This window comes from Phyllostomus discolor, chromosome 6 (genome assembly GCF_004126475.2).
Source record: "Phyllostomus discolor isolate MPI-MPIP mPhyDis1 chromosome 6, mPhyDis1.pri.v3, whole genome shotgun sequence".
Lineage (NCBI taxonomy): Eukaryota > Metazoa > Chordata > Mammalia > Chiroptera > Phyllostomidae > Phyllostomus > Phyllostomus discolor.
This window is the reverse complement of record NC_040908.2, coordinates 48,148,796-48,384,071: the sequence shown is the minus strand read 5'-3', so window position 1 is coordinate 48,384,071 and position 235,276 is coordinate 48,148,796. Positions and strand designations below refer to the sequence as shown.

The 235,276-nt window shown below is 50.5% G+C and overlaps 1 protein-coding gene and 1 long non-coding RNA gene across 22 annotated transcripts; one reads left to right on the top strand and one right to left on the bottom strand.

The window, feature by feature from the left end:
• Positions 1-9,867: 9,867 nt before the first annotated feature.
• On the bottom strand, positions 9,868-13,018 carry LOC118501126. The gene is made up of 3 exons (XR_004903721.1): positions 12,719-13,018; positions 11,591-12,083; positions 9,868-10,778 (listed from the first exon to the last, which is right to left on the bottom strand). It is a non-coding gene; the product is annotated as an uncharacterized LOC118501126 (long non-coding RNA).
• Positions 10,132-212,237, top strand: DYSF (dysferlin). 21 transcript variants are annotated; one of them, XM_036028079.1, is made up of 58 exons: positions 10,132-10,767; positions 33,213-33,268; positions 34,179-34,270; positions 54,424-54,529; positions 63,023-63,137; positions 64,406-64,498; positions 64,853-65,064; positions 66,686-66,814; positions 67,223-67,285; positions 67,913-67,963; positions 68,872-68,902; positions 69,513-69,628; positions 72,120-72,246; positions 74,696-74,799; positions 81,216-81,284; positions 81,416-81,459; positions 85,178-85,260; positions 92,479-92,520; positions 94,083-94,198; positions 94,727-94,840; positions 95,876-96,053; positions 96,591-96,715; positions 98,589-98,698; positions 103,699-103,891; positions 106,004-106,159; positions 109,409-109,540; positions 109,627-109,793; positions 110,629-110,743; positions 111,062-111,167; positions 111,438-111,580; positions 113,671-113,844; positions 127,005-127,098; positions 127,575-127,652; positions 135,583-135,764; positions 138,380-138,520; positions 139,309-139,338; positions 140,778-140,807; positions 146,627-146,668; positions 149,336-149,437; positions 149,554-149,715; positions 150,793-150,958; positions 151,512-151,588; positions 157,770-157,832; positions 181,041-181,139; positions 188,017-188,145; positions 188,475-188,630; positions 190,198-190,289; positions 192,886-193,056; positions 193,729-193,871; positions 195,885-196,024; positions 197,169-197,257; positions 197,511-197,606; positions 198,021-198,162; positions 202,678-202,777; positions 204,063-204,241; positions 206,202-206,311; positions 207,666-207,813; positions 211,968-212,237. In XM_036028079.1, exons 1-58 carry the CDS (start codon positions 10,680-10,682, stop codon positions 212,004-212,006), a joined length of 6,450 nt encoding a protein of 2,149 aa, XP_035883972.1. In that variant the 5' UTR covers positions 10,132-10,679; the 3' UTR covers positions 212,007-212,237. The 21 variants fall into 21 exon arrangements, with proteins under 21 accessions (XP_035883972.1, XP_035883978.1, XP_028370554.1 ...); XM_036028078.1 differs by lacking the exon at positions 10,132-10,767 and adding an exon at positions 22,101-22,437; XM_036028085.1 differs by lacking the exon at positions 64,406-64,498.
• The last annotated feature ends 23,039 nt before the right edge of the window (positions 212,238-235,276 follow it).

Genomic DNA, 235,276 nt, shown 5'->3' with positions numbered 1-235,276 from the left:
ACAATCTGTGGTGTGCAATGTTATCACAAGTATTCGATTATCACTGGTGACATCACAAGATGAAATGTAGGTAGAAGGCAGGAATTAGAAAATCAAGAATTTGTGGCCCTTAAGTCACTATGACAGTAATAGTGATTATGAAGAGTTTTTGATTTCTTGCTATCCCAGTAAGCATATTTAGGGAAAAAGAAATACAAGTTGAGTATACAACTAATATAGGCACAGAGAATCAGAGGTCTCTATGGCAGCTTTGAAGGATTCCAGGTAAGGGTGAGGAGCCCCTGACTGACACACTCTCCTGAGATATGTGTATCCCACTCAGTAGCTAGTCAACTATATTTAACCCCTCCCAACATGGAGGGTACAGTGCTTTGGCCTCAACGGGGAAATATACATGTTCTGCAATGGATTCGCCTTCCCTGAATTCAGGGCTTTTGATAGTACCACCATTTGTGGACTTACGGATGGACTTACCCATCACCATGGGATAGCACCCAACATGACTTTGACCAAGAATATAGAAGTTATACCATGTGTTCCATCACCCAGAAGCAGCTGGCTTGGATAGGTAGCATGACCTGCTAATGACTAGTTATGGCATAAATTGGAGACGACATCTTGAGAAGTGTGTGTGTTGTTCTACAGATGCTTTATATGCCTTAGAGACCTGTATGTGATACTATCTCCCCCGAAGCCAGAATCATGGATTTGGGAACCAAGGAGTAGAGGTGGGAGTGCTTTCTCTCACTATCACACCGACTAACCCACTTGAAGAATTTTTACTTCTCATCTCTGTGATCTTGGTCTCAGTCTTTTTGGAAGTCCAAGTGCTCAAGAGAAATAAGGGTACACCTCTAATGAACTGGTATCTGAGACTGCCCCCTTTCCTTTTGGGGTTCTTCATGCTACTGAACCAACAGGAAGAGGAGATAATTGTACCCAGTGGGATGATTGGTCTTGTTTAAGGGGAAAATTTGAATTGCTGCTACACAGTGGGGGTGAGAAGGACTATATTTGGAACCCACAAGATTCATGGGAGTGCCCCTACGACTTTTGCCCAGTAGTCCTTGTCAATGGAAAACTGCACCAATTTGATAAAGACAAGACCAGCAGGAACTCAGATCTGCCCAGCCTCCGTACTGTCAGAGGGAAAGAGGAAGATGGAATGGGCAGTAGGAAAATTCAACTGTGATCATCAACAAAAGCCTTGTCACCAGATACAGACGTTGGGACGATAGCAGCCATTTGGTATACTTTTTTTAATCCCTCCCCCCATTATCTTACATGCTGAGTGTAACAAACTGAGGGTACTCTGACAAGTACCCAATTCTAAAACTACTAAGAGGCTTGAATGAATATGAGTAAAGATTGACCTCAGAGCCTAGGTTTGAAGGGGGTCATCTTGAAGAGGAAGGTGTTCTTAAATGTTGGGTGTCAGTAGGATCTGATTTCTGGACCTGACATCGGGCATTAACTGGGCAAAAAGAAGAGCAGTAGTGAAGTACTGTGACTCTGGGTAGGAAAGCAGTAGCGGGCTTTGTCCTGTTGTCTCAGCACGACCTTTGGCTCAGTCCTGTTTTTTTCAAGAAGTCGTCTTCACCTGATTCCATAGAAAGAAAGCTCCTGGAAAGGGTGGAGATTTATCAGGGTCAAGGAATTAAGTGGGTTTCCTGGGCATGGGAGAGCCTGGTTAATAGAGCAGGTTGTGGAAACCACAGTTCGTGCGTCTTGAAAACCGGTCATCACCATGGCCAGCATCCATCCTGAAGATGGTTCTGCCAGGCTTCCCTTCTGCGCTTGCTTCTCCAACCAGTTCTTGTTGGTCAGGATTAGGTTCCATGCAGCAAGTCCCTTCTTTCTCACTTCAGCTTTTGAGAGGCAGGATTGTCCCTAAGATAAGTCAAGACACTACCAGATGCTTGTCTTTGAGCTGGTGTAACTTCCCCCAGTGTCCAGAGAGTGAAAGTCTCTCATCACCACCTCAGCTGGCCGTTAGAATTGTCATCTCCATTTTTTTCTGATCCTTTGATACCCCTAGAGCCTTCCTTGCATGAGAATTTCCACGCAGAGGCATATTTTCTTGATCTGCAGGACTCTCGCCTGCCTTCTGGCCCTATTATGCTTCTCTGGGGGGGATTTATATAAATACACCTTCGGTTAAGTCTCAAATGCTTCTGCTATAGTCTGAATGTTGGTGGCCCCTCAAATTCATACGTTGAAATCCCAGCCCCTAAAGGTGATAGTGTTAGCAGGTAGGGCCTTTGGGAGGTGCTTAAGCTGTGAGGTTGAAAGCCTCATGAGTGGGATTAGTGCCTTATAAAAGGCTCCAGAGATGGTCCTGCTGCCTTCCATCCTGTGACGACACAAAGTGAGGTCTGCAGCCTGGTTTCAAAGTGAGGTTTCAGGAGAAACCTCACTCAGCCACGCTGGCATCCTGATCTCAGACTTCCAGCCTCCAGAACCATGAGAAGTAAATTTCTGTTTGTAAACTGCACAGTCTATATTATTTTATTCTAGCAGCCTGAATGTTCTATGGTTACAACATTTTTACAGATAGCAGAGACGGTAAATATTTGTGGCTTTATTTCTAAAGTTTTAATTCTATGAAGTACTTGTTACAGATTTCAATAATAACCACATTATACTAATAACATTTAATATTTATTGAATGCTCACTGTGTACCAGGCAAATATAATGTATGTAAAGCACTATTAGTGAGATCTCTCCAGTGAAACAGAACCTACAGGATATGTATAAATACAATAGGTTTATTACAAGGGATTGGCTCTTGTGATTATGGAGGCTGAGAAATCCCGTGATCCATGTGCAAGTCGGACACCCGGGAAAGCTGGTGGTGTAGTCCTGGTCCCTACCCAAAGGCCCGAGAACCAGGGTGGGGAGGGGTGGAGTGGGGGGAAGAGGTCACTGATGGTGCCAGTCCTGGTCTGAGTTTGAAGGTCCAAGAACCAGGAGCACCAGTAGTGTCTGAGGGCAGGAGAAGAGGGATGGATGTCCCAACTCAAGCAGAAAGCAAATTCCCCCTTCCTCTGCCTGGTTCTACTGAGTCTGTTCAGGCCCTTGATAGACTGGATGATGCCCACCTGCATTGGTGAGGGTGATTTTTATTCATTCGGCTGATTCAAATGCTAATCTCTTTTAGAAACACCCTCACAGACACACCCAGAAATAATATTTTACCAGCTGTATGAGCACCCCTTAGTTCAGTCAAGTTGACATAGAGTTAACCATCAAAAGCACTTGTTCTGTGAGGAAGATATTCTTATCATCCCCATTTTACAGATAAGAAAACCGAGGCACAGGAAGGTAAAGTAACCTGCCCAAGACCATACAGCTAGTAGGTAAAGAGAACTCAGGTTGTCCAACTCCACAGTCGTCCTTTTACACTGCTGCCATTGTTCTTTTCTTGCCTTACTGGTTTTGCAGTTTTTAGCTGAAGTTTCTCCCTCACCTTCTGCCCACTCCTCTCAACTCTGTCTTTTTCCACTTAAGGCCAATTTCCAGACAAACAGTCTTCTCAGCCCTTGTTGAAATGTACTCCATCTGGATTCAAGGGTGCATTCATCTGGCATTTTAGATTACGATCCAGAGAGCCAAAGCCCGTTCTCTGGCAATACCTAGGTCAGTGATTCTTGGTCTTTGATCTGCATAAGAATAACTGGGGAAGTTTTAAAAGCCAGATTCTTGGGCCATTAGTGGAGATTTTGATAGAGTAGATATAGGAGTGTGGGGAAACTAGGCGTCCCCTTTTTTTACGGGAAGGTTCTGATGCAGGAGATCTGATTGGCCACACTTGAGGAAAACTAAGTCAAATATTCACATCTTTTGATTTACTTTCATTTCCAAAGTGCCAGCCTTCAGGCAAAGAAGAAACACTGGAAATACCACCAGTTTGTTGCCCTATTAACTTGTGGAAATATTCTCTTAGGCCTTTTCTGGTGGTGCCTCCCCCTGACTCAATAGGAGTCCTTCGGTGCGTGAGTTTCAGAAAGTGCTCTGGCTCATCTGTGCCCTGAGTCACCACTGCGGGGACCTCTCAGACTCGCTCCCCGTCATCTGCATCAGCTCTGCCTCGGCCCTTACTCTGCATGACCCACCCACCACCAGGACCCAGCTCTTCCCCTGCTGGGGCCTGGAACAGATTTCCTTACATTTGCTAAGACTGATGCATCCTGGGATGTTGTGACCTCTTTCAGAAGATGAGATAATCTCACTTTAGAAAAAGTTTAATTCCTGTTCTGCCCTTCGCTCCATTGCCTCAGTTGGTGTCCTCCTGTGGAGGTCCTCAGAAGTGCAAGCTTGCTCTTCCTCCTGTTCTTCCCACACTGCGTGCACGCTCACTTTCCATCATCGTGCGCACAGACTCCACACTCTGGAATTAATTCAGAAGGCAGACTGTGCAGCAGAAGGATTTGCCTGCGTTAGTCCCAAAGCACTTCACCGTGCATTGCACCAGACAGGCTGCTCTCCACTCCTGGCCCAGGGTGAGGGCCTTCAGGGGAGCTGCAGACCAGAGGAACGCGACCCCTCCATTCTGAGCACACTCTTTTTTGCTGTATCAGCAGTGTGGCCTGAATGGATAAAAAGAAATACTTTTGTATTTATTGAACATTTTCTAAGTGTTCATTGTGGTGGGTTCTCGGGAAGGCCCCTCCGTGGGAGGGGAAACTTGGACACTGACTACCATGACTTTTCCTTCCCAGAGGAAGCAGAGAAGCCCAGAGTGTGACCAGGGACCATGGGTCTTTCTTGGCTGACTTCACAGAGATCTGTGTGCAGAGAACAGAAGAGTTGTGTCATGCGTTCAGATGATCTCTTCTGTGAAACATCTGGTGCTTCTTTTTTCTTTCTATTTTTCTATTGGAAAATAGTGTCAAAACCTGTCGCTTGGCTTCTCAGTGAGATGGGAGAGCTGACCCTCCTTTTCTGCCCTTATCAACAATGGTCTGGTTCCGCTGTCAGAGGCTCGAGGTACTAGTTTCCTATGGCCGCTCTAATCAATGGGCACAACTGTGGTAGTTAAAACAACGAATGTATTTATTCTTTTGCAGCTCTGGAGCCCACAAGTCCAAGGTCAAGGTGTCAGCAGTTGCCACGCTTGCTTCCACAAGAGGCTTTGGGGGACAATCCATTCCTTGCTTATTTTAGTTTCTGGCGGCGGGCTGGCATTCCTTGCCCTGTGACCCCCTCACTTCAGTCTCTGCCTCCAGGTTCACTTCGCCGTCTCCCCTGCCAGTCTAACCTCCCACTGCCTGTCTTGCAAAGATGTAGGTGATTGCATTTAGGGCCCAGTGGGATAATCCAGGATAAATGCCTCCTCTCTAGATCCTTAACTTCATCACATATTTTGCCTTATAAAGTAATGTTCACAGGTTCTGGGGATTAGGAAGTGCATGTAACTTTTGGAGGGATTTTTCTGACTACCACACTTGGCTGTGGGAAGTAGGTACCCCGTGTTGTCAGCCCCAAAACTCAAGCCAGACAAGCCCACCCCCATGGCCCTGTATGATCCAGAGAATTAAAGAATCTCACTTTTAGCAGAGGGCAGAAAAGGAGTGGACATGTTGGCATTTGATAGCAAATAAAGGATGAATAAAATATGTTCACCAGCTTCTATATCCTGATATACTGTAATTTCCTACTGGCTATGATCAAACAAAAATCTTATCTAGCCCTGAGGAGAGTCACCCCTTGACTTTGGAAGACCCTTAAATAGTGCTTTGCATGCATTTTATTTTCATTTTATCCTCACCACAAACTGATTATATTCATCTTACAGGCGAGGAAACCAAGGCTCAGAGACGTTAAATCTGCTAGTGGCCATACATCACTGGGATTTGATACAGTTACCATCTCCACTTCCTACCCACCAGATTCCTTTGCCCAGACACAGGCCACATGGTCCCAGAAGACCTTGATTCAAATAACATTTCTGTAAATTGCCAAAGCTGGAAAGTGCTCTAGTTATTTCTTTTCTTCCCCAGGGGAGAAATCAAACTGTAACTTGAGAGAGTTTTAGGAATTGAACAAACTCAACTGGTAAATATAGGTAAACCTAAGCAAATCTAGATAAATTTAGGTAAGTCCTTATACAACCTGAGGATGAGGCAGGGAACACTTATCAAGACAACAAAGGTAGAAGCCATAAGGGAAAGGACTAATAAATTCAACTACCTGAAGATATATATCTTCTGCATGTCGGCTAGGCTACCTACAGAGTAGAACTCATCATTAGGGCCTTCCTGAGTGGAAGCTGACTTCCTGCCTGCTCAGTGCCTCCAGCTAGAGATCCTGACTCAGACACAGCTGTAATCTAGGAGGACCAGCATGTATCACTCAGTGCTCAGTTCCTACCCGTGCAGCCATACCTGCGAGTACATAGCAGCCCTGCTGGTTAATCTCTCATGATGCCCCAAGTAGAAGGTGGGCCCCAGCCCGTAAAAACTGCCCCCACCTCCAGTAACACACACACATCCCACCTTGTCCTCTGAGGAGATTTCTGGGTTACAACAAAACTCTAACTCTTCATACTCTCCACTCTTTCTTTTCCTTCCTGGTCTGATCCCAACCATAACTCTGAGAGAGAGAAGGTAGGCAGAAATATAAGACACTGGTGATGCTTAATGCATCTTGAATGTCATGGCTGAGGTTCTTTTGCAGCAAAAAACAAAAACAAAAACAAAACTGTGCTTCAAGTTACCCTAAGCAAAATGTGAATGATTCACCAGAAAGATGTTGTATTTCAGTTGGCTTCTTGGCTGTTAGCAACAGCAACTGAGCCTTGCATCTGAGGCAAGAGAGGATTACAAGAAAGCTTTGGGGGCTCACAAAATGTGGGGAGCTGGCAGCCTCCTGGAGGAAATGGACAGGACCCAGGGTGGCAGGAGCCGCAGCTGCGATTCTATGTTCCACAGCAGGAACAGGCAGGTCACTGGCTGTCTCTGCAGCTGCCACATCTTACTTCTTATAGCTCCTTAAGTGCTTACTTCAAATCTTGGGAGACTGACCAACTGACTGGGTCTGGGCTGTGCTGCGCAGTGATGGGGAGAGGGAGGCCTGGCTCTCAAAGTTTCCAGAAAGAAAGGCAGTCACTTCTGTTCCCAAAGACCACTCATGAGGATTTGGGAGAAGGCATTTTACAAGAGAGGCAGAAAGCTGAGAGCTCCTCATGACAACCACCTCAAGGCCATTTCTCAGAATTTGTGGTCAGTCAGAGAGACTCATCAGGAATGGGATCCAGGAACTGCCTTTCTCTCTCTGTTCCTTCCACCTGACCTCCTGCGTAAGGCCTCTTTTTCTCCGACTGCAGAACTTTTCTCCACTCGGCCATGCACGTCGCTCTTTCTGAGCTGCCAGTTTTATTCATCCCAGCTCAGCCAGACACTGAGGCTCAGTCTCTCAGTCTCAACCCCAGGTTCTGGGGAGAGATCATCAGGTTGGCTCGGCTTGAGTCAGATGTCTTTTCCTGTTGCCAGGGCGGGTCTCAGAGAACATAGTCCTTTTAAATAGAGAAGATACCTCAAACAACTCCTACATATAGAGGAGTACAGTCAGGTGTATTCTCACTAGGGCTCATTTCTGTACACCAGGTTCTGTGCATGAACAGTTTGAAGAGAACCTACTGTGTGGATAAGTGATGCAGAGAAGTTGCAAGGGGGATGTTTAACCTATAGAGAAGACTGGTTCGTTTCAAACCACTGTAGTCACACCATATTTGCAAGCAGCGAGGTGCTTCTTAGATCTAACTTTAGCCCTGCCTTAGAGCAGGTTCGTGTTACTTTATGCATCCGAATAGAGCCAAACTGTACTTCTTTAAAAATAGACCATAATATGGGCTTTCCCTAGATCAACAGAGCCTTGCCCTTCCCAACGAAATTAAATTTTACTCCCTACTTGGTACGCTTCTCTAAAACTTAACTCTGACAAACTCCCACCACATACAAAGCACCCTATACGCCTTGGTTTTAAGTGAGAGTGTGAATGAATCAATAGTTAATCCAAGCCATTTTTTTTTCTCCAGCAACATAATGCCAAGTGAGCAGCAAGATACTTGACCTACTCCAACTGCTCCGCAGAATGCCCATCTTACTTCCTCTGGCTTCACTAGCTCCATCCCCGCTCTCACCATCGTGGGCCAAGTCACCATCATATCTCACGATGGATGCTTTGTTGTACCTTCTAACTGGTCTTTTCACCTCCACTGTGGCCCCTTGCACCTTATTCTCCAGAAAGCAGCCAGAGGGAGTTTTTGAAAAGTAAATCAGCTCTTCTTGTTATTCCTCCAGACTTAGCAGGCCTTAGGTAGCTTCCCACAGGCCCCGTTGGTTCTCTACAGCCTCCCCTCCTCTGGCCCTCCGCCCTCGCAATCTGTGCTCCAGTCATGTCACTCTTTCTTTTCTCATTCTTCCCAGGGCCTTGACCCAGGGTGCTCTCGACCTTCTCTCTGGAACACGCTGGTCCTCTGCCCCAACCTCAGTCTCGTCCAATGACTCCTCATTGGCCTTCAGATCGCATTTCAAACAGCCCTCACTGTTTCTGGGTCCCTGCCATCTGCTCTCACGCCCACCCAATTTCTTTCACATACAGATTTGTAATGGTCTGTGATTGGCTTGATTATTTCATAAGTATCAGTTTCCTCCACTGAAGTGGAAAGTTCTCAAAGTGCCACAACAAAATACCACAGGCTGGTGACTTACTAGAAAATAAATAGAAATTTATTTTCTCACTGTTCTGGAGGCTAGAAATTCAAGATCGAGTTGTTGGCTGGCAGGTTTGGTTTCTTCTGAGGCTTCTCTCCTTGGCTTGCAGGCAGCTGTCTTCTCACTGGGTCCCCACCTGGTCTCTCCTCTGTGCGCCCACATCCCTGCTGTCTCTTTGTGTGTCCAAATTTCCTCTTTGCAGAAGAACACCCATCAGATTGGATTAGAACCCACTCTAACAGCCTTATTTTAACTTAATCACCTCTTTAAAGGCCCTATCTTTAAATACAGTCACATTCCTAACCAGGGGTCAGGGCTGCGGCATCTGGGTTTTAGCAGGACACAGTTCAGCCTGTACGGAACAGGGACTGTGTTACTTGGGCCCACCGTTGTGTTCCCACCTTCCAGGCTGACGCTGGGCACGTCGTAGGACTGGATACATACCTGTCAAATGAATGATTGAATTTACCCCCTCCCTCCCTCCCTCCCTCATCATATTTTGTGCTAGAGGCAAATGAAAGAGGAGGCACCGATTGCAACAGGAGAACCGTAAGTGGCCACAGGAAATGTTTGCTATCCTGATCTTAAAATTATAGGCCCTTGGGGGAGTGTTGCTGCCTCTTAGTACCTCCTTATGGGGCCAAACCAGCCCCCTGTCAGCAGCTGACCCTCCCCGCCCTGGGTGCTCGTGCCGACAGACAGCTGTGAACCCACCCATGTAGCCCTCTTTAGAAGGTGAGTCACCCAGCTGCTGGGAGTGCCCATCTACACAGCTCCCGGAAAGCGGTGTAGCAATAGGTACTAGGACCTAAAAAAAGGCTCGTCCTTTTCCACGGCTCGGAATCCAATCTGAGGAACTAGCAGAGGGGGACTGAAATGGGTTTCTATCCCACTTTTTATATAAAAAGTTATTTCTCACTAATACGATAGTCAGAAGCTGGAAAGAGCCTAAATGTGTAATGATCAGAGAAAGCTTTGTGAATCTAGTACATTCATATGATGGAAAATTATGTAGCTATTGGAAAAATGTTTGTGAAGAATGTTTAACAATGCAAAAAATGGTACATGAAATAGGACAAGATCTCAGATATATGATAAATACTGTAATTAACATGCATATATACATACATTCACAGGGAAAAGTCTGGCTTGATAAATATCCAAATGCAAATTCTATTTTTTCCTAGACTCAGACATTTCTTTCTTATGGGCTTTTTGTTTCAAAAGTAACAGCTGTTGCTTTTACAATCATAAAAGAGGGGGCGAAATTTTAAAGGCGGCCGGCCCTTCTTGTCAATGAAATTCCTTAGGCCGCGCTTCTCTTTGGGGAAGGCGCCTGCCGAGCGCCTGCTCCTCAGCTTGTCCCCGGGATGTTGCTTCCTCCCCAGGGCGGTCCCGCGGGCACCGCGGGATTGTGCTGGAATCCCACAGCGGGAGGAGGCGAGGAGCTGGCTCCGCTCGAGGCCGGAGGTGGAAGGTCAGGGGCGGGGCTGAGCCTCACTGCAGTTCTGGAGAGGAATCTGGACTGTAAGGGGCACCCGGAGCTCTGGTCTAGCCCCGGGCCATCACGGCCGCCGCCCAGTTCGCTGTTCCACCGCCAGGTGCAAAATGCCTTGTCATTGGGAGAGTCTGCGGCCCGAGCATTGAATTACAGCTCAGCCGAGCCTGGGTAGGGTGGCGAAGGTGGAAGATGAGCAGAAGCCCCTGTTCTCCGAGGGCGCGCTGACCAGCCTGGTAAGCGCAGCGGGGCGGAGACCGAAGGTAGCCCCCTGGAGCCGCCCAGGGTTGGTCAGTTCTCCTTGAAGAGTAGCAGATCTGAGAAGGGAGCCAGTGATCTGAACCCGCCTCCCTCTGCCAGCCCTCTCTCGTGAGGGGACCCAAGAGCTGCAACTCCGCCAGCCGCGACCTTACCCAGCCCTCTCCACGGCCTTGGGCGCGCAGGGCCCTGACTCGCGCCAGTCATGCTGAGGGTCTTCATCCTTTATGCCGAGAACGTCCACACCCCAGACACGGACATCAGCGATGCCTACTGCTCCGCAGTGTTTGCAGGTAGGAGGGGCCTGCGATCCCCGCCTGGCGTGGAGGGTGGGGGTCACTTAGGGGATAGCGCGGCTCTCCATTCCGGAGAGCTCCGGGATGCTAGAGACAAGGCTCAGCGCCCGGCCAGGCTCACTTTGAGGGTTGCAAAGACAGACGTCCTCAGGCAGGACCAACTCAAAGGCAAACTGAGGCAAGGAGGGAGAGGTGACTGAGCGGCGCTTCTTGGAGTCGGGGTTGGGGCTAAGGTGGGCTTGGAAGACGGGGCCTGCATCTCTCTTCTCAGAGGGGATCTCATAGAAGTGGTCTCTCCCCGTTGTCAGCGGCAAAGCACGGTGCTGTCCAGCTCCCCAACCCTCCCGGGAAGGCTGGGCCCCAGGCCTATTTATAACCTAGCTCTGGTCTCGCGGGGCCTGGGCCTGGCGCTCTGCTTAGCCTTTGCTCCCTGTCACAGGCGAGGCTGGAAGGCAGGGAGCCACTGAGGGCAGAGGCGCCGCCCACCAGTCCAGGGGTCCTGCCCTGGCTTTGGGCACCGGGTGGGGGAAACCTAGCAGCGGGAACAGCTGTCATTAGTACCAACCTCTAGGAACTTTCTCCTCCTACCTCCAGACGAGAGAAAGAGAGAGAGAGAGAGAGAGAGAGAGAGAGAGAGAGAGAGAGAGAGTGAGAGAGAGTGTTCAGGTGATATTTGGGGGTGGTATCTTCATCCTCAGACTGGGGCTTCCTGGAGCAGGAGCCTACTCCCCTATCAGATTGGGATCTCCCGCAGGATGATCTCCACATGGTTATGATAACTTTTCCTTCCGGAGGTGAGGGCTGGGCCCTGTCTGCTTACCCTAGGTCCCTTCGGGGCCAAGCCAGAGCTGGGGCTACACAGCGGGGTCTTTGGGTTTGGAGCCATACTGTGAGAGAAGGACTGGGGGCAAGAGTGTGAGAATTGCGTCTCCACCTACTCTGCATTCCTCACGGCCTTTGTCACTGTCGTTCCCCTTTTCCCTGGAGATCTGGCTACACCCCAGGCCTCTGGAAATCATAGCATCAGCTGGTCTCTGGTCATCCAGCAGAACTTCTCTTTCAGTTTCATAAACTCTTGGACCTACCTGCCCCCAGAGGCGTGTGTGCACATACGCTCCCAGCAGCACGTGCATCTGGGAGTGCACAGGACATCTGTGGTGTTCCAAGGAGCAGGCACTCAGAGAACGCAGAGTGTGTTCACAAGGGGCACACACAGAAGTGTTGTAACAGGTGCACACAAACACACACTCCAGGATGTCAGATTTGGGGCTTCTCCAGGAGTCACCGAATGGGCCTGTGGCCAGGAAAGCAGCCTGGACCAAGAGGAGGGACAGAGGGGGCACCAGAGGTGACACTCCAGCTGTGTTTTCCCCTAACATTCAGCTTTGACCTGTTCTCCACCAGTTTCCCCAAGTTGCCTCTGGAAACAACCTTTAGCAAGATGTTTCCAGGGGAAGGATGAGGGAATGAATTGGCAGGTGGTGGGGGCGGGGGGCACCACACTTCCTCTGTTTTCTCAGCTCTGGACAGGCCAGGCCAGTGGTTCGCCTGCATGGCCCAAGCTAGCAGCTTGGCTGAGGGCCCTGGGCTCCACATTATACAAATCCAGGGAGCACCATTTACACTGAAAATATCCTTGTGCCTGAGGGGAGGGAGGATACTCTCAGGCTGTGCATTAAGCAGCTGCCTGTCCCTCCAGACCCCTCCCCCATCACCATTCCCCAGGCCAAGGGCTGAGCAGGCTTTGTGAGCAGCACACTCTGGAGCTGCCCCGTGCACAAATGAACCCTGAGACGGACCATCTTAGCGCTCCTGCCTCCGTTTTTAGGGGTCTGGTCTCCTTTGGTGTCCAGATTTTCCTTCTCCTTCCCTGATCACACCTGGAGTATGAGAGGTGTGATCACACCTGCACCTGCCAATCCCTGCCTCCCCGTACACACACACTTACCTCATACGTTATGGTCCCCCTACCCAGTCCAGGTTCAGAACCCTAGCAGGAGAGAGAATGAATAATGAATGGGGGGGAAGCACTTTCTAACCCCAGAAGTACTTCACTCACAGGAAGTATTGCTGGTGTGGCTTCTCTTTTGTCGTTATTTCAGCCTCCAGGGCTGTCTGTGGAACAGTCTCCCCCATCATCTACACGTGTCCCTCCCCCACATCTGCCAGTCTGAGATCCTGCACTTTTCCTGATGCTTGGCTTCTTGGGGTGGGCCCCCCTTCCCTGGGGAGAAAGGAAGTTCTTTGTGCTGTGAGTGCTCCCAGCCTGGGGAGGGGCTGGCTGGAACCCCCACCTGCAGCCATCACAGTGAGGCAGCCATGGGGAATGCAGTCCCTCCCTCCCCCAGCCCTGGCCACATTCCACCTCTTGCACTGGACAAGCTCTTAGCCCATGTCCAAATTTGGCCTCCCTGCGGCATTCAGGCCTGCAACCCTGCTTCTCCCAGCCAGGGCCAGGTTGGTGAATGATTACAAGGAAGACTCTGGTCTCAGGGACACACTGCCCCAAGCAAAACGCCCTTCAGGGAAGCCCTCTGCACCAGGTAGACCGGATCTGGCCTTCCCAGGTCCTTTAGGCTTGGGCCCATCAAGCCCCTCCTTTGGCTACCCTGTCATAATATCCCACAGGGACACCTCTTGGCTCCTCCGTGGGTGCCTAAATCCATTTTCTGCTCACAGCAGCTTTGAGAGGCTTATGGACCAAAAGGGGCCACACGTTAAACCTGAGGAGCTTGGGGGAGGCCTGCATGGCAGCCTCACACAATGAAAGTAACCACATAGAATGGTCTGAACGCAAACTTTCTAACTACAAGTGAGCCATGGCAGGTAGTCCCGTCCTAGGCCTGTAGCTTCCTTGACAAAGGTTAGTCTACCTTAAGCGAACCTGTTTACTGTCTTTTTGCATTTAAGAGGACATACCTTTGAAATGTCAGAGTGATTGTCTTTCCACCGCCCCTCAGGGCACAGCACAGAGGCCACAGAACCCTTCACTGTTATCTTCTTGTCCACATACCACCTCTGTGTGCTGTAAATGTTAAGTATCGTGTACCTACCAATGTAAAAGAAGTATGTGTCTCTCCAGTTCACTCTTTAAAAAAATGTTTACTTATTTATTGATTTTAGAGAGAGACAGAGAGAAGCAAGGGGTGGGGAGAGAGAGAAGCGTTGATTTTGTTGTTCCACCCATCCGTGCATTCCTTGGTTGCTTCTCATATGTGCCCCTGACCAGGGATCAAACCTGCAACCTTGGTGTATCAGGAAGATGTTCTAACCAACTGAGCTACCCAGCCAAAGGTCTCCATTTTATTCTTTATCCAGTCCTATAGAACCCCCACCCCACTTTGCTTTCTTCTGCCTCCCTAATCTACTACCAGTGACTTTCATGTGATCCTTCTTAGTACTCCTTTGATTCTAATGTATAATATAGCTGTAAAACTGCCTTTCTCTAGAGCATTTTCACAGTCCTTTGAGATTTTGCTTCCCAGCAATTCTTAACAGTTTGGTTCAAATAAACTCTTATAAGACTTTTCTTCAGGCTGGACATTCTTTGTTGACAGGTCAAAGGACAGGGATATTATCCTTTTTTACAGATGAGCAAATAGGCCCAGAGAAGTGCAGGGGTCTGGCTAAGGTCACACAGTGGCTAAAGCAACCACTCCCCCACCCCCCATCAGTCCCTTTCTTGTTATCAGCATCAGTGGCTCACGAATAAGACAGTGCTTTGGAGAGCACACCACGTGCAGCCCACACCTGGGCAGACTTGCAGCCAGCACAGGAGAGGGCTGCGCTTGGGGTGCCCAGTGTGGGGGGTGTGCAAGGCTGGGGGGAACACCATTGTAAAACAAATGACCACAGGGCGGAGGATTCTGATTTTGAAAATGTATCCATCGCAAGGAGAGAGAATGGTATTCATTAAGCATAAACAATATACCATTTTCCAATGCTTTTCTTTAAACCCTCAGGACAGTCCTATGAAAGACATATTTAACTGATACTGTGTTTTCTAGGTGCTAGGTGCTGTTCTAAATATAACTTATTTACTCTGAGCTATATCATGTTATAGTTACCTTTGTATGAAGTATTTATGTGTAGATGCTTAATCTTCCTAGCAACCATAAATGCAGCAACTATCAACATCCCCTATTTACAGATGATGTTACAGAACAAACAAGGGGGGCCTGGGATGATATACTATTACTGAAAGAAGCCCCCAGGTCCATTATGTCCGCCGCCTGAGGAAAGACGTCTCTCAATGCCAGAGATTCGTGAAAAGGAAAGGAAATGTTTATTTAATGCCGTACAAACTTAAAGTAGTGACCTAATGTCTTCACCAAAATCCCAAAGTCCCTTAAAACACCCACAAACAGACACAGTCCTTCCTTCCTTCACCCTTTGCCCAGTCCAGAGTATTGTATCTCAGGAAAGGAAATAGAAGTCCATGGCTCAGGTCCTCTGGTTATTCCCAGTTAGTACTCCATCTAGACTGGGAGACCTCCCTGGGTTCCCAGCACCCTCTACTGAGTCACCGGGATCTCTGCTAAAACCGGGTGGTGGTTCCCCCTTTTAAAGCTGCAGGGGTCCCCACTCTGGCAAAGGCACATGGTCCTCTCTCCCAAGGTTATGGGAGTCTCCACTCTGCCAGAGCCGCGTGGTTCTCTCTCTCTCAGGGCTGTGGGAGTCTCCACTCTGTCAAGGCTGCGTGGTTCTCCCTCCCTACAAAGCTGTGGGAAGGGGGAGTCCCACTCTGCCAAAGCCGTGTGGTTCTCTCCTCAATGACTGCCGTGTCTGAGTTTAAATCCCTGCGCCAATCTTCCTCTGCAGCCCCATTTCCAACTCCTCCCACACTCGGCCTCACATGCTAAAACTCATACCCTTCCAGCTTTACTGGACTGCCATCATGAGTCTGGGAAGGTGTGGCCCCATGTCATGGAGCCAATCTTCTCCGAGCTCCCACACAGGCGCTGTAACTTGGGGGACCTGCCTCCCAGTCACATCTTGGTGGGGTAGTTGCTTCCATTCCCTTGGGTCTCAGCATGGCCACAGCTATTTAACATATCTAAGCGACCAGCCAAAGGCTATAGATATGTTAAATGACCACACCAGAGGTTAGCTGCAGGGCTGTTGCTATGAGAAACAGCTTTTAAAGGCCCTGCTCCATTTGTCCCTTTCCCCAACCCACACCCTGGGGGTGGGAGGGTGAAGACATCCTAAAATCTCCTAGACACCTTGAGTTCTGGACCCCATTTTATTTTATTTTATTTTTATTTATTTTTAATGTTTTTTTAAAGTATACATTTCTTTTTTTTTAAGATTTTATTTATTTATTTTTAGGGAGGGGAGAGAGAGAGAGAGAGAGAGAGAGAGAGAGAGAGAGAGGGGGAGAGAGAGAGGGAGAGAGAGGGAGAGAGAGAGGGAGAGAAACATCAATGTGCGGTTGCTGGGGGTTCTGGCCTGCAACCCAGGAATGTACCCTGGCTGGGAATCGAACCTGGGACACTTTGGTTCCCAGCCTGCGCTCAATCCACTGAGCTACGCCAGCCAGGGCTGGACCCCATTTTAAATGCCCATTTGGGGTCCCCCCTCTTGGCCGCACCCTGTAACAATGAGAAAACTGAGGCACAAAGAGGTCAGGTTATACACTGGTAAGTAGTGGAGTTGGGATGCAAGCCCACATGATCTGGCTCCAGAGCCCTGTCTATAGCTCTAGCATCTCCATTGGGTCTTAGCTTTGATTTGCAAGAGACAAGCAGTAAAAGCAGAGAGGGTCCAGATTTGAATGCAGGTCTGGCTCACACCCTGTCTGCACTGTCGCTCACTCCCTTTCTCTTCAGGCACGGACACCCTCACTCTGGCTTTCCAGTCTGGAGATGCTCTCTTATCCCAGAGGGGTCTCTGTCCTTCCGCCTCACCCTCTCTGGGCCTCATGGGATTGGTCAGTCATCAGCTACCCTCATGCCAGGCCATCTTGCAGGCCTGTGGCAGGCCCGTGGTGGTCTGATAAGCTGTGACCAGGATCGTGGGCAATGGGGCACTGAGGTGGGCAGCCTGCAGTGGGCTTGACAGGGACCCTGGGGCCTCCAGGAAGGAGGCAGTATAACTGTGGGCCCCACGCTTAGCCAGCCCAGTATGAAGGTGGGTAGAGGGGCTCAGGAGTGCAGATAGTTGTCAGCCTTGGTCACATTCCGGTGGGACGAGAGCATTAAACAAGAGGGAGAGAAGGATGATCTCTGTGAGTACTGACCCTGGACCCAGACTGCCTGAGATCTTGGATCCCAGCTCTGCTACTTTCCAGCTGTGCGTCTTTGGGCCAGTTACTTAACCACTCTGTGTCTCAGTTTCAGTACCTGCTTCAGAATGGTTCTGAAGAATTTATGTTACTCCATATAAAGCACTTTGAATAGTGCCCAGCACTTGACACACGTTGACTATTATTACTATTACATATACTCATTATAATCATTATTATTGTTAATATGTATTGTATGCATATTAGAAATCACTGCACACATCCAAGGAGCCTTTCACTATGCTCTTTGCCTGGTCAGCCCTAACATCAGCTCTGTTTGTCCATCCACTATCCTATCAGACTGGGCACGGTGGGCTAAGTGCTGAGTGGGCCCCAGGGTCTCTGGCCCTGTGTCCTCTGGCTGTCCCTCCTGGAGCAGCCCCTTCCGAGCTGGAGTCTACCTGCCTGATGGCTGGCTGCGGCCCTCCGATGGTGCCAGGTCTTTCTTGGAACAAGCATCCCTCCGGTGAGTGGGCCCGCACACCTTCTCAGTCCCGCTCCCCAGGCCGGACTCACTCTCTTTCTCTACCACCTGCATGCCGGTCTCTCTCCACATGGGTTCACTAGAATGAAGTGTTAGCAGGAAGAGCTCTTACAGCTACTGTACACCTACTGTGCAATGCACACTGTGCTGGAGGTGCTGGTGTTTGGCTTAATCCTCCCGACACCTCTGTGAATTATCATTCTCTTGATTTCACAGAAGGGGAAACAGACTCTGAAAGGTCAAGTCACATGCCTCAGGTAAGACAGCTAGAAAAGGTCGCCCTAGGTGGAAGCCTATGGAGGACTGTGGGATGGTTCTTCCCGGATGGCCACGTAATCATGGCTGCAGCCAGAACCACTACTTCCTATGCGTTCTACACCCGTGGTGGACACGCAGGCGCCCTTCAATCCCACTGGCTTGAGGGACTGGCACTTACACAGGACACGTATTGTACAATGAGTGTGAGGGGTGAGGGCAGAAAGCTGCACTGGGTCATCACATTCCTAGAAGGTATTGGACTTTGGCAAATGTGCCCTGAAGGAGTCCTGTGAACTCATGTGCAGAATGTCAACTCAAGGGTGACGCACTGAGCAGGAGGGTGAGGTTTGCTTGCTTCCCGGGCACTAGTGTCAGGCTGTGGGGAGAAACAGAGCCCTGAGCCAGGGGAGGCCGGCTGACCCAGTGCCAACAGCGAGAAGGGGCCCTGTTAGAAGTACCCCTTCCCTGCCTGTCAGGGAGGCAGGGCCCCCAAATAAATGACGGAAGGGGATAGGGGACACAAACTCACATGCCGTGGGAGCCTGGCAGGTGGGGTAGCTAAGGTGAGGCCAGAGGGAACAGCATGTGCATACTGGGTGTGTGGTGGCCAGTGGGGTGAGTTGGGGGGCATGCTTCACCCACAGGTGCCAGGTGATCAGTGTCAGGCAGAGAATTTGAGCCCATGTGCCAGCCTCTCTGATTTTTTAAGAGAAGCTAAAATCAAGATCTGTACGGGAACGCCCCTAATGTTTAATGAAGGTACAATATTGTTATAAAACATTGTGTTATCAAAGACAACAGGTCTATAAACTGGATGTGTCCCTGGGGGTCACTGGTGACAGAACCTGAGGCTCCGTGTTTCATTGAATCTTGGAGGCCCTGGTCCTAGGCTCTCTGGGAAATGGGCAGCCAGTCTCCCACTTGGGGTTGTCAGTCAGCACCCGCCTGTGGCTCCATCGAGGGGGCTGGGCCTTGCAGGAGAGCTTTGCTTGCCTTCCTGCTGCTTCTATTGACTCTGAAATGTCACTGAAGTGCACATGACGTCTTAAGTGAAAACTGGGCTTGCTGTGCAAACTCAGCTTAAAAACAGGTCCCCTCACCCCCTCGCTGCACAGCATGGCTCTTAAGCTGGTCCTGTCATGTCTGTGGTGGGGCTGGAGTTCTCAGGGCTGCTGAGGATCTGCCCTTACCTGTGGCATTAGGTGGGATACACACTGGCTGTTTGTTAGCAAGCCCTACCTGACGGTGGTCTGAACTTCGTAGTCTCTCTCACTCATGGCGTGGTGGATGTGTAGGCAGTTCTGACCCTCGGTGCTGTCCAGAGCTCCGGTCCTTCTGTCTTGGTGCTCTGTTGTCCCCATGCTGACAGCATGCTTGGTGATGGCTCGGCGTCATAGTCTGCATCGTAGCAAGGGCAGGCGAGCCCCTTCCCTGTAAGGACGCAACCAGGAAGTTACAGGCATCCCTTCTGCTCACATCCTACTGATCAGCACTAGTTTTCATGGTCACACCAGGCTGTGAGAAAGGCTGGGAAATTTAGTCTTTTTATTTGAGTGGCCGTGTGTCCAGGTAAAACTCTTCTATGGAAGAAGGAGAGGATGTATGGGAGGTAGACAAGCGGAGGTCTCACACACACTCTTCGTGAAAGCTGCATTCCTGATACAAGTGCCCCTGGGAGGAAGCCCCCTCGAGTATTAGGCCCCAGTACAATATCCCCAAGGGAAGAGTCAGCAGTCTGACTTGGGAGGAGTCCTGGGTGGTAAACAGCAGCCAGGGAAGGAAGCTGGAGGCTGGGATGGAAGAGAGGCCTCAGGAAGTGTCCAGGAAACAGGACAGCAGCTGCCATGTTCCTGGTTCACAGAATAGGTGTGTGGAGCCCCTGTTCCTTGGACACAAGCCAGGTGTTTGTCAAAGCCCCTGGGGAGAGTCCATGGAAATGTTCAATATGCTCCCTCAGATTACCCGTGCTGACTGACAGCTTAGAGCAGGAATAGGGGGCAGGGGGTGGTGTGGTGTGGTGGGAGAAAGCAGCAAAGCCAGGAATCATTGTGTGACAGTAAAAAAATACATCCCAAATCCTCATATCCGAAACTCCCCCTAGGGGGCAGTACTATCCTCTTTGAGAACCACTGGCTTAGCCTCATCTGGGGGTGGAAGGAACTCTGGGAAGCCCAGTACAATGACCACAACACCAGCCCTAGAGGGCCTGCCTGTGCTCTGGAATGCCTGGCTGACAGAGACGGCCTTGAGCGACTCCACAGTCTAACTCAACAGCAAACAAATAATCATGCCAAGTTATTCCTTATCATTGTGACGGTGCTAAGAGGGAGAAGTACTGTGGTGAGACCTGGATGGGGAAGATGAGGGAGGCTGGACCTGTAAGGACAGTGGGGGAGGGGCATGGTGACAGATGGTGATCAGACTTACCATGGTGAGCACATGGTAAGGTATATCGATGTTGAATGACTATGCGGTACACCTGAAACTACTTGTATGCCAACTATATTTAAGAAACAGTTAGAGAGGGCAGCGGGGTGGGGAGGGTGCAGGGGAGGAAGGCAGTTGCTGGCAGAGGGGGCAGCAGAGCTTCAAGCTGGGAGGGAGCTCAGCCTGTTCCAGAACAGAAGCCACTGGCGCTGGAACTCAGAGTGAGGGGCTGAATGGCCCGTCCCTGTGGGTGGCGGTAAGATCCCTAGGTTTCATCCCTAGAGCATGAGAGGCTTTGAGGGATTTTCAGCAGGGTAGTGACGTGACCCTATTTATTTTAAGATCACCTGGCTCCAGTGTAGATAAGGTAGCAAAGGTGCCCATCTCATTATGAAGGTGGGCAGGGTCCCCCAGGGAGAGTGGTAGAGCAGGAGAGAGAGGGCCCAAGTCAGCTAGAGAAGACACAAACTTTAAGACTGAGGAGAGGACAGCCTTTGACTTGCCATTGAGTGGGTAAGAGTGACCAGGACCTAGTTAGTGCCCATGTGCCAGGTAGGAGTGCAGAAGATTCATTCCTGATGACAAGGCACAGAGGCTCCTGGTGGCCAGGAGGCTGGGGGCCCAAGTCCTCCACTCTGTGAATAGGAAGCAAGCAGAGGGAGGATGGTGATGGGGTGTTGCAGGTATGAGTAGAGAAAAGTATGGAATCGTGGTCTAGGAGAGAGGGAGACTGAAGGGACTGGAAATATAGTGTGATTGCCAGGCAGCGAGGGTCCCCCTGAGTCAGGGGTCACGACTATCAAGTGACAGGGGGCAGGTTAGCTGTGTTATTCTCCAACACCTTTAGGACTTTAGTGGCTAGGGTGCAGGTGTGGACGAGGCAGAGGTGGATTTCACCAGGTTATGGTTTCTGCACATGAAGCTCTGGATCCTCAAACTAAGAAAGGGCATTACAATTTCTTTTTGCAGCAAAATGATGATAACTAATCACTGAATTTAGGCTGAGAAGGCCTCTCAGCAGGGACTTGGGAGGTGGGAGGGGAACCTGTCTGGTGCTGGGTGCTGGAGGGTAAGGGTGTAGAGGTGGGAAGCCAGGGCCCCTGTGGTGAAGAAGTTCATCAGCTGGAAAGGAACCACACACAATGCGGGGAAGCGTGTCAAGGGCTGTCATCACCCAAAGCTACACTATAACCAGTTCCCCCCACGGTGGGGCGAGGGAGCCTAGAGATTGCTGTAGGGGATGACGCCAGGGACCAAATAGGCAGCGGACGGACGCTTGTGCTCTAGGGACGCAGTTTGGACACAGACTTCTGTCTCCGGAGACGAGTGACTCCAGACTGTTCTGAAGAAGGCGCAGAGGCGGGTTCGCGAGGGCTCGAGCCTCGAAGTCTGAGCGCGGGGCACGCAGCAGCCAGACCCGCTGTCTGAGCGCCAAGAGCAGGAATGGGGCGGTCGGGGTTCGACGCGCAGCGCGGAGGCTGGTGGCTGCCAGCGCAGCGCGCTTTCCGTCGCTCCGCACACTCCATGCACTCCTTCAGCGCTCGCGCCAAGTCGTAGTTTCTTGCAGACACATTTTTGTCCCCGAAGCTGGCTCTCCCCCTCCTCCCACCTTTGCTCATTTCTCCTTCGCCACTATTGCCAAGCGTCCTCAGTTCCCAGGCCGGCCAGCTCGCAGCGGGGAGGAACGCAGCTTTTGTGCTGCCGCTGGGGAAGTCGCAGAGATGTACCGGGCCCTGGATCCCTGGCTGGGCGGGGAGCCCTGGACGCTGGGGGCTCCCTCGAGCAGGGCCAGCGTGCGCTGTATCCTCGCTGCCTGGCGGAGTTGTGCTCACCGTGTCAGTGGCTCAGTGGCGCTGTCATTCCGGACGCGGGCGGGGACCAGCGGAGGGAGGACCAGCACTCCCACAGGCGTGCGTCTGATCCCTGCCCCGCCCCACCCGCGTGGGGAGGGTCCGCCCAGCGAGTGTCTGGTGTCCTCCCTGAGGCCTCTCCCAGGCGTTCGGACTTCTCCGAGGAGGCGCAGCGGAGACCACAGCTGCCCCTCGGCGTGTGTCAGGGCTCCGCGCTCACGCTCCCGTCCAGCCCGCTCGCCTCTGCGCTCCCCCGGCGCCTGCCCGAACCATGCTGTGCTGCCTGCTGGTGAGGGCCAGCAACCTCCCTAGCGCGAAGAAAGACCAGCGCAGCGACCCGGTCGCCAGCTTGACTTTCCGAGGTGAGAGCCCCGAGAGACCCGACTCGGCACACACCTCCGGGTCTGAGACCGCGATTCCACCACTAACCCTATTCCAAGCCACAGTTTTCTTCCTCTGTGGTCAGGGTCAGGAGTCTCAGCAGTCTTCTGTAGAGGGGTGAGGAGGATGAAACAGCACAATAAATGCCATAGCGCTCTGAAATTTTGGAAAAGTGAATGTGCTGCAATATGTCAACAGTTACCCACTTCTCTAAAACTGATACCCAGGAGAAATAAAGTGCGAGCCTTTACTCATCATAAAGGTGCTGAACAGAGAGAGGAATCTGGGTGTGTAGATGGTGTGCTTTGAAACCTTTATTTCATTCATCCATCCATCCATCCATCCATTCATTCGCCCGTCTCTATTGAACACTGGCCATATTGAATACACCAAGTTTCTGCCGGGAATAAAGGGAACGGAATAGGTTAGACATGGCCATGACAAAGGATTTTGAGGGGTGTCAAGGACGTTTTTTAAAATTCAAAGAGCCTAAGTGCCTACATGTGGAGCTTAGACAAGAGAGGTTCCCCCTGTGCGTTGGGGGGCAACAAAGGACTTACAACCTGACTCTCACCAGATATGTTTGACCCCTTACTTTAAGGCGGTCATTCCCACGGGACAAGGTATCTTAGGAGGGGAAAGGGAAGAGGAAAAATCTGTCAAAATTAAGAGAAGGAACAATGGCTGTGAGTCAGGACTCTAGTCCTGCAAAGAAAGATAAATAAGGAGAGGAGAGAGAGTTTTCCTCTTGTCAGGATGCATATCCTGTGGTTTGGTGGAATTAAAATAATATGTGTATTATTATTGCATGGCCAAGTCTACAGGGAGATAATGGCTGGTGTTCTCATGAGGCTTGAAAACAACGGGGGCACCTTTAGCTCTGACCCATGATCTCTGTCTGCTCTCCGAGCAACCCCAAATATTTAGTACTAATAACCATAGATGAAAGACACAGTTTGGCAGAGCGAGACCTATGTGCAGCTTTAATTCTTTGCTATGGGATAATTTACATTGCATTTCTTTTTTGAAAAGTATGAATTGGTTTTAGGAAACTGCTATTTTCATTCATTGGTGACATTCCTGGGTGCCCACTATGAAATGCAACTTCAGGACAAGGTTCCTAGCTCTCCCCTGTCCATCAGACTCTGTCTAAGCCATCCCTGCACAGAAATTGTGAGGCCACCACTGGTTGGAAATGAAGTTCCCAAAGGACCCTGAGCCCAGGGACCCACATCAGCCTAGTTCTCTCAGATGCGTTGGAACTCTTTCGGGTCTGTTCACAGCTCTCTTTCCCTGGATTGGTAACAGTGTTCTGGTAGCTAGTGATCTCATTCTTCCGATAAGGACCCGGAGACCTGGGGAAGTTAAATGACGTGTCCAGGTCAGCGGTTGTGACAGGGAACTACCTGTGCTTGGAGTGGGCAATGCCCTTGAGTCAGGTAGGTGACTCAATAGGTAACCTATTGAGGTTCCTCTTGGTCGTTGCTCTGGGCCAGGTACCCTGTGTGCGTAGCTGCTGTCCTCCCCCGATCTCTGCATGCCCCACCTGCCCTTTATGATGCCTTACTATTGAGGCACTGACAAGCCCCCTGCAAAACTGAAATATAATAGAATGTAACATATCCAACTGTTCAGAGGCCATTCATCTTTCAAAACCCCTGGAGGTGCAATACCACCTTCTTCAGGGAGACACCCGGGATTCCCCTGGCTATTATTACTCTTTCTCCTCTGGATGCGCAGCACCCAGCACACTCACCCCAGTCCGTCTGTGCTCAGGACTCAGCTCCACAACTTAGGACCCTGTGACTCCTTGAGAGCAGCAGCCTATTCTCAGCACTGGGCATCAGGATGCAGATAGGTGCTCTGCAGTGTTTGAGCTCTTTCTGGTCCAGCCTCTGGATATTGCGTATTCTGGGGCAGTGGTCTTCATGCTTTCCTGTGTGTGAGAATCCTCTGGAGAGTGTGGGTCCCATCCACAGAGGTTCTGATGCAGCAGATATAGGATAAGTGACCTGAAAATCAACACTGATCACCTACTATCAAGTAGTTTCATTTTGGAAACACACCTTGAGAGAAATTGATGTGAGATGTACTGAAAGGTGAAATTAACATGACACCCCCCTCCTTCCCAGGGGAAATTCATGCTGGAGTTTGGAGCTCAGCTGATGCTTAGAGAGAGAGGCTGTTAGAATTAGACCCCGAATTTACAGATCATCTAGACTAGGGTATCCAATCCTGGCTGCACATTAGAGTCATGGGGGAGCTTTAAAAAAATCCACTGCTTGTTTCTTTCTCTCTTGAAGCTAAATCTCTGGAGGACGGGTCCAGATATAGGTGTTTCTACACAATCTCCAAATACGTCGGATGTGCTATCAGGGTTGAAAACCCCTGAGCCCAACCCCTTCGTGGCACAGAGGGGTCTGTGGCCTGCTTGCAGAGAAGGCGGCCTGCGGTGTGCACTTGGCTCCCACCCATGGCCCCAAGTGCAAGGGCCTGGCTGGCCCCGCTTTCCATGCAGTTGTTCCCCTAGCATTCCAGCCTCGGATGTAATTTCAAGACCTGCCTCCCAAAATAGACTATGAGCTCTGGAAGGCCCAACACCGAGGGCACTTTTTTGGTTTCCTTGTCTCAGGGCTTTAGGGTAGAGATGATTTAGGGTGCAGTAGAATCCTTATCATTCCTTTGTTTTTGCCTTAATTAGTTAACTAAAACTACCATGAGTACCTGGGCTGTGGTAGATATTTTTGACTGATTGTCTTCATCAATGAGCAGCTCCCTGTCCTGTAGCTTTTAGTGATCTGTCCTTTCTTCTGCCCTGCCCATTTTCTGCCCTACAATGTGATTATTAATGTTCTCCATTCATGCATTTAGTTCATTAAACACATGTGTACTGAGTGTCCACTATGGGCTGAGGAAACATCTAAGAACAAAACCAGACCCCTGTTCCCTTGGAGAATTTCTACTGGCTCCCCTAGGCTCACTAACCAGAAAACAGAGTCATTACTGTCTCTTCTCTCTCCCTCATTCCTCCCCATGTCCCTTCAGCTCACTCTACCCCCTTTCTCCTCCCTCTGTCTCCTGGGTGGTCTCCAGACTTTGGGCAGGAGCCTGGGGAAATCTTGTAGAACTGCCTGAAGACTAAGACACACTTGAGGGGCAGACCTGACTCACCTGTGTGGGGAAGGTGGGCTGAGGGGGCACTGGATACTCTGAATCTTGCTTTTTAAACATTAGCAGTGACTTTAAAACATTGTAAGTAGCTTTCTGATTTCTTTTTTGTGAACATAGTGTGCACTCAGTGTATGAAAGGATATATTATAGAGGGGCATGAGGCAAAAGTAATGAGTGGCCCCAAATCCTGGCACTTTGAATTAATTTATTTATAATTTGACATATATCCTTGCAGATTTTTTTTCATTAAAAAAGGGCAATTTAAGTTGTGAAATTTAAGACCCAAATAAAGTACATAAAATAGACATGGATGCTTTAATGCGGGGATTCTCAGCTGGGGGTGACCTTGGTCCTTAGGGGACATGTGGCACTGTCTGAAGACACTTTGGGGGTGTGGGTGTGTGTGTGCACACACACGTGCTCTCTGCAATCACAGAGGGTGGAGGCCAGGGATGCTGCTGAACATCCCACCGCGCCCGGGACAGCAGCACCCCTCCTCCCAGAATGAATGCCCAGGCTTAAATGTTGCTAGGGCTGAAGTTGACAAGCCCTGCTTTAATGAACAAATCATGAAGGAAATGCCCATACATGTTGCCCAGGTCAAGAAATAGAGTCTTGATGGCCCCACCCTTCCACCAGAAGCCCCCAGAACCCTTGCCTTTTTTCTAGAGTAATCCCATCCCAGATATGTTTTTCTAATGTTTGTCAATTTACATTTTCACTCAACAATGAACCAGGGGCATTTTTCTATGTTGGTAAATATTCTTCTCCACACCTTTATAAATGTCTGAATAGTATTTTAATATATGAATGCACTATAATTCAGTTACTCAACACTTCAGTGTATGGACCAGACACCACTGCCACTATATCAACTGCTTGTTTCCTGGGAAGTGTGGGTTTTGTTAGGATTTAGAAAGATGGAGAAGGGGTGGCAGTCTCTGCGGGGGGAAAAAGGGCAGGGCTCCTGCTGGGAAGAGTGGGAAATAGGAGCTGCCCAGTTCTCGAGGTGCCCAGGCTTCAAAAAGCCTACCCTTTTTGGGGGTACATTTGTGCTGAGACATAAAGCAGACTTTCCTTCAACAGAAGCCAGGACAGTCTTTTCCCCTTTCAGTTGCCTCTGCTTTGGTTGTCTGCTGATTTTCTGAATTTCCATCACTTCCTTTGTCTGATGAGTAATCTAATGAAGTGTCCGGAGAGTGCCCAGAATGGAGCAAGTCCTCAATAAGTATGTGAGCATTATCTCCACACCCACTGAATGACAGCTCCCCATTCTTCTCCCCCAGCCCCTGGTAACCTCTATTCTACTTTCTATGTCTATGAATCTGACTGTTCTAGGTACCCCATGTAAGCTGAATCAAATGTTTGTCCTTTTGAATCAGAATTGCCTTCCTTTTTAAGGCTCGATTATATTCCACTGTATGTATATCCCACATTCTGTTTACACATTTATCTGTCTATGGGCCTTTGGACCTTGATGCCTTAGAGATGCAATGGGAAATGGACCAGTATTTCTCAGCCTTTTTTTAAACTCTCCTTTGACTGGCATGAGACACTTGCATGTTATAGACTGGTGTGCACCCTCAGAGAACACCCCTATGTCAGAGTTTGTCTTCTCTCTGACCCCACCAGCCCCAAAGACCCCACTGCCATCAGTGTTATGAAAACAAGCACTCTGTCTGCTTCCCAAATGTACTGAGACCTTATACCTGAGTTGGGGGGTAGAGGCTCTGTCCTGTCTTTGCTACTGGGGATTGCAGCTGGCTGGGCGCTCCCTTCCACACTGTAACCCTGGTGTGTGTCCAGGCCCTGTGGGGCTAACAAGCATCTTGGGCCATTGAAAGGTGTCCGTCCCAGAAGATGGGCCTAGGGCCTGGGCCACTGGTAGGTAGACTTTACCAGGTGGTGAGCAGAAGGACAGTGATGTGGCTCCTTATGCATGGCCATGGCCACATCTGACATTTAGGTACCAGTATATATGTGGGGCTCTTGCCAGTGGAGATTGCTCAGCCAGGTAGCCCCCAGTTATGGCTGAGGCAGGATGGCCTCCTCCTTACCTGTCTTTGAGGCCCTCCTCATTTTCCCCACCTCAGCCCACGGTCTTCAATGGAGCTGGCTTCAGTGGGGGACCAGGACGGCTTTCTGCATCATTCCTGTCACACACCTTGGCTCTTGGCACTCAAGGGTCAAGATGGAGATTTCTTTGTTCTCCAGTTCTCCTTGGACAATCTTCCTTTAAGGCAATGTTTTCAAACTTTTTGGACTGTTACATACAATAAGACTTATTTTACATTAAGGTATAGTACACATACATAAATAGATATGTGAAAATATAATAAAAAGTTTCAAGCAGTAGTACTTTTCTGACGAAAGATGTACTGATGTTTTCTTCTCTGGCCCATTCAGTCATTATAAAGACATATTGGACAACTCACTCAATTGACATCATGGCACTGTAGTGGGTCCCAGTGAGTAGTTTGGAAATCACCACCATGCAGCATTGGGAGACTCTGGTCTAGGAATCTGGTGTAGAGTTGTATGGGTAGAATTGTGTTGGCTTGGGGAAATAAGTGAGGAATTTCCATGGGGGACACATGGGTAGGTTTCTTCTTCTTTACTGGGTCTTTCAGTCTGGGGGAACACCCCCATGGCTTTGGGGTGATCCTCACAGATGCCTGTTGGCCCCCAATTCAGCAGAGCAATCTGGGGAGAGGACATAGTCCCCTCTCCTAAACCCTAGCATGAGCTGTGAGCTCTCCTTTATCTCTGAGTCTGTTAAATTACATGCACAAACCACATCTCTCATGGCCAAAATTAATTAGCAAGGACAGGACAGGTCTAAATTCATGGTAAGGAAGGAAGTATTTTCTTAACTGTTTCCTAATTAGCACTGGGCCTTCCCTTTCCTTGGCTTCTGCAGATCATGTGATTTTGCTGGGTTGATGTTTCATGTCTTTCCTGCTCCTCTTTGGGGCTGTAGTGCCCATCAGTGACCCCTCAGTGTCACCCAGAGGGTCCGAGGGTTGGCTCTTCCAACCAGGACTTGGTGAAACCTTACTGAGGGCCTTTGTTCTTGTCATCTTCAGGGACAGCAGGAAATGGAAAACGTTTAAAAGATATTTTGCACAGGGCTTGGCACACAGACACTGTTCAATTAGTGCTAGGCAGGAATACCAGGAAATGCATCCGACTGGACAACTCAAGAGAGGCTGCAGGCAGAATTTTCCATGTGACTCGTGTAGATCATAGGAAGTTGATAGAGGAGGGGAAATAGATGCTTAGATAGCATCTTATATCCTTTCAAAACCCTGTAAAGTAGGCACCCATGATTAATTTATTGCTGAGAGAATTAAGGAAGGCCTAGAGGTGTTAGAAGCCCTACCTATGGGCATACAGTAGTGCAGGGGTGTCAAACTCATTTTCATGGGGGACCGCCTCAGTCTCACAGTTGCCTTCAAAGGGCCAAATGTAGGGCTCCTTGCCCCTAGTTAAGGAGTAGTTACATTCTGAAAATTACATTTGACCCTTTGAAGGCAACTGTGAGGCTGATGTGGCCCCCGGTGAAAATGAGTTTGACGTACCTGCAGTAGTGGCTGTCATCTGAATGACTCCAAAGCCATGTGTCTAATGCCTGCTGGAGTCACACCATCATAGCCCACAAGGAGATTTAGAGTGGTTCAGCCAGGGAAGACCTGGACCAATTTTGAGAAGAGAACTATTGCCCCTCCCAGGACATGCCCCTGCTGTGCCTCCTTTCACACCCTCCACTCATTGATGCACAGCCATACTGTTAACGCAGTCTTATGGCTTTCTCTGAGAGCAGTGATTCCATCCTCTGGTGAGGAAGTGAACTTTGCAGCCAACTTGGGGGAGAAAAGGACCCATTCATCAGAGCCCAGGCACAGGGGACCTCGCTATATGCTACCGTAACTAACATGGTAAGGCATCATGTCTGCCTTCTGCAGTTCACAGTCCTGTTGGGAAGACAGACATAGAAGCACACAGTTATCCCACTGTCTGGTACATGTGGTCACAGCTTACAACCATCTCTGAGAAATTCAAGAGCGGCTTTTCAGAGGAGAAAACGAGCTGGGTAATGAAGAATCAGTAGTGGTTCATTCAGACTGGGGCACAGAGGAAAGGGGAGAGGAAGTAAACTTATATTTAATGAGTGTGTTGTGCGCTGGGCACCTCACTCACCCTATCTTGTCTAATTTTCATAACAACCCCATGAGGAGGCATTATCATGATCTTACTGATGAAGAAACAGGGGCTGAAATGTTGAATAGATTTCCTAAGAGGTTTTCAAATGCTGTACATGACCCCTGGGAAATCCCCAAGACTCTTTGAGCAGGACAGCAAGGTCAAAACTATTGTCACAATAAGACTAAGATGCTATGTGCCTTTTTCACTGGATTGACATCAGCAGTGAAAGCCATGGAAAGGTGACACGGTCGGTGCTTTAACACTTACGAAGGTCTTGGCACAAAATTGCACTTTTCTTCACCCTCATGTAGTTCTAGCTTTAAAAAAAAGCCAGTTTCATTGAAGAATATCCTCGATAAAGCAGTAGTTATCACTTTCATTACTCTCGATCCTCAAGGACGTGTGCTGGTAACAGTGTGTGTGTGAACTGGGAAGCACGGGCAGAGCACTTTGGCTGCACCCTGGAGGGTGGTCGCTGCAGGGAGAGCACTTGTGTGGTTGCCTGAATGCAAGCTAAGCTAGCCTTTTTTTTTTTTTTTTTCCTAAAATGCTGTTTTTAGTTGAAACAATGACTGAGAAACTGTAATTATTCAGACTAGGGCATTTGGCAGACATTTTCTTGAAAATGAGTGAGTGAGCCTGCCACTTCAAGCTGAATGTTGCCAATCATAAACTTTGAGCTTTCAGATAAAACTTGGAATTTTAGAAAACTGTGTCTTCCAGCTTCCCAATATTTAATAATTTTGCTGTTGAGATTGATGGTGGTATCAATAAATGTGATATTTTTCAGTTTTATATAATGGACTGTGTCAATGTTTAGAAGGTTTATATAACTCAATGAGCAAAAGTTTCCTGAATGACCAATTGCAAGGTGTCACAGAACCACATACATGGGCGAGAGATTCATTCAAACTGCAGACACCACAGTGGGCTCTAATGTAACAGAGTACAAAATGTTCATCGATCTGCTTCCAGATTTTACATGGCCACTCACCTTTAAGTTTAAGAAATACTCCTTGTTGAGTTTTGGTGTAGTATCAAAGGCTATCCACGAGTATATGAAAACTTATTCAAATATGCCGCTTTTTCCAACCATGTATCTGGTTGGATTTTCTTTATACATACTAACCAAAACAAGACATCTCAACATGTTGAATGCAGAACTAGATATGAAAAGCCAGCCAAGCATTTCAAAATGTAAACAATGTCACTCTTCTTTTTCCTTTGTTTAGGAAGTTATAGTTATTTTTCATAAAAATAGGTCACTTATGTTAACATATACTGGGCTTGTTATTCTTAATTTAAAATTAATTACTAAATGAATATTTTTAAATGCTCCAGTTTTAATTTCTAACATGGTAAACGTTGACAGATACAAAAGTTGACAAGCTATCTTAATAAAAACTCTTTGGGGTCCTCAATAATTTTTAAGGGTAATGCCCTGTGATCAGAATGTTTGAGAATCATTGCCCTAAGGTCTCACCCCTTCCCCCAAAAAGTGTTCTGTGGTGGTCTTTGGCATCCCAAAGTTCAGATTCTTTTCCCACATCACTGATGTGTCACAGGTGGTGAAGGGGGTTGGGCGTCATGCTCTCTCACTGGGGGAGGTTGATCAGAATTTCTTAGTCTCTGAAGGAACTTCCAAAGCTGAGCAACCATTTTCGACATAATTGTTTTGGAATCTACCAGGCCCTGCTCTGCCTCTCTCCCTCAGATGTTTCTTTCACCATGCTCTTCTTTTGTTCTCCCTTCCTCTATTGTTTCTCTCCTCCAAATTCTTCCCCAACCATTGCTTGTGTCCTTGACACCTCTTTGCTTTCCTCTCTTTTATGCTGTGAAATGTCTCAGATGGGTGTTGGCCTTCATGGAAACCAGCTATATTGCACTGACATTGCTCAGCTTCAGAGGAGGCCTCGGGGTCCTGGGGATGTTTCTGGAGTTTTGAGGGGCTTTCACAGTCCAGGCTCAGTAAAAGCTGGGCAGGCCAGTGGATACCAAAGGCTTCTCACTGGAGAGCCTTGCACAGGGGATGTGGAACTGCACGATTTTCCTCCCTCCCTCCCTCCCTCCCTTCCTCCCTCCCTCCCTCCCTTCCTTCCTTCCTTCCTTCCTTCCTTCCTTCCTCCTCACCTGAGGACATGCTCACTGGTTTTAGAGAGAGGGGAAGGGAGGGAGAGGGAGAGAAACACTGATGTGAGAAACATGGATCTACTGCCTCTCATACATGCCCTGACCAGGAAGTGCTCTGACTGGGGACTGAACCTGAGACCTAGGCAGGTGTCCTGACCAGGAATCAGACCCACAACATTTTGGTTTATTGGATGATGCTCCAATCATCTGAACCACATTGGCCAGGACAAACTGTGTGATCTTTAAGATCCAACTCACATATAAATTTTGTGTCTGAACATTTAAAATCATCCTTTTGAACACAGAATTATTTCTGTTCTGATGCTTAATGGAAGACTGGGATATGCTTAGCCTCTTTTGTGCCCCTCATCCACACCTTGTGTCCAAGGCTTCAAATAGACTCTTGTCTGTCCGCCCTCTGGGGCACTGTGGGTCTGGTCTCCGCCATCGTGGTGTCAGCTCTTCCTGTTGTCTGCCTCAGACTGTTCTGTATTGCCTGTCCCAGCTCCATGAACAGCTAGGATTGCCTTGGGACAGCCTGCTTCAGACAGACCCCTTCAAGGCCAGAGTGAGCGGGTTTAAAAAAAAAATTGACATAAAACTCACATTTTCCAAAATTCACCATTTGGACTACTTAAAAGTGGACAATTTAAATAGTTTTTAGTATATTCACAATTCTGTACAACCATCAGCACTATCTCATCCCAGACCATTTCATCATCCCCCAGAGAAACCTCATTAAGCACTTAGTCCCTGTTCCCATTCCCCTCGAGCCCCTGGAAACTGTTTATCTGTGGATTTGCTTATTCTGGACATTTCATGTAAATAGAATCATATAATATGCGGAGGTGGATGACTCTAAAAAGAAAATGGAATCTTTTCTATGAAGATTATTCATTCTTAGAGTCAGAAAAATTTATTGAGAAAGTCAGGAATAACAATAACAAACTCATTAAGGAGATTCAGTCTGGGTGTTTTCCGTTAAAAACATCCTTCTGATGGGGCTGCTCTTTCTGCATCCCAGAGGGGAGGGGGGAAGAAAGAGAGGGGGGAGGAGAGAGAGAGAGAGAGAGGAGTCCTGTGATGGGCGCAGGGCATTTATGCAGACTGCTGGGGGCCCCAGGGGAGCCTTGGCTTTGCGAGGTTTCCTTTGCTGGGCGAGCTGCAGCTCCTGTCTGAGGAGCTGCCCTAACTTGGTGGGGGTGCAGAGGTGGCGTAGTCTCTCACTCCCTTTCCGTGTGTCTCACAGGGGTGAAGAAGAGAACCAAGGTCATCAAGAACAACGTGAACCCTGTGTGGAATGAGGTATGCGGGTTTGCTCACCCTCCCCCTCTTCCTCTTTCTGCTGCCACTACCTCTGTAGGCACAAGTCAGGGGGCTCATGCAGAAAGGGGGCATTCTCAGGGGTATTGTCAGGGAGGGGAGGGGCTGGTGCTCTAGTGTGCCAACTAAATCCTCCTGGCATGTGGAACCTGGGAGGACGGCTGGTGGCCTGGCACACCAGGTCAACAGAGGCGTCTCCCCTGCGATGTGGGTGTGGCATGGGGAGGAGCAAGGTGTCTGTTTCCTCCAGCCCTGGTCAGCCAGGTAGAGGGCATTTAGGAGCTCTCCTGCCTGCTTTGTCTCTTTTACACAGGCGATTCTTCCTGCCCAAAGCTCACCTCTGTCCCATAGCTCTCGCAGATTCACCAGGACCTCCTCTGGCTCCTGCTGGCCCCCTGCCCTTAACCAGCTCCCTCCATGTGCTTTCCTGGATGCCTTGTGTGGATGAGGTTGGGATGCACAGTGGAGCCTTGGCTCTGAGGAAGGTCCTGGGGCGTCTGGCTGAGCCTCCCCAGTGTGGCAGTAACTCATGCTGCCCACCAGAGTGGTGCCTGGCTCTGGATAAGTACTTTGATCTTGGTCCCTGTGGACTCTGTAGGATCACTGGGCATTTCCCCAAGCTGTACTTCTAGGGCTGGTGATTGGTGGCACTGCATCAGGGTGGGGGTCATGGGAGTCTGGCCTACTCTTTTCTGCTGCTTCAGCCTTCTCTGTCACTCTGAAGCTCTGGAGCCCTGCCAATCATGTATTCCCTCATTTGCTCACTTATCCATCCACCCACCAGCCTCATTTATGGATGCCTGCTCAGTGCCCTTGGGGGACCAGAGTGAACCAGACAGTCTCTTCTCCTAGGGGGCCACAGGTTACAATGTCTTTTTTCCTTTTCTTCTAGGGCTTTGAGTGGGATCTCAAGGGCATCCCTCTGGACCAGAGCTCCGAGCTTCATGTGGTGGTCAAAGACCATGAGACGATGGGGAGGAACAGGTGAGGCGGGCAGGGGGTCTCTGTGGCCTGCAGGGACAGGTAAGGTCATGGTGAACATATATTCCAGAGCATGGGTCCCAGAGAGCTGATGTTTCAACTCAGCATTTACTGAGCACCTGCCTCTCCTGGGCCCGGCCCAGTGGTGGATGTTGGGGAGTGGCCTGGCTGCAGCCTCAAAAACCTAGCCATGTGTCAATCTGAGAGCCGCCTAGGCTGCAGGGAAGGGAGGTGGGCTAGAATCAGGTGTGCGTTTGTTTGCATAGACAGCCTCTGCCCTAGGGGGTGGGGAGGAGAAGAAGCCCGTATCCTGTGTCAGCCTGGGTGCCTGGGCGTGGCCCCTTCTCCTCGCCCTGCCCACACCGGTGAGGGCAGCGGCACACTGCAGAAGGCAGGCAGGCCACCAGCAGGGAGCTCTCAAGGAAGGCTTCATGGAAGAGGTGGGCCTTGAGGGGAGATTTGTGGTTTGGAAGTTGGAACAGGAATAATGGTTTCCACTGACTGCACACCTCCCTGCGGTAAAGTTTTCTATTGTTATTTCCCATAGTGGCGGGGAGGGTTTCTAGACTAGCAGGAGCAAAATTGTGGTGGCGTGGCAAAAGTGGGTTCTTTAGGCTGTCCATGAGTCCTTTTCCTTGTCATTGAACTCCTAGGTCTTGTATGTGCTGCTGGTAGGAGTGGGGGTGGGTAGGACCAACCGAGTGTGCAGATGGATGTTATTTGTTCCCTGTTGGTTGTGGGGTAGTGTGACCTGGGAGTGAGGCTGCACAGCCTTCAGGTCAGGGGTTCAGCAGTCCCTGCTGGGCGTGGTGGGGTGCAGCTGCAGCTGTGTTAGGTGCTGCGGGGGGGTGGGTGGGGGACTCATGCTCTTGGTACAATTTACTGAGGTCTGGGCATAAGGATCAGGCATGATGGCCTTGCTGTTTAGTGACCTGCTCACAGGGGTGTCTTTGTTTGGGAACTGGGTCAGCGCTGCCTGAGTCCTGGGACGCCTGGCTGTGTTTGCTACCTTGGGGTGGGAGAGGAGAGAGACGGCAAGCGGGAGGATTCAGAGACCTGGGGAAGGTTGACAAGGGTCTCAGGCTGCAAAACACCTGGAGAGTTGAAACTGTGTAAAGCTTGGAAGAAAAGCCTGACTGCCACTGTTTCTCTGTGTGTCTGCTGGTTGTGTGTACAGGGGGTGGTGTTTGTGGGAGTGGGGGGGACTTCTACTGGGTCCTTCAAAGGTGGGGCTGCAAGGTGTGGGGGCCCAGGACCTGAGAAGCCCCATCCTGCACAGTAGGCAGGGGCTTGAATCAGTTCACACCAAACTATCCCAACACAGGCAAACATTTTGTAGAAAACACAGCAGCTTCTAAAAGGCAAGAATGATGGACCTGCGGGTGAGGAAGGGAGTGGTGCTGAGCACTGGGTGGTCCTGGAAGGCTTCCTGGAGGAAGACCACTCAGTCTGACTTAGAGGCTGGGGTAGGCTTTAGAGTGGTGAGGAAGGGAGGGCATTCCAGTGTCTGAGTATGGAGGGCATCCAGGCTAAGGCCTTATAGGTAGGACTAAGTCACGAGACATGTGAGTCCAGTGAGAAGGGAGCGGTGGGTCCAGATTGATAGGGGCCTCCAATACCAGGCTGAGGATAGTATTGGCAAAACCATAACAGCTGATGTTTATTGAGAGCTAGCTGAGTGGCCCTGTGCTGAACCTCTCTATACAAGATCTTTTTAAGTCAGTTACGTACTACTATTGATGTTATAATTGTCAGCATTACAGATGGGGAAACTGAAGCCCTGAGAGACTGGGTAGTTTTCTGAAAGGCTAGTGGTAGCAGAGCTGTGATTAGAGGGCTCATTTGCAACAGGTTCATAATCAGTGCACCTCTCAGAGGCTGCTGGAAGCCCTGGATGGGGACAGAACCTCCTAGAGAGTTCAGTTCCCTGGTGAGGCTGGCATGGAGTGGGAGAACTCAGCGAAGCAAAGGCAGGACATTCTGGTCACTGCAGGGCATGCAGAGGAAATGCACATTTCATTTTCATGATTAGATTTAGCATTTTACAGACGCTGTGGGGAGATTTCTAAGACTATGAAGGCAGCATAAGATCAGGAGCCATGAACATATGTGTGACTGTTCAAGGGCCAGGGTGGTCATCAGGATGACACCAGGCCAGTGCCACACCTGGGCTGTCCTGGCTCTGTGGATCAGAGGTCACATTAGGGGCCAGTCTGCATTGCACCTTGGAGCCCCCTGGTTGGCCCCTGTGGTCGTCCTCCTGGAGGGAAGCTAGCTCTTAGAATACTCGTTCCCATGTGACTAGTTCACTGCAGGGCCAGTGTGCTTAATCAGTTCCTCAAACACCAATTTGCAAAAGAGCAAATTCACATAAGTTCCCAGTTTACCAGAAAATGCCTTCTGATAATCATTTGAATGTAATTTTTGAGTTTTGCAACCATATCTCAATTTTGCTTTCTAGCAATTAAAAATTAAATAGTAACTAAACCAAGTTTAAATATAAACTTACATTCATAAGTATGTGAGGAACTTCAGAGGTTGCCCAGACAACACTGTCGCATGTGGAAATGACAGAATTCTGGCTTCATTGTAGGAGCCATGGGGGTATGCAGCCCTGACAGCAGTTTGCCTGAATGTCCAGCCTGCTGGAGCGGCGGGCGGGAAGCAGGCTGCTCACCTGCAAGGTGGCTCCAAGGCCTCCGTGGTCAGACCTCACAGTACTTTCCCTTACATGTGAAATGCGAGAAAAGAACACGAGATTAAAAATTCTGAAGCTACAAAAGTAAGAAACATACCAGAAAGTAACAAGAGTAACCCCATGACATTTTTCATTTTGAAAGAGAAGAGGGGAAGAAATTCAGTGAATTCAGTTCAATGAACATTGTAAATAGAACACCTACTCACTACCCTCCCATTGTCATTGGTCAGGAAGCAAACAGGGAACTAACAGGCGCAACCGTGATGGTTGTCATCTGATTGTGCTCGGGGTTTCAGTGTGGTCCCCTGGCATTAGCATGGGGCAACCCCCTTCACTGCCCGGAGCTTTGGTGTGTGTCCTGTGTGGTTGTGGCTGGTCCTCCTGGGGTCTTCTTCCAAGCAGGCAGGCCATGCGTTGCCGTCTACTGTCACTCATTCCTGCAGTCTCCCTCTGTCTGGCCTTGTCTCCCTCTTCCTCCCTCCCTCCTCTGCCTCTGTCGGTTTCTAGAGTTCCCCTCAATGCCTCGCTTATTCTTGAGTCTTAGTCTCTTGCTTTGCTTCTTTTCCTTTCCCGCTGCCCTTTCCTTTTAGTCTTTCTCTCCACTGAGCCTCCCCCACCTCTACTCTCCTGTCTTTCTCCATGGCTTTGGGGGCATTTGATGCTTCTGTGTTTCCCCTGACAGCTGGTGGCAGTTTTGGGTGACCTAATTGCACCATATTGGTCTGCTGGCCTATAGTGCGACCTTGGGAAATCTTGGGAGGGGAATCTCAGGCTGGGAACTGCCTCCTGGCTGCTCAGCACCCCATCTGCCCAAAGCCTGAGGGACCCCAGAGCCAACTGAAGGGGGTGAATAAACTTTGTGTTGATAAAATCTGGTTTGAAATGCACATAAAAGGAAGCTCTACTCCCTACGGAAGGGAGACGCTCATTGCAAACCCAGCTGGAGGTCCTGGACTCCTGTTCCAGGCTGCACTGAACAACTCACTTCCTGTTTACTCTGGGCTTCTCGGAGAGACGACACTGGAGGGGATGTGACCCTGATCCCGACCAGCTGTTTTGACCCCTGGGATATTCAGCCCAGAGGTTCGTAATCCAGCTACACCATATCATCCCTAGCAGCTTTTATAGACACCGCTGTCGGGTCCCCTCACCTCCCAGCCCCGGGAGGTTCTGATTTAATCTATTGGGGGTGGGGCTTGTGCATCATTACAAATTCCCAGGCGTCAGCTGTTTCTACTGTGCAGCCTGGGGTGGGACCACTCACCTCAACTCCAGACCAGTGCTGCCCCATGGAACTTTCTGAGATGATGGAACTCTTCTGTGCTGGCTAATGGAACTGGGGAACTGTCACCAGATGCGGACCAGGCCCACAGTGGTCTGCCTCAGGCCAGCCAGGAGTATGTGGGCTCTTGACTTCTTGTGAGAAAGATTTCACAGCAGGAGTCTACGTGATTTTGAGAGTACATTTGTTAAGGCTGGGAACAGTGAAACAAAGGAAGGACAGGGTAGAAGAAGCCAGAGGAGAGAGAGTAGGAGGTGCTCTGCTTTGCTTCCCTAGAAACGTTATAGGAGAGAGGTGAGCCGAGGCGGGGCTGCTGTCAGCTCCCTGGGGAGTGAGAGGAAGGGAGACAGGCTCAGGGATTGAGGAAGCCCAGTGTGAGCTGCCGCTGTCTGCTGCTCCCCTGGTTCCAAGTCTTGTGCGGACCCTTAGAGTTCAGAAGGAAAGTAAAAAGTCCATGCCAGAGAACGGGCATGGGCGTGCTGCAGAGCCAGCTGTGCCTGGTCTTTGTCTTGAGGGTTTTTATCTCTCTTCTGCCAGTGAGAATCTTAGGGGAGGGTTTAGGCAGAATATTCATCAGCTTTCCAGAGGTGTTTTTAAAATGCTGATGCATCAAAAGGAGTGTATGGGGGAGTGTGGGATTATTCTTTGGTCTGCTTTACTGTTTTACTTTTATCTTGGGTCTGTCTGGGTCTAATCTGGTTTTTGTTATTTGTTCCACTGACTTCATCCGTCCTTGGGTTTGGCTGGTACAAATGGCATTAACTGGGTCTCTGTCCTCTATCTCCTCGACCAGAGTGATTTAAACTATTTACTCTCTAGTCAGGGAGGAGCGGTGCAAACCATTTGTTTTCGAGTGTCCTCGGTCAGGGGAGAGAAGGCCTGGCGGTTTTCACCAGCTGGTTGTAAACTGCTCGGCCTTATTTAATGATTTAGTCTCAGTTTCCCCATTTTACTCACCAGGGAATTTTCCTAGCTTCTTACTCTCCTGTCTCATTACTGAATCTTAAATTTTATTTAACTTTAATGAATTTAAATGTAAGTAGCTAGTGTGTGTGGCGGCTCTGTGTTGGACAGTGCAGCTCTAGATTTTTAGAACAGTGTTCCAAATCCTGGCTGCAGGTTAGAATGACCTGGAAGCTTTAAAATTTTTTTAAACTTATTGATTCTAGAGAGAAAGAGGAAGGGGAGGGAGGGGAGAGAGAGAGAGAGGAACATTGATTTGTTGTTCCACTTATTGATGCATTCGTTGGTTGATTGCTGTTATGCACCCTGACCGGAGATCAAACCTGCAACCTTGGTGTATCAGGACGACGCTGTAACCAACTGACCTACCCGGCCAGGGCATGACCTGGAAGCTTTAAAGAGATCAGTGTCTGAGCTCTGCACTAAACTGATTAAAGGATGCACTGGAGTGGGGTGCAGGCGTGGGCTCTTCTGGTCGCTACCCAGGGGAGGCCAGCGGGCACCAGAGTCGAGCACCCACTGCCTTACAGCAATGCTGGCACTTCTGCAAGGCCTTGCTTTCCATTTTCCCATGGATTAGCTAAGGAGTAAATATAATGTGTTACTCTGGTGATTTAGTGGAAATGATCTCTAGACAATAACCAAGGTTACAACTACACATGGTAAAATTGTTAAGGCAATGAAAACTGACAGAAGAATCTTGTCGGCAACTGTAAATATTGACCTGGAAAAATGGAATTTGATAGAAATAATTCCACAAAAAACCCAACCCTCAAAATGAAAGGGAGCTATATTTGATAAAGCAAAGCCTGATATGAACAAAAAAATGAAATAAATCTTTGAGCTAAATTTTTGTTGGGAAATTTAAATAGAAAACAAGAGTTATCAGTGATAATAATTTTGGTAAAATAAAAATGAAGATTTTTTTAAAAAGGAAAATTTAATTGAATTGTTTAGAAAATGTGTCAACAAATTAAATGAGCTTCATTTGTTCTGGAAAATGCATTCCCAGTGGAAATTAATTAATGTAAGTGTATTCGTGATTTAAATGTTTGGTAAATTGTGAATGTGAAAGCAGAAGCCTCCATGGGGTCCAAACACCCACCTGCCAAAGCACCAGGGTCAAAATGGTGCTCACCTCAGCTGCAGCAGCTCAATGGCCCAGGTCTACAGGGCCTGGGGTAGGGTGGGCAGCTTCAACAAAGAAACATACAGGATGCCCAGTGGAGTTTGAATGGCCCCACATTGCACGGGACATGCTTATATCGAGAAGTAATCCATTGTTTACCTGGAATGTGAACTTCCCAGGGACTCCTGTATTTGAGCTTTCAAGCGAACCCCCGGCTGACTGTGCACCCAGCCCCCTTTAATCAAGAAGTGTGGAAGGAGACCTAGCTTTACACCGAGGAACAGTTAGGAGGCACTTGCTGCCTTTAAAGAGGCTTTCCTTTAGGCATTCATGATAGTGTTTTCTCTGGAATAGCGTGAGCCACTCGCAGCCTCTTAGTGACCTGGTGGCACTATAGAGAGGGGCATGGAGGGGTTTCTCGCCCAGCGCAGAGCCTCCTTGCCTGCCTCACCTCCCCCGTGGTCTGTGGTGGCCCTCATGGGCAGCGCTGGCTGGGGCCCCAGCAGGCAGCTCGGGAACCTCCTTCTCCTTCCTCTTGCGGCTGCTCTGCCTCACACCTCACACTGGGCTTCATGAGCTGGTCCAGGGGCATGAGCGTGGACTTCGGCAAAAGCTAGGGTGCAGTCTCAACAGCTGTGTGGCCTTGAGCAGGCAGTCTCACCGCCCTGAGCCTGTTTCTTCCTCTGTAGGGAGTACCAAACCAAACGCTAAAGCACATCCCAGGGACTGGCCACAAGGGGTTGCTCAATAAACTGCGGTTCCTTCTGGCACATCCCCTTTTCCTTAGCTCTCTCATTGCCCTCCTGTTCACCCCTGTTGTTTCGAGTCCCACTGATGCAGTGCTTTCCTGTCAAAGGCTGTTCTCCTCCAGCTCTGGTTTGAAAAAGGACTAATTCATACTGAAGCGTTGGTGGCAGCTCATGGCTTAAGCTCCTCTTGGGAACCTGGGGGATGCTGCTTAGACTAATCAGGGAATGCTAATGGTGAATGGCAGGCACCACAGCAGGTTATCAGCAAATATTTTGAGTGGTGGGTCTTCCTGACACAGGTGACTGTTTCCTGTTGGGCTGTCTCTGAGTCTGGAGTAGGCCTCGGTGCCCCCAGGGAAAAGCTGGGGGTGTCCTGGTGCCTCCTGGGACCCTGGGCTTAATCCATTGGGGGAATGTGGGCATTTCTGGGAAGGAGCTGAATATGAATGAGTCGTAGTACTTTTAACAGAGGGCTCCCGTACAAGAATGCCTGGGTGGTGATGGAGGCACCTGTGGGGGGCGGGTGGGGCCAGTCAGCGCCTGTCCTCCACACCGGGAGTGTGTGTTGTGGTGGCACACTTGGTCTCAGTCCCCCAGGCTGCCCACCGGAGCTGAGCAGGCAGCAGTAGTGGCACGAGGAAGAAGGTCGGAGGCTCCTCTCAGGGACCCCACTCTCAGCAGTGAGTCTCATCTTGGCACTGTCTGTGGCTTGGACCTCTCTGAACCTCTGCTGCCTCATCAGGACAAGGGCAATAACGGTGCCTACCTGGCAAGGCTGTTGCAAAGTTTAAATGAGATAATGCACGGATTTCGAGTGCCTACTCAGTGGCTTGGCACACTGACGGTGTTCAGTGTGTGGGAACTGCTGCTAGTAGCAGGGTCTACAGAGACGCACAGACGCACACCACAGCGTTGTGTGAATATCACACGACGCCCATGCCCCATGTGGGCACACGGCTGTACCCGAGTGTGCACCAACATACTGCATTCACTTATGCACACACATTATTTTATTTTAAAAAGACAAAAAGCTCACATAAGTTAAAAATTATACACATTTTTATAGGCACAAATAAGCTCCATTCTTAAAAAGTTATAAAGGAAAAATACAAGTTCTCCCCCCATCTTCCCTTTCCCTCCAGTGGTGTCTCTTGCTGACACTTTGGTTCATATCCACCTCGACTTTTCCTCGGCACATGCAAGCATCTGTTTATACGCATGGGCATGCGTTCACTGCCACAGAAATGCAACCACACTCTGCCTGCTGGTCTGCACCTTGGTTTTCGTCACTTCGTCGTGAGCCCTGCCCCTTGGTGTGCGCTGATCCACCTTTCACGCGGCTGTTCTGTGCATCTCACAGCGCGGATGCCCCACACTCCGTCCCTGAGGAGCGCCCCTCTCCACTGCTATTTAATTTCCTCCCAACTTCTTGCTCTTGAATGATTATCTACTGGGCATCTTCATTCAAATGTTTCTGTCCTTAAACTATTTTTTCTTTCAGATAGGTCCTTAGAAGTGGGATTACCAGGTCAAAGGGTGGGAGCACGAAATGTTTCCATAGATTCTACTGGATTACTTTGGAAAATGCTGTCCTAATTTGTGTTCTACCAACACAGTCAGAAAAGTGCCTGCTGATTTTTTATTTTTAACCATGGGGAAAAATGCTTATCTTATAATTGGTGTTTCCTTGACTCCTTGTGAAGTGGGGTATCTTTTCATGTGTTTATTGCCCATTTGTATTTCTTTTTCTGCTACTTTCCTACCCTTATATTGTGAGCAACTTGCCTTTTTCTTAGTAATGCAGAGTGGTTTGTATATTGAGCCCTCAGTCTGTTTTATGTGTGGACGGTATTTTCTTCCCCCCTGTCATCTGCCATTTGCTTGTCACAGTGTGAATGCACACAGGCGTGTGCACTCAGACATTTAAAAAGGCAGAGAGGTGGTGTGTGTTGCTAGAAGTTGGGGGAAGTAGTCCCAAGCTCGGCCCCTGGATTCCGGCACGCAGGTTGGCGGCCCCCCTTTCTGGAGTCTGGGCAGGCTCTTCGGGGCAGGAGTATTTACAGCTCACTGTCCCATTGTTCTCTGCCTGCATGGAAGTGCTGGTCTGGTCCTCATTTCCCAAGGATTTTTATAACTATATTTTGTCCTGGATTCTATCCAGGGTATCCGTGGCTTTCAGAATAGTATTTTTTTTTTGTCTTTCTCTGGATTGAAGTGGAAAACTATTTAGAGTTACCCTTGGGCAGCCCCAGGAAATCAGATATTGGTGGGAAGGCTGCCAGAGGCCAGGAGGGCTCAGGGCGGGAATGTCCGGCTGTCCCTCACTTCCTGCCCCTGGTGGCCAGGCACGCACGGTTGAGGGCTGAGGGGATCATGGGCGCCCCCTTACCCCCTGAATGCGTGTGCATGCGTACGTGTGTGTGCGAGTGAGTGTTTGGCTAGGACAGGGGCTCTCTGACTTTCCTGTCACACCTGACACATTGACTCTAACGAGAGGAGGGTACAGCTGAGCCAGTGATGAATGTGTCTACATATTTTTAGTCAGTATGTCTTTAGAGGAAAGGAGAGAGTTACCTACAAAGCAGTTCCCATCAGACTGTCAGCTGATTTCTCAAAAGAGAAATCCTGCAGGCAAGAAGGGGTGGAAAGAAGTATTCCAAGTCATGAAAGACAAGGACCTACGTCCAAGATTACTCTGTCCAACAAAGCTATCATTTAGAATGGAAGGGCAATAAAGTGCTTCTCAGATAAGGTCAAGTTAAAGAAGTTCATCATCACCAAGCCCTTATTATATGAAATGTTAAAGGGACTTGTCTAAGAAAAAGAAGTTGATCAAAATTATGAACAGTAAATTGACAACAAACTCACAACTACCAACAATTGAACCTAAAAAACAAAAACAAAACAAAACTAAGCAAACAACTAGAATAGGAACAGAATCACAGAAATAGAGATCACATGGAGGGTTATCAGTGGCGGGGGCAGAATGGGAAAAAACATACAGGAAATAAGAAACATAAACAGTAGGTACAAAATAGACAGGGAAGAGGGGTTAAGAGCAGTATAGGAAATGGAGAAGCCAAAGAACTTACATGTACAACCCATGGACATGAACTAAGGGGGGGATGTGGGTGGGGGGGAGTGTGCAGGGTGGAGGGGGATAAAGTAGAGAAAAAATGGGACAACTGTAATAACATAATAAAGAAAATATACTTAAAAACACCCACATAAAAGATAAAGAATGAGAAACTGACATGGAAAACCTTCTGGAGCTTTTTTAGGCAATAATTTTGAAATTATAGAAAAGTTGTAGATAGGACAAAAAACATCTGTATACTGTTCACGCAGATTCATTTATTAAAAGTTTATCCATTTGCTTTACAATGTTCTCTCTCCAACACCCTGACTCCTTCCTTCCTCCTCCCTCCCTTTCTTTGCCTCTCCTACTTGAAGGTAAGTTATATTCATCATGGCCCTTTATCCCCAAATACTTCAGTGTATGTTTCCTAAGAATAAGGACATTATTTTACATAATTAAATACAGTTACCAACTTCAGTACATTTAACATGGTTGCCATACTTCTATCTAATTTACTGTTTGTATCAATTGACCAAGTAATGTCTTTTAGCGATTTCCCCTCCTCTCCCCCCAGTACAGGGTCCAGTCTAGACTCCCATATTAATTTTGCCATTGTGTTTCTGTGGCCTCCTTTAATCTTGGATATTTCTGCAGCCGTTGTCTATCATGACAATTCACATTTTAAAATAATACAGTTCCCCAGTTTTAAAAACTGGACTGTCTTTTATGAGGAGTTTGTCAGATGTTTTTCTCATAATTTGGCCAGAGCTAATCCTGGCCAGAACACGTCGTAGGCGAGTTGTGTGACCCTCTCAGGATCTGGGGCCACGTGGTGTTACTCATTGGTGATCCTCATTTCAGTCACCTGTTAAGGTGTTGTCTGATTTTTCCTCCGTACATTTCCTGTGATCCGCCTCCCCCACTCCTTGAAGTCTAAGAGCCTCCCCCTCAGCAGATGTGACGACTCATGGTCACCAGGCCAGGAGCCTCATCTCCTCCCTCCTGGAAGGGCAGGGCTGGAGTCACAGAGAATCCCATTTCGGGCCTGGGTTCTTCTGCCAGAAAGTTCTTCTTTCCATGGAGTCACAGTCTTTCTCTCTAAGATTTCGAGGATCTCATTTTTATTCTACCAGCAGGAATGACCAAAAATTAATCTAACTTCTTCTATGTGACACCGTTTCAAGTCACGATCTAACGTGGCTCTCACAGTGACCGGTGGGACAGGTGTGTGCAGAGAGGGATGGGAAGGCGGGGAGTGGGGCTGGGAGGGAGGGAGCCGCCCCTGATCAAGCCCCGTCTATGCTGCAGGCACCCACAGGGCGTTAGGTAAGTCGACTTCGATTTTGCGAGAATCCTCTGAAGTGTGCACTCTTCTCCTGAAGCTCCGGCAGTGCAGGGGGTTGTGCATTTTGCTCAGCCAGTACCCCCAGTCCCTGCAACAGTGCCTGACCCATGGTGGGCACTGACTACATATTTTCCAAATGCATAGACGACTTTTAGAGATGAGGAAACAGGCTCAGAGAGGGCATATAACTTGTGCCCAGCCACCCAGCTGTCAAGAGGCAGAGCTGGGTTTTCAACTCAGGTAGGAAGACTTGAAAACTCTTATTCTTAAGCTCTCAATGCTGAGTATTTATTTTTGTAAGATAGTTGAGAGGAAGAATGTTTCTGAAATGTTGCTCAAGTTTGAAAGGTACCATTTGAAAATGTTGGGGGTGACCCTACATGGGAAGAGAATGGTTGCCTGCCTGCCACTGGGGTGTCCTGTGAACCCAACAGAGCAGGAGCTGTGTGTCACCTCCTTGGGGTGCTGGGGGAGGGGGCTCGTCTTACAGTCACTTCTTTCTCTGATGTCAGTGGGAGCTGCACCCACATCTCTCATCTTCTGGCTCCTTGACATGGCCCCCAGCGCCTGGGGCTGTTGTCCGCTCTGGGCTCCCACACCCTTCGTGCTTCTGCGCACAGCACCACGGCGCAGGCGGAGGCTGTGGGTCCCCTGCTGCCATGGACGCCACTCTCGGTGGAAGGACCACCCTCTCTGGGTCCCCGGGCAGGGTTGCCTTTCTCTCTGGCTGGTCTCTCCAGGTGTTTCCGCCAGCTGCCATCCCGCCGGGTCTATAACGGACCCTTCCCTTCCCCCTCTGCTCCCTCTCCTTGGGGCCCAGCCTTCAAGGTCACCCCCTGAAAACTCGGGTGCACAGTGTGGATGCCTAGACCTCCCAACCTCCTTGTCATGTGAGAGCTTAGCCCATCTACAGAGGACAATTGCTGAGCTTTAAACAATGACTATTAACCTCTAATCTTCCCAACAGAGGATCAGCAGGCTTGTGACTTAAAATGTAGGTCTTGTTATTTTTTGGCTTTGGTGAGGCCAACAGATTAGGAGACGACTGCCTTTGACAGGAGGGTTGGTGACTTGCTCACAAGTCCCAAGAGGAGGGGACCGGCCACACCACGCAAGGCTACTCGGGAGGCACCCATGTCTGTCTGGAGGCGGGGGGCGTGCGTGAGGGAAAGTGTGGGCAAGAGCCTTTACTGTGGTTTCCCTGGGAAAGAACATGCCAGGCAGGGGTGGGGGGTGGGGGTTGAGAATGGGCCAGTTTGATTACCTGTGGCAGGTTTGGGGTGCAGCAGGGGTCTGGAGCTGTGTAGAAGATGGCCCTGGGTGACCAGGGGAGGGGAATCGTGCCCTGGAGTGTGAGAGCCCACAGTGGTGGGGTGTGGGCTCTGGACTGGCTGGTTTGCAGGAGGAAGTTGCACTTGCTGGTGCATCTTTTACTGTGTCTAGAAACTAGCTCACCCTGGGAGGGGCAGTCCCTTCAGGGTCAGCAGGCCCCGGACGTCAGAGCATCAAAGCACAGAAATAAGATGGCATGACTACTACAGTTAAGAATTTGATTTTTAAAAAGGTTGAACAAGATCAAATTTATAGGCTGGGTCCCCTTTCTATGGGTAAAGCAAACCAAGTGCCTTTCTGTTTCTTTCGGGTCGTGCTCATGCGGCTCCGAGGTGCCCCGCCGCTCTGGCGGGGGCACACGGCAAAGCCTTTGGAGTCAGGCTCTGCCTGTGCCTTGGGTGAGGTCAGGCAGGCTAAATGCCATTCGGGGGTCCCAGGTCCTCCTCTGTGTGGTGGGCCGACCTGTAACAGTGCCCATCCCACAGGTCAGTGTCGGATTAGGTCATCAGTGAGCGTAAGGTGCTGGGCGCTGTACCCCATACACGCTCTGTGGGGCTGGGTGGAGTTACTACTAGGAGCAGCTCCCTGAGGTGAGGACTGTGTATTGCTGGGTGTGCTAAGTAAATGTTGTTGGATGGATAAATTATCAGATTTTAAAAGAGTTGTATGTTTTTAAATTTAATTTTTGAGTTGGTAAAAATTTTTTGTTACAAAAACAAAAACTGTAAGAAAAAAACGCAGCAAAAGTTCTCCTTGTCACCTTTGTCTCCCATCTGCCCAGCTCTCCCTTGTCCTCCATCGGTACCACTGTCCTTAGTTTCTTACTCATCATTCCAGAATTCTTATATTATGGCTTAATCACCAATACAGACTCTGCTCCCTTATTTTTTATACAATAGGTAGCATATTTATTTTCTGAATAGGTTTCTTTTTTTTTGGTATTGTGGGAAAATACACATAACAGTGATCATCTTAACTTTTTTTTTTTTTAACCCTTACCCAGTGACATGCCTATTGATTTTAGAGACAGGGGAAGGGAGGGAGAAAGAGAGGGAGAGAAACACTGATGTGAGAGAGAAACATCAATTGGTTACTTTTTTTTCCATACGTGCCCTTACTGGGACCGAACCCACAACCCAGGCACGTGCCCTGACTGGGAACTGAACCCAAGAACCCTGTGGTCTGCAGAGCAACGCCCAACCAACTGAGCCATATCAGCCAGGGCCTATTTTTAAGCTTATGGTTCAATGGTATTAATACATTCACGCTGTTTTGCAACCATCACCACTATCCATCTTCATAACTCTTTCATTTGTAAAATGGAAACTCTATACCATTCAACAGTAGCTCCTTGTTCGCCCTTCTCCTCATCCTCTGACAACCATGGTTAGACTTTCTGTCCATGCTTTTAATATTATTATACCAAGCATATTATACACGGTCTTTTTCACCTTAAAAAATTACTTATTTTTAGAGAGAGGTGAAGGGAGAGAGAAAGAGAGGGAGAGAAGTATTGATGTTTGAGAGATACACCGATCGGTTGCCTCTCACGTGCCCCCACAGGGGTCTGGCCCACAACCCAGGCGTGTGCCCTGACTGGGAATCGAAACTTTCGATCTGTGGGCCAGGGTTCAATCCACTGAGCCACCCCAGCCAGGGCTTCACTTTTTTTTTTACACTTAGCAATGTATCTTGAAGATTTTCCATGTCAAAGTCTATGGTGTACTTCCCATTTTCCACTGCATGACTACTGTACTGTACAGTGTGTACACCTCTTCCGTGATGGGTTGTCTGCCGTGTGTTCTTCTTACAACAATGATGCAGAATGACTCAGTGCTTTCAGATAATACTGTTTAGACTTCTTTGTGCTTCATTAAAATAAACTTAGTTGCCTACCTTAATTCACACCCTCCCACTTAAGGCTCAGATTTAGAGGGAATTAATTTTTTTCCATGGAGGAAATGGGAACTGCTTTTCCGTCCCCCTCTCCCCAGCCATGCCGATCCTGTCTCATTCTGACTTTGGGATGGCAGCAGCTCTTTCAGCCCCTACGCTTCTCTGGCCCCCACATTCCAGGCGCTCCAGAGCACAGCACAGCCAGGAGGGATGCGGGGGCTGAGGGAGCAGTGGCATTCTTCTGTGAGTAGGCTGCAGGCGGTAGGGTCAAGGCCCACAGGGGTTTCTTTACCACCAGCCAGGCTTTACACACACCCAGAGCTGGCCATGAGGCAGCTGTATGGGAGCCTCAGGCCCCTCCCTGCCTCACTGGACCCCTACTGAATCCTGTCTGCCACACTTGGCCACTGGTTGGTACCTGCTCAGAGCAGGGCATCCCTGATTTGGAAGGTCTCTGGGCCCTAGGGTCTGTGTCTCAGTCTTGATCTCCAGATGGGGTGAGTCTCCTCAGGGGTCTGGGTACTTCCACACATGAGGCCCCTGGAATAAAGCCGTGGTTCCTCCATCCTCTGTGAAATGAATGAACAGGGGAGGCTACCACCCCATAGCTCCTCTCCCATCTCTGAGACCCCTGCGACCTCCCAGGGAGTCCTTCCCCAGCTTCCCCTGCCCCTCCTCCCAGAGCAGTTCTGTGCTGCCCACTAGGGGCAGCCTGCTCCTGAGGCTCTGGGACAGGCCGCTGCCTGCGGCCCTTCCTTCTAGGAGCCTGGGGGCTTGTGAAGCCTCCCAGCTCCTCCGAGGGACTCCCGGGGTCTCCGGCAGGGGTGGCAGGTGAGGGCATTTCATGATCCAGAAAGACATTTAAGGGAGGAAATAACAAGCAGTCCTTCGTGGCCAGAGGTGCCTGGGCTGACAGGGGTGGGGCCAGCGCTTCCTTCTGCATTTCCTCCCATTGTTGCCACCCCTCTTCCTGGAATTCTCCTGGGGGAAGGGGGCGGGGGTGCTGGGCGGGCTGGGTGCCAGAGAGGGAGGCAGAGGAGGCCTGGCTTTGCTCTGCGCCCTGGGGCTCTGATGTGCTCCCCATGACCAGGCCTGGCTCCCTCCGCTCTGCTGCCAGGCCTGCCTCCCGGTGACCAGGCTGACTCCTCAGGGAACTTGAGGGCTCGGACCTCAGGGCAGCCTCCCTGAGACGGGTTGCTCAAGTACGTCTCTCCTCTCTGCTGCCTCGGTTTTCCCATGGAGGACAAGAGGTGACAATGGTCGCCAGTGTCATATGGATATATGGGTCCTCTCCACCCACTGTCAGGTCTTTGTGATAATGCCTGGGTCCCGAGGACACTTCAGGCAACACACTAGTGATAGACGCCTCCCCTCACTGGCCTGGGGATGGAGACACTCCAGGAGGCCGGCTTGGTGAACCATGGCACAAGTTTCCCCTGTACAGTGAAGGACTGTAACAAGCCAGTGCGAATTCTAGGGAATGTGACTCTCTCTACTAGAACCCCGGGACATGTCTCTTTTCAGTCCTTTCTTTAAAGAAATGTTAGAAAAATTGGTCTCGAACATAGGTCAGGCTTTTATTGCCTTGTGAGTGAGGGAACCTGCCCGGCACCCAAGAGTCTGCTGGTTCCAAGAGGAATGGAAATCGAGGGATTTTATTGTCCAGAATAAATAAGCAGCTGGCTTATTTATTTATTATGGCTAAAGATACATAACAAACTTACCATTTTAACCAGAGTCAACCAAAAAAAAAAAAGGTTTATGAGTTTGTTTGAGCCAAATTTTGAGTTCATGCCCAGAAGCAAAAGCTCAACAGATTAAGAAAAGGCTCCCTGGCATGGCAGTTTTGCAGTTCCTTTTATGCACTTAGGATCAAAGGGGAGCCCTGGCCGGTGGGGCTCAGCGGACTGAGCGCCAGCCTGCGAACAGACTCCCAGGCAGGGCATATGCCTGGGTTGTGGGCCAGGCCCCCAGCTGGGGGTACATGAGAGGCAACCCATCCATCCTTCTCTCCCTCTCTTTCTCCCTTCCTTTTCTTGTCTCTGAAAGTAAACAAATAAAATCTTTGAAAAAAAATTTTTTAAAAAGGAGAAAATGTAAGGAAGGTACATGAAGTCCATTTGTGGTAGATGAAGGAGGCAGGAGAAAGCAAAGTGGGGAAACCCCTAGGACTGGATAAAAAGCAAAATGGAGAAACACACACTTCTTTCACATTGCAGAGTATAGGACAGTTAATAATTACCGTATTTTGCTGTGTGTAATGCTTACTTGTTTGCCCAAACTTTTGAGGGAAAAATAAAAATATGCATTATGTATTGTTAGCACTAATTCCATATCTATATAAATGTTTTCAATTCTTTTATTTATGCTTATGCATTAAAAGTGTAACTCTAGAAAGCAAGAACGATATCCATATGCAAAATAATACCCTGGGATATGATAATCAGTTTTGTTTCTAAATATAAATAAATAAATAATTGAATTTAAAAATTAAAATGAAAGATTTTTTTTCCTGAAAGTTTGGACCAAAAATGTGGGTGCCCGTTATATATGGCAAAATACAGTAATATTACCGAACAGGGTCCCTGGCGGGTCTGCTTCGGGCCAGGGGTGGGTGTGTGGGTTCTTGACTTCATCCAGGAAGGATTTCACAACACGTGTCCAGGTGATTGAGAGTACATTTATCAAAGCTGCAGGCAGTGAGACAAAGAAGAGCTTAGCATAGAAGAAACAACGGGACAGCCCAGGCTGGGCTGCTTTGGCTCTCTAAAAATGTCACAGGGAAGAACTGAGCCGAGGCAACGCTGCTTTAGCTCACTGGGAAGTCAGGGAAAAGGGGGCCCTGGGGACAGGTTCAGGGGGCTAGCCTGGGATGGCTGCTGCTGTCCCTCAGTGCCCTGGTTGCAAGTCTCTCATGAGGGCCTCTGGAGTTTAGGAGATGCACACCTGTGGGGAGGAAGAGGGGGAAGGGAAAGGCACTGTTGTTGCCTCTCAGAGGGGTCCTTTATCTTTAGGGTTTTTATCTCTCCCTTACAGGTGGGCATCTTAGGGCAGGTCTCAAGGGAGGGTTTCAGCAGAATATTCATCGGGTTTCCAGGTGTGCTTTTTCAGGGTTGTGGTCTCCGCTGATTGGTCAGCGCCAGAACAGGGCATCATGGGTCACTGCGGCTGCTCCTGGTGTCTCTCACCTGGTTTATCTGCTTCTCTGGGCCTGGAGCTGAGACCTAGATGTTAGGTCAAGGGAGCTGAGCTTCTGTATCTGGCTGTAAATCTCTCAGCCAGTTTATTTAGTTACGTGTCTCAGTTTCCCCATTCTACTTGCCAAGGAATTATCCTAGTTCCTCACTATCTTGCCTACTAACATTTACGATACATAGAGATATTGTGCGGGAAACAAGGTAACAATGAAGTGTTCTGTGGTCTCGTGCTCTGGTGCCTCGGCCTGTGCCTTTGAGGGGCAGGAAAAGAGAAGTGCTCTCATGGTTCAAAGATATGTTACCCTAGAACATAAGAACAACGGACGGGCTTCCATTAACGTAAAGAGTGACTTTTGCTAAGGAAGCCATGGGCCTGGGATGGTGACTGCCCGCTGTGGTCTGAGCTTGTCAGGTTTATTACACAGCCCCTGCTCTTTGCTCACAGCATTCTAGGTGTGCAAGTCAGTGGCATTAAGTACATTCGCATGGATGTGCCACTGTCACCACCACCCGTCTCCAGAGCACGTTCGTCGCCCCAAACTGAAACTCTGTACTCACCCAGTGACTTCCCTCCCCCTTCCACCCAGCCCCAGAGAGCCGCCGTTCCACTTTCTATCTCTCTAAACTGGCCTGTTCTAGGTACCTCTTAAGTGGGATCGTACAATACTTACCCTTTTGTATATATCTTATTTCACTTAGCATAATGTGAAATAAGGTTCACCCACATTGTAGTAGGTGTCGGAAGGCCTCTCCTCTTTAAGAATAATATTAATTATTAATAGAATATTAATATTATTATTAATAGAATAATATTCTATTCCAATGTATGTAGACCACATTTTAGTTCTCCACTCGTCTGCTGATGGGCTCTTGGGTTGCTTCCACCTTGTAGCTATTGTGACAAATGCTGCTATGAATGTGTGTGTACAAATATCTCTTTAAGTCCCTGATTTTTAATTCTTTTGGGGAAATGCCCAGAAGTGCAGTTGCTTGATCATATTGTAGTTCTATTTCTGAAGTTTTGAGGAACCACCATACTGTTTTCTTTCTCTTTGTTTCTCCTTCCTTCCTTTGTTCCTTCCTTCCTCCCTTTCTTCCTTATTGATTTTGAGAGAGAGAGAGAGAGAGAGAGAGAAATGGAGGGAGGGAGGAAGGGAGGGGGAAAGAAAGAGAGAGAGAGAGAAACATCAATTTGTTGTCCTACTTATTCCTGCCTTCACTGGTTCATTCTTGTATGTGCCCTGACCAGGGATTGAACCCACAACCTTGGTATATTGGGATGACACTCCAACCAACTGAGCAACCCAGCCAGGGCCTACATCAGCTGTTTTCTACATCGGCTATGCCTTTTTTCATTCCTACTACTTGCACAAGGTTCCAGTTTCTCCACATCTTCACCAACATTTGTTGTTTTCTGTTTCTTTTGATAGTAACCATCCTAATAGCTGTGATATTGTAAGCAGTCAGTTTAAAAAATCAGCTAATTAGGTCAAGATTGAAGTTTTATTTCATGAGGTCATAAAAACCCATATTCAAATCAGTTGTTACAGAGACTGGAAGAAGGAAGGGCTCAGATAACAGGTGTGCTGTTAAACATGGGGGAAATGATGAAGAAGCAAGTGGCGAGAGGACAGCTGAGGCTGCTCCTGCTCCTGTGCAGGAGGCGTGCAGGAGTCCGGGGCAAGCTCCAGGCTGCAGCTGTGATCTGCACAGGCCACTTGCTGCTCCTGATGTCCTGCTGCCACTGCGAGGTGCAGTTTGGGAAACACACTCACTTCCCTTGACACTCTTTGAAGGGTCTCTTCGCGGATCATCACCCGGTGACCTACTCGCTCCTAAGAGCCCACCCATTTGTGGGGCCCCCAGCCCTCAGTCAGAGATATGGCCTCAGGTGTGTGTGGTGTGACAGTTCCGGCCTCTCTTGGGAGTGGAGTGTGTTTCCTCTTCCCCAATTTTCTTATCTCCCTGTCCCCAAAGACAGGAAAGTCTGTTTCTCATGAATAATCACTGCTGACCAAGCTCTAGGGAAGCAGTGTAGACGGCCTGTGGAGACGTGGGTCAGGCGAGCCGCTGAGGTGTGGGAGCAATGCAGATGTGACGGTGCAGAGTCTGCCCCTGCTTTCAGGAGATGCCCGTCTGGCGCACTGCTGAGGTCTGATGGCCAAGACAGTCCTTGTGTGGGGCACCCAGACAGACAGGGGTGGTGGGGCAGGGCCTCTGGGGAGGGGCTGAAAGGGGTCAAAGTTGATGGTGGAGTAAGGGAAGGTGTCCCTCTTGTGCAGGGAGAGGGGCCTGCCCTTCCGGGGATGGTGCATGGGGTGACCGGGGCAGAGGGTACCTTGGAGAGTCCTAGGTGGCTGGCGCTCTAGGCAGAGCAGCTTGTCTGTGTGGTGTCTGTGTGGTGGTGGGGGTGGTGAGGGGTGTGGTGGGAGTAGAGCCGGGCACGTTAGGCTCGTTTTCTATGTTCTACTTTTCCCCGTCCTCAGGTTCCTGGGGGAAGCCAAGATCCCACTGCGGGAGGTCCTTGCCACTCCCAGTCTGTCTGCCAGCTTCAATGCCCCCCTGCTGGACCCCAAGAAGCAGCCTACAGGGGTGAGTGCTCATCGAACCTCTGCCTCAGGCCAGTGTCTGGGCCCGGGCTTTGCCTTTCTGGCCCCAGGTTAGATCGTACTCCAGCCCCCAGCAACCAGGCCTGGCCCTGACAGGCCAGAGCTCAGGGTCCCTGGGAAGGGCCCTTGGGTGGAAGAGATAGGAGGGGGACCAGAGGGAGCCCGGTCCCACCTGCAGGGCTCAAGTCATCGTTGCCTCACACCAGCCAGGCCTGCCCCTTGGTCCCTTCCTGGGGTTGGTTTTGCACCAGAGACCGATGTCTCCCCAAGCTTCCCGCAGCCTTGGTGATGCTCCCGCCACAGTCTCCCTGGCAGCCGGTTCTCACCACCCAACCCCCTTCTCCAGATCCAGAATATCTGAATCATCTGGGTCATAGCCCACAAGGGAAGGGAGGCAGACAGACACCCCCCTTCCCGCCACCGGGGTCTGTCAGACCCCCTTCCTTTCCTCCCTCGTCCTTCCCACCCTCCCCCAGCCTTCCCAGTCCTCTCCTAGTTCCTACAGACCATTTCCAGCCCTCATCCCTGGTCTCCTGTTATTTTTAGTGAGCTAAATATACTCTGCAGGGTTCTCTCTTCCTGGTCAGTAGAATTCCTGGCCTTCCCTTTGGGTCGGCCTCCCAGGATGCACTGGGGAAACTATCAGTTTGGAAGAAGTTCCTCCTGGTGGCACCTAGGGGGATCCTGGGCTTGACTCCTTTCAGACAGATGGGGCTGCCTTTCCCCACAGTGTGTGTGTGTGTGTGTGTGTGTGTGTGTGAGTGAGTATGGGGGCTCCTGGCTGGCTTGGTGAGTCAGAAGAGGCCGGTCTGTGCAGAGCTCTGAATGGAATGGCTACAGGGCACTGAGACCTGGAGGAAGAGGGTGACTGACTGAAGTCCCACAGTGAAGGGGTGTCTGAGTGGGGACGTGAGTCAGAGGGTGCACCTCCTAAGCTCTCAGGGGTGGGAGGGCCTTGAATGGACACCTGGTTTACTGCTCTCCTGATTCTGGAACTTTCTCCCGAGGAGTCTTAGTCTGTGAAGACTGGGATTCTTCCTTGCTGGGGAGTTGCCACTTCCCAGGAGAGTCCATTCCTTTCTCAGACCGTGCTCACTGGTAGAACATTCTGGTTCAGGGCAGTATTCACTGAGCCTGTCTCCATCACTGCCTGAATCCTCTCTTGACTTCTTTGAACTCCCCCATCTCCTAACACTCCTGATTTTTTTTAGTTCCAATTTCCAGTGTAGGTGTGTGGGTTTCTCCCTCCCACCCCACTGAGCAATTCTCTGACTCCAGCTGGGTGTCCTACATTCAACTCAATTCTGACCCTCTCTGCAGGGAGACAGCATCAGCTCCCACAGGCTGAGGGTTCAGTCTTGCAAGACTGCTCCCCCCGTGCCCAGATGCCCCTCACAAGTCCAGGTTATCACCTGTGCTTCTGACCTACTGGCTATAGACGGGAAGTTGCAGCGACCCTGTCCCTGGGTTCAATTGATTTGCTACAGTGGCTCACAGAACCCAGAGAAATATTTTACTCACTAGATTATTGGTTTATTATAAGAGAATGTACCTTAGGAACAGCCGATGGAAGAGACACATGGAGCAGGGTATGGGGAAAGGGGCGAGGAGCTTCCACTCCCTCCCAGGTGCACTCATCTCCTTGATCTTCACGGGTGCTTGCCAGCCCAGAGGCACTTCAGACTCTGTCCTTTTGGGTTTTCATGGAGGCTTCATTACACAGGCACCGTTGATTAAATCATTGGCCATTGGGGATTAAACTCCATCTCCAGCCCCGCTTTCCTCCCTGTGGGCTGGGGTGCCTGGGGTGGTGGTAGGGGCGTGAGAGGGCAAAGGGATTGTGGGGCTGAAAGTTCCACCCTCCAGTCACATGGTGGGCTCCCTGGCAACAAGCCCCCATCCTCAGGTGCTTTCTAAAAGTCACCTCATTGATACAGCAAACGACACACTTATCACTTAGGAAATGACAAGGGTTTTAGGAGCTTTGTGCCAGAAACAGGGTATAAGACCAAACATATATATATATTTCTTCTTATAAATCAGCAGATCACATCACTACAGTCAAGGAGTCCAGGGACGTCTGGAGCTTCCCCTCTAGGGGATCCTGGAAAGGGCCGTAGTGAACTCTGAGGGTGTGGAGGACTAATGGGGAAAGCGTAGGCATCCAGCAGGGGGTCTGGGCAGTGCTTCTCCATCGCATCCCAGGGATGGGGCACCTACTTCCCTGTGTGTCTGGCCCCCAGTGCCTCCAGCTGGGCTTCTCACTTTCTGGCTAAGCTGCTCAAATGTTTGTCCACTCCAGCCCGGTGTGCATCGGTGACATTGGTGATTCCTGCAAGTTCTGCACATGCTCCCCTCCAAGCTCAAAGACGCATCCACCCCCTGAGACAGAGCTTTTCACACCTGGTCCCTGTCCATGGGGCTGAGCCAGGCTGGTGACACCCAGAGGCCTCACCTCTCCTCCTCTCACTCTTGGTTCCCATGGTCTGTCTGTGCCTCAGCTCGCCAGCTGGGAGCCTGCAGCCTCTTTCCGAGGCTGAGATCCCTGGTTGTCTGCAGAGCTTGTCAATCCTTCACAAACCATGACTCCAAGAAGCAGCTGTGAGAGCCAGAAGATGATGGATGGGAGAGGAGGACTGGGCCCGCTTGGTTTAGCTCCAGCTGAGCACAGCCTAGGAGGGGTGGGGCCTCCCTCCCTGCTGCCCAGGAGGCAGCTCTGGCCTGTGGACCATCTTCTAGTCCCTGTGATAGCACTAAGCACAGTGTAGCCCCAGGAAGGTCTCCTCTGAGCTGGGGCGTTCCACCAGGGCCCTGGGGCTGGCTGCACTGCAGAGGGAGGCACAGAAAACTGGGGTTATGACAGAATGACAGAGAGCCCTGCCAGCAGCTGTAGATTCTCTCTGGCCCTTTACTGAAGTAAATTTCTGGGCTGAGCCCAATGGGCGGAGCATGCCAGGCATCCCCAGTTGGTAGCAGCTCAGACTGTCTGAGATGGCCAAAGGAACCTGCTGATGGAGTGATAGGGGTCAACATAGTGCCTGTGGGGTCCTTAAAGACCCAGGAGGGCTGAGAAGAGGAGGGGGCCTGCTGCAGGCGGGGTGTAGACTCCAACTACCTGTCCCTTAGTGTTCTCACCTAAGTCCCTTCAGATATGGCACACTGGGTTGTGCAAGGAGAAGATGCCAGGTGTACCCTCAGACAGATTCTGGACTGAAGAGGAGAACACTAGCCCTGTCCTGGGGGGCCTCCAGCCTGTGGGAGAGTAGACACACAGGGAGGAAAGAAGTAACATGCCCAAATGTCTTCAGAGAGAGAGAGCAGCTCGCTAATGAGGGCATGGCTACACCGTGAACATGTGTCGGCATTGCCTCAGCCTTAACAGCCAGATCAGAAAGGGGAACCTGTTGGGTGACGAGAACACATGAGGCCCAGTGGTGTGGTGGGTTGGCGAGCCCGGAGGGACTGTGTATCCAGAGCAGGGGCCTGAGTGTTTGGTGAACCCTGAATTTCCCTCAGGGGGTTTGAAGATGCTCCCCCCCCACCGCTGCCTCAGTTCAGGGCCACATCCCACCCTCTGCCAGCTTCTGGATGTTGTCTGAGGGAAAGGTGAGTAAGGTCCAGGTGCACACAGGGCTTTCCTGTCCCTCAGGCAGTATGTGGCTGCACGACCTGTAGGAGGGCCTGATGAGTTGTCCGCTGCCTTTGCCTTTTGTTTCTGGAAACCCTCCAGAATTCTGTGATATTGCTGACCGTGACCCCAAGGTGGCAGACATGGGAGGCAAAGGTTCCTGCCCCAGGCCATCATGTGTTGGTGGACACAGGCCTGACTGATTAGGGCTGGTGGTAGGATGTCTGCGTGGTGGTGCTGCAGCTGGGCCGGAGACCTGCGGAGTGGGGCTGTCATGTGTGGGCACTGAAAGAAGGTCCTCCTGGGGGCTGTAGTCCAAGGCCCTGTGGTTTGGGAAAGCATGGAGCTCACATACATCTCACAGGAAGAGATTCTCAGTTCTGGTTACATCTGGAGATGGGGACAGTTTGATGTCATGGTGAGGGTGGGATGTCCTGATGGGGGTGGGTTCCACAGACACACCCCCTTTCTTTTGGATTCTCAGCAGAGCTAGAGGCCTCTGGTAGGAATGGCCCCTGGTCTTGAAGCAGTGGTCCCTGGAGCCTGCCCCCTGGTGGCAAGGCCTGTTTTAGATCCTGGGAAGCTTCCAGGGATGTTCCTGTGGTTCCTTGGTGGACACCTGAAGGATGGAGCAGGGTCTGGGCTATAAGTCTCATTCAAACACCTGGAGCCAGCAGCACATGGCCCATTCTTCAGGAGGCTGGTGTGGAGCTATTGGTGTGAAGGAAGTAGGATGTTCAGGGAACCCCGGAGAGGGTTGCCCTTGCTTCTCCCAGACAGCTGCTCCGATGGCTGCTCCTGAGCCCGAGTGCTAAGGTGCTGACACCCAGGCCATAGCATTACCCTCCTTACCTTCCTGCAGCTCCAACTCCACACAGAGATGGTGTGCCAGGGGCCTGCATGTGGTGCGGAGGGGGTGGGTAGGCAGGGTGAGGTCTGGTAGGAAAGGGTGTTCTCCAAGGGGATGTGGCCCAGGGTTAGGGGACCTCAGTCACTAAATGTAAGAAGAACCTGGGGCTGAAGGACCTGGGGCTGAAGGACAGCCAAGCTCTGACCTCTTTCAGTTTTTGCTCAGCTCGCTTCACCTCACTGGGGTCCACTCAGACCACTTGATTTGACACAACAACTTGTACTCCTTCCTGCTCACTGATCCTGATCCTTCTTGCTCCGGTTTACCTTTTCTTTTATTTATTTATTTTAAGAGAGAGGGGAAGGGAAGGAGAGAGGGAGAGAAACATCAATGTGTGGTTGCCTCCCACGTGCCCCCTACTAAGGACCTTGCCTGCTGCTCAGGCATGTGTCCTGACTGGGATTTGAACTGATGACCCTTTGGTTTGCAGGCCTGCACTCAATCCACTGAGCTACACCATCCAGGGCCCTTTCCTTTTCTTTCTAACAGGCTGTATAATTTATATATTTATTTTGTTTATTTTTTGTTGTGTTTACTGTCCACCTCTTCTTTCAGATGTCAGCTCTGTGAGGGCAGAGACCTTTGCTTTGTTCATAGAACTGTCACAATAACCTGGTGTGCTTGCTGCTTGACTCCTTGCAGGTGCTCGGTACATGTTTGTGGTGGGAATGAATAAGCAAATGAATGAATGGCCAGCTGTTTTAGGTGGAGCCCCACTCCAAGTCTTTCAGATGCAGGGCCCATTCAGAAGTAGGCTGAGCCAAGCGGACACTCCACGCAGGGCAGCCTCATGGGCATTTGGGGCCTGTGCGTGTTTGAATTCTCTGCCATCACCATCTTGAAATTCTTAGTAAATTTTATCCAAAGATTTCATGTATTTGTTTTTAGAAAGAAGGGAAGGGAGGGAGAAAGAGAGGGAGAGAAACATCAATGTGCAAGAGACACATTAATCAGTTGCCTCTGGCATGCCCCCTACTGGGGACCTGGCCTGCAACCCAGGCATGTGCCCAGACTGGGAATTGAAAGAGTGACCTTTCCGGTTTCAGGCCAGCACTCAGTCCACTGAGCTACATTAGTCAGAGTGAAATTCTTAGTAATTTTTTAAAAGGAGCCTGAATTTCTATTTTGCCCTAGGCCTGCAAACTGCGTGGCTGGTCTTGACCTCACACTACTCCTTGAGAGTGGCATCAGCATGAGTGGGTGGGGGGTCTTATGTGTCTCTGCTGAGTGAAATTCCTGTGGTTAGAGCAGAAGCAGATTTCTCAGGTTTTCTTAACCTTCTATTTTACAATAATTTAAGATTCAGAGAAAAGTTGCAAGAGTGGGATAAAGAATAGTTTGCCATAAACCATTTGAGCCTGAGTTGCCTACCTCCTGGCCCACCTCCCCGAATTCAGTGTGTGTTTTCTCTGCTTCAGGACTTTCTCCTACTGAACCAGAACAGTCTCCCACACTGAAAATTAACATTGAGACAGCACTGCCTCTGATCCACTGACCCTCATTCAGGTTGCATCACCTTTTCCAGCAGTGTCCTTTAGAACACAGGGATCCAGTGAAAGGTCGTACGTTGTGTTCATTGTTTTGTCCCTTTGGTCTCCTTCTCTCTGGGAACATTCCTCAGCCTTTCTTTGATGTTTATAAGCTGGTGACCTTGACATTTTTGCAATACAGGCTTGTTATCGTGGAGGCTGTCCCTCAGTTTGGGCCTGTCTGATGTTCCCTTGTGATTAGATTTAGGGTGTGCATCTTGGGCAGGAATATTCCACAGTGATGCTGTGCTGCCCTTACTGGACCCCAGGGTGACATGATTTTGATTGTTCCATTGCTGTGTTATTAAGCTTGCTTATTTGGTTAAAGTAGCATTTGCTGGGTTTCTGCACTAATCCCAGATCCATTCCCCTTATAAGTAAGAGTTTGAGGGGGAGGTGCTCTGTGTAAAGACCTGGTGCCTGATCCAACTTTTACCCACAAGTTTTAGCAACTATTGTTGCTTCCTGGTTGGGTTCATTATTGTTGTGATGGTTATTAAATGGTGGTATTCTAAGTCAGTTGTTTTTTCTGCATTAATCAGTTGGCATTTCACTATAAGAAAAATCTTCTTTCCTGATTTACTTATTTATTTCCATATGGATTCATGTATTCCTCTTTTAGTCAATGGTTTAATGTTACTATCATTTATTTTCATGTTTAAATTGCCCCAGATTTGGCTAGTGACAGCCACTGACTCTATGTCTTTTTGGTATGTTTCTATCATTCTTTGAGTACTTCTTTGCCTTTTGGAATAAAAAGATGTCCCAGGGTCATCTTCTACCAATCCTGGTCTAACCATGGAATTAGTTATTTCTCCTGTGGAGAAATATACAGATGTTCAGATCCACACCAGACCTGAATTGGAGTCTCCAGCATTCAGGTGTGGCTATGGGCGGGTCTGGATATCTGGGGCGTGGCCGGAGAAGCTGTGCTTTTTCCTTCTTTGGGTTACAGAAGCTTGAGGCGCTAGTGCGGCGTGCTCTGGCTGCACAAGTGGCGACACCAGGTGGTTGGTTTGGGAACCTGCAGCGGCCGTTAAGCACTGCCTCGGATCCGGGACTCAGGGCTTCACTGTCTTCAAGGGCTTCCTCCAGGGCCTCCTTCCTCAGTGTTCTGAGCCCCACCCTCCCAGCAGCCCTACCTTTACTTAGCCTGGCTGCCCCCCGCTCAGACCCCAGTCCAGAGGGTTCAAGCCCAAAGCTGTATATACATCCAGGGCCTTACGCACCTTCTGTCTCAGAATCAAAATTTGCTCCGGGAGTTTCTGGACATCCTTAATTTACTCAGTAGAGATAGATGTCTAATGAGTTATACCAGAGCCACTCAGATGATATTATGCATCATTAACAATTATGTTTATAAAGGGTTTGTCAAAACCTGGGGAAATGCCTATTGTTTAACACTACGTAGAAGAAAAGCATTTTGTATATGACAGCTGTGCACTGTTTCAAATGATTGGAGAGAACAATGAAATGTGAACAGTAGTGGAATTATAGCAATTTGTTTCCTTTTGCCTTGTTTTTTTTCTTTAACATTTTTGAACTTTCCAAACTTTCAAAAATAGAGCATTTATTACTCTGATTGATTAAAATGAGGCCACCCCAGGAGGCTTGTTGGACCTGGGGTTCCGGAAAAGGCTCGACCAGGCCCCCACTGGCCTAGGAGCTGCAAGGCTGGAGAGCCTGCTGCACCTGTCCCTTTTCTTCAGGTTCAGGGGCCCCTTGGAACAGTGCAAGCGTCACGGTGGGGGTGGGTGGGGTGGGGGGGCACAAGGCAGCCTTCCTCTGTCCACGTGAATGACTTGGCCAGTCACTCTCCTCTTGGCTGGTCAGAGCTGGAGCCCCTGGTGGTGAGGTGGGGACAGAGGTGCTTCTGGGAGAGCAGAGGCTCAAAACGCCCGTCTCAGGGATGGGGCTGAGCAGAACGAACCTGAGCTGTCTGCAGAGACACCGGGGAGGGCCGTTGACTGAGCAGAGTGGTCAAGGGGGCTTTTTCCTGAAGACAGGACTGGGCTGAGAGTGGAAAAGTCCTGCAGGAGAGGCTGGATTTATGAGTCATTTATAGAAGCTTATCATGTGCTCTATCAACTCATTTAATCCTCATTGGACCCACAGGGAAGGCATTATTGCTATCACTACCCCCATTTTATAGAGGAGGAAATTGAGGCACAGAGAGGTTACACATCCTGCCCTACGTTGCACAGCTCCTGGAGGGTGGACCGTGACTTCAGATTATGTGCTTTTAACTACCTGACTGTGCTGATGGACCCTTAGGGGAGGCTCTCTTGCAAACCTGACTGTCAGAGCCACCTTCCTTGGTGGAGCAATGAAAGGAACAGGAAAGACGGTGGAGGACAGTGGTCTGGGGCCGATGCTCTAACCTGCCGCCCCCTCACCTATCTCTCCCAGGCCTCGCTGGTCCTGCAGGTGTCGTACACGCCGCTCCCTGGAGCCGTGCCCCTCTTCCCACCCACCACTCCTCTGGAACCCTCCCCAACTCTGCCTGACCAGGATATGATGGCAGGTGAGGAACCCCTCACCTTGGCAGGGCCCAGGGGGAGAAGCCTGGCTGAGGCTCCCGAGCCCGGGGGTGGGGGCCACAGGGAGGCCTCAGCAGCTTGTGCCACCCTCCCCAGGTGAGGGGGGAAGAGTGGACACTGGTGGGTGGCAGTCCTGAGAGTGGCTTCCTGCCGTACAGGAAAGACAACAGGGTGTGTTCCCCTGGGATGAGCATTTGGACCCACCCTGCCCAGCTGTCCTTGTGGGGGGGGGGGCTGTGCCTGGGCTGGGTGCTCTGCGCTGTGCAGCTTCGGATGGGTGGGTGCTCCAGAAGCTGCATCTGTGCTGGGATGAGCCTGTCCCTGGTGGCACCTGAGGCCCCGCCCACTCCCTGGAGCCCAGCGCCTCCCTGTCTGGCATTTAGCAGGCCTTCAGTGATGGCAGGTGACAGAAGAGCTGGATTTTTATGGAAAAAACTCTGGGTTGTAGTTAGGAGACATGAATTCCAGTGTTGCCTTTGATACCAAGCAGTATGTGACTTTGGACTGGCCACTCTCCCTCTCTGGGTGTACAGTTTATCATTTGTGAAAAGACCCAACAGTTAGCCAAGTCCCAGGTGGCTTCCGTTCTCATTTGCCTCTGCTGGGCTTGTCAAGGGAGGACCAAGCCCAGGGTGGCTGGCTTACCAGTGGGTTGGGGGGGGCAGGGTGGTCCAGCGGGCCGGCTGGGCGGGCAGGAAGCCACACAGATAGGCCAGGTGAGAATTCGCCCACCGGAAAGAGTGTACAGCTTCTCTCGTGGTGAAGAGACCCAGAGGCAAACACAGCATTGAACCTGAGCAGCCCTGCCTCCATGTGCCCTGAGCCCGTCCTGGAGCCTGGCCCTCTGCGGGGCTTCTGGTGAGGGGGCAGAGCAGGGCCCCTCCTGTTGAGGCTTGCACCATCTGAGCTTGGAGACGGGTGCTCATCTGGACTGGGGTCCAGGATGAGGGGGGAAGAAGGAGCGCTTCTGGTGACATAGGGTAAGAGCGTTCAGGGCCCCGAATGTGGCTCTGACAGAGTTAGGTTCGTGCAGCTCAGGGGAGGCTCTTAGGGCTGACCAACTCCGAGTCCTGCTTAGAAGGTGGTGAGAGGGACAGTCCCCAGTGGACAAAGCATCTGTTCCTGAGCTTCGTGTCAGGCTGGGGGGCGGGGGCAGGGAGAGCAGGGTTGGGTGGGAGAGGAGGAGCCAGGCTGGCCTCTCTCACTCAGCTCCCTCCTCCCCTCCTGGGGCTGCGCCCTGCCCACGTGCCAGGTGGGAGACAGAGCCGGGCCGAGACTTGGTCCCTGCTCAGTGACAGCACTGTGGACACCAGATACTCTGGACAGAAGTGGCTGGCCCCCACGGGTGAGACACAGCCAGGGCTGCCCTGCCCCTGGCCCTATTACCCATAACCATCTCCTCACTGCCATCGTCAGCTCTCAAGAAGGGGAAGAGGTGGTCAGAGGGGTCCACCCTGCAGGACGCGGTGGGGAGGGCTAGGGCCATTCTCTTTTCTTCCTGTCGACTAACTGGACTGACCACCCTCACATTTTAGCTGTTGAAAGTTTCTCTTCTTCCTTCCTTGTCCACCCTGGCTCATCAGTGGGAGAAGGAGAGGGGCCATATCGATGCCCAGGCCCTTTGGCTCCTCTGTTAGCTCGGAAGGTCCAAGGGCAGGGCCAGAGGGACCCAGAGCTCATTCGCACCCTCTCCTCCCAGACACAGGAGGAGAGGAGGACACCGAGGACCAGGGGCTCACGGGAGATGAGGCAGAGCCATTCCCGGATCAGAGTGGTGTTCCAGGCCCCGGGGCTTCTACCACTCCGAAAAAGCCAGCGTCCCACCCTCCCCCGTACCACCCTGGGACGAAGAGGAAGAGAACCACACCCACGCCCAGAAAGGTGCTGTCGGACAAGCCGCAGGACTTCCAGGTAATGGGCGGCTCTCTCTGACTACAGTCTCCCCTTCAGTGGGTCCACAGCTGCCAGTGCCCGGTGCCCGCTTGTCTGTCCGGTCCTAAGAACGACCCTGAAGCTCGCCTAGGGGGAAGCCTGGTTTTCCAGGCCTTTCCAGGGATGGCAGTTCACATCTTGGGGCCTCAGAATAAACCTCTACTCAGCCCCAGGTTTTGCTCTTAAAAAAGAGGGGGTGCACTGTAGAGGTTCAGCATAACTCACATCTGTTATCTGTTTCCCAACCAGAGTTTTTCTGGCTGGCTAGCTGCTGCTACTCAGAGTGCGGTCCTCGACCAGCAGCACAAGCGCCGGTCGCGTGGGTGCTGGGCAGAAATGCGGAGCCCTAGACCGGCTGAACCAGAATTTGCACTGTAACAAGATCTCCAAATCTAAGAAGTTCTGTCTAGCTCTCTTTCTTTTCTCTATGCCCATGCCCTTCTTTATGGCCATGGGTTTTTCTGAAAGTCTATGAAATTTGAATTTGTTCAAGCTCTTCAGAGAATAAAACTAATATTAACCCTTTGACACACTTTTATCCAAAAAATCTATTCCATTTTATTTGCCTTTTAATTTTGATCTGTTGCATACTTGTTTGCTTTTCTACAGAATTTCCATTTTGATATAGTTGCATTTAGTGATACTTTACTCTTTAGAACCATGTACTTTTAAAGTTACAAATAGGAAACAAATCTTCATTAAGTGCAAAAAATAGTAAAAATATATTTAATATCTAAAACACGGTTAGTGAGAAAAAAGTGCTATCAGCACTATGTTTGCCTGAAAGACAAAATTCTAACTTATTTTTGTTGTTATTTATTCCCAAGACATGTTCTTATTGCTTTTTTTATCCTTAGAAAATTAATATTTTATTGTAGAAAATTTGGAAAAGACAGCAAAGAGAATAAAAACCACTTATCTACCTTTCCATTGTTTTTAATAATATATTGTTTTATAGTATGCTTTTTAAAAAAAGTCTATCAATAAATAACTGCTGATTAGAAATTAGAACGAGTAAACACACTATTTTTCCATGAAAATTGTTTTAATATTTTAAAATATCATATTTTAAATATTTTGCCTAAATTTGGAAGCAGATACTCTTGACACCTTCATTTACTCACAGTTCAGTAGAAAAAAACTCCTAATTGGTTCCTCAGAATGTGGGACAGCCCTGCATCTTACAAAGAACAGAGGGGGCACTTTGCTCTCCGAGTCTGGTCTCTGAGCCAACTGCTGGTGAAGAATGTTCAGGCTGCGTGAGAACTTCAGCGTCAAAGGGCCCGAGGTGCCGATGGCTGCGTGTACCCGGGGCTGCATCCTTGCCTCAGTCCTGGGATTTAATGCTGGTAGCCTGGCAGCTCCTATGTGGAGCAATGGGATTTACAGGTGCAAGGGACCTTGGTGGGAAGGTCTGATTTTTTTGTATAAGACTCTTAATTCTTTTTTAAGACCCTTCCCAAAAGCCAGCAGTGAGGATGATCCCTGAGATTTCTGGCTCTTTTGGGGCAGTGATGGGTGTGCGTGTGTGTGTGTCTCTGTGTGTGTGTTTCTGATCACTTCCGCTTTCCTCCTGCTCACACTCCATCCTGGCTTTCAGATCAGGGTCCAGGTGATCGAGGGGCGCCAGCTGCCAGGGGTGAACATCAAGCCTGTGGTCAAGGTCACTGCTGCGGGACAGACCAAGCGGACTCGGATCCACAAGGGAAACAGCCCACTCTTCAACGAGGTGGGAGGCACTGGTATTAGGGCTAGGACCTCGTGGGCCCTCCGAATTGGGAGCACACAGCAGACCCCCGGCACTCACTTCAGTTTTTGCTCACGGCGCTAATGCCAGGTAGAGAGACGTGCCAGGTCTCGAATAAACTATCTGAGGACATGCCTGGGGTTCCCACAGCTCCACATCCCGGTCATCCTGCAGGGCCAGCCACCGCCCTGTCCCTGGGATGACAACCTCTGTGGGGTCAGGGGAGGAACATCCCAGCATCTGTCAAGTCCCCAGAGCTCAGTGCTGGGCTGAGCTCACTCCACACTTTCTGTGTGGACCAGACCTGAAGGCTGTGGTTGGTGGCTGACCCGCACCCCGGCCTGGGGGTCAGCAGGCAAACACTCATCTCCCTTTGCCCTGAACCAACAGACTCTTTTCTTCAACGTGTTTGACTCTCCGGCGGAGCTGTTTGACGAGCCCATCTTTATCACGGTACGTTTGGGGGTCAGGGCGCTCTCTGCGGGCTGTGAGCACACACATCCCTGTCACTGTACGTGTGAGAGAGGGGCCTGAAGGCCCAGGGCTCGGGCGCCGTGGAGCAGCTCACCCCAAAGCTCTGCGGGTCACAGAGATGCCGTCAGCAGTTCAGATGGGGGTGGCAGCCGAGGGGGGAGACCCTGCTGTCAGCACCCCCAGGCGTCTGGGGTCAGGGTCCTGCAGTGGGCACACTGACTTTCGTCATACATTGTTTGTGTGCCTGCTTCCCACCAAGATTTTCTCTCTCTGGGCCCCAGCGGCTCTTTCTTCCTTTCCTCCAAAAGGCAAAAGAGTTCGGTGGTTAAAAGTGTGCGCTCTGGAGCCAAACTGGATTCTCACCCTGCCTCTGCCACTTAGGGGCTGCCCGGTTCTGTACGGGTCCTGCAGTCTCTCTTGGCCTCCGTTTCTCCGTCTCTGAAACAGGGACAGTAACAGCACCTACGCACAGTGTCCTTGTGCGGGTTAAAGATGGCTTAGCACGGTCTCTGGAGTAGAGTGTGGGAGGGAAGGGCTACTGGGTTGGACCCTGTCCGGGCCAACATTTACTTGTAAATGGGAGTTTTAATTTATCCTTTCCTCCAGGTGGTAGACTCCCGTTCCCTCAGGACGGACGCTCTCATCGGGGAGTTCCGGGTAATTGTTTATTTTCTTTGCAAGCAGTCAGTTCTCGCTTATCCGTGTTAGTGGGGGCTCTGTGGGTAATGTGCCAGGGTCGGCACCCCAGAGATTCTGCCTGTCTTGGTCTGTACTGGTGAAATAAAACTAACAAATCAAAATAAAACAAAACAAAATCCGCGAGCCCAGAAACCCTCTCTATGAAGGTGGTAGGGAAAGAGAACACTTTTCTTACTGAATAACCATCACACCAGCATAGGCTGCGCACCAAGACAGTCCACTCAGAGATGGTAAAGAAATCGTCTCATACAGCCCAGCAGACAGGACCCGTTCCGTACGTGGCCTCAAGGTGACAGTACCTCGTCCTCAAGCAGATGGATTTGACAGCCCCCTCGCTCCCACGTCCTAACTTGATCTGGTAATCGGGGGCTGACCATCTGGGTCAGCTAACTGACTTTATCCAGAGGGGAAAACAGAAAAGAATCTCACATTTTTATGGTAGGAGGTAGTTTTACAACTTGGAGTGAGGCGTGCCCTGAAGTTAGGCCCTTCCCTTCCCACAGAGACGGGGAGAGCCTTGAGAAAGACACTTCTGGGTCACACTAATCTATGATTTTTTTTAAAAAAGAAAATTATAAAATACAGGAAAGAATAAAAATAAAATGAAAACCACCCAAGTCAACTACCCAGAGAGAGCACAGTTACAGTTTTGTTGTATTTCCTTTCCTCTTTCTTTTCTTGCACAGATAGACTTTGCCAGACTTTGATTAAAATGTATTCTGCTTTCTTTTCATGTAATATCAAATGAGGAACTCTCCCCACGTTTCTAAATGTTCTTCCAAACGTGGTTTTTAATTGGATGATGTAACGCACCACACCGCAGGGTTCAGAGTTTCAAGTGTGTCTCCTCCTCTGTTCACTTTCAGATGGATGTGGGCACTGTCTACAGAGAGCCCCGTGAGTCTCGTCCTCCTTACCTTGGCGTGTTCTTGCAGTTGGGGTCCAGAGGCTGCTAGGGGACACCCATTAGGGACATGCGCTTTCCCCCTAGGGGGCTTAGAATTAGAGGAGGATTTGAGCCTGGAGGTGAGAGCTGCAGGGGGGGCGGGGCAGGCTTTCAGCGTCCAGGCAAAACAGGCCTGCAGGAGACCTAACCTCCGGGGGTGTCAGCGGGCCCAGCCAGGGACGCTGAATCTGGAAGGCCCCAAGCAAACGTGGCTGGCGGCTGGTCACCTCAGACCAGGTGGGTCGGGCCATTTGGTTGACAAATCTAGAGTTTCTTCACATCCTGGTTTCTGCTCTGCCCTGGTCACTTCCTGAGGGAGGGAGGGAAATGGCCTCGAGTCTGGCTTTGGCAGCCTCTTACAGGGGTTTCTGTTAACCTTTCTGACTCAAATCTGCTCGCACACTCCGAGTATCTTCTATTCCAGAACTTGAGTTCTGCCCCCTGTCCCAGTGCACAAGCCCTCCATCCCAGCCAAACATAGTCCGCCCTGGGCTCCTGGATGTGGGTGCAGACTTAGGTGCTTCCAGCTCTGCGGTCACCAGTGGGTGTTGTCTCGCTCAGGACATGCCTATCTCAGGAAGTGGTTGCTGCTCTCAGACCCTGATGATTTCTCTGCTGGGGCCAGGGGCTACCTGAAAGCAAGCCTTTGTGTGCTGGGGCCTGGAGACGAAGCGCCGGTGAGTACATGTCCCTGGGTCTGCCTCCCAGCACCTTCCCCTGGTAGCAAGGACCAAACGACAAACAAACAAAAAGACTTCAGTTTTTCTGATTTAAAAGAATACACAGTAAGCCCTGGCTGGTGTAGCTCAGTGGATTGAGCAACAGCCTGTGAACCAAATGGTCCCTAGTTCAATTCCCAGTCAGGGCTCATGCCTGGGTTGTGGGTCAGGTCCCCAGTAGGGGGTGCACAAGAGGCAACCACACACTGATGTTTCTCTCCCTCTCTTTCTCCCTCTCTTATCCTCTTTGTAAAAATAAATCAATAAAATCTTACAAAAAGGAATACACAATAATTATGAGAAATGTAGAACATGTGGAAAAGTATAAATAAAAATTAATCACTCATAATTCTGCTACTCAGAGAGAGCTGTTATTAATATCTTTTTGCATATTCTCCCAGAAGGATATACAAAAATACATGTGTATTTTTCTTTTCTTAATACTTTTTTATCGAGGTCTAGTTAACATGTAATGGTTGGAGATGTGGCCACACCTCCAGCAGCCGAAGGGGATGGAGACTAAGGTGCTGCTGGGTGGCTTGTCCACGTGGATGTTAATTATTTGTTTAAAAATTTTTACTTATTGATTTGAGAGAGAGAGAGAGATTGATTTGTTGTTCCACTTATTCATTGGTTGCTTCTCGTATGTGCTCTGACTGGAGATCGAATCCACAACCTTGGATATCAGGACGATACTCTAACCAACTGAGCTACCTGGCCAGGGCTGCATGCTGATTATCTTATGGAAGAATTGGAAATCAGATAGGCAAAGGGTGAGGCAGGCACTGAAGTCATCAAGGCAAGATGAGCACATGACCTTGGCTTGGTTGATGACCGCAGTGAGAACTGGGGGAGAGAGCTGTGTATGTGGGTGGTGTGGGCTTCCAGAAAGGAGAGATGGTGGGGTGGTGGTGGGCAGCTGCCAGCTCTGGCCTTCTCTGTCCAGCCTGTGGTGGCCAGGATCAGGGGACAGTTGGCAAGGGATCTCCAGGGAAGGGTGGTGGGAGGTAGGGCTGCCCAGGGAAAGCCACGTTTAATTGTGAAAGCAGAGGGCAAATCCCATGAGGCTACCAAGGGTGAGGAGCTGGCTGATGACAAGAGCTCAAGAATCCACAGTGGAAAGGTCAGGGGAGGAGAGCCGAGGGTGCTGTGCAGGGGTGGACGGAGTTCAGGAGCACATGTCCCACCCCAGGCACCTGGCCCTGCTCTGTCATCCCACACACTCCAGCCCCGACCCTCTGTATCCTGTCTCTCTGCCATTGTACTTGTTGCTCCTTCCGTGCAGCATCTCTGCATCTATTGTCCTTTTGTAAAACAATCCTTGCTCTTCTTCCTATTCATTGGAACCTTCTTGTTCCCCCACAAAGCCACTCCTCTTAAAACCGGCTTGGAGGGAAGCCCCTGTTTTCTGCTCCAACTCTCCTCGGGCCTCTGGGATTGCAGGGGCAGCCATCTCTGGTTTCTCACTGCAGCTGCCCTTCCCAACTTCAGCTCTGTGTCCTCCTTCAGAGGCGCTTCACTGGTTCTTTCCCCCTCTATTGGTCCTCCAGGCTGTTCCCTACCCTGGCATAGCTGGCCCAGGAGGGTCCCTGTTTGTAGGTTTCCATCTTTGCCATGAGGTGTGACATGTCCTCACTGATGAGCCCTGAACACCAGATCTTCTTTTAAGAGCCAGAGCTGGGAAGTCCGTCTCTCCACCAGTCTCTTTCTGCCTCTTTCCCTCCCTCAGCCCTTCTTCCTCACTGAGGTGACAGCCCCTGATCACTGTTTCCCAACCCACCAGCTCCCTGCTGCCACGCTCTCCCCTCCCACAGCCTGGACCCTGTGACCCTAAATCCCACTATGTGCTTACTAGCCCCTCAGCCTCCTACACCTTGAGTTCCCTACTATCCCTACCACACACTGTCTACTCCACTCCTTGGTCAGTTCTGGTGGCAGAAGTCACCCAGAGGTGCTGGTTGACATGGGTGCTGCCAACGTCCTCCTTTACTGGGGTTTAATTTATTCCTTATCTCATTCTCCACAGGGGCTGTTTCCAAACTTTCCTCTCCATCCTGAGCTCCAACCTCAGCCTCCTTTAGAGAGCCGGGGCTGCATGGAGGGGAATGCGGGGGACCCCTGAGTCCCTCTCCTGTCCCCTGCTTGTGTCCGCCTTTGTTCCTCGCCTCCCATGCCCCACTGTCCCTACCCGCTTCGCCCTGTGCTCGTGTCCTCTGCCATCTTGTTCTACCTCCTCTTCCCAGTCTCTCTTCTTGTTATTATCGTCTGCTCTGCCCAGACAGTGAAACAGAGTCTCGGGGTGAGGACGCTGCCTGGGATTACACTCGAGTCAGCGCCTGGGTGCGACTGGCCTTCCTTCAACGGGCGCCACTTCGGTGGTGCCGGTTGAGGAAGGGGAGACGTTGTGCCCTGGAGCGCTTTAAGGAGTCACGTCTGGTTTGTGTTGTAGCTGGAGAGGAAGGACCCCTCTGAAGACAAGGAGGACATCGAAAGCAACCTGCTCCGGCCCATCGGCGTGGCTCTTCGAGGAGCACACTTCTGCCTGAGGGTCTTCAGGGCCGAGGACTTACCGCAGAGTGAGTCTGGTGGCCTCCCTGGGTCTGAGCCCTGGGCAGGATGGGGGACCCTGGGCTGGGCCGCATCAGTCCCTGAGAGAAGCAGATGGAGCGGCTGCCCCTCGGCCCCGCCCCCCTGCCTCTCACTGGCCTGGTGTCCTCGCTCCCAGAAGGTACTAGCTCAGTGCCCAGCCCAACTCTCCCTCCCCTCTGTCCTCTGGGGAAACATCAATCCCTCTCTGGATTTCTAAAGGGTTTTTACTGTTCTTATCAGAAAAGCAATCAGAATTAATGAAAAGTAATATCAGTGCTGGTGGACTCACAGAGATGCAAGAAATCTTGAGACCAGTCGCTGCCCCTGGGCTCCATGTCAGCATCCCTTAGGCCTGTTCTGGCTGTGTAGCCTCATGGACCCATTTTCTTGGTTCTCACTGGGGAGTTAGCACCGTATGGACTCTGTTCTGTGCTCAGGGCGGGATCTCACTGATTTTCTTCCCTCCTCGAGGAAGCCCAGCCTGCACATTGGCAGACCCTGGGCCGGGGAGGTGCGCACTGAGTTGTTGGAAGGGCTCAGTGCCTCCACAGATGAAGGCCGGGCGTCCAGTTTGCCTCAGACTGTCCCGGTTTTAGCACTGAAAGTCCCATGTCCTGGGGAACCATTCAGTACCCCGGCAAACTGGAACAGTGGGTCGCCCGAGTGTGGCCCTGTCCTCATCCGCCCGGGTAGCCAGTGTGGCCACTGCCTGGCCTCTCACTGGGGCCAGCCCTGGCCTGGTGCCCTCTGGCTTGCTTGGTAAATGTTGGGGGGACTACAGCAGGTCCTCGAATAATGCTGTTTTGTTCCACAGCTTTTGTTATAACGCTGGTGAGGTGCCATCCGGACTTACCTCTGGTTTACATCTATTAGTCTGTGGTAAAATTGGTTTCCTTATGTGTAGGTTTGCTTAAATTCACAGAACCTATCAATGACATTCAGGGAGGACTTACTGTATACTTAACATTCTTGAGCTGTGGGTGTTGACCCAGGCTGTTTGTTACAATCACCAAGGGAGCTTTAAGGTACAGACGCCTGGGCCCCACCTCCAGGGTTTCAGATGGACTTGGTTTGGGGTAGGGCTTGAACACGAGTTGTCTTCAAAGGCTCCTGAGGTGGTTCGGTTGTGCTGTGGGCAGTGAGCCTCCGCTGGGGAGCCTGCACTGGTGGCATAAGCCAAGGGCTGTTCGTGGCAGAGTCAGTGAGAACATTTGCTACTTGGGTCCCTGTCTACAAATTTTGCATAAAGCTAATTGGTTGAAGGAAGGTCTCTGCTTTGACTAATGACATCAATAAATGAAATGGGTTCCTTCTGCACAGGCTTACTTGAACCAAAGTCATGGGGAAAGCCTGTAAATAAGCAATGGGTATTAAATGGTCATTAAAATACATACTGAAAAGCATTCTGCATTTATTAGTTACAACTACGCAGAGTGAAGCTGGAGAGATTCCACAGGGGGCTGGGGATTTAAATAGGAATGCCTGCTTTGCTCGAGGTGAAGGCACTCTATGTTCAATCCTCTTCGATGTTGTTTACATATGAATAAAACAAAATGGGTGGGTAAACCGAACCTAAATATTTGTCAGTCATTGCTATCTGTGGAAGTCATATAGACACTAGCTAGAATATGATCTTTAACTGTCCCCTCCTCCCCCTAATTCATATATGTATGTACATTACAGATGACACGTCCATACACATGCATTCACACATACACACCTACCATCTATCCATTTATCTATCTGCCATCTATCTACCTATCAATACAGCTAAGTTAGCAGAATATTGTTTCAGAGCAACATAGATTAAAAATTCATTAAAAAACAGAATTGAGTTGTTAGTTGGATATGAAGAAAAATATCAAACAAATACCAATAATGGGATATTCTTATAACAACTTCCAGTCCTTTTCTGGATGTTTACTGCCCTTATTTTTTTTTAAAGATTTTATTTATTGATTTTTAGAGAGAGGGGAAGGGAGGGAGAGAAACATCGATGTGTGAGAAAAACGTTGATCGGTTGCCTCTCACACGCCCCCGACTGGAGACCTGGCCCACAACCCAGGCATGTGCCCTGACTGGGAATTGAATTGGTGACCTTTCGGTTTGTGGGGTGATGCCCAACCAACCAAGCCACACCAGGCTTTACTGCCTTCATTGAGGTAGACTTTTAGTCAATCAACTGGTGGCCCTGTCCCGAAAGACACTGAGAGCAGGGAGACAGTGGACAAGCTGTGGGGGCTGGGTGAGGAGGTGGTGTGGTGCCTTCAGCAGCTGCTGTCCTGACGTGGTCCTCCCTCCTGCGAGGCCCTGGGCTGAGCAGGTGCTACAGCCTCTCTCTCTTTCCCAAGACCACCTGGAGACCGGTAGACAGGAAGTCAGGGTTTTGGAGGTGGGACAGCAGGTGGACAGCGACCAATGTATTCTTCTCTCCAGTGGACGATGCTGTGATGGACAACGTGAAGCAGCTCTTTGGCTTTGACAGTAACAGGAAGAACTTGGTGGATCCCTTCGTGGAGGTCAGCTTTGCGGGGAAAATGGTAAGGAGCAAAGACGCAGGAGGATTCTCAGGCAAGGGCAGAGTGTAGGCCAGGTGAGGTGCAGACATGCTGCCCGTGGCTCCCCCACTGGGGGCGTGTGCGCACAGAAGGGGGCTCGAGCAGAGATGCTCACTCGGGCCGGGTGTGATTTCAGAAGGCCTTGGGAAGGCCTTGTCTGTGCACACTCCCCCTCTCCACCTTCTCTCTGATGTCCAGACTGCCTGCTTTATTATTGATGTACATAGTTACCAAGGAATTTTGAAACATACAGAAAAATGTAAATAAAATTACCCATAAGGCACCATACAAAGTTCATATTTAGTGGATATTTTTTTAGTTTTTTTCTTACATATAAATAATAGACTTTTCCCCTAACCCTTTAATGTTTTAAAGCATAAAGAATAGTTAAAGAATGGTTCAGTGGACATTCAACCACTGGTATGGGCTCCACCTCGATTAAACAATTGTTAACATGTTGTGGCGTTTACTCTCTCTGTCTAAAGGGCACTGCCTCCCCCTCTGCACTCAATCACTTGCAACCTAGTTGCTGACGTCACCTCTAAAGTCCTCAGCATGTATCTTCTGAGAAAAAGAAAATCCTTAAAAAATTTTTTTTAAAGATTTTATTGATTTAGTTTTTAGAGAGAGAAGGGAGGGAGATAGAGAGAGAGAGAAACACCAGTGTGTGGTTGCTGGGGGTTATGGCCTGCAACCCAGCATGTGCCCTGGCTGGGAATCGAACCTACGACACCTTGGTTCGCAGCCTGCCCTCAATCCACTGAGCTACACCAGCCAGGGCCAGAAAAAGAAAATTCTTAATGACCATAATAACATTATCACCCTAGGAAATTAACAATGATTTCCTAATGTTAGACGGTGTGTACAAATTTTCTCTGATTTTCTCCAAAATGGAAAACGTGCTTTGTATTCGGTTGTGATGCCTTTTTGTCTCTTCTGTAAGTGTCCTTCACGCGCCCCCGCCCCATTTTTCTCACCCTGCACCATTGAAACTTTGAAGAGCCCGGGCCGTGTGTCCTCGTTCTGAATCTGCCTGGCTGCTCCTTCTCACGTCGTTTGCCTTGTCCTGGCCTGGGCAGTTCCTGGAAACTGGGAGTTAGGTCTCAAGACCAGATTAGGTTTAGATGAAATGCTTTGGCCCAAACGTATCATAGGTGATGTTCCATACCTCATGTTGCATCACATCAGGAAGCGATAATGTCAGCCTGTCGCATCATCAGTGATGACTGATCACTTGGTGAAGGTGGTGTTTCCAGATCGCTCCCTTGCCGAAGTGCATGCTCCCCTCTGCAGTCTGCACGCAATCCGTGGGTGCTCCATTGGCTCCGGGTGGATTTCCTGTTCTGCCGCCTCTCACCTAATGCTCTGTGCAGCCTCGGCCTCCTTGCCTGGGCAAGTCGTGTACTTGGGATTGCGAAGTGGTGATTTTCCCGTTATCATTCCTTCTCTTTATCAGCTGGCGCTTTTTCTGTGAAGAAGAGTTTTCTTCTTCCTCTGTCCTTATGAGTATTAATATGGGACCTCAATATTTATTAATTCTGTGTTGAAATCAGTCATCATTGTGGGGGTGTATGAACTGTCCTGAAGTTGGCCACTGGGAGCCCCTTCACGTTGGCTCCTGCACCCCCATCTAACACGGGTCTCAGAGCAGTGTGTGCCGGGAGGTGACTCAGACTGCAAATTCATTCGCAGTGAGGTGGAAGTATTCTCTGGGGGTCCTGCCCCCGTGCAGCTTTGGGCTTGGGGTCAGGGTCTGGTGGGAGAAGCTGCACCCTCCATTTTCCTTCTAGAAGGAAGGGGCTTGTGCTGAGGGAGGAGCTGAGAACTTCCCTCTTGAAAGCTTTAGCCTGCTGGTCCCCAGGCCTCTGTGTACCCCCCCCCCCCACCAGTCACCTTGTCATGCCCTCCCTACACTCTCTCCGCTCCCCTTCCTGCCTGCATCTCTCTCTCAGTCTGCTCATGTGTCACCTTTTCTCATTGCATCCCGATCTGAGGAGCCCTGGGGTTTTGTCTTCTGTGTGTCCACCAACCCCAGCCTGACACTCTCTGCGTTTCCTCTTATGGACACTTGGTGGCACTATTATCTAAGGTGCGAATCATACCTGATTTGGCGGAGCTACTAGGGAAATGAGATGGAGGGGTGGGGAGGGGGGAGAGAGAGACAGAGATGGGGGGCTTGGGGGAAGAGGGTGGGGGAGACAGAGAAAGAGTTGTGTGTAGATACTTGGAGGACAAAGTGAGAAACTTTAAAACAACTTTTTTTTTTTACCGGAGTACAAGAATAAAACCTATAAATTGCAAAAAAAAAAAAAAAAAAAAAAAAAAAAAAAAAAAAAAAGAAAAAGAAAAAGAAAAGGAAAAAAGAAAAAAAAGAGAGAAAATATTCAGAGAAGCCCAAGGAAAACAAAAGAACATTAACCATATCTCCGTGGCCCACACTACTCTGGAGACACCTACCTTTGACATTTGTGTCTATGCCTGCTACTACGTTTTCCTCTCTGTGCTTCTCACTCCCCCGTTGGCTTCACCCCCACCCCATCCCCTGGGAAAAAAATCAAATTCAGGTTTCAGTTGGTTTTAATTACTTGCAGATTCTGTATTTGCAAATTTGCCTACTTGCTAAAATGTATTTGTAACTCCAAAATTAGGGTGCTTTCATGATCTTTTGTGCGCATGTGCAGAGGGGCAAAACCCTCCCAGCAGGCTCACTAGCATGTAGCCCGCGGAGCCGGAGCATGGCGACGCTCCGCCTTCTTGTTCCAGCTCTCATCTCGTAAATCAGTCCTTTCCTTGGTTTACTTAGTGTCACGTGTTTTGTTTTGTTTTTGTGTTTTATTGGTGATTTCACTGTTTAAAAGAGCCCCCACGTGTGGTGCTGCGAAGCTTTCCAGGGTTCCGAAGTGCAGGAAGGCTGTGACGTGCCTTGTGGAGAAAGTCTGTGTTAGACAAGCTTCATTCAGGCATGACGTAGTGCTGTTGACCAGGGATTCAATGTTAATGAATCAACCGTATATATTAAATACGGTGTCTTCAAACAGAAACACTTACAACATAAAGTTATATACTGAATAATTGACAAAAATGTTGTGAGAGAGGCTGGCAGGAACTGAATACTGTATTTCCCTTGGAAGCAGTGGTTCGGCGTTTGCTAATTCAGGGTTCTCGGTGGTTTGAAGAACGTGCAACCGCCACCCTGATGAGACTCAGCTGCACCTGTGCAGTTTGGCAAACTGCTTTCATCGTCTAATGTTTTCTTAGGCTACCACACAGCCTTTGAAATCAGTTTTTTAATGACTACCTACTATTCTATTAGGTGAATGCAACATAATATCTAATCTATTTTTAAATAATTTTTTGTTGGAATCTTCCTCTTTTATGAGCAACGTTGTGACAAGTCAGTGCACAGGAGTCTGTCCACACTCTGCTTTTCCACGGGGAGGTTCTTAGAACCCAGTCAAGGGCATGCTTATTTTCAAGTATTTGATAAAGGTGGCCAAGTATTCCTCTAGAAAGTCTGCACTGATTTCGTGCTATCAGCAAGTGAAGGAGGTTGCCTTGTTTGTTTGTTTTTGAAAGGTGTAGAGAAGATGAGGAGGAGGAGAGGCTCGGGCTGCCTGGGTTGAGCATGTGGGCAGTGAACGGGATGTAGGAGGGATGTTGAGATGTTCAGGGCCAGAGGCCCGCTGGTCTGAGTGTGGCCATGGGACCAGCTCTTCAGGTTCCCAGACCCACATCCCGGTGGCTCTCTCAGGGGAAGCCCCGAGGGGAGCCAGGTGATGGCTTCCTTCCCTGTGGAGAAGGTCTTCAACTTCCGGCATTGCTCTGGGGACTGTGTGGCCTCCGATGCCTTCCTGATCCAGGGAGCTGGGGTGGATGTTGGCAGGGTTTCTCAGCTGTGTCTGGTTAAAGAGTCCTTTTTTTTCTTTTTTCTTTTTTTAAAATTTTAATCTTTATTCAAGTACAGTTTTCTCCCTTTTACTCCCATTCCAGCCAAGAGTCCTTTTTTGTTTTAAAATTTTGCTCATCTAGCTTTTGAATTAGGAAATATGTTTATTGTATATGTATACACATCCATCTGTTTATCTATCTAATCTCTATCATCTATCTCTGTCTATATCTGTACGTGTGTCTGTACCTACCTCCCATCTACCTGTGTCTGTCTGCCACGTATCTGCCTCCATCACCCATCATGAGAACTCCTCTCGCTTCGTGCTCATCCGACAGTCAGTTCATGTCCTCACTTGCAAACGAAACCAGGGCAGTTAGTTTCCTTTGCATCATTCTGGTTTCATTGAGCACATGCAGGCAACTCTGACTGTAAATTCTTAGATTTTACCCTTTTAACACAAGTGTTTGCCCAGTATACTTATTGTGCTGTCCCTTGCTTTTCAATTTCCCCCAGCTTTATTGAGATATAATTGACATATAGAGCTGCATAAATTTGAGGCCTGCAGCATAATGACTTATTTTGTGAAATGATTGTTGTAAGTTTAGTTAACATCCATCCTCTCATATAGATCCCTCCCCCCCCAAAAAACACAAGGTTTTTCCCTTGTGATCAGAACTCTTAGGCTCTACTTTTAACAACTTTCAAATATACCTATGCCAGTGTTAACTATATTCTACATGTTGTACAGGACATCCTCATTACTTACCTTTCCAATTAATGAGATAACCTGGAGATTGTTTCATGTCACAGAGCAGTCCTCGTTCTTTTTAGAGCCACACGGTTCTCCGTTGTGTGGCTGGACCAACATTTATTTAATCCGCCCTCTGTCGGTAACACAGGGACTGTTCCCAGTCCTTGCCAGTACAAGCCATGCTGCAGTGAATAACCTCGTACATATGCTGTTCTGCACATGTGCAGGTATTTCTGTAGGATACATGTCTAGAAGTAGAATTGGTAGGTCAAAGGGTATTTGCATCTGGTATTTTTAAGATTTTATCTACTTGTTTTTAGAGAGAGGGAAAGGGAGGAAAAGAAGGGGAGGAACATCAATGTGTGGTTGCCTCCTGTGCACCCCCTACTGAGGACCTGGCCTGCAACCCAGGCATATGCCCTGACTGGGAATCGAACTGGTGATTCTTTGGTTCACAGGCTGGCACACAATGCACTGAGCTACACCAGCCAGGGAATGCATTTGGTATTTCGATAGCGGCCAGTTGATCTCTGTAGAGGTTGTGTTTCCTCAAAGCCTTATCAATAGAGGACTGCCCAACTTTTAGAGAATTTTACAGATCTGATGGGTGAGAAATGGTATTTCATTGGTTTTATTTGTGTTGCTTTTATCACAAGAGAGGTTCAGCATCTTTTTATGAATGGTACAACCCTTTGTAAGCCCATCCCTGAGAGCTGCGTCCCGCTCTGCCCATCATTTAGTTGGATCATCAGGCTCTCTTCTTTCCTTTTGATCACTCGAGGGCCACATCCTGGCACCCAGCCCTGCCCCAGCCTTTGCCTGGGCTCCTTTCACAGGGAGGAGGAGAGGGTGGGGACTGGGGTCAGCACCAGGTGGACCAAGGATAGAGACAGTCCTGGCTGCACCATCGTCATCTCATGGAGAGGCTGAAACCACTGACCTAGGTCAGTTGCTTGTTAAATGAGATGATGCATGTAAATGCTTCACACAATGCAGTGCCCGTAGTCAATGCTCCGAAAAAGCATTTACTATGCAGGACATGAAAACCTACCAGGGTCCCATATGTCTGAAATGAGCCTTTACTGTGTGGGAACAGGATGCCCTGAGCTGGCTAAGGGGCCTGGCGCTGCCCTGGGGACTCCAAGGGCAGAGCCGAGTACTCGAGCTGCTGGTTTAGATCCGATTCTCACCTCTGCTAGGTTTCTTATTTGTGGAAAGCCAAGTCTTAAGAGCAGGGCTGATCTGAGACAGACTGTGTCTTATGGGGTTTGTATATTCACTTAATTTTCCTCTCACTCTTGGATGCTGGTGCATGGCCCTGGCCTGGCCCTTTGCTCCCTTCTCGCCTTCTCCTCCCCCCATCTCTAAACTCCTAGGGCCCACAGTCTTCCAAAGGGGCAGGTGATCTGGGCTGGCGGGCAAAAGGAATTGCCTCAGGCTCTAGGGCCCTAGGAAAGTCAGTCTGGGTGCGGAACCTCCCCATTTAGGGTCATTGCCTGTGATGGGAGGTAGGGGAGGGGGAATTTGAGCCCAAAATAAGGGTGAGGGCTGTAGCATTCAGGCAATCTAGTCCCCAGCTTGGGCCTGATTTGCCACTGAGCTGTCTCTGCAAAGATTCCCTGTGTCTAGGCCCGCCGCACAGGACCCCAAAGCCTTCGGGCCTTCTGCCCAGCAGGACAGGGAACTGCCACTAGCTGGGGTGGTCCCCAAGGGAGTTCAGAGTCCTCGAGGAGCTCCATCTACCTCTGTGTCTTCTAGCTCTGCAGCAAAATCCTGGAGAAGACGGCCAACCCTCAGTGGAACCAGAGCATCACACTGCCTGCCATGGTGAGCCTTATCCCCGGTGGGCCCACCCCTCGAGGCCCCAGGCTCCTGGCCTCCTCAGTGTCCTGCCCGTGTCCCGGATTTCTGGCTCTTCAAAGGGACTCCACACCAACACGTATCTCTTCTCTCTGCAGTTTCCCTCCATGTGTGAGAAAATGAGGATTCGTGTCATGGACTGGTGAGCTCTGGGCTCAGGGTCTTTAGAGGTGGCTGTCCTTGGGGGCCCTTCAGTTTCCTTCCATTCAACCTGCATGCAGTGGGAGAGTGTGTTTGGGTGACTCAGTTTCCTCTGCGGAGGCAGAGGAGGCGAGGGTGTGGACCATTCTTGGGAAGCTTACTCACGGCCCTGCTTGGAGGCAGATAGGAGGGCAGCCAGGTGGGGCTGGGAGGGCTCCAGGAGCCTGAGATCCCCGAGGCCAGGAGGGGCCAGGCAGGCTTCCTGGAGAAGGTGGGGTTTTGATAAGTACAGGATGAGAGCATTCCAGTAAAGAGGGCATCAGAAGCAAAGCCAAGGAGGCTGGAAAGAGCAGAGCTTCTTCGGACACAGGCAGTGACACCCCTGGGTAGGGAGGCTGGAACAGCAAGGTCTCTAGGCTGGGAAGTGGCAGGGCTGCCTGAGCAGGGATGCCAGCTGGGCTTTTAGCAGGTGAGGGCAACACCCACATGGGCATCTTAGAGAGGGAACAGTCTCTGGCACTGGCTGAGCCTAGGTCAGGCCCTGTGCCCAGCATACTCTTTATGTGCACAGTCTCCCCTGATCCTCAGCTTGACCCCTTCTTCGCAGATGAGGGGGAGGTTGGCAAAGACTGAGTAATCTGCTCCAGGTGACAGCTGGGAAGTGGCTGGGGCCAGGCCTGCTGCTCCCAAAGCCCACACTTTAACCACAGGCCACGCTGCCTCCTGCTACATTGAGGGGGTCTCTCCCATACCAGAGGGTCCTTGGGGGTCCATACACTGATCTCTAGGGCCTTCTATACACCATGCTTTCCAAAAGGAGAGAGTTGTCCTTTCTCTGCCCCCCCAAAATCTTGGCTCTGCGGTTCCCAGTGTGTTGTCCTTTGGTCTCAGGCCCAAGGCACCCCCAGCCAGGAGGATAATGAGAGAGTAGGGAAAACCCCCAGGCCACAGGGCCATTAAAGTGCTCGCCAGTTCCCCAGGCCTAAAGAAAACAGCTTGTGAGCATTAGAGGAGGGGAGGGAATGGCTGGGAGGGCCAGGAGGGAGTGGCCTCTCGGGCCCCGACCGCAGGTATGTTCAGTGGGGGAGCGGGTTGTGGGGAGATGTGCTTTGTGTCCACAGATGATCCCTCCAGCTTAGCTTGCAGAGTGCGGGCACACATGTGCGTTGTGTTGACAGGGGATGGGGGGGATGGGCTCTGCGTGTCTGTGCATGTGGATGCATGTGTGCACGTGTGCACACGGGGCAGTTGTCCCGTGTGTAGGGGGACGGGCCTTGCCCGAGTCCCTGTGAGCTGTGTCATGGGCAGCGGCGTGCTGTGCAATCCAAACACATGACAGAATCTGGTGGCTGTGTCTCTGGTCTGGAGTGAAGTGGCATTTTTATTGTGAGTCTATTTTCAGACTCGCTGTATTTTCCAAAAGCAACCCAAGCCCCAAAACCCAAGTGTTGACCAGGAGGCATTCCACTGCTGCAAGTTCCTATCCAGAACAGAGCTTTCTTCCCAGAAAACTCGGATAAACTTGTGTTATTACCTGAATCCTGGAATATGATCTAGTCCATATGGCCTTTTCTCTGTAACTTAATCTTCCATTTGATTCTTTAAGAACTTTTCTTTCATTAAAAAACAAAACTCCCCAAATACCCTCCTCCTGCCCCTATTAAAACGAAACCTCTCTTCCGTTCTCTTTCCTTCCTCAGCAGACTCAGGTAAGACCAGATGTTAGAAACCCCATTCCTCTCCAAGTGCTGGTCTTTCCCAGGGGTTGGTCGGGGAAGCAGTTTAAAAGTGCCCTCACCTGTCCGTTGTCCCGGGTCATAACCTCACTGTGAACTGTTTAAGGGAATTATAACTCTCCAATTCGTACTAACTCATGCACCAGGAAAAGTGATAAAGATCTGTGCTGACAATCCACCTTCCCCGTGTAGCCCCCGCCCTGATGGAAAAAATTAATACTGAAGCTTAATCACCTCCTGGGGAAATGCAGAGAAAGGAAGAGAGCCCCAGAGAACCGGCGGAGACTTAAAAGAGGAAGCAGATCACCATGCGCAGGCTTCTCGCACAGTGGGGCTCGGTGTCGCCTTCACTGCCTGGAGCCGACTGTGGCCAAACACCAGGAAGCAGGGAGACAGGGCCTTCAGGCTGCAGAAACAGAGGGAAAATGCACAGGAAACTTCCAGAAGGAGATAAGATAGGTCTTGCTCAGCCCAGTGTTTCTCAGCCTCAGCATGATGATGGCATGTGGGCCAGAAAACTCTCTTATGTGGGAGACTGTACGATACATTGTAGGATGTTTAGCAGCAGCTGAGGCCTCTCTCTGCACCCCTCCCCCAATACCAAAAATGTCTCCGGACATTGCCCAGTGTCCCCTGGGGGTCAAAGTCAGTGGATTGAGGGCCCCTGGTCTAGCCTGACAAGGAAGCAGCAGGTTGCTGCAGTCAGAGCTCTGGTTTCCATATTGGGCACGTGCCACTCAAATCCCAGCTTTGCCATCTTGGCAAAATATTTAATCTTGGAAACTCAGCTGTCTCATCTGGAGTTGGGGCTAATTGGAGTGCCCGCCTCAGAGGGCCGACATGAGGACATGGCCTAGGTCACGGGGTGGCCTTCACACAGTGCTGGGCTTTCAGTAGTGCTCGGCGAATGCCTGCTGGTGGTGTGCATTACTGTCACAGGGGCCAGTGAGGGCCTGCACAGGACACTGTGGCTGATGGGTGCCCTGGCCGGTGAGTCTCCTCGAGCTCCCACACACGGCCCCCTGTGCGGGTGGGGAGGGGAGAAGCCTTGCTCCTGGGAAGCGGGGCACATGAGGGGAGCTGTGTGCCGTGGCTCTGCCCCTCCCTCCCAGGCTGACCTCAGACCGCCTGAGTCTAAGTCTCCGTGTCCTCACGTGTGCAGTGGAGATGGCAATGAAAGTGCCTGTGTTCTAAGGCTGTTGAGAGGATCCTGAAAGATAAAGGATGTTAACCGTGTTTTGTCATGTAGAAAGTCAGACGCAGGAAGGAATGGTGCATTAGTGTTGGCTAATGTATTTATTTATTTAAAGGTTCTATTTATTTACTTTTAGGGAGAGAGGAAGGGAGGGAGAAAGACCAGGAGAGACATGCCAATGTGCAAGAGATACATTGATTGGTTGCCTCTTGTGTGCCCTGGCTGGGGACCTGTCCCACAACCCAGGCGTGTGCCCTGACTGGAAATTGGACTGGGAGCAGGACATTTTTGGTTGACAACCCAGCGCTCAGTCCACTGAACCACACCAGCCAGGGCAGCGTTGGCTAATTTGAAATCTTGGCCTTGGAGCTAGTTTCTTCCTGGTTACTTGGTTTTCTCTTTGGTTTGGACATTTCTTGAGTTCCTGGGGCCTGGCTCTCCCTGGGTCTGGGGGCCTGGCTCCCTGAGCAGCCTCCTGCCTCCTGCCTCTGGCCTCCTCCCTCCCACCTTCCATGTCCCCAAAGACATCCAGGCTGGTAGCTCAATGTTGGCTGGGTGATGGGAGCTGATGGTTTGTTGGGATGGATTAGTTTCCACCAAGGAGCAACTAGTGCTCCTTGAGCAACACTTAATTTCCAGTCTCTTTTCCCTGGGATTACCAGGCCTCAGTAACATACCCAGTGGGAAGCCTGGGACCCCTAATGATGTACAACCAAGGCCACTTCCTTCTGGGTGGGCTGCAGTCTTTTCTCCCCTCATGTTCAGGCCTTCTCTGTCCCCTATTCTAGGGACCGCCTTACCCACAATGACATCGTGGCCACCACCTACCTGAGTATGTCGAAAATCTCTGCCCCAGGAGGAGAAATAGAAGGTAAGCTCCCCCTCTCTTCTGCCCTCTGGCCCCCATGCTGTCCCTCGTCCCACCCCTGCCCGCCTTACACCTCTAGTTTTGAGAGTTTGCAGGACAGGGAAGATTACAAGGTCTTTGCTGCCTATTTCCCAGGGAGAAGGGCTCTGGCCAATTGGAGGATGGGCTTGTGGACACTTAGGATTCTCCACACCTCGGAGGGTGGGATGCACCCCTGAGGGGATGGAAGGTCAGCCCACTCCTGCAGAGGTCACTGGGGGTGGCAGCGACCCGGCCATCCAGTTCTGCATTGGCCGGCTGCGCTCCAGCAGTGTCTGTTTTGCAATACCTTTCATAGCAGCCTGTTAAAAAGTAGTCCAAGATCATTTTGTAGAATTTTAAAGAAACATTCTGAAAGAAGATGGTAAAATTCACCCATGAAATTACCCATAAACCTACCCTCTATCAGCCTACCCTGTGTCCAGACAGAAGTGAACTTGATGCTCTGGGACCTTTCTGTGTGTATCTGTGCACACCTACATGCATGTATATGCATGCACACACATGCACGCAGGCATATGCACCTGCACACACGATAAACATTGTTTCCAAAAATTTCCAATGGCTTTGAAAACTGCTTTCTGTCCCCTGGCAATACAATACAGATGTTTTATTTATCTTATTAAATATTCTTCTACAATATAATTCTAAATGAATACACATATTCCACATGTGGATGTACCGTACTCCATGTTAACTAGCTAATGTTGAATTGTTTAGGTATTTTCTAGTGTTTTCCACGTCCTAAACAACTAACTTTATATTGAATGTTTTGTAGCTGACTCTATTCAATTCACAATTTCATTTTGGAGGGATGCCTAGAGGCAGATTTGCTATGTCAAAGGATTTGAACATATTAAAGCTATTTGTGTATATCAAAGTTGCCCTTCAAAAAGACTGGACTGATTTACACTCTAGTCACATAAGTTTCTTTTGCTGCACCTTCACCAACACAGAGCAAAATAATGATACTAAAACAGAACTTTGTTACTTTGATGGGTGAATTTCACTGTTGCCTTGATTTTCATTTCACTGATAGCTGATGAAGTTGACCAAAGAAAGTTTTAAAATATTTTAATGGTTATATATTTATGTATTTTATTCCATGATGTTCTGTGGTAAATTGCCTGTTCATGTTGCTGTCCATATTTCTGATGGTGTGTTTGTCTTCTCCTCATGGTTTTGTGAGCGTTCTGTGTGTACGGATGTTAATGTTCCCCTCATCATATGTGTGGTGAATAATTTTTGTCAGTTTTATCTTACCATTTAAGTTTTTGATGGACAGAAATCTAAAATTTTTATGTAGCCAAATCTGTTAATATTTTTCCTTAGTGTATAAAGCAAGGATCTGACATTACTTTTTTCAAAATTGCCCTTTGGTGATACCAACACCGTGTATTGAATGGTCTTTTCCCTGTATTTGGAAACACCACCTTTAGCCCTTCCTAAATTACTACATTACTAAATGTATTCTGGGCTTGTTTCTTGATTTTCTATTATCTTTAATTGATATGTGTGCTTATTATTTCTTAGGTTTTGGCTCTGCAAAATTAACTGGAAAGATTTAAAGTCTTTTCTAACATCTGGAGCAGTTTATATAACATAATAAGGTAGTCATTTGAGGGTTTGAAGTTATTCACCTATAAAACTGTGTGGGCTGGGTGCCCTTTTTGAGTGAGTGCGATAAAAGTTCTTTGAAAATGTCCCGTTTCTCCTGTGATCATTGCTGTTTTCAGTTACTTTTCCTCTAGTCAGTTTAGTTGGTTTTGATCATTTACATTTCCTTAGAAAAGCATTTATTACACCCAGGTCTTCTCATTTGTTTACACAGCGTGGCGCAGGTCAAGAATTGAAGCAGTTCTCTATCTGCGGATATTTCCCCCTTTCTTATTTCTAATGATATGTGTTTGAGTTTTCTTTTCCTTTTGTTGTGATTTGCCTCGTTAGAAGACTTGTTGCCCCTACTTTATTGGATATTTCAAACAGTCAGCTTTTGGATTTATTTATCAATTCTAACATTTTTTCATGTTTTTTAAAAAATGTACAACTTAAAAAAAATTTTTATTTCTCTCTTTTTAGAGAGGGGGAAGGGAGGGAGAAATGGAGAGAAACATCGATGTGAGAGAGATACATCCATCGGTCTCCTCTCGTTTGCACCCCGACTGGGGAGCACCTGTAATTCGGGCATGTGTCCTGACCTTGAGCTTTGCGGGATGATGCCCAACCAACTGGCCCACACTGGTTGGGCCTTTTTTTCTAATTTTTAATGCTCTCATTTTTTTACTCTTTTCTTTAACTCTTTTTATACTTATTTTGCTGTTTCCTAATTCAGTTTTCTAGTTAACTTCTTGTGTTTATTTTCAGTGTTTCTTGTTGAAATAATGCAAGTATGGCTTCTGTTCCATATGTCATGCTGTTGGACTTCAGAAACCCCCTTACAGTTCACTCTAATTTTTCCTTTTGTTTTTTATGTCTAAATATTTAATCTTTTTTGAATTTATTTTGGTGGGTTTTCAGAGAGCAGTTTGGGAAGACTACCTTTGTAGGTAGTCTATTTTTTCCTAACTAGGTGCTGCTTGTAGACATGTATCTTTTTTATTGTAGTTAAAAAGGTACTTTGATCACGCTAAATGCAGGAATGTGTTTAACTGAGTGTTGTCTGAGACGCAGTGGCTTCTTACTTCTGTGTCGAGGAATAGTTTCTGTTAGTGTAGGAGTAGAACTTGGACGGCCAAAGGTGGGGCGGGCTGCAGTAAGAGCTGGGGTTCTGGAGCCAGTCAGCGCAGGCCCCAGGTCTGCTTCTCTGCAGCTGAGCGAGCTGCTTCGGTCTCCTCCTACCGGTCTCAGGCTCATCAGTTGTTAAAAGGGTCCAGTGAGATTATAAATGTAAAGTTGTTAGAGTGTCTGGCACACAATGAGCCCTGAAGTAAGGTTTGCTGTTTAGTACCCTTATTATTGGCTTTCTGCACACCTGATTTTTCCCTGTATTAATTCTGATTTTTCCTGTATTAATTCCGTTTTTTACTACTTCCTATATAGTTTCAAATTGGCTATTGCATTTTTAGTTTCTTGTCATGTCTTCTTTTTCCTCTGTCATTCCTTTGAATAGTTTCCTTTCCCTCTGTCTGTTCTGTCCCAGAAGTTTGCTTTGTTCCACAAAAGCTATGTCTTTGTGCACTCTATTAAGGATTCAAGGTGATTTCCTGAGAATTTCAGGTGCATGCTCCCCTGGGTCTCCCAGAAGCTGTTTCCTGTCCTGGTGGGCACTTGCTGTCTGGCAGGGTCTGCTCAGTGCTGGTGTTTCCTGTGCCCAGGGTCCGCGGGGCTCTGTAGCCATCCTTCACCCAGAGGACAGGTCAGCGTGCCCCACTTCTGGAAGACTACCTAGTGCTCTTGGAGTTGATGACTCTCTTCTCCTAGGTTCTCTGAAACATTAAAAAGAACTTTTCATTATAGAAAATTCAAGCACATGTAAAAGTAAAGGATGGTACAGTGAATTCCCAGCTGCCATCACAGCGTGAACTTCTAGCTGCTCGCTGCCATTCTGATTTCCTTGTTGATGCTTGTAGTTAGTGGACTGCACAAAAACTGCCTCCAGAAGGCACTGCCAGCAGGGCTTGCCCCCGGCCCCAAACTGTGGGAACTGCTGTCCCAGGATGTGGGGCCCCTTCCCTAATGCTGTTCCGATAATTTCTGAGAACGGCTGTCTTGGCAGTAGAAAGATTTGAGGTGGGGCAGTGAGTGCATCCTGACGGCGGGCTGTGAGAAGGGGAATCCTGGCCCCCACTGCAGACCGGGAGGGCTGCTGCAGAAGAACCTCTTCTCTAGTTTTCTGACTGGTGCTCTTCCTGTCTCTGGATCCAGGGGCAGACCCTGGTAGAGACCCTCTGACTGTTTTCTGTCACTGTTTCCTGAGGCTGCGGCTGAGCCTGCCATAAGCTGCCTGAAGGAGGAGAGTGTAGATCCCTGTTCCTTCATCAGTCTTCCTTCGGGTGGTGATGATGATGGCCTGGGTCTTTTTTCAGGGTATTATGAATATTTTAATGAAAACGTGAGAAAGATGTTTATTTGGCCGCTAGATGGCGCTCAGGCCATGGGCAACTCCGTGTGTGGTTCAGGGAGGCTTTGAAAGGCAGACCACGTCTCCCACAGATTGTTTCAGAACTAAATGAGAATCTTCCTGCAACCAGCTAACCAGGTTTAAAGTGCGGTTGAATAACGTGATCCCTGTAACAATAAATGAGTTAAACTCACTGCCCACACTGGAGCCATTCTGCATGACTGCTCCGATGTCCCTTCCACCAGGGGTGCCCGTTTCCGAGACCCTGAAGGTTAGCACTTGCCTCACTGCCTGCCAGCCGTCTCCCACTTGTCCTGAGGTCACCTCAGAACATGTCACTGCACCTTTCTGCCCAGCCTTTGTATTTTTCCTTCACACTGGGAGCGGGGGCGGTTCTGGCACGACAGTGCATGACACTTTATTTCGCCACTGCTTGCAAAACCCAACAAGCTAAACTGAGCTGTAAAAATGGGCTCTTTCTCTATATGCCTGTACCTCATGGTTCACCAGATTATTTGGAGTTTTTGTTTTCGTGTTTATTTCCAATGGGGAGAGGACCTAACACTAGCCTTTCAAGCACTTCTGCCTGCAAGGCTGCCTGGGTACACTTATGTGTTCCTTGGGCCCTGTGCTCCAAGGAATTTAGTAAAAATTTTGTTTTCTAAAAAGTAGTGCTTTCCTTAGAAGCTGCAGTTCTTTCAAAAAGTAACCAGCTCATGAGACCTATGAAACCTCCATAGATTTTATTCTAACTTTATACATATGAAAATCATGCTGCATGAGTAGCACTTGCAGTGTTTCCACAGGGAAGAAATCTGGAGTTACTGTAGTTTCTTTTTGTCTTTGGGATGTAGATGATAATGATTTCCCAGTAGTTTCCGATGTCTCCTCCTGCCTGGCATGGGCTGGTGTCAGGCAGCCAAACTGTGGGTGTGGGAGGTGTGCTGAGAGGCAGAGGGAGCAGGCAGGGCTGGCCGTAGGTAACAGCCTCAACCTCTCCCGGGAGACAGGGGTGCATGAAGACTGTCTGGGGGCTGTGAAGTGGGCTGCATTGAACTGGTAGGTCTGCTGTTGGTCTCCCCTGGCTTCCCCCAGGTGAGAGAGTTGGGTGTGGCTGCTCAGGCCACAAAACTGGGGCTTCCTTGGGCTGAGGGAAAACATGCAGAGACACTTGTGTTTTGGCAGAAGGATGATGAGGACTAAGTAGAGGCATTGTCTTGGGTGCCTTCACTGGTCACTCTGCCCTGGACTTTATGAGTTGTCTGCAGACACAGGGAAGAGAATCTGGGATGATCCTGAGCATCTGGAGACCTTGGACCCTGCCCTCAAATTAGGAATCATTGGCCTAACTTGTCAGAAGGGCAATGTCTTACTAGGTGCCCAGCACTGTGCCTGGCCAGGTCTGCTGAACTAAGAAGACAATACATGAGGGAATTAATGAAAGGCACCGTTGGGAAACAGGCTACTCTGCAGCCATTCGCCTGGTCCTCCCAGCACCAGAGACGTGTGTTGCTCAGACGGCTGGTGGGTTTAGGGGACAGCTGTGTCTGGACTGGGCACGGGTTTGCAGCCAGGAATCAGAGTTGGTCTGTGGTGGGAAGGCGAGTTGCTGCTGCAACAAGCACATGGGGGTCGGAACCGTGACCCTCGTTAGCCCGAGGTAACTGGCCAGGCCTGTTGGTGATGATTTGGAAGGAGCTTAAAGTGGACTCTGTTTGCTTCCTGTGAGCCCTGACCATGGTTCTCCGTGGGGCTCCAGCTGGGTCCGTGGCGGCCCTTTGGCTGTTGCTGGAAGCTCTGCTATAACCGGAGGCCTGGCTGCCCCACTGAGAAGAACCTATGCCTGTGGACATAAAAATGGCCATGAACTGTGGTTTCTGCAGCTGACTCCTGCCAGGGGGTGTTCCTTGCTGAGGCCTGGCTGCAGAGAGCTGGGAGGCTAAGTCCCAGATGGTCAGCCCTGCCCTCACACTCAGACTTCCAAATTCCCTCGTCCGCTCTTCTTCACTTTCTCTTTCTGTGTCTCTACTCATTCTTCTTTTGCAGTGTTTTGCTGAACTCTTGGCTCTTCACTTCAATCATGGAGCTATGGGAAAATAGTCAAAGGCACTCTTTTTTCCTTTATTAGGGAGACCAATAGGGAAGGGTAACCAGTCAATGAGAGTAATCAGGGATTTCTCCAGCCACATCCCAGGCTTGGTCACGACCTCAGTTACACTTAGCTGGTTGGAGGAGGAGACAGGAAGGTCAGAGCGTGAGAAGGGGCAGAAATCAGATAGGACTGTGAAAGGAGACTGAGGGGTGGGTGTCTACTCTTTTGGGGGGCAACTTTTAATTTCCTGGAAGTGAGGGATGGAGTCCGAGAGCCTGGAAATGTGCCATAGCGTCTCCTTCTTTGCTTCTCTTATTTCTGGACACCCATCACCAGCATTTAGGGACATGCCAGTGTATAGAACCTTCAGCTAATGGACAGTGTCTGTTATTGTGTTTTTACTTGAAGAGGCAGATGCCGGAAGCCTGATTCCAGTGCCTGCTGTTGTGAAAATGCAACACGGTGCCCTCGGTGGCAATACTAGAGGTGGCCACTAGATGGAGGTGTTGTGCCTTGAAATGTCAACTCTCGGAGCTGGGTCCAGAGCCTCAACCTGCTGGTCGGGTGGAGCGCTGGGTGTGCCTGCCTGCGCAGCTCTGGCCCTTTCGTGCTTCCCCCACCCTTTCTTTGTGTCTGTACTTTGTTTCCCTCACTTTTCTGGTCATATTATGAAAAAGCACATTTCTTTTCTGTCTTATTTCTTGAATGTATCGAGTCAACTTTTGGGTCCAATTTTCAGTTGGCAAACAGAACACAGATGTGCAGGCAGACACCAGTGGGGAGGGACCAGGGGACTCACCATGGCCCTGGGGGCTGTGTTTGGCTGGGGTGGGGGCTCCGTGATGACTTAGTTGGTGATAAATTCACAGCTGGGCTGGGAGTAGGGCCTCGGGACACATCTGTTTCCCACACAGGAGCTGTCTTTCCATCTGTCTGTCTGCCAGCTCTCCCTCCACAGGCCTGTTCATGTAACCAGACCTCCTTCCAGCCATGCCCACCCTAACCCCTTTTCCATTTCTTTACGCTTCAGAGGAGCCTGCAGGTGTGGCCAAGCTTCCTCCAACCTCGGACAGTATGTGCTTTGGGGACTTAAGGGGGTGGGCCTGGGGTTTCTGCTGGAGGGAAGAGGGTACTAGTGGCCGGAGAGTTTTGATTTGCTTGAGGTGGGCCTGAGATTCCCCACCATGACCCCCTAGCTTACCTTTGGTTATATCTCTCAATTTTGGTTGAGTATGTAAATTGCTTAGAATGCTTTAAAGGCAAATCTCTCCCACGCCCCAGCCCCCTTCCTAAGTCTGCTAGGCTCCAGCTGATGTGCAAATGAGACTGCTCTCTGACAGGCAGGGGATGGGACCTGCGTGAGTGCCCTCACTGACTGGGGCAAGGGCACATCTTGGGGACCAGCAAGAGGACAGGGTGAGCCGAAAACTCTTGGAATTTGCAAAGTAAATCATAACTGAGATGATTATTACAAATCATTATTAGTGATCATGTTCCATTGGCCTGGGTGTCCCACCCCTGTCCCCAGGGCCAGGGAGCCCTGTCTGTGCTGGGCACAGGCGGAGAGGGCAGATGGCTGCCTGGTGGCCCCTGGCTCTGGCGGAGGCATGTTCTTCCTGCCTCTGGTCGGGGGTTTCTTATTTCTCAAGTCCTGTCCCTGCCCCTACCCTGTCCCCCCACGAGGGTCTCACCACTAGCTGGGACTCGGAGCTCACAGCTTATACCCTCAGGTCTGGCTCACGCACTTCCTTGCCATGGACATTTATTTCGGCCTCACCTTGCCCTACCTTGCTTGTATGGATTGGCTTACCCAGATGGTTCTTGTCTGCCCCCCACCCCCCAGCCCTGCAGTTCTCAGAGTATGCCAGTGATGCCCCATCCTGGAAAACTTGGCCGTCAGCTGGAAAACAATGACATTAACCAAAGGTGGCCCCTAAAAGGGATGTTGTGAGGAGATTGTCCCTGATCATTAGTGTAATTCTTCTAACTCTCCTGCAACATGTGCCACTGGCACATGTACAACGTGGTGGGTGGGGGAGGGTTTTCCAGCACGAGTCAAGGCCGTTAGGTGGTCTGTTGCAGAGGTGGGGAGGCGTGTGCCCAGGGGTTGCCTTGTGGGGTGGACATCTAGTTGGGTCCCCTCCTTGGTGCCCTGGGAGATGGCTTGTCCAGTCATGAGGTTCCGGGGCCTCCTTTGTGCCTCCCCTCACTCATGTGTGGGTTGGGGAGGGGGTACAGAATGGGGTGTGGCTAGAGGGGGGTGGGCAGCAGAGGTCCTGGCCCCAGCTTTACGAGCTGGCTCGGTGCGTGGACTGTAAGGTCAGGTCGGTCTATTTTAGGTCATGCCCACTGTGTTCCTTTGCACCCCTGAGCCCAGTTTCCTTGCCTGTAAAATGAGATCATAAAGATAATAAAAGCTTCCACATCTTGGCATTGTGGTGAGGCTTAGAGGAGCTTATGGGGGACAGTGGGAGCTGCCATCAGTGTCACTGCTCTTTATGCATGTGTGAGGCTGTGTCCCTCATGTGTGCAGGGAACTGAGGCCCAGGGGAGGGCCCAGACCTGCAGGTGGCTGGGCTGAGCACTGGAACACTCCCCTGGGCTGGCCCCTCTGACCCTGCCTGTGTTCCCCAGTGGATGACCATCTGGGCTTCCTGCCCACTTTTGGGCCCTGCTATGTCAACCTCTACGGCAGTCCCAGGGAGTTCACCGGCTTCCCGGACCCTTATGCAGAGCTCAACATGGGCAAGGTGAGCCAGCCAGACCCCCCACGTTCCCTAGATCCCCAGGCCTGTCTGAGTCGTCTTCCTGCCTGGCCTGGGCAGTACCTGGGGTCTCCCTGGACTGCAAGGGCCCAATGGGGCTAGAGCAGGCCCGGGGCTAGAGCAGGCCCAGGGCTAGGCAGCCACCTCTCAGAGATCCTTCCTTCTCTCTGGCCCTGTCCTGGACCCTTCCACCTTTCCACACCCCTCCTGTTTGTCTCTCCTTCTAAGCCAGCCTGATCCCCCACTTTCCTGGCCCCTGAGGGGCCCAGATCCCCCCACTGTCTCAGAGTTCGTCTCTCCTCTGATTGGCCTGGAGTCCGCTACTGACCATCTGGGTGGCTTGGCCTGTCACTGGAACTCTCTGGGCACCGTTTCCTTATTTGCAGAAGGATGGGGGTGGCTCAGGGACCTCGTCAGCACCTGGGAAATGAGCATCCTCAGGGCTGGATCAGGCCCCTTCCCTTCTCCTTCTCTCCAAGCCCCTACTTCCACTGACCCAACCTCCCCTCCCAGGGGGAAGGTGTGGCCTACCGAGGCCGGGTTCTGCTCTCCCTGGAGACCAAGCTGGTGGAGCACAGTGAGCAGAAGGTGGAGGATCTCCTGGCAGATGACATTCTCCGGGTGGAGGTGAGGGGTGTGGCTCTTGGGGGCGGAGGGCGGTGTTCAAGGGGTGCTGGCTTTGGGGCGTCACAGTGGAGGAAGGCTCAGCTCTGCCCGCACTCATCTGCCTTCACCTCTCTGGGCCTCAGGCCTCGGCTGGGAGGCAGAAGTAACCCCACATCCACCCTGCCTCCCTGAGGAATGCTCAGAGACTCAAAAACAGTAAATGAAAGTAATTTAAAAATCTAGAGCTCAATACAAAATGAGAGGCTATTTTATAACAATAACGTCAGAATCACGAACACTTGCTAAGCACTGACCATGCGTCAGACACTGTGCTAGTGACAGTCCGATGTCAGTGAGTCCTCCCAGCACCCACGAGGTGGCAGCCATTAGCAGCTCCATTTGACAGATGGGGAAACTGCCGTCAGAAGGTGCTCCTTGTGGTCCCGGCCGGGTCCGCTACCAGCCTCGTCAGTTCCCCTGTCTGTGAGGAGTGGGAGAGAGTCACACTTACCTCCGGAGATGGTGGGGGATCGTGACGTCACCTTGGTTCTCGTGACGGCACTTCCCATGTCCTTAGCCTTGAGCCTGGTGTCCAGAGGGCACAGTGGGATTCATTCGCCTCAAGCACAGGGCAGCCTGTGGACACTGCAGGGCAGCTGGCCTGCAGAGACCCTGGCGGTGTGGGGTGGGCGCTCTGGGCGGGGGGCCTAGCGGTTCAGAGCCTTCGGCCCCTTCTGAGCAGCAGATGCGGAAGACCAGGCTCCTAGGGGTGTCGGTGCCATGGCTGCTGGTTTGGATTAAGGCGCATCATGGCCTTGGAGGCACAGACCTTACGAGAGGAACGTGGCCAAGCACACAGGCCTGGAACAAGTTTGCTCAGCTAGTAACCAAATCTGGGCGCTGGTGCTTCGCTGGACCATTTGCCACCCATCCGTCCAGCCAGGATTTACTGGGCGCCAGTCACAGCCAGGGCCTGCCAGACATGTGACCCCTCCCCACCCCCGGTGTCTCCCTTCCTCCTCCCTGTGACTCTCTGGCCGCCCTCTCTGTTTCCAGAAGTACCTCCGGAGGCGCAAATATTCCCTCTTCGCTGCCTTCTACTCGGCCTCCATGCTGCAGGATGTCGACGATGCCATTCAGTTCGAGGTCAGCATCGGGAACTACGGCAACAAGTTCGACACGACCTGCCTGCCGCTGGCCTCCACCACCCAGTACAGCCGGGCGGTCTTTGATGGTGAGGCTGGAGGCTACGTGCCTGGATGGAACCCTGACTGTGGAGAGGGGCCGACCCTAAGTCCTACCTACCATTGGAAGTTGCCAGAGGCCCCCTGGAGGGCCTGGCCCAGGCCAGCAGCTGGGAGGGACCCCTCCTGTGCTCCCCTGTGCCTCCTCCCCCTGCTCACCACCCAGGGGATCCCCACTGTCAGGACCCATGGATGGGACTCCCAGAACCGGCCGCAGTCAGCACTGGTTCTGACCTGTGGTGCTTGGTTATCACGTGGTGGGGGCTGGGCTTCAGGTAGAGATTTTGGAGAATGCAGGTTCCTCAGCTTCCTTCCAACCCCCCCCCCCCCCATTTCGATGTGTTAAGGAGCCCTAATGAGAGCGACAGCTGCTTCTGGGCACCTAGTCTGGACACTGGTCACCCGTGTGTGTCTGAGGCAGTTCTTAGTGGAAAGGAGGAGCAGGTACCTGAGTCCACCCTGCCCTTGGCTCCCTCCCTCCACCCCTGCACCTGGGGGTCAGCACGAGGCCCTTTGCATCCTTCCAGGGTGCCACTACTACTACCTGCCCTGGGGCAACGTGAAGCCTGTGGTGGTGCTGTCGTCGTACTGGGAGGACATCAGCCACAGAGTCGAGACTCAGAACCAGCTGCTCGGGATCGCCGACCGGCTGGTGAGTGGATGTAGCCCACAGCTGCATGCAGCCTGCGCCCGCACCCCCACCGTGGGCGTCTCCAGACCATTCGGCTATGGTGTTGGCAGTCCCTTGTGTCCTAATGGTGCCGGGTCTGTGATCCTGCCCTGCACACTGGGAGGAGAGGAGAGGAGAGGGAGCCCCTAGTTCAATGCAGAAGGCGGCACTGAGAGCTGAGACAGGCCAGGCGAGGGGCAGCCGGGCAGAGCCTTGCACCACTCGTCCATTCTTCTGTCGAGTGCCGTGGACTCTCACCACATGAAGGGACCTGTGCTGGACACTTGCAGAGGGGAGCCAGACAGGAGCTGGGAGCTTCACTGCCCGCAGGGAGTCTGTTCAGTGAAGAAGAGCCCACGGTCACCCACACAGAAGCCCTAAAGTCAGGTTCAGCTGATACCCCAGGAGCACCTCAGAGGAGGGGGAGGGCCCAGGAGCCTCTCAGAGCTGCGGGGGGGTGGGAGGCAGGACACCTCTGCGGTGGTCTGGGGGGGCGTGCCGAGTACCGCGTAGGAGATGACCAGGGGAGAAAACTGTAGGACTTGGGCTGGAAGGCCCTGGTGGTCTGTTGAATGGGGGAGGAGGGTGGGCTGGGAGGAATGGCTCCAGTGGCTGAGAACTGGGAAGTTGGGAGACAGGTTAGGTGGTGCATCCTGTTTGGGATGTGATAGGTGGAGGGGGGGTTGCCTGGGGAGGCTGGGCGTGGCCAGAGAGTGGAGGGAATCAGAGTGGACAGAAGTGTAGAGGCCGAGGGCGGGGAGCCGGTGCTTCTGGCGGTGGCCCCGGGCCGCTTCTGTGTGTGCGTGGGGTGGAGGTTCACCCACAAGGCACATGGCCTGTGGAAACACGGAGGAGGTGGGTGTGGCCACGCTGCTGGGACAGGTGAGGGGCATTGGGTGGCAGGAAGGGGTTTGGGAAGCTTGGGCATGTCTGTGGGTGAGGAGGTGAGCAGAGGGAGGAGGGGAGGTGGGTGAGGGGGGAGGAGGCTGGGACCCCGGCATGGCTGGGAGGGGATCCAAGCCCAGGCTGGGGGGCTGTGGGGGCCATGCCTTCCCTGAGGCTGGTGGACTATGAGGTGCAGGAGAAGTTGGGGTCAATGCCTTTGAAGTTCAGACTCCATCCTCCAGATCAGCCATTCTCTCATAGGGCAGTCCCTGCGGGTGGCAGCTGTGTTCTTCCCAGGGCCTGTGCCACACTGGGGCCCAGGTGCAGCACATGCTCGGGAAGACTGGTGGGTGGGAGGGGCGTGGGGGACTGAGGGACCGCACTTGGCCTGCTGGGCGATCGGTGGGGGATCTCTGCCTCCCAGCTGGGGCCAAGGCCCAGGGTAACAGTGGGACATGTGTCCCGCCGAGAAGACAGGATGAGGCCCTGGCCCGGCCCGGCCCGGCCCAGCCCTGGGAGTTAGTGAAAGCAGGGACTCAGTTATTGGAGGTTTCCCGAGTGCTCATGAAGGAAGGCAGTGTGACCTGAGCTGGGTGAGGCAGTGGGATTTGGGAAGGAGAGAGCATCCCAGGTAGAAGTCACTTACCTGTGAGATGGTGGACCTGGCTTGAAGAGGCCTGTGAGTAGCGGGATATGGTCTATCTGTCAGCACCCGGCCTCCTTGTGACTGGTCGAATGCGAGGCTGGGGCCCTGGGCTTTGGGATTGGATCAGGCTGCTATGCGGGGCCCTGGGCTGTTCTTGAGCCAGGAGGGACCCTGATTTGCAAGGTGTCTCTCTGCCTTTTTTTGCTCTAACTTCTCTCCTCTTTGGTTCAGGGACTGGGTGTGGTGACGGGGCCTGGGGCTGAGGTCCACCGTGCACCTCCACCCTGCACTGATGGCCTTCATTCTCGCCTGCCTGCTCCCCAGGAAGCCGGCCTGGAGCAAGTCCACCTGGCCCTGAAGGCCCAGGGCTCTGCGGCCGAGGACGCGGCCGCCCTGGCGGCTCAGCTGATGGATGAGCTCATCGCAGACTGCAGGTAGGGGTGCCTGGCACCCACGCCCACCCTCCTGACTCAGCGGGGCCCTTTCCCTGGGAGTGTTCGTGTGTGGCGCTGAGCGGCGGCACGTCGCCCCGGCCACGCTTGGCCAGCAGTCCAGCCCGTGCTGAGTCCAAAGGTGGCGGAGCCAGCACAGGGAGTTGAAAAGGTGACATTTAGAGCAGGTCATAAATCTCCCTGCAGCGGCGGCAGCTGTGGGCCCTGGGCGGCCTGGCTCACCTGAATGGGGAGCATTGTGTCTCTGATCCCCGACCTCTTATTTCCCTGATGGAATCTGCAGGAGGAGCTGGCTGCGGGGGTGGGGGGGCACTCAGCATCCCTCCTTCCCCCAAGGCCAAGTCGGGGACCATGGTTTCTGTTTAGCCTTCTATTGACAGGGCTGATCTCGCCAGGGAAAGGGGGCCCTGGGGGGACGGGGAACAGGGGCTCGGAGGCTGGCCAAAAGGGAGCCTCTCAGCACCTCCTCTGGGACCCCGTGATCTGGGGCTCACCACCCACTTGTTCTGAACCTTGGTTTCCTCATCTGTATGCTGGCATTGAGAATAACTAATTTACAATATTGTATAAATGAAACAGCCCCTGGCCCGTAGGAGATGCTCAGCACACAGTAGCTGTGATTGCTATTAGGAAGAAGCAATGTCGGGAGACTTACATTCTTGCCCCTTTAACTGGCTCTTCAGCTTTGGGGGGGCCTCACTTGTCTGGACCTCAGTTTTCTCAGCTGTTAAATGGACTCAATAATGCAAAGTTGCCTTTCTACCTTCTGTGGAGTTAAGTGTGAACATATGCAAATGTGTCCTATGCCCCCTCTAAATTCCATTAGCCCACCCCCTCCTGAAGGTGTGACGAGTGCGGTCACACTGAGACACGGGTCCCTGTCCCACCCCGCCTGGGGCAGTGTCCTCCTAGACCCTCTACCTCAGGTGGGAGGCACGCTCTTCCCAGAATGGATGTGTCCCCTGCTCCTACCACCAGTGGTGGGGCTGCAGGCAGGTCATTTGTCCCCAGACCTTTCTGAAGCCTGGCTGGCTCTGTGCCAGGTACACAGTGCAGATGGCCGAGGGGGCGGCTTTCATCCCCATGTGACTCATGCCAAAGCGAGCAGAGGGAGCCAAGCGTGTCGGGAGTTGGAGGCGCGTGCTGTGGGAGCTCATCAGGTGCACGTGACTCAAATCTAGTTCGGGAAGCTTCCGGGGGAGAGGATGCCCGATGTTAACACCAAAGTAGGACGACTGGGAGTCGGCCTTTGGAGAGGGGACGGCCCAGGCACAGGCAGAGAAGCCTGAAGTGCCTGCCACCTCCAGGAGGCAGGAGTCACCAGGAAGGCTCAGGCCCAAATGGGACAGGCCTCAGGGGTCCTTGAAGGTGAGCTCACCTGAGGAACGGTCGGGGGGCACAGTGGTCGCTGCGCTTCAAATGCTCACTCTGGCTGCAGTTCAATGGAGAGGCCGGGGGGGGGTGTGTGGCAAGGAGGGTGCTGGGCAAGGCATCACTTAAGGAGGGATACTGGGGTGGGGGTAGCATGGACTGTTCAGAGGGTGTCAGGATGACAACAACCTCAGAAGGAGCACATTCTGTGCTAGGTACTGCTCTAAGAATTTTACATGTATGAACTAATCATAAACATCTTCTGAGGTAGGCAGTAGAGCGGTCTGTATTTTACAGATGAGGAAATCGAGACTTGAAGAAGTTAATTGACTCTCCCAGATTCATGCTGCTAGTGTGTGGCCGAGCCCTTGGTGTTGTCCTGCTCTCTGATGGACAGGACTAGTTGGTGGGTTGGATGTGGGGGCCGAAGAAAGGTCAAGAATGATCCCCTGGCTCTGGCCAGCACAGCCGGGTGGAGGGCAGGGCCATGCCCAGAGAGGCCAGCAAGAGAAAGGTAGCTCTGGGGGACGGTGAGGCATCCAGGACTGGCCACGTGGAGTGGGAGGTGCCTGTGGGGTGTCTCTCTGTGGTCTGGGGGTCGGAGGCCAGAGTGAGGCTGGAGGAGCACTCAGGGACATGATCACTGTGGGGAGGGCCTCAGAGTGACTTGCTGTGCCCCGCTGGCCTGGCCTGACAGCAGGGGTGCGGAGGGTAGATCAGGGCTCTGCTCCTGACTCGCACGCTGTGTAGACCTTGGCAGGTCTGCAGCGCGTGGACACCTGAGATCAGTGGGACCCAAGTCCTGGGCTGCCCTCGCTGCACTCTCAGGGTCCTCGGAGGATTTGGCTAAAACTGCTTTTGCGAAAGCCTGGCCCCCTTGACTCCCTCTCCTCAGGACAGAAGGGGCCGGGAAACCCCTAGGGGGCTCTGGTCCCAGGTCAGGAGCTTTGGACCAGGTTCTCATGCTCCGAGGAATGCACAAATGGCCCTCTAGAGGAAGTCAGCAGGACGGATTCCCTCAGGCACCACCTGAGGCCCCCAGACTGCCCTGGGCCCGCAGCAAGAGGGCCCCCTCCACCTCTGGCTCTGTGCCGAGCACCGTCACAGCTGACCAGCAGGGAAGCCCGCTGCCGGCTGCCCCAGCCAGCTTGCCCTGGCTGACCGAGGCTGCTGGCCCCTTCCTCAGCCGGCCCTGCCCACGCATCCAACGTCAGTGTCCTTCGTTCCATCAGAGCCTTTTCCTGCTCCTCTGCCCTCTCCCCCAGCCACGGGCGCCCACTCTGTTCTTCTAGCCCAGCCCTCTTGAAATCCGACTGCCCACCACACATGTGGATGTCCTGTCAGCACGCTCATTTCACCCTCTGTGATCTTCCGAGAACCGTGCCATGCCACCTCCACCGCAGCCCTGCAGTGAGTTCCGGTCAGGAAAAGTCCCGGCTCTGGTCCTGGGGGACAGTCTCTCTGGCCCCACCCCCTGCCCCACAGCTGCGCAGTGCCACCCTCCAGCCCCTTCGGAGCCACTCCCCACGTGTGTCCTCCTGCCCCTGAGGCTTCGTCTTGTGCATACACTGCCCGTCTGCTAGAACACCCTTCCTGCTCGCTCTGGCCTGCCTCGCTCCTGCTGGCCCTGACAGGTGCAGCGAGGGGCCGCTTCCTCCAGGAAGCACCCCTCCCTGACACTGAGGCTGTTCGTGGCGGCTCCCTGAAGGCAGGGCTGGACTCAGCCCCCCGCCAGGACCAGCAGGGCTGTTGCTCTCAAGGAGTGAAATGAATGATCTTGCAGCCAGTTCCTCTTTCAGGCTGGACACTGCTCCCCTCCCAGGTGCTTGTCCCTGACGCAGGCTCCCACTCACGTGGGGTTAGGCAGCAACTTTGTGAGCACCCCAGTTCTGCTGGCAGCCTGCACTGGGCCTGCCGACCGATTTCACTGGGGTCGGCAGGGCAACAGCCCCGGTCGGGGTTTGGGGTGCAGTGTCACCCAGTCTCTTCCCCAGGGTCTCCCTTTCTTTCCTTGCGCCCAGCCTTCGGCTTTTCTGGGGCAGAAAAGGTCCGAGACATCTTCTTAGTGGCAGTCACAGTCCCGGGTATTTCCTGGGGAGTCTTGGCCGGGCCAGTGGCCTCTATGAAAATCTCCCTTTGGTGGCCTGTATGGCAGTCCCTCCCAGCTCCCGACCAGGGCTGGGAGCATAAATCACTCTGGTTGGCTCAGCTCTCCACATCCCATTCCAGACCCGCCTGCCCCCACCCCCAAGCCCACTCAGGGCTGCTTCCCAGGCAGGCTGCAGCCAGGACTGTGGCCCAGGCCCCCCTTCACCCACCAAGCGTGCCCCTCCGCCACGTTCGAGTGCGCTGGGAATGGAGGCCGTCTCTCTCCTGGCCTGGGGCAGCCCCATCCGCGGCACCCTCGGGGCAGTAAATATTATATTACTACAGGGTGTGCAGTACGTGACCTGAGACAGGTCCCGGGGCTTAAGTTTCCTGAGATGGAGTTTGCGTACTGCTCCCCCCACCCTAAAAATTCAATTAAAAAAAATAACAGGAAAAATGTAGTGCGCCGAGGGCCTGCCAGAGTGGTGTATCTGGCGGCGGCGGTGCCGCTGCGCTCCGGCGGTAATTGGTTCTGCATAGCTCGGGGAAATTGGCAGAAAAATAAATCAGCCGGGAGCCGGAGTCAGACGCTGCAGGGAGGGGAGCATGCGGTGGGGGGGGGGGGGGGGGGGGTTACGAGTGGTGGGAGCAGGACTGGTGGAGCGGGTTTGACTGATGTCCTGTTTGGGAGTCAAGGGCTCAGCGGAGGTGGGGCAGCCCCCCCATACCTTCAAGCAGGGATAATCCAGGGGGGTCCTGCTGAAAGGGAGGGCACAGACCAGCCCCACCCACCCCATCCTGCAGGACCCCTGTGCGTGTACTGACTGACCTTGGAGGGTTGGTATGGTGAGGAGGAGATATATGAAGGACTATTCTGGAGCCCCGTGGGATGGGGGTGGGGGTCAGAGTTCATTGCCTCCAAACAGAATGGAGTTTAAACCCAGCCCCCGACTGGAGGTCTAGGCCTGTGTTTCTGAGACTATGTGTCCACCCCCCGCCCCCACGCCTCTTCTCCAGAGGCTTCCCAAACAGAGGTTCTGGGAGGGGTGTTGTGGGGCCGCCCCGAGCCGACACATCTGTATTGCTGGCTGCCGGCCTCCCCACAGCGTCTGCAGTGGCTTGTCAGGGGTCCATAAATTTCCTTCTTGAAGAAAGTGTGCGTACAACAGAATGGATTCGTTTCAGCGAAGGGCAACTTAACGCTCGGGCCTCTGCTCTAGGAGGATACGGGGGCAGGGAGGACGTGCCCGAGGACTTCAGAGCAGAGGCACATGAGCCAGTGTGGTTGGGGAAGGCCTCCTGGAGGAGGTGAGGATGGAGCAGGTCACTTGGAGATGACAGTGCACGTGGATCAGGCTGGAGAAGGTGCCCAGGACACTTGGAGTGTCCAGCAGGCTGGCAGAGGGCATGAGCCCTGTTGTGGCAGCCTGTGCACATGTGTGCATGTATGTGCATGTGTGTGCTTGGACTTGGGTGTGCACTGGGTTCCTGCTCATCAGGCACATCCCACCTGTCCCTCACAGCCAGCCCCTGCGCAACGTCCAAGAGATGCCCTCTGCCACCTATCTGGACCAGTACCTGTACAAGCTGCGTACCCGTCACCTGACTCAGATCACCGAGGCAGCCTTGGCCCTGAAGCTTGGCCACTGTGAGCTCCCTGCCACCTTGGAGCAGGCCGAGGACTGGCTCCTGCGTCTCCGTGCCCTGGCGGATGAGGTAGCTAACTCTATGAAGCACCTTCCTTCCTGCCTGGAACATCAGGACGGGGAGGGACATGGGGACTGTCTGGACCATGATTCAACCCTGGCTCCATTGCTGGGTGACCTTGGGCTTGCATCTTAACCTCTCTGAGCCTCGATGACCCCATGTATAGAAGGAAGAGACAAGATACAATGGAAAACTGGATGTTGTGGGGCCCAGCACAGAGCCTGGTGTGTAGTAGGTGCTCAATAAATGTCCTTGACTGTGCATAAGGAATGCTGCCAAAGTATGTCAGAGACAGAGCTGGGACCAGAACCCAGGGTGCCTGGCTCTAGGTCCAGCGCTGGGGCCTGCTTTCCCAGGAACCAGCTCCTTTTCCCTGCCAACCAGCATCTGTCTTCTCCTGCCTCTGGGGGTGCCTGTGTTTCCTGCCCTTCTTGGATGTCTGGAGGAGGCTGCATTTGCCATAACTCTGGGCATTCTCATATCTAATCAGAGAGAAGGGACTCCAGCTTGTCTTCTGGGGTACCCCTTCCCCACCTGCACTGCCCCCCTTCAGGTCAGATGCACCCATCCAGTTCCTCAGGTGACCAGACAGGCCACAGTTTCATCCAGACAGGACAAAGGCCTGCTCACATGTCACTGGCAGACCAGTTGCTGCCCAGAGCCATGTGGGACCCTGAGGGAGGCAGGGTGATGGTAGGAAAGATCTCCCCGGGAGGAGTGTGCAGAGCAGGGCAGGGCCTGCAAGGGGCCTCTGGGGGAGCGAGTTGTCAAAGAGCAGAGGAAGGATCAGGAGGTGAAGGATGCTCAGGAGGGGAAGGCAGCCAGGAATGTTGGGCCCGGAGAGCCAGTTCCTGAGCAGAGTCTCAGGTGTGGGGCCAGCTACATGGTGGGGAACATGGGCAGACCCCTTATAATGGCCATGAACTACCTTCTTGGACTGGTCAAAACATGCCTCCCAAAATCATAGCTCAGATGGACCCCAGAGCTCTCAGACCAGACTGCAATAGGGCTTGGAGAGGTTCGGGCCAAACAGGTGCTATTGGTTGTTTGGGGACCCAAGAGAGTCTTGCTTGGATTTGAGTGTGTGTCAGAATCCCCTCAGGGGCTTCCCCTTAAACAGGCTACGGCGCCTCCCTCTGCAACTCGCAAGTCTGGGGTGGGGCCTCAGAATTTGTGTTTATGCTATGGGGACCATACTTTGAGAACCTCTGGTGTAGTGGTTAGGAGCACGTACTTGGTGTCAGAAAAATCCAGTTCCTAACCTCCTAGAGCCTGAACTTCTTCACTTGTCAGATGCACTGCCCTTCTCTGCCTCCTGGGCTGCTGCAGGGAGTCTGAGAAGCAAAGCCTGTGAAGTGCTGAGCTAGTGCTGCCAGAGCCTGAGCCCTGGTCGGCGACCCAGCCCCCTCCCCCAACTCTTCCCCTCACTCCTCCTGGGGCACTTTGCTCACCAACCTTGGGAGCGAGTGGACCATACCCAACTGGTCATCTCTCCCAAGCATGAGCTGGGAGCAGTTCTCACTCACAGCCAGAGGCTCCGAGGGACTCAGAGGCCTTGCAGTTCTGTTCTGAGCTAGTCAGCACCTTCAGAGCCCTCTGTCCCCAGGCCCAGAAAGAGTCAGATCCCAGGGTCCCTGCTGTCAGAGGGAGCAGGAGTGAGTGTCCTCTGGGAAGGGCACTCCTGTGATTTGCTGCTGCTCTTGAGGGCGAGGGAGCGGGGAGGTCATCTTAAGTATAATGTCATCTTCTGGGCCCGATGAAATCCTCCCATATCTGTGCCTGGAGCATCTATTTACCCAGCGTGTGGGGGTGGGGTGGGGTGAGGAATCGAAGAACTTAGCCAGGCTCCAGGCAGGAGTATCTTTTCCCAGAAAATGTGAACTCAGTTCAGTGATTTTTGGCAGCCTCCTTGTGTGAGCCCAGGCAGCCTCACGCCCTGCCCTAGGAGCTCGTGGCTGCTGAAGACAGAGATGCCCAGCTGAACCTGGGAGGTCAAGGGGGCAGCTGGGGTGGGCAGCTGAGGGATGGAGGCCCCCTAGCCAGGGCAGGCAGCTCGCGGTGGGCTGCAGGGTGTGGGCCAGTCATGTCACCTTCCCCACCCTGACTGCACCTTCTCTGCAGCCACAGAACAGTCTGCCCGACATCGTGATCTGGATGCTGCAGGGAGACAAGCGAGTGGCGTACCAGCGGGTGCCTGCCAACGAGGTCCTCTTCTCCCGGCGGGGCGCCAGCTACTGTGGCAAGAATTGCGGGAAGCTGCAGACGATCTTTCTGAAAGTGGGTTCTTTTTCCTCAAGTCATGATTATATTTTCTTAGTCCAAGGCCTATCCCCCGCCCCTTTCGTTGCCCCCCCAGTCGTCTGATTGCCTCAGAGTCCTTGGACTCTGCTCTTGGAAAGGACAGAGGGCTTCAGGTAAAACTACTCCCCTTCTCTTTCTCGCAGGGTTCCCTAGACCCTTAGACCTGGTCTAGAAAGTTAGCAGGGGCTGACCCCTGAGGCTATGCTCGCCACCCCCAGGCTGGCCCCAGGTAGGGGTACTCAGCCCTCAGCCTTCAGCCCTCCCCTCAGCCTCTGAGCCCTGGCACAGATCTGCCTGCACACCCTACCTGAGAGCCTTCCACTGCAGTTGGAGCCTCACTCAAGTTCACGTTCCCCCCATGGGAAGGCCGGTGTCTGGGAGCTAGGGGCAAGCATCCTGTCCCCCCAGTCTCACCCCACCCCCACCTGTCCTGCTGTGTCTCCTTCTCTGAACATCTGTTCTTGCTCCATCTTCCCTCAGGGGACTGAGTAGTCTTGGGGTAGGGTGACAGGGAAGTGAGTGGGTACCTGGGAATGAATCCTCTGTCCTCTCTCTAGGTTAATGTGGGGACATAGAGCCAAGGCAGCTTTGGTCAGGGTACCGTGGCCCGGAGGTCAGGGCACAATTTGGGGAAATCCCTCCCTGTGCTGTGGCTGCCCTGGTACCAAGGGAGGGTCTCTGCTGGGACAGCTGTCATCGAGGCTGTCCTGATAGAGGAGGAAGGGCCTAGGGAAGTAGGCTGACCCCTTACCACTCACTGCTGACTCCACATGGTCCTGTTGGTGTGATGGACTGCCTGGCTGTCACCCTCCCTTCCCTGTGTCTCCCCTCCCATCTATACCAGGACCAACTCCCACCTTGCCTCTTCTGGGAGGTCATTGTTGACTAACCTGAGCCTCAGACCTCTGAGTGGCTGTTGGTCAACCCATTCATATATTGGCCGGTCATTCTTGTCACTGCCCAGGGTGGGTAGACAGGACAGGTTTCATGGCACAGTGTGATTGGACAGGTTGCAGGGCTGGCTGGAACCCTGTGAGGCCTTAGGCAGACTGTCTAAGCTCTCTGGACTGCTGGCTGTCTTTTCACCTGTGAAATGAAGGTCAGCTGCCCACTCCTTAGGTTTTGAGAATTGAATTAAGTAACACAGGTCATGGGTCTTGCTGGTACTAGGTGATCAACGAATGTTAGTTTCTCTCCCCTTTTCTCCCCTTTTCCTTGGGAGCTCCCTTGCTCCCTGGGAGAGAAGGCTGTACTAGCACAATGACTGGCAGCCAACCCAAAGGCAGGGACGAGCAGATGTCTGCAGGTGGAGTAATTGATTATTTCAGACGAGAGGCCAGTTTTGTGTAAAAAGAGGGTGGAGTGTGTCATGCATTGGGCTGCCCCTCCTACTTGCTCACCTGCCACTGAGGGCATGTTCCCCTTCAGCAGCCTGCTTTTCTCTGTCCTAAGCCAGTTCCTTACCTGGTAGGATAGAAGGGACAGGAAGTCAAGGAGTTGCCACATCTGAGTGGGATTCTCCAGGGAAAGCTCGCTGGCTGGAGTTGAGGTGGGGCAGCGAGGGGTGGGGGGCAGGGGGATGCCAGGTGGACCTGCTCTGAGGGGATACGCTTCAGGCTCTGACCTCTCTGCCCTTTGCAGCTTTGGGGGAATGCAAACTGAAAAATCTCCCTGATTCCAAGCAAAAAAAAAAAAAAGATATAGAATTGTTTCTCGAAGTCTTCCCCACTGGGTTTATGAGCCCCGCCAGTAGCTCCTGAGCAAGCTCTACAAAAATGTTGGCAGCAAGCAGAGACCAAGAAAACATTGGTGTTTCTTAACTTAAACCAAAGTTGGAAAAAATGAGCACCAGCAGAGAGGGAGAGGAGCCCCAAACTAGACATTTCTTTATTTGCTGTTGCTATTTTGGGTCCGGCAGGCTGGCCCCGTCTGGGGGAGGGCAGGGGAGAGACTAGGGGCAGAGGGGGAAGGGGGGGTCAGGCATTCCTGCCATCTCCCTGGGGCTGGTGGTTTGGAGGGGAAAAGGCTGCTAACCACCCCAGGGAGGAGGGCAGCTGAAGAGAGCAGTCATGGGGAGGTTTGGGGGGTGGGGGTGACCCTTGGGGTCAGAGGCTCCTCCAGGCTTCACCAAGGATGAACCACAAGCAGAGAGGCTGGGTAAAGGGAGAAATTGTCACTGTCTTGATATGACACCCCTTCCTGACCCTCTTACCTGGCTGGGGCTCTCTCTTCAGGTTCCAGACCCCCTCTCATGGTGGAAACCCTTACCTCAGCCTCTCTTTCATCTTCTCAACCCACCAAAGCTACTTCCTTGTCGCATTCTGCTCCCTGTCTCAGAGGGGACGCTCCTCCAAGCTCATGCACACGAGACCTATGTCCTGACTATGTTGCTCCCTCCAAGAGACACTGTCCTTTTCCAAGAGTGGGGAACTTCTGCTCTAGGCCATATCTGTGCCTTGATTTCAATCCGATGCTGGGGCATTTGGGGAGAATACATTTTCTGTGTTGGGTTGTTGTGGTTATTCCATTTTGGCAGAGCTTCTGAAAGCTTCAGGCTGAAAAGCATTGGAAGACCAGTACATAGCGGTTGGAGTGCTGATAAATACTCGAAAGGGTAGGGGGATCAGATGATACACTAACATCCAACCAAGAAACAAGCACACAAAAATCCCAGCTGGAAATGAAGGGGGAGGCTCTAACTTCTTCTTCACCTTCCAGACCTGGACCCTTGTATCTCCTTCAGAGGCATGTTCTAGAACTGCATTTTCCAGTAGGGTAGCCACATGTGTCTGTTTAAATTTAAAGGAATCAAAATGAAATAAAACAAGGAATTTAGTTCTTCAGTCACAATGGCTACATTGTCAGCGGTCAGTTGTCTCAGGGGGCTGGCGGCTGCCATAGTGAACCCTGTAGATGTAAAGTGTTAGCTGGGTGGCAGAGCCACCTGCTGGACGGTGCTTTCTGGAAGAGAACGGAAACGAAGATGTGGGGGGAGAGGAGAGAACGGGGTCCGGCCTCTCCAGACAGCACGCAGTGGGGACCCACAGTCTTCTCCTCTGATGGGAAGGAACCTTGGCAGGTAGGGAGAAGGTGTCTTAATCACACACACCTCTTCCATGAAATTCCGGTAAGTCCTTCAACAGGGCACACACCAGATGGGGGTTCAGGCTGGTGTGCCCACGTGCTGAAGGGGACCGTGGGTTTCTGTCCTTCTCTGGCACCTAGTATCCAATGGAGGCTGTGCCCAGAGCCCGGATGCCAGTGCAGATACGCGTGAAGCTCTGGTTCGGGCTCTCTGTGGATGAGAAGGAGTTCAACCAGTTTGCCGAGGGCAAGCTCTCCGTCTTCGCCGAAACCGTGAGTGCCTGCCAGCCCACCCTGTGCTCCCTCACCCGCCAGGCTGCCACTGGGCCCCACTCACTTCTCTCCTGCTTGTTCTCCAGTATGAGAACCAGACCAAGCTGGCCCTGGTTGGGAACTGGGGCACCACGGGCCTTACCTACCCCAAGTTTTCTGACATCACGGGCAAGATCAAGCTCCCCAAGGACAGCTTCCGCCCCTCGGCTGGCTGGGCCTGGGCCGGTGATTGGTTCGTGTGTCCAGAGAAGACGTGAGTGTTGTGGGCAGGGAGGGCTCAGGGACCCCTCTGCCCCAGCCCTTTCTCCGAAAGGCCTCAGCCCCATTCCTCGCTTTGCCTATTCCCACCACCCGCACCCTGGTCCTAGGGACCTCTGCCTGCGCTCTCGCAGAGCTGGGGCTCACTAGGCAGCATTCCTTTCTGGAAGGGCCAGGACTATTGGAAGGTTCTTTATTATGAAACCAAACTTGGCCTCCAGTAGACTTTGCACCTGACTTTGCTCCTGTTGGTTGCAGCCTTCTCCAAGACAGCGCTGAAAGCGCACTGCCTCCTCCACAGGCACCGCTGCTCCTGCCTGAGGCCCTCCCTTCCCTGTGTTTCTCGGGGACAGCACCTCCCCCAGCTCGCTGACATCTCTGTCTCTTTCTCCCATCCTTTCCAGCTCGGTTGACATTCAACAACTGTTTTTTTTAAACTTTAAAAAACATTGAATTAGAGAAAAAAACAAAAAATAAAGTAAAACAATTAAAAATTGCAGTATAATTTATATTATAGTCAAGTACTCAAATATTAGTATACAGCTTTATAACATTTTCCATTTCAACGATTATCTGTTGAGCTTCAACTACCCCAGGCTTAGGTGTCTCCAGCTGGTCTTCCCTTTTCTTTCTTTATCTTGGTTGGTGAAGTATTCTTCTATCTGTGAGTATCTCTAGGTCTCCTTTCTCTGTGTCCCCTTGGCTCTGACCCCTCATCACTCTCTCCCCTCTATCTGTCTTACTGTGGGTTGAGGTGAAGCTGCTGCAGGAAGGCTAGCCCAGGTGGGGGGTTCTGATCAGCAGAGGTGCTGACTGTCCTCCACCCACAGCCTGCTCCATGACACTGACGCGGGCCACCTGAGCTTTGTTGAAGAGGTGTTTGAGAATCAGACCCGGCTCCCCGGAGGCCAGTGGATCTACATGAGTGACAACTACACGGATGTGGTAAGAGGTTGTCCCAGGGGCAGCTGGGCTCTGCTTTCCTGGAGTCCTGTAGGTTTGGGACCTACAGGGGTCCCAAATGAGTGACAGGTTAGGAGAGACCTGTCACTCAAAGGAGGGTAGGACATTTTCTCCCTTGCTCCCATGTCCCCAGCCTCTATGCTCTGGTTACCAGAGAGACAGTGTGAGGTCCAGCTCTGGTAGGACACTGACCTTGAGTCGCACCTGAAACTTTGAGAGCATATGTCATCAAGTTGCATCTTTACACCCTCCCTGATCATGTCTGTTTCTTTGCATGCCTGTCTGTCCTGTGTTGCCCAGAACGGGGAGAAGGTACTTCCCAAGGATGACATTGAGTGCCCACTGGGCTGGAAGTGGGAAGATGAAGAGTGGTCCACGGATCTCAATCGGGCCGTGGATGAGCAAGGTGGGTGGCACGTGGAGCCTGGTGGTGTCCATCCTGGTGAGCTCACGAGGTATGCTGGTGAGGACAGCTGAGTGCAGGGCCCCTGGGCCTGGGGCACTGGCCTTCACTGGACTACTTCATCTGGGGGACTTCCTGGGTTAGCCCTCACTTCAGTTACAAACTAGGAGTCACTGGCTGCTTGTGAGTCTGTGTACATGCCCCAAGTGAGGAGATATCTGCTGCAGAGATGGGGAGTGGCTGGGCACTGAGTGATGCATGCCCCTCCCCCAGGCTGGGAGTACAGCATCACCATCCCCCCGGATCGGAAGCCGAGGCACTGGGTCCCAGCTGAGAAGATGTACTACACACATCGTCGGAGGCGCTGGGTCCGCCTACGCAGGAGGGACCTCAGCCAGATGGAGGCGCTGAAGAGGGTGAGCCCAGTGGGTGGTAGGTGGGGGTGAGGTCCTGGTGTGGGAAGGCCAGCTGGGAACAGGTGCATACCTATGTGCACACATACACACAAGGATACACAGAACATGTACAAGGCACACGAGCTCACTCGAGATGCTCACAGCTCACACTGAGCACATACACACAGCTCACACCTGGCACTCATACAGACCACACCCAGCACTCACACAGCTCACACCTAGCTCTCATACAGATCACACCCAGCACTCACACAGACCACACCATGCACTCACACAGACCATACCCAGCACTCACACAGCTCACACCCAGCACTCACACAGACTACACCCAGCGCACACATAGCTCACATCCAGCACTCACACAGCTCACACCCAGCACTCTCACAGACCACACCGTGCACTCACACAGACCATACCCAGCACACACACAGCTCACACCCAGCACATACACGGATGCTCACAGACGGAACACTTCCAGATGCCCACAATTGTGCAAGAGGGTCGCACTGGGAGTTCGCACACAGACCTGAAAGGTAGAAAGACATACCTGGAATATGTCTGTGGCTGGGTATCCTAGAGGCTGAGTCTGAGACAGGGTATTTGCTACCTATGGTTTACCAATGTGGTGTCCTCAGGAGTGCCAGGAGCAAGGGTGTGTTCTCAGGCAAAGTCAGCTTCGGCCTGAGCCGTGGCTAAGGGAGGGCTCACCCTGGAGCATCGTGGAATCAGCCTCATGTGGAGACGAGGGGCTGGAGTCTGCACCTTGTGGCCATCAGTTGCTGACTGGGGACTGCTGGGGTGGGCTGGGACTTGTACCCTGGGGCATGTATCCACCCTATGGAGCCCACTCCCTTCAGCATGGGCACTTCCTGGGAGAAAGGCGCCCTGGGGACTCTCCTGGCAGCTAGGGATGGGTGCACTGCAAGAGTGTGTTGGCCAATGGTGGGGCCTGGGGTCGGTTCGCTGGCATCCCCCAGAGTACACACGCATAGCACATGCACACATGCCCACAAATGTGCACAGGTGCCCACGGGACACAGGAAGGCACGGGGCGAGCACATGTGAGTACACACAGTGCTGCGCCGGCTCCCACAGTCCCACAGATGCCCGTGACTGCACGGCCTCAGAGACAGCCTACCCCCGGGCCCTCCAGGTCTGTGACCTTCCCATGCACACATTGAATTTTGGCCCAAGAACCAAGCTTCCCCCAGTTCAGGAGCAGCTTTTGGCAGGACCTGTGTCCTTTCCTCTCTGTGCATAGAGAATCTAGAGACATATGCTGCTAGGTCCGGGGAAAGGCAAGGCTCTGGGGCAGCAAGCTGTTCCTGGTGCATAAAAGAGACAGACTTCACTCTCCGTGAAGGGGACCCCAGGGGACAGAGGTAGAGCCTTGCCAGGCAGTGCTCCTCCCTCCCGGACATGGACAAAGCTGGCCTCTAGGACTGGCACTGGCCACTGAGCTGATGGCCAGGACCTGAGGCAGTGCCTGAGGACAGTCCCAGGTTACTCTTTCTTGGGGGCTGGAGAGAAGAAGGGGTTTCCAGGGCTCCCTCTGGGCCTCGTAAAGAGTCCCCTTGGAGGAAGAGCCAGAGGTTCCTCCATGGCTCACCTAGGCCCTGCCTCAGGGGAAAAACTGGGGCTGGGAAATGAGATCTTCAGTCTGAATTGCAGACCCACTTCCATTTTTACAAGCTGGGGTGTGAAGAAGGAAAAGGAAATGACAAGAAAACCTTGGATTCAGGAAATCCACCCAAAATGCAAACACACAAACAAAGCTGAAGCCCAGGCATCACCACTTCAGTATACCTTGCCTCTTGGGCCCCTCAGTTCTCCCACAGCCTAGGGAGGATCTGCCCTCCTGATGTCCTGACCCAGAGCTCTCATCAGTGCAGAAGCTGCTCAGGGTGCATGCCCCCTCCCCCGCTTCCAGGCAGCCCTCCCAGGTTTTCCCATCTGGAGGGTGCTGGTGTGGGGTGGGTGGGGAATTGTGGTAGGTAGGAAGGGCACAGTTGGAGCTGAGCCCAGGACTCCCTGCAAACCCTCCAGTGGCCTCTGAGTCTGCCCTGTTCTGCCCTGTTCTCCCCTCACAGCACAGGCAGGCGGAGGCAGAGGGTGAGGGCTGGGAGTATGCCTCGCTGTTTGGCTGGAAGTTTCACCTGGAGTACCGCAAGACAGATGCCTTCCGTCGCCGCCGCTGGCGCCGGCGCATGGAGCCGCTGGAGAAGACGGGAGCTGCAGCTGTGTTTGCCCTTGAGGGGGCCCTGGTATGTCCTTGTGCCCACTGGGCCAGGGTCAGGCGGGGTGTGGCCTGAGTTCCCAGGGCCACTCAGAGCTGATGCAGAGGAGGCAGGGGCCCCAGGACAGGACCTTGGATGGAATACTGACCAGGCATTACGGCTTCAGTTCCTCTGGAGTTGCATGTGGAGAAAGGGCACGCCAGCCTCAATGTCCTGGACATTGCCGGCACCAGGAGACCCGCTGCTTCTTTGCGTAGTCACAATGGGAGCAGGGGAGAGGCCTCGGCACTCTGATGGGCTGGCTTGTGACTGGAGCCAAGGAACCCAGTCCTTGAAGAGGCTGGCTGGTGTGGAAGGGCTGGGGAGGCTTTGGCCCCATGGAACAGCCAGAGACATCTAGTGACCTTTGAGTGTCCTTGGTGGGACACGAGTCCTCCTGGGACCGAGGCTGTTGCATGGGCATTCCCAGGAATTTTGGGAGGGATGTGCCTCCCAAACCGAGCCCCACTGGCCGCCCGGCCCCAGTGTGCACTTCCCGGAGCCGGTGGAACTGGGGTGAACTCAGGGTGTCCCAGGGTCTGTGTGGTGTGTTCCCCCAAAGAGATGAGCAGAGCCTACCTGGACAGTCTGAGTGGGGGCTAGGATATGGCCTGTTCCCTGCTCTTTTGGTCTGGGGGCTTCTGGAGGTGGAGTGAGGTGCCCAGGATGAGACCCCCCTCTGAAATCCAACCATAACTGCCCACCCCAGGGGGATGCTTTGGGTCGTGACCCTGGGACCAGGTCCTACCAGCTGTGCTGGCTGATGGGATGTTAGCGTGTTCAGTGCAGATAGCTGTATGTGTGTGCACGTGCATGTGTGTGCATGTGAGTATCTGGTTGGGGTGAGGAGCTGTGGGTCTTCGCCCTGCGCCATGGCTGGGAACCCATTTGTGGGGCAGCATGGCTTCGAGAGGGAGGCTGGTGTTCTGTGACTCCCTTTGTCTTGCCAGAAAGGGCCCGGCTCAGGCGCAGGTCAGGGCCTGGCAGTGGTCATGTGGCTCCAGCCGAGGGGTTGGCAGGCCTGCGGGTCAGGGCCAGGACTGAGGAGGCTGGGCAGGCACCTCAAGGAAGCAGGGCTTGTTTCCTACAGGTGGAAACTCCACTCAGTGCCTGTAGACAGGAGAGGGGTTTCAGGGCTGACACAGCTAGGAGGGGCCTTGGGCTTGGCCGGAAGTGGGTTCGCACCGTGTCCGGCACTCTGTGTTTCTGCCTCGGTCCCCTGTCTGGTCTCGCTCTCACGTGGGCTCCCTCCGTGTAGTAGCCAAGGTGGCGCCTGTGACAAAGGCTGATGTCATTGTGACAGCCAGCAAAGCCTTGCTGGGTAAAAGTGCTCAGCCTTCTTGTGTCCTTGGTGAGCCTCACAGCCGGAGGCGGTGCGGAGAGGAGGGCTCTGCGTTTTCGGTAGCACCGGTAACAGCCTTGTGTGTGGCAGACGGGCCCCTGAAACCTGGGAGAGGAACAGAAAGTTCTGATTGGCTGTCCTGGGTCAGGCCGCTGGCTGCACCACCAGGCTGGGGAGAGGGAAGGAGAAGCCCAGACAGTGCTGGGCGAAGAGCTGCAGATGATGGCCCCAGACCCTGTTTGGTGAGCCACGAGGAGCCAGTGCAGGCTGTTGAGCAGAATGCCTGATTGGAGCTGGGGGTTAGGGTCATGAGCCAAGTGGCCGTGGAGGATGGCTGGGAGGGAGGGCCTCCCGTCAGGAGACCGTAGGAGTCTCAATTGGAGGCCCAGGCTGAGGGGACCATCTGAGCTGGAGGCCATGGGGTCACAGTGGGAGGAAGTGGAGTGGCTGGGCTCGGGGAGGAAAGGGTCAAATGGGCCTCAGAGGCTCTCCTGGGTGGACAACGGGGTGACTGCCATTGACAGGCCACGGGTGGGGTGGGCCTAGGGCAGTGATGAGTTCATGGTTGGCCCTGGCAAGTCTGACACACACGGTGAGTTGCTGTGTGAGAAAGATGGATGTGGTGGCTGCCAGCCAGGTGACCCGGGGCAGACAGGTCAGGGGCCAGAGGGGCCAGCGTCAGCTGTGATGTGATGTGCCACAAGCAGAGAGTGCACAGGCCAGAGGTGCCTGAGGGTACACGATGGAAGTGTGGAAGGGCTCTGGGGCTGGCCAGGACCTAGGGGGAGGAGATGAGTAAGGCTGGGGGTCTCTCATGGCTTGGTAACTGGGAGAATGAAGCAGGACATTTCTTAGAACCAGAGAAACCAATTTGTTTAGTATTTCTGTGGGAGAAAGTGTTGTGAGGGAACACTGAAATCAAATGTCAAATTAGCAGTACCAAGAAGGTGATGGATTGTGGGACCTGTGTGACTTGCCTGTGATATGTGTAAGCAGCCAGCAGCCCACGCAGTGCAGCCAACTGGGTCTGGGGAGCTTTGCTGACCTGGAGAACCGGGGCGGATGGCGGATGGAGGGACTGCGTTCACAGCCTGTAGTCGGAGGGCTCCCAAGTTGTGTATAGACTTTAGGCGTGGCTGACATTTGGATAGGGCCGTGGGCCCGTTTGACAGGAACTGCCTGACCATTCTGTACTCAATGAATTGAATCTCCATCTGCACCAACACACACACAAGCACACACGTACATACTCCTGCACACATGCCTATATGCATACACACCCTCCTTCCATGGTTGTCTTTACATGCTTCCTGCCAGGACCGAGGCCAGCCTGGGCTCCCACCCCTGAGCCTGCTGTTCTTCGTCCTGGGACATACTGATGTCCAGCAAGGTCCGGGGCTAGAGTCCACTTAGCATCATGTGGGCAGATGGTTGGTTTCCCATGTGCCAGGGCCCAGCTACTGTCCTGGGTGCTGGCCTTTGCCCACTGGCCACCGGTGCCTGCAGATTTACTTGGTGGGAGTACGATGGGACTGGTGAGGCTTCTGAGTGGAGAAGGTTTGATCCCAACTCTGCTTCCTCTGCTTCCTGGTCATCCCTGAGATGACTCTGTTACCTCGTCATGAGCGTCACTGCACCCTGTGGATGTTGTAAGGATTAAGGACACGTAAAGAAGTGCTTCTCTGTCCTAAGGGACACAGGAGCCATCTGGCGAACTTGTTAAAACGCATGCACACTCTTGATTCAGTCTGTGGGCGGGGACCGAGAGTCTCCATTTCTAACAAGCTTCTGGGTGAGGAGACGCTGCTGGGTGGAGGACCACCTCTGGGTGCCCGGGACATAAACCGAGGAGCACATCATGAACACAAGGGAGGTGGTCACATCGTCCCTGTCCCACAGTCCCCCTGCCCCAGCAGCTGGATGCCTTTCTGAGAGAAAGGCAGGGTCTGTCCATTCTTGGCTGAAGTGTGTGGCCAGGGTCCTAGAGAGGGAGACAGGGAAAGATGACATGTCCTCCCTTCTCCTCAGTGGGAGAAGAGGGTTCTTTACTGCTATGTGGAGGCCAGGCCCCTGGGGAATGCCTTACTGATTAGGAAGAGAGACATTCATATGGGAGTATAAATAAACCCAGGAGGATCTGCTTCTTTGGAGTGCAGGGGTGCAGAATAAGAATCTTTCCAGAGTGATAATGTCTAAGAAAGGAGGCTTTTTGGAGGAGGACATTGGGAGGCAGAGCTTGAAGGAGGCCCGGGAAGGACTGCAGGTGGTGGCCAGGTGGCCTTCCTGGTGATCTCACATTTCTGGGTGTCTGGGCCCAAGGACCCGCCTGTGGCGCCCCCGCACCGTCCACCACTCTCCACGGGCCCACGTGTTCACCCGCAAGCTGGGCCTCACTTGCCAGCTCCCCTCCTGAAGACGTCTCGCTGGAAGGCAGGCTCTGTCTGCTCATTAGCACGGCAGCCTTTCCCTGAAACCTTCTGCTGGGGCCAAGCCTGGCTCCCTCCACAGAGCAGGAGGCCCTGGCTCCGTCTGCTAATCGTCTGCTGTCTCCATCGTGAGCATTATTTTATTTTCGTATTATTCTTTTTCCAGCTAATATCCTGGCATTCCCAAAGACACCGGGTTTCATAATCTCCCTGGCGTTCCCAGGGAGCTGGGAAGCGGAGCACAAAGCTGCTATTATAGCGCGTTCCATCCAGCCTCCCTCTCCTTGCCCCACACCCCTTGCTGCCGCCACTGCGGGCTCCCACCCAGTCACCCCCTCCTGACGCCACCGGCCTCTCTGGGAACTCTGGTGACGGCTGTCGGGATGAGCTCACAGAATCCGTCCTGTCGCCCCTGCCCCGTGCCTGCCCTCCACGCACAAGGATTTTTCCAGAACCCTGTCTCTGCGCTTGGCCCTGAGTGTCAGGAAAGGTTTTCTGAGATGCCTGATCCCAGGCAGGGAGGGGAGGAGATGGAGACTGGGCAATTTGTTCTCTTAGCCTTGGAGTGTTTGGAGCGGGAAGAAACTTTTGTGTTCGAAAGGCGGTCTCCACCTGGCTTTGGAGCTGCCGGAACCTCTTGAAATTGGGTGCAAAGTTGTGGGTGTGTGATTTGTGTGTGCATGTGTGTCTGATATGTGCAATGTATACATATGTTGGTACGTCTGTACAGGTATGTGGCATGCATATGGTGTGTGCACACATGTGTTTGTGCAGTGTGTGTCTGTGATGGGCAATGCTGCAGGAAGGTCCACAGCCTTCTTCAATTCTAAAGGGAACCCAGGACCCGAAGAGGACAGGAAGCACACTGAAATCCATTTTGCCACGCGCTGAAGACCAGGCTGAGAGTTTCGTGTGTGTTGTCTTGTCTCATCTTGCAGCAACCCCGGAAGGCTGGATTCCATGACTGCCCATGTTGTAGTTGGGGAGACTGAGGTTCAGTATGACACTGTCCAATACGGTAGTCCCTAGCTGTATGTGGCCATTCAGATTTACACTTAAAGTAATTAAAATAAGAAAATTTCCTTCCCCAGTCACACCAGCCACATTTCCAGTGCTCATAGCCACACTGGACAGGGCAGCTGTAGGGCAGTTCTGTTATTGCAGAAAGAATGTTGGGTGATGCTGTTTGAGAAATGCCCGGAGCTCCTAATGTTACCCCAGAAGAAACTGAGGCCTGAGCAGGAGTTTGCCCAGCGATACGGCATGAGTCAGTTCTAGAACCAAGGCCAGAACAGTGGCTCTTCTGCCCTCTCTCCCCAGGATCTCCTCATTCTTACTCGGGCATAATGTCCTCGAGTGGGCTACTAGGGAGGGCCCTGGGCAGCTGGCTAGAGCCTTTGGCTATGGGCATCACCCCCTGGTCTTGTAGCCAGGTAGTTTGGCCTCCTTGGAGCGTTCAGGCAGCTGGAGGGGAGCTGGTAACCAAGGCCTCCACCCAGGAAGCCTCCACTTGGTGGGTGGAGGCCTGAGTCCTGACCTGAAGTGGAGAGGACGTATGGAGAGAAGCATTCCAAGTGCCAGCCAGCGGGCAGGGAAGGGCAACTGGGGGCCAGAAGTTCTGTGGGGGGTCAAGGAGAGGCTGGTGCCAGAAAGGAATAATTTGAGACTTGAACCGCTGAAAACGAGAGATGTGGGTGGGGAGGGGAGAGGCCATCTCTGGACCTGGATGGGGCCCTGCTGTGCTCGAGGCACCTAGGTATGGCTCCCAGAGCGGCACCTTGAGCAAGGGCAGCGCCAGGCTGGTGAGAGGGGTTTGCTCCGTTAAGTAACCAAGGCCCACAGCAGGGTCTGCTGCTTTGGGAGGTGGCTCCAGGTGTCCCTGGATTCTGTTTCTTGAATATGCTAATTGAGCACCTGCTCTGTACTTGGCATTGTGCTAGCAGGGCAGCTTCAGGGCTGGCTGCCCTCTCACGCAGGGGCCTCCCTGCCCCTCCTGCTCCTCCACACAGAAAAACACTTGGGTAATTCCTCTACATGCGTCCTCTGTGTCAGTCTAGCTCAGGGTTTGGATACCGATCTTTGACGGGCCCAACTATGTGTCAGTGTAGCCAGGACAAAGTGCCAGCACGTGAATGCTTCCGTGTGTCACCGCTGAGTGGATGTGCCAGGTGCCCCGACATCACGGTACCTGAATGAGGGCCTGAATCCACCATTCCCAGGGTGATCTTATAATTCATGAGCTGGTCTGGGACGCTCTTTGTGGCCAGGCTGGAAAGTGGCTAGGGCCGTTCCTGGAACACTGGGGCATGCAGTTATCCCAGTTACTGAGGCAGTCTGTGATGGGGTAGACCTACTAGCGCATTCTGTGCACCTCCACATGTGAAGTCGTGGAAACCCTGGAGGGACACAGACACTCACGCCAGCCCACACGTGGCATCGTGGATTCTCCTGGTTTCCTGATTCCACCCCTGCTCCCCAGGGGCCGGCCCGTAGTTTTGCAAGGAGTTTAGCAGCTGCTTCCAAGCCTTGGCTCCAGCTGTAAATTAAATGGGGTTGCACCCTCAGCTGCTATTCCACTTAAGGTTGCAATCAGCCCCAAGTAGGAGGGGAGGTCCGTGTGTTCCCGAGTTCCCTCTTCTAAAGGGTTCTCCTCCTCTGGCCTGGCCTGCTGGCCTGTGGTTTCCCTAGGCCTGGGCAGCCAGGGCAGTGATGTGGATCCTGGGCTCCCCGAGGCCCTGACATGGCACTTGGCCCCGTCCTGCCCCCAAGCCCTGCTCAGGTGCTGAGTTTTGTGGGGAATCAGGAGCCCCGAGGGGGTGCCGAGGCCTCTGGCTCCACTGGCTAATTTGCGGCACCACCTGAGGGAAGGCTTTAACATTATGGGTCTAGTTTTCTCACCTATCAGATGGGGGTAATAAAAACATAACAAAAATAATCTCCCCTTCTAGTGCAGGGGTCAGCAACCCAGGGCCCACAGGCTGAATCTGGCCCTGGGGCTGTTCGTGTAACAGGGCTTTACCGACACAGGCATCTCATTGGTGTGTGTGCTGTCTGTGGCTGCACAGGAGACCATCTGAACTTCCAAGACCAAAGTACTGACCCTTTGGCCTTCGTGGACCAAGTCGGCCAGCTGTTCTAGGGCCCACACTACGTGCCAAGCATTGCCCTCCTCCCTGTGCCTGCATTGTCTCGCTTAAGCCTCTAGCAGTCCTAACAGATGGGTTTTATTCTTACTGCCCTTTTACCGTTAGGCAAACAGGCACAGAGAAGGCAAGTAATACTTGCTCTAGCGGTGTTTTCTCCCGTGCGCACTGTGAAAAAGTGCGTGGATAGTGATGGGCCGCGCAGTGTAGCGGGCTGCCCGACACAGCCGCCCCGTTCTTCGGGGCCCCAGCTCGGACCGCAGTGAGGAGGAGACCGGGCCACCCACCCCGGGCTGCACGGGTCTGTGTTTAACGGTGGACTCTCTGGAAAAAGATCCAGGCCACGCACTCACCCCAGTTTGTAGCGTTGGCTGATTTCCGTGGTGTGAATATCTCTGCCACAGCCACTCCGCGCCCACAGCGTGACATCACCGAGTGTGGCCATGGGAAGAGATGGGCTGCACACCACACAGATATGCCAGACACGACCTCAGCAGCAGGATGGCAGCAAGAGGTAGTAAAATAATTAAGAAATGATGACCTGAGTGTTTATCACCTTTGTTTTTTGAATTAATTTCTGTAGTTTTAGATTTATATGATTTAATTTTTACAAATGGCTGTGTTTAACAACCACTTTGCAAAATGGCTGAAAATTTAATGATCTGTTCTCATGAGCTGTGTGGGTCAGCTCCAGTACTTGCTGCTCTGGGGTTGAGGTGGGGGGTAGGGGTCCCTGATCCTGTTTACATAGGAAAAGAAATGGGGCCCTTCAGTGTAGCTCCCTTCCCAACAGCGCTGTCACCTGTGTTCTTCGGGTCTTCCTTGTATAGGGATTGAGCTCTCCCTGGAAAGCAAGGAGGGCAGCTGACCCCCACACCCATCCACTTGACCGTGCTGGGGGAGGGAGTGCCCGGTGGGCCCCAGGGTGCCTCTGAGGCTCGGTTGCTTCCTTCCTGACCACCCCGAGTGTGGCCCCTGTGGCCCTGTCCCCTGTCTGCTCAGCCTGGGGAACCTCACTGTGTCCTTTTACTGCATTCACCTTGGCTGTCACCCCTTGTGTTCCCCTCCTGCCTCCACCTTATAGATCCTGAAGCCGACCTCTAGGCCCTGGATGAGGCAATGCGTCCTCACCAGGGGGAGGAGGCGTGTGTATGTGGGGCAGACAACCTGTGGTGCAGAAGGAATCTCAGACACACTAGTGGTCTTGCACTGGTCTTGGGCTCAATTTAGGCCACTCCAGGAGTCCTCTTCACAGACTTCTTGTTTCCCTAGAACCTGCCCACCTCCTCCCAGGGGGGTGGCCACACAAGGTCTTGGGGCAGAGACATCAGCAGACTAAGGTGGGCTTGGCCGCTGGCTCTGGGGACCCCTGGGGGTGGCAGGAGGGAGTCCCTCACACTTCTAACTGAGCTCAGGCTCCCCCAGGGAGCCATGGCTGCCAGCCGGGCAGCAGCAGTTGGAGGCCACCCAGTGCCCTGGGCAAGCAGCAGGATCCCTTACGCAGCTAGCCCCAAGACAGAGTGCGTGGCCGCAGACCGCGTGGCTGCCAGCCCCCGCCTGGGAGTCTCACTGTCATGAGCTATGGAAGCAGGAATGTGACTGCGGGAAACCCGATGCCCTGGGCCTGGCCCTGGGGCTGAGGAAGAGTGTGGACTGGGAGTGAAGGTTGGTGGGTGGAAACGGGAGCATCAGCCGTGCCTGCAGCCTGTGAGAACAGAAGGAAGCCAACCCTCTTTCTCCTGGCTGTGTTCCCCACTCCTCGACTCACCCTGCCAGCCAGGCCTTTCCCCTAAGCTCCCGGGGGCGGGGGAGAGGGGGGAACCACCCTGTTCCATTCACCCCACAGATGGCCCCACCCTGGGGTGCCATGAGTCCACATCACTTGTCCTCTCTGTGCTGGTGTCAGACCCTGCGCCTGCTGAGGGTGGGAGGGTGCTGTCTGATGCACACTTTCCTGTCCCTTCCCCTGGGACCTTAGGACTGGGTGTTGCAGTCCTGGCTTAGGGTGGGGGATGCTGGTGATTGATGTGATAAATCTTCAATGGACACTTACTAAGTGCCAGATGCTGGGCTGGGTGCAGGGGAGAAAGGAGTGTGCATGTCTTGCCTGTACATGCAGAGAGATGGATGAGGGAGAGAAGCGAGGAGAGGATGGGTAGGGGATGCTGGAGCCAGCTAGGTAGTCAAGGAGGTGTCCGGGCCTCAGTGATTACTGAGCTGAAGGAAGAGCTCGAGTCAGCTTGTCAGGGAGGACATTCCAGGTGGGGAGAAAAGCCCACGCAAAGGTCTTGTGGAAGAGGGAAGGTGACGGGCTCCAAATTTACAGAAAGCTGAAGGGCAGGCAGAAGAGGGAAGGTGTTTAACATGAGGCTGGAGAGGTGAAAGGGTTAAACTGACACCGTCGGCCCTGTTTACTCAGTGCCGGGGACCTGCCAAGGGCAGAGGGTGCATTTTATTTCATTTTCACCAGTGGTTCTCAACTGGGGGAATTTCTATTCCCCATTCCACTCCCTAGGGGACATTGAACAATGTCTGCTGATGTTTTGGTGGTTGCAACTAAGGGGTGGGGGGATGCTTTGAGCATCTACTAGGTAGAGGCCCTGGATGCTGCTAAATATTCAACAATGCACAGGACAGCCCTGAGAGAACAAATAATCATCTGGCCCAAAGTATGCATAGTGCCAGGGTTGAAAGTACCTGCATTTTTAATAGTCCTGTGCATTGGGTGTTACCATGGTTGCCGCTTTACAATGAGGAACCTGAATGTCAGGAGCTGAGCTTCCCTGCGGCACCCCAGCTCCCCTTGCCTGGACCATGCTGTGAGTTCCAGGCAAGTTCCTGACTCCTGGAGACTCTGAGGCTGTGGCTGGGTTGGGGGGCAGAGCTGGCCTCTCCCTTATCCCAGGATCTGAAGGGGAGGCGTGGAGAGCTCAGGTCCCTCTGGGAGGGCTGGAGGATGTGAAGACATTGGCCAGCTGTGAGGGTGGAGTTCTGCCCTGGGTGGGAACCAGGGCAGCTGCAGGGCCCTGGTTAGTGGGTGTCCCTCAGCCCACCTCCTGGTTCTCCCATCTTCTTCCCAACAAGCCCCCTCTGTGTCTGTCAGGAGGAGAAAGGGAGGGGGAGGAAGGTTCATACTTGGGTGGCAGATTAGAGTGGGGGTGGCAGAGGGCCCTGTGGAATGGCAGGGCAGGGTGGCAGCTGGGGGTGTTGGCAGTGGGCACCTCTGCTGGAGCCAGGACAGAGGGAAGACCCCTGGCAGTCTAAGGGGCATTCCTGGAGGAAACCCTGGTTTCTCCCTCTGAAGAATGGTCCTTCTCTGTGCCAGTGCCTGCTGTGGGCCAGGCACAGAGCTAGCCTGAGTTACCAGCCCCCAGCCTTTGTGGGAATCCCAGAGAAGGGTACACCTTTTCTGATCACAGGTGGTGGCCCTGCCCTTGGACAGAGACTCCGAAAGTGCTGCCAAAGCCCCAGACAGAGGCCTTTGGTGGGCGTGGTGCTGATGGGAGGCGGCTAGGGGAGGTGTGAGGTGAGTGGAGATGTGTGCAGGCAGTGATCTGCAAGCAGGGAGGTCCCTGTAGGCACCTGGAGGGAGAGGAGGAATTCCATGGGCTGCAGGTGGCAGAGGTGCGGTTGCCTCTTGCTCTTACCTCAGCTACCTACCTTTGTGGGGGACATGTGTGTTGCTAGCCTGAGGTGCAGAGTCCTGGGCCTTCCACCCTACCCAAGCTGAGCCCTCCTCTCCCCCCGCACCCCACAAAGTGCACTGAGCTGTAGGTGCTATGCACTGCTCTGCCCAGTGGCTGGCCAAGCCATTTCGAGGGTCCTGATCTGCTTTCCTTGATGTGTGTTTGCCTCATGCCTGGGGCAGCCTGCCAGGGCCCCCCAGGTCCAGCCCTATGTTTGGCCCCACAGACCCTAAAACTGGGAGCCGTTAGTGGCTGGACTCAGTACGTGCTCTGGCAGGATGCCAGCACAGCACAGCCAGGCCGAACGCCTCTCCTGGTGGGAGCTCAGGATGCTTGGGGTCCTTACCTGCCTCGGAGGGAGGATTCAGGTACAGTGGCCTTTGGGTCTTTCTGTAGTAGCCTTCCCTGTCTGTAGGATGATACTTCTCCCTCTTATCCCGCTAATGTGTATGTGTTGAGAGACTGATTGCTTGATTGATTTTGATTTGTGCCTCTCGCTGTGGCTCCTGAAATGTCTACTTTTCCAGCTCCTGGAATACTTCTGAACAAATATGGGATATGTGGATACCACCCCTAGCACAATTGCCAACTTCACAGTTTTTGACTTACCTTTCCCTGTCCTGCCTGTTTCTCATTTCTCTCATAAGATCATCAATACCAAACATTTCTTGAGCATTTATTGTATGTCAAGTGGTATGCTAAGAACAACATGTAATTTATCTCCTTAATAATCACAGCAACTCTCTGAGACAGATACTGTAGAATTATTCCAAAGTTATAGAGAGACTGGTTCAGAGAAGTTAAGCAACCTGCCCAAAGTCACACAGCTAGTAAATGGGAGGGCCAGAATTAGAACCCAAGTAACCTGGTTCTAGAGCTTGTGTTAAGGCTGTGGCCAAAGCAAGGGGGTCAGTGCTTCTCCCTGTCAGAGACGAGGTGCCCTGTGGCAGGAGCTCTGCAGCCCTCCCAGTAGTACTAGAACCTCAGTGAGTTCCCAGGAAAGCACAGTTACAAATCTTTCCTGCACGTGGGCTCTATGGACCCCTTTTGGGGGATGGAGCAGGGGAAGACTGGCTTACCTTTCGGATGTATTTTTTTGTTGACTAGAATGGCTGGGGCAGGACTGGGATGGCCGTGGCACTTCTGGCCTGGCCATGGGCTTGGGGTGGGAGCAGGTGTGAGTCTGGGCCATCTTTGAGAAGTGTGGCCTTCCTGGAGGTGAGGACTGGTTTTGAGGGACGTCAGCCCTGGTGTGAATGGGGAAGACGGGGCAGGTCACTGAGGGCCTGACCAGGAGCTGCCAGGCAGTGAGAACCACTGCAAGATTTGGACTGGGGTGCCAAACGGTGACTGTGGGTGATGGCTCTGCTTCTGTACTGTGTGGGCAGATGCATCCAGGGAGGCTTCTTAGACAAGGGGTCTGGGGCTAGGCCCTGAGAGGGGACATGGTTTGGAGGGGAGGGGCACAGAGGTGGCCATGCTCTTTGCATTTAGAGGCACCAGGGGACTGGGCAGGCCCGGCAGGGATGCGAGTCCATCCAAGGGAGGCCGGGATTTCCTTTCACGGGCACGTGTGCTTGTGTGTTGGGAACAGGGACTGGGCGAGGGATGGGGCAGGTGGGGGAGAGGGAGAGGGACTCGGAGAAACATGAGTGGCATCAGAGGGAGCGGACAGTGTGGGAGTGCTGCCCAGATCTGCCCAGCCCTCTGTTGGGCTCCTGGCCAAGGAATGCTGGTGGGCCTGATGTCACAGAAGACCGAGTCTGGGAGGCTGGGCTGGGGTGTGACTGGGCCACTTCCTAATCTCGTATGGGCTTTGGTCCCTATTGGGTCTCCAAGCTTCCCAAACTGTACCAGGACCCCAGTGAGGGGGCAACAGGGTGGCAGAGGTGGCAAGGGGAGGATCAGTGCATCAGAGAGGTGGGCATCAGGTCTGGGGGGGTGCTTTACTGTCTAGCGGTTGGAGCCCAGTTCCAACACAGACACGGGGAGGGGAGTGATGGAGGGCTTTATGCACAGACCGGTTTCTGGGCCTGAGTGCAGACCTACACTGCCTCCTGCTCCCGTCCCTGCCCCTGGCCTCAGCCCGAGCCTGGGCACCTAGTCAGTGCCTGTGTGTCCCTGCCACCAGCACTGTCTCCAGACACACGGGATGGACAGGGACACTGGACGGGCCCTCCAGACTCTCACTGTTCGTGACTCACCCCAGTGGGCAGGCCACCACTGGGCTTTCTCCGCAGGTCCTCTTACAGTCCTTCCTCCTATCAAACTCCAACCTCTTGGACTGGAGCAACTCAAACCTCCCTTCTGTCTTGTCTGATTTCCGTAAGAGAGGGAAACAATTTCTCTGTGGACTTGACTTTGGAGTCTGTGGTCTGTAGGAGAGGATGAGCTACTCTAGAGTGAAGTCAGAGGCTGGTGGCCAGCTCTCTGCAGCTGAGGAGCATTGTCTAGGGATCTCCTGACTTGGAGACTGGACTGTCTGAGTCAGTCTCCCTGTCGCCTTCAGGCTTGGGGTCAGACTCTGTTGTGACCAGCTCTGTGTCTCCAGGGTGGTGTGGTGGATGACAGGAGTGAGGATTCTGTGTCTGTCTCCACCTTGAGCTTTGGCGTGAACAGACCCACAATTTCCTGCATCTTCGACTGTAAGTGATGCTTCAAGGGGGATGTGGGTGGGTGTGTGGCCTTACGCCTCTGCTTGTTCAGGGCTGTGGTCAGCTGCGTATGGGGGGCTGCGGAGAACTGGGTCTGTGAGCCTGTCAGTGTGTGCCCGTTTATGTATGGTATGTGCGTCAACTGGAAGCTTCAAATTGGGCATTCCAGGTCTTGTGCATTCTGGCTTGTCCCATCACCCATTTGTCCTCTCCCCATTCTCCTCTTCATCAGTCCCTTCTCCCCAAGTCTTGCAAGGCCCAAGGACATATCGCTCAGGTGTCCACCTTTGAGATGCAGTCTGTGCTGACTCTGTGAGTGGCCCACTTCTGCAGAGTGTGACATGTGTCATTTCTGTCGTTTAGCCCGTCTATCTGCTGCCCTTCCTAGGGACACATTCCACCCTTTCCTCCAGCTCTTCGCCGCCTCCAGCCCCTCACTTGGCATCTCTGTTTCTTCCCCGGTGCAGACGGGAACCGCTACCATCTGCGCTGCTACATGTACCAGGCCCGGGACCTGCCTGCGATGGACAAGGACTCTTTTTCTGGTAGGTGGCAGATGGGAGGAAAGCCAGGGACCAGGGACTGAGAGCTGGGAACTGAGCCATTGGGCCTTTGGACCCCAGGGAACAGAGCTTGGGGCTTTTCCTGCAGGTGGGGGGCTGTGTTTGCTGTTTGTGGAGGTGGCTCCTTTGCCAGGGTCACTATGGCTTCGTAGTTGTCAGGTGGCTTGCTTGACCCCCCCTGCAGAGTTTGGATTTACTGACCATCCCCTCCTGAGAGCCCCTCTGGCCTTGGCCCCAGAGTGCCCTCTCTCCTGGGTTGCTTGCAGCTTCCTTATACTCTATCTGCTCCTATCCGGGTGCTCACTGCCCTCTGAGCCCAATATTCCCAACATTCGGTCTGAGTCCTCTTCTCTGGGCACTGGGGCCCCCTTCCTCTGCTCCCCCACTTCAGTGACCACTCACGTTAGGGAAGTTTCTAGGTCTTGTCCAGCCACATCTTAGGTATGTCCCCCTGGATGCCTCAGAGACACCTCAGTTCATCCGTCCAAACTGAACTTCTTACAACAACCCGCCCCCCCACCCCGCCCCAGTCTAGGCCTCCTCTGCATGTCCCGCCTTGGCTGGGGTGTCCCATTGGCACACACTCTTACCCGTCAGGCTGGGAACCAGCAGTCAGTCACCCAGTCCTGTTGATTTTGGCTGCTGAAACTCTCTTGCTGTCCCTGAGAATGGACCCTACCCCTTTGTATCTGGACACTCTGGTCATCTCCTGACCTCCCTGCTTCCCTCTGCATTGCCCCTGAAATCTGGTCGTATCACCCCCTGATTTCAAATGTAGACACTGATGTGCAAATCCTTGACTCTTCATCCTGGCGGATGACTCTTGTGTGATCTGACCCCATGCGCACTGCCAGTTCTGTTTGTTCCGATTCCCTCTATCCGGTTAGCTCTGGCCCCACCTGCTTTTGCCAACATTTACCATATTTTTTGCTTTTGTACCAGTGTTCTCTTTGCCTAGAATGCATTCTCTCTCTATTTTTTAAAGATTTTATTTATTTATTTATTTTTAGAGAGGGAAGGGAGAGAGAAAGAGAGAGAGAGAGAAACATCAATGTGCAGTTGCTGGGGGCCGTGGCCTGCAACCCAGGCATGTGCCCTGACTGGGAAACAAACCTGTGACACTTGGGTTCACAGCCCACGCTCAATCCACTGAGCTATGCCAGCCAGGGCCTCTCTCTATTTTTAACACTGTGAACTCCTATTCATCCTTCAAAACCCAGCCCAGATGCCCCTGACTCTTCCCCGAGCTGAGCTGGCTGTCAGCACTTGGCCAGCATTTCACTGGCACCTCTCTCAGAGCCCTGACCCACGACACACATCAGTTACTACCTACCTCTGCCACATACTGCCCACTGCGACTGTGAGCTCCTTCGGGAAAGGGTCTTGTCTTACCCTTGAACCTGCAGCACTGGATGTCTCAAGAATGAACACTTCACTGAACCGCTCACTGGGAGCCCTGGTGTGCTACTGACATTATTTCATGCACCCCTGATAAGGGGTCTCCTGTGAAGTAGGTATTTAACATCCTTGTTTCATAGATGCAGAAGCTGAGACAGACAGCTCAATTCAATTGCTTGAGTCAAAATACTTGACAGGTGACATATCATCCTTCAAATGCTTGAGTAGAACTGAGTTCTGCTTGAGAATGATCTGTTCACAGAATGGCTCCGCAGCTCATAGCCACAGGCCAGCCCCCTCCCCACTGTGCAGGGTTATGGGGGGTGGGGGGACTTCTCTGGTTCTTCCTTCCCAGCAGCTGTGCTTCCCTGCATTCCCTGCCCCCCGCCCACCCCGCCTCAGGGACCTGTTCTCCAGCCCTGTGCAGCCAGGCATGGGTACACAGAGCTATCTCTTCTCTGTGCTTTGGGTCCAGGGTCCTGAGAGTGCCCTCTGCAAAGTGTACTCAGAACCAGCAGGCGAGCGTCGGCAGGCCAGGGGCAGGCAGCTGCAACTCTTTGGGAACCTTTGCCAGGAGGCTTTTTGATACTTAGAATGTACCCTGAGGAAAAAAAAAGTCGACTAATTTCCAACCTTGTTTCCTCTTCATTTGGAGAAGGCGGGAGAGGTGGGGGTGCAGGCGGTCAGTTGTGTGGGGTGGTGGTGAGGTGGGACTCAGGTGGGAGGCCCGGTGCTCTGGTGCTCTGTGGCCCAGGTCGGGCTGACCCTGCAGGGAGGGAACTCCTCCCAGGAACCCGCTCTGGGCGTCAGTGTGCCCCTCTAGTGACTGCAGGCCTGCGTCAGCCCCACGCTGGCCTACAGCGACGTCACACTTTCCGTCCTGGCCCCACCCCCTCCCCCAAATAAACATCCCTTGAGCGTCAAGGGCACTGCCCCGGGCTTCCTCAGAGGCCACTGGCTTCTGAATGAAAGGCCTGATTGAGCAGCTGCTGGCAAGGAAAGCAGCAGCCAACACGGGTGAACCTATAAAACCCAGAGTGTTTATTTTCACTCCCAAACTCTAAACCAAAGCAATTTCTCCCCTGGAACTGACCCTGGGGTGGCTGGCGGCCGGAGGCTGTGTATGGCCGCCGGCTGGCGTTTCTCAGAGGAAACTCCTGTGTGAATCCAGAATGTCTGGGGCCAGGGGAGGGTCCAGCACAGAGTCTGTGGCTCGTCCCATGGCCCGGCCGGCCCGCTGGGGGTCTGGGGCAGAGACTCCTTTCCTCTGGAAGCCCTGACCAGTGGCGTTCTGGGCCTTGCCCCACAGGGGCTGGCAGCAGTGGCCCCAAGCTGTGCTCTCTGTCTGTCCCCTGTATGTAGGCCTTGGGGCTGCCTGGAGACCCGGCTGTGTCTGCTGCCTTCTGCCTGGCCAGAGTTTGGGGGAACACACAGGAATTGTCCAGGAAACATTTGCTGAAACGTCAGCTGGGAAAGGGAGACTTGTGGAGATACTGTGGTCCAGGCTGCCTGAGGATGTCACTCGGGTGGGGTTTGAGTGTGTGTCCAGCACAAGTCTCTGGACCACTGGAGGGGCACGTGTGGCATGTGGTTATGGTGTGTGGCCTGTGTAGTGACCAGGCATAAGAAATATAGGATGATGTTTCATTCAAACGACTTTTCTCTGATACAGGGCTGGGGTTGCCACTGCTTGGTGAGCATCTGGAGAAGGCACTAGACTTCCCTTGAGTGGAAAAGATATGACTCAAGAGGACTTAGAGGCCTCATGACCTCAACCCCATACCTTATGGGCAGAGTCACTTCCCTGAAGTTGCTCTTCATGGCTGTTATTTCTCAAAGGGAGCTGGGGAGGTGGCCGTCTCCTTTGCCCCTGCCGCAGCTGGACATCAGCATTGCTGTGGTTTGAAGCAACCATAAGCTCTGCTTATGGAACTGCCACCAAGATGCACAACCCTTGGGCAGCTCTGTTTTGAGGTCACCACACTCCAGAGAATGGCCCTTGGTGTGAGGGACCCAGAGACTTGTCTTTGAGAGTCCAAAAGGTCAGTGGGCTCGGGAGCCTGACCTGGCTAACCAAGGGAATGAGAGATGGTGAGTGGACCAGTTGCCAAGGGGGCGGGGTATCTGTCAAGGAAACAGAAGGTCCTGTGCTCACTTTGTTGGCCTCGTGGTTCCTGGGAAGGTCAAAGCTGTGCCAGCTGGGTGGTCCTGGGGGGCTGCTGCTGGGCCAGACTGGAGCGAGGGTTGATGAACTGTGGCTGCCCACAGCTGAGGTTACTTCTCTGGGGACCAGTGCTTTAGTGTTTCCCAGATCCACACTCTTTCCTGGGTGGGGCTGGGGCGTTTTTGCTTCTGGGCTTCCCATGTCTGTACTGCAGGTGGGGACTGCTCGTTGGAAGCACAGCTTTCTGCTAAGGCTGGTTCTGGTTGCGGGGATTTTCTGGTTGAGCTTAAGGAGCTGTTTTCCAAAGTGCATTGGAGGCTTGTGAAATGCTCCACTTAAAAAGGGTTCCTGAGCAAGAGAGACTGGGAAACACCGCCCACTGAGAGATTTATAACACACAGTGGCACGGAGGGGCTCTGAGCTGGCTGCAGAAAAAGGGGCCCATTGGATTGTTGAAGTGCTCATTAGTACACCTTGGGAAGCACTGATCTACACAGGGTCCAGTTCAAGGTGCTCAGCATGAATCCAGGACCGCATGTGATCTGCCTGCCTCCTCCTCTCTCTGTCCCCATGGCCCGGTGCTCTTTCCCTCCCTCAGCCAGACCAATGCCTGGCTGTCTCCCAAGCATCCGTGTGCTTTGGTGCCTTTGCTCATCTGTGCTAGGGGCCTAGGCAGCCGCTTTTCCCTGGTCTACCTTGGTAACTTCCACATTCCTGAGATGCGGGGTAGGAGACCCCCTTTGGGAAGACTGACTTGGTGCCACCTGGCTACACTGGGCGCCCCTGCCACTCTTGCACCTGATGCACTCCACTCTTAAGGCAAACCTCACCTTGGGCTGTGACTGTTGCCTAGTTACCACCTCCAACTGGTAGGCACGACCTTAAGGGCTGGACGGAGACTCATTCTGCTCCATGTTCCTAGCGCCAAGCTTACCTACCTCATGTTCGTTAGTTGGTGATTGTATCCTGAATGAATGATGGATGACAACTAATGCCAGAGTGAGCATCTTTGTACATATAGGTTTTTGGTTAATTTGGATGATTCCCAGGAATATGGGAAATAGGGTATAAACAGTTTTATGTTTTCCTGGGCATAGTGCCCAATTGCTTTCCTGAAGAGTTGCTGAATTTCCTCCAGCACTAAAGGAGAGTATACCTAGTTCATCAAGTATTTACCAACACTGGGTTTTGTAAATCTAAACAATTTTTCTTAACTTTATAGCAAAGGTGGTGCTGTCATTATAGCTTTCATTTGTAGTCCCTTACTCGGGATATAGTCCACTCCCTCCTAGGGACCCTTTTCCTATGAACATGGTGGAGGAGCACTGGGCTAGGAGTCATGTTGGCTAGTCCTGGCCACGCATGAGCATGGGACTTTGTCTTCCTGGGGCACGGCTCCCTCTTCCGACCAGTGGGATGGTGCTGCCTGCCCTGTGCCCTGTTCCGGTGGTCTGACCTGGTTGGTGGGGGCCCATGAGGAAAGCTTCGTGTATGGTGAATGCAGAAGTGTCCTCCCCGGACTCCAGGAAGGTCTGAGCAGCAGAGCTGGGGCGCTGGGGCTCCGGGTCCAGCAAAAGAATCACCTGCTAAGGCCTCTCGTGGGGATGCAGTTGGGTCAAACCATCTGCATTCGTGGCCAGAGCTTCCCGGGGCAGCTTAGGGGGCTCCGATCCAGCGGCATTTCACCTCAACTCTGGTGGTGCTCCCTATGGCTTGGCAGGATGGCCCTGTCCTGTGGTGCGCTGTCCCTGCAGGGAGTGTTGGGCTGGGGTGGACAGGGAGGAGATAGCCCTTCACCTTCGTTTCACCCCTCCTCGGGATCTGCTTCTCCCTGATCTTGGCTTTCTAGAAGAAGGATGTGTCTGTGTGTCTGTCTGGCTTTCCTTCATCTGACCACCTTGCTTCAGCAACACCCACCCCCACTCATTTCTTTTTTTTGGAGGGGCTGGCCCCTGTGGGGGGAGAGGCCAGGCCCCAGCACACAGTAGCCCAGTGTCTGAGGCCCCAGGCCTCCAGGCCTGCTCTTTACAATGCCTTTGTTGTGTGTTTTTTCCTCCCATGGGCGGGCGGGGTGCGTGTGTGGGTCTGGGTGATTTTTGTTTGAAAGCCACCCCCTCCCCGTCCCCCAGCGCTGAGCTCATTGCCTGCGCTGATGGGGCTGCTGGAAGGAGTCGGCCTGCTCAGGGGCCAGCGTGGGGGGTGCTGCCAACACCAATACAGTGTGCGCAGCCGCTACAATGTGCAATTGTGATCTTTGTGTAAACGCGGTCGGTCTGGGCCTCGCACGCTTATAAAAATAAAGCGTTGGGAAGCACAGGGGGTGGGAACAAAAGGGGCTTTTTCGCCGGCTCTCTAATATGGTTTTATTTATCGGAACGCTCCCTCTTTCCTTTACTGGAACCAGGGAGAGGTTCTCTGCCGAGCTTGGAGCTGATGGTATCACAGCCAGACGGTTTCATTAAATGCACAGACGCCGCTGCGCCCTGCCAGGGACAGGAAGGGAAGGGCTTGGGCCAGCCCTGCCAGGCTGGTGCATGGAAGGGGGAGCCCGATGCCAGGAAGGCTCCTACCAAGTTGGGTGGTGAGATGTGGTGGCATTTCGTCCCTGCCCCTTCCCCTGCCAAGAGCCTTCCATTGCTCTCTTCTACCCCTAGAATCAGGTTCCAAACCAATTTCCTGCAGGAAGTCCTCCAGGATTGACCACATTGTGCTTTTGTGCCTGTAGCTAACAAGCCTGCCCAGGCTGGTGGCTGCCAGGTGTTAGCCGAACCCAGTGTTGTTTAGCCCCCAGGTTCTGCCTCCTAACTCAGACCCTTTCCTCTCTTAAAACTGGCCCCTTAGGTGACAGTCAGAATCTTAGACCCTGCTGCACCCATCCTGTGGTGAGAGTCCTCCCGTTGCCCACCTTAGCCCTCCCACCTTTCCTCTGGCCGCTATCTGCCGCCTCCTGTGCAGGGACCATGGTGTGCCACTTGGCTTCCCTAAGGCCAAGGAGCTTGTCCTACTTACCTCCCATTTGTGGGGAAATTCTACCTTCCTGTGCCAGCCCCAGGATTGTAGCTGGACATCCCAGCACCCTTTTGAGGCCACAGGCAGGTAGTTGGAGACATCACTGGAGTTGGACTGTGAGGCTCAGAGGATGCAAGATATTGTAGGACAGAGCAGGTGCGAAGGGTGGGGCGCATGTTGGAGCGTTTGGGCTCCGCCCTCCCAGACGTCTACCTAGCACCCTGCTGCCAGTCTCCTGCATCCTTAGGCTTTCCTTGTCACATGCCCTCAGCATTTGGCATTTTGAGTCTTATAAAATGGCAGCAAGCTGGACCCTTCCTCCTGGCTGACACCCTAATGGGGGAAGTGGGAGGAGCCCCTTCTCCAAGCCCTCTGCTCTTTTCCTAAATCACGTGCACTCAGTCAGTCCTATGGGTCCTTCTCTTGCATTAGTTTCCAGAGTGTGGCCCTGGAAGGCAGATTGGTACCACCTGGGAAATTGTTAGAAATGCAAATTCTCAGGTCTTGTACTAGTCCTAGACCTAGACCTAGACAAGTGTGGCTGGGGCTGGCATGCTGGAAAGGAGTTTGGGGACAGTAAGAGCCTCAGGGGCCTTAGGGCTCCTCTCACACCAGCCACTGAACAGCTGTTGGGTCCACGTGCTGTTTATCTAAGCTCCTACCACCTCTGCCTGGACTCTTCCAGTAGCCTCATACTCGGTCTCCCTTCCCTGCACTTGCTCTGTCTCCTCCAGTCTGTTCTCCGGGTGGCAGCCAGAGTGAATTTGCTGAAATGCAGCCCTAGGTACACCATGCTGACGGCACCAACATCTCTGTTCTACTTTCCTTTCCTCAAAGAAGTTTTCCCCTCACGTACTCTACTGCATCTTATATCTAATCTTCAAAGCACTGATCAAAATTGTCATTTTATGTTTGCTTGCATGGATTATGGTTTTGCTCCAATTGTATTCTCGGCCCCTAGCCTGGCATGCAGAAGGCACTCCATAAATGCTTGTTGGATGAATGAATGAATCAATGAATGAGCCATCCAAGGACTTGCTTCTTCTTCCTGCACCTTGCCCCCTGGAGACTAGCCCAAAAAGGAGCCCAGGAGGGGAAGGTGTCTGGATTTCTGTGTCTCTCTGTCTGGATCCAGGCTCCATTCCCCTGTTGTGGTTCACCAGTCTGATGCTCAGGAAAGGCAGGGAGAGCCCTGGGGAGATGGACTCCTGCCTGAGGTTGTTGCACCAGAGTGGCAGCCACAGCTCTGCTCTAGCTCTGTGGCCTGAGTGACTCCTGAGCAGGCAACTCTCATGGTCTGTGCTGTGTCCTGTCTCCATCCCCTGTGCCCGGCCCATACAGATCCCTATGCAATCGTCTCCTTCCTGCACCAGAGCCAGAAGACAGTTGTGGTGAAGAACACCTTGAACCCCACCTGGGACCAGACTCTGATCTTCTACGAGATTGAGATCTTTGGCGAGCCGGCCAGCATCGCCGAGCAGCCACCCAGCATTGTGGTGGAGCTTTATGACCACGACACCTATGTGAGTCTGCCCGCCTTCCTCCTTTATCCCCTCACTGTCCGCTTCCTCCAGGGGCCCAGGGACAGATGCTGCTATGAGGGACAGATCCCCAACCAGATGGGTGTGCCCTAGGGCTGGGACTGATGGCTGAACTCACAGACTACAGAGTGGTTAAAACTATTTTAGGGTGATTAAAAATGGATTGCTAGCACATGTGCGGTACCCGCGGCAGAGAGAAGGGACAGATCTGGAACGGGCCATTGGCTGTGAGTCAAGAGCCTGGGTTTTCTCTGCCTCTAACTTGCTTATATGATCACGGGCCAGTCCCTTCTCATCAGAGAGCTGTGTTGACATTTATTAAGCACTTGTGTGCTGGGCTGGGTGGCCCCACTCTAGTTTCCCAGTGTAGATGGGAACTGAGACTCACCCACAGACAGAGAATCCTCCCGGGAGACAGCGGGTTCCTGAGTGCCAGCTGGCTCTGAGGCATAGCCAGGGCCCTTTTAACAGAGCTGTCCCACAGAGTGTCCTTTGCTGATGGAAATGCCTTGGGAGCCACTAGTCACACGTGGCTCTTGAGCAGTTGGAATATGGCTAATGCAAGTGAGAAACTGAATTTTGAATTTTATTTAGTTGTAATTAATTAAGCTTTAAATTTAAAAGCAGTGGGTGGTTAGTGGCTGTAGTATTAGATGGTGCAGCTCTAGAAGGTTTCTGGGAGGGACAGCTCACCTTGGGCTGGAGTGTGCAGGAAGGTGGTGCGGAAGATACAGAAGATGTAGACCCTGGAAAGAACGTGGGATTGGGCACTGGGAGGAGGTAGAAGGACATTCCAGCACAGCCTGGGGGCAAGTGGGAGACCAGGAGACAGAGGAAGGCAGGTGGGGAAGGAGGAGAAAGAGAATGAGACCAGGGGAGCAGGGGAGTGACAAGGTCAGAGTAATGTTTTAAAAAGAAGAGAAAAGAGAGAGACTGGGTCAGCTGATGGGGCATGTGGCAAAGAGGTCACCTTCTGAGTTGGGGGCTGCACTGTGATGAACAGAGAGGAGGCAGGGTCTGGAAGATGTTTCCAGAAAGAGTTGCCATGACTGGATGTCAGGTGCCCTGGGAGGGTGAGAGGAAGGGGGTTGGGGAAGGTGAAGCTGTTGAGGTTGTCCTGCAGGTGGTGGGGGCCAGCCGGCAGTGGGCAATACAGGCCTGGGCTGGGGAGGCTGACCTGACAGCTCTCCCCGTGGAAGCAAAAGCTGGCTCTCTGGGAGGCAGTGAGCAACTGGAGTCTACTTGGGAGCATCTGGGGAAGAGCACAGGGTCTGGTGCCTTTGTGGCAGGAAGAGGAGGGTGGCAGGAGGACCAGGAGGGTGTGGACCAAGGGACTAAGTCGAAGGAGCTGTGCAAACCATGGTCTCTTCTGGATGGTTGGGGCTTCGGGGTCTTGGGGGAGAGCAGAGGCTGTGCTCGTTGTTAACACAGCCAAACAAGTCCATGTTGCTGGCAAGTACCCATTGCCCTGAGCTCCTGCTGTCCTAGCTGCCTGAGCTCTGCAAGGACTCCCCTTCCCCCAGCCTCTCCGTGATCCACCAACAGGATGACACCTGGCCCAGAGGGGCCCTCAGGAGTGCTCCCAGTGCGGTGGCCGGTGTCTGCTCTGAGTGGTTGGTGCTAGATTGTCACTTGCTGATGTGGGCATTTAAGCAGCACCTGGTGGCTATTCCACAATGGCTCTTTTCAATGTCCCCAGCAGTGAGGTGACTTCAGGGGTGATACCTCTCAGACCTGTTCTGGACTTCTCCATATGAGAGTCTTGAACAAATTGCCAGGTGGTGTGAGGGCTGCAGCAACAGCTGGCTGAGACCCACATTCTATCTTCTGCCCCTGCCCTGGAGAAAGCTAACCATGAGGCCAGAACCCGCAGGCCAGCAAGGTCACAGAGGGCCATGTCAGAGGCCTACCTTGGTCAGGGCTCTGAGTTATAGCTAAGAAGGGTAGAGGGCAGTATGGCTGGAAATGGCCCGTGCAAAGGCCAGGGGTAGGAGGCCAACAGAGATCAGCAGGCTGGAGCAGAGAATGTGTGGGGAGGGAAGGAGGCAAGGCAGGAGAGGTGAGGGCACCTTCCATCGCAGGAGAAGAGTTTGGAGTCTAGGCATCCCTCTAGGCAGTAGCAAGCATTGGAAGGTGCCTGAGCAGAGGAATAACAAGATGAAACATCATTTTAGCAAGACTTATAATTTGATGAGTGTGATCGTGTGATTGCAGTTGTCCTATTTGGAAGGTGGTAGAATTTAAAGGTGAAATGAACAGAAGAAAAGTCCTTGGAAATGTCAAATGCCTGTTCTGTGAGGCCATTAGAGAAATGCTAGGACCTGTCACTCTGTGTCTAATGGGCTCAGATCTTGATTATAGTAAAACAAGGCCAATGCTAGTTGGACAGACAGAGGATGGGAGTTCAAATTTAGCAGCAGTGACTAGGACCCTGACTATAGTTCTTGAATCCTTTTGTGGGGGCAGAGTGTGCCATTCAGCACCAGGGGCTGCCCTTTGGAGTTCAGGAGGCCGGGTGTGAGTCTGGCGATCTCTCCGAGGCCGCTGGAACACTGGGCTGGGGGGTGCTGACTCTTCTTTCTCCACTCCCTGTCCAGGGTGCAGATGAGTTTATGGGGCGCTGCATCTGTCTGCCGAGTCTGGACCGGATGCCCCGGCTATCCTGGTTCCCCCTGACTAGGGGAAGCCAACCGGCAGGTGAACTGCTGGCCTCTTTTGAGCTCATCCAGAGGGAAAAGGTGAGGCTTGGCCACGTCCAGATCCAAGAGGCAGGGAGTACCAGGGGGAATACACAGGGACCGCCTGATGGAGGGCAGGGGGCTGCCCATACGTCCTCTTCCCCCACCAGGGGCCTACACTCAATGGGGAGCACGGCATGAAGTCAGGCCTCCTGCTCAGATTGGCTTCAGCCATCTTTTCTGAACCCCAAGTCAACACATGGTCTAATTTGGGGACTGAATGCTGGAATCTGGACTGTGTTGGAATGTCTGAGTTCCCTGGTCTTTGGATGCATTTTCCCCAGGCCCTATTTCAAGGTTGTTTCTGGGAGGAGGGCCTGCTTGGGGAGCAGGGGCTTAATAGTGATGAGGGTGCAATGTGGAACTCCAAGGCAAGGGCAGGACCTCTGCCCCAGCGCTGGCTGAGCCATAGCCTAGTTGTGTGACCCTGGTATAAAATAGTGGGTTTGGTTAGAACTATATCATCAAACTTGCTCTTACTGTGATTGAGCCCCAGTGCGTAAGCCAGATAGGAGTGGGGCTGCCCCAGGGGAAGTTCTGGAGGGGGACATAGCATGTGGTCAGCCAGGCTTCTCCTTGCACCCTCCCACCAACTGCCAGGCAGCTCTGAGGGGACCCTGGGTCTCTGAGGAAGAGTGTCTGCAGACCACTAGACTGTCTGATCACTGACATGTTCCCTGAGTGTCCTTTTGTGGTTGGAGATGTCTCTGCCTGGCTAGGGCAGAAAGGAGGGTGAGGGGAGCCCCGAACAACAAGCACCTGAGCAAAGCTCTTTTCCTTCCCTCTAGCCGGCCATCCACCATATTCCTGGCTTTGAGGTAAGTCTTGCTTTCAGTCTTGCTTTTTCTTCTTCAAACTACTTGCTGGCCTCCCTGTGTTTTTAGCTCTGTTCTCTGCTAGAAAGGGCAGCAGGCGTCCACCACTGCTTTCCTGCCCTCAGGCAGAGGAGGGCTCAGTGGGGCCCTGGGATGGTGTGGGCAGGGGCTGGGGCCCTGGCCCAGCTCAGGCCTTCTCTGCCCATCTTCCCTGAGAGTGAGATCACACTCAGACTGAAGGGTCCTCATGACCTTTCAGTTCAGTGGCTCTTAGCCAAGTTGTGTGTTAGAACCCTTGGGTAGCTTTAACAGTCCCTGGTGCTCAGGCCCTACCCCAGACCAAATGAAATAGAATCTTTCGGGGTGCAGCTCAGGCATTGGTAGTTTTCAAAGCTACCAGGGATTTTAATGTGCAGCTAGGGCCAAGAGCCCTCCATTTTGGCCAGTGGTTCTCTGTGCGGTATCACCTGGGATGTTGCGGGAAATCCTTCTTGGATCCCACTACAAACTGCTGAAGCCGAATCCGAGGGGCAGCACAGTAACTTGCGTGTTTACAAGCCCTCTGAGGATTCTGATGTGTACTTGAGTTTCAGAAGCTCTGATTTAGACCACAGCTCCCAACTCACCGATCCCCATGTAACTGGGTTTCTTTCCTCCTCTAGTGGTGGGGACTTGGTCCCCTGTCTCTGCTCTCCTCCCTTCTCCTGGGTGTCATGGTAGAAAATGCAGACCCTTCACGGCGGTACCCAGGGTAATTTGCCTCAGGAAATACTATTCTTGGCCCGACTAAGCTGCAGCTTTGAGAAGTGGCCATCCGGGCTGTGTTTGGATGCCTCCCCTTTAAGAGGCAGCCCACATAATTTGCAGACAGCTCTTACCTACCATGCAGGCCTTCCTTCGCCCCTGCTTCCCACTCTACCCTTTGTTTTTCCCCCCACCCAACCTTGTCTTTCTCCTTGTCCTATCAAGTTTAAACTCCTGATTGCAGTCTGCCAGATCCAGGGGATCTGGTTGTTTCTTCTTGGCTCCCCAAGTTCACAGGCTCTGATAGGAGCAGCAGCTCCAGGACCTGAGGCCTTTGTGCCTCCTGGGGTCGCGGCACAGGTCTGGGCCCTTCCCACCACCTATTTGCCATTTGTCTTTTCTCCTGTCACTTCCAGAGATGCCTGGGCTCTCTGCTTGTTTTGGCCTTCTTTCTTACCAGTCCCTCTGCATCGATGTCCATCACACCTTCTTTCTCAGGGACCCTGTGGAGGGTGTGGCTAGAAGCACCTGGTGCTTGCCTGGATGGCAGGTGGTTTCTGTTGGCTCCTCTTAGATGTCTAGTGTGCTGATCTCTGCCCCAGCCTAGTCTTCCTTGTCGCTAATGGTGAACTTTTATTTTTCCTCCTCCCCTCTTTTTACCACCTCCTGGATGTGGAACCTCCCATGATGTGGTCCAGGTACAGGATACATCACGGATCCTGGAAGAGGTGAGGTGGCCCCTCACGGCCATGGTCGTGGTTGGGGGTGGGTGAGCAGAGGCAGAGGGAAGGTAAGGGCCATCCTCTGAGCATGTGCCCTAGAGACATCAGGGTTCCTGGTTCCCCAGTGGGCATCTGTCACACGGAGACCTATCCAAATTTCACTCCCCGCACTTGGTGTGGGTCCAGGGCTGCCTGGGGTGCATCCTGGAATGATTCTGGCTGCAAAAGGCTTGCTGCCCTCCTGGAGACCAGATCCATCTAGGCCTCATGGACAGCAAAACTCAGTCTCATCTGGCTGAGGACCAGGTGGAATGTTTTCAAGAAGAAAATGTTCATAGGAGGCCAGAGTAGCCAAGGAAGCCTTTCTGGTGGAGGTGGCATTAGCCAGACATTGTTGTAGGAAGAAGGTTGGAATTTTGCTGACAAAAGGTTTGCTAACACCAGGTTAGGGCCTGAATGGTTTAGGGGCTGGGGTGGGCTGGGGATTCCTAGATTCTAGAAGTTTGGGGTTTGTATCCAGATGAGGCAAGATTTTGTCCTGTGCCACGGGGGGTGAGCAGCACATCTGTGTGCGGGCCCTCGTGAGTGAGTAGGGCAGAGTCCTGGGTGGAGAGACAGGACTGAGAACTCTGCTCAGATGGGAGGCTGGGCAAAGGACAGCTACTTCCTGCCTTCAGGGAATCCCCAGGCGGGGAGCGAACACCATTTGACATTTTCAGTACAATTTGGACTTGAAATGCAGGGTCAGGATGTGGGATCTGCAGGCCCCACATCCCTTACCTCACTTCCTTTTGCTCCCAGACCGAGGTGGGGTCCGCCAAACGAGCTGGCCGTAATTGCGCCTGACAGGCAGCCTCCCGCTTTTGGCTGCAGTTGGAAAGACTGCCGATTTGGAAAGAGGAGCAGAGCCCTGTCCAGGGAAGCAGCACGGAGCCCTCTCTCGATTGAGAGCATTCTGTGGCCAAAACCCACAGCCTGCTCCAAAAAAGACCCAGCCCAGGGATGAGTTATTAAAAAAAAAGTTAAAATCCTTAATAACTGGATTTGTAATATATAACAGTGAAGGCTCAGATTCTGAGAGCAAGGGTCTGGCTGTGGTCTCCTTGTCAGGAAGCAAATCCAAATTTATAGCTTTTGGAACAGACCCCAGAGAGGGCCAAGTGTCCCGCTACAGGGCCAGCCACAGGCTGAGGTGGGGTGCGGGTCACCAGGGTCAGGCGGGAGCCAGTCCTGGGGAGCTCTGGGGCACAGGGCCGAGCTAAGCCATCAGAGTCAGAGGGTCTGAGGCTCTCAATGATGAAAGGAGTAACAACTTATCCAGGGAACCACCCCAGAAGATGACCTTGTGACCCTTTTATTCCCAGGGGCCCCCACCCCAGCCCTGGGGCCCCTAGCTCATCCATTGCTCCTGCACTTGAATGCTAAGCCTCACTCCGAGGTCCTGGGTCCTGTTTGCTTTTCAGAGTCCGCTGGTCCTGGGTGGAGGCAGGGAGATCCTGCTGCTGCCACTGGTCCTGCAGGAAGCTCGATGCCTGCGTAGGAATTTACTCTTTGCATTAGCTAAGCTCTCGCCTTATATGCACCCTTCAGCCCCATCCAGGCTACCAGCATGATCCCGAGAGGGTTGCTCCGGCCATCCTGGAGGGCTGTGAGGAACCACGCCAGGAACTTAGATTCTTGGAGCAGAGCAGGCAGATGGGTGATTAGGAAGTTGTCTGGCTGAGTCGGGGGTGTAGGTTGGGAAGCAAAGGGCAGGAGGAGATCAGCTAGGAGGCTTAGGTGACTCTGAAGGATGGTTTAAGATGTTCTGTCCCGTGGGGAGTGCCTTTGGGCCAGTGCAGCCCCAGGCAGTGTGGGGGACAAAGTGTCTGTAGGTGAGGTGAGGCGCCATCCGTCTGTGCCGAGGGCAGTGGGGATGGCTTCCTGAGGAGGTAACGCTGAGCTCGCTTCTGACGCAGGGATTGGCAGAGGAGTGGGGGTGAGGGTCCAGGGCCTTGGGATGGGGACATGTCATAACTTGGGGCAAGTTTGTTGGGTGAGATTTTTCTCTCCCTTGGGCTTCATGCCTGTCTGGAGGGTCCCTTTCCGGGGGCCTTGGCAGGGAAGGGGGACTATCATGTCCTGTCATTGAGGCTTTGGTGATGCCTGGGAGACGGGTGGTGGCATGGATGGAGAGGTGCCTCCCTCCTGGCTCCCTAGCCCACCTTTCTGTGTCGCCTGCTGTTTCCCCCCTTTCCTGAGCCCTGCTCGCCTTCCCCTCTTCCCGCTCTCCCTTCGAGTTTCCCTTTCTCGGTTTGCTCCTTGGCCCTGGCTCCCTCTCTCCCTCCTTCTCCCGCCTCTTCTGAGCCCTCTGTCTCGTTTCTTTTCCTTTTTGTCTGGAGAACAAAGGCCGTCCGTGCTGCCAAGGGGAATGAGTTCAAAGAAACTGCAATTTTAGATTTCCTGAGAACTGGAGAGTGTGCATATGCACGCTTGAGTGTGTGCGAGAGTGCACACTCACAAGAACACACACACGTGCACACAGATGTGGCAGAAGAGGGGATAGCGGCTCGTTCCTTGAAAACCAGGGGTCCCTAGGATGTGGCACGTGCAGAGGAAGACCCACCTGGGGGCATCAGGCAGGCTCAGGGCTCGTGGTCCTGACCACTGAAGGGGGTGTGGTTACAGTAGTGCCCTAGGTTCAGCTGCTTCTGTCCTGTCCCGAGGAGGGGAAGCCCTGGTAGAAGGGACCGGATGCTCTGTGTCTGTTTTCACTGGGGCTCTGGGGGCCAACCAGAGGTTCCTCCCTCCACCTTTCCAAAACCAGGTGACAGGGTATGGCTTTCAGTCTGAGATGTACACGAGGTACTCTCCTGCACCCCCAAATCCACTAGAAGGAAAACTGGTGTTTTGCAATCAGGAAAATAAACCCAGTGGTCCCCCATCCCCCATCCCTCCCTTAGGCCTTAATTTAAAACACTGTTTTTCCTCCGAAGTGTAATTAGAGCAACATGTTGTTCCTAACGAGCTGGGTGGGGCAGGCAGACAATGCGGCCCTCCCAGCCCGCCTGGCCTCCCCTCCCTGGAGCTCCCTGAGGAGCGAGGGTCTGAGTGTCCAGAGGGTCCCCCCACTGTGCCCTGCTGGATGAGGTGGGGGTCTACAGGCTACTGGTGGCAGGACTGGCCTAGGTGGCTACATGGGCTTGCCAACATCCCCGCCCTGGTGTGGTGGCTCCTGGACTGCGGGAGGAAGTTCCCTTGTGGTCTGGGCACTGGCTCCCTGCACCACACTGACCCTCAGGATGGATAGGCGGAGGGGCATTTAAAGTGGATGCTGCTGTGGTGTGGGGAGAGCCTCTGTTGTCCTTGGGTCCTAGTCTCCGTGGTCTGAGTGGCATGGTCAATGCCCCGTAGAGCCCATGAGAAGAGCAGTCCCAGGTCTGCCCTGCATTCAGGGCTGGGTGGGGAGAGCGGTCGGGCAAGGGGTTGGTCAGATGTTCCTTTATCTAATTAGGCGAATATTCTAAGGTGCCCTTGAGGTCTGTGTTCCTCAGAGTCCCCTGTCACACACAGGACATTGAGTCACATGCCCTGGTGCACTTTAGTCCACATCCGCCCCCGCCTGGCAGTGCTGACATGCTTGCCCTGCCTGTGGTGATCAGGCCCCCTGCAGCCCGCCCCTGTTGACAGCCACTGCCCTGGAGGGAAGTGTGGTGGGACAGCCAGACTAGGAACGTGTTGGGAAGTTTGGGCACAAGAGCTGAGCGTCAGGCCTGGGCCACAGGACCCACAGGTGAGATGTCAGAGAGCTGTCAGCACCTTGGGAAACCGGGCAAGGGTCACTTCGACAATTCGGAGAAGTTAGAGAGTAGGCTTATAAGAATTTTCTGGAGTGGCTGGGGAGACTTTCTGGAGAATGGAATGTTCGAACTAGTCCCTGAAAAAGGTGTTAGGTTCTGGAAGAGGGTAGCGGAGGCCCATTCAAACAGTGGGAGCCATGAGCAGACAGGGGAGGGAGGGCTTGGTGAGGACCCAAGGATCAGGCTGGAGTGGATACGAGTGTTGGGAAGGAGGGCAGCCTGTGTTGGAGCCAGCTCTTTATTCATACACCCACTCACCTGTTTACCCCTTTTCCCCTCCCTCGCCTCTCCACTCACAACCCTTCACTCGTCGCACAGGGGGTTCGGCTGCGGTCCCCGTGTGCAGAGTTGCTGGTTTAACAGGGGACACACGAACACCTGGAGGTGGCACAGGGTGATGTATCTTTCAATTGGAGAGGGTCAAGTTGCTCTGGGGGCAATGGGGGTGCTTAACTCAAGCTCAGGGCCCCGGGGAAGATTTAAATGGAGACCTGAAGCGGAGCAGGAGGTAGCCAGGTGAACTGGGCAGAGGAGCATTCAGACAGAAGGACCCATGGGCTCCAAGCCTCACAGGTAAAGACAGCACGATGTCTCCTGGGACCTGCCAGGGCAGGCCGTGAGCGTGTTCAGGGGAATAGGTGGCTTGTTGTTCTCTGGGGTCCTGGAAGGGAAAGTCATCTGTTGCGAGGTGAGACAGAAGTTGGAAAGAACTAGAAGAGGAGGGCTCCTGGAGGCCACGTCAAGCAGTTCCCCATCCTGAGTGGGCGGGGCACCTCACATCCTTCGATAGTGCCTCTTGGCTGCAGCTCACAGCGTGCCTTTGTTGTGGGGGTGGTACAAACGAGGTACAAGAACACCACTTAGTGGGATACTGGTGAACCCAGGCAAGAGAGGGTGGTGGCCCCAGCTGAGGAGAGAAGACAGGTGGGTGCACATGCAAGCGATTTAGGAGACAGAATCGCCAAGGCTGGGTGGGTGATCAATCAGACATGGCGACAGGTGGGAGGAGAGCTGAGGACGGCATGAGGCTTTGTGGCCTGGTTGTCGAGGTGGGTGTTGCGGTGTGTGGGCTTCTGAGACGACATTTGAGAAGAGCATGTTTTGAGGGGGAAGTCAGGGAATCCAATTTGGGACAAGTGCAGTGTGGGAGGCCAGTGGACACATGGAGCAGTAAGAGGTTGGGACCGTGGGTGTGGCGTTTGGGAGAGATGTTTGGGAGCAGAAAGCTTAGCAGTGGGCTGGGCAGAGGAAGGGACTCAGCAGGCAGAGGGGAGAGGGGAGGAGAGAGGGCCCGTGTGGAATCAGAGAGACAGTTTTAGGAAGGAGGCTGAGGTCAGCTGGCCAGATGCTGCTGAGGAAGTGAGATAAGAGCCGGTGAGTGAGGGGCCTCTGGGTTGAGTTAGAAGCAGCTCATTGCCAACTTTGGAGACAGGAGTTTCCAGGGAGGGGATGCAGGGAGCCTAGCTGAGTGCACATGGCAGAGGGATGCGTGTCAGTGAGAGGCAGTGGATGGTGCAGCCCTTTTCAGGGAGAGAGGTGAGGGAGGGAGGCTACTGGAGAGGACACAGAGCAGAGGTAGATCTGAAAGGCCATCTTTAAATGGGGAAAGGAAAATATCCGGCCAATTGTGTGGAAAATTGGGGAGGACTGGATGAGACTGGGTTGTGGGGCCAGAGGGTATTCAGGCGCAGACATGTAGTGATAACTTCACGTGTCTGCACAGCAGGGAGGGGGTACAGAGGGCCACCACCGCAGCTTGCAGGCCTGGAGGAAGGGGGGCTTGCAGAGGCAGGGGTCCTGGGGAGTGGCAACTAATGACAGGGAGCAAGGATGCTCTGGGACCCCTGGGGACAGCAAGGTGGATGGAGGTAGCCTCGGGGTGAGGATGGTGGCCTCGTGCGGAGGAAGCTGCTCCACGGACACATCTCTAACCACTGTCTCTGCTTGTCTCTCCCTGCTGCCTGTGCTGGGCGTGGCACTCCACAGCTGTGTGCACCTGCCTTCTTCCTCCAGGGCCTCCTCCAAACGGTACTGGAGCTCTCCTTCTCGAGGTTCTCATTCCCTGTCCTCCTCTGTAAATAGGTTCATGAAAATGGGGAGCCCAGTCCTCAGCATACAGAGGAATGTCATCAACTTGGAGCTCAAGGGAGCCTGGCAGGAAAGAGAGAACATGGAAATTGAGGGATAAAAAGGGATCGAAGGGACTGTGCCCAGAGTTTGGGGGTCTGGAGGTGGGCCTGAGAGGAAATACATGATTGTTTCTGGGTGATTTTGGGAGAAGGTTGCAGCCATGTAAGAAAGGCTTATCTTTCTGTGGCCCACCCAGGGGAGCTTGGGCGTGGTTCCCTCCCTGACACCTTCATTTTGCCCCTTTGCATCTTGCACTTCTGGCCCTGGGCCCACGTTGGACTGGGCATCAGCCTGCAGCAGGCCTCAAACAGGCCACGAGCGGCCTTCAGGCCTCACCCTTCCTTTAAAGAGGCAATGCTTGATGTGCAGCTGCCACAGCTGGTGGCCTTGGAGTGCCAAGGGTGGGCTCCCAGCCAGGTGCCTGCATAGCAGCCAGCCGTTGTGGTGGCTGTCCGGGCCCTCCAGGGGCACCATTCATGCAGACTGTGATGAGTGCAGCCGACTTTGGAGTTGTGCCTCATGGCAGCCCCGCGCACTACCCCTCCCTTCTCCCGAAGGCCCTGCCTCTCAGCCAGTCTAAAAATGTAGGTGCTTCCTCCTACGTCATGTCATCTTCATTGTGGGTCTGGAGGACAATGGTGAGTTTCTTCACTGTGTGCCCTGGCGAGGTAGGGGGAGTCACGAAGCCAGAGTTCTGTGAGATGCCTTTGGTGGCTTGACTCTCTTCAAGCCACCCTGGGAGGTCAACAGCAAGGCCAATGGGGAAAAAGTGACACTAGTAGCAATTCAGTAATCTATGGCCACTGCTCTTTATTAAGCACTTCCTATGCCAGACACTCTTCACATTTGTTCTCTCATTGAAATCTCAGAGCGACTTCGAAGGGTATTGTAATCCCAGGTCTGCAGGTGAGGGTGCGGGTCACGAAGGCTGAGTGGTCTGCCCACATCCGAATGGCTAGAAAGTGGCATGGCTGCAACTGGGACCCAGGCCTGGTCTGTTTCTAGGGCTGAGCTAACTGATGAGGGTCAGGGAAGTGGAGCCCCCTCGGTGTGTCACTGGGCAGGAGTGACAGCCGGGGCTGGTTGGGAAGTGATGAGGCGAGGAGCTGGCATCATCACTGTGCTCCAGCTGCTCCCACAGTCCATGGCAGAGCATGTGCAGATGGACACGCGATCCTCTGAGAAAGAACCTGGAGCAAGTCTCTTGGAGAATGAATCCAATGATTCCATTGTTTATTAAGTGGGATTACATGAATCCAGCTCTGTAAAGTGTCCAGCAGAGCCCTTTTAATTATGGCTGTGTATCCTGAGGGTCAGGAACTCCGTGTATGGACGTGCGGGTTGTGCACTGCCCAAGTGTCCAAGGGGGTGCGATTTCCAGTGCAGACGTCATGTATTTGTATTTATTATAACGCTTTTCCAGTAGGTGGCAGTAAAGTGTCTTGTTCTAATAAACTAGTGAAGTTATGAAGATCTCCTCACGTGGAAGTAAAGATCTTTCAGAAAGGGACATCTCTCTCTAATTGTCACAGAGGTGCCATGTGGGCTAGTTAGTAGTCCTACTATTGACAGTCTACACAAACCAGGCATTATTCGGAATGTATTAACTTCTTCAAGCCTCACACTAAGTTTTAGAGGTTAATAACTTTTAATAACAAGTTTACAGATAAAAAATGAGCTGCAGAGAGGTGAAATAACTACCCAGCTCAGTAAATGGTGGAGCCAGGACTCGGACCTGTGTTCCAGCCACTGCGAGAACACAGGTTGTGATAGTTGCCCAGCCCATGGTAGTGCCTGCTTCCCCATGTAATTCTTTGTGACCTTCTCCATGGGGATTCTTGCCCACGTTTTTTGGAAAACCCTTAGAAGGTCCAAGCTGATATATGCTGTGCTCAGCTCCGATCTGTGGTGGTGGAGGAGCCTCCCCAGCAGCCCCTTTGGTGCCTGCAGAGGACGGGCATTTGTGTGTCTTTCCCCTACTGCTAGACGCTCTTTGGCTCCCAGTGCACCACCCTGTCCTCACGGTAGATAGGTATGAGAGGTGGGTGCCAGGACCTGACGGGTGTCTGGGTGTGGGGTGTGGGGCAACTCCAGGGTGGATGGTAATTTGGGAGGATCTGAGCCAGGAGGCTGGAAAATCAGGCCAGTGGGGGGCACGTGGTCCCGTCTGGGATGGAGAGGAGTAGAGTGGATGGGCTGGGATGGAGAGGGCAGTGCAAGTATGTGCCCATGTGTGTGCATGTGTCAGAGGTGGGGTGACCCTGAGCAGCTCATTGGTGCATCAGAGCTTGCATAATGGGAGAGGGGTGACTTGGGGTTCATTTGAGAGAGGGTGACCTGAGCCCTGGGTCTCGGTGCTTGAATTGTAGCACCGAGAAGATGGTGCCCAGAAACGCTGACACAGCTCTCTCATCTCTGCCTGCCCATTTGCCCCCTTGGGTGTCCTTGCTTCTCTGTCTCTGTCTCTCGTGCACGCCCTTTCTGTTCCATCTGCCCTCCTTTCTTGTCTCTCTGCCTTGGCCTTTCTCCCACCTTTGTCTCTGTTCTGCCGGACATCCCCTGCAGTCGGATGACACAGACCTGCCCTACCCACCACCCCAGAGGGAGGCCAACATCTACATGGTCCCCCAGAACATCAAGCCAGTTCTCCAGCGCACTGCCATCGAGGTGAGCCTGGCTCCAGCGTGGGTGGTCGGAGGGCAGCCTGGACCTTCCTCTTCTTTGCCCAGCCTTCCCTGGGGCCTGGGGCCTTTCCAGCTGCTTCCCCCATTCTCTGTCCCCAGATCCTGGCGTGGGGCCTGCGGAACATGAAGAGTTACCAGCTGGCCAGTGTCTCCTCCCCCAGCCTCGTGGTGGAGTGCGGGGGTGAGATGGTACAATCTTGTGTCATCAAGAACCTCCGGAAAAACCCCAACTTTGACATCTGCACCCTCTTCATGGAAGTGGTGAGCCCACCCCCCATCCTGTCCCCTCCCAGTGTCCTGCTAGCTAGAACCTCCTCATAACCCCAAGCAGTTTGGGGGTTTGGTCAGACACCCTGTGGGAACCTGTGTGGGCCATGGCTCCTCTCCCACCTTACTGTCTGTGAAAATGGGGAGGCAGTGCTCCCGCTGTCCTCACTGGAAGAGGTGAGGCCTATAAGCCACATGGATGGGGCCAGCTTGCGTCCTCCTGCCCAGATCCCGAGTCTGCAGAGTCCCAAGGACCCATCACTGATGGCTTTTTCCCCTTTTAGGGCAGGTCTCTACCCCCAAAGCTCCCCTCAGGGGCCACTGGGGCTCTGGTCTTCCATGATTCCTTCAAACCTACCCCAACTCTGGGCTCCCCACTGGGGCCTCCACCGATGGGCTCACCCCACTGTCCTCAGGCCCCCAGTCTTCTCCAGCTCCCTGGGCTGCCTGGGCCTAGTGACCAGAGTAAGGCAAGCTCGAGGAAAGGAACATGGTTTGCAAGATGAAAGCACTATAGAAATTCCAGGCCCAGTGGCTGTCAACAGGAGCCTTCTCTTGGCCGAGCCAAACCTGCCACCGAAGGAGAGCACATAAATTATTTCAAGTTGTGTTCAAAGTGCTTTTGGGGCTGGGGAGGTGGGGTGGGGAGAAGAATCTGGGTCTGTAAGCCAACTCTTGAGTATCCACTTGGGGGGGACTGTCTGCAAGAAATGTTGAGTCCTGGGCCAACTTCTCCACTCTTCCCCTCCTAGCCAGTGAGGGTTCAGGGAAAGGAGACTTGCTTTCACTTTGGGCTGAGCACATCACTTTGGGATGTGTTTGGAAGGTACAGCTGTGGGGGAAAAGCAATAGCCTCCCTGTACAGTGTTCAAGAGGCAGGAGGAAAAGGTGTGTGTTTCTACTTCCCTGGCCAGCTCTTGGAGTTATGGCCACTGGAGGTTATCTGTAGGTATGTAGTCATTCTCTCTCCTTGGGCTTGTCCTGTGAAGAAGGGACCATCCCTCCTCTCTCTGAGACCTCCCAGAGATGGGTTTAGACCGCTGCTCAGAGCTTCCCTCCTCCTCTTCCCAGATGCTGCCCAGGGAGCAGCTCTACTGTCCTCCTATTGTGGTCAAGGTCATTGATAACCGCCAGTTTGGCCGCCGGCCTGTGGTGGGCCAGTGTACCATCCGCTCCCTGGAGAGCTTCCTGTGTGATCCCTACTCAGAGGAGAGTCCATCCCCACAGGGTGGCCCAGGTAGGTGGAGCGGCTGTTGATGGGGAGGGCTGGGGCAGAGGAGGCTCAGGGCAGGTGGGACTTGCCATGGAGATGTGTCTGAAGCCATCCCCTTACTGGGACCTGGATGAGAGGAGGTTTCTGCTCAGCTGACAGGAAGGGTAAGGACCTTGACTTCCTCGGGGCATAGCTTGGATCTTGGCTGTGCACACAGGTAGCAGGTACATGTGTCCACACCTGTGGGGGCTCAGAGGCGAGGACTAAAGTGGAGGGTAATGGTTAAGAGTTGAGGGAGGGAGAGAGATGCTGGGATTCAATAGCATGAGGAGGGAGGAGAGAAATGGGGAAAGAGGAAGAGAGAGAATTGAGGAGACAGGGAATGCAAAGGAAGGTGGGGGAGGCAGAGATGGGTGAGGGAAGAATTGGGTGGGAGGAAGAGAAAGACATGGATTGAAAAGTGTGGAGAGACTGGCGGGTTTTGTCTCACAGTTGACCAACCGAGACTTGTGGCTGAGGAAGGATGAGATTCCTGAGGGAGCCCCCTCTCAGGCCTGGACACTGCTCTCTCCTACAGATGATGTGAGCTTACTCAGTCCCGGAGAGGATGTGCTCATTGACATTGACGACAAGGAGCCCCTCATCCCCCTCCAGGTAGGATGGTGCTGGGTCCCCAGGGAGGTACACTGGTTCCCACCAGGTGCTGGCCCTGATGGCTCCCCCACCCCCTTCCTTGTCTCTCCCACTCCTCCTGCTCTCCCTTCCATATCATGTGGCCTCTACAAGAGATCTCCCTCTGTGCCTTGGCTGGACACTGTACAGATGGAGGAGCCTAGATGGTAGCTTTTAGTCTGGTTGGGAGGAGGCTGTTTGTGGTTTTCTGGGTAAGACCTGATCATTTCCCCCAAAACATGTGAGAAAAATGGCCCCACTACCTTGAGGGCCATGTTGAGGGCTCTCCCCTGGAGATTGCCCAGGAAATCCAGGTGGGTGGGAGGAACAAATGAGACAGAAGGTAGATTGGGTGGGAGTGGCTGGGTACTTACTAGGGAGCTCCAGTCCTAGAGTCTAACCCCAGCCAGGACCCTCTGGACTTGTGCTCGCTGGCACTTGGATGCAGTTCAAAAGGAGGGGTCTCCATCCAAGCCAATAGTCTCTCTACCTCCTCCATCCCTTCACCTCCAGGAAAGGGAAGGGAGAAGGGCAGGAGAGGGGCCTTATTCCAAGGGTATCCGACCCTGCACAGGTCATAGGCATTTCTTGCTATGCGCTCAGCAGCATAGGGCCTGCTGGTAAGTCAGACACTATGGCAAACAGCATGGCAGTAGGTCTGTGGTATCTCTTACTGAAGAGGGAGTACTCTGGGTGCTGTAGGCCTGAGACCATCCAGGGGAAATGGAGAGTGGCCTCACAGCAAGCACAGGCCTCAAACTAGCCATCTGTTCTGTGTTGACACCTTCCTCTCAGCTTTGTATGGTGCTGCTCACAGCAGAGCCTCCCAGTCTTTGTAGACAGTGCTTGCGTCCTCAGGCCCACAGTCTGTTTATTCACCCAGGGATGGTGCAGGGCTTCAGAGGGTTTTGTTTTCTATAGAACCTCAATCAAATAACAGCATTGAGAGCATATGAGCAAACTTGGGTGTTGGCGCGCAGGATCCTCAAAGCTGTCCCTGGAGGTGTGTTTATGGGGGCTTCTCTCTGTCATTTAGGGCTGATATATTTGCTTCTTTCTCATTTGCTCATCATTTCACTTCCAGGGAATGTATCGTGTTTAGCCCTGGGCCTCCCTGCTGCCAAAACAAGAGGTGTTGCTCTAGCAGGGGTGTCCAACCTCCAGCCTGGGATGGCTGTGAATGCGGCCCAACACAAAATCGTAAATTTACTTAAAACATTATGAGATTTTTTTGTGATTACGTGTCACAATGTCTTTGATGTGTGGCCCAAGACAGATCTTCTTCCAGTGTGGCAGAGATGTCAAAAGGTTGGACACTGTTGCATAGTTTCACTGAGTTTGAGAGTCCTCAGAAGTCGCAAGCTCTCCATTTCTCCCATGTCTGTGGCTCTTCAGAGCTCTGCCCCATCATCCTTTCTGCTAGGGACACTTCTGGCAACTCCTGGTCATTCTTTGAGGCTCACCTTAGTCGTGGTCACCTCCTTTCAGGATTCTTCCCTGGCTCCCCCACTTTTCCTGCAAGGCTTGTCTCTATCTTAGTCATTGCACTTGCCTTAGGTCCTGCTTGTCTCTGTAATTGGCAGCATCTTCCCTAGACGAGGCTCAGGGCAGTATGGGGCACAATCCTCTTTGTGTCCTTAATGCCCAGCAGAGGGCCTGTTTTAGCAGGAGGTGTTCAATGAAGTCTGCCTGGATTGATGGATGCGTGGGTGGATGGACAGATGGAGGGATAAGATGACCTGCCTACTCTTTGCAGGGGGTCTAAGAAGGAACTTTACTTGATTGGGAAACCCAAGTGAAAATTTCAGATGGCCCTACAAAGCACTGGATGCTAGTGCTTTCTGGCCTGGGTAGGTGTTTGTAGCTGAATTAGGCAGATAATTAGCCTCAAACTCCAGTCTGCCTGATCCTGGCTCCTGCTTTCCACCCCCTCAGTGGGCTGTCTGCGTCTGTGCAGGGAAGCAGACTCCCAGGGGGAGGGACTATTTTGGGTCCTGCTGGCTACAAGCACAGCCAGAGGCAGACGGTGAGGAGGCCCAGTCTGGACATCCTTCGGATGTTCACATCAGTGAACTGGGGCAGGGGTCTGAGCCAGAGCAGTTCTATCCACTTTTGTGGGAGCACACAGCCCCTCTGGCTAGAGCTACTGGCCAGGCAGGGGGTGGGGAGCTAAGATCTAGGTTCCTGGATGTGCGCCTACATGGGGACAGGCTCACAGGGTCTCAGAGGTGGGCAGGAAGAAGGAGGATGTGAGATCCATCTGCTCTGATGGAGGAGGCTTGGAGTCTGCCCTCACTGATCTCCCTGTCTGATGGAGGAGACAAAACCCTATTCTCAAGAAGCCCGAGGCCAGCACGGAAACCAGTCCTCATGTCTAGGAAGCCCTGCCCTAATGGGGACTGATGGGGGATTTGGGGAAAACTGATTTTGTATAGTATTTTCCTCTGAGATGCATTGGTTAGGTTTGGCTGGTCCAGGAAATCTTTTACTTACTCTGCCTTCCTGCGCATCCCCTGGCACTTGGGAGAACCAGGCATTCTGAGGCTGATCCAGGAGGCAGTGGTTTTTGCAAGAGCCCTTGCAAATGCTTTGCTAGATAATTCTGGCTGGGTTCTCATCCCTTCCCCATTCCCCTGGTGCAGACTGAATGGTAGCCCTGGCCTCTGGGGAGTGGAGGGACAAGAAGTCTGGCAGCATTTGGATTTCTCCTGGCTCCCGTTTGTTCAGCCCATGTTTCTTGGCAGCCTGTTTCATTCTTCCTGTGACGTGGCCCCTGCTTCTCTGCTCACCAGGTCCCACTGTGGACCCAGCTGAGGGCTCCTTCCCAACTTCAGACATGCTCTTGCCAGATCTGGCTTTAGTCTCATTCCTTCAGTTGCACCTTCCTCAGTTGCACCTTCTCTGATGATGAACCTTCTCACTATCATCCACCCAGTTCTTGGGATGAGCCTGCCTCATGTTAGAAAATATCACCTCAGATTTTCCTGATGCTTACTTAGGTCATTGTACTGACATGGTAGAATGTTTCTCAAGGTTCTAGAAATGTTTTGGTTTCTATCAAGAGTGGCCAATTCTAGAGAAGACCCGAAACGTATGTGTAAGGCAGATCTCTCTACTCTGCCTTCCAGGGCTCATAGATCAGCATCTGCCTCTGGGGGTGAGGACAGTCCCTTGGGGTGGGTGCCTGACCTTGGAGACTTTTCTCCATGGCAATGAGGGCTGGGATGAGTTGGCTCACGCAGGTTAACTCCACAGTTTATTCATGGTCTGTGTGGCTGTCCTCTGTGTAGATTTTAGAATTGTAGCCTGCTGGTGGCCTTTATCTGTGTATGTGTGGTGCATGCATGTGAATGTGTGTGAGAGGTGGGGAGAGGCTGGGAGCCGGTGTGTGAGCAAATTCTAGAGAGTGTATCTAGCCTCAGTGGTGGTGTTGCAGGAATTGTGACCTTGACCTCTCACTTTCTGAGGGTGGGTCTGGGCATATCCTCAGAGAGGGGGCATGGAGGTCTTTCATTCTATCTAGTGCTTTGCCTTAAAAATGGATTTGTTATTCATTTTTCTCTGACTACAAATATACATTCGTTATGTAAAAGTTGGAGAATATAGAAAAATGAACAATAGGCATGCATTGCCGTGAGCCAAGAACACGATCTGAATGAACTGCAGCCAACAGGTCGCTCTCTATCCTTGCCTTTCCCTGGGCTTCTCTTTCTGTCTCTGATTCTGTCTCTGACTCTGAGTTGGACTCTGTTTCTGTCTTTAAAACGAAATTGGGGGCTTTGTGTACTAAGCTGCTTTTTCATTGAGCTAGTTCTCGGTGTTTGCGGTGTGCAGGAACACAGAGTGCTGCTCCCCCCATTTCTTAGAGAGTCTTGAAGCCCCCTGTCCACTCACTTGTCACCACCCCCCTTTCTATGCACTAGATGCCCCTGGAGTCCCCGGGGTGAAGGGTGACACTTGCTTATCATTCTGAGAGACCACCCTGGGTACAGGGTCTCCTTTTTAAGTCTGCAGAGAAGGATAACTTCTGGGGGTGGGGAATATGTGTGTGTTGAGGAGGGATAAAGAGCAGGAGGGCACTGGGGACATTTCCAGTCTGGTGGGGAGACAGATGAGGGACATGTAGCCGATTTAAAATGAGATGCTCAGAGTGACGTCAAAGTGGTGAAATGTTTTATTAGCCAGGACACCGAGATCTTGGACTCTTGGTCCTTGGAGGTCAGTGTGGCTAAAGCAATCAGGAAAGCTGCTCTGAGGGGGTGGGGTTGGAACAGCAGAAAGGAGAGGAAGCCTTTCCGGGTGGGCAGAGTGGCTGGGCAAATGCTTCGTAGTGGAGCCGTGTGAGCGTGTGATGGGCTTGGGGTGTGGAGGAAACCCAGGCTAGTGTGGAGGAGGCTTCCCAAGGCCTGCAGACCTGTTCCCCACGGCTGTGGGATGGGGTGGGTGGGGTGCCAGGTCTGGCTGCTCCCTGCCTCCCCAGCTTGGGCTAATTTTGAGCTGGCTGCTCCGGTTATAGTCTTTGGGACGCCGTGAAGGTGGAAATGTGCTCCCAGAACCAGAGCAGCAAATTATGCCCGAGTCCCAAAGGGGAACGTGTAATTTCGGAAGCTGGACCAGATCTTTGGAGCACTATGTTTAGCTTTATTTTCTCTCCCTCTTGCTCGGGTGAACTGCCGGTTTCCCTCTCACCTTTCTAAAAACGAACTGCATTAAAAATAACAGTAAGGCTTCGGTGAGGTTCAGGATGAGAATAGGAGGGGTGGGGCTGCTGCTTGGCTCAGCCGGTCTCTGGGCAACTGGGGGTTTCACATGGAGTTCAGCTGGTCTGTTCTGGGGGTCATACCACACCCACCAACATGTGGCCAGCCCCCAGAGCAATCCAGTGGCCTGGCTGGGTGCCCACTGGCCTTTCTGTCTTCTTGCCCAGCTCTGGCTCGGACCAGCCCTGAGGGCTAGTTTAGGGGAGGCGAGGATTCCCTCAATGATCCCCTCCACAGAGCAGTAGTGGGTCTGTAGTTCCCGGTCCTTCCGGGCATCATCATCTGGGTATTCCTGAGCCCTTCCTGATCCTCAAGTGAGCATGTGTCCCCGGCTCTTCCTGCCCAGGAAAGGAGAACGGCTTGGGGCATGGCCTCCTGTGGACATTCCAGAGCTCCCTGCTCAGGTTCAAAGGAAGAGAGGGGTCTAACCCTGGGAGCCCTGGGTTCAGCTGGTCTCCCACCTCTCTAGCTGTGTCCTTAGCCCTGAATGATTCCCTCTCCCTTAAATGTCTTGTGCTTCTTTCTCCCTCTATTTCTTTGCACTTGCCAGCCCCGCCTCTCCCCACCTGGAAGGCATCTCCTGGTCTTGGCCATTTAGACTAGTATTTATCCACAGACAGCCCCATCTCTGGGACTATTGTCATGGCCTCTGAAAAAGTCGCCTACTTCCAGTCCTTACTCTGAGGCCCTCTGGACCCTGTGGCCTAGAAACCTACCCTATAAAACATCGATTCACAGTCCCAGAAGATGGCAGGCAAGGATCTGATGTCAGAAAAGAATGTGGAAAACTTTCTGTAGTATAGGAGGCATGCTGGACCATAAAACTTAGATCCACCCTTATATAGGATTTTGGGAAAGCCACATGGTGCCCTTGTTCTTGACCTTGAGGAAAGAAGACCCAGAAACCTGTGCTAGGTTAGGAACAGGGCCCAAGCAGGGGCTGGTGTAGCTCAGCTGTTAGAAGAAACCACAGGGATGGTGGGGAAGTTTAAAAGGAGGCGGGGCATGAGAGAGTGGCACTGGGTCAATGGTGCCAAGCAGTGAGAAAGCAGGTGAGATGCAGGGATCGGCTGCACCCCTTCCATGTACCTTACCTGTTCTAGGTGTGCATGGTCTGTATCTTGTCCTCATTTACTGTTGCTGTGTAAGGTGCGACTGATGAGGATGCTGACTCAGAGGTCAGGGGGTTGGCCAAGGTCATGCAGCTGGTAAAGCAATGGGGCCAGGATTTGGCACCAGGCTTGTTCAACTCCAAAGCACATGTTCCTCCCACAACTTGCACTGCCTCCCTGGAGGGAGAGCAGAAGGCGTCTGGTCGGAGAGCAACACTTCCTCGGGGCTGTCCAGCCTTTCCTGAAGTGGTTTCTCTAAACCTGTTGCTAACCAGCGTGTTTAATTTGTAGCTTGCAGATGGTCTGTCGGGTTCGGCCCCCACTAACATGACATCTTCTCCATCCAGTCCTCATGTATGTATTGTTTACCTATTTGTGGGTTCCTTGATTTCCTTGGGGGGGCTGGGAGGGGGAAGGGATGAGGAGAGGGAAGTAGAGGGGAAAAAAGGACTTATTTCCTGAGTCCCAGCAGAAAACAGTTACTTGTCCTGGGCTGTGATGAAGCCGGTGGGGAGAAAGCTAAAGGAAGATTCACAGAAACATCCCTGAATTATCTGTTGGTGCATGCTGGGATTTTCCTTAATCCTGTTTACTTGCATGAGGACTGGGGGTGGAGGGGATGGTCGGGGTTGCATGGGCCAGTGGAAACAGGGAAGTCTCTAAATTAGACTCTGACTGCTGCGACATGGGACACGAGAAACCTCTGGGGGCAATGGCAGGTTGACTTGCTCTGTCCCTCCTGGAGGCATGAAGGGCGTGTGTGACTGAGGAGCCCTGGCGGTCCCCAGCAGATTCTGAGAGGTCTGCCGGTGCCCAGGTCAGCTCCTGCAGTTCCCAGCGGGGCTGCTTCTGCCACCTGTGCTGATTTCCACATGTCATCTGTATGGATCGGGGGTCCCTCCAGGAAGAGGACTTTGGTGTCTGGCCTTCACTCACATTCGTGAAATCCCAAGTGTAGGGTGGAGGGGAGCAGCCCCTGACCTGTAGAGGAGGCAGAGAGATAGCAACTACCAAAGCTCAACTCCATTCATGGAGCTAAGGGGGGGCATTGCTGTATTCTGTGTTTTATGGGCTTTTAGGAGAAGACAATCTATATTTAAGATTTTTTCTGATTTATCTGTTGTAGAGAATATAGGAAACACAAAAAAGTGTCAGGCAGAAAGTTAAAAATACTTGTATTCCTGCCAGTTGGAGATAAGCCTGTTAAGATTGTGATATGCCCACATTTTTAGATAAAGTTTATGCATGTGTGCTTTTTTTTTACAAAATGGAATCATTTTGTACTTTTTTATAATCTGCATTTCTTTTACTTAAAATATATTATGAATGTTTTTCCATATCTTTATATATTTTAAAATTGGGTGGCATAACATTTCATTATAGGGGCCTCCATAAGGTTTTAACTATTGCCCTTATCGTTGGACATTTAATTTTCTAATTTTTACTATTGTCTTATTTTATGTACCTCAGAGGGGTGATTTTTAATTTACTTTGTATAGGTCCAGCCCATTTTTTGTTAAGTTTATTCATAGGTACTTCTCATAGCCATTGTTGCTGTCTAACTGGAATATCTTCTCTTCTTATGACTTTGTCTAACTGGTTATTGCTAGAATATAGGAAAATGATATTTTTGTATATTTACTTTGAAACATACTCTTTATTAAGCTCCTTTATTAGTTCTGGCAGTTATTAACTAATTCCTTTGGGTTTTCCAGTTAGGTAAGATTGTTTTCTTTAAACAATAATAAATATGTCACTTTTTTCTCATATTTATACCTTACTCATTTTTCCAAAATAACATTCAGTAATTGAGATGTTAGTGAGCAAACTTATTTAGTTACTGATTCTAATGAGAAGGCCTCTACCAGTTTTTCATTAATTATGATAATGATTGGTAGTTTCAGGTAGATATTCTTGATTTTGTCAAGGTTGTGTCCTTTATTATTAGTTTATTAATAACTTAAAAATTGGTATGGGAGTTTAATTTTATCAAGTGGTATTTGGCATTTATCAAGTCAATTGTTGTGTTTTCCATGGTTCCGTTAGTTAGAATGTAGTAACTGCCCTGCATTCCTGGAGTAAACCCAAACAGGTCCGCTGGTTAGGGTCTGAGGGTAACTGCAACTGAAGTCCTCTTATTCAGTCACTTAAGAAAGGAAGATGGTTGACCAATGGAAACAGCTGATTAAACACAGACTCATTAAATGTCATATGTTATGTACCATAAATTATTTATTTCTAGTCTTATCCATGCATCTTCAGTGTTCAATTATTCGACATGTGCTAAGGTCTCTTGGACTTGCCATTTGAGTGTCCCATCATTCTTTGGGTGCAAACCACGCCCACGGTGTATTACCTATGGTTTTTTCTTTAGGTCCTATTGAAGTTTGATGAGATCTTAAGAATACCTGCCAGAAATTTGTGTGGAGCCCTTTTAAGGTTTCAGGTCCCCTCCTCCCACCTTTTTTGTTATCTTGCACATCTTTAACTTCCAACATTAAAAAAACCCCCAGCAGCATTAAATTAGTTTTCATAGATAAAATGCCCTTTCTTTTTAAATTCAAATTTTATGTATTTTTGTAATTTTGCATTGATCTAATAATGACCATATTAGTACAGCTGGCATAAAATGAGTTTAAGAACAAGCACAGCTGACTCTGGTCAACACACAGCTCATCCACTTGGAGCTGCAGTGGCCGTTCTAGGTTAGCTGCAGGTTTTCAGCTGACTCTGGGCCACAGTCAGATTGTCAGTCAAGAGAGTGGAGAGTGTTAGTTAATTCTGGTTAAGGGGAAATTGGTAACTAGAACTTCTAAAGTATATCATTGAGTTAGATTTGCTATTAGTTATTTAGGATTTTTGCATCTCTATTAATAAAGATTACTTTTAGGTTATCTTTCTAGGTTTTGATATCAGGGTTATAATAGTTTCATAAACTTTTTTTATGGTATACTCTCATTTTCTGTGCTCTTGAACATTCTCTATGATATCAGAATTATTTCTTTAAGAGTTAAATATATTTGTGCCACTTTTTATGAATTTGAATGGTGCAAGTTGGAACTACATGATATAAATATTTTAATAGTCTTGCTTATGTATAAAATATGTAATAATATAAATCAATTTACATTTAAAAATGAAAGTTGATTTAAAATTTTATATTATTAACAGTTAAGTAATTTAAGGTGGTGGCAGGTGAATTGTATTTATGGTTTAGCTGGTTAATAAGATACCCATTATCTTTTCTGGAAAACAGTGTTATATGAGTTTTGAATTATAAAAGATTTTCAGGAATGCATATCTTCTGTAACTGCATACGATGCTTTGACCCTGTATTCCTTTGTAAAATTGGGCCCAGCACCCATCGGGAGGGGACTCTTGGTCACTTTCCACTTTTTAGTCAATTTGGTGACTTAGGTGTTCCCAGATATTACCTATTAGTACATATTATTAAAACAACAAAAAGATACTTCAGTATCTGTTCTGTTTTTTCCCTCATTCCTAATTTTGTAGATATGTGTTTTTTATCTTTATTATTAGGCTTAATAGCCCTTTTTCTATTTTATAGTTGTTTTTCATCCAAATAACCAGCTATTTGAAAATACCATTAGGTTAATTCCTATAAATTCTAGGCTCAAGTAATTTTTAAGATCTCTTCCTGTGAAATTCCTATTATGTATATTTTGGGTGTCTTGGGCTATCATTTCATCTCTCTCTCTCTCTCTCTCTGTTGCTTCAACCATTTTTTTTGAAAAGACATGTTTGTGCATATTTTTTCTAAAAATTCTAGAGTTTTGCTTTTCACACATAAGGCCTTAATCCCTCTGAATTGATGCATGTGCATGTGTATGTAAAGTGTGAAGTAGAGATCAGATTTTTCTCTTTTTCTCAGGTAGATAACTAGTGAACTCATGTCATTGGATTATAGAATGACCTATCCTCTTTCATTGATCCATAAATGAATGGCTGTGTCACGTATCAGGTTTCTGTTTAAGTGTGGGTCTGTTCGTGGGCTCTCTATTCCATTCACTGGTCTCTCTGTCTTTCCTTGCACTAATATTGCACTGTCTTATTTATACTATTATTGAAGGATAATGAGCCTTGATATCTGGTAAAGGAAATGGTTCACCTTGTTCATTTTCAGGAGTGTTATTATTATTCTTGCCCTTTGCTTTTCCTCCTCAGCTTTGGAATCAGCTTGTCAATTTCTTTTAAAAAGTTGTTATGATTTGTTATTGAATTACAGTGAATTTCTGGATCAGTTTGGGGAGAGCCAATATTTTTATAGTGTTGTCTTTTAACCATGAACATAATACAGCTCTACATTTATTTAGATTTTTTTAACGTCTTTCAATAAACATTTATAATTTTCTCCAAAAATCTGGTACTGCTTTTATTAGATTTAGTTCTAGCTAGTTTATGCTTTAGTGTTATTTTCACTTGGGGTTTTTAAGGTACTTTTCTAATTAATTTTTTTGCTCATATATACATGAAATTAATTCTTGAATGCTGGTGTTATATCCAGAAACTTTGTGGAACTTGCCTGTTAATTGTACTGATTTGAGGATTCTTCTGTGTGTGTGTGTTTTTGTGTGTGTGTGTGTATAGTAAATCATACAATTTGTGATTAATCACAGTTTTGATTCTTCTGTGTACTTTTTATTTCTTTTTCTTTTTTGTTATTTATTTTTCTTGTATTATTGTACTGGCTGGGACCTTTACTTTAATGTTCATGTTTTCCCTTTTTTTACATATATTTTATTGATTATGCTATTACCATTGTCCCATTTCCCCCCTTCACTCCCCTCTACCCTGCATACCCTCTCCCACCCACATTCCCCCTCTTTAGTTCATGTCCATGTGTTATAAGTTCTTTAGCTTCTACATTTCCCATACTATTCTTGTCCTCCTCCTGTCTATTTTCTACCTACCATCTCTGCTACTTATTCTCTGTACCTTTTCCCCCTCTCTCCTCTTCCCACTCCCCTGTTGCTAATCCTCAATGCAATCTCCATTTCTGTGGTTATGTTTCTGTTCTAGTTGTTTGCTTAGTTTCTTTTTGTTTTTGTTTTTGGTGTGGTTGTTAATAATTGTGAGTTTGCTGTCATTTTACTATACATGTTTTTCATCTTCTTTTTCTTAGGTAAGTCCCTTTAACATTTCATAAAATAAGGGCTTGGTGATGATGAACTCCTTGAACTTGACGTTTTCTGGGAAGTACTTTATCTGCCCTTCCATTCTAGATGAAAGCTTTGCTGGATAGAACAATCTTGGATGGAGGTCCTTGTCTTTCATGACTTGGAATACTTCTTTCCAGCCCCTTCTTGCCTGCAAGGTCTCTTTTGAGAAATCAGCTGACAGTCTGTTGGGAACTCCTTTGTAGGTTACTGTCTCCTTATCTCTTGCTGCTTCTAGGGTTCTCTCCTTCCTTTTTACCTTGGCTAATGTAATTATGATGTGCCTTGGTGTGTTCCTCCTTGGGTACAACTTCTTTGGGACTCTCTGAGCTTCCTGGACTTCCTGGAAGTCTATTTCCTTTACCAGATTGGGGAAGCTCTCCTTTATTATTTGTTCAAATAACTTTTCCACTTGTTGCTCTTCCTCTTCCCCTTCTGGTACCCTTGTAATTCAGATGTTGGAATGTTTAAAGATGTCCTGAAGGTTCCTAAGCCTCTCCTCATTTTTTTTAAAATTTTTGTTTCTTCATTCTTTTCTGTTTGGTTGCTTCTTTCTCCCTTCTGGTCCACTCCATTGATATGAGTCCCAGTTTTCTTCCCATCACTATTGGTTCCCTGTACATTTTCCTTCATTTCACTTAGTGTAGCCTTTATTTTTTCATCTAAGTTGCAACCAAATTCAACCAATTCTGTGAGCATCCTGATCACCAGTGCTTTGAACTATGCATTTGATAAATTGGCTATCTCTTGGTCGCTTAGTTGTATTTGCTGTGGAGCTTTGATGTGTTCTTCTGTTTGGGCCCTTTTATTTATTTTTTTGTCTTGTCATGCCTGTTACATACGAGGGGCAGAGCCTTAGGTGTTCACCAGGGCAGGGCAACCCAGTGGCCTGTCTCCGACACTGTATGTGGGGGCGGGGTCTGAGAGGGAACAATGGCACTTGCTCTGCTCTCTGAGGGTCTTCAGTCCCTTCTGTCGCTTTCCCCAAGCAAACTGGGCCTTTCTGGTGCTAATTCCTGTGTGGGTGGACTTATACATATTCTAGGACCCTGTGGGTCCCGCCAGCCAACTCTCTTGTGAGCCTGGGAGTCTCTCCCTGGCACCTCAACACTCACAGGTGTTTTCAATCAGTGTCCCAAGGCTCTATTTCCCGGCGCTGGGACCCTGGGTTGCACGCAGTGCCTTGCTTTACAATTGCAGCCTTGCTGGGTCTGCTGGTTGCCACCTGGCATCCAGGGTCTGCCTACTGTGGTCTTGCGTGCCTGGTCCCACCACTCTTTGTGCTGTGACCCCTCTCAGCCCAGCTGCCTGACTCCACTCCTCCTACCGGTCTGGATGAACATGTCTGTTTTAACTCCTTAGTTGTCTGACTTCCATACAGCCCAATTTTCTGTCAGTTTTGGTTGTTATTCTGTTTCTAAATTATTGTTGTCCCTATCTTGGTTGTGCAAGGAAGCACAGTGTGTCTACCTACACCTCGATCTTGGCTGGAAGTCTAGTTTAATATTCTATGTAACTTGATAATAGAGAGTTTTATTATCTGCTCTTAATTTAAAAGTGCATACTTTTGTTTTTCACAAGTATGAAATTTATAAGCTAAATGATTGCTAGTTAGCAAAGAGGTTTTGATTTTTATCATGAATGATATTAAATTTTATTGAATGTTCTTTTTGTACCTGTTGAGGTGATCATATGATTTTCTTCTTTTAATCTGTTAATGTAGTGAATTACCTTAATATATATACTTATATATTTTTACAAATATAAATATATGCATGTTTATATATACACTTAATGCTGAAACAACTTTGCATTTCTGAAATAATGTATCCTGGTCATGATATATTATCCTTTAAAATTTATTGCTGGATGCAGTTGCAGACATTTACCTTAGGTATTTTTTTTGCATCAATTTTTATGAGTGATAATGGCCTGAAGTTCCTTTTTTTATTTTTATACTGTCCTTTTAAGCTTTTGGTATTTCAATAATACTAATCTTAAAAATACCTAGGGTATATTTGCTTTGTTTCTAGTCTCTGAATGAATGACAAAAGATGAGCATTATCTTTCACATAAATAGTGGATTCATTTGTAAACTGTTTAGACTTAGCATTCTTCTTAGGGATATTTTAAACTAGAGATGAAATTTAAAAGATTTTTATAGGATCTTTGAGATTTTCTGTTTCTATATGAGTCACTTCTAGTGATTTATGTTTTATAGGAGTTCATCCATTTTTTCCCTGAAAATTATTGATGCATTTTTAGAATAACATTTTTCTAACTTTATCAGAAAAATTTTTCCTCAATCTAGTTGCGTCTCCTTTCATTCCTAAGGTTATATTTTATTATTTGTGTCAGAAATTAAGATATTTTTGTCTCTTCAGAGAGCCAATTTTTAGCTCTGTTCATCTTCTATTATGTCCTTATTTTCCAGTTTATTAATTTCTTTTTAAAATTATTTCTTTTATTTTGGTGAGGTTTATTATATTTTTTATCTTAAATGCTATATCTAGTTTATTGATTTTCAAACATCTTTTTTTTCAAAAAATGTAAACTCAAGGCTATAAACTTCCCTCTAAGTACTGCTTTATGCATCCTGCATGTTTTGATAAATGGTATTTTCATTATTTTCTAGTTTGAGTATTTTCTGATTTCTGTTATGTTTCTTTTTGACACCTGAATTGTTTAAAAGTATGTTTTAGAAGTTCTGAAATTCTTGGTTCTTGCTGACTTCCAGCCTAACTGTACTAGGGTTTAGGGAATTTGGTTTGTGTGATGTTTCTTGACACTTGCTTTATGGCCTCATATAAGGTCAATTTTTGTAACTTTCCTGTATACACTTGAAGGGAAGGTGTATTTTCCAAATGTGTTTTATATATAATATATCCATTTAGATCAGACTTGTTCATTGTGTTAGTCCACCTATTATTTTCTGACTTTTGTGTGAGTGTGGTTTATCAATTTTTGAAAGAGGTATATGAAAATATTCTGTCTTGCTGTGATTTTTGTTGGTTTCTGCTTAGGTCTCTGCCTACTTTTTCTTTATATGTTTGATGCCATGTAGCTAAGCACAAACAAGTTTTTAATACTTCTATCTTCCTAGAGAATTGAATCTTTTAACAATATGTAGTGAACCCGCACCCCTTTGCCCTTTATAATTTTTGTTAAGGAACTGTGCCTTAAAGTCTGTTGTGTCTCATGTTAATATAGCTATACCAGCTTTGTTTTAGCTAGTATTTTTCTAGTACACCTTTTCCTATCTTTTATCTTTCAATTTTTCTGTGACTGTATTAAGTGCCTGGCAATTGGGTGGATTTTCAAAATGCATTCTGATAATATTGTTCTCTTAACTAGTGAATTGAAAAGTCTAATATATTGTGTTTATTTATATATTTGGATTTATTTTTGCTATCTCCTTTTGTATCTCTATTAGTTCTGTCCCTTTTTTCCTCTTTTTTTTTCCCTTTTTGGCTTGAGAGATTTCTCTCCCTTCATTCTTTCTTCTCTGTTATGTTTTTAAACTATATATCATTTCTGTTCCTTCAGTGATAATTATACAAACTTGAATGTACCTATTTAATTTAGCAAACTCTAAGTTTAATTGGTATTTATAGCCTCCTCCAGAATATTACAAGGAACATAGAATGCTTTACTCTAATCACATACCAATTTATAAATTGTTGTGCAATATTTTAGTTTTACTTTTATAAACTACATTTTAAGTCTTACCTTTTAAGCAATCATTTTTTCTAGTAAAAAGTAACCCACAGTTACTATTTCTTTTCATATATCAGACTTTTTCCTCTTAGTATCATATTATTTATTTTTTAAACACTCACCTGAGGATATGTTTATTGATCATAGAGAGAGGAAAGGAGAGAGAGAGAAAGAAACATTGATCAGTTGCCTCCCATATGTGCCCCCACTGTGGATTGAGCCCAAAACCTAGGTATGTGCCCTGACAAGGGATTGACTGTGTAACCTTTTGGTGTACAAGATGATGCTCCAACCAACTGAGCCCCCCTGCCAGGGCTAGCATCATCATTTTTATTTATGAGGCAAAGCTTATAGAAATTCCTTTAATGAGGGTCCATTCATATTTTTATTTCACCCTTAGTTTGGAAATGCTGGTTTCACTGACATGTATTTCAGCACTTGGAAGGGTTGCTTCTCTGTCCCTGGCTCCCATTGTGCTCTTGTCCTAAAGCTGTTTTTGTTTTTCTTTTAATTAGGTCTAGACATTCTCCATCATTATCTTTTCCAATATTACATAGTCCCCATTCTCTGTTATTTCCTTCTGGAACTCTGCTTACATCTATGTTGGGCTGTCCATATTTTTCATGTCAGTTCAACTTTTTTCATATTACTTGTATCTTTGTCTTGCACTCTGGTTAATTTCTGAAGATATATCTCCTAGTTCACATGGTCTTTAGTTGTTTTTAATAGCCATTTAACCCTGTTGAGTTTCTAATCTTAATATTTTTTATCTTTAAAATTTCTTTTTCATCCTGAAATCTGCTTATTTATTTTGGAAAGTCTCTTGTTTCTTTGCCGTATTTTTAATGCCTTTTATTTTTTAAACAGTTTTTTTCTTTAAAGTCCTAATTTTGATAATTCTGTTGTGCTAGCAGGTCTGATCTGCAGTTGGTGTTTCTAGCTGACTCTTGCTCATGGTGCCTTGTTCCTTGTGTGTTTCACCATTTTCGATCATGAACTTATGTTCCTTGGAACTTTATCTGAGAGTTCTTTGAGGTCTGGATGAAAGTCGTATTCTTTCAGAGAGGGTATGTGCATACTTTTACCAGATGCCTGGAAATACTACAAACCCAGATTCCCTTAAAACTAAATGTTCACCTTGGGCTTTTGGGGCCCACAGTTAGTTTGCATTTTGGTTCCTTATTCCTCTGGAGTTTTGCTTATTTGTCCCAAAGTTTTTTTTTTACATTCCTATCAGCTGAGTCTTTCATTCAAAAAGGATTTTGAAGATACCTGTTAATTTAGGTATTTTTACTTGGAGGGTTCCTCTGGTCCTCTAGATTGTCATTTTGCTGGAATCATTTTTTGCAGTATCATTTTTGCAGTATAATTTTTTTTAGATTTTATTTATTTTTAGAGAGGGAAGGAAGGGAGAAAGAGAGAGAGAAACATCAATGTGCAGTTGCTGGGGGCTGTGGCCTGCAACCCAGGCATGTGCCCTGACTGGGAATCGAACCTGTGATGCTTGTTTGCAGCCTGCGCTCAATCCACTGAGCTATGCCAGCCAGGGCAAGAAATCAATATCTTTTGAAAAAATTGTTATTCTATTACAGTTGTCCCAATTTCCCCCCTTTGCCCCCTCTGCCCAGCCCATCCCCTGCTCTCACAGTCAATCCCCACACTGTTGTTCATGTCCGTGGGTCATTCAAACATGTTCTTTCACTAGTCTTTTCCCCTTCCTTCCACCATTATCCTCTGCCTGCCTACCCTCTGGCCACTGTTAGTCTATTCCACGTTTCCAAGTCTCTAATTCTATTTTGTTCATTAGTTTCTTTTTTCATTAGATTCCTCTTATAGGTGAGATCATATGGTATTTGTCTTTAACCAACTGGCTTATATCACTTAGCATAATGCTCTCCAGTGCCATCCATGCTGTTACAAGAGTAGGAGCTCCTTCTGTCTTTCTGCTGCTTAGTATTCCACTGTGTACCAGTTTTTTGACCCACTCATTTACTGATGGGCAATTAGGCTGTTTCTAGCACTTGGCTATTGCAAATATTATAGTTTTAAGTTTGACAGTCATGTTTGTCTTCATGCAGGTTATATTTCCTTCAGGACCACAAATCTGACTTCTTATCTGTGGCATCCTCTTGAGATTCCTATGTGCATAAATTAGTCATTTGTTTTGTTTACTTTTTACTCAATTCTTTATTGTACCACTTGTCTTAATCTTCATACTGCTCCCCTTGTTTTGAACCTTAATCTCTTCTTTCTGTCTGTCTTTACAGAGGGGAGTCCTTGCTTCTCAAGTACTGGGGGCTCAGATAGCTTTTGTTCATCAGTGCAGGGGCTCCTTCTAATCTCAAACTCAGATAAAAGGAAGAAGGAAACAGTCAAAGGATGCTATATTTTTACGTGGCCAGTTAGGAGTCCAGCAGGGTGGAGAAGGAAGAAGGGATGCAGGATCAGAGTCTTTTCTGTTGAGCTAAAGAGTTGGTTTTCGCCCTGGCTGGCATAGCTCAGTGGATTGAGCGCGGGCTGGGAACCAAAGTGTCCCAGGTTCGATTCCCAGCCAGGGTACATGCCTGGGTTGCAGGCCATAACCCCCAGCAACCGCACATTGATGTGTGTGCCTGTGTCTCTCCCTCTCTCTCTCTCTCTCTCTCTCTCCCCCTCCCTCCCTCCCTTCCCTCTCTAAAAATAAATAAATAAAATCTTTAAAAAAAAAAGAGTTGGTTTTCTGTTTGTTGTGGTATCTGGTGTTAGCTAGCTAGGTCAGGGCCACAGTTCTTGCCTATGACTCCTACGTAGGAATCTTTTAAATAAAGGAGACCTGACTCTCTCCCAACAGGCACACCAGGAAGGGTGTTCTCTTAGGGAGGTTCCTGCAGTCTTGTTTTTGTGGATGGGTCCTTAACCTTGTGGGTGCAGACACCTGATGGGTCAGTTTTACATCTTTCACAAGTCTCTAAACCAAGGTTGCCAGTTTGTGAGATTGCAGTGAGAAGTCCTTCTGCCTAGGGCATGTGACCTTGGGTGTGGTCCAGTTGTGGTCCCTTGGTAGGCTTAGCAACTGGGAAGCCAAATTGTGATCAGAAATGAGTGAGGAGTCAAAATGAGGAGGGAGAAGTCTGTGATTGGAGATTTAGTGGCAGCTGACCGGGATGGGTGACTGCATCTGCCTTCAAAGGTGAGGATGGCTTTAGTCCCTAAGCCTGTCTCCCTTCTACCCTGATGGTGCTGATGTGAACCACTGTCAACAGTGAACCCTTACTCCTAGTTTCCTCTATTTCGAGGACTGACAATTCCTTTCTTCTCGGATATATTCTTTCTTTAAGATTTCTTTAGATTTATGAATACAGTCTACTTGCTTAGGGTTAAGGCTTAGTGTAGAAGCCACTCTTCCCCAGTGAGGTGATTTTGCCTCTCTTTGCTTTGAACAACCATGCATTGATTTCATGGTCTAATTCTCTAAGGACAGACCCATTTGCCTTAATTGGGGGGAATGCCTCATTGCACAGCTCATGAGTACTGACAACAATTTATCCAAAGACTTTGAAGCAAAGGTTTTCTGAGCGAAGGAATCAATTACAGGGTGTGGCTCCTAAGTGAGGAAGCATTTCCAGAAGGCATCCATGGCAGTTTGTCTCAGAACTCGTGGTTGCACCTCTGAACACAGAAGTTTGAGGGAGAGTATCTTAATTTTAATAACGTCAGTGGTTTTACCTGCACGTTTGTATATATCATTGTTTTAATTAGGAAGGTATTTACCTTCTCCTTAAAATAGGTTTCTTAAGGACGTGTATTTGGCAATATTGGTTTAGCAAGAATTACTGTATGTGCTTAAAACGAACAAAACTATACTTCTTTAAAAATATCGCTGGTTCAGATGTGTTGCCAGTGCAGCCTGGCCTCCCCCCACTCCCATTAGTTCTGATTAGGGAGGTTTGATGCCTGTCACTGCGTGTGATCTGGACCTTCCTTTGTGAGTCATTCCTTCTCTCATTTTCTCAGAGCAAATACAAATCGCCCATCAAATGACAAGTAAAGGCACAGGGGAGGCAAGGGGAGGGAAATCAGAGCCGAAATCTGTTAGCTATTTGGAGTAATTGGTTATTTGCTGTGTTTGCTGGTTGGGAAGCAGAGCACATACTTTACGGTCTCTCCTGTTACGGGGGCTGGAGTCACCCGCCGATATTGGATCCTCATTGCCGGAGCCCTTGGCTCAGGGTGCCTTTCCCCTGCTTGGCATTCCTGTGGTCTCCTCGGGGGTGCACCCCTCCTCCCTGGATGCACACTGCAGGGGGGACAGCCCAGGGTGAAACTTGTCTGGCAAACTCCAGGGCCTCATCAAGGAAGAGGAGGCCCCAGCCCCCTCCCACCATCCATCCTTGCTTCCGCCTCCGCTGCACCGAACTCCCCTCTTCCTGAGAGGTCTTTCCCTTGGTCCACAAGAGACCTGTTTTCCCATCCAGAGAAAAAAGGTTCTCTTCCCCAAGGGAAATTCTCAGCTTTCCTTGGATTCTGCAGTGCAAGAAGTTCTCTCTGAGGTCTAATTCAATGCCTTTTTTACCCCTGTTGGTCCTGTCACCATCCCTGTCCCCTTCTACCCCCTAGCCTGGGTCAAAACAGTGCTTGGAACTTGCTGCTAAGTACAAGTCCCCCTGAGGATGCTCAGTGAAGCTTACTAACCTACTCAGTGTCTTTATCTCTCTTACATCCACTGAGACATGGGGAAACAAGACCAAATTAGCAGCAAGTTCAAAATATAAAATATTTCAAAAGTAATATAATTTTGTGTATGGAAATGCACACAGTAACTAGAAAGTTGGTTGACTTTGGCACATAGTAGGCACCCCCCAAATACTTTTTAAATTGAATTTAAGATAGCTAAGATTAGTGTCTATAGTTTGATGAATGCTTCTGCAGTTCTGGGAAGGCCTTCAAAAATAGTTTTTCTCTGAAGTAGATTGTTGGAACTCTTGGTAAGCAAAACTGTCTACACAAGCAGAATGAAGGTAAGGTAAGCTCTGGCCCGGGCCCTGTTGGAATCATCTCAGATTCTGAATTAGTGATGTCTCATTGCTCTCTTCCTAAGTCTGAAGACTCTGATGGGGTCTTCTTTCACTCAACCTATTGGATAGATTCTATTTTTCTGGGCTTTCTATGGGGGGCATGTGGTCATGCTGTCCTCTGAGGACCAAGTCATGGACCCATATACCTACTTTATGCTCCTGAGTTGGGAAAGGGCCAGCAAGCTGGGATTCCCCACAGGCTTCCCCACTCCATTTGAGTCCCCCATTTGGACCAGGCCAATGGTCAAATTGGCCCTTCTCTGCTCACCATCTGCTTGACTTTGCTAGAGTTCAGGCACATTTATTCACTGGGCCTTTTGGAAGCCATTCAGCATTTTGGTTAAAGGTCTTCCCTTCCATCCTACCTCTGCTGGTCCAGCTTGAAGTGAGAGTAAGCAGAGCAATGATCCCCCTTCAACAGACATGGGGCAGGACTGCAGAAAGTGTCAACGAGAGGTTGAAAGCCCAGTGCTCCACTTGTGGAAATAATTAAGTGATTTTTGTTATGAGTGTGTAGGGTTCTGCTGAATCCACATGGTAGCTGGCTGTGGGCATATGTTTTTGTGGTTCGGGGGGCATGAGAGGTTCAGTATACATGGGGTGGGGTAGGTTTGAAATTGGGTTGCCTGCATATCTGGAGTTTTGTATGATCTACACGTAGGGATGAATATTTGTATGTTATGTCTGTGTTTGTATCAGTGTGTGCATGAGCAAACAAGCTCTGTTTCTTAAGCTTTAGGACATTTATGAAACAATTAGAGGAATCATCATATTATTTTCAGTTATGCACATGTCAAGCTGTGGCGCAGCAGTGCTGGGAATCAAACTGATGACATTGGCAATATCAACAAGAACATTTATCATTGTAAATTGTACTGGCCACAGAATGTCTTCACAGACATCAACTCAAGGCCTCACAGTAACCCCAGTGTTGGGTTGTTATATCATTACTACCTTGATGATAATGATTTGTGCTATGATAGAAATTACTTTCCACACAGTTTACATGTCTACCTCTGGGTTGACACAGGCAATGAAGGCCTGCTTAAAACTATAAATAAAAAATGGACTTCTTTTTTAGGGATGGGTGTGTAGGTCAATATGGTGACCCAAGGTGTAACATTATAACTTGGGTGATACCTGCATTTGGCCAGGAACTTTTCTCTTTAATTCATGTGGTCACTAGGTGGGAGAGAACATTAATGATATGACCTCTTCCCTTCACTTTCTTCACTTCACAGAAAGGCAGGCTTAGATTATTGTTGTCAGTTCTGCTGCCCATATTTATGAAATGTGTTAGGCCCACTGAATGAAAACGGGAGATTAAATGTTTGGAATGTGCTGTGCTGATTTGGGTCTTCAGAGGGATTAGAGTGCCCATTAGCCTGGATCAGGCCTGGAGAAGCATGTCTTTGTTGCATGGCTCTGGTTGCTCAGGAACTGAACATTGGCTCTTAGCTGAAATTGGAGAGGCTGCCAGTCCGTGCCTTGATCGGACTTTTTGCTTAGCCATCTGAATGATGAGGGGCCTTGAACCTTGGACATGGGAAAATAAAGTTTTAATGGTCAGACTTTTTGCCAAAGCCTGAGATGACACTTCAACAATTGAGCCTTTTGCATTTGTTTTTTTTCCTTGCCATGGTCCAAGACTGGATGCCTAGCTATTGCAAAATGAGGTCAAGAACACACTTGGAATTAGAGAACATCTGACCCTCTTGGAGCTTTGGGTTATGGGATTCCACTAACATCTGAGGCTTGGTTGGCTTTGGCACATCTAGGTTAAGACATGGAAGGGCTGTTCTGTTTCTGTGGGGCTCATTGCTATCGTATGATAGCATGCTAACGTATTCTTGGACTTCCTGAGGAAAAGTAGAAGTGGGCTTAAGATAACTTAATTAGAAATCGGATTAGGGAAATAGCGGGAATGATATTTTCAAGTCACACCTATAATTTTTCTGTAATGTAACCTAATCTTTCTGTTCAACTCATATCTTTTCCTGATGGTGGAAAAGTCCTGGTATTCTTCAACAGTGTCGATTTAATATTCTTGGTCACTTTGGGGCTTTTCCTCCTTGTCCCTACCCATGGGAGGCAGCTAAATTCTGGATTGGGCTTTCAGCATGTCTGGACGTCCACAGGGAGGGACTCCTGGTTACCAGCATGTGTCCTCCCTGGATCTATCTGTAGGTTCACTGATTTCTGAGGACATAGACCACACAGTCTTGTCATATTGGCCATAAGGCCCTTTCAGGTTTCCCTGGCTCATTCTCCTGGAGATCATGGCACAATCTGGCAGCTCTTTCATGAACTCTGGGATTTGCAGGACATAACAGAGCCTGCCTTAGGCTCTCTTTCCCACAACACCCCTCAGCCATCTTCCGCCAAGTGCCTCCTGCCCTAATTCCTCTGGCAACTTCTAAGCAGCTGCTATTTATGAGATCCCCAAAGTTATGGAGGGGAATATCTTCCACATATAGCCTTGGGGCTAACCTGGAGAGCAGGGTATGTGGGTGCCTTATCAGAAACCATCATAAATTTCTAGCTTCTTCTCTCTCTGAACATTTTCTTTTTTTAATTTTATCCTCCTATATATTTTCATATCATCTATATATGGCAGGAAAACTAGTTGGACAAAACATCCTTTTAAACCCATTATTTTAATGGCATATCATCTACTTTTGGAAATTTAGAAGCCAAAGATCACCCATCCCTTTGCTATTTAGTTATTCATATTCATCAAATATCGATATTTACTGAACTGCAAATATGTGCCAGGCAATGCTCTAATACTGGGGACAAAAGTGTTAAAGAAGATAAAGATATCTGTTCTCATGGGGAAGGAGACACAATAAACAAACACCTGAGTAAAATGCAATGGTGTTGGTTGGTAAGGAGAAAAAGCAAGGAAGGTGGAGTAATAATTGCTGGGAGGGAGCTGTGATTTAAAATATGGTGAATAAGGATGGTAAAACAGATTACATTTAAGCCAAGACTTGAAGTAGGTGGAGAAGTCAGTTACAGATCTATCATGGGAATAGAGTTCCTGCCATGGGAAGATCACGCATGTGCTGGGAATATTCAAGGACCAGTGTGAGATCAGGGAGGTGTGAAAGCCTCATCATGAGAGACTTTAGCTTGTTGCTGTTGTAGGGGCTTTTAGCTCTATTCTGAGAAAGCTGGCAAATCATTGGAGGGATTTGTATAGAGAGGTGACATGTTCCAATGTGCGTGGCTATTGTGTTGAGACAGATTTGGCAGCTAGGGTAAAAGCAGGGAGGCCATTAGCGACCGATGCAATAACCCAGATGATGGGGAACCATGGAACAAGTGGTCCAACTCTGTTATGTACTGGAGATGGCACCAGTGGGATTTGCTGATGGATTGAATGTGGAGCATTCAAGGAGTCCAAGGTGATTGCATTGTTTTTGGCTTGAGCATCTGGAATGAAGGAGTTGGCATCTGCTTACAAAAGGAAGACTGTGGAAGGAGCAGGTGGGTGGGGAATCATCAGAAATTGGATTCTGGACATGGTAATTTGAGAAACTTAGTAGATGACCAGTGGGACATGTGAAGTAGACAGCTGGAGTTCAGAGGAGTCATGCTGAAGAGAGTTCAACATGGGATTCATCAATGTATGGGCTATTTAAGATGTAAGACCCGAGGAGAATCCCAAGGGAGTGAGAGTGGATGAGCAGGATTAGCGATCTGAGCACGGAGCCCCGAGGTGCTCAGATGATCAGAAGGTGAGTGAGGAGGAGGAATTAGCAAAGACTGAGAAGTGTGGCCAGTGGTGTGGGGAGATTACTGTGTTCTGCAAGGCAAGGGGGGCAGGGGAATGGGTAGTTCAGAGACAGGAGTGACTGACTGCATCAAATACTGCTAGTAGATTGGGTATGGAGGCCTGAGTCATTGTGACCTGACAAACATGTTTTGGTAGAGCAGAGAGAATGGAGAATCAATAGTTAGAGACAAATGTAGGTAAGGCTTTCTGGATGCTTTTCTGTAAAAGTGAGAAAGAAATGAGTTGGGAGCCAAAAGAGAATATATAGTCAGAGATTTTTTTTTAAATGATGGGAAAATAGTGTCACATGTTTGAATGCTGATGGGAATGATGCAGTAGGGAGGGAAGTCTGATGATGCAGAGGAGGGTGAGAAGAATCATGGAGTAGTGTCTGTGAGTAGGCCAGAAGGCACAGGACCCTGGACCCCAGTGCAGGGTTGGTCTTGGGTTGGGGTGCAAGTACAGCATCCACTGTAATAAGAGGAAGGGTAGGATGTCCACTAATTTACTTTTTTCTAATAGCTTTGCCTAGTCCGGACATTTCACATAAATGGAATCATACAATATGTGGTCTTTTGTGATTAACTTGTTTTATTTAGTGTAATGTTTTCAAGGTTCATCTATATTGTAGCATGCATCACTTCTTCGTTGCTTTTTATTATCAAATAATATGTCACCGTATGGATATATCATTTTCTTTATCCATTCATTATTTGATGGACATTTGGATTGTTTTTACTTTTTGGTAATTTTGAATAGTGCTGTGATGAAGAGTCATGTACAAGTTTTTGTGTGGACAAGTTTTCACTTCTCTTGGGTATATAACTTGGAGTGGAATTGCTGGGTCATATGGTAACTTTATGTTTAACTGTTTAAGGAACTGCCAGGCCATTCTTTTTTTTTTTTTTTTTTTTAAAGATTTTATTTATTTACTTTTAGGGAGGGAAGGGAGGGAGAGAGAGAGAGAGGGAGAGAGAGAGAAACAGAGAGAGACATTAATGTGCGGTTGCTGGGGGTTATGGCCTGCAACCCAGGAATGTACCCTGGCTGGGAATCGAACCTGGGACACTTTGGTTCCCAGCCCAAGCTCAATCCACTGAGCTACGCCAGCCAGGGCTCAGGCCATTCTTTAAAGTGACTCTCCATGCCCCAGCAGCAAGTTCTAATTTCTCCAGATCTTCACCAACACCTGTTGTTTTCTGACTTTGACTATAGCCATCCTAGTGGGTGTGAAATGTTTTCTCATTGTGGTTTTGATTTGCATTTTCCTTATACCTATTGTTGTTAACTATTATCTTATATGCTTATTGGCCATATGTGTATCTTCTTTGGAGGAATGTTTATTTAAATGCATTGATCATTTTTGTATTGGGTTATTTGTGTTTTTATTATTGAATTATGTGAGTTCTCTATATATTCTGATTATAATCCATTATCAGATATATAAATTGCAGTATTTTCTGTCATTCTGTGAATTATCTTTTCACTTTCTTACTAATGTTTTTGAAGCATCCTGCTATTGCTCTTCTTTATTTTAAAAATCCTTAATTTTTAAAATTGGGTAAGGACTACATGTACACAATGAAAAAATTAGAAAATATGAGTGATGCACAAAAATAAAAGGAATAAACAAAACATTTATAATCTTATAATTCAGAGGTAATTGTGGTGAACATTTGGGGTTCAGTCCTTTTATTAAAATAAAATCACATTATTCACTTTTTAACCATTTGAAAATTTTATCAGTTGAGAGTAACCTTCCATGTCAGTAAATATATTTCTATAGCATCATTTTTATGTTGCATAACTTTTAATAATATGGACACTCATTTTACTAAAACAGTTCCTTATTGTTGAACACTTATGTTGTTTCCAGTTTTTAAATATTATAAATGAAGTCAATTCTTTATGAGTATCTGTGATTACTTCCTTGGGCTAGATTTCAAGAACAGGAATGATGGGGCAAAGTGTGACTCACATTTTTAAGGATGTGGAAATATGTAGGCAGACTGCCTTCTGGAAAGCTCTGGCCAGCCACGCTCCTGCTAGCAGTCTGTGAGAGAGCAGCCTGGTCCTTGGACAAGAAGCCAACCTGGTCCAGACAAAAGGAGCAATACTATTATCAGTATTAGCAGTAAACACATTACACTTATATACTAGGCACTATTGTAAGCAATTTATACATATTGACTCATTTTATTCCTCACAATACATTTGTCAGATTGGTGCTATTATTTTTCCTTTTTACAGATAAGCTAGTTGAGGCACGGAGAAGTTAAATAGTTGCCTAGGGTCACAGGTAGGAGTGGCAGGATTTGAACCCTGCTAGTCTGACTCCCAAGTCCTGGCTCCCAACTGCCCTGATTTTACTGCTTCTTTATATTCATATCATGTGAAAACAATTAGCAGAAGCAGCCTTATGTCCAAAAGCCCAGAAGGGAGAATGCCTGGTACTATTAAGCACAATGCTAGTTATTCCTTTAAGATGTTCTTTTTTTGCTAAGAAAACTTCCTTTTATTCTTAATTCACTGAGTATTCCATTTAGGAAAAACTGAAAATTTTCTCACCCTTTTCATCCCTGCTTCTTTTTTGCATGTTATGGATCAGAGGTTGACAAACTTTTTCTTAAATGGCCAGAGAGTAAATATTTTAAACTTGGGGACATAAAGTCTTTGTCACAACTCCTCAGCTCTGCTTGGTATCTGAAAAAGCAGCCATAGGTAATATTTAACTTATAAAACCCAGTGGCGGGCCAGTGGCCCATAGTTGCCAAGTTTCTGTTATAGATGATCAGGTGAGTTTTCTCTTCTTACTCAGTGGTATTGAGCCACTCCTGCCTTCTGGAATAATTTGGCTGGACCATGTCAGATCTACTGCAGCCATCTATTTGTTAGTGTTTTGTATAGGATCCTTGCATCTTTATTTGGGAATGGAATTTATCTGTGTGTGTGTGTGCCTTGGTCAGGCTTCCCAAAATGAATGGGGAAACTTCATCTTTTTTCTATGCTGTGGAACAAAGGATGATTTAGTCTTTGAAAGACTGATAGGCTTTTCCTTCAAAGAAACTATCTCGGTTGGCTTGACGTCTTTTTTTTTTTTTATTTTTTTGAAATACAGTAGTTCGTTGGGATCTCTTCCATTTTCAGGGTTACTGATCTATCATGTTTTCTATTACTTTTGAATCAGTTTTGGCAATTTAAATTTCTTCTAGAAAATTATCCCACTTCTAGCTTTCCAAGGCTTTGTTATTAATTTGGGTGTAGTAAAGCACCTAACGTTTTTATTCTCCCCATATCTTTTTATTTTGTCTTTCTGATTTTTAATGGTATACCCACCTTTTAACATTAGATTTGATAAGTATTTATTTTATTGGTCTTTTAAAAGTTTGCTATGGGATTTAATTAATTATAATAGTCTTTTTTTCTAATATATTGATTTGTTCTTGTCATTTTCAGTTTTTGGTCTTCCTACTTTTTCTAATTTTTTGAGTTATCAGATAATTTATTTTCATCCCTTTTGTATAAAAGCAAAAATATTTAACACTGATTTTCCTCTCAGGGCACACTGGTTTACCACTCACAGCTTTGTGGACATAAGCTTCTCACTGTTGGTATTTTCTAAGTATCTGTGGTTTTAGTTTTGTTTTTTTCTTTAACTGAGGAGGGTTTTAAGAGTGTACATTTAAATTTCTAAAAGTTTGTCATGTTTAATTTTTAAATTTCCCATTATTTTTCAGTTTTAGTGAATCTGCTTAGAGAATGTGATTGATAATGGGTTTTTTTTTGGACTTTATTGAGATTTGCTTTGTGGCTTTTAATTTTTCTAAGTGCTCCAATGGTGCTGGACAAGAAGGTATATTTTCTGTGTTTAGATTACATGTTTGTCTGTTTAACTGACGCTGTTAATTGTATTATTCCGATTCTCTGTCTCCATATTCTTTTTCAACATTTTACTTGGTTTTTCAAGACTGAGGGAAGTATAATAACTTCCCTAGAACTGTTGTGTTCTTGTCATTTCTTTGTACAAAACACATTGGTTGTTGCCTGTGTATGCCTGACTTTGAGCCTGAGGCAAACTTGGATCTTTAAGTACCTGGTCTGCGGAAGAAAATAAAGCTTGAGGAGGGCCCACACAGCTCAATGAAATTCCATTCTAACCGTTTCTACCTCTGCATACATATTTTCCCGTGTGTTAATATGTGTATTTTTGGGGGAGGTATATGTGCATTTTAGCATGTCTGTGTAAATATAGTCTTCCATGTGTTGGTGACTGTGTGGGTTTGATATGCATGTCTATGTACATTTATTGATCCATAGTGTCTTTTTCTTTAAATTGAACTTAAAACATCAGGCTAAGGTCTGTCTTGCCCTATGCTGGCTTTTCCAAGAGTGGTTACAAGTGAGAAAGCTCTGCTACCCTATGTCTTAACACACCTGAACCTCTTTTCCTCTCTTCTGGCTGCAGAAGACCCTCCTGGTAAGTGGTTCAGACAACAACTCTCTTCGATCTCAGCCTTGCTCTGACACCTGCTCTCTGTGCTGGGTGTCTGGAACCACATTCTGGCCACACAGAGGCTGTTAGGGCCACAATTCCAGGATGGGTGAGACTCTGAGAACCTCATTCACCCTTTCTCCATTGTGTCTGTTCCGGTTCCCACAGCCTTTTCCAGTTTGTGCTTACCCTTAATATGTTGGAACTCAAAGGACTGGGCATTGCTTTAAAGGGAGCCAGCAACATTTCCAGAAACTCCATGGTAGACATTCAACTAATTTTATAGAGTCAGAGCAGGCGCCAGGGAGATCTCCTAGTTCACCCCCTCATATAGAGGAGTCCCAGATGGTCTATCCTTAGACCTTGTCCTTGGCCCTTCCGACTGAACTGGTGAGCTTCAGTGGTACTCACAGGCACAAACCAAGTGCCCAGCCCGATGGCTTTTGGGGGAGACCTCAGGAAGAGTGACCATCCCACCTTTGGGAAGTTTGCTGCTCACAGGGTGACAGGACCCACACACACATAGACAGGACACAGCTGGAGGAGCATTCTAGACACAAAAGCTACGAGACCTTGTAGACACTGCAAGTGCAGAGGGAGTTAAAAGGTGGAGAGACCAACCAGTGTGTGTCACTGTAGGCTTGTCTACCTTTTCCTATAATGTGAGTAAATGGAGGAAAGGCAGGGCAGAACGTGGCTTGTCACAGACTTCCTTTCTCCTCACTTAATTTCTCCCATGCAACATAGTATCTTTTGAATAATGGACACTTAGTATTTGTTAATTTTTCAAGGATTCAACCTTGATTTGACCTTGGGGGAAGCTGAGTTCTGATTTCTGATGCTTTCTTTTCTTTTCTTTTTCTTTTTGCTGGTTGGAGAGGTGGCAGGATAGCTCTTTGTGGGTCTGAATTTTCCTAGATCTATTGCATTTTATTTAAAAATAGCACATTAATGACATTCCTAAATGACATTATTGACATTTTCCCCAAAGAGTTACCCTATGTACTGTCAAAGTTTAGCCTCAGCTATCATGATGATTTATATCCACTTCATGGAAAGGAAAAGGGAGACCCAAGAGCTTAACAGAATCGCACAATGAATGGGGGACGGGACCCAGGCTAGAGCCTATGTCTCTTAATACCAAGCGAATGTTCAAACCTTTTTTCTGGTCTGTGCCCCTGGAGGGATGGGAAGTTCCAGCTTTCTGCTCCTCTGAACTGACCCAGCAGAGGAATTTCAAAGTCCACACCAACCCATTGGCCTTGCTAGGTTTTTGGTCCAGAAGAACCGTGCTTGACAAGTTCTGTTTCTGAAATGGTGGGTGTCTTTCTACCCATACAGGAGGAGGAATTCATTGATTGGTGGAGCAAATTCTTTGCCTCGATAGGGGAGAGGGAAAAGTGTGGCTCCTACTTGGAGAAGGACTTTGACACTCTAAAGGTAAGGCCTCTCCGAGTGTTCCCTTCTATCAGTTCCTGGGCACATGCGATGGGCAGTAGGAGGCACGCCAGAAAAAGAATATGTGTATGTATATGTATATGTGTGTGTATATGTTTATATATATGCATATTTGTATTTGTTTCCTCATTTGGTGCCTGAACTGAAGAATCCTAATAAATTAATTGAGGTGAGAAAGGTTACCTACAGATTTAGAGCAAGTAGACAGTGTGGGCTGGGATAACCAAGAAAGTATTTTTGGGAGAATGCTAGAAAGTACTGAAGTATTTATGGGCGAAATGATGCCTGGGATTTGTTTTAAAATGTTAAAAAAATAGTAAGGGGGAAGATAGATGGTATGAGTGGTCCTCTGACAGATTTTCAAAATATTAAAAATTATTGAAATTGCAAAACATTGAAAATTGTTAAAACTTAGAGATGAATAGATAGGGATTTATTATACTGTTCTGTATCTTTTGAGGTTATTTGAACTCTTCTATAATAAAGGTTTGTATCAAAATTGAGAGGAAAGGCCCTTGAGAATGTTGCTCTGATTATCCCACACCTACCATTGGGACAGAAATCACCTAGTAAATATAAAAATATGGTAACTTCTTTTTCTGTGAGAATAAGAAAAGAAGCCCACCCAAACAAACAGAAAGACAAAACCAGAGAGGAGTCAGAAAAATTCTATTATTTTGAAGAAATTTCACAAGTATAATTATGCTTTTCAAAAGTAGCCTACATTTGAAAAAGGTAACCAGAGGTGACTCAAAATTGCTTCCCAAAGGAGTTACATAGTGTCCTGGAGAGGGTTGCCAGATAAAATTTAAGATAATCAGTTACACTTGAATTTCAGATAAGCAGTGAATATTTTAATGTAAGTATGCTTCAAATATTTAAAATATAAATTTATTTATTTGAAATACAAATTTAACTAGCTGTCCTATATTTTCACCTGCTGAATCTGGTTGCCTTACTTAGAGAAGGACGGCAAAGGTTGTCAGACGTGGGAGAGGCTCGAAGAGCATCTTGTAGGGGATTTGATGAATGGGAGCTGAGACTCATTGAAGGAGTAGGTGGCTAGGACTTTCAGGTAACTCTGCAGACTGAAAGCCTTTGGAGCATACTCTGGAGGGTGATGTCACAAGGTGTTGGCTCCAGGTGACTTGCATCTGGAGATCTGGACACACAGAGACAGGGCCTTAGGCAGAAAGTTCTTCATTGACTTGGTAGTTGGGTGTGTGAGGCTGGGCAAAGAGACAGAGCTATTTATGAACCAGGAAGAAGGTCCGCCACATTAGGTTTGGCATGTTTTTACTGTAGCCTTGCCAAAAACATGAGAAAAACCAAGTAAGAATGAGAATTCCTGCTGGGGTGGCCCATGACCCTGGCCCTTTGCTGCTCCTTTGGATGTTGAATAACTGAATTGGTGCCCAATTCAGCCTGACCTCTCTGAGGAGATCCCTGACAGTGTCCAAGTGCAGATGAGCCATCTGAAACAGTGTGCTCAACCTGTCACTGGGGAGAAACCAGACCTGGAAGGAACACTGGTCCTTTAAGGATAAATAAATAGAAGAAATCCACCACCACCAACATGAGTCTTTGAAAAACAGCCTGTAGCATTATGGAGTGAATGGAGTACACAATGTGAAAACACAAAAATATATTTTGATGATTATTAGCATAGGAGGAAGAAAACCAACTCAGTCTCAATTGCAAAAGATAGAAAATAAAAGATACAGTAAGAAGGCATAAAAAACCCCCAATAATCAGAAAAACACAATAGAAAAAGAACGAAATATATTAGTTTTCCTAATAAATTAGATTAAATGCTTCTATTCAGTGATAAGGGCTCAGATTATATCAAAAGTTAAAATTTATTACTGTCTTTCAAAGACATATCTAAAGCAATACAGCTTAGAATGGCTGAAAATTAAATATTTTGGCAATCAAAATAAAATCAATGCAAACAAAAAAGGGATGGAATTTAATTTAAAAGCAAAGGAAATAAGAGTATTTTATATAAATAAAATGTGTACATCTGAATGAAAGAAACTCCCAAACATGTTTGCACAATAAAGGTGAGAAATACTTAAAGCAAAAATGATAGGAGTGTATAAACCCACACTTCATGTGAGTGAAAGAATGACATGATGGAGACTAAAGTTGCAGTGGGGATTTTAATGGGCCTCTATTCTAGACAGATGAAGCAGCAAACAAATAAACAGGGAAATAAAAATATAAATAATAAGGTAAATGTTTTTAAGCTATATTAAAAGTAGCTTTAAAATAGAGAATAAAAGTAATAAAGAAAATAGAGAATACATTTTTCCTAATGCTCAGAGAACACTTACAACATTTGACCATATGTTAGTTTAGTAATATGTTACCAAGAACAAAAATCATACAAGATGGATTAAAATGTAATAAGATGAGAAACTAATAACAAAAGTTTAAACAAAAAGACCAACTACTTAGACATTTAAAAAGTATTTTATTGGGACTTCCAGTATGAACATGACTGCATATGTCAGCATTTTTCCCCTTTTCTTCTGGAGATCATTCAAACCCACAAACTCCATTCTCAGTAAAAGTTGGAAACAAATAAACCTCACAGACTCCAAAATACATGTAATAGTTGTCCAAAGGCAATTGGAATTGGGGAGAAGCCACTCAGCAGTAAATTAGGAGATGATGCACGGAAGTGATGAAAGGTCACAGTGGTAGCAGATCTCAGAAAACCCCCATACTTCTTAATACAAGAATGCTGGTAATTATTTAAGACAGGTTACAGGTACATGGGTGCTTAATATCTATTCCATTTACTACTGTGTGTGCTTAAAAATTTTATTAAATAGTTAAAAATATAGTTACTGAAATTGAGGTTTAACCATAAAATACAAATCTTCTATCCCTTGCTTACCACAATGAATATGAGAACTTGGAAGACAGACTCATGCTGGTGACAAAAGTCTTTTAGGAACCTTTTGGTTCAGAGAAGCCACGAAGTTGGAGCTATGCAGGAATCACACAGATGGGCTATATTTGCAGGAAGCTGTCTGTATCTGCAGCGGAACAAAATAAGTAATTCATCTAGGAAAACCAACACCTTTAATGACAAGTAATAATAAAAGAGCATTGATTTTAAAATGTTATAAAAAAAGAAGAGAAAATACACATCCTAGCCAAAAAAGAAGATATGTACTCACCCAAAAATTTTGCCAAGGAGCTGACAAAATATTTCACTATAAACTTTTTAGAACTGGGTAGCCAGCATGCAAAGCAGAACTGAAAGAAGTCAAATGATCGTAGATGACAAGAGATGAAATATGAGCTGATAGGATTCAGGAAAGGAGAAGGAGACATGAAATTGGAAGGATCCCGGTGCAGAATGGCGACACTGGAAAACACAGGAGGGGCAAAGAGGACAGAAATGATAAAAGTAAGCAAAACAAAATGAAAATAAAGAAAGCATTCTAAAAAAAGTAAAGAGAAAATAACACTGAAGTCAGGGAAAGGAGATCCAACATTTGCATAATTGGAGTCTCTGAGGAAGACAACCAAAACAATGACATAAGCAGTTTAAAAACTTGATTAAAGTGGAAGAATACTTGAATATATATATTAGAAATTCTACTTTGTGTCAGCACAAATTGACCCAGATTGGTCAATCCTGAGACATATCCTGGCATATGTTAGTGGCCATTAGAGATAAAGGATATTTTGGGGTAGTCATACCTCTTTTCTTCCAAAAAATATTATGTCATTTAAAATAGGAAAAAGTCAAGGTGGCTTCAGTTTCTTCACCCAAAGACAATAGAGCACCATCTGTCGATCATCAAGGAAAGAAAGGGTGACTGAGGATTTATGTTCAGCCAAGCCACCTTCCAGGCACAGAGGCCATGGACACCCAGGTGCCCATGTTCAGGAACAAGTGATGTGGTTCCCATGAGCCCGTCTTCAGAAGCTCCCAGGAAATAAACGTTTGCCAACTGGGAGATGACTGGGAATACCACAGCAAAAGGACTGTTGTGACCATGTTTTATGTTAGACCTAAAGTCAAAATAAATGGAAGGGTCAGGGTGACAGGACAGAGTATGAATATATATACTGAAAATATACAAATGATAAAAATGACAAAAATTAAATGGAGGAGAAAGGATGATATGATGCAAAGTAAAGACACTGATTGCCATATTAGAGAGCAAATAGTGTTGACATTATTTAAAATTAGCCAATCAAATAATAGGTGTATAAGCAAATTATAAGCAAAGAGTACAGGGGTACATATTAAGGAAAATAATATTCTCTAATACTGGGTGATGGAGAGGGAGAGGGCAGGAGAAAAAATTTAATTAATCATGCTATAATAGGGAATTTATAAATACTGTTTCTAAGGTGTAGAGGAATAAGTATATTCTTAATATATATAAATTTATAATAATATTAGAATATAAACCCAGGTAATCCTAGATGTCAGAAGAATCACACACACACACATGCACAACAGACCATACAAGCAAAGATTAAACAAAAATCTATGAAACTAGAAAACTATAAATATATAACTATGTAAAAATAAGCATAAAAGCAGACTAAAAATCTATCATATCAATGCATGTTGTATCAATCACTTATTAATAACAAAATTTAGATCAGATATGAAAACAAAGTCAAAGTCTAAAATGAAGATATTCATAAAGGCTAACAATGAAAAATGGGGAAAATGTGTGCCTGGTAAATGCAACTAAAAAGAAAGCAGAAGTCACAATCTTCCATCTTTATTAGATGAGAGCATATTCATGTTCCCAAAGGTAAGTGAGACAAAGAATGGCACCTGATAAAGCTAAATGGTGCAATTCCAAGAGATGACAGTTTTGAGAGTATCTATGTCCTAAATAATACAACATCAATATTTATACAACAGAAATTATAAGAGATATGAGGAGAAATGGAAGCATGCTGGTAGCTAGGGGAGATTTTAATTCTCTTCTTTCAGTTCATGTCAAGTCAAGGGTACAAAAGCATGAGAGGAAATAGAAAACCAGCATGGCTATTAACATGATTAAACCCTGTAGCCTGAAAATAGAGACTACACAGTTACAAAAACTGACCATGCGACAGTCAGTGAGGAAAACCTGGATGAATTTTAAGAAGTAGCAATATCACTGACAATGTTTTTTGATTATAATACCATAAAATTAAAATTTAATATCAAGATCTAAAGCCTCAAGAGTCTCTTCCATCTAGAATTTTTTTAAAAAACCCTTTGTTTCAGCAATTCTTTTTAAAATTTTTTTTATTATTGTTCAAGTACAGTTTTCTGCCTTTCCCCCCACCCCTCTCCACCTCCCTCCCCTGTTTTGTTTCAGCAATTCTTGGTGAAAGAGAAAATATAAACCAAAATTACAAAATACCTGGAAAATGATAAAATGCTTCATATTAGAATTTACTGGTTATAGCTAAAGCAGTGTTCAAAAGAAGTTTATAGCCTTAAAACTTATACTAATTAAAAAGAAAGAATGAAAACTAATGAAGCACCTGGCTATTTGATCAAATAATAAAAGTGAAACTATGGTTATGGAATGCCAAAAAAATGAAAATGAAAGCATTATACAGCAAAAACCAATGGGGCAATGCCAAAGCAGTGGTAAGCAGAGACAATTTCATAGCAATAACTATTTTTTTAATCAGAATAGAGAGAGTAGAGTAAATAGACCTTAAATTGAAGAAATTAGAATAAAAAAACTTAAAACAATAGAAAGAAGAAAATAATGAAAATAAAATCAGAAATAAGAAACTAGAATAGAAAGAATGGTAGAATTGACAAAGAAAAAAATGGTCCTTTGATTGAAATGAATCAACTATATAAATAAAGCAAGAAAAAATTCAAAATGATACATATCAAATGGTAACCAAATAATAAGTTATTTTTTGAGAATCAGAATATAAGGCAATACTAATATTTCCTTTATATTTACTTATATTTTATAATTTTAATAAGGAACCTACATCACTTGTATAATTAAGTCTTCCTTGGAAGAGATAGAACTTGAGCTAGACCTAAACGAGAAATAATATCTAGCAATATGAGAACTTAACCTGAAGTGTCAGTTTCAAATATAACTAATTTAGCATGTATGCAAAGTTATTGAATATCACTATTTATTAGGTATATATTATCATCTATAATAGCAAACCACTGTCTTGTTTAGATCTAAGCAATTCCAAAACACTGCTGTAACAAGTAAAAATCATTGGTTGTTTGCGAGGAATGAAATAAATAAATCGAGTTCACCGATTTGAAGTGGTGCTCAAAAGACAGGCTCAGCTGGCATTCAGTACCATTGCCATTGGGACATCCTGGGCAGCGAGTGCTGTGGCTGGACATGCTGACCCCTGAATTTTGCAGAGTTCTGATCTGATCCTCAAATATTGATAAAACATCAGTTAGCTTTTTATGTATTTGTTTGACTATGATCTTATTCTCTTAAAAAATGTACCACCTATGTATATGATGACTCTAAGATAACCTGGGATACTACACTAATCAGAAAACTGTATTCCCCAGTGGCACTGAACAAATGTCTTTCTCTCTTATTCCCTTCTCCTGTTTTTTTTTTTCCCCTGTGTTCTCTCTCTTTAATCTCCTGGTTATCTCTGTCGTTGTTCTTCTTTCCCGCTCCTGCCTCTCTTCTTTCCCTGCCCTCTCTTTTATCTCCCCCCTTCCCACCTGCCCTCCTCTTTGCCTGTAATTCTCTAATTTGCTTGTGGCCTTTCCCCTCATTTTCTTCTCTCCCTCCCTTTCTTCCTTCTCCTTTGATCCCTCTTCTTTCTGTCTCTCCCTACCCCCTTCTCTTGTCCCCATGTATGGCAGGTCTATGAAACAGAACTGGAGAATGTGGAGGCCTTTGAGGGCCTGTCTGACTTTTGTAACACCTTCAAGCTCTACCGGGGCAAGACTCAGGAGGAGATGGAGGACCCATCTGTCATTGGGGAATTTAAGGTAAATCCTTGAGGACCTGTTCTCAATCCAGGGAGGCCTAAGCCTGGAGGGGCAGTAGTAAGTGAAGGGGGCAAGAGCAGGGGTGCTGTAGAATATCCATGATGCCCATAGTGCTGATGTTGGTGACCATGTGGGCGATGTCTGTGACCATGTGGGTGATGGTGATGATAATGCTGCTGAGGCACAATCTGATGGGGGTGATGAGATGGCATTAGGCTTGGTGATCTGGGTGGTGACAAATCTGGCAAAGATAAAAGTAATGGTCATAGTGGTGATTGTGTTGGTGACAATGATGGTAAAAATGAAAGCTGACTCCTCCTTCTTTTCAGGGCCTTTTCAAAATTTATCCCCTCCCAGAAGACCCGGCCATCCCTGTGCCCCCAAGACAGTTCCACCAGCTGGCCGCCCAGGGGCCTCAGGAGTGCCTGGTCCGCATCTATATCATACAAGCATTCGGCCTGCAACCCAAGGACCCCAATGGGAAGGTAACATTTCTCGAGTTCTCACCTCCAACCAGAGGTACAGAAGGGCTGCAGAATCTGGGCACAACTCCACTTTAGGAAATTCACAGCAATCCAGGGCAACCAGACAAAAATACGAAACTGAGATGTGGCTACATGGGGAAAGGGCCAAGTGCTCTAGGAGTTCAGAAAAGGCCAAAGTCAGTGTAAGACATTGGAATAATGAGGAAGGCTTCCTGCAGGAATAGGATTTTTAAGGACTGATGGGGTTTTGATAGGCTGGGAGGGAGAAGAAAACAGTATTTTAGTAGGCATGAAAAACCTCGGCAGAAGTTTGCCAGAAAACTTCTTAGTGTATGTTTAGCACAAGGGTGAGGCATAAGGAAAGGTGACATTGAAGGTGTAGGCTGGGCCTGGACTTCATAGGACTGTCCATGGTGGGGGAAAGAACAGTGGAACAGGATCAGCACCTCTGCCCTGACGGGATGGGGCCCAAGGCAAAAAGAAAAGTCGATAATATTGATCCTGTCTTTATTTAAACTCTTGATCGTGGACTGTTGGCAATGATTTTAATTTTTAAAAATATTGCATTAAAATGTTGTTTATCTTGATTACTGAGGTTTTTTGGCCCTCTCTTCAATTTTGTGCCTGAGGCAAGTACCTCATAGCTTCACTGTAGACCTGGCCGTGAGTGAGAGACAGGAACTTGAAGGAGGACAGGAGTCTGGAGTTACAGGGAGATGGTAGGGAGAGGCAGAGTAAAATTGGAAAGAGAGAGAAAGAGGGAAGAGGAGGGGCAGGGCTGGGGGTGACTGGAGTTCAGGGGTACAAGGCTGGTGTCCTCTCCTGTCGCCTTAGATAGGTACAGGCCTAGCATGTACCCATGAAGTTGTGGGTAAAGGCTTGGTGTCCTACACTTGGAGCCCTGCTTTTCAAGGTGAGAAGTCATAGCTGCCCCTGCTTTTCTGGGAGGTCACAGAGAACAATGGAGACATCCCCTGACCAGGCACCACCAATGACCTCCAAGATGTGGTTGTGGCCAATGGGCAATCCATGCACTTCCAGACTTCTTGGTGCCAAGACAGACCCTGAGCGCTCTCTGGCCCCAGCTGCTCCCGGAGGCTAGCTGAGAGGATGCTGTTGCTTGCTGGAGGCATTCAGGGAAGGCCAGTCAGGGCTGGGTTGGGCTGACAAAGTCGGGCCGACACAGTCGGGCCCTCTCTCTCCCTTTCTATCTGCTGAAGCAGAGGTCACAGAGACGACCCCAGCTTGACCCAATCACATGTGTCATACAAAATGGTGTGTTTCTGAGGATATTAGCCTGCCCCCTCCCACCTTCTCCCAGTGGAGAAGTGGATTGGGAGTATGGAGGACTGAGGTACCCCATGCCCACTGTTGGACTGTGGCTGGAGGCCCACATCAGGGCCAAGTGGTACGGCCCACAGGATGCGGTCTCTGGCTTAGCAGGATGACAAGATGGCAGCTCCTTCATGGCTGTCCGCCTAGTCCCATCTGGGGGCAGAGGACTGAAGAAGCCTCAAAGATGTGCTGGGAAAGTGGTTTTGCTAAAAGCTCTCTGTCTCCCCTTCAGTGTGATCCCTACATCAAGATTTCCATAGGGAAGAAATCGGTGAGCGACCAAGATAACTACATCCCCTGCACTCTGGAGCCTGTGTTTGGAAAGTAGGTTGGGGACAGCATGGGCCTTGGGGTGGAGGATAACCCACAGCCCAGTAGGGGAGATGTGGCTGCCACCAGGAAGTCCCCGATTCCTGGAGCAAAGCTGTGTTCCCTGAGTGTTGCATGTCTAGAGAGGCATAACCTTGGCTAGTTCTTCATTGTGTGCTAAAGGCTTGAATCCTGCCAGAAACTCCTAGTTAAACACGTAAACAATTACCTCAAAGATCAGAAATCTAAATAGAAGCCCAGACATGCATTTGCTAGTTAGTCTTTTTTTTTTTTATTTTACATTGTTTTTCTTTGGAATAATTTTAGATTTACAAAAAAGTTACAAAGATAGTATGATTTCCGTAATACCCTTCTCAGTTTCCCCCACCGTTGACATCTTACCGAACCATGATATGTTTGTCCAAACTAAAAAATTGATATTGGTGCATTTATTTATTATTTACTAAACTCTAGGCTTTATTAAAATTTTTACCAATTTTCCCACTAATGTCCTTTTGCTGTCCCAGGATCTAATCCAGCATCCCATATTGCATTTAGTGATTACTCTCTTTTATGGTTGCACCTTTGTCTGAAAGTGGCTGGATAAGGAAGGATGTGAATTCAAGATTGTAAAATGCTTCTTGAATCTAAGAAAGAGGAAAGGAAAGATCAGTGCCCATTGTGTGAGAGTCACTCCCAGACATCCACACTTGATTGCTCTTTGGATGAGACTTATTTAGGTGTGAGAAAGGAGAATCACAGAGGAAGACTAGCAGCTCTTTCTCTAGTAGTTGTAAGAGATGGTGTGTGATGTCTCGATATTAAGTAATACACTGAATTCACAAGCCAGTATCTATTACGTTAGTGGTGGCCACTCAGCCCTGCAGCAAGGATCCAGTTAGCCTGGGGAAGTGCTGCTTTTGAGGATGAAAGAGTTCTGGGCTGTGACGAACCACCACCAACCTGGAACTGGAGGGAAGGGCTGCAGAGAGGATGGGGGGAGAGCTGCAGAGAAGATGGGGGGACTGGGTATGGGATTTCTACTTGGTGAGCTCCAGTGGCTGGCATGGGGGCACAGGTTCCTTGGTGACTGGACAGCAGATTGGGCCTCTTCCACAATGGAGGGGTGGAGGTTGGGACTCAGGGCCAGGTTGGGGAATGAGGGCAGAAACACACCCCTCCCACTTTGTTGGCCAAGCTGGTCTGCCTGGGGTTTCACACCTCCCTCAGGTCACAGCAGAAATTCTTTTTCTATGGCCCATGTGCCGAACAAGCACAACTCAGGGGTTGTAATCAAAACACGACTCTGTGTTTGTCTGCCAGCATCCTGTAAACGTTTATTCTGTGGGGGTTACCTTCCTCATTGCTGGGGTGGGAACCAAGGCAGGCAGGCAGGCGACTTTTCTGCTCATGTTCAGACAATCCACTTTGTCATAAACCTGCAGTCTCAAGTTGGTAACCAGAATGCCCATTCATGTGTAATTATATAAACACCCTGGATGGCTTGAGGGTTAATTGTACCCCTCTCCCGGCTGGTCCACCTTGGGTAGAGCTGTGTACAGCATGTGGGTCCATGTATGGAAGGAAAGCTTTGCCTCTCTGTCTAGTGTCTCCCCTCCCCATTCTGGCCAGCCCCTGAGGTTTCTGACTCATGTGGGGCCAGGACTAGGGTAACATGTTAGAGGAGAGGGACCATCTCACTGCCCCTGTCATCCTGCCACCCTCTGCGTGTCAGGTGTTTAAAGCCAATTTATTTTCTTGTGAGTCCTCCTACTGCAGATTTTGGGATGTGGCAAATACTATGTCCCTTTAGCTGATAGCCTCTATTTTCTGGTTTTCAGATGGGCCTCTCCACAGTCTCACGGTTGGAGCCCCAGGCCCCATGGGGTAGAATTCCAAGTGGCTCTCGTCTGGCCTTATGGTGGCCCATTCAAGATGGGAGCAATGTGGCCCCTCTGTCCTCTCTTCCACAAGCTTTTCCACTTCCCTGGGTGTGTGTCAGGCTGTGTCTCCCACCTGCGGAGAACACACCGGGCAGAAGGGCCAACACCCTCACATTTGGCCACTGTGGGGCATAGAGGTCTCAAAGCATAGCAGGAGCTCTCTCCAAAGAAATTTTTTCATAAACCCTCTCTCTATCCTACTCTGGAAGTAGGTGTGAAGCCCAAAGAGTCCTGAAAGTGGGCCCCAGGCCATCCCCTTGGTGAATTCCAGAGCACCTTGGTCTGGAGTTTCACATTTCTTGTCTTCTGGTATCCTGGTGGAAACTCTAGAATACTAAAACTTCAGTTTTAGTATTCTATTTCAATTTGTTCCTTCTACAGTCCATCAGATGGCTGCTATGTTCCCAGTCCAGGTTATTTGGGGAAACCACATGTTCACTCTCACACACTCAGACTAGCCTAGTACCAGTAGAGTGCTAGGGAGGTGTGTGTCAAGAGCAACAGGAGACCCAAGGACGGTGGACTGCAGGGCCACTCCTGTGAGGAGAGGAGGAGGCTGGGCATGGCTTTCAAGTTCCACCTCTAGCCTTGCTACCCCTTCAGTTCCCACAGTGCTTGGTGATATCAAAGAGCTGGTGTTGTTCTGACATGTACCCCCACCCCTGCAGGATGTTCGAGCTGACCTGCACTCTGCCTCTGGAGAAGGACCTGAAGATCACTCTCTATGACTATGACCTCCTCTCCAAGGATGAAAAGATCGGAGAGACGGTTGTTGACCTGGAGAACAGGCTGCTGTCCAAGTTTGGAGCTCGTTGTGGGCTCCCACAGACCTACTGTGTGTAGGTGCACCAGGCAGGCTGCCTCTGTGACAGCAGTCCCATCCCCTGAATACTGAGTACTCACTGTGTGCCCACTCTGGGCACTTCTCAGGTGTTCTCTCACTCAGTCCAAGTGGGGTCTTGTCCACAGATAAGGAAACTGAAGTCCAGAGATATTATGGCTTGTAAGTGGTGGGATTAGGATTTGAACCTGTCTGTCTGAGAACCTTGCTTTTCCTTATGTTATAATCCAGTTCTCCTTCAGGTGTCACTGAGGGCCTGTAGAGGGAAAGAGGGAAGGAGGGTTAGGAGAAGGAGACAGACAATGGGACACATGGGCCCCAGATGAACCCTGAGGGTATTTATGTCAGGTGAAGTCATGTGTGGACAGCTTCCACCCACTTCCTACCAACTTGGCTCTTATTCGGGTCTGATCCTCTAAATCTGGAAAGTGGAAACATCTAAATTCCAATTCTGTGTGTATGGATTTAAACAAGTCCTATTATCTCTGGGCCTCAGTGTCTCTCTCTTAAAGTGGAGATCCCCAGTCATAATAAATGACCAGATGGGGTGCTCACTATAAAAGTGAAGGCTGGATGATGCTGTGCATGTGGATACACAGATCACTGCACACCCCTCTGCCCTCATCAGTGTCCTGGAGTACCTCATCTTTGTCTCGTGTTTTGGCCTCAGCTCTGGACCGAACCAGTGGAGGGACCAGCTCCGCCCCTCCCAGCTCCTCCACCTCTTCTGCCAGCAGCACCGAGTGAAAGCCCCCGTGTACCAGACGGGCCGCGTGATGTTTCAGGATAAAGAATATACCATTGAAGAAATAGGTGAGCTGCCTCATGGCCCTGAAACCACTGTGGACTCATCCTCTTCCTCTTCTCTTTTGTTGACTCTCTTGTCATAAAGGGGCCGACTAGGCACAACCCACATCAGCAGGATGTGGTCTGGAATCGTCCAGTGCGGCACAGATGGGCTTGGTACTTTGGGGATCAGTACTTCCCTATGATACTGCTGTAGAAATAAGAGGTCAAGGTAGAGCCAAGGTCAGAGCTCAGTCCACTTGCCAGGTTGGGGCCCATCTAAGGGCAAATTTCAGGAATGAGTCTGAAGCCGTGGTCAGGGTCATAGATAAAATCTGTGTGCTTCTGGATTTGGGTAGTCAGACTTTGATCAGAGTTTGGGGCGTAGCCCACGTCTGAGAAAGTTTTCTACTTGAGTTGCACTAGGCTGCCAGCTTGTCCTTGACGGTATATTCTGAGCCTCCATGCACAGCTCTTGCACCTAAAGCATCCAAAGGGCAGGCAGGAAGCCCTGCAGCGCCCACCTTGCCCCTGTGGCTGCCTAATGCTCATGGCTGAGAATCCCATTCCACGGTCCCTGCACATCGGAGGTGTGCACAGGCCACATTGCCCACCCAGAGCAGACTCCCCAGTGGTGTTTGTGGGCCCAGCTGGCCTCACACATTCTGCCAGTTTCAGAGATGTCTGATGCCAGAGCTGGTGCTGAGGTTATAAAAAGGGCATAATGGTTTTGCCTCCTCCATCCCTAATCCTTTCCTTCTTTTTCCATTTTCTTGATTCCCAGGTCATGGCTGAGCCAGCTCCACTCCATTAGCTCCTGCCCCTGTCCCCATTCCCTTCTCCTATAGAAGAATGTGTATCTGTTTTAGGGGTGGTCTCATTTCCTTCTGCTAGTCTGTGAGCAGCTTTTGCAAAGGGACCAGGGCTCATGGCCATAAATTTGTAGGAAAGGAAAGCCAGAGAGCTAGAGTTGGTGTGGTCTTCCATCAGCCTGTTTTTGAAGATAAGACTTTTGAGGCCACAAGAGAGGTTAATGACCTACTCAAAGTCACCCAGACAGTTAAGAGCAGTGCCAAATTCCTGGCCCAGTGGTCCTTCTGTGATGCCCTACTGCTTACTTAGTGGCACCTATTAAAGTGGACAGGACAGGTTTGATGAGTGCGTGTGTGTGCCCATGTACATGAGACAGTGGATTTGGGTGCACCTGAATATACATACCTGTGTGTGGATGTGTGTATAGACATACAGACCCTCCCACCCCAGTCAAGGTTTCTCACGGGAGTTCCAGGTTCAAGTTTCTGGCTGGTTGGCCAAGCTTGTCAGGGTCAGAGCTACCCCTGAGTCCTCACCCCATTCAGCACCAGTCCTTGGCAGGTAGGGGCTGTACCTGGAAAGCACAAGGGGGAGTGTTCATGTCCAACCATGTACCTTTCCTGAGTATGTGGTCTCAGCTGCCCTGCTGACCCGCTGGGTGACTGCTCTGTGTTTCATTTCTGTTATCTGTAAAATGGGGATAATAAGAGTACTTATTTTCTAGGGTTAGTATGTGGATTAAACCTGTTCATACCTATGAAGAACAGTGCCTGGTTCTTGCTTATAAGTGTTTGCTGTTATTGCTATTATTTTAGCTACTGCTACTAGTAGAACAACTTGCATGAACCAGAGAATAGCAGTAAGAGCATGTAGATGTCCTGTCTGGGTATAGAGGTTGCTGAGGCTCAGAGTTAGGAGCAGTCAGGGAGGGCTTCCTGGAAGGGGTGGGCTTTGGCAGTCAGTCAGTATTCGAATTGGTGGAAAAGAGGAAGAAAAGCTTACAGAAGAGGCTTGGTAGAAATCATGGCCATGAGAAATTTGGATTTTAAGCCTGGAGCCCATGGACAGGGAGGTTTCCCCTACAAAGAGTGAGATGTGAGGACCAGAAGAAGGATGTCTGGCCTAGGGGGAGGCTGCAGGGGTTGAGGGCATCCTAGGCTCCAAGGTCTCCCTACCATTTCTTGCTCACTCAGCACACACAACTTTTTTGGCTTCTCTCTGTGGCAGAGGCTGGCAGGGTCCCAAACCCACACCTGGGCCCAGTGGAGGAGCGTCTGGCTTTGCATGTCCTCCGGCAGCAGGGCCTGGTCCCAGAGCATGTGGAGTCTCGGCCTCTCTATAGTCCCCTCCAGCCAGACATCGAGCAGGTAGGCCATTGACCCACCCCAAGGACAGCATGGACATTCCAGCGGCACCAGTGGGGATCACATGACTTGGCAGGTTCCTCCTTGAGGGTGTTTCTCCACAGACTGAGTGGTCATCACTGTTGGCCTTCTTGGGGACCTCTTGGGCCTGGCCTCCTCTGACTACCTGCAGCCCTTAGGCCCTGGGGAGTGAGCCTGAGTTGCCTCCTTCAACCCCATGTAGGCTGGACCTCTGACTTCCCATGAGGCTTTCTGAAGCCTTGCTCTTTCAGCCTGGCCACAGGGTGCCTTCCCCTGTCATCAGTCAGTGACATCTCAGATGGCTGGCCCCGTGCTGGGCTGCAGTGGGGAGTTTAGACAGGGCGACGAGCACCCTATGGCAGAATGACAGAGCAGCCACAGAGAGCAGTCATCAGGAGGGATAAGTGTGTCCTCCCATGCAGAAAGAGGGTGAGCAGAGGGACATCAGGCACAGGGTAGGTGAGCTCAGGAGGAAGAAAAGGTTTCCAGCAAAGAGGGGGCCGAGGCAGTCATGAAGGTGCCTTTGAGAACACGTAGAGGACACCCTGTCTGCTGTTTGAAACAGAGCTTTCTTCTCCTTGGTGTTATGGCCACCAGCTCCCCAGAGGGACATGATAGGTGTCAGATGTCAGAATGTCTTGCACTCTCTAGCTCTAGGACCCTAAAGAACTTATTTCAGCTCCTGCTCCTTCTTCAATAAGATGAGGACAGAAACAACACCTGGACTATAGGGAGATGGGGAGCTGATGGGTGGCAGGTGGAGTGGTTTCCTGTTGTGGATATCATCCAGCCCCCCCAGGACTTTGTGTAGGCCATTCCCGTGGCCTGAAATGCCCTTCTCCCCTTTATCACCTGCTGCACTGAGACTCAGCTCAGAACCATCATCTCTGAAAAGCTTTCCCTCCCCTTTGACCCCCCCAGGCACAGGCCAAAGTTATCAGCCTGTGCCAGTGGATTCACCTTTGCAGTTGGCCCTGTGGCCCCATTTAGGGCACCTCCCCTATTGGATGGTGGACCTCTCCATGGCAGGGCCTGGGTTTTGTCTGTCATGTGCCCCAAGAGCAGATGGTCAGTAGAATGTGGTTGAAAAAAAAGGTAGTGAGAGAACAGGGTCATGTCTCCTCAGGGGAAGCTGCAGATGTGGATCGACCTGTTTCCAAAGGCCCTGGGGCAACCTGGACCTGCCTTCAACATTACCCCACGGAGAGCCAGAAGGTGACTTACTCCAGCCATAGGCTTGGAGCTGAGTGGGGTGGAGGGATGATCCTTGCTAGCTTGGGTGGGATGAGGAATTTGCTCTTGGGCCAGGCTTTGGACCACCCAGGCCACAAGATACTAGTCTTGTGGCCAAATACCCAGCCAGGCAAGCACTGAAGTCTTCTTGGGTGAGCTGGTTCCTTGGCTTCTCAGTCAAGGACTGCCCACCTGTTGGTGGGGAATCCATGTGATTTGAATCATCTTTTCCAAGGTTTTTCCTGCGTTGTATTATCTGGAACACCAAGGATGTGATCCTGGATGACCTCAGCATCACGGGGGAAAAGATGAGCGACATTTATGTAAAAGGGTAGGGAGTTATCCTCCTGCCCTTCTATCTCAGCTCCATAGTCACTTTTCCTTTTGGGGTGATGTCCCATTGGGAAGGGGGCTCTGGTGTAAGGAAGGTCGGGGGGGGACAAGAAAGGAGGGAGGGCCTCATGGACATGGTCTCTGCCTTTGGGAGTTGTTCCCCAACTAGGTTTCTTCTTCCACATTGATATTTGGGTTGAACTTACAAGGTCTGAAGATGTCCATCAAGATAAAATTTAGAATGTTTAAAAGCTTGTGGCACATTTGGTATGTCATGATTTCTTAGGAATTATTTTTCCTTCATCAATTATCAAGTTCATTTGCCTTCTTAATTCCTTGTTTGCTTAAGTTGAGGATGCATATTGTGGTGGAAACCCTAATTTAAAATGTTCTTTAAAAATCGTATGTCTAGTTGGATGGTTGGCTTTGAAGAACACAAGCAAAAGACAGATGTGCATTATCGGTCCCTGGGAGGTGAAGGCAACTTTAACTGGAGGTTCATTTTCCCCTTCGACTACCTGCCAGCTGAGCAAGTCTGTCTCATTGCCAAGAAGGTGAGTGTTGCTCCCGTCCCCAAGGTGCTAGTTCTGGGGCTTTCTAATGTCAGTGTGATCATACTACAGTTACTGGCTTGCCATTGCCCTTACCGCTGCCCCATCACTGTTGGACCAAGTACTGTGGTCATTGCAGAATGACCATCACCATGGTCCCTTCACTGCCAGTGCTACCACCACCACCTCCATTGTCTTCTCACTGCCAATGTCACTACCACCTCCCTTACCCCTCACGGCCAGTGTCACCACGACCTCCACTGTCCCCTCACAGCCAGTGCCACCACCACCATTGTCTTTTTACTGCCAATGCTACCACCACCATCATTGTCTTCTCACAGCCAATGCCACCACCACCATTGTCTTCTCACTGCCAATGTCACCACTGCCTCCATTGTCCACAACACTGACTGCCAATGTTACAACCACCTCTATTGTCCCCCCCACTGCCAATGTCATCATTGCCTCCATTGTCCACATCACTCATGCCATTGCCACAGCTTCCACCACTGCTCCATTAGCTCCAAAGTCACTGCCAGTGTCTTCACTATGCCCACTACTCCTTCCACCCTCACCACTATTGCCATCGCTGCTATTGCTGCTGTCCCACAACCACCCCACACTGTTGCTGCAGCCACCATATGTAAATGCTAAAACCACTGCCTTTCTCGAAACCCCAGATAAACCAAACAGGAGGAAGGCTCATGGGGTCCCAGTGGGAAGAACATTTATAGGGAAACAGTGTGGCCATCAATGGGGCAGTAGAACAGACCCTTTAGAGCTTCTGAGGGGCCTACCTGGCATAGGGATGGGTTTGTCCGTAGAATTGGGTGTTGCTTAGCTAGGTCCCTCCTACCAAGCTGGACAGTCACCAGGGAGTGACTCTGCCCTTCCAGGCCTGGAAGCCACTGTGCTTCTCTCTCAACCTCCCTTTTCTCGCCCCAGGCTGAGGGCACCTGGGAGAGCTGTCAGTGTCAGCCAGAGAGGGGAGTGGATGCGGGGACCTCTGCTCCTTGTGTCTCAGCATTGTCTAGTGTTACTCCTGAGACAGGAGGAGAGTAGGTATCCTCCCTCCCAGTGGCTCTACATCTGCCTTTAGGGAGCAGACGCAGAGCACAGTGAAGAGGGTGCTGTGGGCAGGGAGGGTCTCATGGCCAGGCTGCCTGGAGGTGGAGGGGGCCTCTGCTGCAGTTTCTGCCCACCAGTGCCCCACCTGGAATCAATTCTGCACTGAGGTTCTCTCCTACTCGACAGAGTAAATGCTCCCTTGGTGTTTTGGTTCTGCTGGTCCGAGTTCCTTCCTGAGGTGGCTCACAGTTTGAAGCCACAAAACTTCTATGACTCTTCTTTCTTTCCTGACTGGTTGAGTGTCTTAAAGAAGGGAAATATATAATGTACTTCAACCCTCTAGGTCTTCTTAATTTTCTTTATTATGTCCCTCCCGTGTGACCCTCTCCTGACCCAACTCACAGGATCATAGGCGCTTTAGATAAGCCAGAATGTTCTGTGGAACATTCAGAAACCATCAAAGAAAATATGGTTTAAACAAGGTTAAATAAATTCTTTCACCCAGGGATCACTGCGTAGGGCCTGCCAGAGAATAGAATTTAGCTTTGGCCCTGTGTTCTGTGCAGGCAGGGAAACCCCAGCCCATTTGCAGGTTTAACCTTGTTTGCCTTTGCTCAGTGTGCCTGTCCATTGCACAGTGTTTCCATAACAAAGCAAACACACACCGTGTCCCTTTGCTGTGGACAGAGGGGGAGTGGGGGCTGGGAGTGGGGAAGGGAGTGCTGAGGCATGCTGCACACCTACTCTGGTGCTCACTGAACCCTGAAAGGGGCTGGGTTGGATGGGAAACCAAGGTTGGCAGACACAGATTGGCCTGCTCAGATGAGAGGCGGGCCAGTTGTCACAATGAGTTCTCTTCACTGTGACAAGTGGAGATGTCAGCAAGGAGTTGCAGCAAACAGAGGCTTCTGTATTGTCTACAAAATTGGAGGAGAGATGATCTCCTGGCACTGTGGCAGGTGATTCGAGACAAATGATAAATGCTGGAAGTAGCTGTTATGCTGAGCGAGGAAGAGAGAAGGGGAGAGAGAGGGAGAAAGAAAGTGGGAGAGGGGGAGAGCAGAGTCATTGCTGGTATAGAGAAGGATTAACTGAGGGCCCAGTTAACATTGCTGGTTAAGAATTGGAGGTGGCTCCATTCTGGCAATGATGGTGTTTCCTCTCTGAATTGCAGACACAGGGCAGGGAAGAAGGAGAGAGTTGGGCTGACCCTGGGGGGCCTAGCCTGGGCTAGGCACAAAAGGATGAGGAGACTGCAGGGTGGAGAAGAGGAAGAGGAGTTGGAGTCTAGAAGACTCACTCAGGAGTGGGGAGGGCTGTGAGGGACCGGGAACTCAGCGTGGTACTGGGCTCCTGGAGAGGATGGCTGGAGGGAGGGGTGGAGGAGGTTGAAGAGGAGCTTGAGAAACAGGGTCCACAGGGTTCTGAAGTCAACCAGGAATAGTAAGGAGGGACCTGGCTTGGCCCAGGAAGAGCCTGTGGTCCCTCTGTGGGAAAAGGGGCCCTGGGAGGCTGGTGGGGCTGAGCTCGCAGCGGGGCACCAATGAGCCAGTCTGGGCTAACAGACTTAGTCTGGGGGTGGGTTTGTCCGGGGTTGCTACACTGCCTCTGGGCTCCCAGGTCCTGCCACAGAGCCAGCCCTCTGCCAAGGGGTTCAGGGCCTCTGGCAGGCAGGCCCTCCAGGGACCCCATTAACCAGACGAGACTGTCGTAAAGTACAAGGTCTCCTTTCATCTGGCTGCTTTGAACCACCGCTGGTTGCCCTGGCCGGCTCCCCACCTGGAGCCCAGCACACCCACCGGGGCCTGCCTGCTCGTCAGGCACCCACCCTGCAAATAAACAGCTAGTAAAAGGGCCCAGACCGGGAGCATAATGAGCGCCTGGGACCTGGGGGGCCATTCCCCAGGCTGGAGCCCCAGCCCAGCTGCTCCCACCAGGGGCCGTTTGAACCTCTGGCTCATTACTGAGCCCATAAACCAGGCCGGCCAGAGGAATGGATGCTGCTGGCGGCCTGTGCAGGCGGGCCTGCAGTGCTGGCCATAAAAGCCCCACCAGAGGATGGAGGCACCTGCAGGAGGGCTGGGGCCCGGAAAAGGTGGGGGGAGCACCAGACAGGGGCTCAGGGGGCAAAGGCCCAGCTGGGGACTGGAGCCCCCTCACCAACTCCGGCTGCAGTCCAGACTGAGGCTGGTGCTTTGCAAGGTGGCCGTTCCTCGCCAGGCATGGTCTTTGGTTCAGAAGCACTGTGTGCCTGAAAGACTAGGGGGTGGCCACACAGCAGGCACAGCCCTGACTGGGCAGCAAGGCTGTGTGTACAGGGCACCCAGGGCCAGAAAAACCCCATGTGGTCAGCAGTACTCCCCAGCACCCTATAGGGTCTGTCCCTCTAAGGCTTGGTCAGGCCCTTCTTTGGTCTGGCACTCAGGACCTGGCCACCATGGTCTGCGGGCTGGGCAGAGTGTTTCCTGTGCTGGCCACCCTCTCAGGTGAAGCTACAGTGAGAGGACAGAGAACAGGTATGAGCAGGAAAGCCCCAGCAGCAGTTCTTTGGGTTGAGCGTGGCTGGACCCAGGTCTTGGCATGTACAGTCCCCATCCTGCAGTAGCTCCAAATGACCTCTGGGAAGAGGCCCAAGATGACACTGTTTCTGGCCGCCTGGTCTGAGGGAGGTGGGATGAGGAGAGCAGGAAGGTGGTGAACTTTCCAGCACCAGAGGCTTTTGACAAGCTCTTGGAGGCGAAGGTGGGTGGGTTGGTGTGGTGAGGGAGGAGCTGGGGTCACTGCCTCCCAGTGTCAACTCCTTACAGCAGTGTGTTAGGGGGATCCTTCTGGTGACAGCCAGGGTTGGGGAGGGGGGAGCCTCAGGTTCCCAGCCACTCCATCTCGTCCCCAATATCACAAGCACAGAGCAGGATTTAGAGGAGGGAACAGGACTCTGAACTCTGACTTCCTAGGTGTGAACCCTGCCTTGCCACTTCCCAGGGGCATGACTCACAGGTTACATGCTCTGGTTTCCTCAGTTGCAAGGATAGTGTCTTTATAGGTTATTGGAAGGATAAATGAGTTCGTAATGATAAAGGGCTGGTGCATAAGATGTGTAACATTAATATTATTATTAGCTGTCAGATCCTGGGCCAACTCTTCTCCAAGCCTCTGTTTCATCATCTGCAAAATGGGAGTGACAGTGTTGAATCACGGAATTGAGAGGATTAAAAGGGGAATTGGGAGGGTATGTGAAGGGGTCCTGATTGGTACACTCCCGAACCTTGGACACTGCTCTCTGAGGCTCTGAGGTCTTATCAGTCTTCCTGCCAGGACCTCACTCTGGCAAGTCCCTGAGGGATATCCCACCCCACACTCTCCTCCAGGCAACCTTCCAGGCTGGAAGGGATCACTGCCTCTCTCTAATCTCTCTTTCTTGCTTCCTCCCTGGCTCCTTCTCTGGGCCAGGATGCTTTCTGGAGGCTGGACAAGACTGAGAGCAAAATCCCAGCGCGGGTGATCTTCCAGATCTGGGACAATGACAAGTTCTCCTTTGACGACTTTCTGGGTGAGCACTGTCTCTGGTCAGCACCATTCCACACATTGGGGCTGCCCTAGGAGCCCCACTGTGTGTGCTATTCTCGGCTGGCGGGCAGCAGGTGCAATCTTATTTCTGCCTCAGGGAGCTTGGGGTCATGGTGCTGCTGAGTGAGTCTGTGACACAGAGTAGTGCCCGAGTGGTCAGCAGGGTGGGTCTGTTGGCAGAGGTGGCATTGAACACTGGGCTGTGTTGGACGGGAGGACTCAGGTGGATAAGAAAGAGAGGGAAACACAGGTTGAAGGCAGAGCAGCCCACGCTGGCCATCACTGGCTGGCCACAGGTTTGCAGGGATGCCTCCCACCCTTCCCCACCCCATCCTTCAGTCTAGATACAGACTGACTCCAGCAAGTGAGGGGCTTGAGACACACTTCAGTATGTGCCTGAGTAATGATGGAACAAATGAGCCCAGCTCCAACCCCCAACCCCCAGGCAGGGTTCTAGTGGGACAGAAGTAAGTGTGCTGAAACCCTGAGCTGGGGAGCAGGGAGCGCTGAGCTGAAGGATGGGCTCTCGAAGGGGTGGGAAGTGGGGTGAAGAGGACAGCTTTGTATGGGGCCAGCAGGCTGGACTGTAATGGCTCCATCACAATGATAAACATTAGCCAGGAAAGTGTGGTCTGTCCATACCGTGCTGTATTGTGCAGCTATAGAAAGAAATGAAATTCAAACACATGCTATATAACATGGATGAACCTTGAAAACCTGCTAAGTGAGAGAAGTCACACAAGAAATATACACATATTGTATGATTCCATTTATGCAAAATGTCTGTAACAGGCAAGTCTATACGGACAGAAAGTAGGCTTGGGATTGCCAGGGTCGGGAGGAGGGGGAATGGGGAGTGACTGCTAATGGGTATGCTGTTTCTTTTAGGGGTGATAAATTTTGAATTAAAATAGCAAATTTTATGTCATATAGATTTTACCACAATAAAAACAATAAAAAATTGATGGATGATAAGATGTAGACAGTGGGTGAATGAATGGATTTGTGCATAGTAGGACAAATAGTTGAGCAGTGGGAAGCTCTTTAAGGTGGATCAATAAGGGTAGATTAGTGGGCCCATGCAGATGGATGGGAAGCTGTATAGAGGGAATAAGAAGGCACGGATGAGGAGCTGCAGTTTGAGGGTTTTGACCAGTGGCTGAGCCCGTGGCTGGAGGCCAAGGAGGTGGCAGTGAGTTTCTGTGGTACCCGCCCAGCCCTGGGCAGGCCTCGGCTGCCGAGGATTGAGAAACTGCTCTCTGCTGCAGGTGCCTTGCAGCTGGACCTCAACCACATGCCCAAGCCTGCCAAGACAGCCGAGAAGTGCTCCCTGGACCTTCTGGATGACACTTTCCACCCAGAGTGGTTTGTGTCCCTTTTCGAACAGAAAACAGTGAAGGGCTGGTGGCCCTGTGTGGCAGAGGAGGGCGAGAAGAAGATACTGGTGGTAAATCTGCTCCCCCCGACCCAGTGGAGGCATGGGGCTACTCTTCTGTAGGGTTTATGGGGCACATCCGTGCTCCTCTCCCCCTGTCTTGCCCACCCTCTCAGTTTTCCAAGGCACCAGCCCTCTTTCCTTTCTAGTTCCCAGCCTTCCTTCCCTTGAGGCTCATAGATCAGGGGAGCCTGTTTAAATCTAAAATGCCCTTATCTCCCTCTGACCCTGTTTTCTCCCTCTGATGATCCTGTTTGTACTCTTGCTCCTTAGCCTTCACCATGATCTGTGTGCTGGGACCCCCTGTGGCCTGGGCCTCCTGCAGAGGATAGGGGTCATGCCTCTGTCATTTGCACAGGAGCCTACATGGGACTGTCTTTGCATTACTGTTTTTGCCCAGAGTCTGCTCAGGGGTGTGACAGGGGACTGTGAACTGTCCTTCCTCTGCAGAGGAAGTGAATCCCTGCCAGTTTATTTAAAAATAGTAGGCAGTCAGCCAACCCTAAAGTGGCCCTTGAAATAAGATGTCTTTGTTGTATAAGGAATTACAATGAACAAGAAATAACTAACACATCAAAAGAGAAATGAGCAAAGGGCCTGCATAAATAATACACAAAAGAAGTACAAATTGGACATTGCACATTTAAAAAGGTTTATTCCCTCTAGAAATTAAATAAAGGCATATTTTTAAAAGATTTTTTAAAAGATTTTATTTATTTATTTTTAGACAGAGGGGAAGGGAGGGAGAAAGGGAGGGAGAGAAACATCAATGTGTGGTCACCTCTTGCACACCTCCTACTGGGGACCTGGTTTGCAACCTAGGCATGTGCCCTGACTAGGAATTGAGCTGGCGACCCTTTGCTTCATGGGCTAGTGCTCAATCCATTGACCCACACAAGCCAGGGCAAATAAAGACATATTTTTTAATGTGAAAACTTTTGCCTATTAAATTAGAATTAAAAAAAATAGAAATGCTTGTTGCTGGTGAAGATACAGAGACAGGCTCCTCATTTACTTCTGCTGGGGGTGCTGATGGTTTTGCCATGTTTGAAGCAATTTGGTAATAGACAGCAAGAGACTTAGCAATATTTATGCCTTTGCCTTCTGTCATCCCACTTCTAAAAATCTCTCCTAAAGAAATAACCAGCTAAAATTTAAAAATTGTGTTTTGGGATATTTGTTGTGGCATGATTTATAATATTACAGAGTTGGAAACTACTTAAACAAACCAAAATAAGTAGTTTATGAAACAAATTATGGTCAACCATCTGATAGACTGTCTTATAGCTATTGCAAAGCAAATTTGAAAGGACATGTAATTATATAGAATATCTTTCTAAGTGAAAGGAGCAAGCCATAGAACTATACATACACAGTGTGATGTCTCATATACTTGCAGAGAAAACAGCTCTGATGCATAAAAATGTTAACAGCGCTCGGCTCCACGTAGCGGAGGTGTGCCTGATGCCCTTCTTTCTTTACACGGGTAGACCTTGGACATATTGTGGGTGCAGTTCCAGACAGCTGCAATAAAATGAGTCACAGGAATGCTTTGGTTTCCCAGTGCATTTAAAAGTTATGTTTACACTATACTGTAGTTTGTTAAGTGTGCAACAGCATTGTCTATAAAAGCAGTGTACATACCTTAATTTAGAAATACTTTATTGCTAAAAAATACTAACCATCATTTGAGCCTTTAGCAAGTCAGAATCTTTTTGCTGGTGGAGGGTCTAACCTTCAATTTGTAAAAAATGCAGTATCTGAATGCACGATAAGCAAAGCACAATAAAACAAGGGATACCTGTGTATTTCTGTAGTTTATAAATGTCCTACAAGGAGCAGTTACTGCTTTTATGATCAGATCAACCCAATATCATTAAAAATAAATAAATAATGTGGCTCTCACAACTGTCCCAGTATGACTCTTCTCCAGGCCTTTGTGTCCCTCACCAGGTTCTCTCTGTCCCCACAGGGCAAGCTAGAGATGACCTTGGAGATTGTAGCAGAGAGTGAGCATGAGGAGCGGCCTGCTGGCCAGGGCCGGGATGAGCCCAACATGAACCCCAAACTCGAGGACCCAAGGTCAGTGCCTAGCCTCTGACCCCTGGTGCCCAGGGGGGCAGGAACGTGTAGCTACAGTCTAGGAGGCATCTGTTGCATAGTCACACAGAGGTCACAAGGCCCATGTGGCCCGAATAGGGCTGCACAGTGTTAGGGGGCAGGCAACAGACATCATTCCAGGAACACTGGACTCCTCAGCTGGTTCCGGAAGTAGGCACCACTGGGCAGCTGCTGATTGTGTGCTGAGCAAGCTGTTCTATAGCATGTGCAGTTGTGTTATGAAATCTTCTCTGCTGGGTTGTTGTTGTCGTCCCCATTTTATAGATGAGGAAACAATTTCAGCAAAGCTGAATAAGAAAAGCAGTGAAGCTGGAATTCTCACACTTGGTCTGACTGGCTCTGGAGCCCAGTCAAGGTCTTTCTCTTGACCAAGCAGCCTTCCATGGCTCTCCTGTGGTGTCAATGTGGCTTTCTGTCTTTGAGCCTTACTTTTCCCATCTGTGAAATGGGGGGAATGGTCCCTGTGTGCCTTACCTCAATAGGCCCCTAATGGGTGTAGAAGCCTTGAAGGCAGTTCCTAAGGGATGAGAGACTGCTGTTGGGGAGGGGGAGTGGTGTCAGGGCTGCATTTGGTGGGTGCTTCCCTGTGGCCTGAGTGGCTTGAGTCAGAGTTAGCACAGGCAGCCCACTTTACTGTGGTGCTGTCCCAAGTGCCATGGGAGAGCCATCCTGGCCCAAGGATGCTGGGATCTGGGTGGAAAGGCAAGACAGGCCCAGGAGACCTAGCAGCATGCAGTTAAACTGGCCATTATTGAGACACAAAATTCTGCATGCTCTCTGAGTCAGGAGGCTGACCTAGGAGAAGATTTTGATGATCTTGGTTGTGAGAGAAACCCAGCTGTCTGGGTTCACTTGCCGCCATCCTTCCCTGACTGTGGACCAGCCATTTGCATCTAGGCAGGTGGCTTGGCTTCTCTGGGGCTCGGAGTCCATTGATCACTGAATGTGACAGCCCCTTGAGGTTCTGCCCAGCCCCCAAATCTCTAGTTTGTGATTAAGTCCTGGGTCAGGAAGGAAAGAAGGCAGCAGGGAAGGTGTCCTGGAGCGGGTGGCAGAGAACTGGGCCTCTGAGAGTATGTAGGGCTTATTGGCATCAAGAAGAGGAGGGAAACAGGGGTAGGGTTCACACCATAGCAAAGGCTTAGAGAAGGGAATGCAGGTTTGAAGGGCTGAGTTTTGGTGCAGGAACTGGGGGGCTTGAGGCTGGGCAGGCCCTGGGGGCTGACCATGGAGGACCAGGGCGGTTTGAGAGCAGGACATGGGGAAAGCAGTCCTGGCAGGGCTGCCCTGCTGACCTCTGCGATCCAACTTCCAGGCGCCCTGACACCTCCTTCCTCTGGTTCACCTCCCCGTACAAGACTATGAAGTTCATCCTGTGGCGGAGGTTCCGGTGCACCATCATCCTCTTCATCATTCTCTTTATCCTGCTGCTGTTCTTGGGCATCTTTGTGTACGCCTTCCCGGTGAGCAGGCCTGAGGGGGAGGCACAGGCCCTGTCCTGAAGGAGCTCCTGCTCTAATGTGGGCGTCCAGCTCTGACCTCCAGCAGTACCTCGCCTCATGGGTGGAGAGTCTGTCCTTGTCCTCGGAGACCCCCAGGCTGATGGAGAGAAGTAGCTTCTGTCCTTGCAGAGCCCATAGTCTTATGAGGGAGACAGGACTCCTACTCTGGGAAGTCCCCAGTCTGGCAGGGAGACAAAGTCTAGCCCTTGGGGAATCCAACAGGGGAAACGGAACTCGATCTCGATGGGGAGACATGGCTGTCCTCAGTATGCCCTTAGACTATGTAATCAAAGGGTTGGTAGAGGGTGAGCCCCCTAGGCAGGGGTGGGTGTGGGACCCTTCCTGAAGGAGGGTATGGGGCTGGGTCAGGAAGGGAAGGTGTGGATGACAGAACAGAGGAGAAGGTCCCTCTGTTTGTGAGGATGGCAACTGCTGGGGTCCAGAAAAAGGGAGGGCCTGGGGCCAGGGAGGGTCTCATTGTCCATCTGAGGATAAAGATAGAGTGTGTCCTGCCTTCTGCAGCAGAGTAGGCAAGGGAGAAGGTGTGGGTGCGCAGGAGGTGGCCCAGAAGTCTCTCACGTGGCACAATGCACATTGAAAGGCCCCTTTCACCTGGTAAGAAGCCAGCTGCTGCCCCCTCTCCTCAGCTCTATGTCTCCCCACCCAAGGGAGGAGGATATGTGGCCCTATTCTTGTCTGAGCTTCCCTGGTCCTCACTACTCCTCAGGGGAGCCCTGAAGATGCTCTGGCCCCCACACCAGTGTTTCTGGGACTTCAAACCTTGGAGGGACCACAGTGTTACTGGGCTGATACTTGACTTTTTATATTCTTCACAATTTTTAACCTTATCAAAATGAAATTTTCAAATTAGTATGAAAGTGGGGAGAATGGCATATTCAACTCCATGTCACTCTGATTGGAACGGCAGAGAAGGAGACACCCAGAGAGGGTAGGGACTGGCTCAGGGCTGCAGGGCAGCCTGTGCACAGTGCCTCACCCAGGGCTCTGGACACTGTGGACCCCAGTCTGGGGCAGCGCCGGCCACTGGCCGATTGCAGTGCGCCCACAGGGGGCAGCCTTCGCCGTGCAGTGTGTGCCTGTGTGAGCCCTCCAGGAGGAGGAGGCATGTGGAGGGCCCGCTCCCTCGGGACTGGCAAGCCCCTGTGTCAGCAGGTTTTCTGTTTGTTAGAAGTGCCATTCGAGGTTGCTGTTTCATTATAATGTTGAGATGTTGTTACAGGAACTTATCTCTTGTTTATATCAATTAGCCTGTGGTAAAAATTTGGTTCCATTATATGTCATTTCACTTAATGTGGCAGAACCTACTGACAATGTTAAGTGGGGACTTACTGTATCAGCAGAGTGCACTTCCTATAGTTAAAAGTACCATGCCATCCCCTTCAGTCCCTGACATAGACTGTGGGGAACAGCAGAAGGTATTGTTCAGGCCACCAGTGACAAAAGAGGGCCTAGGTGCAGCGTGGCTGGTGTGTCTGGCTGCAGGCCAGGCCCTCTGAGCTGGCTGGAGCCTGGAGCACCTTGCTGAAATGCGTTCTGAGGCTCGGCGAGAAGAGTCATGGCTGATCGGCCAGGTATGGCTCTTGTCCACGGGTGTGCCCAGGCTGTGGGGCACTGAAGCCTGTGCAGTTTGGAGGGTGCTTGAAGCAAAGGAAGAAGAAATTACCAATACGAGGTTGGATAATGGGCCATGGAAGGGCACGCGTAAGTTTGGTGCCCTGGAGTGTGAGCTGCCCTGAGGGCCTGGGATCTGGTGTCCCCAGATGTGGCAGGCCTGGCTTGCAGGGTCAGGAAGGTGAGGTTGTACTTGCCCAGCATCCCTCAGGCTCATCTCTTCTCATTTTGAGGGCATCTGGCCATATGTCCTTCAGGTGAGGACTTTATTAAGCCTGTGCAGTATGTCTGAGAGGTGGGCGGGTATTGTAGGGATGAAGGAGAAGGTGATGAGGCTCATGCTGGTGGGAAGCTCAGTCCTCTGGGGACACAGTGAAGCCAGTGAGGGAGAGCAGACAGGGGTGCAACTAAGTGCTCCATCATGAGGCTCAGCCCAGGGGAGTTTAGTAGACAGAAGACAAGTGGTACAGACCCTTGCATTGGCCATCCTGGCCCTAGAGCCTCCTTTGTCACTTAGAGCCCAGACCAGACAGTCCCCTCTGCTGGTCCCCCAGTCCATGTCAGGGACCGACAGTGATGGCTTTGTGGTTTTAACTGTCTTCATCACAATAGGAGCACTCTCCTGATACAGTAAATGCTCACTCACCATCATCAATAGATTCTGCCACTTAAAGTGAAATGACATATAACAAAACCAGGTGGTAAGTTTCTATGGCATCTCAGCAACATTATAATGAAATGACCTTGAACAACATTTCTAACAACTTGAGGAGCAGCAGTGGCAGCAGCCCCAGGGAGCTAGTTAGAAATGCAGAGTCCTGGGCCGGCTGCAGTTTGCTGAGGAGAACCTGCCTTTTGGGCACGTTCAGGGTTCAGAATTGCTCTCATGCAGGATGGAGCTCTGTACTTGGAGTCAGGAGATGTTGGCTGGGCTCTGCCTCTGCCAGTGACTTCCGTGTGACCTTGGCAAGGCCCTCCCATCCGCATAAGGACAGATGGGACTGGGCTAGGTCAGCTTCAACATGCAGTCACTAGCAATGTGGGTAGGGGAGCTCTTTCACCTTCCTTGGGGGGGTTCACATGAAGCCAGCCTCCTCCTGAAGAGCTAAGAGATGTGCAGGGGCAGGGCCAGAGTGACATCATCCCTGTCCTTTCTGTGCCTAGCTCCTGCCCCCGGCCAGCTGGTCCCTTCCCTGTGAGGCACTTGGGCAGTAGACCAGGCCCTCGGGGTCCAGGGAGGGAGGCACTGCTGCCTGGCTGTGAGAGAAAGAGATTTCCAGTCACCCAGCCCTTGGTCCTTCCTTGTCCCTAGGGCAGCCTTAGCCCCAGGCCCTGTGGGCGGAAGCAGAGCAGCCCTTTGACCACTAGCCCTGGTCAGAGCCCTCCCTTGTCTCCTAGGTCCCCAACAGTGACTGTCACCCTCCTTTGAATTCTTCTGGGAATTGTCATCTTTACAATACCAACCGTTCCTTCCCTGTCCCAGAGCTGGCATATGGGGGGCAGATCCTCGGTGAGAGGTCCAGAGCCAAAGGGGCGCCAGGGCCTGAGGCTACAGATGGTTGTGCTGGCAGACCATTGCCGTGACCTGAGCAAATCCTGCTTCTCTCCAGCCAAGTTGCTCAATTACCTGGTTGGCTCTGAGACATTCACCTGGCTTTTTGGGCCCAAGGAAAGGGCAGAGGGTGGGGTAGACAGGAGCCCAAGGCCAAGGCTGCTTCCCTCGAGTTGGTCTAATCCCTCACCCTCTTGGAAATTCCCCTGGGAGGGAGACAAGGAGGGCAGCCTGTCTGATTCCTCCCAGCGCCCTGCCAGTCAGCTGGGAGCAGGGCCAGTGTAGGGAGGCAGGAGGCGATCTGGCGGGAAGGCTTTGTTTCCAGAGTTGGCTTTCCCGGGCTGGCGCTGGGGAACATACTGTCCCAATTAGGAGCCCTGTGTTGTGTTGTATGTGTTTTCATGGTTTGGGGGGAAGGAGTGGGGATGGGAGATTCCTTTCAATCCAGCAGCAGCCAGAGTCTAGTCAGGGGTGACCCATCCCAGGTGCTGGCCTGCATTGTGGGTCATCCGTACACCCAGCCCCCCAACTTTCTCTCTCTCTCTGCTTTCTGGACAGGAGAGTGGTGGCTAGTGAGCCCTGAGTCCGTGTGGGAGGGGAGAGCCATGGCCATGCCTTCAGGCCACCTGTCTGACGGAAGAGGCCGGGGCAGGCCCTGCTGGTCAGAACCCTCTTGGCAGCTGGTTAGAACATGAGAGTGGGCCCTGGACTGATGAGCTGTGGCCCCCAAGTGGAAGGGTTCCAGAGGAGTTCCAGGAAGGTCTGGGCTTGTGTGATTGGCAAGAGCACCGGGAGGGTAGTGTTGAGCTGAGTGAGGCAAGGAGAGGTGAGGGCAAGGTCCAACAGGTGTTTGAGTAGGTGCGCCTCCTTCTGTGGCTCTGTCCCTCCCGGCAGCTGTTGTCATGTGTCCCTGCCTCCTCCCTTCCTCTAGAACTATGCTGCCATGAAGCTGGTGAAACCCTTCAGCTGAGGACTCTCTGGCCCAGGACTGGCCTCAGCCCAGCTCAGCTGAGCTCCTCCAGCCCTTCAGGCCTGACCGTCCCACCATGGCAGCAGACAGACAGGCAGACTGGCACATGCTCCGAGAGTTGGTGACATCGAACCCTGGGATCACCGCTTTCATCATTTCTTTTCCCCCCAGTCCAGCCCTTTTTGCATCAGCCTATGTGTATTTCGGTATAAAACAGTTGGAACCACAAAACTGTGTTGGTGTGTGTATCTCTTTAGTGCCTGAATGGGGTGGGATTGTGCAGGGTGTGCATCTGGGTAGGTGGGGTGGGAGTGGGGTATATGACGTTCTAGGTCAGCCTTTTGAGTGGGACTGTGGACCCTTTGACAGGACTGGTTGGAGGTGGGGTGGGCTTTGAGGCTTGGTGTCTGGCTTTCCCTTGCTGGGTAGCTCAGTTGGTTAGAGTGTCATCCTGATACCCCAAGGTTGCAGGTTTAATCCCTGATCAGAGCACATATAAGAATCAACCAATGAATGTATCCACATAAGTGGAACAATAAATCCATGTTTCCCTCTTTCTCTCTCTCTTCCTCTCCCTTTCTCTCTCTCTCTCAAATCAATTTTAAAAAAAGACCCAGTGTGTTCTGTGTCTCCAGGACTTCCCACTTCCTCACCCCTCCTCACTCAGGCATCTCCTTTTCCAGGTGTCTTTTCTTAGGTGGTAGTTACCAGTACTTTCCAGTTTCTTTGACCACACCTGGGAGGTGGTTCTACTTTATTCCAATGGAGCCCCAAGGAATGGGTTGGCCCAGAAACTCCTCAGACAGGGAGGGCTGCTGGGCCCCTGGCTGTGACCTTGTCCCCCACACTCTTGGGCTTTCTTGCAATTCCTACCCTCTGCTTCCTCACACTGCTTTCGAGGTCTGGCCTGGATAAACACACCTTTTCTTGTGGTCTGAAGCTAAGCATTTGCCACGGGTCTGACATCTCCTGAAGGAATCAAGCTTAATCTATGGGAGCAGCAAGAACATATTTAGAGAAAAAGCAAAAAGCATGAAAACATCATGTTTCTAATATAGGAGCCTCTGTCTCCCTCCCCCAGGGGCTGGAACTCTGGAGCACAGCTGGCTCCCTCCTCTCCTATTACCCAGGGGGACTTCTCCTATTTCCCACTGTGAGCCTGCTCCCTTGGCGCAGGCCCCAAGGCCCCATGGTGATCCTTCCAGACCCCTTGGTTCTTCACTGCAATCAGATCTAGACAAAGGCTCTGCCAGGTCCCCACCTGATTGGCAGGGCTGGAAGTGATTGGCACAGGGCTGATGACCTGAGCCCTCCTGGAAGAGGTGAGTGAGACTCTCTTCAGAGGAGGCCAGGTCAGAGGTGGCCTTCTCTGTTCAGCTCTGAATGGGCCCTGAGAACCTGGGTGGCTAGTCCTGAGACCTTGACTCTGGAACCCTGGAGATGGGTGGCCACACATCACACAGAACTTGGGGCAGGGACCAGTGTCCAAAACTCTCCTGAGAAGGTCAGTCTGGTGGGAGCTTTCCCTGAGGACCTGCAGTGCATGCCTGTGCAAAGGCCCCAAGAACCAGCCATCCTGCAGAGAAGACTGAACGTGAGAGAGAGAAGGAGGTGGGGCTGTGGCCTTAGGAGGTGCTGACAGAGCTTGAGAGGCTGAGGAGACCTGAGAATATTGGAAGGTACAGAGGAGGAAGCCACTGGGGAGGGGAAGATCAAAGACATAAGCCAGAATGTGGAATAATTAATGGAACCAGTTATTGGGGAAGAGGAGAAAGGGGTTGGCTTTAGAAGGAAAGTTCTCTTTTCTCCCAAATATAGGAAGACAGACAAAAAGAAATGCATACCATGCATCTGTCAGCTGGGTTAAAAGAGTTTGGGGCAATACTGATTGCACCCACTCATTAATTTTTTTCATGCATTCATTTGCTTTTTCTTATTGTTCTGAGTTGCAGAAAATAGAACTCAGTATTCAAACAAGTAAAGGGAATTTAATGGCTTTATGGAAACAAAATGTGCAGGACTGGCTTCAGGTGAGGGCTGCTCTAACTCCTCAACTAGGTCATTATGAACTTGCATTCTCTCTCTGCTCTGCCCTCATCAGGGTGAGCTTCAGTCTAAAACTGGCGTTATTCCCAGAGCTGGGGTCGAAGCTGCTCCCTGGCATAGGCCACCGAGCAAAAACAAGGGGAGTGGGGAGTGGGTGGTGGGGAGACACCACATTCAGCAAACATCTGTTGCGATACCCCACATGGCAGCCCTAAAGCAGGTTCTGAGGATGCAGTAGTGAGTTACATATGACTCCCGACCTTCTATGGCTTCTGAAAAGTGTATTAGGAAACCATGTTTTTTTGTACTCTTTTGGGAGGAGCAGAGAAGGGGTACCCACTGCCCTGGGGTAGGGAGAGCAGGAGACCCTCGAGGAGAAACATCACCTGAGTGGAGTGTTGGATGTGCCCTGTGGCTAAGAGGGTAAAGGGGTGCCGAGCCACAGAAGTGGAGGAGGTGTCAGCGAGCCAGGCTAGTTCAGGGCGTGATCGAGGGAAGGGAGCCTGCAGGGAAGTGTGCTGAGAGATGAGAGGAAAACAGGGTTAGAAGGGCAAGAGCAGGTGTTGAAAGGCATTGTGTGGGCAGTTTTGGAGTTAGAACTTCATCCTAAAGGCGAGGAAGAACAATGGCCTGGGAAAAGTTCTGGCTTAGGTCCTATCTGGAGAAATAGGAGTCCTCTGAGTACACATGGATGGGCTTCAGGTTACATAAATCTTATGGCCTTTGAGAGGGGTGAAGGTCTGCTGATCTCCCCCAATTCTCAACAAGTTCTGTGATCACAAGTGATGAAGAACATTTGCTTAAGACATTGTGTGGCCAGTTGCTGAGAGCCATTCTAAAGGCTGGCTTATTAGTCCAGCAATAAACTGTGCAAGATCTGAAAGGCAGGGCAGGAGCGATTCACTCACTCCTTTATTCATTCCTTTTATTCATTCATTAAGTAAATATATATTTGGCTATTTGTGTACCAGGCAGAATGCTAGGGTCTAGAGATACAAAGCCAAGGAAGATAAACCTGGTTCCCAGAGCTCACCACTGAGCAGAAAAGAGCTACAAGTAGATAGTCAATTATAATACACTGATGAAGGAGCAGGGGTTGCAGGATCGGGGAAGGGGTGGGAAAGATAAGAGAGAAACAGAGTATGCAGACTGGTTCAATGATCTATAAGAATTTCCACATGAGCACAGAGCAATGGTACTCAGCAGGGGCAATTCCCCCCACACCCACCCTGGGGCTCCCAGGGCACATTTGGTGGTGCCCAGAGATGTTTTTGGTCATCATAATTGAAGGGTAGAGGGTGAGGACACTACTGGCATCCAGGAGCTGCTAAGCATCCTTTAATGCATGGGGCCCTGTCCCTATACACACAGAGAATGATCCAGTTTGAAATACTGATAGAGCTGCTGTTGCAAAACTCTGGCACAGAGATAGTGGATTCTAGAGACACTGGGCAATTAGTCTTGATAGACCTGTAGGATTGACTAGTTAGGGCTGAAGTGGGCAGGGGTGTGTGGGATGAGAGATAAATTCCAAATGACTCCCAAATGTCTGGTTTTATGAGTGGTGGTACAATTCATGAAGTCAAGTTTGGACAAGAAATTTCAGACATGTTTAGAGCACATTCAAAATATCATTTCTGTCCTCCATGTGTCCCTTCAGTTGTCTCTTCTCCCTTCACAAAGTTCCAGAGGGCATCATTTATACCTGCCGTCTCCCTGTCTCCTTACCTTGCACTCATTCCTCCACCCACTGCAGTCTGACTGTATTCCTGTGGCAGACTCTGTGTGCTTCCTTCTCCAACAACCATCCTCTTTTTCTCTTGGATGAAATAACCCTGATACTGTCAGCTTCCCCTATGGCCGAGTGCTGAGAAAGTCCCGCCAAAGCCCTAGGGGGAGGTGTCTTCTTAGATACCACCAATCACAGAGAAGCCATTACCATTGCCAGTGATTGGTTTAGGAAGAGGCATGTGACTCATTTATGACCAATGAGAGTGTGGAGGAGGTGGTCATAGTGATGGGGGTGGGGGCAGGATAAAAGTTTCTCAGAAAGTTTTATGCCCCATCCCCCCATCAATTACAAAGGACACATAAGGAGACACAACTTCTTCCTCTGCCTTTTAACCTTGTTGTGGAGAAATGTAATGACAAGCCATGATTGCCATCTTTCGACGATGAGGGGCAAGCCAGAGGATGAAAGCTACGTGCAGAAGATGGCAAGGACCTGGTTTTCCAGAGAGCTACTGAGAAAGGACCAACTCTGGAACTGCCCTACCTCCAGATGTCCTGTTATGTGGGATCATAAATTCCTTATTGTCGAAGCCATCGTTGGTTGGGTATAGTGTGCTACCCATGACTCAAAGCATCTTTTCCGGTAAATTTCATTCTGCTCCCCTGAAGACTGATTTTACTACAGTTGCCAATAACCAGGGCTGCTGTACAGGCACCACATCTGAGACATCATACATTTATTATTTATTATAACAATTTTCCCGCAGATGGCAGTAAAGGGTTTTGTTCTAATAAAATCAGTGTGTTACAGTAGTTTTCTGATAGAAGTAAACCACCTTGAGGAAAGAGCACCTTTTTCTAATTCACACCGGGGCCCCATCTAGCCCTGGTTGTTAAATCCATGGATGCTCGCCCTCCCCAACACTCTACAGCAGCTGGCAGCGCTGAACGATCTCTGCTTCTTCCTGCACTTTGGCTCCCATGATCCAACAGCCACCCAGTTCTCTTCCTCTCTCTCTGGCCCCCACTCTCTGTTCTCACACTGAACACCTCCTCAGCAGCCTCAGGCACTCCTATGGCTTCCATTACTCTCCAGAGGCTGCTGACCCCAGAGCACCTACTGGCCTGTGTCTGCTGTGTGTTGCGCCTGTGTCACCCCACTGCTCCCCCAGTAAGCATCTCCCCCAGGGTGACTCATGGGCACCACAAACTCAAGACCTCCTGCCCAACATCTCCACCTTCCACCCTGTGAAAATATTTTCTGCTCTGTAGTTCCCTCCATACACCAAGCCGCTGGAGCTGGGCACATGGGAGGCATCTCTGAATCCTACCTCCTCCTAACCCTTTAGAAATAGACCCCATGGATTCAGGCTCTTGAATCTTCTCTGGATCAAGTTACCTCCTTCCCATTACCACTACCTCCGCTTCCAATCAGGCCCCAGCAGGCTGGCATCACCGAAAGCAAAACGTCACTCCTTTAGCCTCTTCTCCATCCTCTATTCGTTGTCCTCACGCACTCAGATCTGGACCTGGCGTTCCTCAGGGAGCAGGAGGCAGACCGTACTGGCATGCGGCTCCTCCAGAGGCCACCACTTGCTTGCTTTTCCTGCTTCGTCTGTTGTGATTCCCTCTGCTCTGCCGAGCTGAACCATTTGCAGGCCTGGCCTTTGCCCTTCGCTCAGGTCTCAGCTTGGCTCCTTCCTCTGGGGTGTTTCCTCTTACTGCCCTGGTGCCCAACCACCCTTGAGACCCAGCAGGCTTGACTGTTCCCCCTCCCTCTGACTTTAGTCTAGGCCTCTGGGCTAGAATCACATCTTAGTCCTAATGAGATGTCTGCTTTGTTCACTGAAGGGACTTTACTAAGTGTTTCATTGCAAGTTCTCTTTAAATACCCAAGTCCTTGGAGCCATTTCAAATAGGATTTTTATGTTCTGAAATTCAGTTAGTTTTCAACATTTGAGACCCATTCTTGCTGCAACAGTGAGAATCACTCTCATCTGTTAAAAAATGGTTCAGTAAAACTTGATAAGCTTTTTATATCTGGAGGACTCAGGCCCCAGCCTTTATTCTCTCTGCTGGGGTTTTGGAGAGATATTCTATGTGCACACACAGGTACTCCCTTTTCTCTTCCTTTTCTGGGGCTGTGCGGACAGCCCAGGATGGGGAGATGGGGAGAATTGACAGACAGAAAGAGCTCAGCCCTGGCTCCCCCCGGGCACACGCTCCCCTCCCCATTCACTCTTACCCCCAGGGAACACAAACTTGTCTCCACCCCCTCTCCACGTGTTTCATAAATGTAGGGTTATGGAATTTCCAGAGGAGCCAGGTGGGCACCCCATGACTAGGACATGGGGACACCCCAGGAAATGCTTCCCATTTGTAGAAGAGAACAGGGTAAGGGGCAGCGTTCAGTGGGACACGCTCACTGGTCCTTTGATGGTGGTTGAGATACTGCCGTGACAGGGGGACTTGCCTCCCTCCTCTCCCCTTCTCTCCTTTCTGTTGTTTCTTCCTCTGGGACAATCAGAGCAGCTCCCATTCCCTGCGGCTTGGCCCCGTGTGGGTTTCATACCCTGTTTCTCTGCCTTTGTTTTGGTCTTGGTTTCTCCTGGAGAGAGAGAGAGACAGCAGATGAGACAGATGTAGAGAGAAACAGACACATGGTGAGGGATGGAGACAGACAGACAAACAGAAAGAACATGCAGCAGTGACAAAAAAAAGACCAGAGCCTCACACGTCATTCCTCCAGAGCTGGCTCCCTTCTGTTCCCTGCCTTCCGGCTCCCAGGTTTATCCAGTTAGAAACAGAATATGGGATGAAGACAGAGACAACCACCATATGTGTGCGTGTCCTCGTGTCCCCCCAATCCGGTTTGGGAAGCTCGTGTCATATTTTCCTCATAACTCAGTAGTTCATCAGAGGTTCCATGTTCCTTCACTCGCAGGGCTGGCTGGTGTGTGTTTGGGGGTGGAATGGAGTTGGGGGGCAGTGGTTGATTCGGCTCCAGGGCAGAGGGGCTGAGTATTTTCCCCAGTCCAGCTGGTTCTCCACATTTCCATCATCAGTCTGGGGCTGAAGTCTGGCAGCTTCTTCCTCTGACAGGCTCAGGGGACCCCTGTGGGCCCACCTGTGCACCCCACCCCAGTGCTTTGGGCCCACTCCTTTCCCCTGCTGGGTCAGGTCCACATAGGACACTTTCCCTTATTGTTGGCTTCATCATAGATGGTCTGGGACTGTCAAAAGGAACTTGACTGAGAACTACGGAAGAAACAAAGCACCAAAATACACATAGAATCACTCACTGTTATAACAGGTCATGCATTTTTAAAATACAAGACGGTGTGTTTTGCCTCTTTGTAATCTGTTTCCCCCTCTCTCTTTCCTGGAGCACTTTTACTATCCAGGTTTACCACCTGGAAAGGAAGAGAGTGTCAAAAGACCCTTCTGGATTAGGAAGGCAGAAGGGTCATACTGCCTGAAACCCCAGGAAAGCATCCCTCTTGGGTCTCCCTGGAATGAAAATGCAGGGAGGCCTGCTTGCCCTGTGAGTACCATCTCCACCTGCAGACACAGTACAACACAGATCTTTGAGGTTCAAAGCCTTCTTCAGTCTACAGAAGCATTTCCAGCCTGACAGATTCTGGGTCAACAGAGAGATTTCACCAGAGTACCGCTCTTAGAATCAGGCTCATGGAGGCCGAAGCCCTGCCTCTGCACCATTAGCTGTGTGACCTTGTGTGGCTTTGTGGGCAAGTCTCTTTACTTTTAGCCTCCATTTTCTTACCTGAAACATGAATGACGGTGGCCTTTCCCTCACAGGGTGTTGTGAGGACCACCTGAGGTGATGCACAGTGCCTGTCACAGCATGTGCGCTCAACTTATTTTGAAAAGAAGCTGTGTGGCCCTGGCCAGCTGGCTGTTGGTTGGAGCATTGTCCTGTACATGAAAACTTTGCGGGTTCAGTCCCCAAGCAGGGTACATACAGGAGGCAAGCGATTGATGTTTCTCTCTCTCACTCTCTCTCGCACCAATCATTAAAAAATATATATTCTCAGGTGAAGAATAAAAAGAAAACAAAGAAAGAAAAGAAGCCACGGGCTGGCCCAGGTGGTGCAGAGGAGGGAGAGTGGTAAAGAAGAAGGCAGGGCACGAGGGAGGCGGCCCCCCTTTAGGCGGGCTCCTGCAGTGTGGGGTGATGGCGACTCCGTTCTCTGCCCAGGAAGGACGGGCCTTGCTGCTCTCCGTGTGTGGGAAGGAGTGAGAGGAGCTGTGCAGCCCCCCTGGCACCCTGGCGGGGCCCACCACACCACCATGTTTTGGCCACCATGTCCTGGCTTTTCCTTTGCTGAGGAAAGTAGGCAGCATGACTGTAGCCATTCTGCAGGTCACCTTCAGGTGGGCTGGGGGAGAGTGGCCTGCAGATGTGTGGACTAGAGATGCCCACCCCCACCCCCACGTGCGGACAGTCACATCCTGTCCTGCTCAGACCCACCCAGGAATCCCCCACTGCATCCGACACAGTCACAAATGCAGGCATCGGCACAGGCACATGCCCAAGCAACATGCACCCCCAATATGCACCCAGGACACACATGCTTTCTCTGTGTGTGTGTGTGCGTGTGTGTGTGTGTTTCACATCGTTGGCCAGAATATGCTCTGGAAACCCAAGCAGAAAGGAGCGTGCGAATGCGGCCATCATCAGGGATAAATTAATCCCAGATCCGTAAAGGGTTTTCTTTTTTCATTCTCAGCCCTGCTGCAAATTCAATTATGACTCTCTGCCAGCTACTGAAATGAGGGGACAAGTAAGTACGTGGCTGGGCCTGGAAAATGGGGCAGGGCAGGGGACCCTTCACGGTCCACACCCTCATTCTCCTTCCCTGCTGTCTGGGGTCCAGGAAAGAGTTGCAGTCATTCTTGGATGCCCCACAGCCATTGAACCCTGGGGCGGCAGCAAGGTGCCATCCAAGAACGTGGAGCTGGCAGAAACAGAGCTGCCCTGGAGAGCTGAACTAGGAAATGACACATGCATCTCAGTGTGCAGGCTGGCAGAGGCTCTCCGTGAGGCGACTAGGCCCAGGGACTGACAAGCCTTAATGGTGCACGTGTCGGCCTGTGTATGGAGAGTAGTGGGAGTCTCAGACACCCACCTTGACTATGACCAGGGGAGAGACACATGGATAGAGGACCCCTTTGCAAGGCTCTCTAACCCCCACGGCTCTCAAGGCTTATCCCTCACTGTTCACATTCATGGGCAAACTTCTGCTAGTGCTTTAACTTCTGGCACAGGTCTGCTTACAGGGAGTGAGAGTGTAAGTCATGCTGTGCAAGCTGTGACTTACATCAGGTGACTTGCCACTGGACACACGCTGGCATTTTGATTGATTTGCCACTCTCTTAGCTCCATTAAGGAGCATCTGCCCCTTGCAGCTAGACCTACCTCCTTTAGACCCACACAACTGGGGGTCTCACTCTGCCAGTTTGCTTAGAGTGGCAGAAGCCCCAGGGGAATAGAATGTCCCTTGATAAGCCTCCTGGGGAGCATGCGGCTAGCCTCTCCTTGGTCACATCCTTCCCTTGGGCTGTGGGAGGTTTAGGCCTTTCTGTTGGTGTCCCAGGTTGGGACTGAAGAGCATCCACTCAGACTCAGGCATGGCCTTTGGTGACAGCTGCCTGTTCCTCTGCTTCATCCGGACCCAAGTGGCAGGGAGGGGATTGAGTTACTTTAAGGAGACAGCAGGGGTGGAGGGAACTGGGCACGTCTGATTCCATAAGAATTCTGAAAAGGTCAGGTGAGGCTGGTTTTGAAAGAGTATGAATGAATTGGCGGAGGTTATATTTTTGAGTTGCGGCAGGGAGTTTGAGGCTGGGAGGGAGGGAGGTAGGAATGGCTCTGATGACCGGGAACAGAGAGACTTGAAGGGGGTAGCTGAGAGGCCCCACGCAGGAAGAGGCCTGTGGGCCTGGAGGTGCAGGCCTGAGGCTGGAGGTAGGGGCTCTGCCTGCCCCTCCCCCAGGGCCTCTGGGACCTCTTGCATAACCTGGCGTGGCCAGGGAGAGTCGGATTTTCACAGTTAGGCTCAGACTGCCAGAAGAATGAGAAAAATGGGCCTGAGGGAAACCTTCACCATGGAGACTAGGAGGAAGGAGGTGAGGGAGGGAGGGATGGGGTGTGTGAGTGTGCATGTGTGGAGGCGGACTGTGTGGTCCCTGGCAGCCAGTGTCAGCCCTGGAGAAGCCCTAGTGCCTGCCTTACCCAAGGGCTCGGGGTGGGGAGGCCCCACTGCACACTCAGTCAGGCTGTCGCAGCTGCTCGACACTCCCATCCTACCAGCCCAGGTTCTTGGGTGGCACCCAGGACAAACCCATCCCCACCCAAAGCTCTCCTCTCCTGTTCCCAGGGAGGAAGGGGATCCCGGGGAGGGCAGGGGGGTGGTGCGTTCCTGCAGCACCCTGGCCTTTCGTGACCTCCAGAGTTGGCTCATATCAGGGGTGAGGGTAAAGTCTGAGGCTGGCTCTGCCGCCTACAGGCTGGCTAGCGAGGGAGCTCCTGGCTACTGAGTGGCAGCCGTAGGTCAGGTCCCGTGCTAGGCATGTTGTCACCTTTAATCCTCAGCTGTGAGAAGTAGCTATTTTGAGCCTCGTTTTAGAGGTGAGAAGACAGACTTAGGGAGGCCACACAGCTATTAATGAAAGGGAAACCCCAGCCATGTTGACTCAGAGTGCTTGCTTCCTGCCCTCTCCTCACCCCACAGGCCCAGCCAGCCCCCTCCTGTCTTTCCCCTCCACTCCCACTGGTGGTCTCACGACTGACTGGTGACTTCCAGGCTGGGCCTACTAGGTGTGGGAATCAGGAGGCAGGGCCAGGGGTGACTGTGTGTGGAAGCAGCATTGGCACTGCGAAGTACTCGATTTGTTCATTCTCGGAACAAATATTTACTGAGCACCTCTCGCGCCCAGGCTCTGTTCTCAGCACCGAATTCCTCCCCTCTGCAAAAGCTCCAGGACAGAGAGCCAGATGATAAACAAATTCAGGGAGTAGTAAGCAAATTTGAGGAGGAAAAATAAAGTGGGGAGGGGGAGATAGAAATGACTATGGATGGGGAGTAACTTTTTCCCATAGAGTTTGGGGAGAAGACTGCTGAAATGACAACGTCAGAGCAAACCTGGCTGAAGTGAGCAAGCGAATCATGTAAAACCCGGGGGAGGCCATTCCAGCTGGAGGGCATAGCGGGTGCAAAGGCCCTGAAGCAGGAATGAACTTGGCTTGCTGGTCTGGTCACATTAGTGCCCGAGAGTTGACCATCCCCGTGTGGCTCATCTTAACCTCCCGTCAGGGAAGGCATCTCAGCGAGTGTCGTCACAGTTCATTCCAGTTGCTCCCTGTGTTGTCCTTTCCAAGGCTGAGTGGGGCGCCCTCACCCATCTAGCTGGGCATGGCACAGAGCTCCCCCCTGTTCTTTCCCACAGTCGGCCACCTGGGGAAATGCTTCCAGAGCTCACACTCCTCACTGCCCGCTCTAACCCGACCGGGGATGCAGGCAACACTCTTTGCCCAGATTGGCAAGTGTGACTATTTTATCTTTTAAAAAAGCTTTATTGGCTTTTGTCTATCACAAAAGTAATATATGTTCTTTATAGAAATTTGAGAAAATGGCTCACAAAAGGAAGAGCGTAAAAGAGCCACTAATCCAATTACCCAAAAATAACCACTGTTGGCATTTGGGTATCTCTAGCATTTTCCATGTGAGTATGAAATATATATGTCAGTATTTTTAAAGACTATGGTCTCACTGTACGTAGTGGTTTGCGACCACTACATTGTGACTATTCATATGCATCACTGACTGTGCACTGAATGAGGGTTTTATGGCTCCATAATAGTCTATCATTTGGATAAGCCATGGTGTGTTTACTTAGGCCAGCCCCGACTGATACACTTTTAGGTAATCTCCCTCTCTCTCTCTCTCTCTCTCTCTCTCTCACCTTGTCCACAGGACTTTTTCTTGGCGATTCTGGGAGGCTATTCTGAAGTGTCTAAGCTGTCACTGAGATATTGGGCAGGTGAAGATACCTTGGGACGCCAGAGGTCAGGATGGGTCTGGATGGGGAGGGTGGGTCCCTGCAAAACTGTGTTTTCCCTACAGCGATCCACACAGTGCTGTTTATGGAGGAAAGAACTCTGGATTCCAGCCTGCCCACAACAGGCTCGTGGAGGAGAGGGTAGGGTGGGTGATAGGGGAACTGAACACACAGAGCAGGGGGTGGGAACAGGGAGCTTGTGATCACTGCCCCCAGGTGAAAGTGCTGAGAGTCTGCTGTTTTCTAGAAGACGTTTCAGGAAGGCTGTGGGTGGTAGTGATGGTGGGAGAAGCACCAAGGGAGGACGCCCAGGGAAGTGTAGGTGCTGTATGCAGGAGCGAGTCTATCTGTCACTGCTTGTAAAAAAGCTTCTTTGTCTCCTTCATGAAGCCACCTCTGATTTCTCCACCAGGGCAGGCTCTGAGCCCTGGCTTTCATGGTTCCTGTCTCCCTCGGAGAGCTCACTGCCCTTTGCTATTCATCACAGCAGTTATTTGGATCAGCCTGAACTTGACTCCCAGCTCTCTGGCTTCTCTCTCCACCATCAGTGAGTCCTGGGGCAGCTCCGCTCCCCACCTCAAATGTGGAGTCACCCTATGCCCCTTAAAGAGCTGCTGTGAGGTCCAGAGGCCAGGAATGTGGAATGTGGCACATGATTGATGCTCAATTTTAAAATATTCCTTTTACATTTTTTCTTCCACTTTAGGCTAAGTCTTTGAGGGGATACAAAATGTCTCCTCTATCCCTGTGCTGCCCCCTGCCCCTAGAGGTGCTCTCCTGATACCCCAGGAGGTACGAGACACTCCACTGGGGTGTTGGAAGAAAATACTTACAAGATCAAACTCTTACTCTTTCTTAATATGTAGAGTCACCCTTGTTTACCAGCTTTTGGCATAAACCTGACTGAGAGGGATTACAGATCACATTATCTGGACTTAAGTGAAGTATCCCTCACCAAATGGACACATGGCTTAGGAAGATCTTTGCCATGAAACACTCTGATTGAAGAGAAGCTCACAATGCAGACAGAAGAGAATAGCAGACTGAAGGGAAGCTGACCAGGCAAAGGAGAAATACCCGGCAGAACCAACACACACATCTGCTGCCTCAGCCAGGCCTCAACTGACAAGTTGCATTAGGAAGTAAAACAACAAGGATTTAATCAGATCTGACAAGGAGTCAGTGACACAAGCTGAAATATGGAGAGGACTAGTTGAAATTAGGACTTACATCCATTACCTGCACCAGTGAACCTTGTCCTAAACATAGAGTGTGCCCTGAGATATAACTCACGGTAATCGTGCAGGGACATAATTGATGGCGAGATAAGTAGACATATATTGGAGTGCATGCTCAGACTTTCCATGGACAGTGGTTTTGCTCCCAGGGTTTGGAGACCGCTGCCCCACAGCCTCCGGCCTCGGGCCTGGCACTCAGCAGGGCTCAGGAAGCTGGTGTGGGGCTGACCTGCTCTTTGTGTGTGTGTGTGTCTGCAAGAGGTTTTTATGACTGCATAACTGTTCTGCTCACCTCCCTGGTTCAGAACACTCTCTCCTCCTCCCGCCCCCCTTCCTCTCATTTATCCCCTCCTGCCAGTGGGTGCCCCCGCCTGACCCTCATTAACTCAAAGTGTAAAACCCATTTGTCTACAGCCCCATGCCCCCCTCCTTCCCCAGCTTGAGGCTGGGGCCAGGCCCTTCTTTCCTCCCATCGGCTGTCTACGCTCAGACTGCTGTGGTTTATGAGCTAGATCCAAATCTGCAAGGCCCCACAGAATAGGCAGGACTTGGTTGGGGATGGCCTCAGGGCTGCTCAGAAGACCTACAAAGAATGAGCAGTGCCCTGGGGGAGCCCAGGTCTGCCCCTCATTCCTAAGAAGCTGGCAGAGCTGCCTAGGAAGACTGTATAGGTTGTGCACTGTGCACTTCTAAGGGCCCCATCCTTCCGGACAATGATGAAGATGGCACCCATCCCCAGGGCTGTGTGGGGCACTAGCAGTGCAGCGGTGTGTGAACATTCTTCAGCACTCTCCCCTTCTTCACCCTGCCCTGCCTCCAGGGCAGCTTCTGCATCAAGGATCTCTGACCCCAACCTTCCCACCTGGAGGGGATGATGGGGAGGAAGGAGGGAAAACTGGGTCTGGGATCAAACCAGTTAATAAGTGTCAAGTGCTTAGGCCCCTATAGAAGTTTTTGCTGGGATGTCAAGGAGGTGATGGATCAGAGAGGGTAGCTGAGGTTTGGGGCTGCTGGCCTTTGGGTGGTAGCTCTGGAGGTCCTGAGGACTGGGGACTGTCATTAGATGAAGAAGGATCCAGGCTAGAGTGGGAGGGCATGGCTCCTGGGACTGTGCATGGCACTCCCAGGCCCCACTGGGGTCAGCCGTGAGCAGGGGACCCAGATCTTCCCCTGGTTCAGCCTTCTCAGGGAAGTCCAGCAGGGCAGGCAGAGATGAGTTGGGAGGGGGTGCCCCTCCTCCACCCCCCACACTGGCAGCAGTCCAGAGGCATCCAGGAGTCAGAAGTGGATCCAGGGTTTGTGGCCGGAAGCCCAGCCTGGCCTTGCGTAAGAAGGCGTTTGAGTTTTCATTACTCAGGGGGAGCCACAAATTGTCTTGACGAGCGTGGTTGAGTTTATGTAATGTAAACACCTCAGCACATGGCATCCACCTTGTGGGGAGGCCAGGTGGGGGCCTCATATGTTGGCTGTAGGAGGCAAGGGGAGGCAAGGGGCGGGCCTGGCTGGCCTCAGCCAGGGGCAGGATAGATGCCACCCAAGCAGAGTGCCAGGCTGGTATTAAGAGTCCGATATCCCCCCATCAGTGCTTCATTCACTGACTTCAGCAACCGTCTCTCCTGGCTCTTCATTTAAAGGTCGACCTACCCTCCGCTCCCAAATGAAGGTACTGAGCAGGTTTCCTCATCTGGGTAAATTAGCTGAGACCATCTCTCCCTCCCTCTACCCTCCCTGACTTTGAAGGCCCAGAGCATCCTCAGGGACCTGGTTGGAGAAGGGTAGTGGTCCTTAGCTAGGAGTGGGGGCATGGGTTGGAGCCAGGCTCTGTTCCAGGCTGACCTCGATCCACAGCAGGAGCAGAGTAAGTGAGTGTTTGACTGTGCTGAGCTGCGGATATACATGGTGCACTCCTGATCCTCTTGCAGGGAGGCACTCTTGCTCCTTGGTCCTGGCTCAGTTCAGTGGGCTGCCTGGGTGGCCCTCTGCTGCCCCGGGTTGCCTCCCATCCCATGCTTCCTCAAGGCTGTCCCAGCCCAGGCCCTCACCGGCCCCTGTGGTGGCTGCTCTGGTACTTGCTCAAAGCTACCGCTGACCTGCCTCCAGCCCGCTGGGGTAAAAATAGATGTTTCCATCGCGGCCACCTCCGCAGCCTCAACTTTCTCCCACTTGAGCTTCTGCCAGTACTTGGTCAGTGAGTGGAGCACAGAATGCATGGCTAAGCCTCATGGCGGGGGCCCTTGGTGGAGCTGGGCTGCTAGTGAATGTCTCATTGTTCCCAGAGGTGACCCTGTGTGTCCCTCCTCCAGGCCTGGGGCCGCCCTGCTCATCTCCAGGCCTCTCCTCATCCCCTTCGGATGTGTACCCATCTGGCCTCTCAGCTCCTTGCTCTCCATCTTGTGGGATGAGGAGCAACAATCCCTCACTTAGCACCAGCTTTGTGGGCAAGCGAACTGTGCACAGGGCCCCATGCTGAGAAGAGCCCATCTTGGTTCAAAACTCTGCTGTTACTGTCTTAAAATTCTTAATAATTTCTGATCAAGGGGCCCTGCATTTATTTTAATTTGTACTTGGACTTGTGGATTTTATAGCTGGGCCTGCTTCATTAGGAGTTACTAATCTGATGGGGGAGACACAGGTCTGATGGGAGAGGCCCATCCTCTCCCTTAGGGAGCCCACAGATTGGAGAAAGAGTCATGGCAGCTCCTACAACAAACTATTCAAAAGGCAGACATACTCTTGGCCCCTGGTGAGCCCCCTGGCTGATGGGGGAGACACAATTCTTGTTCCCAGAGAACCTCTGGTCTCCAGCCGCGGAGCTTGGAGAGCTCAAGGATTCATGGAGCAGGCTCAGCCAGTGCTCTTACCGAGTAAAGATTCTGATGGGGGAGGCAGAGCGCCTGCCTTTAGTACATCTGCAATCAAATAATGGAGGCACACCCCTGCCCTTGCGGACCTTTAGAACAAACTGCAAAGACCAGAGACACACAGGTAGCGAGGCTGGTCCCAGCTGAGACCCAAGAGCATTCAGGTGGAGCCACATTTCTCAGGGGGAGCCACAAATTGTGGGAGCCTTACCATAGGGGAGTCTTACCAGGAGCAGGACACAGGGCCCCTGGAAAGGCACTGATTCCTGCGGGAGCTGCCGAGGGGGAAGAGCTGGAGTCTGGCTGGGCCCCCGGCAGGAGAGGAGGGGAGATGACAGACAGGAAGACAGTTGTTCTTGTTCTGTGAGGGTATAGGCTAGCTTGTACAGACCTTGGAAGGGCTCTTCTGAGGACTCCAGGGAGCACAGCTGAGTTCCAATGTTCCTTAGGGTGGCAGTGCCAGAATGGCATGGACACTGGTGTTCTCCCTGCAGAGCCACTCCTGGCCCAGGGCCCTGCATGCTGGGAGCATAGTAAACCCCAGAGCCAGAACCCCTTCTTGAGCCCCTGGGATGCACTGAATTCTCTGGGGATGGGTGGGAGTGAGGGGTGCTCACTGGGGTCTTGTGGGTAAAGGAACATTAATTGGTGACTGGACATAGGGTTACCTGCTTCTCCAGCCCTAGGGAAAGCAGGTGGGTGGCACTGGCTTTGCCCTTGTGCTGGAGGGACAAGGGACCACAACGGACAGGAGGGTGTTCCCTATGAGGGCAGTCTTCCTGAAGGAGGTGACCCACCTGAATGGCTGGACTTCCAGGAACTCTGAAGAGATCTCTGCCTGCCTACCAGAGCACCACTTCTTTGTGGGTACACATTGCCTTCTCAATGTGACTAGTTTACATTGACTCCCAGGAATAGTCCAAATGAGGAGAGGTCTTTCTGGACTGCACTGAGCTCCCCTCACCCTCTGAAGAGCTAACGTGCTCATAGGCAGAGACAAAGGGCAGACAAGGTGAGCCCTGGGGCCTACCCTCCCCATGTGAGGTGAGTGCTCTGCCTTGGAGGCCACCCCTGTGCTATGCTAGCTTCACTTGGACATCTGCCTTCAGCCTGGCAAAGCACCCAGGCCAGAGATGAGCAGGACTCGAGGGAGCTTCTCATGATGTTTTTACCACACAGAATGCTGGGCATCCTCTGTGGGGCCTCTGAAGAGCAAATTAAATCTTGTCAGGGGTTGTGTCCACAGTGCTGTTCTGTCCTGGACAGGCCTGTGGGTGGCTGCCTTTCCTGAACTGGCCTTAGCCAGTCCACCAGCCCTGTCCTTGGTAAAGTCTCTCTCTAGTGATTCCTGGGGGAAGGATGAGACCTCACGCTTGGTGGGGACCTTAGGGTTGTTTGCCCCAGGGCATGTGGCTCAGAGTATGCAGTGGGGGCCCTGGGCTCCCTGAGGGCCTCCAAGTGGGGTGACAAGTGTAGTCCATCCACTGAGAATGTAGGAGGGATGGAGCTGTTGAGGAGCAGTTGGGAGGATGCAGAGAGAGGGCCTTGGGAGACCAGGATGAGGGTTGGGAACAGACATTTTACCTTTGCAAAATGACTGTATCCACCCAGGGGAGGTGGTAGGGGTCCTCGTCTGTGGGGTCCTCCCAGGTCTTCTTAGCAGACAGTGTTCCTTAACCAAGCACCCCAGGCATGGCTTCTGCCCTGCTCAAGACTGGGCTGTGCTAGGTGATGTGCACACACATGCGCAATGAATGCTGGAGTGTGTTGGAGAAACTCAGCTCGGTCTGCCTCATGGGTAGGGAAGAAACCCAGTTCTTCTCTACTGTGTGTTTCACCTGTGTGTGTCCTTCATTACTCTCGTGGGACTCTTCACTTCTAACACCTTGGGTGTGTCACCAAATGTGTGGATTTTTTCTCCACATGAAACAATTCTCTGTGTAGGACAAGCTGGGTGTCCCACAATTTAACTCAGTTCTGACACTACCTACCTAGAGATAGCATCAGATCTCACAGGTTAAAGGGCTCAGTCCCTCAAGATGGCCCCACCCCACTTCAGATGACAGTTCAAGTAGTAGGTCTCCAGTTACACACAATTTTTGTCCAATTTGGCTACAGATCGGAGATTCCCATGATCCCTTCCTCAGGTTCAGTTAATTTGCTTGAGTGGCTCCCAGAACTCAGGGAAACACCTACATTTACCAGTTCATTAAAAGACATGGAAAAAGACACAGGTGAACAGCCTGGTGAAGAGATGCACAGAGCAAGGACTGGGAGGGTCCTGATTGCAGGAGCTTCTGTCCCCGTGGAGATGGGGTGTTGCCTTCCTGGTACATGAGTATGCTCACCAACCTGAAAGGTCTTTGAAAGCTGTACTTTAGGTGATTTTGTGGAGCCTTCCTCATTAGATGTGATTGATTATTAACTCCATTTCCAGCCTCCTCCCCTGTCCAGAGGAGGGGAGTTGGGGCTGAAAACTCCAAGCTTCTCATCATGATGGGCCTTTCTGGTGACCACCCCCAACCAGGAGCCTACCCAGAGTTCCCTCAGTAGAACAAAAGATGTTTCTAGTGCCCTTGTCACTTAGGGAATTACAAAACTTTCAGGAGCTCTGTGCCAGGAATTGGGGCAGATACCAATACATATTTTTCAACAATCTCACAGAGACTGAAAGCCAAGATGCCTTCTTCTCACAAGTCCCCATGTGCCCACAGTGGCTGGGTGGTGGGATGTGCATAGGGGCCATTTCTGGGCAAGGGGAGAACAGAGGAGAGCAGCCGGGCAGTGTTCCCATACTCTGCCCTTGTCTGGCCCTTTGAATTTGCACTCAGGGCAGGTCAGGCAGGAGGAGGGAATGTGGTCAGATGTCCAGGGGAACTTCTGGATGGTCTAGGGCACTGATACATCCTGCACCAGTACTCCAGGCACCTGGGGAGTTTCTCCCTCCTGGAAGTCCAGGCTGAGGACTCACTTCCTGGTTCACACCTGAAGCTGGGTCGATCAAGTGCCAGCGTCTTTGGAGGCAGGAGTAGCCCTTCCCTTCCTCCTCCCGCCCAGGTTGCCTTCAGGGCTCAGCTCAACCTCCTACTCAGAAGCCCCCCAACTTATGTGCGCCCCATAGTTGTGTTTGCCTTCTTTGTCCTCACCAAGCAGGTCCTGCATGCACCTTTCTGCCACAGCCCCTCAGATCCTACCATGATGGGGAGACAGCAAGCAGCACCCACACTCCCAGCACATTTAGTTCAATCCCTTGAGGCCAGAGACAGCAAGGAAGCTGACTAAGCCTGCACAGCCAAGTTGGGGAGAGCAGAACACAGGGCTCTATCCACACTCTGTCTCCTAGGCTGCTGGGTGGTGGGAGAGCCATCGCTTCATTCATTTCATCATTTAGTCAACATGAATTCATGGAGTGTGTGCTGACCACAGGATAAAGGAAGGTAGACCAGTGAGACTGAGGCTACCATTGGGAAAGCAGACAGGTAGACTGGACAAGCAAGTGTCCCTGTGCCCAGCAAGCCTGCTTCTTGAGCAAGCGGGTGGGAGTGGGAGGGGCAGTCCTACTGGAGGGTGGGGGCTCCTTTGGATCCTTCTGGGGAAGAGACTCCTGTCCTAGGCCTTGTGGGATGGAGAGGATAGGGTGAAGTAGGAATTGAGATTGAGGGCAGAGGAGGTCTGGGATAGTGGGGAGAGACCCCAGTATCTAGGTATCTCCTAGAACTCTCCACCAAAGACTGTGGGCCTGACCTCTGCTTGACCTCCCCTAACCTCTCTGGACTGTGGCCCCTCTCAGCCACCTCATTTGCTTCCCCTTCCACCTCCCGAGGAAGTGTCCCCCTCTCCTCACCAGGCTCCCACCTTCTCCTCGACTCCCTGTCACCTCCACTCCAGAAAGAGCCTTCACTTTCCCCACCTGCCTCTCTCTTCTCAGCCCCCAGCATCTGTTAGGGAAATTGGGCCATTTAAAGAATAAAGGAGAAGGCAGGATGGAGGAAACTCCCGTCTCAGGGCCCAGCACACAGCTGGGCTGAAAGCCTGTTCCTCGTTAACACCCTGAGTCAGGGAGCTGAACAGGGGGGTGTCCTGCCTCCTCGGTCCTCCCGCAGGGACCAGGTGAAAGGCATGCTGGGAGATGTTAGCTGGAATTATTGGGAGCAGATGGGAAGCAATGGTGGAGGGGCAGGGATGTAGGGGAGGAAGAGGGTCAGCCTAGGGGTGGGAGAGTGGTAGGATTATGTATAGGAGGCGACTGAACAGACCCTCACCCAAACCACTGGGTTCCTGAGCCAGTTATCTGCAAATATCTCCTCCATAGGCAATCCTTTGGCTAGACTATAGGGAAATCCAGATTTGGGGCACACAGAGGGCTTCAGGAAGGGCAGAGCCAAGAGCTGTGTCCGTCTGAGAGTGTGTGTCCTATCAGAAGCCCCAGTGTGTGGGCACTGGTGACCCACACCATCCTATCCCTCTCTTGAACCCCTCTGAGGTCTGAGGGTTTCTGATCCCTGCACTGGCAGGGGTGGGGTGAGGGGTGGGGACATATGTGAACGTTGGGCTGTGTACAAGAAAGCTGAGGTCTGCCAGGCTGGAAATAGAAGGCTACACACGGGGCTGGGGGGAGGAATGAAAAATGTGGGGGTTCTCAAGGGTACTGTGGGCCAACGACCAGCACTTGGAGGGTCGTCAGTAATGCTGACAGTGCTGATAGTGACAGTGTGATGGTGGTGATGGGGTAATAATGGGGAGACTGGTGTCCTCAGCTGGCTCCACTCCAATGCCCAGTTTTATGAGGTATGAGGTTGGCGAGCCTTTCTCTTCAGTGGGATCCCACCCCCTCATCTCCAGGCCTCAGAAACACCTTGGACTTAGGTGGGCCAGGTTCTGGTCTTCCTCCCTTACTCTCTCCTCAACGCTCGGTCTTTAGCCTGATTCTCTCTGCAGAGAGCAGTAGAATGGTGTCGAAGTTCCTAGCCTTGTTAGAAGCCAAGTGCTGTAGGTCCTGGAGCAAGACTTGGGGCTGGGAAGGGTGGGGTCAGGGCCCTAGTTGTGTGCCCCAGCCCAAGCCCCTGATCCTAAGGCACTTGTCTCTCCTAACCAGGGCCCAGGCAGGCCCCCAGCCTGTACTTCCGGCTCCATGTGGCTTGGGCCCAGATTCCTCCTCCAATGTTTTAATTAGATCCTGAGCTCATTAGCTGCCCAAATGCCTTCCAGACACCCTGCAGCTGCTCTGGCCCTCCCCACACCTGCCCGTCCAGCTGGGCCTCCCCCACACCTGGAAGACATCGAGGCCTCAGTCAGGGCTCAGAACTCCAGCCCCTCCCTGTGGCCTTGATGGAGACTGGGTCCAGGAGAGGAGAAGCAGACCTTTCAGCAGAGGGAGGGTGAGAGGCCACAGGAGGTAGCCCTGCAGGGAGGCTGGGAAGTGAGTCATGGCAACAGTCCAGGAGACAAGGGTTCCAATGCCTGTCTGCCTTGGCCAGGGGAGTCAGGCTCTGCTTCTGCCACCTCCCTGCTGAGGTCTTAACCCCAGGGCCCCTTTGAGTGAACTGCTCAGGGCTCAGAGTATTTGCCTTCTGTACATGTGGAGCGGCCAAGAAGGGTATGTGAGGGAGACAGATACTCAGGCAGCTTCCAGAAGCTGGGCTTTGATTTCAGCAGGCTTTCCTGCAGAATTTGCCAACCCAAATCATCATTCAGTGAGTGGCAGAAAGAGAGTCACATCCAAGGTCATGGAAAATGTCCCAGGCTTGAACTCAGATTTGCCCCTTGCAGCAATCCCCCTTCCTGCCCCTCTGACTTGCACCAACTCCAGAGGGCACCAACCACATGGGATCAAATACATTTATTTAATGCTCACTTATATATACTTATGAGGAGACAGGCACTGTTTTGAAGGCTTTGTAAATAATAACTCATTTAATTTCACAATAATCCTGTGAAATAGCTATTATTATTCCTCCCTATTTAACAGAGCAGTTGAACAGCTTGCTCAGGTTCACACAGGTTGTAAGAGGCTGGTGGATTCTGTCCCTGTGGTCTGTGTTCTTTAGTCCTCCTGCCCTGATGCCTTTCTAGAATAAACCCAGAGTCATGTGCCTTACTGTGGGACAGTGGTGGCCCTATCAAGGTTCCCCCATCCCCGCCCAGGAATCAGTAAGTATTGGAACTGCTGCCACTCCAGGGGCATGAGAGATTCTTGCTGTGTGACCAGTGACAGACAAGTTAGATGATATCTTTCTGACTTGGTTTGCGTAGTATAAAATGGGAAAACCATCCTCAGCTCCTAGAGCGGCCTTGAGCATCAAATTGAGAGCAGCAGGGCCTCCCCGTGCTTCCCCACCCCAATTTAATTCCCTGCATGGCAGGACAAGCATAACAGCTGCTGCCCAGCACCTCTGCTCCTCAACCCCCACCCAACTCATAGGATGATGGTTTTTTAAGATGTGAATCCCCTTCACTAAATGAATGGCGGGAACTTAAGTACTAGGCTGAAGACCTAATATGGACTCAGCTGGGCGGTAGAGAGCTGCTGTAGGTTCTTGAGCAGCAGGGCCCTGACACAGTCTGAGTTCGTGTAGGTGTGCAGGGTGGCTGTGGAGGAGCCTGGGTCTGGGAGGTGTGGGGTTCAGGCCAGCAGCAGAGCGATTCTCCAGAGGTGGAAACCGGGAGGGGTGAGGTGGGGGACTAACTTCGTCATTCTCCGCTCATGCCTTGCTGCTTGGGGTGGTAATGTAAGGCCCTGGGGGCTGGTCGGATTTTCCAGGCCTTGACATTTAGAGCTGGCCCTGGCAGCCAGCCCCTCTCAGCGTCATGCTGGGGAAACTGACAATGAGGGGTGGAGGATGGATGGAAAAACTAGTTTAGGTACTAACACACTCACACATACACATATAACTGAGATGGCCACTGGGCAGGATGGCTCTCTCTGCTTCCCTTCTTTGCTCTCCACACATAAGTGAACCCCAGCTCAATGCTTTTATTTCCATGTGTCCTTCCAGGCCAACTCATTTAGCCCAGAACTGTCATCACATGAGGGGAGAAAGAGAGCCCTAAGTCAGGCTCCAAAGGGACTGGCTGGCACGTCAACCAGGGCACCAGCTGCCCTCCAAAGATGGTCAGCTGGCCCCTTCAGGGTGATGACTCCAAGGTCTGGTGAGTCCTAGGGCTCTTCCTAGGGCTCTTCAAGTTGTGTTGCGGGGCCGAGGAGTGCTGGGGGCTGAGTAGCCAGCACCAGCCTTTTCACCCTCACCCAAACTTGACTTTAACCAGTTCAGCTCTGCTTTCACCTGCTTTATAACTTGCTGTCCTTATCCGT

Coding starts and splice junctions, on each gene's coding strand:
- DYSF (XM_036028078.1), top strand. CDS start 22,347: ATGCTGTGCTGCCTGCTGGTGAGGGCCAGCAACCTCCCTAGCGCGAAG. Junction 139,339..140,777: donor ACCATATTCCTGGCTTTGAG/GTAAGTCTTGCT, acceptor GATGTGGTCCAG/GTACAGGATACATCACGGAT. Junction 149,438..149,553: donor TCCAGCGCACTGCCATCGAG/GTGAGCCTGGCT, acceptor CTCTGTCCCCAG/ATCCTGGCGTGGGGCCTGCG.